At 35.4% G+C, this 288,358-nt stretch overlaps 2 protein-coding genes and 1 long non-coding RNA gene across 7 annotated transcripts; all 3 read right to left on the bottom strand.

Annotated features, from left to right (window-relative positions):
- Positions 1-2,007: 2,007 nt before the first annotated feature.
- On the bottom strand, positions 2,008-67,862 carry LOC149791884 (uncharacterized). The gene is made up of 17 exons (XM_089969491.1): positions 67,828-67,862; positions 59,947-60,013; positions 57,483-57,557; positions 55,168-55,275; positions 49,021-49,065; positions 48,154-48,241; positions 43,432-43,461; positions 34,776-34,921; positions 33,111-33,306; positions 30,192-30,320; positions 27,830-27,956; positions 25,516-25,748; positions 23,132-23,194; positions 18,364-19,662; positions 16,290-16,388; positions 8,999-9,117; positions 2,008-2,417 (listed from the first exon to the last, which is right to left on the bottom strand). The coding sequence occupies exons 2-17, from the start codon at positions 60,008-60,010 to the stop codon at positions 2,008-2,010; spliced, it is 3,231 nt and encodes a 1,076-aa protein (XP_089825617.1). The 5' UTR covers positions 60,011-60,013; positions 67,828-67,862.
- A 19,930-nt stretch (positions 67,863-87,792) lies between these two features.
- LOC149791882 (lymphocyte antigen 75-like) lies at positions 87,793-241,152 on the bottom strand. 4 transcript variants are annotated; one of them, XM_089970386.1, is made up of 57 exons: positions 241,048-241,152; positions 230,484-230,650; positions 229,289-229,431; positions 227,861-227,985; positions 224,606-224,702; positions 221,491-221,617; positions 220,225-220,310; positions 219,261-219,373; positions 218,470-218,599; positions 217,902-217,984; positions 215,687-215,812; positions 210,233-210,340; positions 209,506-209,664; positions 208,867-208,949; positions 208,299-208,467; positions 204,827-205,036; positions 199,068-199,212; positions 195,747-195,814; positions 194,759-194,812; positions 191,935-192,102; positions 190,443-190,556; positions 187,125-187,274; positions 183,657-183,827; positions 180,228-180,350; positions 176,716-176,826; positions 174,889-175,059; positions 170,781-170,900; positions 168,626-168,751; positions 163,232-163,354; positions 159,328-159,501; positions 156,691-156,807; positions 152,484-152,600; positions 144,228-144,272; positions 143,660-143,839; positions 142,669-142,776; positions 141,454-141,617; positions 138,808-138,924; positions 138,024-138,142; positions 137,143-137,288; positions 136,399-136,604; positions 135,800-135,921; positions 125,436-125,491; positions 123,466-123,633; positions 121,014-121,061; positions 120,696-120,865; positions 113,106-113,182; positions 112,506-112,606; positions 111,253-111,387; positions 110,602-110,721; positions 110,033-110,184; positions 108,699-108,786; positions 105,524-105,783; positions 103,882-104,047; positions 102,822-103,097; positions 102,084-102,254; positions 99,583-99,663; positions 87,793-89,817 (listed from the first exon to the last, which is right to left on the bottom strand). In XM_089970386.1, exons 1-57 carry the CDS (start codon positions 241,094-241,096, stop codon positions 89,588-89,590), a joined length of 7,533 nt encoding a protein of 2,510 aa, XP_089826512.1. In that variant the 5' UTR covers positions 241,097-241,152; the 3' UTR covers positions 87,793-89,587. The 4 variants fall into 4 exon arrangements, with proteins under 4 accessions (XP_089826512.1, XP_089826515.1, XP_089826514.1 ...); XM_089970389.1 differs by having other exon boundaries at positions 183,720-183,827; XM_089970388.1 differs by having other exon boundaries at positions 194,759-194,809.
- Positions 159,510-163,212, bottom strand: LOC149791883 (uncharacterized). 2 transcript variants are annotated; one of them, XR_016423431.1, is made up of 3 exons: positions 162,060-163,212; positions 161,591-161,790; positions 159,510-161,292 (listed from the first exon to the last, which is right to left on the bottom strand). It is a non-coding gene; the product is annotated as an uncharacterized LOC149791883 (long non-coding RNA). The 2 variants fall into 2 exon arrangements; XR_016423432.1 differs by having other exon boundaries at positions 161,591-161,784.
- Positions 241,153-288,358: the final 47,206 nt, after the last annotated feature.

Here is a 288,358-nt window from a genome sequence, read left to right as displayed (position 1 = left end):
GATTTTAACCCTAAAAAATACTTTATGAAGATCTGGAAAAGAAAAAATTTAGCATTTTATTCCCATTTTTTTAAAAAGAATTACTACCGTATTTGCCAGTCTATATTTCCATGCGGAGTTTAAGACAAATCAGCAAATCTGGCAAATTTTCTATCCTTCATCCTTATATAAGTCGATGCTGAGTATAAGACGAAGCCATATTGTTTTTCACTTCATTCCATACACCATCGCGAATTCTATCCTACCTGTAACTCTGTAACCTTTCCAGTCAAGATCATTAAATGTAACCAAAAGTATCTAATTTATTTCACAAAAAGTATTTTAAATGTATCGTGTACTTTTAGCTGCATATAACAACGCTGACCCAAAAATGTATTGAGTTACACATTAACTGTAAACTAAAAGTACTTAATTTATTTCACATGAAGTATTATTAATGTATTATGTACTTTTAGCAAAATATAATGATGCTGACCGAAAAATTTATTGATTTACATAAATGATAAAATTTGCAATGCTGTGTGGAATTAAATTATAATAACTTCCAGTTTCATAAATATTAAAAGTATCACTGTATGCTATTTCAGATTACCAGCAATAGAGAAATTGCATCATTATACTAAAATGCATTTTCCGAGGTTGGATGTTGGAAGAGAGATACAGAGAGAAAGATGCATATATATTCCATCGCATTTTTCTTTTTGCACCTCGTGATCAAACTTAAATATGGACCAATATATATGAGAAAGAGAGAGAGAGAGAGAGTTCAGCTCTTTGTGGATTTTTTGGTTCTTTTTTTTTAACTCTTTGCCCCTGTGTTGCTGAAGCTTTTGTCAAAGAGAGAAAACATTAATAAATGAAAGAGTAAACGTAACCATGAAAATACATACCATACTCCTTCAGGGTTTAGATATTCACAATAGTTATTTCTATATAGTCTCTATTAGGTTAAATCCCAAGAATGACCATTTTGCATGCTGTCAAATTTTATTTGCAAGTGTAACAACCTCTCCATTCCTAACAATTATGATTTTGTTTAAAGTGCATGTACTCTTTCCGTACTTAGGATGCAACTGTTTTTGATCTTTGCTCATGCTAGATGTACTTTAAATTGCTGTCTGTTCCATCAGCAAGTTCAAAATTCACTGGCTGAGAAATTTACAATAGCAACCACAGAGCATTTCCTTTAACTATATGGTATAGTATTCATAATACCCATGGGTAGCCTCATTTCCATATTAGTAGCCTCGCTAATTTGATTTGGTCTGCAGAATCTTGAGCTCAAACAGGTATTATCTTGGAATGACTGAATACAATCACAGCATATTTAATTAGCGTGTAAATACCACTATAAAGCCATGTGATTCTTGTAATAATGGAAGTGGAAACAAAAATTAGAAGGAATTGCTTAACTAGTGGCATTAATTGATAATGGAATATGGTACTGCACTTGTACACAAGTAAAATCAGTCATCAGGTATGTGAACAATACAGATTTACAATCATGAAGATATCTGCCTGTCTGTCTCTCAATGGGGCATACAAATCAATCATTAGGTGCAAGAAGAAAATTGTGATGGAATATTTCTTTGTCATGGTTATTGATCTTCTAACTTGAAATTCTAACGCACATATATGTAATTAAATTTAAACAGCATATATTACAAACAACGTATATTACTGGTGCATGATGCTTTAGCGCAATTACATCTGATATATGTTAACTTTCAATACTGATGATCATGTAATTGTTTAATATACTCAATATTTGTTCATACATGCTCTCTTCCCCAAAATGAAATATTTTTTGCACATTATTTTTGTACTCTTGGAGAATTATTTTCCATATGAAAAATATGATAAAGGGATTCAGACAACATAATCCATGTATAAGTCGATTCGGAGTATAAGACAAAGCTAAGATTTTCCGGTCAACAAGTATCGTCTTATAGGCCAGCAAATATGGTAATTAAAAATAGTTTTAACTGCTCACCTATAAGAAATAGTCTACTCAAGTAACAAGCTAGGCAGATAATATAGATCTATAAAGTGTTGTACAAAATGTATATATACCTCAATCTTTTTCCTCTCCCTTCTCTTCTCTTCCCCAGATGATGAATGTTTCTTAGACTTGGACCTTGATTTTGATCTTGACCGGTCTGAATTACTGCTAGAAACCGACTTTGCCTTAGACGATGATCTGCTAGACGAAGATGAGGATCTGTCTTTGCTTGAGGAGGAGCTAGACGAAGATGAAGACCTATCTTGGAGAGGCGACTTCAACCTTTTCTTGGGTTCTTCCTGATTGGGAATTACTGTCCTGGCCTTAAGAGTGGGGTCATCATCGAGGTGATACTGTATTTTTATTCCTTGTATTGATTCTGGTTTTCCTATATTTCCTTCATTTTCCTTTTCACCTGTTTTGTAAATTCAAGTAAACATTTTCAGGACCACATGACATAAAAAGAACACATTTCTTCCTAGATTCATTTTACAAAACTTTAAAACTTTGACAATATACTTGCAAGAATAATTTCTCAAAATCAAAAACATAGGCATACATAAAAATACACATGAAAACTTTTTTGTGCAACAAGTTCCCTTTGCCTTTCTAATTCTGGCTTGATCACTTAGAAACAACTGCATCTTTATTTAGATTTTTTAACATGAATACTTGAATCAAAAAGCAAACATTTATTGATCACTCACATTCACTTCTAAAACATCTTCCTGCAAAACTACCCATTTGAATTTTAAAGAGATTGTCTTTTCATCTTTTTGCTTAATATTTATTCTTCTTTGCAAACAAGAGTCCCTTATACTCTATCAATAAGAATTTCCTGGAATTCTGTAAAACCACATCAGATATTCTTGCGTGACAAGATTTTCAAATTAATAAATGGACAACAATACTGGATGTAAGTTGAGAACCATTATTTCAGACAAGCTATACGCCACAGGAAGACTTGTTGTGAAAACTGCATGCAAATATGACTATCCATTCAGGTGGAGTGGTAATATCGAGATTTTCAAGATGGCAGCCATGTTCTATAAAAGACTGGCATCGTTTATGTTTAGGAGAAGCTACATGTCTTTTGTGAACTATGTCGATATGACCAAACATTCTTCTGGTGAAAACATCATGCTGACAGGATTTTCCATTTTGGAGTGATAACAAGATTTTCAAAATACTGCCATGGTTGCCATATGATGTCAGATTTGCACAATTTTCATTTGGGACCAACAATGTAACAGAATTAATCTTCTGATGAAAACCCCATCTCAATCTGTCATGGAGCCATAATGCATGTCAGACTGGTACCATTTTCATTTAGAACATCATGAGAAGTCTCCTTGTGAAAATTAAAACTGATATGACTTTCCATCTCATTGTAGTATAATATCAAGATTTTTCCAGATGACCATATTGTCTATCAGATCGGCACAATTTTCATATAAGACCATCTACAAAACCATAAATGGTTTACTGGTGAAAGCCCCATGTTGATATAACTTTCCTTTCAGGAAGAGTAGTCATAACGATATTCATGATGGCTTCTGTGGTGGCCATTTTGGATGTCAGATTGGCATTTCATTTAGGACCAACTACCACCGTAACAGGGATAATATTTTACAAATTAAATGTACATAAACCATCATGATTTTATTGAATCCTGTATAACTGTTTTAGTGATCACTAAAGACTAAAACTCAGGATACAATAGATGAAGTAATCAGTAACCTACAAAAAAACAAGCAGCTGACTGGTTGCTTTTTAGCAATGGAGCATACAACATATAAATTTGTAAAGAAACAGGTCAGTTCTGCCATGCTTACTCACAGATAAGCTGGAACACACTGAAACATCATAGAAAATGAAGAAAACTGTATAGACAGTAAATGGTTCGAAACTTTATATAAAGTATTTATGTTCATGATTCTAAATAGAAGTCTGCATTATTTGAGAACAGAATTTCATATTTTATTATAATGGTGTAACCAGTAAGAGTCCCTATGCTTAAAAAGTATTTACATTATATTATTTTGAAGTTAATTGTAAACTAACATGTACAACACTACTTGCAATGCAATTCTGGAGTTAAGACACTGCAGTTTAATACAATATTTTATTGATCTGAAGTCCTGAATGAAGTAATTTTCTTATATGTATTCAAAATACAGGTTGACATAATAATACTAGGATAGCAAGAAAAGTATCTTGTTTGTCTCTTTGTTAAATTTGTCTATCTGTCGCACTATCTGTTCATTGCGTAGAATTTGCTCATGGTAATCACATTCTATGTTCATTTTTGTATATATTGTCACATATAGAAAACACCAAAAGACAAAGGAATATAGATGCTAGCAATAAAGAAATGCTGGTTCCATAAATAGGGTAATTATAATTTGCAATTACATCATGCTCAAGTAATGTCACATTGCTTGAAGAAAATGAATGGCCACAAGTTTAGTAGTTGAATATTATTTCTTAAAATCAGGAAATAATATATCTTTCCTATATACAGATATGTTCAATAATAAAGAATATTTGATTGTTTGTATTGGTAACTGCTTATAACGAAGTGCAGAGTGTAACAATATTTGTATTGGTACCTGCTTATAAGGAAGTGCAGAGTGTAACAATATTTGTATTGGTACCTGCTTATAAGGAAGTGCAGAGTGTAACAATATTTGTATTGGTACCTGCTTATAAGGAAGTGCAGAGTGTAACAATATTTGTATTGGTACCTGCTTATAAGGAAGTGCAGAAGTGTAACAATATTTGTATTGGTACCTGCTTATAAGGAAGTACAGAGTGTAACAATATTTGTTTTGGTACCTGCTTATAAGGAAGTGCAGAGTGTAACAATATTTGTATTGGTACCTGCTTATAAGGACATGCTGAGTGTAACAATATTTGTATTGGTACCTGCTTATAATGAAGTGCAGAAGTGTAACAATATTTCAATGCCATATTTATATTTTCTATATATAAACAGAATTTTATATCCATTGTAATTTAAATGCTTGTTAGCTGTCCGTATATTTTTCCTTTCTCATCTCTCTATCCTTGGCATGTTTTTTCTCCTTTCTAAATAAGAGAATATTTCATCCTTACAATGGAACATTTTGAGTTAGCTAGCTTTCAAACAAAGACGGTACTCAATATTATTCTATTCCATTACAGAGTTAATGTAAGTTAATGTTATTAACATACACTAATGTAATTTATGTCAATAAAGTCAAAGTGGTGAATCACTAAATATTTCCCTTGTATATGCATTATTACTGTCTGAGCTGAAGCATGTATGAAGTGAAAAAAATCACTCTGCTACAACATTAAAAGAACTTCTTTTAGTAAAAACCCCATGTGGATATGACCTTCCTTTCAAAGGAATAGCGATAACCTGATTACGGCTGCTGTGGTGGTGATATTTGACATCTATGCAGCACCATTTTAGGACCAACTGGACATCATAATAAGTCTTATGACTTTCCACTCACAAGTAGAGATGTCAAAATTTTGGAAAATTTCTACCAGGTACCAGTCAGTCCTAACAACTGGCTACCCGGGTACCTGAACAAAGGGAAACTGTACTAAATGTGAACCTGAACTGCTTTGCTGTAGGCTCACATGTGCCAAACCCCAAAGAGGTATAAGCATAATTATTACTAATATAAGTTACAAAAAAGTGCAATCCAAGCATACAAAAGTGATTTGTATATTACATGCCTAACTACAGAAAACTATGAAACAAGTACATTTAATTTTGCTAATTACATTTAAAGTTTTTGCCACAAATTGGCTACTTTCATGTGGATTAGTAGTTAATACAAGAGTATAGACACAAAAGAAATCGATAAATTATTTATGCATAATACTCACTTTAACGAGTCTACATGTCTATATTAATTTATGCGACTTGACTTGCCATGGTTCATTCCTTAATGACGATTCAGTGCAACAAGTTTATAGATTTAATAAAATCCCTCTCCTCTAATATTTTGCAGTAATATAACATCCATCAATCACATCAATACATCCTGGGGTTCTTTGAGGGGTTGGAGTTTTTTTAATGACATCTTGTAACATTTATTTTCAAATTTGGATGAGTCTGCTATGTAATTAATATAAAAATAGAATTAATCTTGGACAAATGGTTCTGGGATAAAAAAACAACACAAATGCTGAACATTATAGAAGAACCAGAATTTGCAAGACTTTCCAATTAGAACTAAGCAGGCAGACAATAAAAAAAGACAATTTTTGTCATCTAAATGTGTGCTCTCAATGTGCAAATATAAGAGAAAGTACTTCTTTCAATAGTGCTAATACAAAAGAGGTATTTTCAATACCGTTAATACAAGTACAAAAGATGTATTTTCTCTGTGATAACATTAACTGCATGTCAACTGATGTGATTTATTTGATAACCAGTTAAAAAGGGTAGCCTGCAATATGTTGGACAAACACTTCAACAAGTTTCTAAGAGAATGAATAATCATCGCTTTCATATAAAAAATTATAGAGATCCTCAGTTTTCCTCTAATATTTCAACACACTTTAACACCAATAATCACCCTCTACTCAATTTTTCTTTCATGCCAATAGATATTGTGCATGGTGACATGAACAGACTCATAAAAGAAACTTATTGGTTTCATAAGTTAGATACTTTGTATCCTAATGACCTTAATGCCAATGCTGCTTTATGCACTAAATAAAATTGTATATATTTTTTTTAAATTGATATATTGTTTATCCTTTATAACAATATAATTATATGTATGACTGTTTGTCTCTATTTTATTCTATTAATTTACTGGACAAGTTGTTTCACATTCAAGAAACTTGTCTGTTTTCTTGGAACTGTTTATGTAAAGGTCATGCAAAATTTACCACATTTACACACGAGGTAAATTTTTATTAGATTTGTTTTCAATGTTATTAAGTAACAAAGATGTTTCCCTTATATTTAAGTGAAAAATTTCATTTTGTATAGTTTTCCATTTTGTTCATTTTTTCCTAATATGGTATAAGAAGTGCATGTTACGGTAGCGAAGTGTTTGTGTTGCCTTTGCTGTGAAAAAAATGTGTCTTGGGTTTCCTGCCAATAAAAAAGGTCCTGTTAACAAACATGTGAACAGTGGCTCTGACTTGAACAGCTAACACTCGCTCCAGGGCCACAAACTTTAGGCAAAAATGCCATTAGTTAAACTGAACATTTTTATTGTGCTTTCTTTTATCTGAATTGTAGTACGTATTTAAATTGTATTTTGTCAAATATTTCTTAATCAGTGTCACTGTTGATGAAAGGTACTGACCCAGTTAATATCATCAGGATCTCAAAACAAGCGGGTTTAAGTCTTGAGAAAAATGGCACACAAACCATGGACAGGCACAAAATTAGGACAGTCGAGCTTGAAATATCAGTGCTGATTCTTAAATAGGTCATGCAAGAATGGATTTGTATTATTATATAGTATGACAATTAAATTCTAAGCATCCATACATGCCCATGTGATGATGAATAAATGTGCATACAACACGAGCCTCGAACTGTAATTATTATTCTGTGTCTCAATCTGAACTTGGAAAACTTTTTTTTTTAATGGGTACCTGGTTGTTTATTTTATTACCCAAGTTATTAACAACCGGCAGGTACCATTGGCATCTTTACTCAGGTTAGAGCAATAACAAGATTTTCAACACGGATGCTGTGGTGGCTATGTTGGATACCCATTAGTGCAATTTAATTTTAGACCAACTAGAAATCATGAGAAATCTTGCAGTGAAAACTTCACCATCCATTCAGAAGGATTAGTGATAACAAGGTTTTCAAGAGGATCACTCTGGAAGTCATGCAGGATGTCCAAACAGCACCATCTTCACTTGCTAGCAACTAGACCATGGAACAAATTCACAATGTTTCAAGGCAATCCTCCAAATAGTTTAAAAGTAGAGGTATCAAACAGATGGATGGACAATGGATAACAGATGACAGACAATGGACATCAATGTATTGGATAAATTCTTCTGGTTTATAACCAGTAGAGCTAATAATATTCAGATCTGACCCAGTCCTGCCAACCCTGACAAGTCCATCTCAGTAAGACAGTTGATTTTTTTCCATAAGCTTAACCAGTTTTCAGTAAGGTGTAAAAAAAAATATCATAAACTGCTAATGTAAAGCTGGAAAATGTAATTAAAAGTTCAGTATTCGAAACATGCAGCAAAAATAAACAATATGTTCAACTGAAAAGTTTGTAAAGTACGTGTAGACTTTATTTAAAACTAGTACAGTTGCACAAAATCTGGTTCCAAACCCTATGCAGCTCAATGGCTTGTTGCTATCTCTCAAGTTGACGTAATTCTTGGAAATTCTTTTTCCATTTCACATAACGACGGCACTCATATCTCCTACCATGAGTAATACTCAAATTGGCATGCGATGTCCAATAAACGTAATTGTGTCCCTTCCAGCTATTATTCACAAGAATTTGAATATTCCTTTTTATTCTCGTGTGCTGATTATTAACACTTTTCAAGAGGCTTATTTTCCCTTCCGTCTTAAACATGCATTGCTTGCTATATGCCATTTATTTATAAATTCTATAATCAAGTTTCATCATGCAGACACTTCGCATGAAGAAATATGTGTAGTTTAAAGCGTTTGAGGTGCTGCTCTAAAGATAGTTTGGTTCCCTGATTAATTTCACTAATTCCAATATGAAAACCAGATCCAAATCAAATAGGGATGAATTTTTTTTCCGGCAATGATCATTTTTCTGTAGTTTTTGCTTTTATGCCATAAGTCTGTATTTTAATTGTAATTTTCATAAAACTTATGGCAAAATCGTATAGGTTGGCAAGTCTGCTGACCCTTCAATACCACTGTTCTCTTAATGCCATTAAATATTTACCTCAGCAAGTAAAGGAGGTTAAAATCATCGAGTCAAACTGAAAGGAAAATACTTTTCCTTATCATTCTCTTACCTTTTAATCTCCCTCCTTGTCCCATATTATCTAAGCTGCTAGAATGGTTTGCATTTTTATTGCCAGATACAAAAATGGACTGATTATCGTTCTTGTTACTGTCAATACTGTCTTGAATTCTGGAAATACATGCAAAAGGGAAAGATTGGTAACCTCACAATGTGTAGGCAAGCATTCCATTGAAAGCAATGTCCAGCATGCACAATGCACAACAATGTACACGCCTAGTACATGACTTTTAACAAATAGTAATGTTAGTATTGAGAATACATTTGTATATCCCCAATAAGCAGTTTTTCATTGACTTTACAAGTTTTCAAGGACTTCTAAAAAATTTCAAGAAATATTTTTTTTTACCGACGGTGTACCTTTCCATAAAATATTTTATCACTTCAAAAACAGTTTAAAAAGTAGAAAAAATACACAAATAATTATTACACCTCTACAGGAAAGGGAAACAACTCTGTATGTGGGGTAACCATCCATTTTATTTACTTACGTTTTGGAAACATTTTTTTACTTAAAAATTACCTTACCTTTTCATGATTTGTAAACCTGAGTGGAAATAATCTAACTATGCCACAAAACAAAGAAGTTAAATACCACTGTGCTGAAAATCCATTAATTCATGAAATAATACTCACTTGCAACCATTTATGGGCAGCCAAATCCATCAATCCATTAAATATTAAAAGTAAGATGAAAATGAAATCTGCAAATTTTATACTGCAATATGTGTGGAAAATCAAATGTTTATCAAGGGCAATACTAAAATTAATATACCATCTGGACAGACTGTGTAACCAAACTGATAAACCAAGAAATACCATCTATCTCTCTAACATAGGATTTCCTTCTCTACAAATAGCATATTTCATAATGTACATAAATTACAAAACAAGACAGGACAGAAAAATATTTAAGTGCAGAGACAAATAATGACTGATGTATCAGATGACATCATTTTAAGTTTTTTTTATCAGCAAGGTGTATGGACAGATAACCACTGGAAAGCATTTTCTTGTCTTAACAGAAGATAACTGATTCAAAATACTCTTGCCCTTAAAAATGCGGTCTTCCCATATCCTTTTTATATCACTGATCTCAAACATTTTCTTCGTTACAGGAAAAACCTACCTTTTTAGCCTTCAAAATTATATTGTACAAAACTAATGTTCAAACATGTACAGTGTGAGTATACATACCCAAGTCTGTAGCTGAAAACTGAGGAATAAATGCCAAATAATCTTCATACATACAGTGCAACTTCTTACATAAAGGAAATTAGCATTTCACCTGGACATGTGCTTTAATGCATACATCCCTGTAATACAGTGCAACTTCTTACATAAAGGAACCTAGCATTTCACCTGGACATGTGCTTTAATCGTACATCCCTGTAATACAGTGCAACTTCTTACATAAAGGAACCTGGCATTTCACCTGGACATGTGCTTTAATGCGTACATCCCTGTAATACAGTGCAACTTCTTACATAAAGGAACCTAGCATTTCACCTGGACATGTGCTTTAATCGTACATCCCTGTAATACAGTGCAACTTCTTACATAAAGGAACCTAGCATTTCACCTGGACATGTGCTTTAATGCATACATCCCTGTAATACAGTGCAACTTCTTACATAAAGGAACCTAGCATTTCACCTGGACATGTGCTTTAATCGTACATCCCTGTAATACAGTGCAACTTCTTACATAAAGGAACCTGGCATTTCACCTGGACATGTGCTTTAATGCATACATCCCTGTAATACAGTGCAACTTCTTACATAAAGGAACCTAGCATTTCACCTCAACATGTGCTTTAATCGTACATCCCTGTAATACAGTGCAACTTCTTACATAAAGGAACCTAGCATTTCACCTCGACATGTGCTTTAATCGTACATCCCTGTAATACAGTGCAACTTCTTACATAAAGGAACCTAGCATTTCACCTCGACATGTGCTTTAATGCGTACATCCCTGTAATACAGTGCAACTTCTTACATAAAGGAACCTAGCATTTCACCTGGACATGTGCTTTAATGTGTACATCCCTGTAATACAGTGCAACTTCTTACATAAAGGAAATTAGCATTTCACCTGGACATGTGCTTTAATGTGTACATCCCTGTAATACAGTGCAACTTCTTACATAAAGGAACCTAGCATTTCACCTGGACATGTGCTTTATTGCATACAACCCTATACCTGATTTGCAAATCCCAGCATGGGTCTGTGTGTTTATGCACACACCTGCATACAAGTATATGCCAACCCCTAGGGTAGGCCATGCAAAATCTAAGTGGGAAAAAATGCATAATCTGAACAAGACCAGTGTCATAATTACAATTAACTGTTTGAAAAATGTACATTTATTAACTAAACTGGATCTGCAACCAATTCAAGTTTTTGCCACAAACAGGCAAAATCAAAGTGGATTAGTGCATTCGTTTCAAACACAAAACTGATTTAAAAATACACGACACATACTTTATCTAGTCTATATGTTTAACTTTCTACTGTGATCATAAAGTCAACTCCACAAATCCTGCAATAAGCATGATGTCTTGTATTACATCACTCATATATCCATCAGCTTGATTTCTCAAGCACTCTTGATTTATCCTTTTTTTAATCTGGCTTGTTTTAAAGTTCAACAACATTGTTATCCTCCAAAATTTTACCCTTTATTTCACATGCCTGAATCACATTAAAAAAACTTGCTGCATATTGTATCTTGCCCATTATACATGTTAGAGACTGGTTCTTCAACCAATACTCATTATTACTATAATGATACTGAGAAAACTAGATATCCAACTGAAGAAATCAGTTGGTTTTCCAGGAAATGTTTCATATACAACTGCTATAAGGAGAACACTAGGAAAGTACATGTATGATATGTGTACTCTTTCAAATATGCAGGTGATACATGAGAGCCTTCTTTGATAAAATTATCTCACAAATAATGTATCTGGATAATACAAGGATTTAGGAATATAAGGATTTAGAAAAGGATTTTATTTCTTATTTATTGCTTTATTTAAATTTTTATCAATCAACACACAGGTGAGCATAAGACATAATTAGGTGTAACACAATCATAATGATTATGCCAAAATCTTAATGGTTGTCACATATGCACATGAATCTGCTTCAATGCACACATTTTGGTCTGTGCATTAATATACCCCCACCTGCCATATCTGACTTGCAAAATTCTAGACCACTGTCCATGTGTTAATGCTAACACCTGGGTCTGAGTGTTAATGCATACACATGTCCATGTGTTAATGCTAACACATGGGTCTGAGTGTTAATGCATACACATGTCCATGTGTTAATGCTAACACCTGGGTCTGAGTGTTAATGCATACACATGTCCATGTGTTAATGCTAACACCTGGGTCTGAGTCTTAATGCATACACATGTCCATGTGTTAATGCTAACACATGGGTCTGAGTCTTAATGCATACACATGTCCATGTGTTAATGCTAACACATGGGTCTGAGTCTTAATGCATACACATGTCCATGTGTTAATGCTAACACATGGGTCTGAGTGTTAATGCATACACATGTCCATGTGTTAATGCTAACACCTGGGTCTGAGTGTTAATGCATACACATGTCCATGTGTTAATGCTAACACCTGGGTCTGAGTCTTAATGCATACACATGTCCATGTGTTAATGCTAACATCTGGGTCTGAGTGTTAATGCTAACACCTGGGTCTGAGTTTTAATGCACACACCAATGTATCTGACTTGTAAAAGCTTAAACTGTAACATTTCCCTATAACACTGTTTACAATGATGCCATCACTGTCAATGCAATTGTCTTTAGAAAAGCAACACCTCTACTTCACTATACTAATGAAGGTAAGACAATTACCAGGCTTATATTTTCAGACAAGTAACTTTCACCTTTAATGTATATTATGTTAGTACATATCAAAGGTAGAAAGTTTAACCTTGTCCACGATCTGTTCAGTGCCATATTCTATGAGAGAAATATAGTCAGTTGTTATGTGACATTTGGGCTGATGGTAGATCACCTCATTAATACACACATACATTGTAAAGATATGGGTGATTCAAGTGATTTTACCAAAACTGGATCGAAAATAGTCTTGGGGGGTGGTAACAAGCTCAACATATCAGATGCAATATCAACTCATTAATACTGATGTTTCTTAGTCATTATATCACTTTATTATGTGAGATCTAGATCATATATGCCTATATACCAAGTTTAATCAAAATCAGACTTATGTGAGATCTATATAATATATGCCTATATACCAAGTTTAATCAAAATCAGATCATATCAGAGTTATTTAAAGGAGCTGATGCCCAATTAGCTCCCAAAAAAGTCCAGGAGTTAAGGAAAAGACCATTTCTTCCTTATAACTGCTGAGTGTGGAAAACATATACAATATTCTTTGGTAACAGTGTTTCCCTTCAAACTCATTTGTGCTTCAGAGACCCCCAAATTTTTCATATGACCCCCAGTTTTGATACAAGATTTGTTTTTTACTCTGACTCCCAGTTCTGACATCAAGGGGATTTTTTACTCTCAGTCTTACAACCCTAGGGGATACACTGAGCAATAACTAGATATTTAAATTAGCTGCTGCAGTGGATATACAGGATGTCAGTTTGGCATCGTTTTCATTAAGGACCAACAAGACATCATAAAAGTTGACCTGACTTTCTGTTTTGTAGAAGTAATGATAGTAGAATTGGAACCATTTCCATTTAGGACCAATTAGATGTCATAATACATCTTCTGGTGAAAATGTGAGGTCAATATGACTGTGAGATGAAGGAGAAGCAATAATATGATTCCAACAAGACTGGTGTGGCAGCCATATCAGACATCAGATAGGCACCAATTTCAATTAACACCAATCAGCATAAGAAGCCTTTTCATGAAAACCCAATGTTGATATGACCATCCATTCAGGAGGAATGGCAAGAACATGATTTTCAAAATGAGTGCTGTGAAGGCCATACTGGATGCCCAGATATAGGCATTTTCATTTAGGACCAACTAGATCATGGGAAGAATGTGTATCTAAGTTCTATGGCAATCCTCCGAGTAGTTCAAGAGGAGTAGTGATAACACATTTGTGCTAACAGACTGACAGATGATAGACAACAGTAAGCTCTTCTGGTCTATGACAAGTATGCAACAACGTAACTATGCAACAAGTATGCAACAACCTAAATATGCAAGAAGTATGCACATAAATTTCAAGAGTTACTATTAATATGACATTTGCTCGAGATCCTTCACTATATGTTAAGACTGACAGCAGCAAAATGTGATAAAGTTAAAAAACTTTGACTATAAAAAAAATAATCATAATATATTGATCTTTGCATGATAGAAATATCTTCACACATGCAGCATATTAAAAAGAATTACTGTCATTAGATTTTAGTAATATTACCTCTATTTGGATCCTAGCACCTTCAAATTTAAAAGCAAACAAAGATAAAATTAGTGTAAACGTTTCTTCAGATATCTGAAATAATTCCATGGCAAAGATGTACAATGTATAAGGGAAAGTTTCAAACATTTACAATTCATAAGGAGGTAATACTAGGGTGACCAACTTTAAGTTCTTTGACTGCGAAAGCTAAGTCAGAAGTGTCACTACAATTTCAGAAAAAGTTGAGTGATTAGCCAAATGCAAAACCTGGCCTAATAACAATGTTGCATTAACCTGCAATCATCTAAGTAAAGCTTACCTTTATAAGTAAATCATCTATCACAGTGACATGTGCATAATGCATAAATATTGGAAAAGAAAAATACTCAATTTGTTATCATAAACCTGGCCTGAAAGACCTGCAGTCACTATTATAAACTATCATTAAAACCTGAAGTGAAAATACATATACAATAATGAAAAAGATGCAAATGAAATGTATGAACTAAATGAAGCATAGCATGGTCATTTTGAACACAGCACATTTATCATTAGTACAAAGTAAACTGGTATATACCATGAAACATACTATTCTATTAGGAATATAAACTATGCATATAATGAACTAATCTGGGGTCTCTCATGGGGTTTGTTATCACCATATTTTAATGTACTAATCGAGGCTAAAATGGTTAGTAAATTCCTTGATCATTTACCTATAAAACATTAACCAAACCAATACCAGTTAATCAGAGTTGGAAACAACCAATGTACCAAGAATTGATTTATTTTCAATGTATTTAAAGTATTTAATTATGAGAAATACACGGCAGACATTTTCATAACAACGGAAGTAATATTTGGTAGCCATGCTCCAAAACATACTTTCAAGTTCACTTAAACATGTTTGAAATTTGCATGTATTTCACATTCTTTCTTATGCAGTTTAAAATCAACCAGCTGACTGAAAGTTTGACCATTTTCTCCTGAAAATTTCTTGTCAGAATTACTTTTGACTGGATTTAACACAATCTGTCTCACTTGACAAGTCCTGGGTTGTTTCTATCACGGATCTATCTGCCACTTTAATTTCCATTAATTTTTCTAATCATTCTTGATACAGTACTAATCATATTCCATTTTTAGTTATCAAATTTTTCCTGAAGCATATCTATTTGCATTATCAATGGAATATTATTCCAAAATGTCAGTATAGATCTTATTCTAAGTCATTTTCCAAATAACTTTTGAATCGTGATCTAATGATCTACCAGCCAAGTTACCGTGGTTTCCTTCACAAGGTATACATGCCAAGTAACTTGCCATGAACAGTGGATACTTTTTAGAAACCTAATTGTTATGCAAGAAGTCTCATTTCTGGTGTGGATTTTTGTGTGAACTGTTATTGAAAATAACTCACTATTACTAAACATACAAGAATAATGATAAATAATGTTTTTGCTTTGTGCAAACATTTGCTGGACCATGATGATAAATAAATACTTAGAATGGGAAATACTTGTGACAGACTGAATTTTTGTGTGGGTAAAGAATATTCTCAGGATTAAGCCCAACTTGAAAATAGTATTGTTTGATTGGATGTTAAGGTAAACAGTGCAACCCCACAAAGTGTATCATGACAAAATCATCCTTTTTGGATATTTCGAATTTGTACAGTATACAAAAAAATAAAAACAAAGTTATCTTTTCAACTCACAAGACTACTATCTAGGAGATATGACTTTCAAACATTTTTAACACCACAAAGACAACTCTTGTTATTGGAAAAAATGTACCTTTGTCTCACTTGTGATAATGGTGGCAAGAAAATAAATATATCTGTACCTTTTAAGTTCATTTGGTGGGGCTTCCTTTGGCTTCCAAGGTTTCTGGCCAGGTTTCCAGTGGGTGGGTGGGGGGCTCTCAGATTTCTCTTTCATCAGCCTAAAACATGTTGAAATGAGAGATCAAATATTTAAAATTAACAGAAAATTTAAAAAGTCCATCCAGATACACATCTATTATTCTGCCTGCCCAGTATCTACAAAGATCTCCCTATCCTTCTTGAACTTGCTTACCCAGCCATCTATCTTCTTTAATACACCAACCTTCCTACCCACAATTTACCTTCCAACTTACCTATCAGTCTTCCTACCCACAATTTACCTTCCAACTTACCTATCACCCTTCCTACCTACAATTTACCTTTCAACATACCTATCTAACACCCTTCCTACCTTACCTACAATTTACCTTACAACATATGTACCTACCACCCTTCCTACCTAAAATTTACCTTCCAACATACATACCTACCACCCTTCCTATCTACAATTTACCTTCCAACACACCTACCTAACACCCTTCCTACCCACAATTTACCTTCCAACTTACCTATCAGCCTTCCTACCCACAATTTACCTTCCAACATACCTATCACCCTTCCTACCTACAATTTACCTTTCAACATACCTATCTAACACCCTTCCTACCTTACCTACATTTTACCTTACAACATATGTACCTACCACCCTTCCTACCTAAAATTTACCTTCCAACATACCTACCTACCACCCTTCCTATCTACAATTTACCTTCCAACACACCTAACACCCTTCCTACCTACAATTTACCTTCCATCATATGTACCTACCACCCTTCCTACCTACAATTTACCTTCCAACACACCAACCTAACACCCTTCCTACCTATAATTTACCTTCTAACACACCTACCTAACACCCTTCCTATCTACAATTTACCTTCCAACATACCTACCTACCACCCTTCCTACGTACAATTTACCTTCCAACATACCTAACACCCTTCCTACCTACAATTTACCTTCCAACATATGTACCTACCACCCTTCCTAACCTACAATTTACCTTCCAACATACCTACCTACCACCCTTCCTATCTACAATTTACCTTCCAACATACCTACCTACCACCCTTCCTACGTACAATTTACCTTCCAACATACCTAACACCCTTCCTACCTACAATTTACCTTCCAACATATGTACCTAACACCCTTCCTACCTACAATTTACCTTCCAACATACCTACCTACCACCCTTCCTACCTACAATTTACCTTCCAAAATATGTACCTACCACCCTTCCTACCTACAATTTACCTTCCAACATACATACCTACCACCCTTCCTATCTACAATTTACCTTCCAACATACCTACATACCACCCTTCCTACCTACAATTTACCTTCCAACACACCTACCTAACACCCTTCCTACCTACAATTTACCTTCCAACATATGTACCTACCACCCTTCCTAACCTACAATTTAACTTCCAACATACCTACCTACCACCCTTCCTATCTACAATTTACCTTCCAACACTTACTTAACTCACCTTCCTACCTACAATTTACCTTCCAACATATGTACCTAACACCCTTCCTACCTATAATTTACCTTCCAACATATGTACCTACCACCCTTCCTACCTACAATTTACCTTCCAACACACCTACCTACCACACTTCCTACCTACAATTTACCTTCCAACATATGTACCTACCACTCTTCCTACCTACAACTGACCTTCCAACACACCTACCTAACACCCTTCCTATCTACAATTTACCTTCCAACATACCTACCTACCACCCTTCCTACATACAATTTACCTTCCAACACAGTGTTCCTGCTACGTATTTACCATCCACTCTCAGATCATGCCCACATATAAATGCAAAAAGACATATAAATAGAAAAAGAAAGATAAATTAGATTAAAAAAGGACACAGACATCAGAAAGTATATAGTAGAAAGGAAGAAAGATGCAAGAGAGGGAACAAAATGAGTAAGAAAACGTATAAAGGGGAAGGAATGGTGCATATTTATGCATACACAGACAATGAAAACATAATTTCATAATCAAGACATACTTTGTTATTGCCTGTGCTTTTAACTCATCTCTACGATCCTGGACACTGCTCCATCTTCCTTGTTTGCTCTGTGAACTTTTCGACCTTTCACGTGATGACCTTGAGGAGTAAGAGCTATCTCTATCACTTCCCGATCTTGACCTTGACCCTGATCTTGAGTAAGACCTTGAGGATTGTCTTCTGCTTTGTGATCTTGACCTTGATCTTGAATATAAGCTAGATTTTGATCTGCTTGATGATCTTGATTTCCTAGATGCTGTTTTTCTGGATCTAGAATCCAACTTCTTTTCTGAGCTACTGGAGGTTGAATCTGACCCTGATTTTCTCCTACCTCTCTCAGATGATGACCTTGACCTCTCTCTCTTGGCAGACTTATCAAGTGAACTGAACCTTTCCCTACTATCTGACTTGGACCTATATGATCTGGATATCTTGTAGCCATCCCCTCTGTCTCTGTTGTCTTTAGTTAGTCCTTTCTTGTCCTTAGTTGTACTACCTAACTGACGTTCCATATGAATTTCTCTTCTTGCTCTATTTTCTCCTTCACTGTCAACCTCAAACTGTCTGCCTCCTCTTCTTCCAAGACGCGATGCATCTCTACCTTGTACATGATCCTGTTGCCTCAAACTCCTGTCATTTTCAGATTCAGACTCTGATTCTGATTCAATTTCCTGCCTGTATTTCCCTTTTGCCTCATATCCTTGCCCCTTCTGACTTCGATATAATTTCTCCAACCTCATTTCCTCTTCAAAATACACATCTCTGCCTTGTCTGTCTGATCTGAACTCTCCTTTTTCATCATCACTTGACTCAGATCTTCCCCTTTTTGCAGCAGAATCTCTCCTTTTAATAAGTCTGTTATAAATCTTTTCCCCGGAGACATATTCTTCACCTTCAACAGTTTTTCTGCCACGAGGTAGATTTCTCTTCCCTTCCTTGTCCTCAAAATTTTGCACTGACATCATCTCAATCTCTGACCTAGATCTTCTTCTATGCCTCTTTGAGACCTGTGCAATCTCTCTTTCCTCCTCAATTGATGAACTTCTTCTATCCTGATATGCTTTGTTTTCTGACCTACCATAATTCCGTCTATCAGTCTTCTCTTCATAACGACTGCCTTGTTTGTCATCATAATGATCGTAACCTAACCTGTTGTAGTCTCTATTTTCAGGGCTACTCTCGTCACTTTCTTCTTGTGGAGGAAGGGTGTACCTAATTCGATCAACACTCTCTTGATCCTCATCCCCAAAGATATCAGTCATCTTTTTCTTCCTTTTCTGTTTCTTCAACTTTTTGGCACTTCAGATATAGAAGATAAAACTATATTCATATAAAAGTACATGTTTTTGATGTTAATGTGCATATTCAAAAAAGGAAAGGAAAAAAACATTGCCTAAAAAAACATACCAAAAAGACTAAATGGGACTCACCTGAAACATTAATTCACCTTTTTGGGGACTGTGCAACTGTAAAGTAGTTTTGGAATGATTTAAGCCAGTGGGTTAGAAACAACACTAATCACTAATTTCCTGCATATCTTTTCACTTACAGAAATAACTGTTGGTATGTTAGAAGTAGACAATGTAATTAATTTCATATCGCTGATATCTAAAGATACATATATATAATGTGAAATGAAAAACAATTCCCATTCCTACCTTTGTTTAATTTTTATTTTTAAACGATACTACACTTGTGAATAGGAATTATGCCCAAAGAAATGATAAACTGGAATGTTTTGAAACTGAAAGGCACACATTTGATTAGTTGTACAGTAGTCATTTTTCTGTCCATTGTTTGAAATGTTTTAGATATATTTTTCAAAAATCAGTTCATACATAGACAATCTTGAATTAAATCTTGGTTATCTTTTCACAGAATCATCTGAAACTAGTTTTATAACATATGTGTATATATGTTTACAATACTCCTGTTTCTTATCCTTTTCTGCTCCATGATTCTTTCTCTTTTCTTTCTTACATCTTACAGTGTTTCCTTTCTTCAGGCTATCCTCTTTTCTTCTTATAACTACTCCCCTTTTTAATAGCTCAAAATCTAGCCGTTTGAATCCTTTATACAGAGGACAAGATATACAAAGAAAAATGGAATTGTAAGGTAGTCTGTAGGATGGCTCCCCAACCCACACCCATGAACAGAGAATATATATTAAAAAATGGGTTTTTTTCAATATAATTTTAACTACCAGTTTCTGCCTGAAATACCTATATTTCTTCTATCAGATGAAGGACTTTGGCATAAGTACTGCAAACAGCCAACAAACACTTCTTCCTGCATCAAGAGTTGTGGCTTGTATGTGCAAACTTCAAGTAATTTCTCCCCCACCAGTCAAAAATATGTCATTAACCACGAAATTTTACTCAAGTATTTCTTACCATCTATCAAATCTGTATCAAAAAGGGTTATGGTAACTGAATTCATTACTTCTGAATAAATAATTGAGATGTGTGGGACAAGTCTGGCTCTCTATGGTTCTACTTTATTTTTATGCCTGAGGCTGCACCAAGACATCTGTAATACTACCACTTAACTGAAATAATTGTATCCGACAGATGCATTGTATAATATTGTGACTACATGTCATTGGACCATCATGAAATGCCCTGTAGCTAATGCTTCATATATAATTTGTCAACTTTCTGTTTGTGAAATATGCAACGCTGGTGACAATCAAGCCTGCCCTTATGAATTATCTCCAGTACAATGGTTGGATCAACATACTTATTTTGCACTGATGACCATAACATATAAAGTTACAAAGCAATCCAGTAAAAATTGCAGAAGCTGTTGCATTCACAAAATTTTGTTACACTTCATCTGGTTCTAAGTCAAATGGGTATCAACTCCTACAAAGTCAACACAGCACTAAGATTTGTTATTTTTAGATAAAGTCCACAGTAAATACCATGCTTCACGGTGTTCACAAAAAAATGCAAAAAATTCTTATTCTGTACTTAGTTCCTGTACAAAATGGCAATTATTCTATCAAACACTGAAAGCTAAAATTAGTTCTATTTACACGATTCTGTCATACACTACATTTAGTTCAAAGTAAAAAAGACCACTAACTCCAACAAAACTAGCAGTAACCCTTCTTCTGATGGTTATAATATGCACAATGTTCTGCAATGATCAAAAAAAAAAAAACTGCATGTCTAGTTGCATTTACAAGATTCTGCCACACTCTGCTTTCAGCTGCAAGATTTCAAGAACTACAAAATGATTACAGTGAATGGTACATTATATTCCCTACGCCATGCTGAACAGTGCTCTATGTGATGTGAAGGGTACACTATATTCCCTACCCTGTGCTGAACAATCCTCTACATAATGTGAATGGTATATTATTTTTCCATATCCTGTGTTGAACAATCCTTAATGTAATGTGAATGGTACATTATATTCTCTACCCCAGGGTTGAACAGTCCTCAGTGTACTGTGAATGGTACATTATATTCCCTACCCTATGTTGAATAGTTCTCTATTTACTGTGAATGGTACATTATATTCCCTACCCTGTGCTGAATAGTCCTTTATGTAATGTCAATAGTACATTATATTCCCTACCCTGTGTTGAACATTCCTCTACATCAGGGGTCTCAAACATGAAGCCCACTAAGCAGTATTATGTGGCCTGATAAATGATTGGCATCACAAGGTGTCATGAGAGATAACAAAGGTGGTACGACCCTTGGGCCATTGAAAGTGCCCTCATGCAGCCCTCAGAGTGGTTTGAGTTTGAGACCACTGCTCTATTATATTCCCTACCCCATGCTGAACAGTCCTCTATGTACTGTCCATGGTACACTGTATTCCCTACCCTGTGTTGAATAGTCCTCTATGTACTATCAATGGTACATTGTATTCCCTACCATGTGATGAATGGTCCTCTATGTACTATCAATGGTACATTGTATTCCCTACCCTGTGTTGAATAGTCCTCTATGTACTATCAATGGTACATTGTATTCCCTACCCTGTGTTGAATAGTCCTCTATGTACTATCAATGGTACATTGTATTCCCTACCCTGTGTTGAATAGTCCTCTATGTACTATCTATGGTACACTGTATTCCCTACCATGTGTTGAATAGTCCTCTATGTACTATCTATGGTACACTGCATTCCCTACCCTATGTTGAATAGACCTCTATGTACTGTCTATGGTACACTGTATTCTCTACCCTGTGTAAAATAGTCCCTATGTACTGTTTATGGTACACTGTATTCCCTATCCTGTGTTGAATAGTCCTCTATGTACTGTCTATGGTACACTGTATTCCCTACCCTGTGGTGAACAGTCCTCTATGTACTGTCTATTTTACATTGTATTCCCTACCCTGTGTTGAATAGTCCTCTGTGTACTTTCAATGGTCCATTAAATTCCCTATCCTGTGTTGAACAATCATCTACGGTGAATCATACATTATATTCCCTACACTGTGCTGAACAGCGCTAATGTTCTGTGAATGGTACATTATATTCCCTGTCCTCTACATAAGCTTTAGTAGGGAATGGTTTTAGTGACCCAGCCCTTTTGTCTACAGACTTTAACAAAACTTACTATTCAGAAAACATTTGTTTCTTATTAGATATATTAAAATTGTGACCTTTAGCCTTAAGAGCCCAAAGAATATATTGCCTTCTTATGACCCTAAGTATAAGCCACTGTCAAAATTTGGTCAAAGAACTAACTCTATAACAAAAAGAGAAAATTTAAAAAGAATTTAAAGCTTCAAAACTCTCTTACCCTTTCTGCTTTTTGAGCTTTTTATGTTCCTTCTGGTATTTTGCATTCTCTTTGGACTCTTCTCTGCAACAAATACACAAATTTTCTGTTAAACTCAAATTAAGTATTCAGAACTCATTGAAATATAGACAAAGTTGTCACTAGCCCCAACTTAATTCTTCCATATGTCTTCACACTGAAAAGTCCAAACAAGAGGCTAAAGTGATCTGACATCACTCACCTAACAATTGTCCATTTCACTAAGAAGGTTTATGTAGTATTGTAACAATTCAAACTATCTTCTAAACTTTATATCCTGATGATTTTATCTATTTTTACCTTAAGTCTGAAGAAAATTCCATCTAAAGATTAATATGCAAAATTATTTGCTCACTAATGAAGTCACACAAGATCTTGATAATATAAACCTATCTGCCAATTTTGGTTCAAACTTTATGAGAAATAGTCCTTATATTCTGAGAGGGAGCAAATCCAACCATAAGATATTATATACTGGTCACACTTATTAAAGAAACAATCGAAGAAAATGACGGTACAAGTTTATTTAGCAAGTTGGAGCAAAATTTGATCTCCAAATTGGCAACATGCAAGATAACCTCACGCATAGATCATATCCATAATCAAACTCATCCATCATAATGATGTAAGACTTTGATCAAAATCTGAGCAAAACAGATATAGATGCAAGAATGCTGACAAATCAGCCAATCAGACACAGGATGATCTTAATACTAACAAACTCAAACTCACTGGAGATTTGTGATATATGCCTACTGACTAAGTTTGATCAAAATCCTATCAAAAATGCTCTCTCCAAAAACTTGTTAGTATGTGGTGATCTTGCACATAATTGTATTCATCTAAAATTTTGATGGTTTTAATCTATTTATCACAACTGAACTTTTGATCAGAAATGCTAATACTGCAGTATCACCTAAGTAATGAACCTTGCTCATTACTGAACACCTGCATCATCTTAATTATACATAGCTATATTGCAAGTCTGATCAAAACAGAATTAGAGAAAATGGATTCTTGAGTAGTAACAAGCTCAGCTAATCACATGCACAATCACCTCATTAATATGCACGAATCTCAATCATTATCAAATTCCTCTGAAAACTTGATTCAAGTCCATTCTTCAATTCAGATCAAAAATACAATTCTCAAGATTGGAAATATGCTCAGTCAAAGAGATGGGAAGAATCTTACCCCTAATCTAGTCTTATATTTTGAGTCTGATCTGAGTCAAATCAGAAATATGGCATTTAGAGTGGTAACATGAAAATGAAAACTATTGCTAGACACATGATAAATGACACATGATAGATGACACATGACAGACGTAAAACTACTGTACAAACTTATCTGGTCTTATGGCCAGGTGAGCTACAAAGGAGATAGCTTAAGCATTGCTTCCACAGTAAACAGATTTGTGTTGGTAAAACACATCTTTGCTGAATGCAGATACTACTGGTGAAAAAGCCAATGTCTAAAAATAAGTTTGAAACTAGAAAAATTTTAAAAATTTCTATAATGCCACAAAAACTAATCAGGTATTCTTTTTATGCAAACATGTATGCATAATAAATTTCAAATGACTTGTGCTAAATTATGTTAACAAAAAATTACTTTAAAAACGAAGTTAATAAATGTATACAAGAAAAAAAGAAGTTAAATTTACTGTAATGGTCTGAAAATTGAATCAGATTATCAACATATGAATACATATATCTCTACCAAATTTCATGTCTACCTCAAGTGGTCTCTGCTTAATTGTGCAAAGAAGGTTTAAGTCTCCCCAAAAATATATGTCCCAAAAAGATCAAAAATATATGTCCCAAAAAGATCAAAATGTTATCTACACATGATTACATATAAACAGTCAACCTGAACTGTTTTTTTTTGGTTTGTTTTACTGTACTAACAATATTTCTTTTTTGTCCTAAATGTCCTTATATAAAGTTAAAAAAATATGTAAAATTATTAAAAGTGTGCTGTTAACTGATGGAAATTTAAAAGGGCATTTACTCATGAAAATGGAAAAGTATGTAAACTTGCATGATGTTCTCTCACCTTTATCAGATTTTACCTAATATTTTCCACAATTCTAACAAAAAATTTCAGGGTGTTCTACTCAATCCCCCCCCCCCAGTAATGTCTGACCCATGACACAATGGATGAAATTTAAACCACTAACATAATCAACAAGACTCAATAATCTGATGATACGGCTATGTTGCAAAGATGCCATTTTTCTTTTACTTTAGTCTTAATCAAAAACTCTCCCAACTTTAATGTATGCAGCTAAAAATATTCCTTCTTTTTCTGTTTGAGACGGTTCAGATGTTAACTGTAAAACATATGCATTCCAGTGTATTTACTCTTCTTCATCACTAGGATATCTTCCAGTGCGTCTTCTTCCAGATGGGGAGACCTCATCTCTCCCAGATTCTCTACGTCCCTTCTTTTGGCCATTCAGTTTATCTCCTTTCACCCATCTTTCTTCACTATTTCCTAGCTCTGCCTGCTTCTGTTGCAGTTTAGCTCGGTTCTCCTCCTGCTTCCAGTGTGGTGGAGTTTCGCTTTTATCTCGGCTGATGCTTCGGTGATACCGCTGAAAAAAATAAGTTTATCACATTTTTGCAATATGGAACAGGAAAACCAAGTGGATGTAATAATATTCTACAGTATTATATTATTGCACTTGACGTTGTAATTTGGCATAACATTCCACTTTTGTAATCATGTGCCTTAAAATCTATGAAATTTACAATTTTACAACATTTGAGTAAATGCTCAATTTAACCAGTGTAATTAACAACTATATTTATCTAGTCTCCAGTAGCACTTGTAAATTCAGACAAAACTGATCTTGACCCTTTTTCCTTTTACTATTATCTTTACATCTGAACTTTAAATAAATTTAAAATTTAAATTTGAACTTTTTACTTTTCAATGTATGGTCAATATTGTGCAGACATACTACGAAACCATGAGGAAGTATTGCTCAAGAAGACGCATAAACAAGTTTTATGATTTTATATATGATAGCATGCACAAAGCATGCCAAGAATATACATGAACATCAGCCAAATGCAAAAACTTAACATAAGATAGTAAAATGTGAAATATGGGTCACAGTGGCCTTTTTTGGTATGGGTATGGTATTAACAAAGAAGTACAAAATAACTGTTTGAAGAATACAGCAATGACATTAAAAAATATCAAACTGAGCCAAGGTCAGTGAATGACTGATTGATTGATTGTTTGTATTTTAATGGCACACCAGCACTGTTAGGCTATTTAGCACCATACAAAAGGTTACAAAGTAAGTGAAATGTGAAATATGGATCTCACTAAACTGCATTAATCTTAGTATAACTGTATGTATACACAGTCCTAAAAAAAACTATTTAATTTTGAGTAAATGCCAAAAACTAAGCCTATACCATTTAAATGCATAATGTAGGTAACTGTGCCTTTCCAATGTGGACAAGGTGTGGTACTAATAAAGATTCATAAATCATCTAGTGTGATGATTCCAGGATAAACAAAGCCTGTAAAATAAACTTAAAACTAGTTTATGATCCTAGTTATAACAGTATTTTAAAAACTGAGCCAAACACATAAACGTAACCAGTACATGTTTGTACCAATTCAGCCCACTTATCCTTCTCCCCTAGGGGTAAGTGCTATGTTCAGATGTTAACATAACAAAAACTTGCCAAGGACTAAGAATGATATTCAATCATTCATTAAGGATGTACATATGTATATGGTTTTATCAGTGCTAATGCCGATGCCAAGGCAAGGGGTAGTACAAAACTTACCTAAACTGCACATTGATGTGCTAACAATAAAGACATTATTATGAGAATGTGCATAGTCAATAACTGTACAGTGTCTACTTTACTTGATATTTTTTCTCTGTTTTGCAACCTATTAAAAACTGGTCACATATTTACGAAGTTGAAGAACAGGACAAGTAAAACAATTTGTCTTAAAAGCTGCTTTAATTTGCAGTTACTTTTTCTAGACAAGTAGCTGTGAAAAATATGTTCAGCCCTGACATCAAACAATATTTAGGCCTGTATTTGGATCAAACTGTATGTGAACAAAAATCATCATCATCATCATGATCTAGAATGAATTTTTGTGTGTAATATCTGCTTATTTTAATGAGGCAACTTGGTGTCTAATTCACCAAGTTTGTTAAAACCCAAAGAAGCTGCATATATGAACAGATATTCCTCATGCTTTACTGCTGGTATGTTCAGTTACTGTGAATTTATTTATTTTTGTGGGGGTCATTTTTTTCAAGGTTATATTGATACTTAAATTAACTAATATGTCCAAAACAACAATTACATTTATGAGAAATATTATTCCATTAATATAATGGGTCTGATAGCGGCTCATCCTTATAAAGAGAGAATTTATATACAATAATACTATTAAATACTGCAGTGGGATCAATCACCATCACTACCTTATAAAAGGGACTGCCTTGGACTGGTGCATCTTCTAGTAAGGGAGTACTGTCCACTTTACAACAATTCACCAACTGAGGCAAGCCCATGAACTAAAGTTAATGCACATTCAATAGGTACTTCAACTCAATGTCTGAGGCAACCCCATCAATAGAAGTGAATGTATATCCCAAAACAGAATTAAAAGTAATCAATGCTAACTCACAACATTGCCCCTGCCTTTGATCTTGCGGCCTGAGGCTGAATAGGAGTACTTGGTGCCATAAGGAATACGATCCACTTGACGTCTCTGTCCATACCCAGGTGGTGAAACTTCCTTGGTCTTTGAATCCCTAAGTGATGAAAATATAGTTTGACATTCAGCACTACATACTATTATTTCAGTAAATTGTGTAGTTGTATTAAGTATAATAGTGACTTGTTGTAAAGAACTTGGATAAGACAAACAAAAGAAACACAAATCAAACAGAATACTTTCTTGTACATTCTTCCTATGGACATTTAATCAAGCACTTTTTAAGAAGCCTTCAAAGTCAAAATGTACTTTACAAACAGTACAATTAATTTTCAACATTTAGGAAGACTAGTATTAGACAAGAACTTTGTAGAACTAGTTTTGATGAAGACAATGTAGCTGTGGGACTTCAGATGTGTGGCACTGGGGTTGGGGTGTAATCATCTCATCTACATCATTTTGTTAGGTGTCTTGCCATGTCCCATAGCATGGGACTTTGCGCACCTTCACCCACTGATCCAACAAATTCAAGCACTTTTCAATGTAACCACCAAATTTTAAGCACTTTTCAGGATTGTGTGGATCCTGTTGCAATTTAACACCACAATACAACTAAATCCAAATGTATTTGTGATAGTGTAGAATCTTTGATATGTTATACATATACACAATGATAATGGGAGCAAAGAATGGCAATCTTCATCTATACTAAAAAGAATATTTATTAATTTAAATTCTTTCCTTCTGTCATGCTAAATTGATGAATGATGCAACTTGGTCCTATTTCATTACATAGGTTTTAAGAAGCTAGGTTTAGACTTGTGAGGTCTGATTGGATCATTTGAAATCAGGCTTAAATGTTTTGCAAATCAGATCACTGGTTTTTGATCAATGTTTAAGTTCAGAAACAATTCCTGGTGGTTAAATCTGGGAAAACACCTCCTGCTAGGAATTAGAAACTAGAAATGCATTCATGGAACACAGATGACCCATCACAGTGCCTGAAACTGACCAAAAAGCAAACTTTAATAGTAAGGTGATGAATGTATATACGAATGCACATTCTGATAAAGGCACTACATATACCTGCTGATAACTCAAATTAAAACTGTAAACTGTACAGACCCAGATATACCATCACATTATGCACTGGGAGATCTAAGTCTATGCAGTTCACTAGGTGTAATCAATAGAATAAACAAAAACAGATCCTGATATGCTGGAACATTATTTGACAGCAGATCCAAATCTATGTTGTTTACCATTGCATTTGACTTACAAGCAAGTATAGATGCTAACACTACGGTTGCACATGCCCCATAATAGTGGTGGGACACAAAATTAAAATAAGATGGTAGCCTATTCATAAATACTGTAATTTTCTTTTTGTTTCTTTCCTTATATTTGCTTTAAAGTTTAACTGCCCTCCACTGTAAATGCGTCCTTTTGTAGACTGAAATATTAACCCAAAGTAAATGTTAATGTCACCAACAGTTCAGGTTTTTAATAATTGTTTCAAAAACAAAAAAGCACCTATTTTTTTAAATTCATTGTTTGGTTACCGAAACATTTTTGTGGATTTTTTGACTGAGATAAAAGAAAAATTTAAAAGTCCGACAGATTTCTACCAAGATAATAATGGACTAGTTTTCTACCATGATAATAATGGACTAGTTTTCTACCATATTAATAATGGACTAGTTTTCTACCATATTAATAATGGACTAGTTTTCTACCATGATAATAATGGACTAGTTTTCTACCATATTAATAATGGACTAGTTTTCTACCATATTAATAATGGACTAGTTTTCTACCATATTAATAATGGACTAGTTTTCTGCCATATTAATAATGGACTACTTCCAAAATACATGTAATTAAGCATCATCGAAGCTGTAATTGTCGGGAAAATAACAAAAACTAAAACCCAAGAAAACAAGTGGACAGCATCCACTTGCACTGCAATAAAATTTCAGTTATGTTCTGCTACAAATGATTTTAATTATTAAAGTAGTTCCAATAAAAAAATTAACAAGTAGTTCCAATACAAAAGTTAACAAGTAGTTCCAATAAAAAAATTAACAACAGACGAACATAAATGCACCAATTACAGAAGCATTTACCAAGTCCAGCTACAAACAAAATAGACCTGACCTACTGTTGCATGATGTGCTGGCAGATCAGGGACATGTTGTTTGTTCTATTGAGTCCTAGAAACAAACTGTACAGACCAAGATCTGTCAACCCATTATGTGACAGCAGACGTGGGCTGTACAGTTTGCCTTTGGACTTCATTTATAAGTAAGAATTTGTGGTAAATTCAACTAACTGTTTATCACGTTCAATATTTCCTCTAAATAGGAATTTGTTGGGCGGAACTTCAGGTATTTCTTCTGGCCGTATTTTAGCAAACACCGTAGTCAAGTCAAAGCCATTTTCATCCTCTTCATTCTCAGAACTGTGAAAAGAAAAAGGCAAAAATAACAGTGTGGTGAGATGAATGAAAACAGTGCAAGAACATTTCTGCTCAACATATTAGCAAAGAAAACAATAAAATTAAATTAAATCAGCCTTAACTTAAAATGACAAGATTTATAATTTTATTGTAGTTGTTGTAGTGTTTAACACCATTTTTCAGCACAAGATAGGCCATACATGGCGGCCAGTATAACTGGTGGAGGAAGAACCCTGGAAAACCCCGGGAAGAATCACCGACCCACAAGAAGCTACTGGCAGGCTTTCTCACATACCCACGTTAGCCAATTTATAATTTTAACAGGACCTATCAAATAATTTCTCTCATAACCTTGTTAGATATTTTTTTTTAAACACGAGCACACCCCATGTTAAGTAAAAGCAATATACCAAGTGTCAACAGAAATACTAAGCTACATCATAGCAGTGTAAATCAGAGATGAATCGTTTTCAGCCATGGATGCGGTCACATATATACAATCACAGTTCTGAAGCTAATTTCTATCAAATAAAATTCCATAACCAACATGCCTTTAATTTTAAAAAAATTGCTAGAGAATGGACCAACTGAACCAATTAAGAAGACTGGCAGGATAATGCAGACCATTCTATGATTACACTCTTCAGAGTCACACAAATGCAAAAAAACAGTGCCGCTCATTAAACATTAGGCCAAAACTTAATGTCTAACCCAGCCAGTACAAAGGTGTTTTGGAATGAGGATAAAATGTGTATCTCTTCACTAAAACATTTACTCCTGGCCAATCATACCAAACTGTTTAGTGCTACCTTAATACATTTAAGTAATATATTTATCTCTCAAAATCTGTTCGGCATCTACTTTGAATAACAGCAAATCTCTCAAAGGTCCTGGAAGGTTAAGTAGTTAAGTCATACGCCCATCAAGTCATATCTAAAATTAAGCTTGAAGTACTTGCTTATCTTGGTTGGAACTTGAGTTCATTATAAACCTGTAGTGTTGGATCAGCATAAAGATGGAAGATCTAGTTTATTAATGATTACAAGGTTCGATAATTGTCAGGAGAACCCAACAGGTGTGAGTTGATGAACTTATGTTCTACTTGCCAAAACTTATTTACAGGAATCCATGACAAGGTCATTTCAGCTGTCTTTTCATTCTTTTCAACTATTAATTACTAAACTATCCATGACAGTCTTGGGAAACTCTAACACACCAAATTTGTTAAACAAATTTCTTCCAATATATCCAAGTTAGCATGTTCACATGATACACGTAAATGCTTAACACAATTCTTTGTCATTTGAACCCTGAATCTGCCCATCACCGAACATGTCTCAGACAATGTCAAGATAAACCCTCGTAATAAGTATTGTTACCATGCTTATTTGTTTTAACATGTTCAAAAACTAGGAAAGCTAAAACCCTGGAAACATGACCTTTGACCATAAAACCAACATCAAAAATTGCTGACTAAGTAATTCTTTATTAGAATCCAACTAATAAAAAGCCTGGTCAGAATTTATTTTTACATGTACCAATCAACATAAGCTCAACAAAGCAGAAAACTGCAAGCAATGACCTTTGACATGACCCCAAAATCAACTAGGTCTTGATTTAAAATTCACTGATAAGAACGTGGATATGCTGATGGCACCATTTTTGCTAATAGCTCAGTTGACTGAATGTCATACTTGTAATTAATGACTAACAGATTTTCAATACAGACTTTTCTTGGTATGTCTTTAGAAAAGGCAGTCTGCTCCCATTTCCTTGGAATGATGTAGCAAATAAAATATGAGCAGATCAAAAGATACACAATACAAGTGCTGTTAAATGGAAGCAAGCAACCAACAAAATTCAGAACCAATTATACATTGCAATAAGTGTTTTAATGAAAACCACACGTCAACACAATCATTCTTGCAAAAGGACTAGTGATCATATATGGCCACTCTGTAGGTAGGAAAATCACTTTTCATGCATAACAAGCTACAAATTGTTATACTGAAAATGCCACATCAAGAAAAATAGCAAAGCAGCAATAAAAAGATTTGCATGATGGCCACGATGGTGGCAATGTCTGAGATCTGATGACTACCATTTTCTTTAGGATCAGCCATACATCCAAACAACAACCCATTCAAGAGAAGAAGCAATCAGATTTTCAAGAAGCCACCAGCTTGGTCAAACTGGATGTCTCATTGACAACATTTTGATTCTGGACTAATTATACATTATAATGTCTTTTGGCCAAAACCCAGTGTTGATATGACAATCTGTTCTGGAGAATTAGCAAAAACAAGATTTTCAATGGACACAATTTTTATTTTAGGACCAACTAAACACTGGATGAATGTGGATGTAAAGTTTCATGGCAATCCTTCCAGTAGTATAGGAGGACTTCTGACAACAAAGTTGTGCTTCTGGATGGAATGACATAAAACAGGACATCAAGTAAATTCTTCTGGTCTCTGACCAGCAGAGATAAAAACCATTCTGGACATCAAAACCTTATATCCAACCACTTCAATGCTCATAAACTGAAATCCATCTGTACCGATAATCTAAATGACCAAATATCAAATACTCAGCAATCATGAAGGGCTCTCTGATAGCTGCCAGTTGGTAATACTAATTTATCATGTTTACATGTACTTAGTGTTACAACGTGTAAACATTCTGCATAAGTATGATGAATACATGTTATATTATTATAATACATCTTCAAAAGCCAGCCAAAGTTAAAACAACAGCTACCACTTCTATTACTGTAGCATCTAGAATACTGACCTTGAATATTTTCTTCTCTTTTGTTTCTTTTTCAGCTTTTGCTTCTTGGCTTTCTTCTTCTTTTCTTTCCTCTTACGCTTACGGGAAGTCGCCTCATCCTCTGACTCAGACTCTTCATCAGAGGATGTGCCGGACTCAGACTCTGAGTCAGAGCTCGAGTCAATGGATGACACAGACACAGGTTTCTTCTTCTTGGCTAAAATCAATAAATCAACAAAAATACTGAAATGGAAACTATCACAATAATACAGCTGTATTACCTATAAATGTGAACCCCATCTCAATGAGCCTGACACACATACACACACAGCCTCATCTCCATAAACCTCTTACACAAACACATAATCTCATCTCAATGTGCCTGACACACACCTTAATGAGTCTATCACACATCCATATAATCCCATCTCAATGCACCTCACACACAAACATATAACCCCATCTCAATGAGCCTCTCACACACACATATAACCCCATATCAATGAGCCTCTCATACAACCATATAACCCCATATTTGAATATATAAACTGCATTGATAGAAATATATCAGCCGTGTATTGTGTGATTTTCAAAATAAATGTCATTGGTCAGGTATCCCATTAACATGATTTTGGAAAAGATCAATTACAAAATAATGATATATATAACATAATAGTTATTAGGACAAGCCAACAGGTAATACAAATTAAGTATACATAACAGGACATGCATGAAGTACATAATTTATACGTGCAGTAAACAATTTATACTGGTATGTTAGGGTGATAACATTTTCAAACAACATACATTTGTATCAAAATACATGCTATCACGATGAAAAGAAAAACCAGTAATTTTTACTATCAATGAAAGTTACATCATAATGTAAACCTGGTGAATCATAAAAATCATTATATTTTCAGTAACTTGCTTGCTACCAGGCAAACATTAATTTCACATCTGAGATAAATCATACTGATTGTAGACAGTACATTTATTTCATGTAAATTTCAAAGCTCACAAGATATCTTTCGATTAAAGCATGATAGTATTGAGATATAAAAATGGTTCATATTTTTTTAATTTGTAGCTCTGTTTCTAAAGTAGGATCTTCTTCTTTTTGTGACCTACGATATTCAGCCATTTTGTAAGTCAGAATTCAAACTCAACATAGAGCGATTTACTTCAAGTGGTAGTCAATTAGTCAATATAAGGTACAGTACAAAAACTCAACAATATTACAAAAAATGTGCAAAACGTAAACATTTCTTTTCATGCTTTAATTGATTTGAACTAGCTACCAATGATTCTAACATAACGATTATCAATCAGTCATCATTATCACAAATTTGTTACCTGGAGTCTTTGTTAGGGCTATTTATTTACAGATTATGAATGACGTGTAATTTTATTGCTTTGCCTTGGTTATTTAAATGACCATCACTATAATTTAGTTGGCTTCAGCAAATCAGGTGATAAAAGAGCTAATTTGCTCAGGCAGACTAAATAAATCAAATGCTACAATTATTTAAATGTTGAAGCAAGTGAACATTATAAAAAATTTTAAGAAGGCACAGTAATTAGTAATTTGACCGCAGAAATTGATGTCAAATATAAACAGAGAAAATGCTGTATCCAAAAAATGTAATACACAACCATAACTGTATATATCCACAAATTATATACCTTTTGCCTTTCTTTGTAACACCAATTCACCACAATTAGCAATGGTGACATCTTTCAAAGGTCGACTTTTCTTGTCAGTCTCCTGGTTCTCAATAAGCCTAACTATGTCCTGCCCATGAATTACATGTCCAAAGACCACATGCTTCCTGCAGGTAAAAAAAAACAATCATTATCATCCCTCCACAGATTTCAGGGAAACTCAATATTCTGGGGGGCGATTTCTGATATTGTACATATTTTAGCATGAATAAATTTTCAAACATTTATTTATTCCAAAATATTCACTTCTGAATGAAAATTAAGAATAAGCCACTAAATGTATACTACATGGAATCAAGGTTTGTACAGTGTGTAATATTTTTATGAATTCAGTTTCATTACTTAATTTGAAGTAATTGTATGCTATAGTTGTTTCCTCTCCTCTATGGCTAACTCTTCTTTCCCCAGAAAACCAGTGTAATAATAGTGGTAGACCTATTTGTAATAGCAGCTAAAAGCGGACCTCATACTGACCACCTGCCTGATATCTGCATATCAGCAAAGTGCAATAGCATTTACCAAGAAATCTGGGTCACAAGGGTGCTTTCTGCTGAAATTTCTTCCAAAGGCATTGATTGCAATTGTTATGAAAAGAAATACTTCAATTATTTTCTGTAACCATATCTGATTACACATTTGTGCATACTGAAAGGCCTTTATACCATGTCTGTATACATCTGAAAGACCTTTCAAATCGATGATGTTGTAAAATCTAGTCAAATTATGTAAAGTGGTTTTTGTGAAGTTGTTCAAATGTTTTTTTATATTCTTAGTCATGGTAGAATATCAATATTATTTTGTACAAAAATTAAATTTACAGCAGAATGGTTTTTGTCATATTTAATAAAATTTTGTTAAGCATTTTTTTATAGAAGTCTTTAAAACATTTTTCTATTTATAGCAAATGGGGCATATTTGATGGTAGCCAATTCTGAGACAGTTGTTTAAAGTTGCTGTTTTTAGTAACAGTGACCATACCTGACGGCAGACTGGTATAATTTACACAAATGTGAAAGACTTTCATACCCGAAGGCCTTCTGTTGAATTTAGTTAAAGTATGTTGAGTGGTATTTGAGAAGAAGCCCTGCGATAAAGCCCTTCATGCCATGAACCCTCTATGGGCTTGCAACATGCAGCACACATGTGGGTCTGCTGCAACCACATAAACATTGCAAGAGGCGGCTAATGGTCAACACATTTCAGGCTTGGGGTTAGTGTCATTGCAATTAGTTTATGTAGATAATTAATTTGCATATTGTTACAACAAAACTAAAAATTAGTTCTGGATAAAGCTGTACCGATGTCACTTTTTGCCGATTATGCCGATACCGCATATAGCCATTATTAAAATTGCCGATACTAGATTATGAGACCAATTATTTCATTATTATTTGTTTTATAACAATGACGGGTTCAGAAACCTTATGTGTAATGCAAGCAGGTAAGCTTGAAAAACACTAACTGATAAAACTTATGGTTTGCCAATTCAAGATATAAATGAATGAAAATGTATTAAGCTAGTCTTTTAACCTGCATTCGTTGATGCTGGTCACCATTACTAGATTTCAATAAATGACTAAAAATGTTAATAACAATAGCCCAATAATAACTAAAATTAATAATACGCATGCTTTAAGACTAAAGTTAGACATCACTGTATGCTGGCTACAGCTAATACTGAAATCCTAGTTGAGGTAGGTTGTTTTAAGCAACATAACATTTCTCCCTTCTCGCCAAGTAATGACCCACGACGATCCAAAAAAAATCTGGCCTACGCCACTAAACAGCTGCTTGCTCGGAAAGCTTGAAGCAGGTGCAGACAAATAGCGTCTAGCTAATTTGGCCAAGATGGGGAACTGAAACCTGTGACTGTTCCACCAGCCGCATATGTCTTCTTCTCATGGCAACAGAGGGCTGGCTAGATACAATTCAAGTATCGCATCAACGGCGTCATCCATGTGGGTTGTTTAACTGATGGTACAGACAGGTTCGTCACACAACACAGAAAACAAATCCCTGAGACGCGACACTGATGATCCAGTAGCATTTTTTCCAGTTTCAATTTATGTTTTTTTGTTGGGGGTTCCTCCTGCTTGTCAGGTGATGCAACTATGATGCATTCTGCTCTAAGCCATTCTTCGGATCTGGACACAAGTAATTCTTCGCTGAATAGGCGATGTTTGAATCACTGATCCAAGATGGTGGCCAAGACAAGCTTCTTGCTGCTGGCAATGTCAGCAAAGTGTGTGTGTCGGGGGGGGCGCTCACCAATTAATATGTACTTTAGAGAAAGTGACGTATGTAAGGTGAAGTAGTTTGCATTTAAAACATGCACAATGGAGAGAATGTTGGCATACCTATATGCTACAGTAATGTAATGTGGATGATATTTCTTTGGATATTGTACTTTTGGAAATTTTACATGATTTAAGCATACTGCTAACTAAAATGACTGCTTCCTTGTGTTAAAAAATCAGCCTGAATTAGTCTAAAGTACACTATACACAGCAGCTATTAAAATAGGGAAAATGAATTTTGCCAGACTAGACAATACCAGCTTCTGAAAGTACAATGAATGAATTACCAAATATATAAAATGTAAAAAAAGTTATCGGCTCTTTTTTATACAATTTACCTCTGAAGTTCAGGAAGTGAAAATGACCAAGTGGAGCTAGCACTTTTTTGAAAGGTGCACATCTGGAGTAAGACCAAGCTGTATACTCTATAACCCATATTACACCCATCAATCATACACCAAAATGAAGGGAATTAAAGGTTCTTTGCATTATACCTAAGATATACAAGGTCTTTTTTAAATAGCCAGTATAACCAGTGAGGAAATCCAGGGAAATTCTTTTTCTTTAAAATCCTAACCCTATGCAAAATACGAAACTGTATAGCGCCACCTGTACACTGAAGTCAACATATCACAGTGCATTGTCTGAATACCTTGACTTGCTTCATGCTCTCGAGCCAGTAAATTCGGAGCATTTTCAGCATAGGAAGAATGACGGGTACTTATGTTTGGCTATCACTTACTTCATTGGTAATGTCCACGAATGGGCCTAACATGTCCACAATATTGTTAATCAAGACACACTGTTGGGCTGTTAGGCTAGGCAGGTCATAGAGAGTAGTGTAGGCCCCCAAGACTGGTTTTTGTTCAAATAACTAAATTAACATATTGTATGTAGAATTCCAGTGTGTCTGGACATCCTGGATAAGTTTCTTATGGGCAATGCCAAATTTTTCCTGCTGCTCTTTGAGCTGCTGTTGTGCCAGGATGGAGTGCCGGAACTTGCTGACTATGGATCACGAGATCGCCAAAACATCTTCGCCACCTCGTTGCTAAAGAATTACATCACTGACAATGAGCTGCAGTGTGTGCAAAACAGCTGATGAGGTCAATTTCAGCCAGATGCGTTGCTTTATCCATGTTTGCACCTCCATCAAGCAGAAGAACAAGAATATGAGTTTTGGGAATGTATTCCTCACATAATTTGTCCAGTTTGCTCACCGAATATTCTCCTGTGTGTGATTTATCAAGAGGCACTGCTGCTAAAATCACATGTTTCTGCTGAAAGTCTTCCATCAGCCAGTGTGCCGTAAGACTCAACAAGGTTACGCCGATGGACTGGTCTCACCACGCATCAGAGGTCAAACTAAGGTCAGATTGGGCAGAAACTAAATCACACACCTTGCCTTGTATCGCCTAATGCATGTCAGATATAAAATATGTGGAAAAGTACTTCTGACTTGGAATTTTATAGCGCAGTTCTGCCTTGGCCATCAAATGTCAAATCCAATGTCTTCAACAATGGAAAAGGGTTGCACATCTACTGCCATGAACTCTGCAATAGCTTTGTGCTAACTAATAGCTCTCGGGTCATCAAATGCAAATATGGCTGCTTCCGGTCCAGCATGATGTCAATAGTCAGAGTACGAGGAGTTGCTGCAGCTGCTGAAGATAACTGCGCAGCATCCTTTTCTTTTTATCGGCCAGAAACAGGCCAAGTTTGACAAAGTGCTTGCAGCGCAAGTGCTGGACAAGATTTGATGTCATATAGTTTTTAGAATCATTTCCACCTCTGGAAATGCATGCTTTGCAAAGTGTGCAATTTGCTTTGGACTTGTCAACTGCATTTACTTTTAAGTAATTCCACACTAAACTTGAGTGTTTCAAGTTAGAAGTTATGCATATGCTTGGTAGTATATTAAAAAGTGTACAATCGCTAGTCAATATATCAATAATCCAAACGATTCACGCTCTTGAAACAATGTTTTAAATCAAGTAAGTTGCAACTAAGTTGTCCATGTGGCTGGATGGATGCACGCACCACACTGCGAGTTGCACGCTGAATCAGCTCAGCAGCTGGGGTAATCAGGGCTAACATCACTGGCACTGGCATGCCAATATCAAGGCTGCATAATATTTGTATGTCAGCATTCAGCTGATTCAACGTGTAACCACTAATCGTCGATTAGCATCACTGCAGGACTGGCTAAAGAACAGATTAACTATAGTGATCATAGTTTTGTAGTAGTTGGAAATTTTGCTAGCTATCTAATCTGCCTAGCTATCTGCTAATGTGTATGCTGGAATTTCAACAGCCACACGAGGCCTCATTGGCTGGTTGGCTGCTGTGATTGGGATGAGTGCATAAATGGTATTGATAGTAGTTTACAGCAAGTGTGTTAAAATGTATTTACTTAGTTTAAAGAATATATTGTCTTTCAATTAACCCCCAAATCAAATGTTTATTCCTTAGTTTCCACTATTTAATTCTGATTTAAAATTCAAGCCAAGTCATAATATATGTTATGACTGAATTTATACGTTGGAAATTTGTTTACATTGGCACAGATTATTTCTGCCAATACAGATTATACCAATTTTTCTAATAATCAACCCAATTATGAGTATGGCCAATTAATCGGTACAGCCTTTGTTCTGGAACTCCGATATTGTGTTTTAAGGCTTATATTTAACAGAGTAAATATTCATTCCAGCAAATAATTCATTGTAAAGTGAATATTCTGTTTAAAAAAATGTCATAGTAATGTGAGTTGACATTACACAAATCCAATGCTGAATGAAAAAAAGAGAAAACCTATTTGGAAATAAAGCCATGAAAACTAACGATTTATTACTTTTGACAGCAATTTTCCACCAAGAGCTCAAACGTTAAAAGAAATGTCATAGTAATGTGAGTTGACATTACACAAATTCAATGCAGATTGAGAAAAAAAGAAGAGAAAACCTAATTACTTTTTACAGCAATTTTCCAGAGTTCAAACTATGTACATATTTTGGGATCAAGTTATCAAAAGGATGTGTAGTAGAAAGAATACAGTTGTCCCAGTAAGAGAAAGATGGACAGTAAGAACAGAGTCACCCCTTTCAAGAGAAAGGTGGACATTAAGAACAGAGTCATCCCTATCAAGAGAAATGTGGACAGTAAGAATAGTCATCACTATCAAGAGAAAGATGGACAGTAAGAACAGAGTCATCCCTATCAAGAGAAAGGTGGACAGTAAGAATAGTCATCCCTATCAAGAGAAAGATGGACAGTAAGAACAGAGTCATCCCTATCAAGAGAAAGGTGGACAGTAAGAACAGAGTCATCCCTATCAAGAGAAAGATGGACAATAAGAACAGTCATCCCTATCAAGAGAAAGGTGGACAGTAAGAACAGAGTCATCCCTATCAAGAGAAAGGTGGACAGTAAGAACAGAGTCATCCCTATCAAGAGAAAGGTGGACAGTAAGAACAGATTCATCCCTATCAAGAGAAAGGTGGACAGTTATAAAAGTTCTTTCAAGGAAGAGAAATGTGGACAGTTAGAACAGTTCTCCCAAGGAAGAGAAATGTGGACAGTTAGAAAAGTTCTCCCAAGGAAGAGAAAGGTGGAAATTCAGATTTTTTTCCTCTCCCTATGATTAGAAAGGTGGAAAGTTAAAACAGTTTTCCCTATGAAGAAAAATGTGTAAATGTAGAATACATTTGTATGCTCTGTAGTCAATTCTCGTGCTAATTTAATCATAAATGGCAGAAATAACATTACTATTTATTTAATTCTTATAAAAGTGAGACAAATTGATTTTTTGATGGTAATTCAATGCTTAGTGGATACACACAGGCATATTGTAATCATCTTATTCAATACTTCATCACATAAACATCTGAAAAGTGGACTTCTACTATTGAAACCATTGCCAATGTTTGACTGTAACCTACTTTTATGAATCTTTAATAGTATCTGCACTGAAAATATGCAAACTTAAGTTTGAGATGATATTTTATAACATTATACATTATACTGAACCATCTACACACACTGTTCTATATTTGTTTCTGCCACTTCTGGCCCATTCTCACATAAGTCATTTCACTGAAAGACTGTAGTCCAGAATTAGTGGTGACTGTATTAGTAAGAGAGTTCGATAGAGATACTGTAAATATACTCCATTTTTTGGCAGGTTACGAGTTTGCTTGGATTTCAGTGCTGTTACAAACCATGAATTTAACAACCCAATGAAATGTCCCCTGTGTAGAATCAGTAGGACTATTTCCCCAATCCAAAAATTTAGGAACTGACAAAAAATATAGTTGTTTGCGAAGCCACAAAAATTGAAACTCCCAAAAATAAAAGAATGCAGATTCTAACATTTGTCTCCCTTTTTCAGTGCACAAAGAAAAAGAGGATTCATCATGCATATTAGCTATATGATTTTTCATTCTGGCATGCATTTTCACCAGCTCAGGCCCCCCCCCCATTTTTTTGTGGGTATGTTTCATATTGCACTGGTTTAAAAATTAGAGTAGATAGTTATTTTTATACATGTATAAATATTTTTAAAACACACACACACACATACTTACAGATTAGTATCTATACTATACTCAATAATTCAAGCAATGTGCTAAACCAGCTCAATTAGATGCATAAATCAATTTTGGGAAATGTTTTTACTCTGGGGTGGGGGGTTGGGTGCTACGATCAGCAACGAAAAACAGAGACAGTTGGCCAACTGGAAACATTATTTTGGGCCTCAGCATGACGTAATGATGTTGTATCATCATAAAACATAGAGCCAATGGATGGCTGTGCTTGCATGCTGTATTACTAGTTCAAAAGAGTAGCAACAGTGTAATTATGTGGAATTTTATTTTTCATGTTTAAACTGAAATAAAAGTCTGTAAATATATCATTCACATTCTTGATAAATATGTGTTTTCAATGTTGCATTTTCACTGATGCACTGTGGGAATTTTCAAAACTGCAACAATGAAAACAGGTATTTATATCGTTATGTGTATCTATATTATGTGCATAACTTTTGTCCATCATTACAGACTGTACTTTAAGACAATGGTCATAGGTAAACAGGATGTTTACGTGTCTATCTTTTGTCCATGATTGCCAGGATGTTTACATGTCTATCTTTTGTCCATGATTGCCAGGATGTTTACACGTCTATCTTTTGTCCATGATTGCCAGGATGTTTACACGTCTATCTTTTGTCCATGATTGCCAGGATGTTTACACGCCTATATTTTGTCCATGATTGCCAGGATGTTTACCTGTCTATCTTCTGTCCATGATTGCCAGGATGTTTACACGTCTATATTTTGTCCATGATTGCCAGGATGTTTACATGTCTATCTTTTGTCCATGATTGCTAGTTGTAAATAACATGCTGACATAACCTTTTAGTTCAGAACATTCTAGAAACAGACTTGTTAATGCAACAAGAGTTCAAGGTCAGTCTTGTTTACAGTTAGACTAGGTTTTTTTATTGGGTATCATGCTATTACTGACCAATCAGAATAAGTTGTGTTTGCCGACTCAATGAATAATCTACAATCATACCAAAAAATATTTTAATATTTATATCATTGATAAATATTCAGTGAACTGTACAATTATACTTGTAAATATGTGGAAGTATTCATAAAGTGTGCAACCACCAACGTTATAGCATAAATTCGATAAGATAGTGTGATCACAAATATGATCCAGAGAAGAGACAAGAAATGCTGGGCAAATGAATATGAATGACTGAAGTATGAATCAAGAATGTTTTATGTTGTGCATTGTCTGCACTGAGTATCTAGAACAATTTGAAAGTTCAGGTGATACTTCATTTGTTGGTAAGCGTAAAAACTTTGATAAATTGTACCTAGAATCACCCAATGCAAACTGCCCAAAACAAAGAACTGGTTCCTCAAAAGCAAAGCATACTGTGGTGTCTTTGAACAAGATCATCTAGAAGCTTGAAACGAGTTTTTAACTATTTGTGAGTCTTGATGAAATACAGCTGTTATCATTTCAAGCTGACACTAATTAATGATAAAATGCTGAATTAGAAAGTGTCTTGGCTTTTGTTTGATTTTAGCAGGATTAGATAGATATGGCAGGATTGTTTAAAATTTATTATGGTGAAAAACATCTTAATTCAGAACCCTAATCCTCCCCATATATGACTTCATAATTTTAGCAAAGTAACTTCAAACCAAGTATATGCATCTTTATGCTGACGACATTAAGATGGCAGAAAAATCATACCTCAATCCCTGGAAATACAGAGGAAAGAAAAACGAATATCTACTAACCCATCAAGATGTGGTGCTGGCTTTGTTGTTCTGTTAGTTATTACATGAAAAGAAACAAAAAAATGTGAGAATTATTTGCAATTTCTAATTCCCAATGCATCATGTGCCATACCTTTGTGATTCATGGTTATAACAATAATCAAGATAAACCAAACAATCATATCACACAATAGAAAAATTATTGTAAAACCATTACAAGCATGAACTGACCGAATTCCTTTACAAGTTCCAATGTGCCCAACACTTTATAGATCAGCAAGCAAATTCATAACACCATGTGAATTTCTGCAGTAGAGATGACCTTTATGTCGATTTCTTTATCTGACTCGTTTAAGCGTATCTAGTAAAAACTTCCAAGCTAATATCATATTTATACTTTTATCAACTTTCTCAACACTGGGTGAATAAAACTGAATTTTAAGTGCTAAATACTTACAATGTATGCTTAAGAAAATACACTGATTGCTTACTGTTTAAACATTTCTTAAATCTGATGTATTGTTATGAAATTACTATCTAACTGAAGCATTTTCTCGGGGGAACTTAAAACAACTTTCTTAACGGAAACCAAATTCAATCAAATTCTGAACCATACATGTGATAAAAAAAGCAATGGAAGTTACATCTGTATTGTGTTGGTTAACAAATGTATAGCGTTGGGCACAAATGGAGCCGACACTTTCAACCATATATCATAATCTACCACTTGGACAGTACTTACGTATGTGTTCTGAAAATAAAGGTTTTGTTAACACACAGACTAGTAGTAAACGTTTATTGTAAAAAAAATTGGCAAAATCCTTGTCAAATTTTTAAAAAATATTAAAAATGTATTTAATCCATGTGAATGATAAACAACTGCGACGAGTCTAACATCCATTTGAGACCTATGTATGTGCTCCAAAATGCAATGACAAAATCATTACAATAACAATTACTGAAGACAATATAACGTATAAATCAGAGATATATAAATAAATTCAAGTTTGGTAATTTGCTAAATTTCTAATTTCAAAACAGAGATGATAAAATGTAAAGAATATTCTGCAAAAAATGTATACTTTGTTTTGAGTATATTTTACCTGTTTGGCTGTAGGACGCTGACATCTGTACATAAGTAAAATGTGATAAATGTATGAGACTATTTGAAAATATTTTGATGAAAATGATTCACTACTCTTATTCTAGTCAGCATTTCGTTGTGACCAAAATGTATTAAGAATTCAAAGTACAAAGCTCCCTACATTGGAAATAGAAATGTAATTAATTCTGACCCCAATATCTTTTTAACCATCATTATCATTCACTGATACTGACTTGGGCAAAGCTATCTTTTTATTATATACTTCATGATACAAAGAAAGCAGTTCTTACAAAATGAATTATGTACAATTAACAAATGTATGACATAGGCAACAATGGTATTACCCAAAGCTGAATTAATTTCAAATCAAGTTTATCACAGAATTCTATTCCTTTTCTATTCTTTCTAGCTACAAAACTAACAAGACTTGTCCCCTCTTATACTTTTTTTCTCGTTTTTGAAGACATTCCTCTTCTTGACTATGGTAAAGATTAACAGTAATTATTCTTTATCAAATATGAAATTTGAAGATTTCAGTAAAGTTAATATATTCTTAAAATGAATATTCTGAGATGTACATGCTTATTAACTCTAATGAACTTTAAAATATGTCAACAAATGAAACCCGTATCATTATGCGGCATAGAAAAGAGAGAATACACTTTAATACATACCCATCATGCTAATGAACCATTACTTATTACCAGGACTAGAATTTAATATAAATTTCATTTGTCTCAAGGACTAGTAGACTGTATATTTTACTACTACAGCTTTAACTCCTCTAGTATTCTCTACTAGCTTACTGGCGACAAATGAATCTTTATTAGCCATCAAACAACTGAAATTATGAAAATTACAAGTCTGATGGGAAACTGAATAGCTTTGGTCTGGCAGGCTACCATTAATTCTGAGCCCTGATTACCCTGTCATAATCAACAGCTATACCTTATGAACTGATCTGGAACTCAATATCAGGTGTATGGCATCAAGAATAAAACAATTCAGTGACAACAGAACCCTAGTGATCCCTTTCTTGTGCTGGGTATTTTAGATCCTCAGCTTTGTCAATTTTCTGAATGCTTGTTTGTGTGGAGGTTCACATCACAAGTGCTCTAATCTGATGTGAACTTTTGTATCACACCAAGTCAACAGTATCAGGATTAAAGCAAAACCAGATACACAGCAAAGTATGATCTTTATCTGGTCACTTGTAACGAATCTGGTATCACAAACCATGTCAAACTTTTATAATTGTAATGTGTGTGTGTGTGTGTGTGTGTATGTATGTATGTATGTATGTATAAAGAGACAGAGAGAGATAGAGTGCAACTTCATAGGCACATGGGAATCTACTCTTTGTAATGTGTTCAACCCTTCCTAAGATCTCACCTGGTGGTAGCAGCAAACCATAAGTTTAACCCTATGATCTGCTATGGATTTCCTCACAACAATTTGTTGGCATGTGCATATCTTGTTCTGTTTTCTCAACTATGTCAAAACCTATTTACTCAGTGTTTCTATAACCAATCATAATGTTGTCACATTTGCACTATGGTAAATCTACCTTTTAAGTGCATTAGTTTGGCAAAAGCATTCTCTTTGTTTTAGATGTCTCTTTTGAATTCGCTTCTGCTTCCTGACTGCCAGCATGGGATCGAGGCTTTTACACCAACAATGACCAGATAAATTTGTATGTCTGTCAGCTTTGTTTTGATAAAATTCTGGAGCAAAATATCCACTCTCATACTCCACACTTGACACTGACAGCAACTGTGAAATTTCCATCTAACAAATGTCATTCAGGTACTGTCTTTTCACTGAGACTAGTTTTGAAAGTACTTAGGTACTGTCCTTTCACTGAGACTAGCTTTGTCAGTACTTAGGTACTGTCCTTTCATTGAGACTAGTTTTGACTGTACTTTAGCTGCTGATGGTCCTCTATAATTTCTGCAAACAATGTAGCTGACAATCTCCCGCTTCTTCACTTCACTGACAGTGATGAATGTCTCACTGTTGTCTCTGGCTTGATCATAACGAGTGTCTATGTTATCATTACCAAAATTTAGTATGACACTTTAACATTTTCAGGAAAAATGTTGTGCTCAAGCATAGTAAATGCATTATAATGTATTATGTAGGTTATTCCCATTTAACAATCAAACTGTGAGCAATATGGACTTTATACAATGGCTTTGTCAGTGACACCTCTAATTGTCCGTCAATTATACAAGTGTAAACGGACTTAGTCACTTCTGAATATAAACAGCAGCACATTTATTGACTGTCGGACAAATGAACAATCTGTAAAAAAAACAGACATACTGACCTTTGAATTTACTTAAAGATGTTTATTTGACAGTAGATATGAGAGCAAAGATAAATTATTCTGATTTGGAATATCCTACGACCAAACATCCTGCTACTCAGAACATGTGCCGGTTATAACCTTAGAGCTATGTCCAGCAAACTACACAAATTTCAGTAATCCTGATTTTATGTATGTATCAAGCAGGCACATGCACAGGGTCCATTCTATGATTTGCCATTACAGCATGAATGCTAAATATTTTAAAACTGTGCCAAAAGATCAATTAAAGATGTGAAATTTGCACATTATATTTTCAAGCTATATCTTAATTTCTTCATGAAAATCCTCCAATATTCAGAAACTTTGCCGCATTTCTTTAAATGGATGGAGGTTTTTACCCCCTACATTCACATTTCTCAAATAAACCATGCATAAGGTTATAAATCTTCAGCAACACAATTCGCATTTTGAAGCTGGCAAGTGCAGACACAACAGAATGGAGAATCTTAGTGCCTTGAACATATCTGGCCTCAAGTGCTCACACTTAAGACAAGAATAAAGCCTCTATCATAAAGCAAAAGAAAGTGAAGCAAAGCAAACAACTGCAAGGACAGGAAACACATTTTATTTGTAATTTTATAAGTAAATGCTAAAGGTATTCTTACTGTAAGTAATTTATGAACTGTATATTTTTATTAAATAACAAAGCAGTATACATTATTAAATGAAATGCCATATCTTGCCTGTAAATGATACAATGTAATTCAGCTTACAAAACTGGGAAATTGTAGTTTATCCACATGCGAATTTGAGATGTAAAGTATAATTGTAGCAAAGTTACAGTTGAATACAGCACGTGCTGGAGAAGAACTGTTAAAAATGTTAACATGCCATTTAAACATTATCAGGATGCTGATGACGCCATTGTTGTTGATGCTGCTTAATGAAGTTATACTTATGAGAAACTCCAATTAAAAATGGAGAACTTACAGATAATGATAAATGATATAGTCCTTATAAATCATTTTCCTTCAACATTTTTTAAAAACAGTGGTCTTGGAAAGCAGGAGGAGGACAAAACACTTACACAGGATTTGCAATTACCATGACAAGCAAGCAAAAAGTAAAATAAGAAAATTCAGGATCTATTACACACTTTTACAGACATTTTGTTCAGTAAAAACAGTTAACTTTAAATGGCAAACAGAAGTGTCAGGAATGAAGCTTTTCTTGTGAATTATTACAACAATATAGACGATGCAGATAAAGTCAGAAAAATTATCAGTAAGCCAGAAACCAAACTTAAGACTGAATCTGTCATACTCACATGAAAAATTGGGATCCATTAGTGTCTTTGCCACGATTAGCCATGGAAAGAAGGAACTCCTTAGAATGTTTTATACTAAAATCCTCATCTGTAATAAAAAAGAAAATTACTGTCCTGCCCCAGAATTTCTTCATAGGGATGGAGGTACATGCTTACACTGTCCATAAAACATTTTCCTCTTTTACCATAAGCTTAATGAAGAAGTTGCTTCCCTAGTCACCTGGACCCACTCTGGCTTTCATTGTTATGCAATGGATAGCCAAACCTGGGCATGGGGACAAAATGAAGTGAAATGGAACACTTGGTGGCACTGCAAGTGATGACAAAGATAATAATTAAATAATGAAATCAAAGAATGCTAGTTCATATCATTAAGGAAGGGAAAGTAAAATATTTATCAGTAAGGAAAAATGTTATAAATGTAATTCAATTATATACAAGCCTACCATCTTTTAATATCAAAGTTTTCTCAATGCCAACACTCTATCAAGGAATCCAATCAAAATATATATCTCTCCACAAAATGATATCAGTCAATTCCATGGATGCTTTCAATGGGTGAGCACAGCAAGGAAAATTATACGATGAAATAAATATTTCCTGCAATATTTATCGGTTCACTTTTAAAACAAAATTAATGGCTCTACTTACAATAACCCAACTTCCTATACATCAGTTCAAAATATAAAGAAATATAATTTTAAAACAAGACATTGATCTGCGTGTCCAGCCCAAATAATTGAATCAAAGCCTAAACGAACATAACCATAAACACTGCTCCAACTGCTGCTTATAAATAATGTAGGTTATGTCTTGATCTTACACAGATGTAACCTTAACATTATTGTTTTGCACATCTCAAGTTACCTGAAAATGTCCCTCCGTATATTGATTCTCCCCCTGTTCCATCTCCTGGAAGAGAAAATATAATCTGTTTACAAATCTATTACTAGATAATGGTCAAATAGCAATTTTCAACATTGGTTCAGTTAAACAATTCACCCAATCTACCTACTCTCCCCATTTTATTGTACTTTTTGGCCCTGCTTATGTTCTATGTACATGGAGGTAACTTTGTGCCTTTGTAAAGAATCCTATAAAAATCAATTGATTTGCATATTCATGTCTTTTTATGCAGTCCTATAACAGTCCACTGATTTGTACATTCATGTCTCTGCAAGCAGTCCTTTAACAGTCCACTGATTTGTATATTCATGTCTCTGTAAGCAGTCCTGTAACAGTCCAATGATTGTACATTCATGTCTCTTTAAGCAGTCCTATAATAGTCCATTGATGAAAGTTTACTTTTATATCTGGAGTACCAATTTTCATGGATTAATTGCTCATTACAACCAAGAACTGAGGCATGAAAACTTGTATTTAACTACTTTGATAAACTGATATTTTAACATACTATTTATACTTGCATATAAACCCGCTCACGTATGAGCCAATCCCCCAAATTGAATAGGTATAAACACTAAAAAGTGCATGACCCACATAAAAGCTGACCCACAAGTCCAAGACGACATCACAAGATGCACAAGGTAAGTTCATTATTTATTTATTTAGGCAAACTGACAATAGCAAATATTAAACGTATATCTCTCTTGTGGTTGGCATGTATGATTGTTACATAGAAAAAGTATAAATTTGTTTGAAAAGTCAACACATTTGTTCAATTTTCTGTTTTCTAATTGCTTTACCAATTCAGATTTGTATTAACTTGATTGGATGACGACAAGAATTGAGCATTTGCATGTTGCTGTAACACAACTAACCCTATTGACTCAATTATTGTTTGTTTGTGTTGCTGCACTAGGCTTTTTATAACAGTGGACCAGTAATTATGTTTTTACAATGCCTTGAAATAGTAAATACCTAACTCATTAAAATATGACCCCAGTATGACAACAACTAGCAACAACAGAGTTTGATTCCACACTTGCAATAAAGCTACTGTGCATATTTCCATAATGACGCCACTGCATGTACACTGTAGGTTTGAACATGCACTAAATGAAGTACATTCCACTAATTGAAGTGCATCCCTTGGGTTTGAATCATAGGCATCAATGTACTAAACTAATGATATCTCCAAACACAATAAAGAAGTTTCAGAAATAATGCTTTGAAAATTTTGCCAATACTGTAAAGACTGATTTGTAGTTTACTTTGATGAAAGCGACCTTTCACCCTGTTTTACAAAACTACAGTAACCATGCTAATATAATGGAGTAAAAGGACATTACACATCAAAGTACTAGTATAGTTGACGCAACTAATTCTCACTTAGGGTCCAAACAATGCAAAATCAATTTAATAGTTACAGGTTGCTATGCATTTTCTTCTACTAACTGAAAACATATTTCCAAGCAACATCTGTTACATAAAAGAGTATCGGAAAAAATAATTGTTCATGTCACATATTTCAAAACAAGTATTTCAAAATTCATAAATTTACACTAATATAAGAATCAGATTCCTCTGAATCCAATGCACAAAGAAAGCTATATGTTGTGGAGTGAACTTTTCTCAGTACCAAAGATTGATTTTTGTTTCTGCAACAGAAAGCCAACATTGCTTATTTATGGCAGGTCATACAAGTGTCTCAAAGTCTCACATACTTTTCATTTATTTGATCACTTTCTTTCACAGGACAGGTATTTGATATCTAATCTCTTGCAGTTATAATAATATTGTCTGTAAAATAAATATATAACAATTTCAAGAATATTCTATTTTACCTCGCATTTTAACTTTTGTTGTGATATTATGCTGCCATATGCATTTTCAACAGGCAAGTTCACAACATTTTCAGATTATACTATCAGGTACAATATATAAATTCCAAGATTTCTAATATGTACAGACAAATATTTATAACATTTATTTACTTGACATTTTTAAAAAAGGATACTTTACTGCTGGCAAGCTGTACTTAATACAGGGAATATTTAATACGGGGAAAAGTTGATTTATACTGATGTTTGATTTATACTGATATTTGATTTATACTGATATAAGTGACACCACTATCTTGAAATACTACTGTTTATAGAATGAAAGAAAAAAAATGAATATCTATAGAATAAAATAATCACCCAATTATCTTATTATTTTTGAATGTTTTCTCCCTGCTCTGTAATGATAATCCATGCTTTCGTGGCCCTCTCTAACCATCAGTTGTTAAAATCTGGGCGACAGTTTGGCATAATTATACTGGACATGGACTTTTGTTGTAATGTACTACACAGAGCTTGGATTCATCTTGTTACATGAAACAATGTGTGTTGGCCATGGGATGGAAGGTAAAGTCAAGTTTCACTTTAACTGCAAACTTCTTTTTGCTTGTTCCTTTTGAATGGATGGCAGTAGGTAGGCTCCCTAGTCTTCCATAGTTGCAGAGGTACAGACTGTAATCTTTGGTGGTTGTACTTGAGGAGGTATACCTGCCGGGAGTCAAGTTAGATTGCCCCAATTCCACAGATGGTCCCTCAAATGTGTGCAGATAGTGAGAGATTGGTCCAGTGGGCAAACGTTTGACCTCCACTCGGGCAGAAGAAGAATTTTCAATGGACATATAGAAAAGGCAACCTTGGACATTGAGGTCTGCTGCCATGTTGAGCAAGCCTAGTAGGAGATGAAATTCCTGTGTGGACAGATTTTTCCTTCAGAGTAAAGTAGCCACCATGGTTCAGATTTTCAATGCCTGATCCAGAGAGAGACAAACTATTAGGTCAAATTTTCCATGCTGACGAGAAGCCCAGGTTGGCAAGAAAAGTACAAGGGTTGTCATGTGTTTAGATAAACTCAATGGATGTTTTTTGCAGGATGTCGTCCAGGTTACATGATGTTGCCACTGTAGAAATGGTCCAGACATGTACTATTACTCAATTCATCAGATGAGTGAAGAACCAGGGGATGATGTTGTGTCCCAAGGGAGTGCCCTCATTTGGTATATGACGTTGAAGGGGAACTGCAGAATATCCTGGAAGCCTTGTGAATAGGGACATGAAGGTACGTGTCTCTTGGCAAAGTCTCCATGTTGGACAGTATTTTTCTTTCTCTGAGGGGAGGAGGTGACGGGAGGAGAAATGCTGAATGAACAATAGGACCCTCCCAATTCTTTACCTGCTTTAGTTTGTGAAAACTATGGCTTTTGCTGGGTTCAGCTTCAATAGGACAGTGTTCAGTGGTTTGTGTCCTATGTGTGGCCCTTGGGTCCTTTGGTGGACTTCCCAGACTATCTATGTATTGATGCTGTGGTTGCGGGGAAGGGATATTGGACTCCTTATGGCCATTAAACAGAAGAGTAGAGGATAAAGGCTGGTGACATCTTCATCCTTAGCTGTGCATTTCTGGACTTCTTAGGGAAATTATTAAAGACATGCATGCAAATAAATGTTGTAGCCTGAACCAATCTTGTGAAGTGGCCTAGACTGCCTGTGTGAGTGACTAGAAGCTCTTTAACTATGAAAGAATGTTTATGCAGACAATCACCACCCAAGCATCATCTATAGGAACAAGATGCAACTGATTAAACTGTGTACAGAAAGCTTACCTGAACTTGTCTGACCAGAGTGGAAGGAATACAGAAGTGTCTTCTAACACATGAAAACCTTCACATGAAAGGGAACTGAGGCACCGTTATCAATACTTACAAAGTTAATGCAAAAATATCCATTATGAGGCAATTACTTTTAGGGAAAAAAGCCCACAGACTGATTGTACAAGTAAAAACATTGAAGTCTGGTACCCAGATGTGAAGAATGCCTTGTAATAAAAACTCCCAGACATGTACCTGTTTGTAATGGAATTACACATATATTAGGTGGGGATTTTTTTAAAGTGCTAGAGTTCTGCACATAGATAAAATAATTATAGCCTGAACTTAATGTGAAGTCACATAGGCTCTCCATGCAAGTACCTAAGATGTGTGACGATGACAAGGTTTTAGCAAACTGTACGGCATTCATTTTATTAACACAGTTAGAGAAAAAGTTTGAAATATAGATGGAGTATACTTCCTTTTCAGTGAAAAACTCTTCCAACTTGTAATGGTATATCTTCCACACTGATTTGGCTTTTCCTAGGTCTCCCATGATAACAGCATGCTTCTTGGCAATAGCAGAATTAGTAATTGACAGATTCATGGAGTTTTCCTACAATCTTTATACCTATGGGGAGATCACTCTGCCTGACTGCCACCTAGGTTAGCAGACAACTTTTAGGTCTATTTAGCTAAAGGTAGTATCTGGGAGGGCTGGATAGGTGGTAGTAGTACTTCTCCTATGATTGGGTAATGTATTTAAAAAAGAAACACATCATTTCTGACAACCCGTACCAGCCAATGGAGTTATCTGTAGACAATCTGGTATGGGAGCATGAATCCACATAATCTGCTTTGTAAACAAAACCATAACAAATTTGTATAATTATCCCCATCCCCCAAAATACACATATACTGTAAAACCTGGATAATGGGCAGGCATGCTTCTAAGAAACCTGTATATAAATGCCAGTTAAGAGACAAGTGAAAATTTTCCCTTGTAGACAGGTGACCTTTATATATTAGGATAACTGTGTTACAGCTCATGCACTCAAAAGTGTTGCATGAAACATGAAAAAGTAGTCTCTGGAGGATGGATAATAGGATCCCAATGAATTTTGTTTTGTACCAATGTCATCAGTTATCAATTTATCTTCTCAATGAAAGAAATCATTAAACAACGTACCTTGCTATATAAAGACATTTCTGGCAGGATTTTCAATGTGGTCTATTGTTTTATGTATATCTATATAGAAACATAACTTTGTCCATGACTTAAGATTGTAATTGTGAGTTGTAAACAACACTAACTTTCCCATGCTTGTTGATTGTATTTTAAGATAATGTAAACATGTCGATATGGTCTTTTGACCGTAGCAGGTTTTAGAAGGCATACATGCTTCTGTGTTTGTAAGCTTTAAATACATCAACTGATATTTGAGTTCAACATTTAGCCTTAGAATGTTCTATAAGTAGAAACAATAGAATAAATACTTTTTTGATAAATATGCTGCATTATTTTGTTCTATTTTATTGTCAGCTTGAAACCAAAGTCTCGTCTTTAGCAGAGGATAGTGTGATGTCAAGTATTGAAGTAATTCAACAAATTGAAAAGATACATTGTACTATTTATTTTATCATCATGCCATTATCTGTCAGACCCCATTAGTAAAGTAATATCCTTGTTGCCTTATTATGTTGTTGAGGATTGACTTCCTTCATGCACCTTTTCTATATTTAACCTAATCTTTTCTATATTTAACCTAACCTTACCCAAACAACAGAAACATGATCTGAAAATGGAAAAAATAATACACACAAAATGGTGACATTTCAATGTCAATGGAAAAATAATACACACAAGATGGTGACATTTCAATGTCAATTTTGTTTTGTACAAAAATGAGAAAAAGGAATTTTGTTGGATTCTGTGCTGGAATTTTGCTGCCCATATGGTGAGGGGCATAAGGGTGAGCAAATAACACGGATTTTCTAATTTCTTTTTCATTCAGAAATGAGATACCATTTGAAATTTGCATATGTGTTAGATTGTTATATATAAAGAAAGTGTTTTCTATCAAAAAATAAAACATACTCTCAATTGTGCTGGTAGTTTGTGAGGTCTTTCAAGCTGCAGAAAATATAACAAAATATGTGGTTTCTGATGAACAAAATTAAATGTTTATTTCATGGTTTCACTATACCATATAAATACCCTAAAGCAAACACAGGTCAACTTAATATATGTGTCCATGTAAAAGGCACTTAGATTACCCTTCCAATGCTTGAGTCAAACGGTTAAAAAGTGATGTCAAAACCAATTGCTCACAGAACCATCAGTTGCAAAAATAGTTTAACACAAGCTAATTGATGTCGAGTATGTACATGTATATATCTGTTATAAAGATTTTACATTATTTTTTAACAAAATGATGCACTGAGTGAAAAGAATTCACACTTACCTTTTGTAAAGTCTCCACCTTGAATCATAAAGTCCTTGACTATACGATGGAAGGGGGCATCTAGGTAGTGGAGGGGCTTGTCTGTTTTATCACTGACACCTTTCTCGCCTGAAAAAAATCAAAATTAAAGATTTGTAGATATAGCATTGCATGACCTAACAATTGCCATGATGGATTTACAGTCAAAAGGCCATGTGTTAGTGTTGATTAAATAAATTCTGCTATTCATTGAAGCAAACTGGGCAGGAAAATTCCTCAAATCTCAAATAGACCACCTGGCACAGAGACTTTCATGAAAGTGAACTGAAATCCTGAATTAACTTTCATATTTTAAGTAAATTTCTGTACATGTGACATCGAATTTCATTTGTCCAGCAAATCTTTTTAAAACTCATTATTCCCAATCTATCATGCTATTATGTAGCTTGTCATATTTTACCGACCTAGTCTCCTGTATTCTGCAATAAAGTGATAAAAATGTTTTGTGTGTAAAAACTGCAACACTTGTTGAAGCCCTGTCTTACCTACTGAAGATACCCAAGAGAACACAATTACAAACAGAACTATACAATTATACTTACAGCTACACAATTATACTTATAACCACACAATTATACTCAGTGCTATACAATTATGTGTAAGCCGCACACAATTAATTATATATTACACAATTATACTCAAATACTACACAATTATACTCATTACTATAATAATACTCAAGACCACACAATTATTTTTAAGCCCACACAATTAGCTAAATACTACACAATTATACTAAATACTACACAATTATACTGAAGACTACACAACTATACTCAATACATACAACACAATTAAACTGAAGACCAGACAATTATACTGAAGACCACACAATTAAACTGAAGACCACACAATTATACTTCGGTTGAGTGTTCTTTAACTGGTGCTCTATGGTACAGCAATGCAAGTAGGCTAATTTGTGCCAAGGCAATTGGATTAAACTGCCTTGCCTAAGGACATACCTAGTAGTTGACCCAGGCTGGTCTGATGGTAGGATTCAAACCAGCAACCTTTCAGATGAGTCTGGCATGCTAACCACTGAGCCACAGTGGCTCCCTAATTATACTTAAAACTGCACTTAACTTAAGACAATGAAATTATACTTAAGGCTACAAAATTGAAGTAAACACCATCAAATATACTTAATACTAAACACTTTTACTTAAGACTACAAAATTATACTCAAGACCACATAATTATCCTTAGGATCACAAAATTATACTTGATTCCAAACAATTATACTTAATACCTCAAAATTATATAAAAGAACTCTCAAGTGGTTTAGGGTCCCAAGTGCATGAATTTATGCAAATTTTGCATTAATTGCATATCTGCATGCCCTGGCACCATCTCTGAGGATGCTGTCATATTCTGTGTAATTGATTTTGTCAAGATTGTTTAAAGGTTTTTCTTTTTTTTAGTAATGGTGGTCACATTTCTTGTTTGGATCAGCATAAACTGGCCCCACCCTACAAAATTAAAAGCCTTCTATGCCAAGGTGTTTTACATTAAATCTGGTCAAAATGAGTTGAGCATTTGTTTTTAGAAAAAGCAGTTTAAATCTTTCTTCTTAACCATGGCCAGTGTTGATGGCTCAATGGCATCATTTGTATAAATTTTAAAATTTTCATGCAAAGGTGTTTTCTATCAAGTTGGATCCAATTCTATAGTCTGTAAAGATTCCGTATGAAGGTTTATCTATGTTTTGTAATGCTCACCATATCTAATAATTTAGGCCAGAAAGAAAATGTGTTCGAGTTAAATGACCTTTTCTGTTTCTCACTGCAGACAACAGCACTCCCCCACCCATCCCCCTCCAGTAAAAAGAAACAACCTGTCTACCTTAATTTTAAAACCGGTGCAATAGGAAACACACGTTTTTTTTAAATTTTAATGTGCAGATAGATGGACAGGCTATATCGTAACATGATCCACTATGACCTACCATTGATGTATAAAACATGGCAGGCCTATATGGAAAATTAAGAAACAAAATTTACAAATCATGAGACACAAACTAGATTATAGAGGTCCTGATTGTGGGAAGGCTACATAGTAAATTTTCTAGTGCCATGACCTACATATCTCTTTTGAAGGGAATTAATACAATAATGCAGAATTACAGTTAGTGGAAGTCCCTGCTTCCAAGATTTGTATTTAAGAAACAAACTCAAATCAGGTTTGTTTGTTTAATACAGAGGATCCCAACAAGAATGTCAATGTTATATATATGCCATATTTCAAACAGAGTCAAAGAAAAACCCTGCCATTCTTACCAGTACACAAGGCTCGGAAGTTTTCACATGTTTTAGGACTAATTTCCGAGAATAATTCAAAGATGATGCGTCCAACTGCAAGAAAGAAAGAAAATAATAGAAAAATTTAATTTATAATCCTTGATTTGAAGATTGTAAAAGTATCAACAAATGAATGTTTAATCAAAAAACACACACACACAATTATTACTGTACACATTCTGTGATTGCAACATACTTTCTAATAGGTCATTAATCAAAATCTGCAATATAATGATGACAACTTTCTATATCACTATCAAGACTGATGATAACATTACCCTTGTTAGGTTGTGTTGGCATCTTTCAGATAAGTAACATTTCAAAGGTTATATGGTACATAAGAAATTATAATGAAGTGCCAGGTAATTCAGTGGTGGAACCAATGAGCCACCACAATGCCTTCCCCGTCATATTCTGCCGGAGACAATTATTTTTAGCTATAGCTTTAGCTATTCAATATGGTGGAAAAGAAAAACCTCACATCATGTTTAGTACACCTACACCATGGAGGGAATTGAGATGTCAGTGATTAACAGTTTATCAGCCAATGCACGAAGATTACCCAAGAAGATATATACTAAGTGCCTGTATTATGTGCCAATCAAAGCATGTGACACAGAACAAAGACGATAGGATTAATTAACGGTGTTTCATACAGCTTTGTTTTATTATGTTAGACCAGATTCTCACTACAGACACACCCTTTGACTTTAATCCATGAGTCAATCAAATGAATGAATAGATTAAATGGCACTAATGATTCTTTCATTTTTACCTGATTGAACAGTGGATTAATTTTTATGTCCGATACTGCGTTGGAAGCAAAACAAATGACGAATTACTCTATGTAAGGAGCAGTCTCTGTTTAAACCTGAATATATAATCTTGGGTTTGGAATACAGAAATTCAAAGGCACCATGAAAGGAAGCCACAAACTTGGATATAAAATGCACTGGAATCTACTGTTACATAAACAAATCCTTTGTCCATATTGACAAACAATTTTAACTGTGCTTATTATTTTTGAAGCAAAATCCATTCTGTATAATAATAATAAGCAAATGTAAAACAAATTCGTTCCCAATCAATGTTCTACAATTGTTTGATGCTGATGCTGCAAATTACAAACAGGCATTTGTTTGAACCTCAAAAAATGTAAACAATTCTAGAAACACGTGCTACAGAGGGCAATGAATATTGGAGTGAATTGTTTAGTGATACATGTATGTTAACAATGGGATATAAATTAGACATGGACTACCATTTATTATATGTGTTATTTGTGTTTTCTAACAGGACATGACTGATACATGAATTTTCTAACATATCATCTAATGTTCACATTTATGGACATTTCTTATATATGTGCATTACTTAACACATTGTGAAATGTATTACAAAAACGTAAGTTGTCAATATAAAAGCATATTTCCATTTTTAAATCTTAGTCACTAACAATCGGTCACCTCTTAAAAATTTCACTTGCTTGCAAAATTTCATTCCCACCCACCCCTCAAAACTTGTCAAGACATCTGCTTATGTCAATAATATTACCATGGTCCCAACAATGTTGAGATAAATGGGTAGTAATGTATTATGAAAATGGTGACATTTTTAACAAATTGGTGACAAAATATTAAGGTTGATTTTTCTGAAGTCAACTTTTTTTAAAGCCAGTGCCAATCCTGATGTCCCATCAAGTCCTGTAAACTGATATAAATTTTTCCCTAAAAGCATTTCTATCTTAATGAACAAATTACTAATCCCAGCACCTATCATTTCATTTATTAACTTCAAGCTAAATATTCAAACAGACATAACAGCTGTAGCAGCAACATGTAGTTAAAATCATCACCATCAGTATTATAAGTGGGAAATTTTCAAAGGACGGGTGAAAATTCAACAGTAGAATATTCAAATGGTTTCAGGGGTGAATTTCAACAGAGAAATAAGGTCAGCTACTGAACCAAAAATCTAGGTGGATATTGCCCCTCAAGTGTAATGTTTTTTTTATATACATACTATTGCGTCTTCTACTACATGTATTCATATCTTAGAATAGACACTGAAGAAAATTTTTTGGGTGAGATAAAAGTTCTGTAAGAAACCTAGACATCTATGACAGAAAGAACTGGAAGATATCTACAAAAGACTGAATAATAACTCAGTACAGAAAGATACATTTTGTTGGGTTAAAACGGCACTTCTTACACACTGTTTGTATCATGTCAAGACACTGGATCAAAATGACTTTCCCGGAGGCATAGAGGCAGCTGACCCAGGCTGGCCTGGGCAAGTACAGATCATGTACCCTCTAGATTACAGGTATGATCCTCTACCATGGCTTCCAAGTAATGAAATAATTGCAATATGTAATCACATGGAAAGCAATATTCACACAGATTACTAGGAGTGAGAGAGAAAGATACTAAAGGCTACTTACCCCTCTGACCTCCAATGTCAATGTCAAAGAAGCATCGAGGCCTATATTTGGGAGTCTCGTCCATTTTCTGAAAAGATAAGAAAAACATATCATAAAATAAGATGAAAAGAACAGCATGCATTGTGTTATGTATATTTAATTTACATAGTTTGTTACGTTTCTTTTATAGTTTTTTTTCAATTTCATTACATGCTTCTGAAATTTAACACTGTATGTTGAACTTGGCCTCATCCAAAATTGAGTTCATTTCTGCTTGACCCAAATTGATTTTTTTTAAATTTTATTGTGTAAACAACTAAAACATATCTAAATTATTCCCTCTGTGTATGGGCTTAATGTCAGCATCATTATTAACAGAAGTAAATATGTTTATTTGGGTCTAGGTTTGAGAATTTCCTGATTGTAATCCAGGTTATGGTTTTTATTTTGTAAACATCAGGATCATTCAAGAAGGATCTTCTCCAATAAGTAGGTAATAGCTGTTTTTAGAAAATGCTGATTGTTACCCAAGGTCAAGTAGAGAATTTAACAATCTTGTAGCTGGGAGGATTATTTCATTCATGCTTTAAGTCTTAGCACAATCAAGTTGTATTATATGTTGTGAACAGTAATTTTGAGCTGAATTTTATTTCTTCAAATTAATGAATTCAAGTGATTATTTTTTCTGGAAATACAAAAAGCTCTAATAAAATTCTTGAATAGAGACATTCACTGGAATTTATAGTGAAATCAAACTGGTAATTATATTACTGTGATTCGACAAAAGACTGTTGACACATCAACACCTCATAAGTTAGCACCGACACATCATAGCCTTCAGTTTTTGGATTTTTTTTTTCTGGTCTTGTACTGAGATTTATTCAGGATTTTAAATTATTAGGACTTATGCCTGTAATTCTTCGATTATTTTGGGATTTAATTTGCAATACCTTAAGTTCTTTTTACTCATTTTCACTTTTTTTTCTAGGAAATAAATTATTTGTTAAATTTTACAAAGCTTGTTGTCTTGCAATAATTTCTGTTACTTATTTTAAGAGCACAGACTTGTAACAACTGGTTGTATTTTATTTTAAATGCACTGAAAGAGTTAAAATGTTTCAGAAACTAGCCTTCACTCATCATGTAATATTTTTGTGATTTTAACCTAGTTCAGTAATAACCCATTCATATACAATGTAACAGTCCTGGATGGCAGGATTATAAAGACTCATTGCCCATTCACATACGACGTAACATGGTCACTTGACTCTTCATCTGGATTCAGCCCTGGATGGCAGGATTATAAAGAATCATAGCCCATTCACATACAACGTAACATGGTCACTTGACTCGTCATCTGGATTCAATGCTGGACGGCAGGATTACAAAGACTCATAGCCCATTCACATACGATGTAACATGGTCACTTGACTCATCATTTGGATTCAACCCTGGATGGCAGGGTTACAAAGACTCATGGCCCATCCATATAAACATAACAGGGTCACTTGACTCGTTGTTTGGATTCAACCCAGGATGGCATGATTTCAAAGACTCATAGATGGTCACTTGACTCATCATTTGGATTCAACCCGGGATGGCATGATTTCAAAGACCCATAGATGGTCACTTGACTCATCGTTTGGATTCAACCCTGGATAGCAAGGTTACAAAGACTCATAGCCCATTCATATACAATGTAACATGGTCATTTGACTCACCGTTTGGATTCAACCCTAGATAGCAGGATTACAAACATTCATTGCTGATAATGATTAATACTGCTTAAATATATTTTAAAAAATCACTCATATTTTCAAATTCCATAATGATGTATGTAGTGCCACGCAGCATAAAACTGGCAAATATTGCCAATTAAACATCTCAGTGTAAATACAGAAATACTTCAGGAAATTAAACCTATCTTCATATTGGGACTTAGCAACAAAATAGGAGTCGCAAGCTGATTCGGTTGAATTTATATTGAAAAACATGATGATTGCAGTGTTAGCAACACTGATTTTTGCTGCTACATGATGATTGCAGTGTTAGCAACACTGATTTTTGCTGTTACATGATGATTGCAGTGTTAGCAACACTGAGTTTTGCTGCTACCTGATGATTGCAGTGTTAGCAACACTGACTTTTTGCTGCTATATGATGATTGCAGTGTTAGCAACACTGAGTTTTGCTGCTACGTGATGATTGCAGTGTTAGCAACACTGACTTTTGCTGCTACATGATGATTGCAGTGTTAGCAACACTGAGTTTTGCTGCTACATGATGATTGCAGTGTTAGCTACACTGACATTTGCTGCTACATGATGATTGCAGTGTTAGCAACACTGATTTTTGCTGCTACATGATGATTGCAGTGTTAGCAACACTGATTTTTGCTGCTACATGATGATTGCAGTGTTAGCAACACTGACTTTTGATGCTACATGATGATTGCAGTGTTAGCAACACTGACTTTTGCTGCTATATGATGATTGCAGTGTTAGCAACACTGATTTTTGCTGCTACATGATGATTGCAGTGTAAGCAACACTGATTTTTGCTGCTACATGATGATTGCAGTGTTAGCAACACTGATTTTTGCTGTCACATGATGATTGCAGTGTTAGCAACACTGACTTTTGCTGCTACATGATGATTGCAGTCTTAGCAACACTGAGTTTTGCTGCTACATGATGATTGCAGTGCTAGCAACACTGATTTTTGCTGCTACATAATAATTGCAGTGTTAGCAACACTGATGTTTGCTGCTACATGATGATTGCAGTGTTAGCTACACTGATTTTTGCTGCTACATGATGATTGCAGTGTTAGCAACAGATTTTTGCTGCTACATGATGATTGCAGTGTTAGCAACACTGATTTTTGCTGCTACATGATGATTGCAGTGTTAGCAACACTGATTTTTGCTGCTACATGACAACAACATATGTTAAAATGATGAATAAAATTTGCTTTCTGGTTGTCACAAGTTTGGTATTTGGGCCTAAAAGATTTGAGAATGGTATGGCAGTAAAAGTCAATTTCAGTCATTCAAGAAAGAGTGATGGTTCAATTGACTCTTTACCAAGGTTTCTGTACCCTATCAAAGTCACCTGATTGGGTATTTGATCTTATGATAAATGATATGTGAGCATTTGCAAACTTTTCTGAATTACTGAGCTTAAAATTCCTTACTGCTATTTCCAATCTGTTCTCATTCTGGTGCAGTGATTTTCATCAGTCTAAGACTCTAACGTTATTTTGGAATGACCGTGGACAAAATGCTTAGTTTCAATTCATGTCCAGTATTTTAGTGAAGGTCAATGAGGTAATGTAGGAATATTTACCCAATTAAATATTAACCGCCATTTTAAAATTTAATACTAATATAGTTTAACCAAAGTCTGTTCAATCCTGATTAGTGAATATACTGCACCTGAACTGACAAGATGAAACTTTCAGACGAAAATTATTCATTACTATGGACTTTTTACAAATGATCTAAAGTGGGTCAGGAAAAGAGCATGCCTAATCATGACAATATAGAGCAGTACGATTTTTTACATTCAAAATGAATAGCTTTCATTGTGACATCACAGTTTGCGACATTCAATCTCGTTTGTATTGGATCACACCTTCAGGTTGACTTTGTTAAAAAATGTCCATGTACTTTAGCATCGAGTTTTGCTACATACAGTTTTGAGGGCATATAACATAAGATTTATTTAACATCAGCATGTTACAAAAAGCAATTCCACATCAGCTCTAATGACCTTTTTACTAACATTACATAAAATCAGGCATGCATTATTTGCAAAACATAAAAACACAGCATAATGCATTGTTAGTCGGACAAAACAAACATATAATAACCTTCAAAAGGAAAAAAATGAAGATCCTAATAAAGTGAATAATCAACACTAAAAGGTATGTACAATCAACATCTAAAAATGACACCTGTTACTGATATAGGAACAAATGCATACCTGACCTTAGTATTTCCTCTGACCCTTTCCAGCCTATTTTTGATATTTGAACCTTTATGTTGGGGTGCAGCAGGGTCATGCTAGACTTGAATTTAGGGAGAAGTGACTTCTCCTTTTGAAATGAACAGGGAGAAGTGGAAGCAAAGCAAGATAACCATGTCTGTGCATGTGTGTGTGTGTGTCTGTGTGTTTGTTTACATTCTTTTTTTTTATTTATGCCCTCTATTCCCCAGTATGCATATTAGCATTTAACACTGGTTTAAAGCAATACTTTTTTTTCAAGTAGAAAATTTCCTGAGTTCTATCAATATTATAAAAAACATTCTAGTGCATGTTTAAAAACTATAATATTCATATGCAGTGTTATTTTTCCAATATGACTTAAAATAGAGAACAACAGAATCAATACAGTTTAATGAATTCTAACCAACTAGATTACAGTATTATAACTGCATGTTAATACAAATGCTAAATCAACTAACCTTAATCAAGAATTTTTCTGAAAGTTCACTGTAAAATAGCAGCTGAAAAGTTATGTAAACTTGTTTGAAACAAACCCTGTACCAAGTACATGAGAGCAAATGTACATGTCTTTCAGATCATAATGTTCTTCCTAACTTCTTTGCTGCTGATAAAACTGTATGCTAACTGTTCATAGACAACACATTGAAGAATTTAAGTCAGTATATGTATGAACTAAACCCCTTTTTTTTCAACCGAATCAACACAGCCAACATGTAAGTGCATCTATTTTTGGAATCAGGGGTGTAACATGTAAGTGCATCTATTTTGGGAATCAGGGGTGTTCTTAATATAACATCACTTTAAAGCTTTATTAAAACAATCCATAGATAGGATTGCAAATGTAAGGTTTTATTATTTGTCTATGTACCTACAGTAACATCAGGCATTGGTTAATAGTATTTGCTGTGCTGTTTGTGTTTTCTTCGTATTTTAACAAAAATAGTCAACTCAGATTACAAGCATGACCATACAGCTAGCGCTGTCAACGGGTACTCGGGTACCCGACTGTATTGAAAAACCCGGGTATTGAAACGTAAACGCGGGTACCCGTAAAAAAAAAAAATCGCCACACTCGCCAACCACTTCAAACAGGTGTGACAGCTATGGCTTTAATTAGAAACCAGATCCCCGCTTAATATAAATAAACAATACATCAGAGAGTCTGTTTGGATTAATAAAATTCATTGGCATTGTGCAACAGGACTAACTGTTATCCCCGAGGCATTATATACCAAGGTTAAAACATAGCATTGTTCTACAGGTAATAAACCTCTTTGTAGACGATAACTATTGATTGTGGGTGCTAAATGATCGGTACATTGCATGCTCTTTTAATGAAATCCAGATGGATACCTTTGATTTCCGAACACACATGTCGAAGAAATCCCACAATTTATATTATGAACAATTATCACCTAGACACCTTGAAATCTTCGTACACACACACACACACACACAAAGACGGTTTTAACGCATTACTCTTGACATGTGGTAAAGCTGCTTTACACGCATGCGTGGGTAATTCAAATCTGCGGTCAAAAGCCGATGAATAAACGTGGTCTGTTCTAACAAGGACTTATACTTAAAAAAAGGTGAGTGTTCTAAAGGATTTAACGCGGCTGATCACAGTGATCATTAAAAGTTGGATTATACCTACCATCTGTGTACAAAGGTCATTCTAAATAAATTTATTAATTAATAGCGTACGGTCAGATCATTCGCAGCTACATCGGTGCGGACGCATCAGACCGAGTAGTGCATTACACGGTTAGCCTCTATCGCCATATAAAATATTAAAGAAATGGGGATAACAATTAGTTGGTCTACGGTTGTTTTTTCGTGATTTTTGACAGCCCTACATACAGCATCTCTCAAATACCACAACACAGCATTATGTTTCTGAAATACATAATTACATTTTCAAGCTAAAGTAAATCTTTAATAATGTAATATTTGAACTCTGCTTTCTTTGAATTGTATATTTTCCTGAAAATGTTTGCCCGACGGTTTAAGAAAAGAGACAAGCTAATAAAGTGGTACTTCCCAGACAGCAATATCCACCATTACTTCCCCATGACAAGTTCACTTATGGTTCTAAACTGATTTTTATTAAGAATTTAATGCAGCAGATTAAATATTCATGTTACTGATTCTATTCATTTAAAACACAAATTGCAATTTACATAAGTTTAAGTTTCGAAACACAAGTTAGTATGTTTTTGCCATCAAAGGATAATTTGTGGAGATTGAGCAGTGATAGTTCCTGACTTAATCAGGAAAGGGTAAATGGTCAATCACCTATCAAAACACGTTTATGAATAAGCAAGAGTTTGTTTGTCAGTGCAATTGATATAAACACCAACTATTTGATGACCTGAAGCCTACATTTTGCCTCGAGTCTATATGCAACACAGGAAACAACCTGGCCAAGGCAAGAGTGATGTGATTTGGATTTTTAACGTAGCTTTAACAATTTTTCAGTCATATCGCTATGATGTCTGCAATGTGTTAGTTTATAGTGATGCCTAGCACTGGGGCATCATGCCACAAACATGTAGCATGATGTTCCACCCAGTCACATTATCCTGGCACCAGGCCAACCAGTTCTAACACTATGCTCTTAATGCTGAGTGCTAAGCGAGGCAGCTGTTAGTACCATTTTTGTTAGTACCGTCAAAATAACAGCCTTGTACAGGGTGTTCCGATATCACTGACATCAGAACAAGAAGTCAAAGTTTCAGGAATATCTCACACATTTGGCAGCATATACTAACACTCTTCCAATAATTTATGTGTAATTAATATACTAACTGCTGCCTTTATCCTGGTGGAATTAAAATATGACACTAGCAAACGGATGCATTTTCATGTTCCGTTGACATACATTTGAATCTGTTGCAATGCGATGGTAGTCGAGGTATGTCGCAGTATGTTTAAGCAGTATCATGTGGCAGATATGTTTCTTGAACTAAATGAAATGGTGCATTACAGTTCCAACAGGCATAATATATTTTTTTACTCGTTTCATTAAAGAATAATATTTCAACTTAACCCAATTTCGGCATTCCCGGCTTTCATCGCTTTCCAGTCAACTGAAATGTAGGCCAACGGAACTTGAAAACAGGTCCATTTCTTTTGTGAGAATTTGAATTTATTAGAGAAAAGACATCAGAGTAAGTAAAGTCTGACTAAAACATTATGACTTTACTTTGTAGAAAGTGCCATTATTTTAGTTGCCAGTTGTGTGAGATATTCCTTAAAATTTGACTTTCGTTACCATGTTAGTTGACATCAAAACACACTACACAGCGCTGTTAGTTAGGCAGTAATACCCTGACGCCCAAAACGTAAGTATCAGCGACAAGGTCTTATATGAAGGACTATATGAACTGCCGCAATTCAGTCATCGTACGGGTATGGCTAAAAAATGTAAAGCTACGTTTAAAAAAATCGAAATCTAAATGTCCAAATATCAATGGGATGAGAAGGGTCAGACGAAACTCGGACAAACATGGACCTTTCACTATAGATTATAATAGTATGGTAAAGCTGTCGTCATCCAAGTCAATCGGAAAAGCTCTATTCTAAACTCGGGTATTCGTCCAGTACCCTTGATCTATCTCTTCTGATTACAATATTTCATCATAACAGAGAATGCAAGAATTCTGAAGAAAATTTTCCGTTTTGCAAATATAAATTTCGAGCACGGAAAAATGGGGGGGGGGTGTCTTCGTGTTTCTTCGACATAATTATTTCAAAACAATGTAAAACTGGTGAAAATTATAACTCTAAAATGAAAAAAAAAAGTTTCGTTATAGGTAAATTTAACTTATGATAACAATATCATGACCCAAAACCGGCAGCAAAGAATTAAATTCAAATGCAAAGTTACTTCACACCAGCCACGGCTTGCAGGGGTGCGCTCGATTCACTTGACCCTTTCTAATTTTCGTTAGACGCGGAAATTACCGAATACTGCCAACAGGGCTGATAACACAGAAACAGATAACTTCTCAAATGAGGATGGTATTTGGGTCCATTTTTAAGCTTGAAAATACATCATATTTTAAATACATGATTGAGTCACTATAATGGATATGTTAAGTGCGTACGCAATGTCTTTCTCGTACGTTTGGTTTTAGCTTTAACCTCCACCCCCACGCCGACAAAAATGGCAGTGGCCTCCAGGGACTATGTTCGTACTACATGTATATCGCATTGTGTTTGTCACCTCTAATTTATGATCTAAACGCAGGAGCCAGACATCATCTGGCCGTAGAGCGCGATCACAGTCCCTGGGCTAAGGACCACTCGGGCCTCGCCTAGTTCTTGTTCAAACAAAAAATTTATTTTATAAAATTAAAAAGTGTTGTTCGGCCCGGCCCCCTTACTGCCCCCCACCCCCACTTGTCGACCCTGGACATAATATTGGATTTTCTTGCACGAGAATAAGGACTTTACACTCATAACGTGCTTTTTGAGTACTATTATATACGGATAATAAATAATTAGCAAACGAATAGATATAGGAGCTGAATATTACTGTATTACACGATTGATAATTCTATATACGAGTTACACTGTCCTGACGCCCAATTTCGTAAGGAAAACGTGTTTTACTCAAGTGTTATCCTTCATCTTGCCTTACAAGTGTCTAATTTTTTTATCACAGTGCTTCACAAAAATGAATCTCGGAAAATCGTGAGAATACATTACAACATGTTATTGGTTATAAATATTTAATTTTAGAACAAAAGATGGCAGGCTAAAAGGATTTTCTTCACTAGCAAAGACAAAAGGTCTTACAGGATAAAAACTGAGTCAATTTCCTCCTCGAATGAGTCGAGAGCGATGTTTCTTTGGTTTAATGCCAGTGATGTCAGTCAAAACTATTATGACTATTTTTAAAAACTATACAATTACTAACTTTAAAATTAGCGTATCATCAAAACGTAAAATTGGAAAGCTTTTAAGTTCATACGAATATTATAGTTCGATATCCTCAAATATGATAACCCATTCTCTTTATGCATGAGCAGTCCATGCTAATATAGCCTTTTCCTGTAAAAGGAACGAAAGAAAGAAAGCAAGAGAATACTCAATACGTTGTTTTGATTCTCAGGATAAATTTTGCTCCTTGGTAATATATATTCAATTCTGTCAAGGAACACGATTAAAGTGGCGTCATAAACTATGAATTCCAATTTTAAGCACGTGCATTGAACAATTTAAACACGTGTATTCACTCCCTGGAACTTTAAAAAAAATAATATGTGTATGTACTCTTCGTAATATGTGCCCTGTTTTAATGGAGCCTTCGGTAAAATTCAAAATGTGACACTTACTAAATAGTTTTTCTACCACACCACCACACCCTTGTTGACCTGCATAGAGTAGTCTCCTCTCCCCCCCCTCCCCCCCCCCCCCCCCCGCTCCCGTCCCGCCACCTCATAGCAGTCATTAAAACCCCCAAACATCACCTTCGGAAGAAAAGATAAAAAAATCAAGTACGCCAACAGGAAGAGTCTATTTTGCTTAATTAGTTTTATCTAAAAAAAAAATGACATGAAATAGATTTTAAAATTTTTAAAAATCAATCTACAAGTCTACTCCATGCCCTATAATAGTTGTATAAAGTAATGTACGATTTCTCGTGATGATTAAAAACACAAACCTTGTAAAATCTATGTGTGGCTTAGTACTTAATTCTTCTACCAGTACTAAATAGTGGACTCATCCGGCGGTGCCACAGTCTCTTTCCATTCAGAAATAGTCTTTACTTCATATTCTTCTGAAACATATTTACAATGACAACACAACATTAACAACAGCAGTTACTACAAGAAAAACACACACACCGCCACCAATAATAATAATAATAATAATAATAATGCATTGGCTTTTGTCTTTCAACCAATCTGAAATCACATTTACGTACTTGCAAGAACTTTGTGCATCCCTGATACAATGAACAAGGTTTTCGTGTATTTTCAAACAATACAATGCCACAAAGTAAAATTTGATTGAATTTGTTTGTGGTTTCGCCCATTCAAACACGTATTCAAAGTTACTTTTATCTGTCTGATGAGGTTGCACATATAATATCATACCATTGCAAGAGATAGATGGATGGATGGATGGATATAATACATACACACATATATATATATATATATATATATATATATATATATATATATATATATATATATAGATAGATAGATAGATAGATAGATAGATAGATAGATATTTTTCTATTATTGATTGAAAGAGTCATTTGATAATATATGAATAAAAAATGAAATAGCTAATTTTGTACATTTTGGGTTCTACTGTGACATAAAGTCATTTGAGCAAACATGTGGTGGAAGGTGTGGAAGAAATCTTTTTGACGAATTTTAGTTCAGGTCATAGGTTTCCATCTAGGAAAACCAGGTGACCTAATTTCTGATTGGCTAGCTGTTAAAGAACTTCTCTTTGTTGACAATTTTGAGTGATTTTGAAATCATTATTCGACCCTTGTTCTTGTTCTGAAATTGCGTCTTAGTTCTTTTATATATAAGGGACGTTGACCTGAGAATTTGTTATTCCCAGCTTAACATTTGAAGATGAATCAGTTATTTAAGTTGTGTTCAATTATTATTTGAGGGGTTTATTTATTTCATATATTCATCAGATTACAAGTGGTTCGTAAACTTCATGACTAAGTAAATATTTTGGTATTATTGTGAATTAATTTAAAGACATTTTAGACTATATCGTTGTGATGTCAAGACTGTCAGCACATCAAACTATTCCAGACTATTGGCACATCAACACGATAGACTGAAATTCATTTGAAACATCACTGGAATTCATTTGGAATACTCGATAATGGTTTACTTCGTTCACCATACTGTCAGTTATTTTTAATTTTTCACTTTTGTATCCTAGATAATTAAATTATTTGTTGAATTTTTACAAACGGATTGGTTTCCACTCTTTTCTGTTACCTAGTTTACGACCATTAAGTCGTAAAAATCCTAATTGTAGCAAGTCAGCGGAATCCCTGTGCAAACATATAACGATGATATTGCAACGTTGTTAACAGTCAGGTATAATACAGTATACTTCTATGAACATATACAAATATTAGTACTCTTGAAAATGCTTCACCACTTAGTTTGAAATAAGTACACACCCACGCACGCGCGCATATGCACCCAACGTACAGAGAGAAAAAATAATAAAGTTATGCAAAATATAGACATTTTAGAATTACAAAGAGGAAAATGTTCTTTGTAACTTTGCATTGTGTTCCCCTGCTGCGATAAACGCAAACGGATAATGGCGACAGCCAGTTGGGCTGTGGCTGTCCTGGGAGAAGTGGTAAAAATGGTGTGTGTTTGTTGTGAAAAACGTATCTGGTTGCTGCGTAGAAAACAAACATTCTTAGCTCGAAGTAATTAGTTCCCCTCCTATGTCGGTACATATTGGCACGTTTGATCACCATTGTAACGCTTGTGACAATACAACCGAACTTATGACTTATTCAACGTATCAAATAGAGAGTGGTAGACCCAAAACATGTTATATAATAGGTCTTAAGTCAAGAGAGATGCCGTTCCGTCTGTTAAGTCATTTGTACTTTTCCGACGAGCCAAAACATAGCTTATCACGGCATTCCAAAGCGAATTTTATTATTTATTCGCTTGCGTCGGGGTTTTCGCGGGATAGTAATTTTTTTTACCACTTCATTAATGACAGTTGAAATGAATTTCTTCTGAGTATTGGACTATATTGTGTATTTGCTGATTTGAACATGATATTCTTAAACTCTTCCTCGGAGTAGGCTTTTTATCGGAGCGCTTTGGTTATATAGTCCGAGATTGGGTTGAATTTGTTTGTCTTGGCAAGGTCGCGAATTTCTTCATGCTTTTTTGATTTTAGGGTGAGTTGATGGTTGAAAAAATTCTCAGCCACAAGAAACCAATCATGAAACTTAACGTTCAATATCAAGAACAACAGGGAGGCTGATTCGTTTTTGACAACACACCAGTATCTGCCCCACCACACCAGTCTTAGCTCCAAAGACACAGCCACCGAGCTAGTGCCATCGCCATCCACCGTGTATATGATACAAGTATAACTTCTGAAGAGGACGCGACGCTATTCAGCCTCAACCAGTAAGGAAGATTAAGTTTCGCAGATTTTAGACAAAAATCTTGTGGATCCTGGATCTTTGGATGCGATATTGTAACTCATCTTTGAGGTGATATAAAAGTTTAACTGACCCAGATAGGGTAAGGGGTTAGCTCATTTGCGGACATGCACAGCCAACTTGTCTAACCGAAAGAAAATGTCAGTTTCTAATAGCTTTAGCACACGGTCTTCAACTCGTCTGGCAACTCACTCGCCACGAGTTACAACCAGCGTGCTTTCTTTTCGCATGTTTAGTGATTGCGTTTTTATCTGACCTGTCACTGTAATGCGACAGAACATATCTTTTTTAACGATCAAACGGTATTTTAGTCTGACGAGATGAATGTTAGATGACAGTACATTCACCGAGGGAAAGTTATTATATAGGCCAGTGTTTCACAAACTTATAACATCGGAGTACCCCTTTTGGGACATCGGTCTTATCGGCGTACCCATTCTCACAGTACCTTTGTGTTTTCTTTGTACACATTTTATTTATTTATTTTCTGCCGCGTACCCGCTGAAACACGTTCGACTACCACAGGCGGTACGAGTTCCGCACTTTGGGAAACACTGGTCTAGGCCGTTTCGACAAATACCACGTCAACATTATAGCAATATTCGCGCCCGCAAGCCCCTGAGAACAATATTTTTGGTAGTAAAACCTCGATTACCTTTAGTTAACCTCTGGTTTTCTCAAGGTGCTTTGGCGACCACAGTGCTCGATGTCCATTTGCTTTTCGTCCTCATTCCCTCCCAAAGTTGAGCCAGTATGTGTAAATCCAAAGTTAGAGCCGATACTCTTCTACCAATGGTTTGTATTTGTTGTCGATGTCAACCTGTGTTTGCGAGCTGCGCCAATATTCAACTATTACCCGCCATCGCAGAGATGTTTAGGAGGCACCAATGATTCTGTTTCCTTGCTTTGTGAGTCCCAAATGGATACATTTGAGCATTTTGCCTTTAAGCAAGTTATATGAATTCTACACGTTACACCTATCAGGAACCAGTATTGGGTTTATTCGGGCTATCAAAACGGCTGCGTTACCTGAATCAGTTTGTATCACCTTTTCTAGAGCTGCGGAATCATTTCGAAGATTCGTCAGTACAGCATACAATGACATTGTCAGCACATGTGCAGACCGGTGATATTACCACAGTGCTTCACTTTTCGAGCGAGGCGAAATATATCGTCGATGAAGTCTTTAGCTATATAGACGAAAAATTTCTTTTCCTTCAGGAACAATACATTTTTCGATGTGTTCTCAAAGTTAGGGCTGCCCACGTTCTAGACCGAAGACGTTTATAATCATTCTATTTCATGAGAAGCAGACTATGAAATGAGGTAGTGGCAAAAGTAAAGTAAACTTTACCATTTGATGCGAAATCAGCAACTGTGGTATCGGCATGAGCAACCACTTATTGTCAGCCGTTTCGACTAGAACACAATGGTTACCAGCGTTGGCGCAAAGCTTCTATCTTTTCCATGATTACCACCTGGTGAGAAATAATTTAAATCAGAAAAGGTGCACCATTCCGGGTGAAACACGGTTGGACGCGTTCAACAACTGAATTAATATAAAAGAATACTAGATCATCTTTTATAAACTTCTGGCTCTGGTATCTGGAAAGGCCTCCCCGCCTACGGACCAGGCCCCGTATTTGAAATTGAACGTTGTACGTTGGTGAGTCTACAGTCGGAAAAACAGTATGCCAACTATTTCCTGCGTTCAGGCATCAAAAGAAGACGTGAGCAGCATCGCTGTCCATATATGTTTATATCAGAGATATAACAAGAGAATTTCTCAGAGCGTTAAGTTTTTATTTCCACTTAAAGAAATGTTGGGGGCAAATATATTTTGGAAGGAAAAGGAAAACAAAACTTCTTCCTTTGGTGAGACTGGTACATCAAGTATAACGAACTGAGCGTGGGTTGTGAATAACCAAGGTATAACTGAAGCGAGCCATGTCGTATAAATCTGACTGTTTTCTGGAAATGGCCGTAAATGTCGGCGTCCTCATGCGTATACCGCGGCTGGAAACATCGATAGAGTTAGTCACACGGGTTCAATGATCAGCCAGCGCATGTGTAAACACTTGAAAGATATACCGTGTCTGAGCAAGCGAAGACGCAAACACCAGACCCGACGATGCAGAACAAGAATCAGGTAGCACCCGCACAAGCACTATTTATAACAGCGGAATAGGCGGCAGCTCTTTTCAAAGCTAACAGGGCGTCAATCACTAACGCAGGGTAGATCATGCAAGGTGGAAATTGGCCAACGATTGGAGGCCACGAAGAGCCGCCGATATATATCGAAAGATGTGTCACGCCGTGCATGATATACAGCGTCCACAACGGGGCCCGCAAGCATTAGCTGCTGCGCCATTACTGTTTTGTTCTTATGTGAAAGCGAAAAGCGTCAGAGAATGTAAACGCTCTCTTGATGAAAGGCACCACAAAGTTTCTGGCTAGCAGGTCGATTACACTGATAGCGGTCAACAGTAAGAACCGAATTATTAACCTTGTTGTTGTTGTTGTGAGGTTTAACGCCATTTTGCAGCACACGATAGGCTATGCATGGTGGCCAGTATTAATTATTAACCTGATATTTCTGGCAGAGGTGGTGCGGATTTTTGTTAGTGTTCACAGCGTCCCCGGAAGCCATTCAAGCCGTTTTTAACTAATTCTTTAACACTGCATGAATCTAGCTCAGGCGTCGGGGGCTGTGCACACTTGTGCTGATGATCGAGGCTGTAGTGATGAGCTGTTCAAAATCAAATTTCTTTGTTGCAACTTCCTTGACACTTGTTTCCGTTGACCCAGGGTCGGAGAGTAACTCAATACTGGTCAGATCCCCGGTTTGGGCTGTAATCTTACCTCTTTTGCAGTTTTTGTTTTATCACGATACTGGTCACTGGTTGAGGTCATTATGTCACCATATATGTGGATCGGCAATGGGGGTTATTTAGCGAGGAAATGGAGTACAATACACATCATTTCGTATTCGGTTATATTCAAGCTATATGTTTTGCTGCCATGGCTTTGGTGTGGTCCCCATGGACAGGCTTCGTTTTTAGACCGTTTAGCGTACAGTAGAATCATCAACCCTTGCGTAGTGGATTTCATTTTCACAAGAGGATTACTCGTCTGCACTGATGGATTGTAGCTGGCTTTCCAGCTCTTGAGCTATTGTTCAGCACTGAAAGCGCCGGTAAACGAAGTATCTGCTATTTCATCGGGCGAATCAGGGTCACTCAACAGCATATAGTACCCCAACCTCGCTAGTAGTTTCAAGGTTATCAGCAACGATGTTATTTTAACCGGCACCTCTAGGCTTACATTCACAATTGCTCATCTCTGCTGCCGAGGATTGTGAAAACGCTGTCAACAGGACATCGGTTGACACCAACTACACAATCTTGAAAACTGTTGGCCACGACATTGTTAAAAATCAGTATCGCGCTGGAAGGAAAATAATTAGCCAGCATTTATGATGCCGATGTATCTGTCTGACTAAAAATGACGGGAATAACGCGGTCTATCAAGGCGATTGTAATGCAATTGACACCACCTCCCCAGTTGCAATTATATCTGCCTCGTTTGGGAGCAACTTCTATGTGACGCTCGCTGTCGAGGTGCTAAACGACAACATGACATATTCCAGTCTAGTCTTTCTGATCACGTCACGTTTGAGCTTTTTATCGATTACAACAGGATGATTCAGATCACTAACAAGGTGCGAGTGTTACGACTTTACGGTCATAAACTAAGTAATAGAAAAGAGCAAAAAACCAACAAGCTTTGAAAAATTCAATACATTTCCCTAGAATACAAATCGGAAACTTAAAAGAAACGTACATTATTGTGAATTCCATACAAATAAGTCCTAAAAGTTCAATGACAATCACAAACATATAGACTTTTGTAAATGAATTCCAGTAGTATTCTGATTAAACTGCAATCTTGAATATGATGAATTGTCGCGAATTTTGTAAATGTACCAACATTCTTGATGTACAGAATGATACAATCCAAAATGTCATTGAATGAATTCGCAATAATCCCAAAATAGTTATTTGGTTCTAAAATCAATGAGCACCTTGTAATTCCAATGAATACTTTAAATTAATAAACACGCTCAAATTATTATTGCACACAACATAAATTGATTCCACTAAGACTGATGTTTTTATATGGAACGAGTACTTCCGATATAAAGAACATTATATAATTCTACACCTGACCTATGTCGCAATAACCATTTTATGAAAATACTCTGTCATCCTAAAATAAGTTTCCATCAGATTCGTAAACAAGGTCAAGTCTGTTTCATTAAAATTTAGCAAGTTACATCTGAAAGGGCAGGTAGACCATTGTCCTGAAGTCTAACCCAAGTAAACATGTTTACTTTCAACTGATAAATATATTTAAATATAATGGACAATTATAGACAACAATCAGCTACGTAATATGTTGTTTACAAAAAAGGACATTAGTCAGGTAGATCCAAATGCTTAACCTCAATTATGGACAAAGTTCAATGACACAATACAAATTAAATATACATAATTCGAACTACACCCTTAGTGGTGTCTCTCTGGAGATAAGAGGAGATACGTCAGCATTTCTTAGGAAACGTGGTTATCTTACACATTAGAGTGATGTTTTCAAACAAGAGAGTCGATACGTGGAACATGAACTAAAACACAGCATCGAAAAGCATGAAGGCGATTGGCAGGCTCGTTAAGAAGGTGGCCCAAAGCGTTGATTTCTCGCTCGATACTATTTCCACAACCTACTTACCAACCAGATGTCTATGTCGATCAACCCAAACCAGATATATGCGAGAGACCAGCAGTGACGGATGTTCTTCTGGAAAAACAGGCCCACGTCCATGCTTGTAAAAAACTCGAGTGTACACTAGTATTCTTCAGGAGCTTACTCAGATCCAGTTGTGATTATCTCAACTGATTTTGAGATCAAAGCCGTAGTTTGTCCGTGAAGTGCCTTGAAACGCATCAAACAAATTAGCCAGCAGAAGCACATCAGAATTTAAGTAGAGATTTTGGCAGACTTGGAGCTATCACAATATGTCTTCCATCAGATAGATGCACAGATTGAGTCTGCATTTTCTATGGGATTTGCCATTAATATGGCAGCGGTCTTTCATCCGGTTTGTCCAGAGCTGGCCGCCACTTATTAAGTATTACAATGTAATGGAGGTGAAAACACGAGGCAAAAACATTGAGCAATATCAAAAGAAGACCATCAGTAAACAAATTCGACAGTTTGGTTCAATGAAAGCTCTAATAGACTGAACGATTAGACATATGAAGGAAGCCAATGCAGAAGGGGTAAACGTATCGAAAGTTTGTTGGACAGTTTACACCCCCCAGTGTGGGAGGTACATAAATGAATGTATAAAATATATGACAGGATATTATATTTAACAGTGGCCTTGGATAAGTATCAGCCGCTTAGCGGTAACATATACATCGATTAACAACAAATTAGCGTGTATTACTGAGAAATATAAAGCCCATATATATATACTAATTTGTTCTTATGGAATCCATGTCAGATATAACATATAGTAATGTACATAGACCATCAAAATACACTATAGAGAAATACGATCTTGGTTTGATAAATGGCTGACAAATTTGTGGAAATTTGAAAATTTATAACGGACTTGATATATCCAAGACTGTCTATGAAATATTTAAAGGGCATACATCAGAACAATGTGCATCGGAGGTACATCTGAAGGAAAATCGAATGTTAGAGGGACTGTAGTAGAATGAGAGGTAGATATGTTCACATGCTGATCAAAAGTTTTTGTAGTGATGCAAATGACTACAGATGTATCCATTATGTTGTAATTAAACTTTTACAAAGTTGCTGTTATCGCAAATCGCGATTATTATGGACAGAAAAATATCTGTAAAACATTTTTTGTTTCTATCCACATGAAAAATTATCATAACGCAGAAGGCTATGTTTAACGTAGGTAACTCGTATAATGCCATAAGAAGATTTATTTTTTAAAGGTTTTAAACTATCGATGGTAACTAAAAGTTCCTGATATAATTTATTGTGATGCTGAAAGCATCATTATGGCAGAGGAACAAACCTGTAGTCAGTGAAGTAATATTGTTTCGGAGGACGTCATATATACTGACGTAATATCCAGGAAAATAAAAATACCCCAGACCCATTTAGCATGATTCTGCTTATATATGATATAAATCCAAGACAGATAGAACCTAGTAGTTTAAAGAGTAACATAGTGTATTGAAGTATTATATTATGCATTGTACACCAATTGCAAAACAAGTGCTTGAATCCTTATGACCTCGAATACAACGCACAGTGTTCACAGTGGAAAATGCAAGATATTTTAACCAAAAATATATATGCTTAGTCTTAGATAAAAATATATTTTAAAGACAAATTTGAAAACGATGAACAGTATATACGTACAGCCCATATCCGATGCGGTTTAAATTACAAACATACAAAAATGCATACATTTTCATATTGACAACTTCTCCGGTTATAACATTCATCTGTTTAATCAAGCCTTTGATTACAAATGATTAAGATGAAGAGGTCAAGCTGAAAAAGAATAACGGTGAGGAAATACATATTTATAAGCAAAAAAAGGAAGAAATACATAACAGTGAAAATGATCATTAGGTTTGTAAATAGGTATATAATAAACGGGCAATCAATAGAGCATATAGCTGCATATATGAGGGATGAAAAGTGTAATGCAAATGAAACAGCTTCCAAATATGTCACATAAATATTTCGGGACCCTGAGTGGCCGAGTGGTCTAAAGCGCACTTTGTTACGGATCACTGCCATCTAACCTCTATCAGCGTGAGTTCGAGTCTCGGAATCGGCCAATGTGGGTATGTGAGAAAGCTTGCCAGTAGCTTCTCGAGGGTCGGTGGTTCTTTCCGGGGATTTCCCGGGTTCTTCCTCCACCATTAATACTGGCAGCCATGTATAGCCTATCGTGTGCTGAAAAATGGCGTTAAACACTACAACAACAACAACAACATAATTATTTCAGGAAAACTATTTACCTATATGAATATATGGAGAGCTTTAAAATATTAAGCGAAACATACAACCATCGAAATGTTCTGTTCAAGTCTAAATGAGTCGAATAAAATGATGAAGAATAATAGAATCAATGTTGGGTTTTTGACTGAGATAAGGAAATCCCAGTCAAGGGGTTATATTACGTCTCCGCAAGAGGCTATGTCGAGTGCAACGACAGTCCGCAACATGGAAATCTTCTTGTGAAATAGCATGTGGATTGATAAATGAACAACTCCTGTAAGTGCAGGAGATTTCATTTGCAACCGCATTAATATGCTTCATTCAACTGGGGCGGATTGTGTGTGGTTGATAAAGTTAGAAGAAACCACTTTGATATAACACATTTCTGCGTTTTACCGGCGTTGCAGTAGTTCTTGAGAGAGCTTTGATTTGTATAGTCAGTGATGTGTAATGCCTGTGTGTCTGGAGCTGTATCAAATAGCTCGACTTGTGAGACTGTGTCTCAAAATGTTTTGTATGGTGTGTTATACAAGGAGACACATTATATTGTTTCATGAGTGAATTTATTTTTGTGATATATATGTTGTTGTTGTTGTTGTTGGATTATATAAAACCTCCATCATGCACAACAGAAGACAAGAATGGTTCCCTCTTTTTAAAAGTAGTTCATAGCGTGTGGACACCATTGCCTGATATGACTGAAATGTGATAACTAGACTGAGACAAGAAAGTATAAGGGTAGCAAAACAGCTAGATTTCTCTATCGCATAGGTCATACTACTAGACATCTGCCAGAAGCAGTACATGTGCTATTTCAGAATTAGCTAAATCTTTATACAGATTTAACGTTTATTTTCCTATACAAAAGCTGCTGATGCAATATAAAATACTATTACCTAATGAATATGCATTCAAATACCATTACCTAATGACTATGCATTCAAATACCATTATCTAATGACTATGCATTCAAGTAGCATTACCTAATGACTATGCATTCAAATACCATTACATAATGACTATGCATTCAAATACCATTACCTAATGACTACGCATTCAAATATCATTACCTAATGACATAATTGAACTGAAACAATGTTTTGGACCTACAGCAATTTTATAATTCTACCACGACATGACTCGACTTGTCTCAATGGGAAGAAAACCCCAACTTTTTATTGATAAAGAAGAACTATGCGCCAGTGTGTTTTTGAAACATAATTATATTGTTGTGTTAGCTGCTTATCAAAGCAGGTATGAGCCAGGCATTGGTGAGTATTAGAGAACGTGACCAGCTGTTGAAATGAATTTTTTGGTAGACAAAGAGGAACCATTAGGATGGGTATTCATCTTTCTGTATGATTGAAATTACATTGTAGACGAAGACATACTATATTAAAAATTGAAAGATAACCTTACCAATAATGACGGCTGTGTTTTATTTGTTACCGGGCGACTATGTAGTGAATATGGGTAGTATCGTTGGATACAGTGATTTACTGAATTCCTTGGACTGGTTTAAACTGGGGTCAATCCCTACTATCCATACAAACAAACAAGGAGAGGTGTTCTAAGGGCTGATAAACATTCTGTGACAGTAACACATCAAAATGTAGCGGACAAAACGAAGACAGTGTGGGTAAAATTACGTAGAGAAGAAGGATAATGATCACGATAGGACAACTTGTAGGTCGTCTAATTCTGTCAGATTCCCAAACATTCAAATTACATAATCTACTCACGTTGGCTCTTAATTTCACGTTGGCTCTTAATTACCCGGTCGACCTTGGGGGACATCGCCGTTAGCGACGACGAACTCATTACTCTAGCAGATGCTAAGTTTAGAACTTTAACTAAAAATGTGGGTAACAATCCTGCTAATGCCAAGACAATTAAACACACAATGTCAACTGTTGTTCTGGCTAACAAAACAGTCGGATAAATTTTACAAACCTTTTTAATTACGTCAAAACCTTATTCACATGAAGTAGGCGGAGTGGGAGTAAAGGTAGGGCGGAGATATGTGAAGGAATTGAAGGAGAATAAATTGAAGAATAATGTGGAGTAGGAGGAGTTGGGGCACCAGGATGAGATAGGGAAATAGGTAAAACAGCACATCTTAAGTAAATTTGTTATCGACAAGGAAACTATTGATACAGTCATTGCATTAACTTCAATAATTGCGATTCTTTGAACAGTTCTTTCAGCCATTCTTCTAATTTTTTCCTCACTTTGAACTGATTCATCCAGTATATTTTTTCTAAAATTACTACTCAACTCTGTTCGATGTCCAAGCATCTGAGGTTTTACTAAAGCAACTCTTTCCAGCTGTTGCTGCAAAACGTCGTTTTCTGTTCTGTAATTTTTTGGCAAACATTCCATGTTGAATTCTCCAATACGTTTCACGCATTTTTAGCATCAATTTTCATGAACTATATTTTCGATTCGACAACTTCCATAATATTTACATAGTCCTTACGTATCGTTTCTCCAGAGTAGAAGGCAATCTTTTTACAGCGGTAAGACCTGTTTTCATCTTTTTTAATACCAATCAACAAATATGTTCTGATTTGGTACAGTTATGAAACATCTCATTTGTGTCTATCGTTGGAATCTCGTTATTCATTGAAACTAGTAATGGTTTTCTAATACTAAATGATGAATCAATATGATCTATTGTTTTAGTGACGATTATGGATTGATTTTATGCTATTTCTTATAATATGTAAACCATATCACATTCATATGCAATGTTAATGAATTTGGAATACATTATTGCTGCTATTTTGACTTTTTTCAGATCCTTTCCTTTTCATCTTTTAGATACAGATCATTCTTTAATAGTCTTTTTATTTGGAGGGGGAGAGTATGCGGGGAGGGCCAGTCAGGATGTCTTATTTAATGTTTGACTTTGATATTAGAACAGTGTTTCCATATGTATCGCATACTCTATTGTCTTATGTTATCAGGCAATTTACCATTGACTGTTATTGTTGTTCATCTACCTTTTAATCTCTGACTACGTCTCACTAGTAAGAAGTTCTACCGGAGGAGCTTTTGGTAGGAGTCACGAAACCTTCCATCGATAGGTTAAAATATATAGTTTTTGATAGCAGAAACAGAGCCATTTCTCGCTGATTCGACTAGCTGAAAACGATTTCGCACAACAATTGCAAACAGTACATGAAATATATCCGGTAAAACTTGACTGAAAATGAGTGTGAAAAATGGAAGGGAAACAAACCAAACATACTTGTTAAATGTTGGTAAGTGCCAGAGAAGCACGAATTTCCAAACCACTCTCACTTGTCGTGATTTACACGGTGGATGTCATTCATCGGCAAGTTCCTTGCTATTGACTTTTTAGTACTTAATGGTAACTACATGAGATCCAATGAAACTAAATACTTCATCGGATTTTTCTTATTTTGTAATTTGTACAATGTTTGCCCAGGTTGGGTGCTTGTTACTGGATCTAAGCACTCAAGCAGCAGTGATGTTGGAATTGGATCAAGTTCACTTGACTTTGGTGTACTCTTCATCAGGATTGTACGTACAAAATCCATAGAGAGAGGTTCAAATGCTGCTAATGGTTGCGGCTCAAATTCTGTATCCAAACTGTATGGTGACGACGAGTCAATTGAAATTGTGGTGTCAAGCTTATCTCTAATGGTTTGTACTTTGTCACGGAAGAAATTTGCAAACATGTCCGGAAGGTCGACTGGAGAGAAGGCAGTTGAAAGTGGTGTAGATTTGTTCCTTGACATTAACTTGTTATATCTCAAAGAGCTCTTTGCAGCTGGAACTTTCCATGATCTTAGTACATGTAGTATAGTGGGCTGATTTCGCTGCATGGACTATATTTGTGACATTCTTCTTAGTGGCTTCATAGATTTGCTTATGAATAGTGAGTCTGGTGGAAAGCCAAAGCCTCTCAGCTTTATGGTGGTCTCTTTTAGCAGTGCCAAGCTGGTCCCTAACACTGCTATTCCATGGAGAACACTTATGAATTGATACTCTGCACTTGGTAGCTGGGGCATGTTTGTCAAGCAATGAACGCAGGCAGTTATCAAGTTGTTCTGCTGTAGAAGGTAAGCAAGTTGTTAGGTTTGCTTGGATGTCGTGCATTATACAGAGATTTTTCTTAGTAGCCCATAAAGGTGGAGGGTTGGGGACTGATACATCAAGATGGCATATAATGCAGAGGTGATCTGATGCAAGGTCATGGGATACCAGGGAGGACTGTAGAATGTTATCATCAGGTCTATGAAGAATCCAGTCTAAAATGTGACCATGTCCATGGGTGGGTTGGTTAACTGATTGTTTGAGGCTGAAAACATTAATGGAATCTATGAACGCATATGAAGTGCTCTTCAATGAAACCATATGAAGTGCTCTTCAATGAACCCATATGAAGTGCTCTTTAATGAACTCATATGAAGTGCTCTTCAATGAACAAATATGAAGTGCTCTTCAATGAACCCATATGAAGTGCTCTTTAATGAACTCATATGAAGTGCTCTTCAATGAACAAATATGAAGTGCTCTTCAATGAACCCATATGAAGTGCTCTTCAATGAACACATACAAAGTGCTCTTTAATGAACCCATATGAAATGCTCTGTGCACCCACAAGACTGCTGAACTGTGCACACAATATCCAGAAATGCTTGTATTCCATGATATAGAAACCAGTGGATGAATGTGTTGTAAGATGGTCACATCTTCAATCAACCCATATGAAGTGCAGTGCTCTCCAAGCAACCCATATGAAGTGATGTGCCCATATGATCTGGACAGCTGTATCGATCTGTGCACCAATGAAACCTGAAAGCAGAAAAATTTGGAAAGCAGAACCAGGCAGTAGAAAGTGCTGTGGTAATGTGTAGAAATATCGAAGTCAGCTCTGAATTACAAACTAGACATTCTGTCGCTCAGGTGGATGTATTTCTTAAAGACATCTGACTGCCACCCACCTAAGACCCGAATAAGACTGTCTGTTAGACTCTGCTTAGCACCCTCTGTCACTGCCCCAATTCTAAAACTATGAGTCTTGAATAATTGAGGATTAAAACCACACAGCAAGAGCAATGTGGGCAAGGATTTTTGCACTCATGCTTAGTTGTGGCAACCCTTTCACAGGTAAGGAAGAGTGGGTCCAAATGACAACCCAGCAGTTGTAAATAGATATGATTTTAAACTTACACAGGTGTTCCAACATGCTTATTACTTCCCTGCTTACACTACTAATATTGTGATGATGAACCAAAGCCTAAACACTTGAAAAGGTAAGGATGTTTGAAAAGCCTGTTTCAATGCATGACACTAGAACTTAACATTACAACATCACATGAAAGCTAGTGGCACCATGATGATGCGACATGAAGAATGACTTGTGACATGAGAAAATATTATGTGACAATCTGCTATCCACAGAAAAACTATTCTAACAGGAAACGTGTAATACTAATTCATATTGCATAGATAATCATCATGGCCATAATGCAGTTGACGTGATGTCATAAAATAAAGTTATGTGTCATGCAGTTCAAATGGCATTTAAAGCAAATGAATAAGCTTTTCCTCATCTAAATCATGTAATAAAACAATTGTATACCTTTGTTGGTATGACTGAGAAGTCTATTAAACTGTTAAACCTATAAAATTGACCTCCACTAAGTGTCAGTCAAGATTAGATTAAATTGCTGGTTCATAAATACAGAATCCTAAATAGGTAACGCTTTGAAAATTATTAAATGAATTGAGTACTTTCCTTCATTTGCAGGCCTTGGTAAGCACAAATGAGAAAGTATTGAATGAGTTTAATAAATTCAACATTTGAGGTTCTGTATGTCACCAATTTTTTATGTTCAGAGGCATAAGTCTAGATAGATAAAAGAACAAAGATTTTCAGGATTTCATTTAATTCTAACTCAGATGCTGCCCCATCCAATTCTAGAGTGAGAAAAGTAGTCCTGATGCGAATTGAAGCAATAATATTAAACGATTCAAGAACCAATAACATTTTTTTAATTTTTTCTCTCCAAATTACCATTCAAAGGACAATTGTCATTCCATGTATTAGAATACTTGATGTAGACGTCATGTTTCAAAATTGGATCTCTGATATGATTCCTGTGTGATGTCACATAGCTCACTCTGTCAGAACAGCTGGACTAGTTGAGGTGGCACATACATGGATTTTGATGAGACTCCTTTTCTTGCCTGTAATGTCTGTCAAATCCACTATGGGCATTTGTTATAGGGTAAGTAATGGATATTGCACAATAAATCACATTCCAGATGCAGAATAATGTTTTAAAGAGATAATTACTGGAAAAGAAAATTGTACTGGAAGTTGTTTCTGAGAATGGAGGAGATATGCAGTATTCAGGTGCTATGCATTCATATGGTCCTTGATTAGGTTTTATTTTATATTTTTATTTGATGTGCATTATGTAATTTGGAAGATTGCTGTGGTTTATTTTATATTTTTATTTGATGTGCATTATGTGATTTGGAAGATTGCTGTGGTTTATTTTATATTTTTATTTGATGTGCATTATGTGATTTGGAAGATTGCTGTGGTTTATTGTATATTTTTATTTGATGTGCATTATGTGATTTGGAAGATTGCTGTGGTTTATTGTATATTTTCATTTGATGTGCATTATGTGATTTGGAAGATTGCTGTGGTTTATTGTATATTTTCATTTGATGTGCATTATGTGATTTGGAAGATTGCTGTGGTTTATTGTATATTTTTATTTGATGTGCATTATGTAATTTGGAAGATTGCTGTGGTTTATTGTATATTTTCATTTGATGTGCATTATGTGATTTGGAAGATTGCAGTGGTTTATTTTATATTTTTATTTGATGTGCATTATGTAATTTGGAAGATTGCTGTGGTTTATTGTATATTTTCATTTGATGTGCATTATGTGATTTGGAAGATTGCTGTGGTTTATTGTATATTTTTATTTGATGTGCATTATGTGATTTGGAAGATTGCTGTGGTTTATTGTATATTTTCATTTGATGTGCATTATGTGATTTGGAAGATTGCTGTGGTTTATTTTATATTTTTATTTGATGTGCATTATGTAATTTGGAAGATTGCTGTGGTTTAGTAACATTTTGTTAGCAGAGAGACAGCAGTTATCGACATTCTCTTCATAAGAGAGGTGAAATTATTTACTCCTACATGTTGACATAAACCAGGCCAAGTAATTATCCTAAGGGTCACCTGCAACAGCCATACCGCATATTAGCAGCAATGTAAAGGGTACAGTATGCATTACAACAGATAGTTTGATGACTCTCTACAGAGACTCCGTATGTTCATGTAGGACAGCATAATGAATTTCATTGGTTGTTGTTGTTGTTGTTGGGTTTAATGCCATTTTTCAGCACACGATAGGCTATACATGGCGGCCAGTACTAATGGTGGAGGAAGAACTGGGGGAAACCCCGGAAAGAACCACTGACCCACGAGAAGCTACTGGCAAGCTTTCTCACATACCAACATTGGCTGAATCCTAGACTTGAACCGCCGCAGACAGAAGTGAAATGGCAGTGATCCATAATGAAGAGCGCTTTAGATCACTCGGCCACTTGGGGCCCCAAATTTCGTTGGATGTTTTTAGTTTTTGGTATTTGGATAAGACTATATAGGATAAATTGGCAATATTACCATCTACATAACCATTTTTATGACAGTTGCCCATGTTTTTTCAATGCTCATTCTGCTACCAACTGGAAATATTGTAGCCATATTGTTGAGAGTAATAGTAAAATAAAGTGCTTCTTCCCATGATTTCAACTAATAAACAGTATACTGCATGAGAATTAGCTCATTGTGACCAATCGGAACATGATATGTTAACGTGTTGATATAATGAAACTCAGAATCTACAAACACTATATTGCAAAGTGTACAAACTATCAGGCAAGATTATATATTCACCTCAATTAACATTTAAAACTGTATAACATTAAATTAGTCCTTTGATTTCCAAGAAGACATCATATAAAAGAAAAGGACGTCCGATCGGGTTTCGATTCTGTTAATATTACTGTTTAAAGTTTCACTATTTTCTTGCATTTTGATGCTGAACCCTGTTTGTATCTACTTTGACAAGAAAATTCCAAACACTTATTTATGTAAATTATTAGTATCAATAAAGCCACTTATGATCTTATTTCCCAGTTTTAAAGTAAATTACACCCAAGAAAAGCTATTGTACTTTAAAAATTGCCAAGATGAAAACAACATATTAAAGCAGGAAACAATTCTGAAATAGTTGTCCGCAACTTGCAGATGTCTACTGATTTGTCAGCATTTTAGTATAAACTTGTCAAACTCTCTACAGGTTTTTGATGACACTGTCTGCTACTGGTCAGCGCATGTTAGCTGCAAGAAATATAATGGAAAAAGAAGAAAAGGTCCTCTTCATATTAGCAGCATACTGAAAGAACCCATCAAATGAAGTGAATAAAAGGACTTCATCTCCGATCTTCATATTGGTGACAGGGATCTTGGTATGAATTAAATAGGTGTTTATACTTCTAATTAAAAATAAAAAACACAATCAATCAGAAGACAAAATAGAAGTTTATTTCCAATAATAAACCCACAAGGGGCAAAGGTAACAACAATACAATGAATAGCAGAAGAACGCAAAAAATATACAAGATTTAATATGATACAACATGTGGTATGGGGAAGATGTACACACCCAAACCACACATACACATATTCACATACATCAAAGATAAGAAAAAGTTTATTACATAATATAGATTTAAGGTAAGTAAATACACAGTTATTCCACATATTGTTTCGATGAATCTTAAACTTCCCCAATGCAAACCCTATACATTTTTATATTCTATACGTCTCCTGCTTGAAGCAAATACAAAACAAAAACTGAAAGAATCTGGGCAATGTAAGGTAAAAAAGCAATGAATTTGTAAACATAGGTGAGAATGAATGACATGTTTAACTGATTTTGGGGTCCAGGGGGAAACAAGTGAACAAAAAATTGAATGCTCTTAATTGTGGAAATTCTGGATAGCAAAAAAAAAGATGTATGAAAGTAGTAACATTTTATATCACCGAAGTACAATAATGGATATATGGTACCAATTCAAAGTAGAGAAGGAATGATGATTCTGTAAATTTTCCTTGTATCTTCAGAGGCAAGGGATTAAGAAATTTGTTGTAAATATTAAAAAATGACTGAATCTCTAGAAGCTCTCAGTGCTTGATAGTATTAGTTACTCTATAAGGACATATACTGAGAGAAATTTACAAAAACCACCGTGAAAGTAAAATCAAAACGATACCAAAGAAAATTAAGGTAACAAAACATTTTTAATTCTTAAATCAGTTCTTGGAGTAAAATTAGTTATAAGCGCACTCCCAAATGCGATCAGCAATTCGTTCAATTAAGTGTACCTTAGTACCCAAATTAATGTTTTCTGTAGAAATTTGTTTTAACAGCGGAAGAAATGAAAATTTAAGTGCACGAAAATAGGACCGCAAGTATCTAAAAGAGGTGTACACTTGGGTGAGGTCAGATAAGCATTTTAAACTTGATGCCATCAACGAAATGTGTCATGGAGAACAGATTTTTTGTTAGATTTTGGAACGAACTGTTAACAGTGAAAGGTACATAGCAGGAGATGAAGTGCTCATTTTTTAACTCTAAGGATGCAATATATAGCTGTGTTTTGAACTTTTGTAAGTTTCTGTAGTAGATACTGAGACTAACTATCATAGACTAGTCTTTAACGTAATAAATGACAAACAAAAGTGTTTGAGTAGCATAAACTTAGAGAATATTACTATTTGAGCTGATGCCTGTCAGCTCCAACTATGGAATGAGAAAGACATTGTGTGATAATCTGACTTCAGTTTTATCATCATTCGTCTGCAGTTTGTTAAATTTCATCCATGAATTCACATTGGAAATGCACCTTTCTACACCTTGGATGGTAGCAACAACTTCAGTTTGGTGGATAAATTTAAATATTTGAGTGAGACAATTGATGACGATCTATGACACTTGAGAGCAGCTGAGTGTATAGAATGAAGAGAACAGCAACATGCAGAAAATAAAAACACAGATCATGTGTGGAGTCTTGTAGTGAGCATTTTGTTTCAAACAAACTATCTACAGGTACAATAAAATCAAACATCTGTATAAATGATAGGGCTAAATTCAGCACAAAAATAAAATATTTACATATTTATGATGCATACAAAGTTTTAGAAATCCCCAAAAATTTAAATTTGTAGTTGAATGCAAGAAAATAATGGTTGCTTGCAGCATTTAAGTATAGTGTTCTTTGTTCTAATTATTCTGTCTCCTTTAAGATACTTGTGTTACTGATCATATCCTACGTTGGTAGAATCCATTTCTACTGTCAGGGAATCATGGTCTGCATTGCCCAGAACAGGCGCTCGTGCATAACGTCCTTGGAGGAAGACAAGAAAGGCTCTATATTTGTCACGCTGGTAGACATATAAACACGCTCCTAGAATGAAAAGTGCCCCAAGAATTCCAACAATTATACCAACTATTTGTCCTGGTGCCAATGTCTTTCCTGCATTTTCTGAAATTATAATAAAAAGATTGTGACTTGGAAATGTGGCAATTTAAAATTCTGGTGTGTACATATTATTAAATTTATGATATATGTCCATGGTAAACAATATATTTTCCAAGATCAGAAAGTACAATTTTGTAACTTTCTGTAAAAAATAAATTATTTTCTAGTAAAATATATTTATTCAACATGACTTACCCGATCATAATATCTTAGGAGGACTACTATTACATCATAAACCCAAATTAACCTTTTAAGCAAAGAAAGATATAAGTTAACTGAAAACGTATGTGCTGGCAATTAAACAGACTGATCTTCTCTTGATACAAGATTGGTGCCAAATCCCAAAGAATACTTCAATTAGTACTGGAGTGGAATGTATGCACTATTGGAAGGATGTAACTGCATTGAGACAAGGAAGATCCATTCAGGCTATGACACAGGTAAGTATTATCGAAGAAACATTTCTTAACTAGAAAAAAACTTGATTTCTTCTTCAAATAACTTACTCGTATTTAATTCCTTAAGACAATAGGTAAGAGGTCATCATATTGTGTCCCCATATAGTTCCACTGATAAGTCATTCTTTCCCTATTGGAGAGCTAAGAATAGATCATGTGTGTGTGTGTGTGCGTGTGCGTGCATGCATGCATGTGTGTGTCTGTGGAGGGGGTAAGCGTATGCATCCAAACCATTCTAATTTATGGAAACTGTGTTGACTGCCAAGACCTGCAACTGGTGAGACCAAGGTTGGGTACTTTGCATTCCACCATGTCAGAAATAGATCTACCAGTTGATATCAGCAGTCATATATATCAGTGAATACTGATGGATGAAGTAACCATTCTATTTGTATTAGATGATTATTTTAGAACATAAATTCCATTATTACATATAGTCAGCCTGAAATATGTAGACTTGTACATGGATTTGTCATTTCAAACACCACTTTACAAAGTCCCAAACAACAAAGTAAAGGTCTGGTGATTTAATTACCCTTGCATTCTGAAACAATTTACCACAGTGGTTTTTGTGAAATGAATGAGAAAACCTTTCCCTCATAGATTATTTTACCTTTAGTGAAGTGTTTTAAATGTGGCTTTCATCTCAAGGAATTTGATAGCAAAAAATGAACCTGAATGGGCACACTCTTCTGGCCTACTGGAATGATAAAAGGGGATGTGCACTAAATTTCTGTGTTTGTATCCTTAAAGTGCAAGGGAACATGCGATATGTGCCATTTGAGGTACTCCCATATACATGTATTGAGATTGAGATGGAACCACATATACATAGAAATTAGTACCAGTTGGTCTGAGGGGCAAAATCTCAGCCTCTATTGTGTCAAGAGAGTAATTTGTTAGTCTCATAAAAAGGCAAAATGAAACAATGAGGTTCACTGTCACATTGAATAAACTCAGAAGGAGAACAAAAGGAATTATTGGGCTGAGAGGTTGTCCTGTATACATGTGTTTTAAATCCCTTACTCATTTGGATAAAATGCTGAGTTGATATGATATCTGAAGTTTTTGTTGCTGACAAGGAATCCATGGCTGAAAAGAGAGTAACAAGGGAGATGAGGTCTTGCAGCAAAATATAACTTATCCAGGCAGTTGAATGTCTCCGCTATGGAAATGATCCTGAAATGAGCCATTGCTCTGTCCAGTAGATGTATGAAGACCCAGGTATTTATGTCGAGTCTGAAAGAGAGTGCACTGAAAGCTTTGTAGAAATGCATCTTGCTGATCTATGCTGATAGGGAAGTTTGCCTTCTGAATGACATTTCAAACCAGGTTCCATTTTGAACTATGAGACATGATGAGATGACTGAAGATGTTTAGGTGAATGACTTGTCAAACAGTGACACTGGCGTTTGTGACTAGGAAGATGCTATAATAAAAACGGTGATTTCCTTTCCGCTCTTTTCTGGAGGAGGTTGTCAATTTCTCACTGCAGAATGTCTATCTTGGGCAGGTCTTTGTGGAAGACTGTAGCTGATTAGGGACCTGGACAATTGAACAGGTGCATTGTGTGTGTTTCAGAGGCACTCAGAATCCACTTGCTGGGTTCGTTGATTATTCTAGCAAATAATTTCCCATCCAACAGCAAAGAATAGGAGACTTCTGGTACATGGGAGGGACATTTTCTCTTTGTGCTTGTTTACACATTTCTCTGACCTGGCAACTCAAGAGGAGGTTGGAGGTGAATGGCTGCACTCTCAGCTTGTGGTGGTATTTCAAAAAGATGGAAGTGTTGAGTACTGTATCTGTTTTTGATAATAATAAGTTTTCCAATGCTGTTACCGATTTGGTCAGGATGTGCCAAGAAGCATTGTTTAGTATGTATGCCATCCAAGAAACAGACTTCCATGCATATCTTGTGGGATTCAAGGTGTGAGATGATAAAATGTTTTTTCCATGTTGAAATGTTGTGAAGTAGTCTGACATAGAACCCACTGTGATGACATACATCACAAAGTGTTGGGTATCATTAAACGACTTCCAGTTCAGGTAGAATGCTTAGGAATTTGACAGTCCCAAGGCTGCATGGTCTCTCTCTATTGCTGTGATGTCCATTAAAAAAACTGGAGTGTTAGTCTTATAACGCTTCGTACCAAAATTTGATGGAAGGTGTCACTGCGAAACATATAGCAGAGTTTTCTTTTGTCATAGTGAGAGAGATATATAGTGACGCCGATGGTGCTTGTGAGCATAGGTCGTCATCGCTAGGTGAATAAAGAATCATATACAATCTGAGTGGTAAATGGAGAACACTTACTAAATGCTTGCGGAACATACTAATCGGGATAGCTATGAAGTGGATGTGATGACTAAAAACTATGTATAGAAAACCCTCTGTGTATCTGACTGCAGCAGAACTTAAGCAGTAATTTACTTTTTAAGGATACAAGTCCACCAACTTAGCTTTAAGGAAGAGCAACTTCCTAAATTCTTGAAGATAATGAACAATAATCATAATGACCTTATTTAAAGAGGATAATACAATTAGCTAAGAACTAATCTTCCTTGAGGCCCTATACAAAGGAATTTATTTATTTTAGCTGCATCTCTGAAGCCACTGGATATATTGGGTTTGGAAGAAGGAAACAGAGTGGGCATTTCTAATGTCAACTGGAATACTATTTCAGAGCAAAGTTCCAGAGTATTGGAAACTTTTTAAAAATAATTCCGTTCTTGGTTTGGGAATTTTATACTGTTTGGTAGACATAATATCGCAGGTGGGGAGTATTGCCAGGTAGCCTATACTGGAATAGTGATTGTAAATATTCAGGAGCACTATTATTGGATAAGCTGTACATTAATTTGGCTATTGTCAAACAGATTCGGTCTTTAATAGGTAATATTTTCAACTTACCAGCTAAATTTTCCTTGCTTTCTTTCTGCATTGATATTAGCCCAAATGCTCTTTTTTGAAGATGTGCCAGCTTTGCTATGTTTTTATCATTTGAAATACACCACACTGTATTACAGTAGTCTAAATAGGGCTGTATGGAACTGTCATAGAATAGTTTTCTGTGCCTTTCATGGAGAAAATGTCTTATCCTACTGAGACAGACATAGTTCATCACTATCAAAATTTGTTCTTTTTTGCTGTGTTGAATTAAGTAATATTTTAGTTTTACAAGTATTTACCACCATGCCATTGCATGAGCACCAGTTTTCCAGTTTGTTTAGGGCATTCTGTAAAGAAAGTTTGAGTTCATGTTTTGTGTTTTGGATTTCTGCCAATGTTGTGTCATCTGCATAGAGATTTGTAGATGATATTGAGCCCTTTAAGTAAAAGTGGTAGGTCATTATTAAGTAAAATGAATAGTAATGGACCAAGAATTGAGCCTTATGGTACTCCATATCTAATTCCAGGTTCAGATAGAACATTATTTATATAAACATGTTGTGTACTCTCACTTAATTAAGAAGTAAACCATCTAATTGTGCTTTCATCACATTGGTAGATTTTCAGTTTCTTCAAAAGGATTTGATGATCCACCATGTCAAAATCTTTCCTGAAATCTACAAATACAGATCCTATTATTCTATCTTGGTCAAGTGCTTGAAGTTATTTATCAGTTAGGGAGATCAAGGCAGTCTCACAGGAATGTTTCTGTATAAAGCCTGACTGATTAGGGTGTAACAGCAAGTATTTGGTTAAATATGAAATGAATGAGTCTTTAAATCAATTTTGACAAGTTTGGTAGTATTGAGATTGGTAGGTATTAAGTTATTAGCATCATCCTTAGAACCAGATTTATAAATATGAGTTACTTTTGCATTTTTCCATATTTTGGGGACAGATGAGGATGTAATACTTAAACTGATTATGAATGTTATGCTATCTACAATAGCAAAGGCAGAAGATTTAATGATTTGTGGACCAGTTTAATCAAGTCCTGTAGCTTTCTTGGTATCACGTTCACTGAGACATTTTTTAACAAAGTTTTTTGATACAGGTGGGATAGAGAAACATACCACCTTAGAGAAGTTGCTGCTGCAGAACCTTTTCAGTTCATTAAAGTTGTTTTCTATCACTGGTTCTTTTAACTTTGTGGTCATGTTGGTTAAAAAATCATTGCAAACATTTGCAATGTCAGTTTCATCAGTGACTATGGTGTCATTTACCAGAAGTGAGTGAATTTTATTTGTCTATTTTTTGTGCGTTCCTCCAGTGAGTTCATTGAAGACTTTCCAAATGGAGTTTGTATTTGTCTTTTTGTTTTCAAGCAATGATTGATAATAAGTTTTTTTAGCTTTTTTAATCATGCTTGTTATTTTATTTCTCCATAATTTATATTGTGCATGGTTTCCCATAGCCTTGAATTGGTATCATGTTTTCATAGCATCTAGGATTTCAGTAGTAAGCCAATTAGGTTGGATTTCATTCTTTACTCGATGTACTTTGAGTGGTGAATGGTTAAAGACTACATCCATAAATAAGTCAGTCCACACTGTCAGAGCTTCATCTATGTCATCCAAATTACGGATCACATTCCATGGAACTTTATAAAGGTCATTGAGAAATTATTCTTCATTAACATTTTTGAATGATCTGTATTAGTGATTGTTTTGTGTGTATTTTTCTTATTTCTCTTGCATTTAACCTTCTTGTCAAAAATGTAGGATAGTGGTCACTTTAGCCCAACATTCAATACATTAACACAAGTCACATTGTCTGGTAGGTTGGTATAAATGTGATCAATAAGAGTGCTTCATTTTTCTGTTACCACTGTGAGCTCATTTACCAGCTGGACTAGGCCTAATGATTCAATAAATTCCATCCAGTTGTTCCTTATTTAAGTATTGGCAAGGTCCTTATTTAAATCGCCAAGTATATATGTTTCTTTCTCCTGTGCTATAGAACATTTTCCATTTGTTTCAAGAAGTTATCATTCCAAATTGCTTTGGAGGACGGTGGCCTATAAATGAAACCAACATGGAATGATTTTGCATTATTTTGAGAAATTTCCACCCAGATACTCTCAATTTCATATGACTCCAAGTCAAATCGCCTTTCTGCATTTACATCTTCCCTAATGTATACAACAAGACCTTCCCCCACTGTCTCTCTCTCTGTGCATAATGGTTTATTGTAGCCTTGACAGTAAAATAGATTGCATTGTGGTTGGCATTTAATTTGGTTTCAGTGAGTCCTAAAACATGTATATTATTTTCCTTGGAAGACAACAGTAACATGATCTGGTCTATTTTCCCCACTATACCATGTGCATTTAAGTGACCTATGTTGAAACCTTTTGTATTTATTTCCATATCAATTATATGTATGTCATCATGCAATTGGGTACTCTCTGAGATTGTCTCCATACTACTTTTATCATTCTGACATCCTATTTCTATGTTTAAATGTTTATATATATATATATATATATATATATATATATATATATATATATATATATATATATTAGCATCTTGCTAGTCACATATAGACCCTGAAAATCCATTAACTTTTGCATTTACACTGAATAGTTAGAAACAAGAGTCTCCCTGTGTACATTTAGATTTGTTGTAAATGAAGCATTGTCATTCTTGTCTTTGCCAGTTTCCTAGTATGTATAATACATTGATTGTCAGAATCTTTGTTTGTATCCAAATCTAAGACATCTGAAGCACTCAATCTGTTTGACATTATGGCATATATGTGTCATGTGCCCAGTACTCTTCGTTATAGTGCCTGAAAATGGGGGCATATGTGTTAATATTTCTCAGTCGATCAAAGGTTCCTTTACTGATTAAATGAATTTTGTCTCTCAAAAATCTGTTCTGATTTATTTAGTGACCTTCCCTCACTGGCATAATTTCCACCTACTAAAATAATAATTTGGTTGTATTTGGTTAGGTCAGTATTCATTATGTCGATTTTTGCACCTCTTAGAGTCTGTATATGTTTTAAAAAGTCTCCTTGGTATTATAATTTTCAATATTAAGGAGCCAATTATTAGAGTCCTATCTTTTCTGGCTTGTTATTTCATGTGTTGGACTGTATTTCAGACACATCTCTTGGAGGAAGGGGTGCTGAAATTGGTGCTTCAGTTGTGTGAACTAATTGACTGATGTTGACACATTTGTCTGAGCACTGGGAAATGCAGTTGTTGGTGCAGGCAACAGACTTGTCTGAGCTGAATGCCATGGGTGTACACTTATTGCTGTTGCAGGTGTGACACATGACTGAGAGGGGGGTACTGATATCTGCAACGCAGGATTACTTTGGGTATCAGTTTTTATTTGCATGGTCATTTTACATTTTCTCTTGGATGGTATTGGGATTGTCTGTGTCTGAGCATCTGACATTGTTGCTATTTGGGAGTCTGTCTGAATTGCTGTTTCAAACGAGGTTACTTGCTCATTAATTCTTCCTTGTGCTGACTTAACTGTAGTTTTAATTCCTTAATTTGGGCCTTCAAGTTCCTAATTGTTTTTTGACGTACACAAATGGATAAATCATTATACTTTAAGCCATCACTGCTGTGTTCATGATTTATGGAGTGTGTAATTGCCTGACACTCTGGAGTGGTGTTAATTTTTATTGCCTGAGTCATCTAGTCAAAGACTGTTTTGTTTCTTTTCTTTTTTTTTGACTTTTGGAGTTGTTCCATGTTTGGTAGTTACTGGTGTAGATGTCAGCATATAACTGCCTTTAGCATGGGTCTTCTCATCCTGTCTACATTTACAGATAATATGATCTAACCATGTGATACAGTTCAGCCGCAGTATGTGCATGACACATGTTGTTTTATACAATGTTGCTGTCATAGTGTTTTTCTCTTGTGTTCTGCAGATAGTACCATTTTGAACATTTGAACTGCATGAAGTCATGCAAGGTTCTGAATCCAATATCTGTTTTACAAACTCAAACTGGGGTCCCGAGTGGCCGAGTGGTCTAAAGCACTGTCCGTTAAGGATCACTGCCATCTCACCTCTGTCTGCATGGGTTTGAGTCTCAGATTTGGCCAATGTCGGTATGTGAGAAAGCTTGCCAGTAGCTTGTCGAGGGTTGGTGGTTCTTTCCAGGGTTTTCTCAGGTTCTTCCTCCACCATTAATACTGGCTGCCATGCATAGCCTATCGTGTGCTGAAAAATGGCGTTAAACCCTACAACAACAACAACAAGCTCAAACTTTTGTGTATCTCTTTGCACAGTGATACTGTATTTATTATGTTTGACCCTCAGGAATTCTGGATAAATGTCAGCTATATTGGACAACTCCAAATCGTCATCTGTACCATTGTTTTCATTTTCACTCCAAACATGACTTTCCTGCATGGGATTATCTGTGAGGCTCTGATCTTAGGTATATCAGACATACTAAAGCCAGAAAATGATGAGCTGGTTGTGTTGAGTAAGGAACCTACAAGACTGCTATTTAAATATGTTTCCATGCTTCGGATATTTTCAGCTTGTTCATAACAGTGATAGAAAGTATATGAAATCCTTATATATGGCTAGCACATATCCATAAACTTTGAAAGAAACTTGCATAATGTGTTTGAGTTGGTATCATCTGAAGTTCAGATATGGTAGATGTAGTTCAATTTCAAATTAATCCACTTCGGTAGTCATCTAGGATAACCTAAACTCCTTTGTTAAGAACAGGTTTCCAAATTCACTTGAATAAATGAAAATGTGTGCATTAAATTTCACTTACACTAACTTAATATTGTCATAAATCCACAGTATAAATTATGGCAATAGATATTAGCATATTTAACACCAGGTTTTACACCAAGTTCATTGAACTGAGTGGGGCTGTGTTAGAATCATCCATATATGGCAGCGATCTTTTGTAGTCAACCAGTAGAAGGTAGAGTTTGAAGATGGATTGCTAGGGCTCTTGTCAGGACAAAGTGTGCTACTCAGACTGAGCAGGATCCAGCAGCAACATAAATAAGCATGATTTAATGTCAGTCTGTGTACTAAAGGAGTAGCAACATAAATAGGCATGATTTGGTGTCAGTCTGTGTACTAAAGGAGTAGCAACATAAATAGGCATGATTTGGTGTCAGTCTCTGTACTACAGGAGTAGCAACATAAATAGGCATGATTTGCTGTCAGTCTCTGTACTAAAGGAGTAGCAACATATATAGGCATGATTTGGTGTCAGTCTCTGTACTAAAGGAGTAGTAACATATATTGGCATGATTTGGTGGTAATCTATGTACTAAAGGAGTAGCAACATATATAGGCATGATTTGGTGTCAGTCTCTGTACTAAAGGAGTAGCAACATAAATAGGCATGATTTGGTGTCAGTCTGTGCACTAAAGGAGTAGCAACATAAATAGGAATGATTTGGTGTCAGTCTCTGTACTAAACGAGTAGCAACATATATAGGCATGATTTGGTGTCAGTCTCCGTTCTAAAAGAGTAGCAACATAAATAGGCATGATTTGGTGTCAGTCTGTGTACTAAAGGAGTAGCAACATATATAGGCATGATTTGGTGTCAGTCTCTGTACTAAAGGAGTAGCAACATAAATAGGCATGATTTGGTGTCAGTCTATGTACTAAAGGAGTAGCAACATAAATAGGCATGATTTGCTGTCAGTCTCTGTACAAAAGGAGTAGCAACATATATAGGCATGATTTGGTGTCAGTTTCTGTACTAAAGGAGTAGCAACATATATTGGCATGATTTGGTGGCAATCTGTGTACTAAAGGAGTAGCAACATATATAGGCATGATTTGGTGTCAGTCTCTGTACTAAAGGAGTAGAAACATAAATAGGCATGATTTGGTGTCAGTCTCTGTACTAAAAGAGTAGCAACATAAATAGGCATGATTTGGTGTCAGTCTCTGTACTGAAGGAGTAGCAACATAAATAGGCATGATTTGGTGTCAGTCTGTGTACTAAAGGAGTAGCAATATAAATAGGCATGATTTGGTGTCAGTCTATTTACTAAAGGAGAGAACACTTTATTTAACTGCTACCAATGTGGCCAGGTAACTATTAGCTTTCTTATTTAAAATGTGCAGCATGGATATCAGCATTTGCAACATAATACAAAGATTTTATGAACCGGCCATGTATTTGAATAAGAAATATGCAAATGCAGAAAAACTGCAAGGTATAGAAAATGGCTTAGGCCGAATATTTTGAGTTCTTTTTATCTGTTGAATTCTTTTCTGCCACCTAAAAGCTGCTAAATTATAGGATAACCTGGTGCCTAATTCAGGTTGGCATTTAAATCATATAAAATGCTCTACAAAAGATCTTATGTACTTTGCTCATTAACATACTCACCCATATTCAATCCATTATACAACTGATTTGGTTCTATGACAGTAATCGTTGAAGAAGATTCATCCGTTCTGACCAAAAGAACTAAAATAAGAAGAACTATTGTTTAATTTATTATCTTAGGCATTTCGCTTTCTTATACAAAATGGAATTTGCATGAACTAGATCAGCTACTATTTAAGAAATTCATTCATTGTTACATTAATATACCTGAATTGATAAGAGTTTAATTGAATCTGTATGTACATGTTGACTTGAGCATTCTATATAAAATATATTAATCGTTTAATAATCAACGTTGATAATTCTGGCATGTGTTGGTTTGGCTAGCCAAGGTGATGAATTCTGCTTATGTACTTTCTTTTGGCTATGGACAGACTAGATTGCAAAGCCTTAATTACTATAAATGATCATATTATTTTATATAATATCAATTACCATTTATATATTTAGTAGCAAATTATACATTGTTTTGTGATTTAATAAAATATAGTTGTTACTAAATAGACAAAGATGGTATCATAACCAAAACAGAGTGGCTACGAAATAAGTTTATCTGACTTATCTTATCCATTATGTCATCAAAGCATCATCAAGGACGAATTTTGGTGTTTTCTAGAACAGTAACATGAATGGGTCATTTTCTGCCAAAACAACTAAAAAAATTTAACTTTCACAACAACATGCTATGGTAGTCAACATGAGCTGATTCACTGCAAGAACAAACTTAAAGACCTAATAATGTTTCCTACCTTAAATATTCTCAGCATGTTTTTTAATGTTTTCTAATTTCATGGTGTTTGTTTTTGTAATCATATCATTATGTTTTGTATCTTATAGGTGTTGTCTAATGTTGTAAAGTGCTTAGAGCTTCTAAAGATCAGGCACTATACAAAGTCCTCATTATCATTATTATTATTTAAATTCACACCAATCAAGCAAAATAGTGAAACAGGGAAAATTAGAATAATCTGATCAGTTTGTATCAGATTGAATTGCATTACCCAAAATTGCTCTATGAAGTATCACGAACTTGAAACAGTTAAATTTTAAATGTAAGCAAATGATGTTTATATCAGCCCTGGCTATTTGAGAGGCATTATAAGTATCTTTCTTTCAATTGTATAGGTTCTATATTGTCTTCTCTGGAAGACCTGAAAACACATATTTGTATTTTTGAAATACAATATCTCCAGTAAAATAAACAGAAATAAGAATTTAATAGTCCTAGATTTACGTTCACTGATCGGATATCTCAAACAAAATGTTTTATCAGATTAGTAGACTGAGTTCTCAAATTAGTAAATCAAATTAATAAAATATGGCATCTTGGATTAGTAAATCAAGTTCTTGAAATAAAAATGGATATGCAGAATGCCCCTTCAGGGCTACCAGAATAGCCATCTTGATCATTTACAAGCACTAATAAACTTCTACAACCACCTTCTATTGGGGATATTAAATGCTGAAATGGCTGTTTACAGTTTGTATTGGTTTTGCACGAGACAAGCTACATAAACACAAGTATATATCATAATATTTCCCCGACAATACTTTCATTGAGAGTAAACCATAAGCCAGAAGATATTACAAAACTTGATACAGTTTGCAGTTCTAATAAGGCATGCTGCCAACTGAAGTTGCTTAAAATATTCTAGTACAATGGTTTTTGTATATCATTATCAGCACAATCACAAGCTTTGCAACACAAATAATGGATCATAGTAATATACTGTCATACAGCAATGATGAAGCCAGCTGGTTCTATCAATCAGTTGAAAGTTATATCTTGCGTTAGTATGTAATTCATATTGTCTAGCATGCATAAGACAAACGACAATGTTTGCAGTGTGGTTGGAATGGGATGCAAGATTAAATTTTGGTATGAAGATAGGAGGCAAAATCTTGTTTTGCCCACATCGCTGAGATGTACTAATATACCAATTACAAAGCCAGATGGCCAATAAATCTGCCAAATCATCCTTCTGCATTTACAGGTTTTTCAAGCTTTTAGTATTGGCAGCCACACTGGATCATGTATCAGCATCATTTGTGAAAATTTAAAAGCCTTATGTCTGGTTGTTTTCTGTATTTCCATTCTTTGTAGTTGGATCAGCGTTGTGCAGTTAATTGAAAGATCATTGTGTGATGAATGCTTTATGAGAAATACTAAGAAGCATCCTAATATAAAAATCATAAAAATCAGTCAGATATGTAGACAGAGGTCATGTTGTTGGTGCTTTATTGAATAAGGGATGCATTTTTTTGTGACATTGAAAACAAACATGCACACAATATTAAACTAGTGCACCACAGCAACTGACAGAAATTCAAAGATTCAATCCTTTAGTTATTTGTGATGTCTAAGGCTGCATAAACATTATAATGCTGCATTCAGTCAGCTAGAATTCATAATAATTGTATAAAATGATTCCCACCAAGGTAAATCAGATCAGGCTGAATATTACAAGACCGAATTTTTATCTTGCAATATGCATGTTTACCTGGGTCACCTTTGCAGACAAATCCCTTCCTAGCAGAGCAATCATCATCATACCAGGAGCCAGTGAGGGCAGATAACTCTGCACATGCCAATGTATCATTGTTCATGTTCGGCTCTTTGTCATCCCAGTTTAAGAAGTTAACTGGTGTTTTATCTGTCCAGATTAACCACCCTGCAGAATAACGCAATGTTATCAAACATACAAACGATGTGAATTTCAAACAAACATTTTCATATAATATATCTTTTATTGAAAAAGAAATATTACAAATGCAATACACATCCATAAAAGAAAACTGTTTCTCTTAAATTATCAAAGTTAACGTAGCTTTTAGATTTCATGAATCGCAACTTATACAAAAATTCAACCCCAGAGTGATAGGCATCTGTTTCTTCATGACTTGATGGTAAATGAACACTCTTTAAGCATCAACAAACTAACACAAATGCTAATTACTTTCAAACGTTGATGTTGCATTAATGTAAACAGATAACTGCTGGTTCACTTATTTCCATAGTCCATGACTTTAAAAAAAGAATTTTTATTCAAGTCCTGGATTAACATATGTCAAAAAATTATGTTACAAGAAGCTTAGAATTGTATGTTATAAAGTTTGGACAATTAAGGCATCATATGCATTGCACTAAAATGACAGAAGTGAAGTTTAACCTAAAAATTCTGAAAGATGACAGAAGCGTGGTTTAAACTAATTCTTTATGCTGGCATTTTTATACATACCTTCTTTTCGATTCTCCATAAGTCCAATCCAAATGCTTTTAACAGGAGAATCACGATAGCGAGTGAGCATCAGGTTCTTGATAAACTCAGATTCCTGCAGACTGTGTATACTGGCTATTCTCATGCCACTGTCTCTGCACCAATCCCAGGCAGTAAACCAGTCCACTGGCATGTCTAGGACAACAAGGTAACACTTTGTGCCAAAAGCCACAGAAGAATTGCTACAGCGCACCTGCTGAGTGGACATAGTTGTCCTCCTTGAAAACTCTGTGCCTTCTAGAAGAACAAAAACAATCAAGAAATATCGGAATAGATCCAGGAGAACCTAGTAAACCTTTTGTCCTCCAATCAAATTGCCTAGAATGTTTTTAAATTAACTTTTAACTTAGAAGTATTGCAAGAGATATAAATCTATGAACGATTCTTGACTAATATATAGAGCAACGTCAGTGAGATATCTTAGATTTAAAGATCTAATGCTTTAGAATGGGTCAAAAACAGTTAGAGTGAGAATAAAATAAAAATGTAGATTCTAAATCGGTGATGTAATGCCTTTTCCATGGAGTCAGTAAGTTGGCAACATTTATATTATTTCAGTTTCCATTACAGTTTAGATTAAACTTGGATTTAGCTTTTACATTTACTGTGAGTACCTTACTGATTGTTTTAGTTGATTCAAAGACAAACAATGGTCCAACAGCATGGATTACAGAGAGTGAAATGTAGGAATAAACTCAGCTAATGATACTGAGAAGATGTTTATGGAAAAAAAGAGTTTTTTCCCTCAATATGTGCATTCAGTTGTATTATTACTTTGCATAAATTCAGAAAGTCCTGGTGCATCCTAGACTTTACATACATTAGAAATCACTCAATACACTACGGATTCTGAACCCTCAGGTACATGCTAGTGCTGGAGTGGAATGATCTTCAACATGTGCTTTCTAATGTAGTGGGAAATCAAGTTGCTTCAATGTGATGCTGGTATAAGATCACTCGAAAAAAAAGAATAATGATATAATGTATTATTTTTATAGAAGAACAGCAAGAAGGAGCATACCTCTAATGGTCTGGCATATGGCTGGCTGAGAAGTGTCACAGGAAACTTGTCTCCAGACACCCTTGTGAATGGCAACACACATGTTCTCCTGCAGGCTAGGTTCTCCATAATCCCATTTGGTATATGTCACAGTGGCACCACTGATCCACTGAAATACGCCTGTTCCCTGTATGGAAGATGAAAGACATGACCTCTGCAAAGCTATACATTAACAAGGCATAGTCATCATAATCACTATTGACAGAAACACTACATTTATTTTATTACAAAATCTCTGCATTATTAGGGCCATACTGGTTAAAACACCAAGCTAAAACATGTCAATACATTTCTTCCCTGATATTGGCTTAATTTGTCAGTAATCATAACGTCTGACAAAAACATCGTTTAGTTCAGGGACCAATCATTTCATACATATCTTAGTCTTTTCTGTTGCAGGATGATAAAATTGATATGAATAAATTGTCAGATAGTCAATTTCAAAATTGTCAGAAAACAAATTTCATATTATCAGATAGCAATTTATTATTTTGCTGTGTGGAAATTTTTCCACGATATTAAACTTACAAATAAATGTATCTGAAGTTAATTTTCTAATGTGATCTAATGTTTCCTAAATATGATGGAATGTATTATTGAAATAATTGTTTGGATTTGTTATATGCTTTTTATAAAATTTAATTTAGAGGTAGTTATATCATTCCTTTTCATCCATGTATAGCAAATGTCATCATGTAATTAGTTGCAAAATCTGCATACATCGTAAAATAGTTCAAATGGTTCATGTCTAGCAAATGCCATCATTTAATTAGTTGCAAAATCTGCATACATCGTAAAATAGTTCCAATGGTTCATGTCTAGCAAATGCCATCATTTAATTAGTTGCAAAATCTGCATACATTGTAAAATAGTTCCAATGGTTCTGAAGGTTTATGTTATTTTTCTAATGTTGATAACACAACCATATTTTGTTAGTGATTTGACGTTTAGCTATTACAAAGGATTTTACAGTTTTCATCATAAACACATTTCAACTAGCACTGAAAAGTAACAAATGCTGTACAGTACATGTAGGGGACACCTTAGCGAAGAGTATTCAAAACATCACTGTCATGTTATAAAGTGGTTTATTTAAAAGAAATATGGCCCAAATAGTTATATATATATATATATTTATATTGTAAATTGCAAGTTCAGAACTTGTTCACATAAGTAATACAGCTGAAGCAGGTTTTGAACCACCTACAAATAGGAATCTGTGCAGAATATACAACACAAAAGAGGACACTTTCTATGCAAAGTTTACCAGTCACTACTGATGAGACATTCAAATGATTTAAACATGATAAATGGTGTGAATAACGATTGAGCCTGATTAGGGATTTATACTTGATTAGGGATTTATATTAATACCTGATTAGGGATTTATACCTGATTAGGGATTTATATTAATACCTGATTAGGGATTTATATTATAATACCTGGTTAGGGATTTATATTAATACCTGATTAGGGATTTATATTAATACCTGATTAGGGATTTATACCTGATGAGTGATTTATATTAATATCCGATATGGGATTTAAACATCATAGTTAATAAACTGCAAAGATCAATGTAATATTGCTGAAATAATAATACCTTAAAATCAGTGAGACCAATCCAGAGTGAGGTTTCATTCGGAGCTTTGGTATTACTGAGTATCTCCAGGAAGTACATGTCATAGAGGTCTGCAATGGTGGCCAGGGTTGCCCCTTCTGCCTGACACAGAGTTAGAGATTCATTCCATGACTGTGCGGAATTCAAGATCCTATAGCACTGTTCTGTGGCAGAGTACACTGTATAACCCACTGGACAATGTGATGGTGGAATGGTAGGTGCAGGCTCAGGGAGATGTGAATCTATAATAATAATAATAATAATAGTAATAATAATAATAAATGGAATGCATCTCTGTATTCTCTTAAGTTACGAAAGCATACAATAACAGGATTAGTTTGTAATTCAACCAGGTATAACTGGTTGTTGTCAGTGAAGAACTTAGTAACGGTCAGCAGTTCAAAATCAAATATAGGCATTAAATGTGTTGTGGTGTCCCTTATAAATAAATGGATAATTTACAGTGGGGAGAGGGGCTGGGTTCATCTTTTGTTATTTTGTTTATATAAAGGACATAATAGGTTTATTTTCCATTTGCTCAGAACAAGAATATTATTTCCACCTGTTTGATGACCAGGAATTTAAAATAAAAGCAATTTTAACTACCCCCCCCCTTCCAAAATTGAAATGGTTGATATTTAATATAATAATGCAGTGGGGCAGCAAAGGAGAATACAGAAACTTAGAAATGCTGAAAATGATACAGATATCAGGAAAATAACAACATTCCTTAAGAAACAGTTACAGAAAATACGCGACCGGAAAACATGCACACCCTGTCCCAGATAAGGTCCGTGAATATCTGGCAAGAAATACTCAGGAGAATCTATGATTATCAGATGAACTGAAGAATTTAATTAATACAGATAGCGTTCCAAGATCAATGATGTAGAATTGCACTGTATTCCTGATGGAAAACAACATTTTCAATAGCAAGCTATAGGCATTGGATATGTCCAATGAAACCTTGAACACAGCAATGATTATGCCATTGATAATATATTGCTTAAAACATAAATTTCCCACAACTACTTAAACTTCCAATTATCATCTTCTATGAATCAAGCTTACTGACTGCCAAACATTGTTCTGCCCATCATTGCAATTTCAATGCAAGTGAAAGATACAATGTAAGTTCTTGGCAATCCCACACATTTCCCAGTTAATTTGTATCCATTGAATCAAGTGCTGGTGTTTTACCTTTTGGAGTTTTTTTTTGTTTGCTCTTTATTTTACCCACTTAAAAATATCTCAACATTTCATGTTCTTATTAATTAATTCATTATTGTATCACTGCATGTATAAGTACGGCATATTTCCAAAAATGATATTTAAAAAAAGAGCAGTTAGATAGGATTGTAATAATTGCATCAATGTCAAGCAGAGAGAGAGAGAGAAATGTCTACACTGTTAAGAAAAGGCTATATGTGTAACAAAACCACCTGTTTTTCAGCTTGTACTCAGCATCAATAATGTTGAATTCAAAATTGGAAATACAGTGCTGACAACTTTATTTTCAAGTTGAAAATTTCCAAAAAGGACACATATTACAGGCAACAGCATGCAGTGAGATATTTTTTTCTGTCAGTTAAGTGTTCTTACAGTTTCATTCTTGCCCAACAACATTTTTATCAAATGAGTCAAAGTACAAAATCAATTGACAGCCTTGCAAATGGTATGGAAATTAAGTTGCAAGCAATGTATCTATGACTTCATATATGAGGTACATGTAGCAATTGAAAGCAATAAAAATAACTGTATTAAGAATGAGATAAATGTGACATAATAATAATAATAATAATAATATTAATAATAATTATAATAATAATAATAATAATGTTAAAATTACAAGATTGTTGTAGTTTATTTAAAAGTTCTTTTATTTATGAATTGTGAATCAAATTTGGTTCAATATAGGTACCACGACTGATATTAGTGAAGTATCTTACATGACTAGTGTATACTTTTGAATCATTGAACTGCAGTTCTAATCACAATTTTACATTGATAAAATGTATTTGAAATTCAGTTACTAATAAGTGTGACATGTGAATGCTGGCTACAAGGTTCCATGAAGTTGTTATTCTCCCTTCCTATCTCTCATGCCACTAGATTAAAGTCAAACTGGTTTTGTTTGTTATGCTAGAAATATATTTGATTGTTAATGCCCCAATTAATTCAGGAAATATCAAGCACAATGCTAATCAGTAAGATTGTGTTCTGTGTAGCATACTTGCTTTGCATTAGGATTGAATAATCAGAAAAAGAAAGATAATGTCCATTCTTGATGTACTGCAATCAAGTACTAAAGTAAACAAGGAGTATATAGAAAGTCGGAAAGTCTGGGAAGAATCTTGACACGTCTGTACAGGAAGACTGCGAGAAGAATAGAAAAAAAAAGCATCATTTACTGGTCCTGAGTGCAAAGAACATTGGGCCCTAAAACCACAAAAGAATGAATACCAGCAAAGTAGGTGCCAAATCACCATTTAGCTGAACAATAAACCTGAATGGATAAAAATGGACTGTTTGCTAGGGAGACAGAAAGGAGAGACCAGATACCAGAGGTAGCTGATGATTACTTTTGCAAGGAGAACTACAACTGAAAAGAAATGGATGGATCTGTGCATGCAACAGATGACAAGGATACAAAGTAAAAACAGGTTAAAGAAAATAATAAAGGAAAGTGAGAACAGCAGGAGTATGGTAAGGGTAAGAGGTGGTGGGTGGAAAATTCACTGAAACTTCAAAATGTAGACCAAAAAAGATAAAAAGAATATTTTTTACTTACATGCATATACCAGGTCTGTTTAATGTTTTCAACCATTCTAGCGACAAAGATCCTCATAGTGATTGGTCATTTATATTGATGCAATAAGCAGATGAAGTCTCACAATAAATTTGTATTGAGAAGAGTAAGTGTTGTATAACTGTACATTAAATGAAATTTAGCTGCTTCAGGATGCAAAACCACAAAGGAATAGACTGTCAACTAGTATTTAATTACCTTTTGGTGGCAACATCAAATGTAATAACCTACGAAAACATAACTGACAAAGAAAATTCAACAACTTGTTTGTTTAGCTGAATCTTAGACTTAGTTTAATTCTTTGAAAATTCTGTTAGATATTGTATACCGTGTATGATGTATACATACCTCTAGGACCCTGACATATAACACCACGCAATGATGCACAATTTAGGTTGTTCCATGTTCCATCAGAAAACATTTCCACGCAATTTTCCTGAAATATCATGTTAAAGAACACTTGTGAGTTTAAGAGAAAGCTAAAAACATTGTATATAAGATTGAAACCTCACTAAAAGCAAACCTGATCCTCTCTAATTTGAAAATCATAACAATTCTCAGTTCAACAAATCAAAGAAAGTTTGATTCAGATTCTAGTCTGTTTGCAATTCTGAGAATTCTGTATATGATAAATGGGGCATAATTTGACATATATAACATCTACTGGACATATTGTAATTGTCGTCTTTCTTCCCAATTTTTGTGATTACTGATTGGAAAAGATAGCTACTATACTTTTAACAGTAATAATAAAATAAAGGTGTTCCAGAAAGTGTGTCAAGTGTTACGTGTTTAGGCTCTTACAAAATGTAACAAGAAAAAAGTGAAGACAACAAGCTTTGTAAAATTTAACAAATAATATATTTCCCTAGAAAAACAAGACAAAAATGAAAAAAAAAAAGAACTTACAGTTCTATGAATCAAATCCAAAAATAATCCAAGAATAATCCAAGAATTAAAAAAAGAAGTCCTATTATTTAAAAAAGTCCTAAATGAATTCGAGCTCGAGTCCCAACGAAATCCAAACTGGAAGGCGATGACGTAAACTGTGGTCAGCATTGTACTGATGTGTCAACAGTTTTTTGTTGAATCACCGAAAATAATATTCCAGTTTGAATTCTGTGTAAATTTTGATAACTGTCTTTGTCCAAGAGTTAATTTAGAGCACAAGTATTTCCAGGGAAAAATAATCTCTTGGAATCCAAATAATTTTAAGAAAAATAAAATAATTAACCCCAAAACTGGTCACAACATAAAACACTTTAACTTCTCAAGTGTTAAGGCAAGAAATGACTATTCTTTCTCAAAATATCAATAATAAATCTAGCTACAATGCAAAACAGATGCCTGGATGTGGGTCAATCCTCTGGAAAAACCAGAGTTTGAAACAGTTGCTACATGTTATTTGTCACGCACTCCAAGTATGGCCTCAATATCACTTTATGAATCTTACTCTGAGAAAGAAATAAAAACAATAAAAAAAGCTGTTTACTACAACTCTTGCTGATTTCTGAATCAAGGTCAGGAACTAGGTCAACATTAAATACAATGTTTCTATGAAGTTGTTTACGCCAAAAATTTAAACAAAAGTCAGGGAACTTGTGATCTTATTTTGACCAATCAGATTCACAGACTGTGAAATATTTTTGAAACATATAACATTTTATAAATGTACTGCTTACCCTGGCATGTAGAGAGGGTTGTCCAGTCCTGAAATTGATATAACTAACAGGGGAATTGTCCAACCAGTCAAATCGACCCTCCTCTTGCAGGTCATTCAGACCGATGAAAGCTGATGAACCGCCAGCCTCACGCATGTGTAGCACCAAAAACACTGAAAGAAATAATGACATTGAACATTTAAAAAAAGTAACAGTATTAGTGTTCATGGTAGTACCTAACAATTTAAAAAAAAATTGTAAGAATCCATTTTGCAAATAATATCTGCAATCCTATACATGTATTTCATTAAACATTTTGCCTGTTTGTTAATTCCTGCAAAAATGCCTGACAAACAATGTCTTTTCTTTTTCAGCATCACTTAACATTCAAGAAGTTGGGTTCCTGAATAAAAATTATGAATCCCTAATGGTTTGTCAGGCTGGTTCTTTAAAAAAATTAAATCATTTGGTAGACACTCTGTTGTCAACTCAGAGAAATGTTATGTAATATAATTTCAAGTGATGTAATAACACTATAAAAGTAAATTGTCAAAGCATAATTTATATTTGGTCTTGTCCTCATGTCTTACTTTGCTCAAGCTGAGAATTAATGCTGACAAGGTTGAAGCCTGTTCCGTACTGGATGCAGGTGTTCCGGGCTCTATCAAAATCATACGTGGCTGTTGATCTTATCAAAAAGCATTTGCTTCCTGCAAAAAATAACATCCATGACAATTGCAAAATCAGGTAGGTAGGAAGCTAATTGGAACCCATAAAGCCCCTTTTTCCCATTATCAGACTTTCAAATGGTTCATGCTACAGTAAACAACCATTTCTGAGATCGCAACCTTAGGGAAAACACCTCAGATCTATATAAGGAATGGACTTGATAAAAGTGATCAGAAATCAAATATTTTGAATTCAAAACAAATTGCCTTGAATGGTGAGAAGGCTTGAGATAGCTTTATAAAACATGAGGATTAACTTAATTTTGTTAAGTGCAACCAGCTTTTAACAATCTTGCTATGTGGTCATCCTTATGTGAAGAGAATCAAAATAATATGCTTTTGTTTGGCATGGGCTGGTGTTCTATCAAAAAGGTTAGTTACCTCAAATCTCCCACACAAAAATTACCATTGGCAAAGACTATTTTACTGTTCTATTCCAAAGAAAATCAAGTTATAAATGACGGCTATATTTAGTCTGTCACAATCTCTAAAATTGTTCTTCTGAGCACTTACCAAATATGAGGAAATCTGGTGGACACCCTCCTGCAGCCACTTGGGTCGGTGCTGTTGGCAGTGGTGTCACTTTACTGTGGCGTCTCTTGCACACAAATGGCAATTTTATGCCACAGTTTTCATCGAACCACAGACCTACAGTTAACATAAAGATCTGTGTTTGTATTTATTGTCAGATTATTCAAAAATACTTTTTGTGATTGCAATGTAGGAGGAATGTCACACAGATATGAAGCAAATGAAATGAGAATTTTTGTACATGGTAATGAGTTTTGTCACCAATGGCACATTATACATGCAGCTTTGGGTGAACCAAACTTACATTTTGAAATATGTGTGCGTGATTTCGATTTTTAACGTAGCTTTAACAATTTTTCAGTCATATAGCTACGATGTCTGCAGTGTGGCAGTTTAAAGTGATGTCTAGCACTGGGGCATCGTGCCGCAGACATGTTGCATGATGTCCCACCCAGTCACATTATCCTGACACCGGGCTGACCAGTCCTAACACTAACCTCTAAATGCTGAGCGCCAAGCGAGGTAGCTGTTAGTACCATTTCTGTAAGTTTTTGGTATGACTCAGCCAGAGATCGAACCCACAACCTCCAGCATCTGAGGCTGATGCTCTAACCACTTGGCCACCGGAGCGGTCGATTTTGAAATAGTTTATGCTGAAACTATACAGCCCCAGGTAATGCTGTACATGGCAATAAAACCCACATTTTTGTTCATATGTTATACAAGGGCATTTTGGTGCAGTTTTGTGGCAGTAATGTGCCTTGTAGATTTATAAATATTGATCAAGCATTCAGGTCATTAAGGTAGCACTATATAGTTTGGTATATTGCATAGCGTTAGAATTTTCAAGAAAAAGAATTTTCCAGGTTTCCCAGGTTTCCTCATTGGTTATACTGGCTGTTTAAAAATAAAACTTGTATATCATGAGTATTGTTCAAAGAACCATCAATTACCTTTATTTTGGTGTATGATTGATGGGTGTAATGTGGGTTTTAGAGTATGCAGCTTGGCCTCAAGAAAACAATCAGTCTAAAAATGTTAATGTACTTCAAAAATAAAACAAATATCAAAAATTATATTTTGCCCAAAAATGATGAATAATAAGCTAAAGATGTTTGAAAAATTACCTAATATAAAAGAATAATAAGAAACATTACAATGTCTAAATCTAATTTTCTTGGCCTCATTTGAAGACGCACAACGTTTTGTCAGCTGTTGATCAGACATTAACTCACCTCCACGAGAATCCATAGAAACACATGTTGCTCTGAAATTTGCATCATCCGGTTCATGTAAACCCCAATTGAAGAAATTTACTGTGGTTTTGTCAGACCACCTAGGAATAAAAATTTATATATATATATATATATATATATATATATATATATATATATATATATATATATATATATATATATATATATATATATATATATATATATATATATATATGCACATATACACAGATAGAGAGATGCTTTTTGCAAAGTTTGGAATAAATCTCAACTGTATTTTTTAGGTTTGATTCATTATGATAACTGAATATACATTAAAAAAATATTGATTATGCACAACACATACATTTTAATGTCCTACTTTTATTTCTGGAGGAAAATTACAAATTGTACTCACCTCACCACAGATTAATGAACAAAGTTGTTCAGAATTTGTCCAATAAATACAACATGGAGAAGTAAATTTACTCAGTAAGGAAAGAAGCATGCTGCATACTTGCATGTCCTGACCAATAATAAAAGAAAACAGATTGGTAATCAATATTTTTTTATAGTAACAAATAAATGCAATGCTGCTTTTGATGTATATATAGTACTCACACATAATTGGTGTATGATAATTCATTAAGTCCAAATTCATTGAGTCCAATCCAGGCTTTTGAATCAAGTCGACTAACCTGGGATAAAGAAATATATATGGCGTCATAGCATTTGACAATCTGTATGTCTGAAAAGTGTCTGGCATTCATCTGAAGCGGGCAGAGCCATTCAGTCATTGTGAAAGTTTATTTACAGGTTAGATTAAATTACATATATTTTTTAATAAGAAGTGGCCATATGCCATAATTGTTAAAGCAGATCTTGTAGTAAATTATGTTTCTCAAAGAAAACATTACCTGATCACACCAACAGTAGGACTACTCATTGCTGCCTCTAAATCCAGTCCTCCTTGAAAGACGAAAAAATATCTTTCTGTATATATGCCACATAGACAAAGCGAATCAACTCTTACATGTTACCTTCCCTTTCTACCTCCTAGGTATACCTAGGTCACATTGTGGAGAAGGGTGGGTGGGAGTTTAAGTAATATGTTCAGGTAAGTATTATCCGAGAATCATACTTTGCTTCTTCATCAGATACATACCTCACCATATTAAGATTAGGTAAGACCAGGACTGACTATCCTACTTATATATGTGTCGCCTAGCATGAGCATGATTGACATAGAAAGAAACAAAATGAAATTCTTTCTCCTAATTTTGCATTACAGTGGTAATTTCCAGTAATTTAGGAATCAATTTGATGTGGAGAAAGGATTCCTTTCAAGCAGCTATCAGACATCTTTATGAGTCAGAAGTTAGACACATTAAGAGATTACAGCAGATATTTGAGTCAGAAGTTAGATGCATTAAGAGATGACAGCAGATATTTGAGTCAGAAGTTAGACGCATTAAGAGATGACAGCAGATATTTGAGTCAGAAGTTAGACACATTAAGAGATGACAGCAGATATTTCTGTTGGAATGTAATTATTATTCAAATTACATTCGAAAACAAGTATTTTAAGAGTCTCAGCCGATTGCAACCAACTTTCACAAAATGCTTGATGTTATTCTCTATTTAGATAGAAGATAATATTGAGACAATGAATGACTGTTATGAATCTAGTTGGGGCAACGACCTAGAAATGTTTGTTTAAACTCTTTTAGCCAACCAGCCATCTTCCTTTTATGGCAACTGTGTGTGCTTTCTACCATGCAGGCTTGACCACAGTGAAAGTTGGTGAAAATTGAGACTATTGGAATTCTTCTTTCAAATGCAAGTTACTAATTCTAACACCTTTCTTGTGAAAATTATTTACATACAATAAATATCTACTGTTGTCTTTACTTCGGCATAATGATTTATTAGCAAAGCTGCACAGTCTTGAAAAACAAGATTAATAATAAAAATATTAATAATAATAATAATAATAATAATAATAGCGACTTAGTACAGTGCTTAGTATTTAAAATCTATATGTGATTTACAATATTTAGTAATATTTGAGGACATATCTAAGCATTCCTAGAAATGCAAAAAAGAGCATGGAACCCTGAATTTACAAAGCATGATGACAATAATTAAGGAAAAACCAATGTTAAGTCATGTTGCAAATATGAATGTTACAGGGCTGCCCCATAGACCACAAAACCAGTTGAATACTGAAGGTGGAGACACCCACCAATCACTTTCTGAAGCAGCTGAGTTTTCTTTTCATGCTGTGGTCAAACACTAAACACTGATTACAAAATGTTTTTGAAGTATGTCATCCTGGTGTGCCACCATCCCTGTGGAGGAGGTCATGCTGAACATGGATATTAGGCTGTTTACCATTTCTGTGGAGGAGTTTATGCTGAACATGGATATTAGGCTGTTTACCATTTCTGTGGAGGAGGTCATGTTGAACATGGATATTAGGCTGTTTACCATTTCTGTGGAGGAGGTCATGTTGAACATGGATATTAGACTGTTTACCATTTCTGTGGAGGAGTTTATGCTGAACATGGATATTAGGCTGTTTACCATTTCTGTGGAGGAGGTCATGTTGAACATGGATATTAGGCTGTTTACCATTTCTGTGGAGGAGTTTATGCTGAACATGGATATTAGGCTGTTTACCATTTCTGTGGAGGAGGTCATGTTGAACATGGATATTAGGCTGTTTACCATTTCTGTGGAGGAGTTTATGCTGAACATGGATATTAGGCTGTTTACCATTTCTGTGGAGGAGGTCATGTTGAACATGGATATTAGGCTGTTTACCATTTCTGTGGAGGAGGTCATGCTGAACATGGATATTAGGCTGTTTACCATTTCTGTGGAGGAGGTCATGGTGAACATGGATATTAGGCTGTTTACCATTTCTGTGGAAGAGTTCATGCTGAACATGGATATTAGGCTGTTTACCATTTCTGTGGAGGAGTTCATGCTGAACATGGATATTAGGCTGTTTACCATTTCTGTGGAGGAGTTCATGCTGAACATGGATATTAGGCTGTTTACCATTTCTGTGGAGGAGGTCATGCTGAACATGGATATTAGGCTGTTTACCATTTCTGTGGAGGAGGTCATGCTGAACATGGATATTAGGCTGTTTACCATTTCTGTGGAAGAGTTCATGCTGAACATGGATATTAGGCTGTTTACCATTTCTGTGGAAGAGTTCATGCTGAACATGGATATTAGGCTGTTTACCATTTCTGTGGAGGAGGTCATGCTGAACATGGATATTAGGCTGTTTACCATTTCTGTGAAGGACCAAGGAATTACATTGAGGCCAAAAGGAAGTGTTCAGTTGGTATACTGTTACCTGGTACACAACTCTTGGATACATTTGTGATGCTATATGAAATGGTATGTAGAAGGGTGCTGACAAATCAAAATTGATTTATGGGCTTTGCTGTCTCCATATTTAGTTTTGTGGCAGAAATAAACTGACTGAAACTACTTGGTTTACTACAGGTCTATATTTGCCATTGAATTTCATGATCAGACAGACTATCGAATAGAAGCCTTATAGCTTCTTATCACCTCCACTGCCCACCTCAGAAGTACAAGCCCTACCTCCTTCTTTAGTACATCTACCTTCATGTGATCTCTTGGGATTAGCAACATAAAGGGGATGATAAAAGTGGAGCAATCCAAATGAATAAGATCAGTACAAAATCTGACATCACTTAGATCACATACTTTTTTCTTGGGAATAGGCTGATCCATGCAAATCTGGCAAAAAATGAATCTGTCATCCACGGGTATGTCACCAGTAAGGATGGTAAGTCAATGAAGGTTGGCACGAAGCTTAGTAGATGAAATTTTGTTATCTTTCCCCCCATATGACTTTCTTTAGTTAGCTTGCCTATGGTTACTTTGTTGTCAAGGAGAATTGCCTGTGATATATTTTTGACGATGACTGTCTCTTTTCTGAATGTTCTCTGAAATGGTCATCCAAATATGGGACCTTCCATTGATAGCTGAAGAGGCAACTCTTTTGTGACCATGTTTCTTGCCTCAATTCAACATCAAAACAGAATGAGAGAAAAAATAGGAAGGGTATGTTAGGTTGCCTCATAATAAGGTTTTAATGAAGAATAGTGCATGAATGGAGATAAGGGTGTTAGCCATCGTGTGGTGAGCTAATAATTCATGATCTTGGCAATTTGGCTCATTTTATCCAAGGCATTATCATTTCCAGCTTCCTCAGCTAGGCAAGGTCTAACCAAAGACCAGTATGATCAGAAACTTGCTGGTAATTGACTCAACCAGAAGAAGCTTTTGTATTACTGGAGTCCCAAGGTTGATCTGTGAGACGTATGCTAATTTTTGGAATGTTTGACCAATGATGAGTTCTGAAGGAAAGATTACCATCATCGTCAGCTATATCTACAGAGGCTTTTACCTTGTAGGCAGGAATCATTGTAGGTGGAGAACGGCACTTAGAAAATGGCGAAATCCTACAGATTTGCTCTATCTCTTTACTTGTAGCTAAATTTGTCTTCTCATATCATCTAGATGATGAAGTAATTTCATCAGCATGCGTCATCATTTTGATTATTGGATATATTATCAATAGAGATGAGTTAACAGACTGCTGGTGTGGTGCATATGATTTACCTTGGTTGGTGGGCTCTATGGGTAAAGACATTTCACCATTAATTTTCATAGCAATGGTCTGTTCAATCAGTCAGATGGCTCAGATGGCTGCCTGGTAAGCTGTGTGCTCTGTACAGCATAATATACTGCTGCTGTCAGAAAATATCGAAAGCTGACCTGGCCAACTTGATAGTCAAAGATAACAGAACACCTGACTACTATAACTGTATATAATTCATTAATACAGCTGGACTTGGTGGTCAACAGTAGGAATGGAATATGAAAAATAATTTCTGTCTTTCAACATGCCATTCTGACTGTTAAATATAGTGTCAATATATGCATTGCTTTTCAGCATAAAGGTCAATTTGAAAATATTTTCATTCCCTAGTCTATATTGTTGTAAAGCAGCTGAATGGCCAACTGCAAATGAATCCAATGGCTATGAGGCCGTCTGTACAGTTTAAAATATAAACATTCATGTCCAATTTGAATATTTCCATGAATGGACGGGGTTCATTATGCTTGCAAAAATGCTAAAGCATCATGGGTTAGGGCAAGTTTAACTATAAAGACTCACACATGAGGGCAAAAGGAAATCTGACTGCAAAACCTTTAAGTCTCAAGGTCAGGTCCTAGGGTATTCTCAGTTGTATTCCATTACAAATCAGCATATTCACGTTTCAATAATCTTTAAGATAAAACCTTCATAATCAAGTAATTGTTGTTACATTTTTCAATTGTTTCTTCAAACACTTGGTACATCATCCAGGACTTAACCTCCTGCAATTCTTACACTTTGTACATACAACAAATATATATATATATAAACACATAAATGTAAACTTGCAATAACTAAACAACTTGGCAGTGTAAGTACTTGAAAGTACAGCAACAAAACATTTTCACAAGTTACAATTTTATTCTACTGAATGAAAAGACACTACAGATGCTAAATCTGAATAAATTCACAAAAATTTCGCAAAAGTGTTGTGTGAACCATATATAAATATTTTGATTTACTTTACAACTAAAAGAAAAAGGCCATGCTTGAATTCAAATATGTTTCATGGAGGTCAATTTGGCTAAAGTTTACAATTAGTTATAGACCGTATAACCAGCAGGTAGAAAGGGGAGGAACCATATATGAGTTGCTGCCATTTATCTGTATGATTTATTGACAGTAATATGTTTTTTTCGTCTTTCAGGGAATTTTGGATTCGGAATTAGCAATTAGTAATCCTAATGTGAAGATAAGGTGATCAGATAATATATTTGACAAAGAAATGCCATTTGGCATCTTGTGGTTTGTATAATAATAGTCTGAAAGGATTTACTGTATTTTATTCTAAGATCTGTTTCCGCAATGTATCTATATCTTCTTTTTAAAAGATCATAAATACTTTTAATATTTTTCAACGGCTTTCTCCACATCACCACAATAACTTAAGAGCTTAACAATCTGAATCAAATCAATAAAAACTTGTCATGAACTAGAAATTAAAGATAAAGTAATTTTGTACACCAATTTTTATCAAGAATGCCTTCATTGAGATTTGACTCTGCTGAAAACTAATGCTACAATATTTCTTTTAATGACATACTGAATTGTTTGTCTTGATTGCTGATGTCCTCATAATTCAAAAGTGTCTGAAAATAAGAGATTCTTCAGCCTTTACCACTCCAAATCCTACATCCATTTTCTAAAAAATCTATGAGATCTCCATGGTCATAAATCATGTACTGATTGTAAAAACAATTTATCCTCAGAATCAATTTTTTTCTCTTGGACAGTAAGAAACACTGTCATGTACTGCACTACAACAAATAGTTGGACATATGAAAGGAAAGAAACAATGCCTGCATTCAAAGTGACACTAAACCATATGAAACATGGGGTACTAATCTAGTTAATGATATACATGTATATATATAAATCTTGTGTCTAAACTGCATTAACATGCAATAGTATGACTTTTTGCTGTCATGGTTTCATTACATAGGTCAAACTTGTGACGTTAAATATTGACCTTTGATGCTACTTATTCTCGTAATTAGCACTTTACCATTAAGTAATTCTTGTATAACACACTTTACCATTAAGTAATTCTTGTATAACACACTTTACCATTAAGTAATTCTTGTATAACACACTTTACCATTAAGTAATTCTTGTATAACACACTTTTATCATTAAATGTAATTAATTTTGTTTAGTTTCAAAAAAGAATTCTGCACTTCTTATTAACTTAAACACTTTTCAATAAAGGTAAGAATTATATTATGGCATTTTTCCCTAAGGTACCTATAAACAGCTGACAATGGGAAATTTCTGAAGACTGGATTCCAGTGTGATACATGATAAAATAAAAACATTTCTAGAACGATTGTCTAGGCCACTAAACTATAATGATATATGCTTAATTCGTTGTTCACCAACTGACAGTATATTAAAAAGTTTCTTACTTTTCACCAAAGAGCCCATTTGGTATTTGTATGTGGTATTTACCGACCTGCTAACCCTGACGAGTCCGTCTCAGTAAGGCAGTTGATTTTTTTCCGTAAAATTGACCAATTTTCAGTAAGGTGTAACAAAATATCAATAACTGCTATTGTAAAGCTGGAAAACATAATTAAAAGTTTCATGCATCGACAATAAACATTATGTTCCACTGAAAAGTTTGTAAAGTACGCGTAGATTTTATTTACCACTAGTACAGCTGCACAAACTCTAGTTCCAAACCCTATGCAGCTCAGTGTTGCTATCTCTCAACTTGACATAGTTCTTTGAAATTCTTTTCCATTTCACATGACAACGGCAATCATAACTCCTGCCACAGGACATACACAAATTGGCATGTCCAATAAATGTAATCGTGTCCTTTCCAGCTTTTAGTCACAAAGAATCTGAATACTCCTTTTTATTCTTCTGTGTTGATTATTAACACTTTTCTTGAAGCTTATTTTCCCTTTTGTCTCAAACATGCATCTCTTTTTGGATGCCATTTAAAAAAAAATCTATAATCATCAGTTTGATCATGCAGACACTTTGCATGAACAAATAGGTGCAGTTTAAAGCATCTGGGGTGCTGCTGTAAAGTTAATCTGGTTCTCTGACTAATTTCACTAATTCTAAGATGAAACCCAGATCCAAATAAAATACAGATGAACCAATTATCCAGATTTTGCGGCAGCTATAATTTTTCCGTAGTTTTTGCTAGTATGCCATAACTCCATATTTAAAGGGTAATTTTTGTGGGTCTGTATTTAATGCTAAATACGGAAATTAAAAATTAAATTAAATTAAAAATTAGTTAATGTAATGCAGTGCAGCCATTTCTTGACAAATCAGTGCTATAACTATAAATAGAGAATATTGTTGTTGTTTTTAAATGATTCAAATCCACTGACAAATGCTTGAGTAATTGAAATTTATATGTAAAATTCTATCAAGACATCACAATGTTAAGTCCTCTACTAGTTTTATTTGGCCGGGTATTGATTTGTTTAGACTGCAATGATATAGTAAGCCCTAAATAATGATAAAAACATTCTTACTACTGAAAAAATTTGATTGTTTTCCATTTTGCTGTGAATGCTTGCCAAGTCTGCTCTTTTATCTATACAAAATGCTTGTGCAGAACGCCATGTCTTCCGGAATGAACTGGAACTGGTATAATAACAGTAGTCCTTGTAGTATTTCCAAGGTAAATCGGTTCCACAGGAAACTGATAGTTTGATTGCATGAAAATAGATCAAAAGAAATAGTCTGGCATAAGAAAGCAATACAATATTCATAGTATACGTGATAATTCATTAAAAATTACATTCTGTAATCAAGATATATCAAAATAAGATTTTTAATAAAATGTGTACCTGTTTCTGGTGTTGTTTCCATTACTTCAGTTGTCGGAGCATCCACTCCTAGCAAAAACAAAAATCAGAATCTGTCTTATATCAGTTTTAAACTGTATTATAAATAGCATTCTTCTCAGATTATGTCAACTGAAAGGAAGGTCTATTTTAGGAGATAACCTGACTCAGAACCAACTGATTAGAATAGCTCTTAGCTTCAAGATTTTCGATTGCTTACTCAGTTTGAATATCTGGGCACCTCGCATCTGGGGTCTCATGACAAAACTGAAAATAATCTGCCACCAAAATCTTAGAGATAATTGATCGTAGCCATACACCCATAAGCACATATATCCCTGCTTTGACTATGTCAACCGTTATTTTAAAATTGTGACAAATATTTCAACAATCTAGAAAAGTTTGCATTAATGTTGATGACTTTACTTATGAATAATTGTTAAAAAGGATAATTTAAAATATGGTAGTGCATAAACTATATGAAAATTTAAGATACAGAACCACAGATTCCTGTGCAAATAAAATGATAATAAAAGGGAAATAACTAACATCTATCAAGTGAGCTCGATGTATAGCATGGCTTAGGAATAGAGGCATCAGAATTGTAACCAGCTGAGGACATTTCAGAAAAAAAAGATAATAATTTACCCACTTTAGTGACAATATTTTTCTAAAGGTTTCACTTCTGGAATGCTTTTTTGTGTAAACATTTTATCATTAACTTCTCTCAGATGTTCAATCTCTTGAGTGCAATCACTTACCTACACATTACCAGATGTAAAATGTTGCTTACAATAGTTTTCATTTGATAACAATTTTACAAAGATGCTTACAAAAAATATCTAAATATGTTCAGATATTGCTGTCTTCCCAATAAGTCACTAGATTACTTCATTAATATATGTTGCAAATGTTGCATTTGCAAGAGCTAGCTTTCCAAATTTAGGCTGATATCAGAATTTAACTAAAATGTGATGAGATCTTCAACGTTTGAATGGTTGCAAGCTAGGTCAATAAAATAATGAACACATCATCAACATTCACATTTTTGGCTGTTAACTGAAAATATTAGATCCAGACATTTTAAGAGTAAGTATGAAGTTAAGTCACATCCTGATAAAATATTAACCATCTAGAATGATCAAATTGGTGCATTCATTTAGGCATCTTAAAACATCCTTAATGTGAGCTGATGTTGTACATACTGACTGGATGTTGTACAAACTGACTGGATGTTGTACATACTGAATGGATGTTGTACATACTGATTGGATGTTTTACATACTGACTGGATGTTGTACAAACTGACTGGATGTTGTACATACTGAATGGATGTTGTACATACTGAATGGATATTGTACATACTGATTGGAGGTTGTACATACTGATTGGATGGTGAACATACTGATTGGATGTTGTACATACTGATTGGATGTTGTACATACTGACTTAATGTTGTACATACTGATTGGAGGTTGTACATATTGACTGGATGTTATACATACTGATTGGAGGTTGTACATTCTGATTGGATGTTGTACATACTGATTGGATGTTGTACATACTGACTGGATATTGCACATACTGATTGGATGTTGTACATACTGATTGGATATTGTACATTAAAAAGATCCTGATGATATAAATTTGCATGCTAATGCTGATGAAAGTCTTGTCAGAAATACAGTAGTCAGTGGCAACTGGATGGCTCCTTCAAATGCTCTGACAAAGTTCACATTCAAATGCGGCCGAGAACTCAGCCTAACTTTCAATCTGAGATTGATTACAATATGAACAGAAATATGGCCTAAAGCTTTTTAATAAGATTGATTACAATATGAACAGAAATATGGCCTAAAGCATTTTAATGAGATCAGTCAATAACATGCTAGACTAATACTTACAAATGGCTCTCTTAATCAAACTCATCTGAATCCTTTATGATTTAAGCTTACTACTAAGTTTAATCAAATTCTGATTATGAACGAAGCCTGTAGAAGATACCATGCAATTGCTGGGAGTTGATGGATGGTATGTGACTCGTAACAGACGATGCATGATTCCAAGGGGATAATCTCAACAGTTTCATGAGATAAGAAAAAAGGCTAAAATTATGTTGGCACAGTCTTTTAGAGGAAGATAAATCATTTTTCAAAACAAAAACGTCTTCACCACAAAATAAAAAGCTATTTCTACAATTATAATGACCATAGGACCGACAGAGAAGATGCAAATGGAAAAAAATAGATGCATTCTCAACTTCTTGGTCAATCCTTGTTTTCTGAATAAGTGAGGTGGTCTAAAAATACAGCAATCATTAAACATTTTAGGTACGTTTCTCAAGACTGACTGCAAAGTTACACATGCACATGAGGCAATACGGATGCAGGTCAGGCCAAACATTTGATGGGCAGAGCAAGCCCCTGTTTGTGCTATTCTTGTAAAGGCAACATACCTCTAGCTTTCTTGCAGACGTAGCCAATGGACTTATAGCAGTTGTTGTCATTCCACAACATTTTCCGACTGACAAACTCCACACACTTTTCATTTCCGTTAACGTCATTAGGCTCATTTTCAGACCACTGTGTGTATGTTAATGCTGACCCATCAGACCACACGTAACCTGGATAGAAATTGAAATATAAATGAGTTTGCAATCTTTTTTCTAGCAAAACTTTTAAATTATTAATTTAGACTAATGAGGAAATCAATAGTTAATCTATTTAAGAACAATAATTATGAAGATAATAAAATATTTGTACATTTATATGAATAATGAAATAAACAGTCACAATTTTGCCAGAAATTAATGATAATCCTTTATGAACATTAATGCCAACTATTAAAACAGAAGAGTTGATTCCTGAGGAAATTAAATATTAATGTAAAAGGAGATAATTACTCTCATTACGTACATTTTTACTTCCATATGTGAAAAAGAAATATAATCCTCACCTCATATTGCCAGCCAAAACAAATTTGCCTTATCAGTATGCTTTCTTTGTGTTCACTGTGTTATATGTGTATATCACAGAGTAATAGCATATATGTGTGATTAGATTTTTACACAACCTAATGTCTAAGTTGCATATAATAGTTCTCATATTACTGACATGACTTACAGAACTAAAAAATGTTCATTTCAATAAGCATACCATATCGACTTTACTTATATTACTGTTGAATTTCCCTGTCCATCATATGCAAACACACCCTATTGGTAGGCAAATATATTACCACAAACCCTGTTTAAAACGACAAATATATTACCACAAACCCTGTTTAAAACGACAATGATATAAGCTTATTTACAAAGTCTGGACAAATTCTGATCAAAATTTTTGGTAAAATAAATCAGGCAATCAGAAAAAGTAGAAAGAATGGCTAATCAAAGCAAGAAGACTTCTCATATGTGCTGAGCTTGCTCATCAAAACATTTATCAGTTATGTTGTAGATATAACTATTAAATTCAGATCTAAAATACAACCCCTACAGTGGTAACAAGCTCAGCAAATGAAATGCATCATCACCTCATTAATATCCATAGATCTCACTCATTATCCAACTCATCTGAGACATGGATAATATAAGCCCATATGCAAAGATTGACAAAAACTGATGGACAAATGGCATCCAATGTAACTATAGCTCAGGCAAACAGGTTTGCAAGTCTCACTTCATTATGTAACTTGTCCGAGATCTCAATATTGTAAGTGCATATTCCAGGTTTTATAAAAATCGGATAATAAAGAATCTTCACTGTGGAATCAAGCTAAGCCAGTCAGATGTGAAATCAGTTCATTGAAATGCATGAAATTCGCTCATTAAGAAACCCATCGAAAAGCTTGATGACATGAGCCCATATCACAAGTTTGATCAATATCAAGCCTAAACTATGACCTTCATAATTCAACAAGATCAATCACATGCAAGATCACCTCAAGATCATGCAACTGTCTCCCTTATTATCAATCTCTCCAAAACATTTGACAGCATAAAACAATATTTCAAGTCTGTTCAGAAATATAGCCTCTAGAGTGGTAACATGAAATATGGATGCAAAGCCATACAATGCATAATATAGACTCACACGATGAGACCTTATGACCATCTGAGCTTACAATTAATTACCCCTTTCTTATGTTCTTGAGAGAATGAAGCTGTGCTATCATTTGCTACACAAGCCACCCCAAAATACTAAACATTTTGAGTAATACTTGTGGTTCAAGGCTTCGAAATGGTACCCAAAATTGACAAATGCAGCTTTATAATTAGTCGGAGCATGCCATGTCGACTTTACCTATATTACTGTTGAATTTCCCTGTCCATCATTATGCAAAATCATGTTTTGAGTAAAAGAAGAAAAGTATAATTAAAGATCTGAATTCAAGTATGGAATCATTCAGATTAATTTCAATTCTTACCCTTGTCTTCATCAAGGATATTTAGCCCCAACCACATTTCATCATGCATGGAATGACTGAAAAAACAAAAGCTAATTTAGCTTAAAATTGAGCAAAGACATGAATACCAGAGTTCCCTACTGTTATTTTCCATCAGGAGGTCTTGGACATCCTAACAAATGAAATCTTTACTGAGTCTTTACAGTAATATTGTTTCGGCTCAAAGCTCCAATTAAGGAGAATAAATGCTCAATAGTAAATTAGTGTTTTATTAAGCCTCTATTGTGGTCTCTTTAAATGTACATCATTTCCTATTTCATCTTATTGTAGTACTGTGATCTCATGTAGCAGTGTTATTATGCCATTTTTGTAATTTTATTTCCCTTTTGGGTCCTGGCTAGTCATCACAGTCTCTTCCCTCATGACATGGAAAGCAAGCCTTATACCATTTACAACCCATGGCATGAAAGTGACCAAGTTAACACATATTCTTGAGGCTGTACATGGTATAGCAAGTGCTGGATCGATCGATACTTCCAATCTGTACATATTAAGCTGAATAATATATGCGTAAATCATAACTCGATGCAGATATAATCAATATAGCTGATTTTACGTGCCAGAGAGAATAAGCTATTTTGATTTAATTTAGGAAAGTAATAATTTTGGCGTTCTTGCAGTTCAACCAAAATAAAAGCAAGCCTCAGTCTGTACTAGCTGAGCTATAACAAAATTTAATTTACTAATAGTGAAGAATACATAGAATCTTTCTAGTTATCATGCTGGCAAAAAATCTGGTTTACCTAAAATTACTATGTCATGACTACGTATGCTTGTGATTACACAGGACATGTACGGATATGCAGAATACTATTGTAAATTAGTAATTTAAAATGGCGTATTATTTAATTTCACTAACTCAGGAGTGGTTACTCGCGTGTCTTTAAAAATCGTTTCTTTACTTTAAATACAAGAGTGTTTATTTACTATCTGAATACAGATAGGGGTCATGCAAGCTAAAGTGTCGTGCTATCAAACCAAAACTTGCTGATTGGAGTCGAAGTTTGGGAGAAAAGGTTCTTTAATAAGTATAAGACTGTAACCAACTCTGAGCAGGTGGATGTCTAATATAATAGTCAACATCAGTAATGGCTATGTGGCACATATAATCTTTGAATTGTATCTGAAACTGACATGTACTGCATACATTAGTCTGACCGCAAAACCTGAAACTTTTTAAAGAACAAATTCAATAAGCACAGCTTGAACAGGGAAATCTCCATTTATATTAAAGAACTACTGTGGTATATAATTAAAGAACTACTGTGGTATATGATGACAAAAACTAGACTGATTCTCAAAATATTTTAAAATAGTTTATTGAGGTCTCTAGAAATGGCATGATCCAAACTTAATGACTGGGATTAAATGCATCAACTTTAATATCTGTATTGTTTGAATGCATAATACACATTTATAAATTTATTAATATGGGAGTAATTTAACTGTTTGTTTGTTAGTTTTAATTTTTTTATATTCCATTACATGCTATTGTAATGTAATTTTATTTACTGTATTTGATATTTTCCAGAAATTCAGTTCAGCTTTTCAAAAACCTATTAGAACTTTGTATCTAAAAGTTGACCTAGTTCCTAACCTTATTTCATGATTGGATGTAAACAAACTTTTTTTTACTTTGTTTATTCTTTCCTTGTGTGGGATTTACAGAGTGAAATCAAGGTTGTACTGGAAGTATGTGACTTTAGACATGTAATTAGCCTTTACATTGTCATTTCAAAATTCTGGCTTTACCAGAATTGTGCAGTAGCCAGATTTAATAGTGATGTTTTGGGAGATAGTTTCAATTGGGCTATAAACCATTAACACTTAAAGGTGATTTGTTGTGATCAGTTTGAGTCAAAATTCTATTCTTTTTCCTGGAAATTGTTAAGTGCACATACAGAATTCTTTGACAAAGACATTTATTGAAATTTTATTTGGAATTCAAAATAGGAATATTAATCTGTGGTTCAACAAAGAACTGTTGATACTTCAGTAATATGCTGACTACAGTATACATCATCGCTTCCATTTTGGATGTTCATTGAGACTTCAACTCAAATTCGTTAGAATATTTTATTACTAGGACTTCTAATTTTTATTTCTTGAATTGTTCTTCCATTATTTTTGGATGTGATTCTTAAAACCGTAAGTTCTCTTTCTCATTTTTACCTTGTTTTTCTGGGGAAGGGGAAATAAATTATTTGTTGAATTTCTTATTTCTTGTTACTGTTTATGAGAGCCTAAACAAGTAATACATAACAAGCTAGGCCAGGCTTATGAAAAGAAAAAAGAACAATGATTTATATAATTAATTAATTTTTCACTTCTCCCATAATCTGCTGGGGGGGGGCACTAATCAATTTGTGACAATCTCTCTCAATTTGACCCTGTTCTCCACTGCTCTTTGAGACTTTGCCTGTCAACCTCTTTGATGTTATCTATCTTTTCTTCTGTCTGTCTATCTGCCTTGTTTTCTGGTTCCTATCACTGTGCCCTTTAGGATTGTTTTTGATAGGATAGATGAGTGTGGGACATGACCATACCATTCTTGTTTGCATTTATTTATAGTGGTGAGCAGATCTTAATATGATCAACTAGCACATTGGATTCCAATGTGACCTCCTCATTATAAAAGTGGTCTAAGGATAAGATGTTCAGGATCCTTCCATAACATTTTATCTCTAAGGCATGGATTCTTCTCTGTAGTTCCTCTGTCAGGGTCCATGTCTAACTTGTATTCAAGAATACTGACATGAGGAGGCAGCGCAGAAGCTTAATCATGGACCCAAGTGTAATGTTGTTGTCCTTCCACATAGGCTTCAGCCTAGCACAGCTGTCCATTCACTACTATTTCCTTTTGGATGCCACTCAGGTTCTTTGTCATTAGTTTGGTCTTTTCAGCACTGATCTCTATACTGTACCTTAGTTATGCTTAGTTGAAAGGTTTCCAGTTCTTGTTCATCTCCTACTAAGCAATCGATTTCACCATCAAGGTGCAGGTTGGCAATTGTTCTGCCTCCAACACTGACACTGTCCTCATAGTCTTCCAAGGCATTGGACATGATCCTTTCCAGGTAGATGTTGAAGGGAGTGAGTGAAAGGAAGCACCCTGTAGGACTCCAAATGAGGTTATGAGCCAGCCATGAACTATGCTGGTTGCCTTGTCATAACGTTTTCTATGGTGCTGATCAATTTTGCATTTATGCATATCCACATGGTGGCCCACAAGGCCGCTTGCCATACCTTGTCAAGATCCTTCTTGAAGTCAATAAAGACATGATGGAGGTCCTGTTGATTCTTTAGATAAATTTGTACAGAGGATTCTAAGGTCAAAGATCTGATATACAGGGCTACATTCTGCTCTGAAACCAGCCTGTTCTTAGGTAATGATTTGATCTGCAATGGGTTTATAGTCTGCTGAGAATGATATTAAGCATACTTTTGCTTGGATGACTGACAAGGCTGTTTGTTCAGTAGTTCTGTTTCCCCTTTCTTATGGAGAGTGATGATCGGAGGTGGGGTAGGCCATTCTCCTGTTTGCAAGATTTTGTTGTAGGAACTGTTTTAAGGACTTCCATTAAGAAGGTTTCTCCCTGATGTATCTATTATCTACCACAGCTGACTTCTCTTTCTACAGTGTCGTTACTACAACCTCTACTTCTTCCCTGATGATCAGGTGTACAACCTCTGTTGTGTTCAGTCGGAAATTTAGTACAGCGTTGTCTCCAGAATTCTCCTGGTTGTTAAGCTCAGAACAGTATTCTGTCCATCGGTCAATAATCTCTTTGTGACTTGGTCTTCAGTGAGACTTGCCAGCCCTGTCCTGGATAATAGTAGATCATGCCTGTTTATTCGTTGTCTGTGGCTAATTGGTATGCTTTAACTGTTATTCTGGTTCAGGCTTTTCTCAATTTGATCCTGTAACTGACTTCCTTCTCTTTCTTTAAGCCCTTATTAATCCTGTTGTTAATCTCCCTGTATTTTTCTGCTCCTTCTCCCTCTTAAGTTTTCTTCTCACATCACAGAGATACAAGTTGATAAACAAGTCCCATGCAAGTTTTGTTAAGCAACAGTTAGGTGTGACAGGCAAAATGAACCACCATTGTTATATCGTGGCAATGATTCAGTTGAGATGGATCTTAAATTGATTGAAATTAGAGTGAAAGGGATTCCACAACAACTCTATTCACCAACAGACATTATTTACGACCTCTGATAATATTCTTAATTTTTCCTCAGACACTTGTTGCTAGATCTATGAGGGAACTTTTACTTCCACCAGTAGAGCTGAAAGCTCTAAAGCCATCAATCAATGTCACATCACATGTGTGTACACAAGAGTTGCACACAATGCATGTAAGTTACAGTTGAGATTTTACCCTAACAGAACAAAACTCCCCAACCAAACAAAAATCCCTGTAGTGTTTCATAGTGAGTATGATGGCCATTTAATAATACATGTAGTAGCCATGCTGGGCCAAATGCAGTAAATTGATTCGTTACAGTTTCTGAATTTGTCCTTGGACAATTTAGTGAGTAAATCTAATGGCAGAGAACTTTGCAATCACTCATTGATACTGTCCAACCAATACAGATCTAGTGATGAAATTACATGTGTATCCATATGAGTACATGAAGGATTAGGATGAATTTGCCAAGGCTCATTTGCCACAGACCGAAAGGTTTATAAATTGTTGTGATATGAAAGTATTTAAGAAAAAGATTACAAGGTTTGGTCTGCCTTTGGTTTAAAATGTGGGTGACTATTGCGATCTGCGCACTAACGTTTTGTTGCTTGCTGATGTGTTTGAGAATTTTCATGATACTGTCACTGCCATGCATGTGTTGGATCCCCCACATTACTTCTCATCAATAGAAATGGATTAGGATGCGTTGTTGTCCAAAGCCAAAATCCTTTTGGGATTGCTTATTGAGCGCTCTCTTCATGGCAGTATTTCTATGGCCAGTCACATATATGAGTGTGCCAACAACCCAAATGTAGACTAGAAGGATTGTCCTGCCACCAACAGTTACATTGCATATCTATATTCCAATTACCTCTATGAGTGGGCACTGATGCAACCATTGCTGGATGGTGGGTGATGCCACACATATTGATGTTCAAAACCACATACAAGATTGCAACAACAGTGACCATGCATACTTATTTGAAGTTAATCTTGAATACCCTGAACATTTACATGATGTACACAATGATTAACCATCAGCGCCAGTAGCCTTGTCGGTGGCTGGTACATGGTTGTCCCCGTATTAGAGCGTGTTCATTGATGGATCCAGACATAAATTCACTGAATGCACCAAATTAATATTAGGTCTTAGGACAAAACACAATAATGTACTGCATGTATGAAACTTTAAGCTGTTTTTGCAAGTGGGTATGCATGTAACCAAAATTCATCGAGAGCATGAATTTCACCAGCACTTGTATATCCAGATGAATGCAGATATGAAAACTAAGGCCACAAATTGGTTTGAGGAAGACTTCAAATTCATGAACAATGCTGTGTTCAGAAAACCACAGAGAACCTGAACAAACAAATTTGAGTCGATATTGGCTGTAACAGTGAACAAGACAAACTTCAAAGGCTCAACACCGACCTGGCTTTTGAATATCAGAAGATATTTGATGGAGGACCCATAGCTGTTCTCAGTAAAAAATTGAAACTAAAGCTGACAAAACCAATATGTGTTCAAAGAGTTTACTGGAAACAAACAATGCACCAGTGATCAATGGAAGCATTTTGTACAATGCTTAATGCACTTAGGAGTGGAGACAATAAAAAAAGGTGAAACTTTATGGGTAGAATATATATGATGGTAAAAAGCACCTAAACCAGCAATGCAATTTAAAGAATAACAGCTTCCAAGAAACCCAGACCATGATCTTGAATATATAACAGTAACATGAACAACGTATATAAGAACAAGAATGTACATATCAGGAACAACAGAATGTGGTTGCAACAACAACAGCACCACAGAGCATGTGGACCCAAACAAAATACCTGCACAAACAAAACATGTATCACCACCTACAGAAACACAAGATAAACGTGAAACAGAAAAGTGTCTGTGTGACTTTTTCTGCACGTGTTACCATTGGTGAGTCACACACACTTGGAACTGCACCATCATCGCTGTGAGTTTATTACAGCTGAACAAATATTAAATCACATCTGTATGGTGGTCTGCATGCAAAAATCTCATTTATGTTTTCATCAGGCACTGGTGTCACCTGGAATAATATTGAACTTCCTCCAGCACATATGATGGTGCATATTACATAGAATCAATCAATGAAGAAATTCAATGAAGAATCTCAAAGGTCACCAGCAATGATTTCTATACATGCCAATCATTCCACACTTGGTTTTCACATCGTAATATAATCTCAAAAGTATGTGGTTAATATTGCATGGTCATCATTAAGATGAGTTTAGGTAGACCTGACAATATTTCAGATGATAAACGAATCTTACATATGAGTTATCATATCGCACCTGATATTGTAAAATTATCTCAACAAGGTAGGTCAATTTAACTTGTGATTCTGTCATTGGTAGTTAAAAAAGAAGGTCTGAAAAGACAGGTGTAGCAGTTCATCGTTATATACTGTTTGAGTTTTCACCAACCATGGAACTAGGCTAGTTGATATCATTTACACTCGCAGCACCAGTGCATCTTCTGTGCTATAATAATCCATTGAGACAGGTTGTTTTTACCCTTATGGATCAAGACAGACATATTGTTGATCTATGCGATGAAACATTGGCAATATGACATGTATATTAGAGACTGACCTGACGTTTAAATATGATAATGAAAGCCATGCATGAATGTTTACAACCTGTATGTGTTGTAAACATGAAAAATACCCACTGACATTGTTCATAGATTGTTCACAGGTGCAACAAAAGTGCATGAGTTCTAACTTAGAGAACTGCACCAATCGCTAAATGAGTTGCAATGCAAGTCATTGACAGAATCAAATGTGATGCTGTGAATTGGATGAACAACTAGGATGCAGGCAGCTCAAGCACTTCAAGATCAACTTGTATGACTCGTGCACCACAAAATCTGGTTACACTACCATTGACAGAAACAGAGCCAGCTGGTAATAAGGAACCTTTTGAAGAAATTCGGCTTGGGTATGCAGAATCTACTCCTCATTTTGCATATCACAATCTGTGGTCGTACATGGACTGACATTAAAACATTGATAGTGGCTTACAGATTTCCCAACAAGACTTTCGTATGAGATACCAAATTTATTACTTTTCAATACAATTACAGATGTTACGCTGTAATACAGTAAGACAAGATTTTGTTGGTGGAGGCTGCCGGTGGCCAAATGATGATTCTCGATGCACCTATTAAGAATTTATAACTGACCCCATTACATATTTAAATATGGTCCTACAACTGAATGAAGGTCAAACATCAGTTGGGAAAATAAAAAGCGCAAATGAAAATGATTTTTTAGATCACATTAAAACTTTCTGCAATAAAATTGACAAAATTGTCACGTGTTGTTGACCTAGAAACAACTTGCCCATCCTCGTGTGGCCAAACACATTTACACATCGGTGACATTACATTCCTCCAAATTAGAGGTGACACAAATTCAAAAGATTGGTGGAATATTTCGAGACCTTGCAGCAATTCCAGCATTGTTGACAGCAGCAGTTCCAACAGTTGCAAAAGAAAAGGCATTAAGGGCTATTAAAACTGTCCAAGATTACCCTGTAAAAAGTGGTGGGTGGCGGTATACAAAATGGAATAGGCCTTCAGTTACCAGGAACAAGTTGTCGAATACTATCAAGCATATGCCTTCGATTAATGGGGAACAAAAACACAGAACATCAAGCTCTTGACAAGTTTGATTTACTTGCAATGGCTAAATCATTCAAGCATTTACATGGTATCTATATGAACTTACATCATCAGTGCCACACATATATGAAACTGGTATTGTCAACCTGGATTTGACATCTTTCTTGCTTTTGTTTAAGATTACATTTTATCATTGTATATATGTGATGAAATCTGACTGCGATGATGTGTTTGCTGATCTTCTGATGGGCTGTTGGATCAGCTGGCAGGAGATGCTAATACTGAGAACAATATTGCTCCACTTCTCAATAAATATCTGCATCAAAGTGGTATTACCATTTCATCATATGAACTTATATATAATTTCATTAAGGGCCAAGAATAAATTAGTTATTGGAACAACTTTGATGTACCAATGCTAACTCGAGATAGCTTGGAATCATCGCATGTGCACATGAAAACACCAAAGTACTGTGTACACCACCAGGTGCAAAAACACTACAGGATTGCTTCTACAATGGTGAAACTGAATTCACTGATGTATCCAAACCATCTATGCTCATCATTGAATATTTTCCACCAATATTGACCCAGTTGAAATAAACAATCCTGACTTTTATTAAACAAAGATGCAATTGTCCGGCTAGCAATTATTGGACAAAAATGATCATCAGATGTAGAAGGTATAGTCATAATCGGTGTGTTTTCAAACGCATGGGGTGCTAAACCCCCAGAACACACAATCAACAGAAATATAAATATTCCTCAAAAAGAGGTTTTCTAAAATTGAAAGACAGTTGTGCCAGTAAAAATGAATAATTAACTAGCAGTGCATGTGCATATTTCACATGGACATGATGAGTCCAGTCAGGGTCTGCCAGTCGTGCAATTATGCTAAGCGATTGTATTATTAATAGAATTTGGTTGTAGCTGCTATTTGTGGGCTTGCTGCAGCAACAACTGTTGGTCTTATCTGTGACTGGAATTGCAACCACAATAACCATCACAGGTAAAACAATCAGATTTATTATCAGGTCTATATCGATAATAACTAGTGTCTCTGATGGTGGTATCAAATTAATTTTTATACGATTGCATTCATAAGTATGTATCTATTTAGAGATGCTTGCAGCGGTACAAAGCAACCTCAAGAGGATTAGTAAACTGTATTGGCGGAAATTGAAATTTTTTATTTGCAGATGATAAAAGTTGAGTAAAACAATTATCACGTTCATTGATTAATAATACACATGCTGCACAAAGTATTTAGCTTGCTTGCCAAGTCATGGGGGATAGAGGCTGTGGAGAGTAGTCTGTATTTAGCTTGCTTGCCAAGTCATGGGGAATAGAGGCTGTGTTGAGTAGTCTGTATTTAGCTTGCTTGCCAAGTCATGGGGGATAGAGTCTGTGGTGAGTAGTCTGTATTTAGCTTGCTTGCCAAGTCATGGGGGATAAAGGCTGTGGCGAGTAGTCTGTATTTAGCTTGCTTGCCAAGTCATGGGGGATAAAGGCTGTGGCAAGTAGTCTGTATTTAGCTTGCTTTCCAAGTCATAGGGGATAGAGGCTGTGGTGAGTAGTCTGTATTTAGCTTGCTTACCAAGTCATGGGGGATAGAGGCTGTGGTGAGTAGCTGTATTTAGCTTGCTTGCCAAGTCATGGGGGATAGAGACTGTGGCAAGTAGTCTGTATTTAGCTTGCTTTTCAAGTCATAGGGGAATAGAGGCTGTGGTGAGTAGTCTGCATTTAGCTTGCTTGGCAAGTCATGGGGGATAGAGGCTGTGGTGAGTAATCTGTATTTAGCTTGCCGATGATTGGAATATTTTCTTTGCATGCCAATTTTAGATTTAGTAACAAAAATGTTATACAAAGATCAAAGTATGTGACCAACACTATGAGCATGTATTTATAGTCAATTAAATGAGATGCAAAATATGTTTACATTAATTGTTCATCATCTTCATATGTTGAAGATACATATACAATATTTGTTGTTATGCTTCTGGCCTAGTAAACATTTCTCTTTCTTTTCCTCCTTCACTTCCTTCCACTACTACTCTACTACTACTACTACTAATATTGCTGTCATCAAGTGCTAAGACCACTCCTTAACTGCTGCTGCTAACCAATATAATGCTGCTGCTACTACTACCACTACAACTTTCAGACCAACTGCTGCTAATCTGACTTCTTTGGTGAGCCGCAGAAGCACCATTGGCAGAGGATAAGACTTACAGGTTTCATGCCCACCTGGGTCACCTGCCTTGGTTCGTCCTTGGCAAAAAACATCTCTGATTTTATCAACATGGTATAGATAATAATGTGTTCAATGTGTTCTTCATAACAAATTGAACCAACATATTTTAATAATGCTATTAACACCAATCCTGCTTGCAATACATTACCACTCTTGCTGCTTCCATCATTGCTTTTAGTACGAACATTCCTAATAGAAAAATGAAGAAACGTACCTGACAATGCGAAGGTTTTTTATGAACTTGCTTTCTGCATCATTTGTGATACTGATTAGGTCTGCCCCTTGTCTAAGACAACTGGTTCTGGCTTCAAACCATGTCTCCTCATTATCAGATATCTAGAAATGAAATAAATTACTTTCAGTATCTATTGCATGTATTTGTAAAAGAAATTTGATACCAAGTTTTCTGATCTCTGTAGATTAAATAGTTATATAGAGAAAGTCACAACTTTATACACTCTAGAAACTTTATTTTTTTCAAACGAGGAAAATTAATTTAAAATGAAAATAAAAATGGCTGAAATATTTCACTATGCAGGATGCTATTTTCCTTTATACCGTAAAAGTTCACATTATAAAAAAATTCAACAGCTATGCTTGAGTTGAATTAATATATTCTAACATTAATATATTTATTCGACATGCCAAAATGCAATTATTTCACCTAAAATGCCTAATACAGCTCTACAAACTTTGAAAAGTAATACAATGTACAAATTCTACTGCAATCATTAACATATATGATTAATTTTACTACATCCATATGTTAATGAGTGACAAAGCTTGTCATGCTTCCATGCACATGAATTGTACCTTGTAACAAAATCTGTCATGTGGTGACCAACCAGAAGAGCAAGGGGCCTCTGTTGTTGACACTGATGTTGTCAATCGCGAGGACAGTGTAGATCCAAACCATGGCATCTGACAGATATATGGCAGGCTTTTTGTACAGTTTTCTGTTTCCCACAAACCATATGGCTTATAGGCCCTTATTGATACACAGTAAGTGTCTTCATTTCCTACAATCACATATTTAGATTGTGATGGAGTTATTGGTATCCAAGTTACAAGCAATACTAATATGTAAAACTTTATATACTTATAAATTTACCAACTTTTAATTCATAACACAGTAACCATTTGACCTATTTCAAAAACATTTGAACTTTCTTGTGAATAAAATCATGGTGTAAGAATGTTAAAAAATCTTCAAATTTGGAGCTGTTGTTTTTGCTGTTGTGGGCTTAATCCCAATTATCAACACATGTTAGGCTATACATGGCATCAAATATAACTGGTAGAGGAAGAACCCTGGAAACCCCTGGAAGGACCACTGACATGTGGGAAGCCACTGGCACATTTTCTCACATACCCACATAGGCTGTGCCAAGACTCGAACCACGAGGACAGAGGTGAGATGGCAATGATGGGTAAAGTCGAGTGCTTTCAAACATTTGGGCACCTGGTGCTACTACAATTTTGAGCTATGTAGACTAGAAGGGATTCAAACATGTGAGAGTTATTTGGAATGACTCACTGATGTAAAAAATGTCCCACCTGTGAAGTTCTTATACCACGATGTGTAAGTGACTGCATCTCCATTTATCCACTGGTACATTCTAGTGTCATTCATTTTTCTTAAACCGATCCAATAATTAGGGTATCTGGTCACCATTTCACTTGACAAAAATGCTTGCATGTGGCTGAAAATGTGTTAAAGTTTTCTTAGAATCAACTCATGTACCAATTTTAAAATTGTTTTTAATTTAACATTCCTTAATTTTCCTGAAACATTATCTGCTGAAAGAATTGACACTTCTACACTGCTCCGGTGGCATAGTGGTCCACCTCATATGCGGGAGGTCGTGGGTTCGATCCCCAGCCGAGTCATACCAAAGACTTACTACAATGGTACTAACAGCTGCCTCGCTTGGCATTCAGCATTAAGAGGTTAGTGTTAGGACTGGTTGGCCTGGTGTCAGGATATTGTGACTGGGTGGGACATCATGCTACATGTCTGTGGCATGATGCCCCATTGCTAGACATCACTATAAACTGCCACACTGCATACATCGTAGTGTTTTGACTGATAAATTGTTAAAGCTACATTAAAAATCAAAATCACAATACATCACATGATGCTTCTACTGTCTCTGATGTTCTATGAAAATTAATTTAACTGAATAAAAGTAAAAAATTATAAATCTTCAAAGATAAATATCAGCTTTTTGTTCTTGCAACAATTTGGAAGGCATAAGGGGCTGGCAAAGGTATTAAGGTAATGTCATTAGAAATCTCTATTTTGATATATATATAAAAAAACACATAACAATAGGCTAATAAAGACACTCATAGGAAAGACATATGCTGTCAATTGTTTTTTAGTGCCCTTAATTTGATGTGAGTCTCTTAACAACTAAAATATGATCAATACTTACCTATCCATTATGACAGCTAGGTTTCCACCTTTCTTTACACAATAATCCTGAGCATTTTTCCAGGATTTCGGATTATTCACAAACTTATAACAGCTCGAGGCATATTCTATACTATCATCCTGTTTGTACAAAATATAAATTATTTCCAACAATAAAACTTTGAGTAAAGAAGAAATATTTTTAAAACCAGATAAGAAAACAAACAGAAAACGGCCTTTGCATTCCATATAACCCAGGAACATAAAGTTATAAAGTTACATTTTATGTTCTCCTCAAAGAAGGAAGTTCTCGTAAAAATATTTTAATGAAGAAAAATATATCTGTTATTTATTCATTTCTATTTATGGATGTAGCCCTTTCCATTTGTGAACATTTCTGTCGTAATATGTTTTATCCTGATGAGGAATGTTTAAGGAAAGAGGAAAACTATTTTATTTTCCTTAGATGCTTTTAAAGTTATGTTAACACGAACATCTTGCGAAAAATTGTATCATTTGCATTTAGTCCTTTTCGGCCCTCCTGTTTCTCTATCAATTCCTGGTTACGCTGTTTACTTTAAAGAGAAGGAAATAGAAGATTAATATAATATTAGGAAAAGCAATATATTTCCATTTCTTTCAAGGCACTGGAATAACTTGTGTTTCTTTCAATGCCTTTTACTATTCTCATAAGGAAAGTAAATGTATGCCAAATCACTGCAAGGTATGATAAGTTAATTTTGTGAAGAAGCATATCATGCAACATTTGTTGCCTTCACACAACAAATAATATATTAATGACTCACATAAGGACATCCCCTTACAACTGGTGACAGACTGGTGGAGTTCCGGGAAATTCTTTCCGTCTTGCATATGTAGCCGGACATATCATTACTACAGTCTTGGTCAGCCCACAGGCCTGTCTGGAAAGCGATGTTAAGTATAAATGTTTAGCCATGCTAAAAATAAAGATGCTTTAGAAATTTGCAGAAAACAGTAAAGTAAGTGAGACATTCGATACAAAATTGTAGTTACATAGTTGCACTGTCTTGTAGATAATGCTGTTTTTCATCTTACAAACACTATTTAATAATAATAATAATAATAATAATAATAATAATAATATTAATGACTTTAATTTCAGGGAGTTGACCAATAGATTGCAAATGAATTAATATTCTATGATGTTCTCAACCGGATTAAATATCATCAAAATAAAATCATAAATATCATAGACAGAACTATGCATACACAAAATAAACACTATGTACCCAGTATATACACACATAAGCGCCTGTATAATGTTTGTAGCAGATAAGGAAGTGACAAAGAAAATGTACATAAATGCTTTTTTTCTGCAAATGTGCATTTATTATATATATATATATATATATATATATATATATATATATATATATATATATATATATATATATATATATTGCAAGACACATGCATGTCTATTGTTTCAAACACAAGTACATTCACTTAAATGTTGTCCTAGCGAGCAATAGTGGAAGAAAACCAATATACCAGTAAATATATATATATAGTGTGACCCCGCTATTCCATGCTCCGTTATAACACAAATTCGTATATAACATGGTCGTGGTGTGGCTCCTGACATTTCTATATACATGTATTTGTCTTGCAAACAAAAAGAATATTTCTTTCTTAAAAATACCAAAAAACGTAAAAAGTTTATTATCATTTTTGGGAAGAGATCATGTATGAATTATACAAGGTGATCATGATGTGGCTCCTGAAATTCTAAATGTAATTTTCTCATGCATGAAAAGGCATTTTCTTCTTCTTAAAAGTACAAAAAATAACATGTAAAAAGTTTATTCTAGGATCTTATAGGGCTTCAGAGAATGTAGCTACTATATATCTGTTCTCATTGGAAAATCATTTCATCCTATTCAGTTTTGTTCTTCAGGAATCTATTTTCAGTGCTATATTTTACCTTCAAGGTAAAACCAATTAGTGAAGTCGACACGGTCGCTCTCCAACTTTAGGTGGATGGCCCAGTCTTCACTGATTCAGTTGCCGCTGAACTGACTCACTTATATAATTAACCAAGTAGCAGCATACTTACCCAGATCTGGTATTTCATGTTTATAAATTAGATGTTTAAATTCTTCTATATCTGATTTTAATTGATAAATTTTTTCTAATTCTGTTAGCAATCATTCATCTCTTATAAAAATAGAATTTAAAGAAAGTTTGTCAGATTCTATATATTTGAATGTTTGTGTGAGTTACCATGCATAAATAGAAGAATTAATTCATTGTTTGTATCCAGTGTTTTCTCAGCCAATGGCAATGGAAAAATGATATAAAATATTTAACGTAGATAAGATACATTAAGTATTTAAAAGTCTAAATATAAAAAGTGGGTTTTTATTTTCTATATACTTATTCTCTGGCTATGAACTGGTTGACTGAGTTGGAATGGTGAGTCAGATTATTTGCCCTAAAACTAAAAATGACAGTGTGACAGGTGAACTAGCTTTTTCCAAAAAGGTGATATAGGAAGTGGGCCAGGTTTTCAAAACACATAAATACTGTTGAGCCAGGTGAAAAAGCATTTAAGAAAAAATATAAAAGTCAGTTTTTTGTTGAAATGTATTCCAATAATGTAGGTTAGCTGGATTTTTAAAAAATGTAAAAAGTAACATTTATACCCCTAGAGGACTGTTTTGGAAACAATATAAGTGGGCAATTTTACTCATTTCAAAACTGGTTTAAGTGATTGTCTGAGTCAGGTTCAATTTAGTGTGTTTTTTAGATATATTTTAGCTATTCACCTTAATTAGAAGTACAGCAGATATCAAAAGACACCTATTCTCTTCACTGAATTTGTGTCCTCCATCAGGCACAATCTAAAGGCTGCATCTTAACTTGTGTTTTTAAAAAAATATCTTCCTTGAGCAAAATGATGACTGATCAGTAACAATGAATACAATAATCTGAGCACAATGAATTTAAATTTGCTCAAATCATAGCAAGGCCTTGGTTAGCTTTCAGTCATACTCCTCTCAAGAAATTATAATATATTTTGCTTATCTTTAATTAGCATATTTCATAAAACAAATTTGTTTAATTTGCAAACAAAGGTATATTCTTCAACTGTGTCCAATTTTCCAGTGCAGTATCGCTACAAGATTTCAATGCCCTCTCTCTTGTAACATGTTCAACAAACAAAAAACATCATTATTACATGAAATAATTAAGCATAATGTTTCCTTAATGAAATGCATATAGTTAAGTATAAAACTATGAACAACAGAAAAAAAATCAATGTATATTCAAACTCATATCAGATTACAGAAAGCAAGTCAGTCTGTCCACAACAGAGTATGCTGTGCAGTTCATTTACTGATAATACTTGCTTTAGTAAACATCAACATAACAAAAAATGCTGTTCAGATCAATATAAATTAATGTACCTGTTGACCAATCGTTACACAGACTCTCTCTTTACCATTGTAATTATCTGGCTCATTTTCAGACCAGGTAGTAAAGGAGACTTTGGAATTATCTGACCACTGGAAGAGTTTAGCAGTCTGTCCATCCCTCATACTCATTCCAATCCAAAATCCATCAACATTTGCTGTATGAAGATAGATTTAATGATTCTGTTTTAAACAAATATATACATGTACATCTGAGTTAATGTTGAAATTACAATACAAGCACAATTAATTTAAAATTCAAACATTTTCCAAATGAAAAGATTAACGAATCCTGAACTCACTTAGTGGTACAGTCTATGGAAAATTCCATTCCACATTAATGTAGTTAAATTCTTCTTGATTTGGAGACTAAATATCATAATTGTGTCTATTTTAGTAACACTGGTCAAAAGTATCAAGCTAAATCGCAGAATAATAAGTGGTAAAATTGTCATCTGTTGCCAACATTGGTGTGTCTCTGTAATTAAGTCAACTGAATATATTTGTCTGGTGCTGCATCTGCAACTGCCGAACATTCACGCAATATTATTTCACCTATCGAGCAGTATTGAATTTATTGCCAGGTAATGAGAAACAAAAAGATATAACAAATTATCCAGAACTTTTCAAATCTTCTTCTTAAAGACACGTAGGGCACTTGACAATTTAACAAGTGCCAGCTCTCAGCACAGAGGGCAGTTCACTTTTTCTAATGACATTCTGTCCTTCTCTAGTTATCTAGCTTAATCTATTTCTTGAAGTCTGAAAAATCCTGCACAGAAACCATTCCAGACTGACCCCATATTAAAGCTATGTAAGACTGTCTTTATCAATTAGTCTGCTTTCCATTGGCCTATTACCATCCTGGAGGAATTGGTATGGAAAGTTGAATTGAAGCTAGATTCTAGGTAATAATAGTTCTTCAACTCTTGTCCACTGTAATGACTCCTTGATATAATTATGCATTGTTCTATAACATCACATGTTGACTTTCTCATACCAATGCTTCAGGGCAAAAAATATCTAGCTACCAACAAATTTCCTAAGTGCTAGATGGTATCTATGCAACTAAAATATGATGAAAATAACTCAGTAATGATAATTCTTTAACTGGAAGTATTCCAACTGCCTGATAAATGTTTTGTTCATACCGTAGGCATTGCTTAAGTCGGAAGCATTCCAAGTGCCTGATAAATGTTTTGTTCATACCGTAGAAATTGTGTAAGTTGGAAGACCAGTCCCATCTGTAGTGCATCAGAAAAGGATGAACATCTCTGTTTCGGAAAAGGTTTTGATATAACCTCCTGGGCGTGTAATCTACAATCAAGACAAAGATTCTCTTTCTAGAAGCGTAGTTAATAACTTATGCCTGAATTGCATCTAATTGCAACTTAACATCATCTGGTCACTGCATAAAGTTATAAATATTTTCATCCCGCAAGGGATCTGGATAATAGATCATTCTTATTCTTTGCAAGAAGGCTCTGAATGTAATGCCTATTCATAAAGTATTCATCGGTAGCTTCTGCAGACAATGAGAACAGTTGACTTGAAATTTCCCAGACAGTGATGTTAGTTTGCTTGAAACTTCCCAGACAGTGGTGTTCACTATTTGACTCTAATAATTATTTTCAATAGAAATATTACTTTTGGATTTGATTTCAGGCTCTCTCTAAATGATTCATTCTTACCTTGACCAGTCTATAACCTCACCTTTTGAGCAATGTGCATAGTGACTACATAAATAGTCACAAATGTATAAAATGTTTAGCACATCAGCCATGTAAAGTACAACTCATGGCTTGCCACTTTTTTAAATCTGGCCACTTAGAATGCACCATCTTTTCATTATTTCAAGTGAACATAATGTGTCATGTCTCTTTTGCAAAACATTTATATTTAAAACAATGGGTTATGATTCTTATTTCAGATTGTTTAGTTGTCAAATTCTGGCAGAGAACAATTGCATGAATATTTTTTAACTATGGAAAAAAATATTCTGAGAGTAAACTTTATACTGAAATAAAAAGTAGGATGAGTATTTTGATCATGTGTAAGTAAATCATACAGCTCTGATTTCTTCTTAAAGAATCAAGGAATCGTGAAAGTATGATGATATAATTATCCATGCAGAACTGTCCTGAACTGTTACCAAAGCTACCTTAATGCATAAAAAATGCCACAATCTGTATTTTTGTACCTATTGGCATTTGGCTAAAAATAAAATTTTGTTGCTCCTGATTTGCGACACTGACGAGATCACCTCCCTTCTGTCGACACGACTGTAAAGCTGTGTCCCAGTCAGTTCTCTCCTGAACAAACAAGTAGCAGCTGCTACCATATTCAAGCCAGTTCTGGAAGCAGCCGAGCGAGCCAGTTTCTACAATATCAGCATGTACAATATTAATACAAGATGATATAGGTGTTATGTTTTTATTCTAATGTATTACAACAGCTTTTATTCCTAAATAAATATCAATTAGCATTATTGTAACCTCTGAGCAGTAAATCCTGGACAATAAGGCAACATTTGATAGAAGAATACTCCAGTTTTGAATAGCCTACTCTCTAATACAAACATAAAATATTTTTCCAACATGTTACCTTCGATAAACAAGACTGTTTAAAAATGCTACTTCTGGATTCTCTGTATACAATGTATACAATGCACAATCATACACGCATTTTTGATACACATTTAATTAATATTACTTGCATTGTTCAGCACTGATGTGCAGAATGTTTTAATTGATTTAAATGTTACTTACCTGAATTATTTGTCGGTGGCATAGGTACTGACGTTGTTTGGAAGGCTGAAATAATTCACATGAAATGTAGTTAAATTTTGCATTCAGTAATCATCTAAAATAGTAAGAATTTCCCTGCCTCATTTACTTTTAATAAGATTATTCATATGTGATTAACAACAGAATTGTCAGTTAATGCAATGAGTTGATGGTTTTAAGCTTCAAAGAGAAAATATAAGCATGTTGAATGGTCCACTTCCAGCACTGATGCATCTCATTAAAGATGATTCCACTGGAAGAGCATCATTTGAAATATTTTGATCCTCACGGTTCAAAGGTCAGTGTGCTTCCTCAATGGTATTTTCTTCATTAGTCATATGCACCCATGCCAATGATATATTTTCACCTTTTGTATCTCTCATATCTACAAATTACAATGTCATTTTTAATATCACCTGTCATAAATGAATTTTCAGAGTAAATATATTTCTTTGTTAATGTTTACCAGATCATACCTCCTTATGAGTATTACCACTACTTCAGAAATCCAGCCTTCCCATGTTACCGTTTAGCTTAAAAGCTAAAGGTTTTCTGCCTTACACAGGTGACAGTCAGGCAGAGTGATCTCCCATTGATATACAGATTGGCGCCAAATCATAAATGATTAATTTAGTACTGGATGAGAATTTATGATCTCTTAGAAGAATGCAATTATAAGGAGGCTCTGATGGTGTATTATGATCAGGTAAGTATCATTAAATACACATATATTACTTCAAAACTTGGTTTCTTCAAATATGTTAACCAAGCAGAATATCATAGAAAGAAGGAGAATAGGAAGAGGTTGTATCATCTTACCCGGAGAGGCCAAAACGTTATGTGAGGGAGGTGCTAGAGTGAGAACCTGGCTGGAGCATTGCCTCTGTATGCTGTGACATGGTTTAGGAAAATGGAAATTTGTCCTCTCTAAAATCCAGCTGAAATCGTCAGGCTAAATCATTATGAAGCGGCCAAATGGCCTCTTGGAACAAACAATGACAGTCTTGATGTATATAAAGTCCAATCACAGAAAATGTGTGAATCTCACTTGTCATACGATGGGTATACCCCTGCAGGTACAACCACCGAAGTTGACGGTTTGTAGGCATGCGTTCACAGTGGCTGGGGTGCTCATCTACATTTATCATGGCATGATGGCCAGACTAAATGTCTTAATAATGGACTCATTGTCCTAAAAGAACCCAATAATACAAAAAAACAGATGGTGGCTTCATCCCTTGGTTTTCAGTCACACATGAACTCACTGGGATGGAACACAGGTGCGACATGGTGAAATGCAAACTCCCAACCTTTTTCTTGTTAGTTTGAAGGCCTGGGTAGTCGCTGCTCTATTCACAGACTAGATAGGCATAGGTGCATACACTTAACATCCAACATGTCTGATTCCAAAGATGCCACAAAAAGCAAGAAAATCGGAGTTTCTCCTGATACCGCCCCTCAAGAGGAAAAATCATTGATAAATCTGGCAGCAGAAATCCCAGGTTAATAGATATCACTGCTAAACTGACCGTAATGGCAGGCATTTCATTGGAATACAGAGCTGTTGAACATATATGTTTGGATCATGTTTAACGATCCCTCAAGAAAAAACAGAACAGGTCTGTTGCTGCAAAGAATCACTCAAGTAAGAAAGCCAATTAGTTTAATAGTGTATGAAGGTAAGTGTCAAAATGGTATGAGCTCGAACACATTTCTTAGCTCAATTCCGAAAATAGCTTACTTCCTACATTGGCTCTGTGAACACACACAACTGCAAACACAATAAAGGACATAGTTACACAATCTCTAGCATGTTGCATCATCATGGAAGGAGAGGATATAAGACAAAATGAAAACTTCTATCATATGTTGAACTTCGAAACTGAGTCAGTCTGAAAATGAAGATCCCATCTATTCTTACCACTGAAAGTAGGAATGGAAGATCAGGCTATATTGTACTGAATAAGATGGGTTTTACAAACTGCATATTAGAATGAACCCAATAACAAACGATGCTGCTACACATTTCAATCATGATGTTAGTGCAATCGCAGTATGTGTGTGATAAGGATTTTTAACGTAGCTTTTAACAATTTTTCAGTCATATCGCTACAATGTCTGCAGTGTGACAGTTTATAGTGATATCTAGCACTGGGGCATCATGCTGCAGACACTTAGCATGTTGTCACACCTACTCAGATTATCCTGACCCGAGGCCGACCAGTCTTAACACTAAACTCTTAATGCTGATCACCAAGCGAGGCAGCTGTTAGTACCATTTTTGAAAGTCTTTGGTATGACTCAGCCTTGGTTCGAACACATGACCTCCCACATCCGAGGCAGACGCTGTAACCACTAGGCCACCGAAGTGGTAGAAGTCGCAGTAATTATTGCATTCAAGGCAAACTGTTCTCTAGCTGACATTATACAAGTCATGTTATGGAGGCCAATGTCATTTTTCTTTATTTTCTGCCTTAGAAATGTTATCTCAGAAGGTTCAGTTAGAGCTGGTGGGCCCTGTCACCTTCTTCAAAGGGATATTCTGCATTGCTTCTTGGCTGGTGAGCCATCTGGGATATGATACCTTTTCAATTGGAAATCAGTAACCGAAGTGACATCAGCATGAATATGAATTTCGTGCCTGTCTGCTTTCATAGCTAATACTTATAGCCTGAGAGGGATGGATTTTTAAGGTATCTGTATTTCCAAGTATTGTGTTTGAATGAAGAAAATTGGACAACAGAGAGTGAAATAATGCAGCAGACATTTTGCTATCAAATCAAAACAGAAGGACTGTGACAGAAGGTTTTCAAACTTGTTCCCTTTTTATGATTGTTATAAAGATATATTGTTTTTGCAGGCATTGATTAACTTTATCATGTCTAGGTGCTTGTGTCAAGCAACATCATCAGGTTTAAACCACCAATGATATGTTTTTGGAGACCTTTATTCAGTGGATTGTATACATGAATCAATTTCTTTAATCGTAACCAAGGTCAGCAACTCACATGCGAAAACAATTAAAACTGAAAATATCACATGATCAAACTTCTGTATGCAGCAAAGGGAGTATTCAAATATCCCTGAAATGATTAAAAGAGGCTTGAAACTTGAACCCATCACCTATTAATATAATTAAAACATATTTCAAGTTTTTCATGAACTCGTATTATCATACATTCCAGGTTTTTCATGAACTCATATTATCATATATGCAACTCATGTCTGATTGTTTATCACAAGGTTACATGATTAGTGGGATTTTTCTTGGCGTCAAACACAAACATCAAGCAACAAAAGCACAAGAGTAAAACCTGTTATGAGTGGCCTCTACTATGAGTGACCACCTGTCATTTGATGAAACTTTTGTATGCAGCAAAGGGTGTATATTCAAATATCCCTGAAATGATCAAAAGAGGCTTGAAACTTGAACCCATCACCTATTAAACTAAAACATATTCCAGGTTTTTCATGAACCTGTATTATCATACATGCAACTCATGTCTGGTTGTTTATCATTAGGTTACATGATTTGTGGGATTTGTCTTGGCATCACAAACATCAAGCAACAACAGCACTACAGTAAAAGTGAGTGGCAGCAACCGTGATGTCTTGGCAAAATATCCATATGAATGATTGCATCACTAAAATAGGGACACAGTCCAACGACCTTTATTTAGTCCCTGTAACAATGACCACTTATACCATTCTAAAACAAAAAAAGCTGGCTACCGATATATGAAATGTTTTATGTATGCTTTTAGTATTTTATAGTTTCTATTGTAAACCAGACTGAAGTAAATGTAGATTATTTCACCACTTAGCCTGGTACCCTGTCATATCATAGCTAGCACCTATATGTACAAGCAGGACCCATCATCCAATATCACGAAATGGACACCACTGACCTATGTGTAATCATTTGTAACAATGTCTGCTTGATTAATAAAGATTGTTAAGATTAAAAAACAAGCATTAAAAGAACAACAATTGTTTTTAAAAAAATAGAATTCTGGCTACAGGTGATAGATATTAGTCTGTATACCAGCTAACATACGTTTCGTGAATTGCCATCGTAGTGCCAAAAGTAACGTAGTGGTAGTGCATATTGTTTGTCTTTAGTGTTAATCCATATTGCCTGGGAGTGAATAAGGTCTTTATCAATTAAACCAGAAAGAGAGAATCATCTGTGAGAATCAATTGATAGTGTTAAAGGCATGTGATGTTTGATGTCCCCCCCCCCGATGTTACAATGATTACATTCCACTTACCAAGCTGTTGTCTATTCAAGTCTGTGTGACTGGGTTGCACACTTTGTTTATAGAGTTAATCAGAGTATGTCTTCTTTGAATTAAGCCATTAACTATTGTCTCTAAGCACATATTTCTGTTTCTGGATGTCAGAGATAACTGTTTCTTTTTATTTCATTAATTTTTAGATACGCAATGCAAATGTATAGATATTTCATATTTTCCCAAAGCCCATTCAAAACCATCTTTACAGCTGATATTACAACTGAGCACTAATAATGTGAACACCTAGTACCTTAATAACAATGGGAAAACATCCAACCAAAACGAGACAAATTTTAACACTGTAGAAAATGATTTTTGTAATTAACAGAAGTGAAAATGAATGGACCACTTGCAAACTAGCGGTTTAAACATCAGTAAAACAAATTTAGGTTGTTATAAAGGAAATGGAGTAAATCAGATAAGATTTTGTATACTAATACATATATGTGATCTTCAAATGTAAATGTGATTTCATGATAGAAGCATATATTTATTGAGCTATATAGTTTTGTTTTTAGATGAATGCATACAATATTTTAGCAAGAACTATCCATAAAGGATAGAATATGTACAATGATTGTGGTTACTTTTCTTCACATTGTTCTGAGACTGGACTTGGAAACTGGTCTTTTTGTGCAAACGTGTTATGACAGACAATGTCTTGAGACACTGATTTTTGTTCACAGAAGGGGCCACCTCTCATAACAGGTTTTACTGTACCTGCAATGATGTCATTGATAACTATGCAAATCTTTCCTTTTAAAAAAAATATTTAAATTTTTTGGACATAAACATAAATCCAAAATCAATCCTCCTCACATCCACTGAATCATATATCAATGCTCATAATTCATGACAAATAATATACCTTTTTTATTGAATTAAATATAACACGGGACAAAGAAAAAAAAGAAGATATAATCATATAATCATCTGATTTAGAGACAACAGTGTCTACAGCATCTTTTAATTGCTGAAATATTTTGTATATCGCATAACACATATAATTATATAATCTATGTTGGGGTTTGGACTGAGACAAGGAAATCTCAGTCACAGGGTTACATTATTTGCCTCCACACAAGGCTTGTCGAATGGGGAGATATATACTGTAACCTTGCAACTGGGATTTCCTTGTCTTGGTCTAAACCCCAACATATATTATTTTTCTCACCCAATATTTTGCTTTAAAGTAAAATGAACTCTTCACTACTGTAATACAGTTCATGTCCAAAGGTTTACACGTGTCTCATTAATACAAATATGTTAATGAGGGCTGTGGTGTCACCATGCATCCGAAGTACACAGTTTATATGCGTGAGCAAAGAAACACAACAACATAAAATGTTGCATAGTAATAAGGTATTATCACATTTAATATATGAATGCTATATGAAAATAGCAATAAATAATTCATATTTATTAATGAAAATGTTTCGTTTTCATCAGTTCCAATTTTGAAAAGCTATATTGTAAATAATGAGACAATACTGGGTACTCAGCTCTACTGTAGTTATACTTAGTACAAGCTGTAACGAAGAGTAACGTGTTGTATTAGATTATTCATGGGTAATTAGTGATCTGTGTCACTATTGTATATAACTCGCCTTTTCTTTGGAGGAGGTGAAACTGTTTTGTGACATACTTGTGTTGTAATTAATATTGACTGCAAAATTACCCCTGTGTATGAAAGACCCTCCAAATATGGACCCTAGCGGATAACAATGTGCTGAACTGTCAAGTTCATGGTTTCTATGAAAATTACTTTTTCTGTCTTGGAAATATGGCAAGTGCTACTGTGAAATTTGCCTATGGATTAATGTGTGATAAGATAAATGATTCCTTCTGGCTGGTAAGTGCATTATTTGTCATTAAAGATTGTAGGTATATGTTTGATTTAACTGGGGCATAATTTCAGATGATTAACAAAATTTGATGAAAGCTTGTTTGACATAACACATTTCTGGCTGTTACTAAGCTTTATGTAGTTGTGAGAGCATTGGGATTTTTGTGGCCGGTAATGTATATAGCCTGAGTGTTCCTTGAATAATAGAATCTATGTTTGGGTTTTGGACCAAGAAAAGGAAGTTTCTGTCAAGGGGTTATATTATTTGTCTTTCCACGAGTCTATGAAGTGTATAGGCCTAGTCTATGTGTATGGATCAGTGTTTTCTATCACATTTCAGTACACACAGCATTGAGAATTTTATCTTCTCTGTAGCACAATCAATTTTCAGGTCAGCATCATTAAATGTAGCTAACAGTATATAATTTGTTTCACACGAAGTATTTAAAACTAGTTAGGTAGCTTTAGCTATATAAATGACGCTGACATAAACATGTACTGAGTTAGACCTGCATATAAGATAAATTTTACTATGCTGTGTGAAACAAACTAGCAAAATATCAAATAGCTCGACATCATGTGTGTGTGTGTGTGTCTGTCTTGAAATTTTTTGTACGGTATATTCTCAAAGATGGAGCAACATTAATTTACTGTTTTTTGTTATATATTTGTTGTTGGTTTTGGGGTTGTTGTTTTTTTTGTTAGACCAACTATGTCAGGCACAGCAGAAGACAACAAGGGTTTCTTTTTTTTAAAGTAGTTCTGAGCACGTGGACACCTTGACTGAGACGACTGGTCTGAGATGACTAGACTGAGATAAGAAAAGTAAGGTTAGTAAAACAGCTAGATTTCTCTGTCACATGGGTGAGAAATATATATAACTATTTTCTTCTTGTGTGCTTAAAATTTTACTGTAAAATAATGCTACTCACAATTAATTGCCAGTAATTAAATGAGATTTTGTGCTTTTCTGGTATTTGTCTTCAGTGGTGTCACTCAGGTTGGTGTCACCCAGTGCGGTAGCTCATGGTGTCACCTCCATGGTCCTCCTTCCGTAACAGACCATACAGAATCCTTAGTAATGTCATTTTGGTGTCACACCATCTGATGGTGTCACCCAGTGCAGTCCGCACCCCCCGCATCCCCCTAGCGATGCCACTGCTGTGCCTGCTAGTCATGTATTTAACTATGATCGGTTATCCACTTATGAAATCCGACTAGACCGAGCAGTGTGTGCTCTGTAAAATTTGCAATTTTTCATTTTGGTGTCAACCCTCTGAAATGATGTCATCCGGTGTGGTCCGCAACCCCCTAGCAACACCACTGTTTGTCTTCTAACCTGATTGTTGCTAAATGGAGAAATTTATTCTATGAACCTAATAAAGGAAATGTACAGGGCACTATCATTTAATTTAAATTTTCTTTTGATTATTGGGGGCCACTCTAACTGGCTCATGATAGAAAGAGTGTGGGTTATATTTCCTACCATAAGACCAGCATGGGTCAGCTATCTTAATGTGTCATTGAGCATGGCACTTTATTCCCACTGCTGTGGACATAAATATTCAACTTGTGTTGATGTGCCTTAATCCAATTCTTGTCATTTATGTTTCTATGTAACTTACATCAACTCTCTTTCTTCACAGATAATTATTTGCAAAACTATGCCGTTTTGAAATGTATGAACAGGATTAATGTTAACAGGTTTCTTTAAACAATGTGTCTTCTTTAAATGAATTTTCTTAGCAGGCATGTTTTCATTGCTGATGATGTACAGATATTTTCTATCTGATCTCTTTTGTGAGGATTTTGATTTTTGTATTGTACATTAATTATAATACAATATCTTATAGTTTACACATCTATCGCCGCAAGTGACTACACATCTTTTTATGATATAGGTTATGCTTATTATAATTGCCACCTAGCAATATTGTTACTGCTTGAATTCACACTGAAATCATTCTTGTAGTGAGAGATATACTAGGAAGTTGTAAAGGGCAATTTGAAATGTAAATCCCTGTTTTTTAAATAGTGCCAAAAATAAAATTGGAGAAAAAATAAGTCTGATTATTTGTGTAGAGAATTACTACTTACCTTTCTTCTTGCAGATGTATCCAAAGCTGTGACTGCATGGCATATCATTCCACTTGTATGACATAGTAGACATTATTGCACCACAGTCTTCTCCACTTGCAGCATTGTTAGGCTCTCCTGAAAAACAAAGCAACAGTGACACTGACTGTTTACATTGTGAAACTATTTTAGCACTGAATGTACCTATTTAAACAAGCTGAAACATAGAGCAACTTCAATGGCAAATCCCATCACTTTTAACTTCATATTCCAAACCCTGACATTCCCCAGCACATCATCGTGCAAAATTACCCATATATATGATGCTTCCTCTGATTATGACAGGCATTGTGACGTTTGTTGAAAACATATTCGAAAATTTCCTAATCATATAAATTTTTCCCACATATGACCTTTGACTGTATCTTGAGTCCTCTGGGGTTTCTCTGTAATTATTCGTTTCTGATAATAAACAACGCACACTTTAATCAGAAATGAATGAACGTTTATAAACATATAATAATTTGTGATGGTTATCTATAATCTTGAGATTTTGATAATGCAAATTAAATAAATAAACTTTGATTAAAACATTCTGCACTGAAGATAATCTGATGAATGACAGTCTAATGAATGATGTACAATTGTACAAGCATTTCAACTTACATGTTTAGGATCTCAAAGATAAGAGGAACCAAACATGATTTTTTGTTATTATGACAAGGCATAAAACTGTACCTTCAGATTAACTAGTGTCTATATAATGAGATTTCTTGTGTAAAGAAATGCAATTCCATCCAAACTCTTAATACCAAAAGAAATGGCAATTGTGCAAGATTATTCTAAAAGTGAAGCGAACATTTCTCTCAATTTGTTCAGAATCTTTTTGTATATTCATCAATTATATGTAATGGTAGTTATAACAAATTTCACCTGAGTTTTACAGAGTTATATAATTTACCTGGATTATTATTTGTCGATGGATCTCAATAGATATCTTACAATTGCATTGAGATGTTGTCACCTCATTATGACTTCCACAGATCAACAAAGACACTTTGAAACACTCTTTATAAAAGTATCCAAGAAAACTGAAGTTGCAAAAAATGGATAGCGGTTTTATATATTAAAAGTGTTAAATATAACGGTTTTCAAAATGTTAACTACTGTCATACTATGTGGAAACACCTTGAACTTATTCTTACATAAAGAGATGATACAGTTTATAGAAAAGGGCAGCCATTTGATTATATATTGCAATGGTAGTTTAATATTTACTTCATATCTTTTTAATACTGATAGACTGATGCCAATTAAGGCTTACTTTAGTTTTATGATAGCTGTTCCTATTATCAAGAGATTGATGCCAAGTAAGGTTTACATTAGTTTTATGAAAGCTGCAGAGTTCCTATTTTCAAGAGACTGATGCCAATCAAGGTTTATATTAGTTTTTTTTTAAAGCTGTAGAGTTCCTATTTTCAAGAGACTGATGCCAATCAAGGTTTACATTAGCTTTTTTTTAAAGCTGTAGAGTTCCTATTTTCAAGAGACTGATGCCAATTAAGGTTTACATTAGCTTTTTTTTAAAGCTGTAGAGTTCCTATTTTCAAGAGACTGATGCCAATTAAGGTTTACATTAGTTTTTTTAAGCTGTAGAGTTCCTATTTTCAAGAGACTGATGCCAATGAAGGTTTACATTAGGTTTTTTTTAAAGCTGTAGAGTTCCTATTTTCAAGAGACTGATGCCAATTAAGGTTTACATTAGTTATTTTAAGCTGTAGAGTTCCTATTTTCAAGAGACTGATGCCAATCAAGGTTTACATTAGTTTTTTTAAGCTGTAGAGTTCCTATTTTCAAGAGACTGATGCCAATTAAGGTTTACATTAGTTTTTTTTTTAAAGCTGTAGAGTTGCTATTTTCAAGAGACTGATGCCAATTAAGGTTTATATTAGTTTTTTAAGCTGTAGAGTTCATATTTTCAAGAGACTGATGCCAATTAAGGTTTACATTAGGTTTTTTTTAAAGCTGTAGAGTTCCTATTTTCAAGAGACTGATGCCAATCAAGGTTTACATTAGTTTTTTTAAGCTGTAGAGTTCCTATTTTCAAGAGACTGATGCCAATGAAGGTTTACATTAGTTTTTTTAAAGCTGTAGAGTTCCTATTTTCAAGAGACTGATGCCAATTAAGGTTTACATTAGTTTTTTTAAGCTGTAGAGTTCCTATTTTCAAGAGACTGATGTCAATCAAGGTTTACATTAGGTTTTTTTAAAGCTGTAGAGTTCCTATTTTCAAGAAACTGATGCCAAGTAAGGTTTACATTAGTTTTTTTTAACCTGTAGAGTTCCTATTTTCAAGAGACTGATGCCAATTAAGGTTTACATTAGCTTTTTTAAGCTGTAGAGTTCCTATTTTCAAGAGACTGATGCCAATCAAGGTTTACATTAGTTTTTTTTAAGCTGTAGAGTTCCTATTTTCAAGAGACTGATGCCAATTAAGGTTTACATTAGGTTTTGTTAAGCTGTAGAGTTCCTATTTTCAAGAGACTGATGCCAATTAAGGTTTACATTTGTTTTTTTAAGCTGTAGAGTTCCTATTTTCAAGAGACTGATGCCAATTAAGGTTTACATTAGGTTTTTTTAAGCTGTAGAGTTCCTATTTTCAAGAGACTGATGCCAATTAAGGTTTACATTAGGTTTTTTTTAAGCTGTAGAGTTCCTATTTTCAAGAGACTGATGCCAATTAAGGTTTACATTAGGAATTTTAAAGCTGTAGAGTTCCTATTTTCAAGAGACTGATGCCAAGTAAGGTTTACATTAGTTTTTTTTAAAGCTGTAGATTTACTATTTTCAAAAGACTGATGCCAATTAAGGTTTACATTAGTTTTTTTAAGCTGTAGAGTTCCTGTTTTCAAGAGACTGATGCCAATCAAGGTTTACTTTAGTTTTTTTAAGCTGTAGAGTTCCTATTTTCAAGAGACTGATGCTAATGAAGGTTTACATTAGTTTTTTTAAGCTGTAGAGTTCCTATTTTCAAGAGACTGATGCCAATTAAGGTTTACATTAGGTTTTTTTAAGCTGTAGAGTTCCTATTTTCAAGAGACTGATGCCAATTAAGGTTTACATTAGGTTTTTTTTAAGCTGTAGAGTTCCTATTTTCAAGAGACTGATGCCAATTAGGTTTACATTAGGAATTTTAAAGCTGTAGAGTTCCTATTTTCAAGAGACTGATGCCAAGTAAGGTTTACATTAGTTTTTTTTAAAGCTGTAGATTTACTATTTTCAAAAGACTGATGCCAATTAAGGTTTACATTAGTTTTTTTAAGCTGTAGAGTTCCTGTTTTCAAGAGACTGATGCCAATCAAGGTTTACTTTAGTTTTATGAAAGCTGTTCCTTTTTTCAAGATCTTAAATAATTCAGCATCAGAATATTTTAATGCTTTATGTTTGTAAGAAACATTAGCATCGAGATATCATGGTCAAGTTTGAGTGAGAACAATGCATTACATACACCTAAAGTCCAAAAAGAGTTCCGAATATTTTAAAAACTATGTGACTTGAGACCATATGGTTTCACAAAATAGTTTGTACCATTATATTAAACAAACATCCAATGATTCAGGTTCTATGAACCTTTGCAAGTAGTTTAAAGGGGGTAATCCTGGTATTTTAATGTCATAGTATTTGTACATGGCAGTTGGGATATATCAGTGATAACAGTGTAATAACCTTTCCTAATTTATATAAATTTATGTTATATTTGTATTCTTTTATGCAAAAGATGTTAACCCTGTAAATTCTTTACTAAAACATATATGTTTCAATATAGTTGACATTCAAATAAACTACCTTTTTGATAATCATCCTATCCTGAATAAATGTAGGATAGTCTTATTATTATTATTATTAGTACTATTATTCTGACAGCAGTGAATCTGAATTCCTAGCTCTCACGTTTAAATAAGTCGCATATGACATCTTAAAAACATCATCTACGGGACAAACAGGTCAATAAATAGGACTATTATGTACAGGTACAAAGCATTTTGAAAATAAGAAAAGTCTGTCAGATCCATTTATGTTTGAGTGTACATTTGCACACTTGCCCACAATCTTCATGAATGAGAGCCAGGTTGTATTTATGCAATCAAAATATGGTTAAAAAAATAGCCACTAATAATAATTTCTCAACCTATGTTCTTCCAAAGACTGATGCATGTGTCATTTCTACCTGATTTCCAGTTGAAGTAGAAATATGGGTCACCATTCGACCATCTCCAGATTCCCTCAGTTCCATGATCATTGGCTCCTATCCAGAAGTCTCGTAATGTCCTGGATCTCACGCGTCCTAAAAATAATGTACATATTTTCTGCAAGTGTGGTTATAGGCAAATAAATGACGTGAACCTAAGTATTTATTTTCAAATCACAATGTGCATTTCCCAGGATAATGCGCATAATAGTTTCTGAGCTTCTATTGGTTTCAATGACGCAACATCACGCTACCTTACACATTTTCTATCATCATACATTATTTTGTTAATAACCAATATGATTGAATATTGTTCATCTTCATTGATGTGCAATCTATTTGCTTAAGAAATGAAGCAAAAACCGCCTACTGTTGCACCCAACTTTTGTGACGGAGATCCATGTACTTTGAAGTGTGTGTACTAAGACACTTGGATATAAATTGCAAAAAACATAGTTATATGCAAAGTAGTCATTCCTAACTAAAATGATGATATAATAGAATACTGTATTGCTAGCATATAAGCCGAATAATTTAGGAAAAAATAAAGGCGTGGAAAAAGGGGGGTGGCTTCTCCATGGGATAAGGTCTAACTTGAAAGTTTTTAAATTTGTTTTGTTGACTAATGTAATGGCTGTAAATCTTGGGACATGTAAGAATAATATTTTTCCATTTCCTAAGATGTATATGCATGTAACAAACATACATATTTGGTGTCCCAACAATTACAAAATTGTTATGAACTACTATGATTACTCTTGTTATTATTTTGTATGAGTGTATTTTCTTATTTCTCCAACATGAATTAAATAAACATAAATAAAGGCTTCATAAGTCATGGGAAGGTTCGAGTTTACCCAGGAGACCAGGATGTACTATAATGTACAGTACTTACACAGTGTAGGTCATGCTTAGCATCACTTAAATCCTTGTTTATTCACGAACGTAAGAGAAGCCAAATTTGTTTTATTCCTTGTTTTGACTAAATTGCATCCTTCCAGATAACATTTCAGCTAGTCGTTGATAGCTGTTTCATTTACATTGATCCATATGCTCATATGTTATTCTTTTCAATGATATCAGTGATCCTATATATTAAGGTAATCTTTATGAAAAGGTTTAATTGTGCAAGTTATATAACCAGCATAACTATTACATGTCCATGAAAGCATGGTAATAATAAAGACTAACATTCTGAATATATATAGACTAAGATCATTATCAATCTGTTTTAGTTTTGTCTTTTGGCTTAACAAAATCATAAATTTCTACACAATGGAAAACTGGATTTTTCTGTGTCTCCTTTGTTTATATTTGGCGGATGTGTCTTTTCTTTTCTGACAACAATACAGGCTGGTTAATCAATAAAACCGTGAAACTGGCTTGGGTTAAGAGGGAATTTGGACTGGTGGTTATACCAGTACTTTGATCTGTAACTGTCTTTTACTCCAAAATATAAGCATGATTATTATATTTTTTGTAAAAGGGTGTGTAAAGTCGCTTGCATGCAAATTACAACTCAATTTGTATGGTATTAGCATACTTTACTAAGCATTATTTCTGAAACTTCATTATTGCATTTTGGAGATATCATTAAAATTTAGTGCGGAGGTGCCCAAGATTTGAGTCCAAGTGATGTAATTCATAAAGCGGAATGTACTTCATTCATAGTTTACTGAAACCTACAGCATACATGTGGGGGCACCATTATGTAAATAATACATTCACTAGCCTAAATGTAAGCATTGAACCAAACCCCACTGTTGTTTGTTGTTGTCATAATGGGATCAAATTTTAAAGAGTATGGTAATTACAATTTCAAGACAAAATAAAAACGTAATTACTAGTGCAATGATATAAAAAGTCTAATGCAATAATGCATAAATGAACAATAATTAACTTGAGTCCAAAGAGAAAGGTAGTGTTACAGCAACCTGTGAATACAAAATTCTAGCTACCGTCCAAACAAGTTATATACATTTCTATGTAATAATCATACATGCCATCCCCGAGAAAGGTATATGCATAATTCTTGCTAATATAAGTTTGCCAAATAATGCATTTCTTGGGCTTGCAAATCGGCTTATACATAGGTCATGCACTTTTTAGTTTATACCTTTTAAGTTTGTGAGAGGGTCAGCTTATACCTGAATGAGCTTATATGCATGTATATACAAGATTATTTTGTCAAATGTTACAATCAAAGTGACCTGTGTTTAGAATTGTAGGTTGTGAATTGTTGCGAGCTATGACTAAAGATTTCAGGATGATTAATTAATACAGCAATCCATTTCCAAAGAAAAGGTGAGATATCAAGAGAAAGTGTGAAATGCAAGAAAATATACACATGGAATACTTGTTCCTTGGCTGGAAAATGCTGTAATGCAATTATTACAAAGCAACCATCAATCTCAAGGTACATAAAGTCAAAGATTTAAATATAGCCCTGATATATGTCTCTAAAATTAAGCTAAATATCAACTTACGTAAACTTTAATTTTCAAAATTAGATGTCTAGTGGATGAAACACAGGCTGAGAAAAGGCTATAAGAGACAGCAATTCAGATCAAAGGACACTGAATTTTATTTAGTCTGAAGACACACAATGGCACTTACCATCTATATATAAGTCTTCAATCTTTGAAGTAATACTAAGCAGATCTCCCCCATCCTCCTGGCATTTAGTGCGAGCATCTTGCCAAGTGGCTCGGATATCATTGATCTGGTAGCAGTATTCTTCAAAATAGTGGGCTTCAAACATGTCGCCACAATGCGAATCCCAGGCCATTGCTAAAAAGAACATCATTAATTCAACCCAACGGATATGTGTAACAAGTGGAAGGGAGAGTTTGAGTCAAAGTTTTCATTTCCATATTGACTTAATGGAAGCAACAAAATGCATTAGAAACAACAACTTACAATAATATTCAGTTTTGTCTACCCGATTTAATCAGGTCTTACTTTTTTGAGTTACCATGTATGTGACAGGAATAACAAATCCTTTTCATCATAACTCAATTTAACCAGCCTCTTCAGTCCTTTATATTTGCGACTGTGTTGCAAACCTATCACTCTGAAAAGCTTTTATTTGTGACAACATACAGTTTTACTTGTAAATTCAATACTAGACTACACAGCTAGTACTGTGTTATATTGAATGCCACATTTTTTGCATTTTATAAAATAAATAACATTTGATGTTGCACAATTAGTACCACAATGCATATAAAAAGTTTCTTTCATATTATTACTATTGAAAGAAGTATTTTCATTAATAAATGAACAGTGTGAACATCTAGGTCTATTACATTTAGTTGATGATCCTATTTTATATGATATTTTTTTTCTAATTTGGAATTAGTTAGGAAATCTTTAAGATTTTTTAGCCCTTTTATAAGCAAGTGTGGGTTTGCTTTCATGTAGCGATTTAGCACTTGCTTTACATGGTAAGTTTAATAAATCCCATTATTTATTGATAATCTTTAATACCTATATTAGGCAAACTTGGATTATATTCAATAACAAAAGGAATGATATCTTCATTTCTACTTTTGATTTTACATTGTAAAGATTCAAATTGTGTAAGGGAAGATAATTTTTGGAAAGCAGTATTAATGATGTCAATAGGGTAATTTCTATTTTAAAAATGCTGACCTAGTTCTCTCAAAGTTGATTTAAAAACAGCATCATCCAAAATAATTCTTCTATATCTTTTTGCTTGACTATATGGTATGTCATTTTTACATGATTTAGGATGACATGAAGAATATTCAACATAGTGATGAATATTTGTGTTGTTAACATAAACCATGGTAGTAATGTCGTTATTTTCATTTTTCATGACATCTATGTCCAAAAATGATACTTTAGTTTTAGAGACATTGAATGTAAATTTTATTGTTGGATGTAATTTGTTTAAACTGTCTATAAAATAACATACACACATACATGCATACATACACACATACAAAGTCAAGTATTATAGGTTACTGCATTTGTATGGGAAAATATAAACGAGTTTTGGCAAGGAATACTGCACGAACATGTGAGTGCAGTATATCCTAATGACAAAACGAGTTCATATTTTCCCATACAAAAGCAGTAACTTTTTTATTATATTCTCATTTTTATTATATGCTCATTTTTTATAACTACCTAAGGCTTAATAATAAAATACATTACAAGAAACAATCTATTTGATTTATTCTCTATTACAAAATAAATTCATAAACCGTAGATTGTTCAATACACAATAACAGTATTCATGTGCACATAGCTCCGCCCACTGACCTTTTAGTTTCATATTGTACCTGTACACTCAGTCACTCATTTGAAAAATAAATCCCATTTTTCTCTATCTGAAATTAAAATTTAAAATCATATTATGAATGACTGCGCCATTGAACAAAGTTCCCAGCTGGTCAGGAATGGAGGAATTGAGTTGTTCTGTCAATCCAGCTAAATTCTGATTATCTCCTTTTGTGTGTTTTCTGCACGATGTACATGTGACTTGAAGGACAGGCATTGACAACAAGCTGCACAACTGTTTCTGTTCTGCCATGGATAACTTTGAATCGTAAGCTGGAAAAATATGAAAGTTTTTAAATCTAAATTCTCAATAAGATGCTGGATTCAACATTCTATTTTTAGAGAACAACAAATTCTTTTCATTTTGGAGTGCAGTACAGCGGACTTTGTAATGTGATTTCGATTTAAAAAATTGTCTGGATTATAGGCCTACAGATTACAGTACATTTCCGTGACTTGGATTAGTATTTGGAAACCACGTAATTCTTATTACCAGAAAGAGACTACAAAATACATTTTGAGGAGATTAAAGATGCAAAAAGGCAAGTAGATTTACTCTCATTATTATTACCAGTTATAGATGACATATTTTTATGACAAGTCACTTGCATGATCTTTGTTGGAGGGATGCCAGCTTTCGACAGGTTTGTTACAGTAGTCTTCCTTACTGAATGGTTGGTAATTATCCCCTGGATTTCTGTCCTTTCTGCGGCTCATTTCATCAAACTCCCCAGTTGATTAACCCCCATTGGTCTCAGATAATACCTGCAACTTGTAATATTTTGTCCAGTAAAATATATTTGTTATATTGTTTAAATTTACACGCTCATAAAAATCTGTTTTCTTATATTTTGCAATGTTTAGCATTCGCAGAGTACAAAATTTATTCCATATTTTTCCGATATTTTTTGTTTACTTTCATATAATTTTATTTTCATTTATTCATTATTTGTTATAAATGTTTTTACAAATATTATTTTCTGTATTTATATTTTTATTTTAAATAAGGGCACTAACTGAATCTTTAGAAATATAATTACCATATCTGGGAAGTTTCTGTCAGTTACTGAATTGGAATTGGTGTCAAATAAAAGGGTCTGTCGGCATCCATCATTTCCAAGGGCCTTTGTTTCAAATACTGCATGTAAAGATGAACTGGGTCTCGCTCCAGTGTTGTTCCAGTAGAAAAAATGCGAGGTATTGTTGATCTGTAGTCATCCTTCCCAGTACCGTCAAAGGTTTTTGCTATCCCTCTCAGCATATTGAAGATATTTTGTACCAGTTGAATCGGTGAAAACTGATACATCTCCAAACTTTAATTTTCTGTGCTCGTCTCGGCCTTTAAATCCAAACATTTTTCCAAAAATGTAGAATAGTGAAAATTGCAATGCAGCTGGCGTGAGAGAGCCCATTTCACCAGCTGAAAATAAAGCTGCTTTGTCATTTTGGCTTATTGGTTCTGATGCTCTTGCTTTTCTTCCAAAACCAGCTTTTTTCAGTTGCATTTTTTTAGAATTTAGTGCTTCGGTTGATTTCTGGAATTGACGGTCTCTAAGAGAGACTTGATACCCTTGAGCCTTATGATGTCATTCAGTGCTGTTTCTTATGGAATCTAAAGAGCATGGCTCATACTCAGAACCATTGACTTTGCAAATCGTTATAAACATTTTTGTTTAAATGATCCAGAATGATATTTTCAATGCAACATGTCTCACGTTTGTTATCATACAGCCATCGCTGCACATTTCTGATATCACGCTCAGTTGCCTGCTTTGTTGAAAGTTTCTTTTGTGATTCTATGAATTCATCAACCATTTCAATTTTGACATCTCTACTCTCAAATGGCTCAAACAACTGGTTTACTTCATCTGCAGACAAATTAAATAAATCAAAAGTGTTGGCATCTGCATCCATTGTTTGTTTACAGTAGAAAGTAGTTCCTTTATTCATGTGAATGTTATATGTGTATTGTCGCGTGCATTCAGTATCGGGGAATATTGAACGGGGGAAAAAAATGAGCATATAATAAACATATATGTGTAAGTGTATAATATGCATGCATGAATATTATTTGAATGTTTGAGTGTATATGCAAGTTTACAACTTATATATTGATTAAACATTTGTACATGCGGTAGATTTGATTTTATGTGTACATATCAAACATGACACCATATATTTCTGTGACGGACTTAAACATATATGCATGTACTTGTTGATAGGAGATCATAATAATCCTGATAATCATCTTCTGGCATTTCCTCTTCTGTTGTTGGTGTGGTGGTCATTGAAGTAGTTTTTGTATTTGTTCTTGACGAAGTTGTGAGATCAAACACTGAAAATAAAGTAATGTGTGAAAAAGGTCACTTGAATTTGATTTTGTAAAAAACCAGATCAAGTCTCCATACCACTTCTTTAAGGAAAATGAATAAAAATACATCGATAGAGTTTAAGCTATATGTATTGAACAAGTTAATTTGCCTGAAAATTAATTGCAACTTTAGGTAATACAATTTCATCCCCACACTTCTTAAATAAAATGTTTTGAGGATATTATCAAACTGACCATCTGTATGACCACATGTCTGTACCTCTTTTTCTTCCTAAATGGGTGAAAAATCACTTAAATTAATAATTTATATTTAAAATATAGTACCTTTATGGAAGAGAGGTATTTTGTAGCTTCACCCCAAATTAACCTATACTACATTCTGAATCCCTAAGACTACAATGTTTTAATATTTAGGTTACATAAATACAACAATATTAACATAATTACATACTGTTTTAGTTTTTGAAAACTTTTCATATGCACTAATTAATATAGGGTTGTGCTATTCCATAGAAATTTACAAGTTGTCACACAAGATTTGATCAGGAAATACTATTGACAAAGAATAACCACAGGAAATATCAGTAAGCATATAACATGTGCACTGATATGCACAGATGAAACTAAACTATCTGCAAATCTCTGCAACTTTCAATTAATAGGTGATATTAGCCCAATAACCTTCAGTTAGTATCATTACAGGCATGGGGCTGAATCATTCAGCCAATTTGTCATGTGGCTCACATCTGATATATGTAATCAATGAAGAGAATATACATGGCAGAAAGTGATGATTATGTTGCCAAAAGATATTCCAGTCATCTTCAGAAGTTAATATAGAAATGAAGAGATTGTGCCAAATTGTGTAGATATTCAAATGGAATTGGAGTCATTGTGCTCTAACAGTATGTTGCAAGTTGCCATATACTGACTACATGATTTACTGTATTAAATTGTAGCTGACACATGAATGTTCTTGTGTGTTTCTCCATAATCATGGCTAACAACTGAATGTGCTTCTGTGTTTTTACCATGTTCATAGCTGACTCTCAAATATACTTGTCCTGGAGGACATATGCAACTTTAAGAAGATACACGAACATCCTTGAAGACAGATATGACAATGAAGATACACAAACATCCTTTAAGACAGATATGACAATGAAGATACACAAACATCCTTTAAGACAGATAAGACAATGAAGATACATGAACATCCTTTAAGATAGATAAGACAATGAAGATACATGAACATCCTTTAAGACAGATATGACAATGAAGATACATCCTTTAAAACAGATATGACAATGAAGATACATGAACATCCTTAAAGACAGATATGACAATGAAGATACACGAACATCTTTTAAGACAGATATGACAATGAAGATACATGAACATCCTTTAAGACAGATATGACAATGAAGATATACAAACATCCTTTAAGACAGATATGACAATGAAGATACATGAATATCCTTTAAGACAGATAAGACAATGAAGATATATGAACATCTTTTAAGACAGATATGACAATGAAGATACATGAACATCCTTTAAGACAGATATGGCAATGAAGATACATCCTTTAAGACAGATATGACAATGAAGATATATGAACATCCTTTAAGACAGATATGACAATGAAGATACATGAACATTCTTTAAGACAGATAAGACAATGAAGATACATGAACATCCTTTAAGACAGATATGACAATGAAGATACACAAACATCCTTTAAGACAGATATGACAATGAAGATACATGAACATCCTTTAAGACAGATATGACAATGAAGATACATGAACATTCTTTAAGACAGATAAGACAATGAAGATACATGAACATCCTTTAAGACAGATATGACAATGAAGATACACAAACATCCTTTAAGACAGATATGACAATGAAGATACACAAACATCCTTTAAGACAGATATGACAATGAAGATACATGAACATCCTTTAACACAAATATGACAATGAAGATACATGAACATTCTTTAAGACAGATAAGACAATGAAGATACATGAACATCCTTTAAGACAGATATGACAATGAAGATACACAAACATCCTTTAAGACAGATATGACAATGAAGATATATGAACATCCTTTAAGACAGATATGACAATGAAGATACACAAACATCCTTTAAGACAGATATGACAATGAAGATACATGAACATCCTTTAACACAAATATGACAATGAAGATACATGAACATTCTTTAAGACAGATAAGACAATGAAGATACATGAACATCCTTTAAGACAGATATGACAATGAAGATACATGAACATCCTTTAAGACAGATATGACAATGAAGATACATGAACATCCTTTAAGACAGATATGACAATGAAGATACACGAACATCTTTTAAGATAGATATGACAATGAAGATACATGAACATCCTTTAAGACAGATATGACAATGAAGATACATGAACATCCTTTAAGACAGATATGACAATGAAGATACACAAACATCCTTTAAGACAGATATGACAATGAAGATATGTGAACATCCTTTAAGACAAATATGACAAAGAAGATACATGAACATCCTTTAAGACAGATAAGACAATGAAGATACATGAACATCCTTTAAGACAGATATGACAATGAAGATACACGAACATCTTTTAAGATAGATATGACAATGAAGATACATGAACATCCTTTAAGACAGATATGACAATGAAGATACATGAACATCCTTTAAGACAGATATGACAATGAAGATACATCCTTTAAGACAGATATGACAATGAAGATACATGAACATCCTTTAAGACAAATATGACAATCAAGATACATGAACATCCATTAAGACAGATATGACAATGAAGATACATGAACATCCTTTAAGACAGATATGACAATGAAGATACATGAACATCCTTTAAGACAGATATAACAATGAAGATATATGAACATCCTTTAAGACAGATATGACAATGAAGATGATATACGAACATCCTTTAAGACAGATATGACAATGAAGATACACAAACATCCTTTAAGACAGATATGACAATGAAGATACACAAACATCCTTTAAGACAGATATGACAATGAAGATACATGAACATCCTTTAACACAAATATGACAATGAAGATACATGAACATCCTTTAAGACAGATATGACAATGAAGATACATGAACATCCTTTAAGACAGATATGACAATGAAGACACACGAACATCTTTTAAGATAGATATGACAATGAAGATACATGAACATCCTTTAAGACAGATATGACAATGAAGATACATGAACATCCTTTAAGACAGATATGACAATGAAGATACATGAACATCCTTTAAGACAGATATAACAATGAAGATATATGAACATCCTTTAAGACAGATATGACAATGAAGATGATATACGAACATCCTTTAAGACAGATATGACAATGAAGATACACAAACATCCTTTAAGACAGATATGACAATGAAGATACACAAACATCCTTTAAGACAGATATGACAATGAAGATACATGAACATCCTTTAACACAAATATGACAATGAAGATACATGAACATCCTTTAAGACAGATATGACAATGAAGATACATGAACATCCTTTAAGACAGATATGACAATGAAGACACACGAACATCTTTTAAGATAGATATGACAATGAAGATACATGAACATCCTTTAAGACAGATATGACAATGAAGATACATGAACATCCTTTAAGACAGATATGACAATGAAGATATATGAACATCCTTTAACACAGATATGACAATGAAGATATATGAACATCCTTTAAGACAAATATGACAAAGAAGATACATGAACATCCTTTAAGACAGATAAGACAATGAAGATACATGAACATCCTTTAAGACAGATATGACAATGAAGATACATGAACATCCTTTAAGACAGATATGACAATGAAGATACATCCTTTAAGACAGATATGACAATGAAGATACATGAACATCCTTTAAGACAAATATGACAATGAAGATACATGAACATCCATTAAGACAGATATGACAATGAAGATACATGAACATCCTTTAAGACAGATATAACAATGAAGATATATGAACATCCTTTAAGACAGATATGACAATGAAGATGATATACGAACATCCTTTAAGACAGATATGACAATGAAGATACATGAACATCCTTTAAGACAGATATGACAATGAAGATACATGAACATCCTTTAAGACAGATATAACAATGAAGATATATGAACATCCTTTAAGACAGATATGACAATGAAGATGATATACGAACATCCTTTAAGACAGATATGACAATGAAGATACACAAACATCCTTTAAGACAGATATGACAATGAAGATACACAAACATCCTTTAAGACAGATATGACAATGAAGATACATGAACATCCTTTAACACAAATATGACAATGAAGATACATGAACATCCTTTAAGACAGATATGACAATGAAGATACATGAACATCCTTTAAGACAGATATGACAATGAAGACACACGAACATCTTTTAAGATAGATATGACAATGAAGATACATGAACATCCTTTAAGACAGATATGACAATGAAGATACATGAACATCCTTTAAGACAGATATGACAATGAAGATATATGAACATCCTTTAACACAGATATGACAATGAAGATATATGAACATCCTTTAAGACAAATATGACAAAGAAGATACATGAACATCCTTTAAGACAGATAAGACAATGAAGATACATGAACATCCTTTAAGACAGATATGACAATGAAGATACATGAACATCCTTTAAGACAGATATGACAATGAAGATACATCCTTTAAGACAGATATGACAATGAAGATACATGAACATCCTTTAAGACAAATATGACAATGAAGATACATGAACATCCATTAAGACAGATATGACAATGAAGATACATGAACATCCTTTAAGACAGATATAACAATGAAGATATATGAACATCCTTTAAGACAGATATGACAATGAAGATGATATACGAACATCCTTTAAGACAGATATGACAATGAAGATACATGAACATCTTTTAAGACAGATAAGACAATGAAGATACATGAACATCCTTTTTACCAACTAACGATAATGTATTGATACCTGGTGAAACTTTGTTTCATAAAAGAGCTAATAAAAGGTTTTTAATCAGCAAAGATTCCTCACTTAACAAACCTACTTGTAATCTCTCAGAATATATCTTGAATATATACTATGAATTAAATTCAACATGAAATATAATCAGAAGCATAATGTAGACACCTACCCGACTTCTCACAAACATATGATAGCATCAGGGCACAACTTTGATCAGTCCATCTTCCATGGTTCGGACTCAAGCCCAAATGTATGGAGGCACAATTTTCTGCTTTATACAAGTTGTTAGGTTCATCTGAGGAAAAAGTGTGACATGTTCAGAAAAGCAAAAGTGACAAACACTTTGCTTATTAAACTGACAGAAGAAACCTATCTCCCATACCAATCAAAATGGATTGGATATCAAGGGAAAATTATTGGTAGAGAGTTTATTCCATGACAAAGTCTATTATATTCATTGTTCCATGACAAAGTCTATTATATTCATTGTTCCATGACAAAGTCTATTATATTCATTGTTCCATGACAAAGTCTATTATATTCATTGTTCTAATCATAAATACCAATAAGGGTAAATGATATGGCCATAACTTCAGTTCTGAAATTTGAATGGACATTTATGTGTTATGTTTGTGAAATAATAATAATAATAATAATAATAATAATGCTTTATTTATAGAGGGTGACTCATTAGTCAAGGACTATTCTCCTTTGAGGTCCTCTTAAGAAGAGTATAACAATGCACATTATATGAAGATAGCAATAATTACTGTTTATTTTAACATGTTTAGTATTAAAATACTAAATTCCATTATCTATTAGAAACACATACATGCTCATGATATCTTTTCTTAAATACTCTAATATTTTCAGCAGATTTTACATGTAGTGGAATCTTATTCGACAGAACTGTACCAGAGTATTGAAAACTCTTTTCAAATTGCTCAGTTCTTGGTTTTGGTACTGGAAGGTTTCCATGTGATATTGATCTCAACTGGTATTGTGTTGAAAAAGGCCTGAATAAGTCCTGAAAATACTCTGGTGCAGTTCCATGTAGACATTTAATATATAAAAGAACTGCCTTGTGAAAATCTATCCTGTCATATACTGTGAACCGTTTGAGTTATGTAAATAATGCTTTTGAGGGATGATCAACAGATGCATCTAAAATTATACGTGCTGCTCATTTCTGAAGTTTATAAATCATGTCAAGCTCAGATTCAGCACAGTTTCCCCATACATTGAACAATAATCCATTGTTGGAAGAATATATGACTTTTCATATAGATTGCGAGTTTCCATACGTAAATATTTCTTGATTCTTCTGAGAAGGGCAATTTTGGATGACAGTGTTTTACAAAGCTTATCAGTATGGTCATTCCATAATAAATTATTATCTACAGACATACCTACAAGCCTTTCATGTTTGACATTTTCTAATGGATGATTATTTATTGCAAGAGATAGTTTTGGGTTCCCTGACTTGTGTAGCTTTTGTGACATCCCCAAAATCATACATTTTGTTTTGCCTTTATTAATTACCATCCTATTTTGTTGTGCCCAGTTTTGGACTCTAATAAGGTCTGAGTTTAATCTCATCTGGATAACTTCAGTATCAGAACTAGATGTATACAAGGTTGCATTATTTGCAAACAAATCTGTATTTGTGGATTCATTATTTAATGGTAGATCATTGATATAGATAAGGAAGAGGAGAGGGCCCAAAACTGAGCCTTGAGGGACCCCTGAATGAATGGTGCGAGTTTGAGAGCTAATATTGCCAATGCTTACTTGTTGAGACCTTTGGTTTAGGTATGATCTAAACCAGTTTAAAGGAGGATTGTCAAACCTGTAACAGCTCAACTTTTGCAGCAGAATTTCATAATCAACAAGATCAAAGGTTTTCTTGAAGCCAGGGAAAACAATCCCAGTCATATGTCCATTATCCATTTCCTTCAGCCAAAGATCAGTACACTAAGGAAACACCACTGATGAAAAGTGGGCAAATAAAATTTCACCAGTTACAAAATAAATGTATGCAATTTCAAAAGGGATTTGAATATGCATGCATTTGAGACTGTGTTTATACAAAAAATGTTTAATAAATAATAACCACTATCATATAAATAACATATATAAAAAACGAATACACATCTAGGTGAAGACTTCAATTAACCCGAATCTGGTTACAGTCAACCAGTGAATCAAATCACTAACTGTATTGTTAATTGAATAAAATTCCATTAATGGAAAAGAAATGCAAATTAATGAGCAATTGTATACAGAGTATTAAAAAAGCTACATGTACACAGGTTTTCGCTAACCTTGTCCCCAGTCTGTATATGTAAGATGTGAACCATCAACTCCTTTCCATATATTCTCTATAGTAGTGTCCGACGCCCCAATCCAACACCCTTGGGAATTAGTTATTCCATGGACTCTATCTGCAAAAATATACAGTGGCATCACACTTGTCAAAATACTATTCACAGAATAGATCACAGCCGATTTTGATATGACAAGTGTAGTGCTCATTTCATTACGTTCCCATCCAATGATTTCTTACTGTGTTGTAAAGCAAATACCTGTAAATAAAAGCACGACATGATGTTGAAGGGAAAACTTTTGTTCTGACCTATCAAATGCACAGGTATAAATAACGTGCAGATCATAAAAGGAATTTGCTTGTTGGTAATAATTATGTAGTAAAATCATGTTAATTATAATAAATAGTGTTTTTCCCTGTAATTAAAGACAGTTCATTTGATGAATGATATATTTATAATATAGTTAATAATTATTTTTATAACATATTTACATTAAATAGCATAACTTATATTATCTATAAATATAACGCCAATGAATCTCAGTTATTAAAACATATCAAACTCTAATTTACAGTTAATAATTTTGATTTTCTTTATATTTTGAGCCATTAAGTAAAGTAATATACACTAGTATCTTGAGTACAAAAAGAGTAATACCATTCTTGTGAAGACAGTTCTGAACACGAATAGTTCAAGTGAGCAAGACCTTATTTTATTGTGGTAATTTTTCCTTTGTGAAAACCATGCATGTATTGATACAGCTAATAAAAATAAAAAAATCTGACATTTCTAGTGAGGAGTATTCTTTTAGACAAGCCCACTCATACATGAAAAACACTAAAATACTAATTAAATACTAAATAAAAAACACTAAAATACAGATCTTTATCTTGCATGAAAATTAGTAATTGAACTTTTACAAAACATATTAGTACATTAGCTATTTTGGTTTGATTAAAACTAGTTATTACAGAGGTGATACAAATACTGCACAAGATTAACATGACAGCAATAATGTCAGAATCAAAGTCATTGTCTACTTGTTAATAAATTAGACAGGAGAAGTGTGCCCAAAATAAATTGTGTAGAGAATAAAATGTTAATTTTGGTGATTTCAAGGCATCAATAAAAATATAATGCTATATCTTAGAAAAGATGCAGATCTAAATATTTAATGAAGATTACATGCAAATTAGCTGTATCACCCCTGATAGAAAAGTGACTGAAATGTGCAGTATGAAGAAAAAATTAATTACCTATTTAATGTGGGCAAATACATAATTTGTACTCAGCTAAATTTTAAATAAAACTTGAAGATCTTGTTAAGTACATGGTCTGTGGAGAACAAAGTTAAGATTTAAAACAAATGCTAACAATTTAATATGCTAAGGTTATGTTTTACAATCAATCATAATGCTGTCAAAATGTAAAATAAATTTGAGATCCATCAAGCATTAAGCAGCACTGCAAATTACTGAAAAACAAAGAATGGCAAATTATAAAAATGATGTCTTATCTAGATGCTTTTAGGCTACTAAAATAAATGGGGCAAAACAAATTAAATATGAAAAATAGGAAGAAAGGTTCACTGAACAGTCTGCATAAACATTACTGTCATGTTGCCTGCCCACGTTTACGTAAGTCAAGAACAAAGGAATTGGTTAGAAGCCATGTATATATGTTAGACCCTGCGGCTATAGTGGTCCTGTTCATAATTGTTATGAGAGCCAGCTTTGTTGGGTGTCAAAAATCACATGTGGAAGTTGAAAGCTTTGTTCATGAACAAAGGATCCTTACTGACATTGTAAATCTCACCAGGTTAACAGATGGCCAGAGCACTGTCTACTAAGTTGAATAGAACAGGGTAAAGTCAATAACCAATCAGAATTGACAGAGGGTGTGGTCACCATTTCTATTCGAATTTAACTGAGTAATTTAAACTAGAAACTTTCAGTAATGGTGAAAAATCATGCTGGAAAGTTAAAGCAATAACTACGGGAAAGCCACTCATACATTGGCAGGAAAACTTAGGAAATTCTAAGAAAAGACAAAGCTTTGTAAAGGTCAGTGAGTTATTTACTTGATTGTTGCAGAATATTAAGGCATTGTAATTGTAATTATGTGCAGTATGTATACTTCATTACTAGAATCGTAAGTACATAGAATTACCTTTGTAGTGTTTAATGTACATGCGTATTTGAGAAATGAGCTAAGCTAATGTACAGAATTATGTAGATTGCTAGCTCATGGTTAGAATTAATATTGTAATTTGCTATTTGGTTACTTTGTAGTAAACTAGTGCATTTATTCATGTGATATTCTAGATTTTGCAATTGTTGAATTGAATTGGAATTTTGGAAAATGGTTGCAGTGTGTAAAATTAGTTAATATGGATATTTGAATATTTGTGTACACTTGTGGGAGTGTAATGTACAGAAACGCATTCAGTATAATGAGATTAAGAATATATACACAGATGTGACACAATTTATTGATGTCTGTATGATAAGTGGTTGATACCATGCTTTTATTACGATGTTGTTTACCATACAAGAGCATATTGGTATTTCAATGTGCACGACTGCATGACTAAAAAATGTAAAAACCTTTATCTGAGGATTGATTGTTGGTTTAGTGTGAGACGAGATGGCTAGCTTTTAGGGGACAGACTTTTGGTGTGGTTTAGTCCCGAGTCTCTAGGAGAGAGATGGAATAGAGACTTGTGGAGAAGTTGATTGTGAATCGAAGGCTAGTCAGAGAGCAGAGTCAATGAGGAGGAGGAAAGGAGTTGAGGAGGAGGAATTGGAGAAGGAGCCATCTAGGAGGAGTTAAGAGGGATGTTGGGAGGAGAGAAGAAATTGGTGGGATAGGAGAGATACAGACGAGTATGAAATAAGGACAAGTGGAAAAGTAATCTCATACCATAAATCAAAAGATGCGAATAGGCTATCACTTGGTCGAGAGGAAGAAGAGTGATTGGGAAATTATTATCATTTGAATAATGAATTGTATTAAATTGTTATTCTTTTGAATTTCACCTTTTGTGTTCTCAATAATTTAACTGTTGGCACTCCTTACTGGGGAATTGGAGCCTTACCACTCTCTATCACTAATTTTGCTCCTTACAAAATCATGCCCGGGGTGGGACTTCTATGGTAATTTAAATAATATATTGGGAGCAACCCTCCCCAACCCTACCAAACACCATGATTACACAGTCAGGCAGATTGGGAAAAGATTTTCCACCAGTACAGTTTAAGTCAGTCACATGGCTGACCACCAGCTGGCATAGTTGACATCCTAGTTGACATCCAACAATATTAAAAATACAGCAATTGAAGTAAATACATTTTGACTGTGATAGAACATTTTTCATAACACCATTGCACAGATCAAAATCAAAGAAGATGACATAGGTGATGCTTTTGAAGAAATCTTCAAAAAGTGAAAGCTTCAAATGATACAGTTACACATGTGAAAGTGTTTTACAACAGTGTATGTAAGAATATACTGGAAAAGGTAAACACGAAAACTTGTGGTGAGACAAACAAGCATATGTAGTCAAAACATGGAGTAGACCCATAAAGAATATCATCTGGAGGTATTTTACTCAAAATTTTATTTAAAATCATGGTAGTAATATAAAATGATCTAAATCCTTTATACAAGTTAACAAAAGAAATGTGTTTAGCAAGAAAAATATTGTATACAAAAAATCTTTTAGCCATTTTTAACAACTATTGATGTCAACTTGACAGTAACAACACAATGAACTGATGTAGAGCACAGCGGGAGCCAAGAATTTAATAAACTGGGTAGTGTGGATAGCAACAACTGTTTGCAAAAAATAGCCAACAGATATAAAACAATAATAGATATTCCTTGGATTCAGTTGTGAGGTACCATAAGTATCTCTTGAATTTTCAAGACAATAAATTCTCTGTTTTAACATCAGAAAGAAATAAAATAAATGCAATCGAATGATAATTGTCTTGTACTCAAGTATAATTTCAGAACTTGAATCATTCTTAGATGATCTCTTTCATTGATGTTATCATCAAATTGTTATATAAAAGATATAAGAAGATTAGAAAAGGGCTCTTACTGTATATATACAGCTGTTGATCAGGTGATTTTACATTAGCCAGATCTCCTCCAAATTTCTGACAAGCTGCTCTTGCCTCATTCCAAGTTTTCTTCTCGTACCCAAATTTGAAACATATTTCAGTGTTGTGGTCCAGCTCCCATCCATCATCACAAGCTGCACTCAGAAATACTACAATATCGGGATCATACACATTTTTTTGCTATCAAAGAAGGTTTCGACAATTTCGGCATATGTTGATATCAGAAAAATGAAAGAAAATAAAAAATATGGGAAACCTAATATTTCATACCTGCCCCTACCCACATGTCCATTGCAATATAAAGTTTCTCTTGTGAAGGGACACATTGTCTACCTTGACTTTTATGTAATTCTGTTCCAGTGTGAAGCACTGTTCCCATCAGCTTATGAAAAATGGAAGAGTGTCTGGTAAGATAGCCAACTTCTAAAAATATAGATAGGAAAAACAACTAAACGAAAATGTTCTGTAGGTCTTTCGTAACAAAGAAAGCAACTACCAGATGTTTAGCATATTATGAATTGTTTTTTTCATACACCAGTGAGAATAATTGCCAGTTACTTTGGAGCAGAAGAGTTCAAAAATCCTATTTGCATGTATTGTTATTTCGGTTGCTCTGTAGTATTAAGATGTATTAGAGCATGAGGCACATTTTATTTCTCCACTCTGAAAATTCTCTAATCTTTGTGTCTGGGGAACCTACGTAGATTTCACTTCTTCATTCAATATGCACAATACAGAATGCATAGTCATTTCATCTGGGGAAGCAGAACAATACACAAAAGCATCAATGCTGTGTAAAAACTAATAGTCACATATGGGTACAGTCACAAGGATACGCTGTTTTCAACAATGTCATGCATGCATCTTTATGTAAGAATATAATATACTAACAAATCAGAGGTTAATCTTGTGAGGATTCTTATAAAAGGTACAAATCAATTATATATCCTACGGAACAAGCCAAAGTTAATGATGCATACAAGATGCAAACTTTAGATCATTTGTTTTGATCTTTTGCTTTCATAAAATTGTTTGCAATCAGTTGAAAATGCACCACCAGTAACACAAAGTGTCTCTTGAAAACCTTGGGACATTTTAAATTAATGAAAACTTGAGTCTTGATGCACCACCACAGCATGCTTAGGATTACGTGCATTTTCCTGATCATCCAGTCAGAAATTCTTTTTGCTTTCAGTGCTTTTATCCAATAGTGAGAGAATTGAGAAATGTGACCAGTGAAGTAACTAACAATTTAGTCAATTACTCCAAAGGTTCACACAGTGGACATTGCTTATATTTGGCAAGGCATTTTGCCTAAATATCAGTTTTCATTGTCATTAATATGATTCACAAACATGGTCCATGCATAGAATGATAACGTTTTTCATGATGTTCTTGTACATGTTTGACATTTATTTTTTATTTCTGGATTTATTTTCGTATTCATTTATTTATTCTTTGCATATTTGTATTTCTGTTTGCTTTTGTTCATACTTACTAAAGTATGAATGCCAGTATTACATATAGAATTTTATTTAATTCTGGAGATTGCCTAGGATCATAAAACAGTCTGAGAACTCATGGCAGTATACATATAACATCTGTGATGGAAGAATCATTAACACTTTCCAATGCTACTTATATTATACAGTAGAAATCCTGGTACTGAATGAGATCTACTTCATCCAATTAACAACATTTTTCCATATATAAAATAATTTAATATATTGATTGTATTCTTTAAGGTGCCTGAAAATTGCACAGTCTAGAGGAACATGCTGTGATACAAAGGCAAGTTTACTTACCTGGTCTTTCACATATAGATGTCAAATTTTCAGTGCAGAAATAGTCATTAACATACTTCTCAGAATTAATACTGCCACAGTCTTCATTTCCTTTCCAATCATCAGGCTGATCTGAAAAATGTTCCACTGATTGAACTAGTGACTGATTGACTGACAGATTCATGGCTAGCAATATCATAAAACTGTTAATTACCTTATAGTATTTCTGTATATTTACAAACTTGCATTAATTAAGCAGCTATCTTGGTTAGATTGCTAAATAATTTAATCCTATTTCCATTTATATAGTTTGGAGAAACAAAAATGGATTTAAGACTTCCATTAATGCAGGAACAAAAATGTTACATTAAAGTGTGTTGCTAGAGTGTGACAATAAGAACTAGAACTTCTTCTGTACTTATTTTTTTTTCTTTTCTGATTCATGTTCCTGTTCCTTTTTTACATTTTCTTCTTGTTATTATTAATTGTTGTTGTTGTTCTAGGGTTTAAAGCCATTTTTCAGATAGGCTATACATGGTGGCCAGTATAACTGGTGGAGGAAGAACCCTGAAAACCCCAGGGAAGACCCAGCAACCCATGAGAAGCTACTGACAGACTTTCCCACATGCCCACGCTAGCCAAGCTATGGACTCAAACCCACGCAGACAGAGGTGAGATGGTAGTGATCCAGAACGGTGAGCGCTTTAGACCACTCAGCCTCACTGGACCTCGTTATTATTAATAGGAAAACGTTTAACTGTTTGGCACAAAATGTAGCAGAGCTCTTTGAATAGTGCTGACTGGAATGTCAGGGTTGAATAATCCAGTTCCATCATTTTACCATACATTATACTCATAGAATGTATGAAAATGAAAATAGAAAAGAATCAGAAAGTTTAAAATGGGCAGTATAGGATAATTTAATACTTATTCAATATTAACATCTTTTTATTTGATCTTTTTGTGCACGGTAAATAAATAAACACAGTAATAAAGTATATAATTCCAGTGCTGAGCTTTCCTGAACTGCTCTAAAATTTATTCTGTCAAATCGACTTTAGCATCTTACAAATTTAAAAGAAAAGCTAAATGAGTGTGTGTGTGATTTGGATTTTTATCGTAGCATTAACATTTTTCAGTCATATAACTATGATGTCTGCAGTGTGGAAGTATATAGTGATGTCTAGCACTGGGTCATCATGCTGCAGACATGTTGCTTGATGTCCAACCCAGTCACCCTATCCTGATGTGTTAACTAACACTGTAAAACACTCAGAGCTTCTAAAAATTAGGCACTCCTCCACCTCATTAATATTATTATTATTACTATTATTATTATTATTATCATCATCATTATCATCATTATTATTGTCAGTATAATGGATTTAATAGCAGTAACTTCCATTCTACTATCAAAATGAAAATAATGAAATTAATTCAGCATTGTCAATTGTCTTATTAACTTACAAGTTCCATATAATTAGCAGTCTGTGCTTTTTAACCTGACAAATAAGTACATGTAATTTCTGGGAAATCATTTATTTGATTGACTTTGCATCAGAAGGATGGACATGAATGTTAACCATAAGTGAACTGCATTGAGAACATGTAGCAATATTCATGTGATAGCAAATGGTTGATTATTATACCCATCGTGTGACATTAACACTTTTATAAAGTCATTTCCTTTAGAATCTAAACAATTACTACACTCACAATAGCTGTTGAACCTACTATGCAGAATTAGTAACACAAGAAAAAAAAAAATGTCCATGAAAATTCATACTTCATTCCTGAATTGGCTTCAATAGTTTCAATTTGATTTATGTAATAGCAAGTTTTATTTGCTTTTGTCTCTGATTTTTATACTTCCTTTATGGGTGTATTGAGATGCAATGACAATTATGACCTGAGTGCTTGATTGTTGCTGAGGAAAGAATAAATCTGAAGATCATCTATAGCTCTTGATGTGTACAGTGGTTCCCCTCATGAACGGCACCCCTGACCAGCAGCATCCCACTTATTATGGCCTGAATCCCATGGCACAGTCGAGTTTGTGATCCAACATAAAATTTAGACAAGGCCACCCATTTAACATGACCTGCAGTCAACATATTAGTAGAAAATGCAAAATTTACCTCTCACAAGCAGCCACAATATATTATTAGTATTTGCATACAACCAATATATAATTCATATAGGAAGGTAAGTAATCCAATTATTTTTCCTGATGTCTGTTTCCCTATGTCCAGTTTTCATTACAAAAAGAAGTGTTGGCTATGATACATGTAGCACTAAGCCTGTATTATATCTTTAATGCCAGTGTTTACAGGAAATGAAGCTGGCAATGTTTTGATAGAGTTTGAGGTTTACAAAACCTATGAGTCGTTTTCTTTGATGATTATAATAATAATAATAATAATAATGAGGACTTTGTATAGCACCTAATCTTTAGAAGCTCTAAACGTTTTATAACATTAGACAACACCTATAAGATAAAAAACATATTATGATATGATTACAAAAGCAAACACCATGAAATTAGAAAATAATTTTAAAAAAAACATGCTGAGAATATTTAAGGTAGGAAACATTATTAGGCCTTTAAGTTTGTTCTTGCAGTCGAAATAAGTGAGTTTTGAGAGCCCTCTTGAATGTGATCACTGTGTCTTTGTGTCTAAGTTTAGTGGGCAATTCATTCCACATTGTTAGGCCCTGGTATGCAAAAGAATGCTGTCCATATGACTTGTACTGGACATAATTATCAAAATCATAACATGGTGAGAATAGGCTAAAATAGATTATGTGGATTAACATACACAGAGAAATTAACTTTGAACAAAACATGCAACTAGACAAAACTGAAAAATCAAGTGACAGTACTTGTATCACTTCCTTTATAAGCAAGGCATTTTCTCTAAACAAACATTTTGAATGCATAATTAAATTGCAGTAATGTACAATTAGCAAAATAGTAATATAGTAATTGCAAAGCTTTAACATACCATCATGTAATCAGAGAATTAATACTTTGGAGTACAAGTTATTTGACCTGAAGACAACGGGGAGAGTTCAAGAGCTCTTGCCAAAAAATGTTATGTTGGGAAGACTCAAATAAACAACACTGTCACAGATAAGGAATGTATTCTGCAGCAGTGGGATTATGGAGGAAATGGAAAGAGAATTATTTTAAATGTGAAGCAATGTATCTACCAAGATTTAAATAACTATTTTTTTTATGGTTTTGCAATGCGTATGCCAGCAATATCCCACTCACATTTCACGACTAAAAGAATAAGAACTATTAATTAATGTTACCTTGCAACCTTTTAATACTTAATGCTGCTTTTAAATGAAGATATTAAAAGGAATATATTATATGCAGCTTTATTACACACACATATACATGCACATACTTCTCTGGAAAGGCCACCCGTCTTATACAGCCACTTTTCTGGTGCAAAGGGGTGGCCGTATTAGATGGAGACCACTAAACTGAATTGTAGACAATGCTGTTAAAAGAAAATACTCACTCGGAGCCCACTTCTTCAATAAGAAAGGGGTTCCATCTAACCATGTCCAGTTGCCCTCCACTTGTGAGTCATGAAGACCTATCCAGATGTCATCAGACATGTCCTGCAGTTTTTTGACAGTATCTGAAAACATTTGTTCAGATTTCAGTAACAGAGAAAATAGGTGCAATTTTTACTAATACTATTGCATATCTTTGATATATTTCTGAGAACCTTTAGTACGAATGCTTGTCTGTTATATGCAGAAGTTATAACATTTAAGATGTTTAAGCTTTATAAATGATAACAATAAAGAGACTTGTTCACTGGAAGGATAACACTCTTCTTCAAATGCATAGGTAATTATGGTTTTGTGGGTTTAATGCCACTTTTCAGCAAAGTAACGAATTTTTGCAAGTAAAATATTTCTTCAAGAATGCGTACCCAGGCCTAAGAAGAACTACTACTAACTCACAAATCCAGCCCTCCCTGATGCAACTTTTATCTAAATGGAGCTAAAAGCTCTCTGGTGACTTATGCGGTGGTCGGACAGAGTGATCTCCCCTTTGGTATGAGACTGTGTAGCAAAGTCTAAGAAGATGTAAGTTACTAGTGGAGCATAAGGCATGCTCTCTATGGATGTAACAGCAGGGAGACTTGGAGGGTATATGTGTATTATGATTGGGTAAGTATTCTTAAATAAACATATTTTACTAGGAAAAATTGGTTTCTTATTTAACTACATTACTGAATATTAATACCTTACAAGAATAGGTAAAAGGTGGAGGGAGGTACATCCCCCTCCCTGCAGATCATACCATCTCCGCTCCCCTAAGGTATGTGAGACAGCTTATAGGTAACCCAATTGGAGGGGCTCTGTTTGTCGGGGCATTGCTTCAAATAGGGAGAAAAAAATTCCCCAGCATATTCAGCAGAAGTCATGAAGCCATGTCATAAGAAGCTGTCAATTGACCTAGAAGGATGACTGGCTGAGTAGTGGATATAGGTCCTACCAGGTTAGGTAAATTGTGAACCAACATCAGTTGAAGCATGAGGAACTATTTGTTTCTTTGTGCCAAATGAGTGTCTCAAGGTGGCATGAGGTATACACTGATTCCTGTACATAACTGCAAATGTTAGGTTCAACGTACAGTAAACCAGGCTGTGAGTGACTGACCAGGAAATCTGTACGTCTGCTGAGTGATAGGGAACATGGCTGTTTGTTAGCTCTGTCCCTCGCTGTTCCGCAAGTCAAACACTGTTGAGGCAAGGTTGAGGGAGTTGCCAAAAATGCTGAGTCCTGTGGCAGTGACTTGGGTGCTGCAGCTGTTTCAGCTGTTTCAGAGCATGCCAATGTTTTGTGCTTTGTGGCTGGAGGGTAAAATGAATTATCTCCCTTGTCTGCCTGAAATTTTCAAACAAGAAAGGTCAGGATGCAGATTGGTGAGATCTTTGTCTTGAGATGTTTTTGTGCTTTGCCCATAGTTCAAATTTGTAAGACAAATAGAGCGAAATGGATGAAACTGTAGCCCTGCACCTGTCGTTTAGAACATAATCACAGTGCAGAACTAAATCTTAAAAAGTTGACTCAGAATTTGATTACAGAAGTCAAATAAAACAATGATTCATACAGGTAAAATATAAAGACAATGCCACCTGTACAGAGGAGAGGTATAAACCTGTGGGCCAGCACATGTGATGTTATATAAATATTGTAGTCTGAACCTATCTTGTAAAGTTGCATAGGCTACCAGAACAAGTGACTAAATGCACTTTAAATATAATGGAATGCTTATGCAGATAAGCATGACTCAAGTGTTGCCTGTAGAAACATGCATGAGCAGGAAGTGACTGAGTAAACCACATATAGAAAGCTACTCATCCGACCAGAGCAGAAGCAATACAGAAATATACATGGTCTACATTACACACAAAAACCATCACATAAAAGGGAACAGAGACAGCATTATAAATATGTACAAAGTAGGTGCTAAAATATCCTTAAGAGACAATTACCTTTGGGTAAAAAGGCTCACTGAATGCCTGTACAAGCAAATCACACCTAAGTTTGCACTTGGACGCTACAAATGCCTTCTAATAGAAACTCACTGATATGTACCCATCTGTAATGGGTTTACACATATAGTAGAGGCTTGCAGTAAAAAAATGATTATAACTGAACTGAATGAGAAGTCACATAGGCTTCTCATGCAAGTAACTAAATGTGTGATGATCACAATGTGTTAGCAAACTATAAAGGAAGAAATTTGTTGGGATTGGAAGAGAAAAATTTGGAAATATACATGAAGCATATTTATTTTCCTTTGAATTGAAACACTTCTCGAACTTGTAATGGTATATCTTCCACGTAGATTCTGGCTTTTGAAATTGCTCTTGTGAGGAAAGCGTGCTTCTTGGCACGAGTGAAAGTAGTGACTGACACATTCTAAGACTTTGTCTCAAAGTCTTATACAGAAGGGGAGATCACTCTGCCCAACCACTCCGTTTAGCTATAGTAGTGTTTGGGAGGACTGGATTTGCAAGGTAGTAGTAGGTATTATGATTGGGTAACGTATTTAAAGAAGAGAAGACTATACATGATGGCCAATATATTTGTTTGCAGTAGAAGCCATTTTCACCCTGGGAAGAATCATCGACCTACGTGAAGCTACTGGCAATATTTCTCAAATACCCATGTTGGCTGAGGTAAGACCTGAGCCAACACAGACAGAGCTGAGAGGTGATCACCTGCGACTATTAGGCCACACATGGTCCCCAAATTCTTGGATAATCTCATGAAATGCATGTCAGTGCCTTAATCGCGTGATGAGTATACTCCAAAATATACACTGTAATAATCAAGATTTTGTGTAGCTGATCTTGATATTATTTAAACAAGATCTTATCCTGAATTGCAGATTAGAAATGAAAGTTTTCAGAAAGGAACTAAACTAATTTGAAAACTTTGTTTTCTACTGTAATATATTAAATATCTTCCATGACTAATAATAGTTACAGGGATGAACACTTCACATGCATGGAGAAAGACAAAGGTAATGTTTTCTTTGGAATAATCAAAAATAAAATGGAAAATATTAAAGCATTGGTGGTTTGATTAAATTCTTAACTTTTGCAGAAAAGAACATATATCCAATGTTTTGCTGTAAGATAGAAACATGAATGCAATGTAAAAAAAAAATGTTATAAAATGTTTATCTTATTATAACTTGCTTTTCTGTATAAGTTACATGAATCAATCAACACTGAATTAAATTATAATTTTTACTGCATAATGTTTTTGGATACTTACCTATCATAAAGTTATAACTAATACTTACCTATCATAAAGTTATAGCTAATACTTACCTATCATAAAGTTATAACTAATACTTACCTATCATAAAGTTATAGCTAATACTTACCTATCATAAAGTTATAACTAATACTTGCCTATCACAAGGTTATATTTTGTCTCAGATTTTAAATATACAAGATGACTGTTCCATGTCTCACAGGCAGATTTGGCCCCATGCCAGTTTCTTAAAGTCTTCTCAAACTTGTAACAAGTCTTTATGGAAAGATCTGCTGTCCACCCATCAGAACAAGCTGGCACTGATTCATCTATCAAAGAATATATTTTCATTTATTTCTGCATAGTATATATATCTAAATGATGTCCCATATAATTTGCAACTCTATAAGCCTGCTGAGATTCATGGACTTTAAAAATTGTAAATACATGCCAAATGATCAATTTTTTTAAAACAAAATGAACACTAATGTTATTTGCTATTTTTCAAACATGTGCAAATGACCATCTTACGGAGATGCTCCCAGGATTTCATCATAAGGGATGATTTACCCATTTTCCCCATTGTCTCCAAAACAAGAAAGAGCTGAAACAAATTGTGGGGAGGAGGAAACGGACATAGTTCAATATTTACCTAACACTTAAATATTCACCTTTGCTTCTTCTTTCTCCACTTTGTTAGGGCACTATCAAAATCAAAATCTTCAAACGATTTCCACTTAGCTGAATAAGTATTGGTGTGTTCATTGTTTCTAAGATCAGTCTGTGTGTGAATGTTGTTTTGTGCTGAAAACCCTCTTTCACAGTCTGTTGTCTGAAGGGGCACATGCATAGCTAACTTAGCCAGTTTCAACAAGCTGAGAAATTGTTCTTTGTGGTTGTTATTTACTATTTTCCACAGCTCAAAGATATTGTCTCTTGGATATATCTGCACCAAATTAAGATTTTTCACCAACAAGAACTCTCCCAAAGTCTCACTTTCTTTAATCAGTGCTTTCCTGACTACTGCTCCAGCTTTCTTATCCACTCCATAATGCTTTATTAGGGTCTTAAAAGATTCAATGCCATGGTCCACCAGTTCATCTTTGCTCAGAAATGATAGTCCTCTAATGCCAAGTACGTGGAAACTTGTAGCAACAGATGTATTTTCTGGAGGAAATCTCTGCTTAATTTCATGTTTAATCCTTCAATGAAATCTTTTTTAATTGCTTCAAATTCCGATTTCACGGAACTAGCATCCTTTTCAGCTGTACCTAATTTTATACCTTGCAAGGTGATGATCACATTTCCAATCTTGTCCTTCTCAGACTTTAGTTTGTTCTACAATTCTTGCCAATATAGCCCTGTCAGCAGCTGCAACGAACAGCTTGAATGTCATGTTGCATCTTCTGAAAAACCATATTTAAGGCAGCAAGTCATGAAATCAAACTCATGAGAAGGTACAGTACCATAACAAACTAGTAGCTGGTGAGTTGTAGAAATAATTTCTTACATTTCTTTCTATCATTTTTGTGTTTTTCAAAGTAAGTGTCTAGTGGTTTCCAAGACTGGAAAACAGCTTCTAAAGCACTGTAAAAAGCCATCCACCTATTTCATAAACTTCTTTCATTAAATACTACAGAGAACTGAGAACATCTTGAATTTTCTTCAATTCCAGAGTTCTTGAAAAAGTCTTATTGAAATAGTGAAACAAGTATCTGACTACATCTTGAAATACTGTCTTCAAGTAAGTTATTTTTTCTGCAGCTTTGGATGAACATAAATTAAATCTGTGTCATGCAATAAGCAGCAATAATGTGAGGGTTCATCTGTTTAAATTTTGTTGCTACACCCTCTTTTGACCCTGTCATGACTGATGCTTGATCACTCCCAAAAACAATTACCTTCTCCACAGAAATGCCCTGTCTTTAATAAATGTGGATAACAAACCAATCAAGATCTCTGCTGTTGCACTAACTTCCTTCACTTCAAGATTACCAAGAATCAATGCACTGACAACTTTGCCTGCCATAGATAACAAGTTTTTTTTTTCTCAGAGATTATGTCCGTAATTTCATCAAAAATTATTGTCAAAAATTAACTTTCTTGAAATTTTTTGTTTATGTCAGCCTGTAAAATCTCAGTGCACACTTGTACAAATTCTTCTCCAGACCTTTGTGACTTGTAGGTGGCATTGTTACCAACTTTGAGAGATGAAAGTGCATCACACCCATTTGCTCGATGCAATTTCAATAGAGAAGGGTACTTTGAAATAGGAATATTCTCAAAGGCAGTAAACTAAGCCGTCCTCATCGTACACTCTTTTTTTAAAACACTGGAGACAGCAGCTTCGAAGAAAGACTTGAGTACATTAGCCTTTAATGCTTGCACATGGTCATGTGACTCTGCATGTCGTGTAAGAGTTAATGTCCTAACATTCAAACAGCCAATTTCTGATGTTAAAGGGTTACTTTTCCTACAACATTTGCAAACATCACAAAACATAGCTCCTGTCTTCGAGTTGTGTTATAACCATCTGTACAATGACAACCTAGAATGCTGAAACTTTGCTGTACATTTTGTTTTCTTTTGTGGCGGTACATCTAACTCAGCATGATCTGACGTTGAAATATTGTACTCCATTTCATGAGAAACTCATGAAACTACTTTCTTTGTTCTCCCACTCACTTTCCACATAACAACCAACACTGGCTTGACATCCACTTTCCACATTCCTGACACCACTAACCTGACATTGAAAATAGTCAGTGATTTTATGTCCCACCATGGCTGATATTACTTTCCCTAATGGACTAAAGTTCATGCGTGCGCATATGGAAGAAAAGAAAATCACTTGCAGAATCCCTCTTGGACACGTGTTCCAGATATAAATAATTAGCAGAAATGCCAATTATCCTTTCATATTGAAGTAAATCCGAAAACATTTTAATGGAAGAGGTACGGAGATAAACAAATATCCTTACGTTTGAATTTAATTTTAGATTTATAGTTTGTAAATTATAAAAAAGGAAATAACAGTTGGTATATTCCACACAGAGTAATTTTTATATGCACAACTTTCAACTAATTTGTGGGAGTTCTCGCACATCACTGGTTTGAATGCGCAAATTTGTACAAATGTTGCATAAATCATGCCATCCCCCACCCTGGGAGCATCTTTGCATCTTATTGGTACACATTTATTGCATGTCTGTAAAACATAAATGATACTTTATGAATTCAAAGCCAATGTATCGCAGATGTAGAATAACACCATTTCCCTGAAATTGATCTGGGTAAAACTTGCAAAATTACTCCTCCATGAGCAGATAATGTTTCTATGAGTACATACAAAAACAATACAAATATAGATAAATTGATGAACACTGAACATGTGTTCTTTTTCTTCAACTTTTGATTACTATTAACAAGTTCATGAAAGTTATTAAAATAAAACAAAGTCAAGCTATCATACCACCATCTATCAAAAGCAATTTGAAATGAGACAATTATTGCAGAAATTACCTACAATTTTGCTTCAGTTGAAAAACTTCTTTCTAGAACACTACAAATTATATATTTCTGTGTATGAAACATTATTACATAAGTTTTTAGAATTTGTGAAATACCTCTTTTTAAGCAGATGTAAGATTCTCTTCTTTGACAATTCACAGCTTGCCAGGTTTGTCTATGTACACTTTTCAGTGCACAATATGCTTTTTTTTGATAGCGCTCACGATGTCTGTTAGAGTCAGGGTCAATATTGTTGACAGGTTCCCCTAAGGACATGCAAAAATTAAAATATAGTCAAGAAGACATGTGTGTGTATGTGTGTGTGTGTGTGGTAAAACATTTTGCAAACTATGAAATAGTACAGACTGAACATTTCACACTAAATCCATAGTAATATAATAGTAGTAGTAATATATTAGTAGTGAACAACTAAGTTAGGTCTTTGTTCGAGTGTAAAAACAAACATTTAGAATGGATGGTTACTTATGAATTTTTGCAATTAATCTATAACCAGAATACTTCAGATTGTATTTTGAACTAACCAAGGAAAACAAAACTGATTCGGAAGAAGGTTAGTAACTAGGGCACTGCAAAGTAAGCACTCCTTCCAGATCCAGAAAATTTAAATGAAGACAACTGTTGATGAAAAACAATCTGATAATCATTATTCAAGTAAACTTTAAATTTAGGTTACAGCCAAATATTTATGGAATTAGCAACAAAACAAAATTACCAGAAAAAATTCAAACACTTTCTCAGAAGTCAATGCATGTGTGGATAAATTGTGGGAATAGTAGACTTCATTCTTAAAACATTACAATTTTATCACTGAACATGCACTACTGGATGTAAACAAAGGGATCTCACTTGAACATATTTTGAAATGGACACCTACAATGCTAATTTTCTCAACAATGAGACAATAATTTATTTCTATTTATCAGTTTACAAAAGTCTGCTCCAACAGAGATGGAAACATGATTTCTCGGTCTTATTACAAAATTATATCCATTAGGTTAAACATTAAGTTTATGGGAACTGAACAAGTTGTCTGTTGTTTTTATTTTCTATGTACATTTCAAATCATGCATCTCTTCTCCACTCTTTTATATATTTCACTGCATGTATAAAATCGTCAATGATGCTTAAACCACCATCTTTATATTCTTTTAAATTAGTAGATAATTTCTTTCAATTTTATGAATATAACCAACAATACATACATAAATCAAAGTATTGAGATTATTAATGAATTGACTGTGTGTGTTATTTGGATTTTTAGGTACTGTTAACAATTTTCCAGTCATATCACTATGATGTCTGCAGTGTGGCAGTTTATAGTCATGTTCAGCACTAGGGCATCATGCCGCAGACATGTAGCATGATGTCCCACAGAGCAATATTATCCTGATACCAGTCCTAACACTAACCGCTTAATGCTGAGTGCCAAGTGAGGCAGCTGCTAATACCAGTTTTATGAGTCTTTGGCATGACTCAGAGTTTTGAACCTGCAACCTCACGCGTCAGAGGCAGTCACCATAACCACTTAGGTCTTTAATTGTTTTGAAGGGTGGGAGTGATCCTAATTTACATAAGATTGACTGGAAGAACATAACTCCAGTGATATTGTTATTCCTGATGGTTATTTAGTACTATCATTCATACACTGCTCTAGACAATCTTCACTGTAATAATTGTAATAGACATATATATATATATATATATATATATATATATATATATATATATATATATATATATATATATATCAGGGCTTTCTTCTATCAGCCCGGAGCCAGGTGATTTACCTGGCTACTTTCACTTTACACCCAGCTAACTGAAAAAGAAAAACACTATATCCCATCACACCCTGGCCTACTTTGGCAACTCACCCTCCAACTTTATATCTAGAGGAAGATTGTGTCTGTGCATGTATGTATGTGTGTCACAAGATAATTTTTTATTAACATTTCAAAAATTCTTGGAGGAATTGATGTTTTGTTTCTTTTTTGTTGTTCTTATCTTATTATATATAAAGAAAACTTGGAGAAACTCTTATGAAGGATTCCACACACACTTGATGGCCACTCTTATGAAGGATTCTACACACATTTGATGGCCACTCTTATGAAGGATTCTACACACACCTGATGGTCACTCTTATGAAGGATTCTACACACTTGATGGCCACTCTTATGAAAGATTCTACACACAAATGATGGCCACTCTTATGAAGGATTCCACACACACTTGATGGTCACTCTTATGAAGGATTCTACACACTTGATGGCCACTCTTATGAAGGATTCTACACACAAATGATGGCCACTCTTATGAAGGATTCCACACACACTTGATGGTCACTCTTATGAAGGATTCTACACACTTGATGGCCACCCTTATGAAGGATTCTACACACAAATGATGGCCACTCTTATGAAGGATTCCACACACACTTGATGGTCACTCTTATGAAGGATTCTACACACTTGATGGCCACTCTTATGAAAGATTCTACACACAAATGATGGCCACTCTTATGAAGGATTCTACACACAAATGATGGCCACTCTTATGAAGGATTCTACACACAAATGATGGCCACTCTTATGAAGGATTCTACACACACTTGATGGCCACTCTTATGAAGGATTCTACACACACTTGATGGTCACTCTTATGAAGGATTCTACACACTTGATGGCCACTCCTATGAAAGATTCTACACACAAATGATGGCCACTCTTATGAAGGATTCTACACACAAATGATGGCCACTCTTATGAAGGATTCTACACACACCTGATGGCCACTCTTATGAAGGATTCTACACACACTTGATGGACAAACTGGGAAATATCAATACCTAGCTTCTTAAGGATTGAGAATGAGTTACAAATTTTTTGATTTTTGTTCTTGTTGGTCTTAATGGCATTTTCAACTCATTATTTGCTGTATAATGCCAAAGAAATGACAGCAAAGTGCTTTTCCAAGGACAACTCAAAGCAATCGACTGGGGCTGGCACTGTCAGGAATTGAACTGTCATCCCTTGCACTGTTAGTCTGATGCTCTACTACCTAAACTGTTGGGGTTCCAGTGATACATTTCTATGACATGTTTGTTTGAATTTTGGAGAAAAAGAATGTTTGTTTCATTCCAAATAGATTGCAAAATCAAGGCAATATAATATAATAATGCTGTTAAAGTTATCTGCTGTACTTGCTTGCATGAATATAAGAAAATAAAAAAAATTTAATAAAATATGAAACCCACTATTTCAATTTGCAGCAGTTTTACTTTTTGTAGACAATTTCTGTACACACTTTATATTTTGTACCATACATCTTGCAATTACAATTCTACCAAATTCAAAACATTCCTGAAAGCTGAAGAACTGCACACAAAGATAAATTAACTTAAAGCATACTAATACCTGTTTCCCAATCAGAGAAAGATACAGTCTCCCTGTCTACTGTAAACCATACAGGGTGATCAGCAGGTATAGCAGATGTGCCAATCCAAAGGTTTTCCTCAGTTTGTGCAATCCCTGCAAGTTGAAGAAATCATGCTGAAAAAATCATAAGATAATCTTCTTTGTTTCATTATTAATAAAAACTTACTTCGATTAGTAGCACCATGTATTAACTGGAATAACCGCAAGCAATATTGGTTACTGCTGTCCAACTTACCTTCTAGCAGTCTCTACACACAAGTATTTATGGATCCCTGCAAGACATAATCAGTATTGAAGGATTTGTATCATTCCTACCCATAAATGAGCAATCCAGTGTCATTAAGTACTGTTTAGTTGGCCTCCTGTGCATTGAGAGATAACAGAACAGTCCATATGACCCATCCTTCGTATCGTAACAATGACTGATGTAAATATGTAATGGTAAAAAGGCATCCAGTGATGTAGGAACTGAAAAGGTTTCAAATACTTTAAAAGAGAGCAGTTAAAACTGAACAGTTTTACATTGTATTGTATGAAATTGTATCATTCAACTTTATTTTAAATGTCATTTGGGGAGGTTTTACTGTATCTTTGATATATTGTCTCATTCCAGAAGTTTACTTTTGAATGGAGGGGTGTGTGTTCTTTTGGATCTTGTCAAGGTTTGATGCTGCAATTATTGCTACTAACAACAACTTCACTCAGCACCATGAAGGCATTGTTGTGTTGATGTACTGTAATTATTTGTACAAATTAAGTGCAAAATGAAACTAAAGTAAAGTTTTATGTGTTATTAATATAGGTATTGTTGTCATATATTTCCTGCAATAATAAATATCTATATGACACAAGGAGCACCTGTATACATTCCAGCAAAAGTTTTGATCTTCATGAAATTTTAATGACATACACCATTATTACATTCTTTATCATCTATGGAACTTTACCAAGCATTAACTAGTCCATTCACACCCTAAAATTACAGTGAGGTGTGCTCCAAAATCAAAGGTACTAAAACACATCTGAAAAGATAAAATTATAATCTTCCTGATATCTTATGCTTGGTGTGTGATATTGTTACACTTCCAATATGGCAATAGTGAATCGTCTGACCAATATATTGGCAATGTACAGGATGATATATAGTGAGGTAAAAACTATATCCATCATGGCTACTTTCATACACCAGACTATCAATGCTATGCTTAAAGTTAATCAGCTGTATCTATGAAAAATGTCGTGGAATTGAATATAAATTTGGTGTATATTTCCATTCAATCTGTTTATTTGTTCAGGGTAGATATGAAAACGAGTTTTATCTCTTTAATTACTTCAAGTCTTTCATTTTCAATTTCATTTACATTGGGTCTAACTGACAAATAATGAGTATCCAAAAATGTATTGATATGAAAAATAGAAATGAATAAAATTACTCATGGATAACTTGCATTAAGTCAAGGAAGACAATCACCTGCAAGAAATAGTCCCTCCTGCAGTGATCGGATGGGAACAAGAGTAGCTTTCCATGAGCGGCAGGCCTCTCTGGCATCTGTCCAAGTTAGTTTGTTATTCCCCTTCCAATAACAATGACCTGTCTCCAGTGACTGTGTCCAACTACCACCACAGTCCATTGAGTTTGCTGGAAAATGTTCAAGTCAAATTAGTCATTAGGACAACAGTTGAATCATTTTTTCGCTTACGTATTCTATCCTAGAAATTGGAGTGCATAATGTTAGCCAAACGTAGGACAATGGGACTCATTTCTTCATATATAATGTAAGTACCATATATCACAACAAATATTCTTTTGAAACTCTTTAAACCCCATCTTCAAATCGCCTGCACATTTTGAAAGACTTCTGACAACAGTGAGCTTCTATTCACATTACATCCACATAAAAACGTGTAATTACTTCTGAACTATCTATCTTTAATTGGTAAGCACAGTGCATTTAAGAACAATATAGTGTTCATATGGAGGAATGGTAATAAACTCTTAACAAGTATTGCAAAAATGGCTTACAAAATAATGTCTGGCTAGGCATACAGCAACTAATATATATATATATATATATATATATATATATATATATATATATATATATATATATATACATACAGTGTGTCCCCGCTATAACACGGTAGTTGGGAGCAATAGACCCTGACTGCGTTTTAGACCAAACCATGTTATAAGCAACCAGGTCAGTTAGCTGAAGAAAATGTACCCAAATTTTTTTTGGGGGGTGTAGGTAATAAATGCAGGCAGTAAAATACATGCTTTATTGGCACAGTTACCATCTTAAATTGATGCATATTAAATACACCTGTTGTGAAAACAGAGAAGACGTATATAATAGTTTACTTTATTTAGAGAACCATGAATTGGAATATATATGTGAATCTTATTTATATATAAATGCCTAAAGTATAGCATGAATAGAATATCAACACCGTGTACTCACCTGCGAACCTCATCATTATACATTGAATCCACAATAAAAGTGATTCCACTGAAATATGTACACACACAGCTTTAAAATATTCAATAATTTTGTAACAGGTCATATTGGTCTTAATTCAGTGGAAAAACATAGCACAATCACGTAAAGAATGACAAAGCACATTTACTTTTCAGTACGTTCCAAGTCTGTAAAAGTTTACGTTTTAAGCCACCATTGGTAGCATTCGTAAGCATAAACTTTTTCCCTACAAAAAGGAAACTTTCACAGCACAGTTAACGTGTTCCAGTCACATTGGAAAATGCAAAAATCCATCAGATTCCATCACTTTTATTTAAGTTTGGTACTGACTTCCTTTGAGGGAAAGTTCTTTACTGTTATTGAAAGACTGTAGTCAGCTTTCTTTGATGAAGGGTGCAGGTGCTATTGAAGTCATCGCTATAGGACAGCTTTGGAGAACCAAACAAATGCCCATTTCTTATTGTGGTGGCAGCATCAAATAAAGGTATTGCATGATTGAGACTGGTATTTTTCCCATTTGCTGAGTATGTTTTCATAACAGCCGGTGCTTCAAAGGTAATCTGTTTCCTTTGAAATGTCAGCAAACTATTTTATCTGGGTACATTTTTAAAAAGGAATTGGCCATTGTTTGGACTATTCTAGTTACTGTCCCTCCATGCCTATTGAATAAACCAATAAGTAAGATGTATTTTTTTTTTACATTTGTGGTTAGCAGCATGATGCTGCCTTCCACACATGCATCTGAAAATTCACAAAGGGTCAATGGATGATAGAGATGCAGGTGTTCTGATGACAGGGATTATTACAGAAAATGTGAGTGTTCTGAAGGATTTAATTCTGAGTGAAAAGAAGAGGAATTTTACTTACCATCCACATACATATGTCAGTCTATGTAAATATATTAATTACTAGCAATCAGACAAAAAAATTGATGAAAGATAGATTATGAGACAATGTCTCGTCTGGTTGATCTCCATTACCAGAAATGTCAACAACAAAAAAGCGGATATTTCACAACATAAAGAACTCATACAAGATGTCAAGATAAGCAGATTATGATATAACAATGCACTGTTTAGATGGTTTGTCAGTATGGACAAATAAATGTTTATGTAACAATACATAAATTTCAGTGCCCTTTACATCCAGTTTGTGGCTTCCTTTCATTGGGCCTTTGAATTTCTGCAGTCCAAACTAATAGTTGTATATAAAAGTTTAAACAGCCAACAATGTTGCCAAGAAAAAAACGTCACAGTTGGTATATTTTGCAGCCAATAAGGAAAAACAATCCAAGTATGTGACACTGGTGAAGACCTACGTAATTGCAGAATAAACTTTTTATGTGTTTTCTTCTCTCATACTTTTAAGAAGAAAAAAATACTTTTTCGTGTACGAGAAAAATACATAGAAAATTTCAGGAGCCAAGCCATGATTGTCTTGTATTATTCATACGCGATCTCTTCCCCAAAATGATAACAACACTTTTTACTTTTTTTATGTACTTTAAGAAAGATATTTTTGGGGAACAAGAAAAACACATGTATATGAAATTTCGGGAGCCACACTACAACCATGTTATATCCAAAATCGTGTTATAACGGAACATGCTATAGCAGAGTCACACTGTATACAACCTATGTACACACTGAAATAGACAGGCCAGCAGGAAATTATGTAAACTATTGTTTTATATATATATATATATATATATATATAACCAATTTTTCCTACTGACCCAAATTATCTGTACAGAAAGTATAACTTCCTGCTTTTACCCAATGAAGGAATAACTAAGTATCTTGGAAACTAACTTACATTGTGTCATTTCTGTTGCAGATTTTGTGCTTTGTGACTGTAGTCCTGGTACTGCTAAAAGTTAAATAAGTTCAAAAGTAATAACAACAGAGAAAAATACTCCCAGTTCAAGACCTGAATATACAAAAACCCACTAATTTTACAAAATGTTTTCTCATGTATGTCATCAAAAATTACTGATGAAGCTCAGAAAGATAAACAGCAATTGTAATGAATAAATTTTCATGATTATTAGCATAAAGATAAGGAACACAAGTTACTGCCTGCATGAAGATGTCTGTCCTCCAGTTATTGGACATGGACCAAATTAGCTTCATAAGCTCCATACTCCAATGCTTAGATTTTACATGCTATCTGTATTTCACATGCTTGTAAAATGGTATTTCTAAAACTGTCCTTCTTTGCTATATTGTAATGATCATTATTGATACATTGTAGTATTGTATGAGATTTAAATTTAAAGACCATTTCTTTCATATCATTTTCTTTTATATGTAAAGCAACTCTATATTTGAATTCCACATCATTTGCATCCTTTCAATAAAGTGCTGAAAATGGTGTGTACTGTAAAATTATTTTTCTGTCATTTCTTTTGACCGTCGTCTTTCATTTTAAATATATTATATATAAACAAGGGAAGAGACATTTTTGTGTTTACATAAAGAAATAAGTAAAAAGTTTCATTGGAATATAGCATTTCTAATTTGAGATTTAGGTAAACTCTGAAGATAAAGTTAAGACATCTGTGTTCATATCTTTTTTTACTAAGACTAACAACTGAAAATCTATACAGCTATTTCACAACAAAGCTCGCATGAACATTATATTTATCACAAGAAATATCCTTCAAGTACCATTGCATTGTTTTGTTACTAAAATGATTGTCGTAAACAAGTTTTTATTTTTATTTGTTCCATCGCAACACGAGTTAAGATAATAATATCCTGATAGAGCAAAATATAATATGACGGTGAAGAGGTTAATGTACCTTCAAGAACTTCAACTTCACAAAGCGCCAAATACCCCATCCTATCTGGCACATCTATTCGGACATACCTGTCAAATAAAATAAGTGCATCCATCACTCAGGTCTTAATGCATTTGTTTTGGAACAACAAAATAAAAAACCTTTTTCAATGCAGGCAACAAATGTAATTAGGTCACCAAACTCACTTTAAAATGAAAACCAAAGAGTCTTGTTGAAGTAAGGGCAGAAAAAATAATACACCTCTCCCTCAATAACTGGCGCACATTGGGGTCCACAAACATAGACCACATTATAAGTGAGGGTGTTAGTTACAGACTGACCTCCGAAAATTGAAAAAATCTGCTTAGGATATAATTCGAGAAAACTGTGGGGGAGGGTAGGAAATTTGACTGTTTAATGACCAAATCCTCGTTTACAATCACTTCGATAATAATTGTTAATAAAGCACTTTTTCTAATGAAGTTGTTTGTTATTCTGAATAAATAACATTCATTTTCAAAATGTCCAACATGTGCATGATCATTCCAACTGGTTTCAACAATCATCTCAAAAACATATTTGTATTATGTCACTGCTTTTTTAATAGTACATATACTGCCAGATTAGCATGTACCTAGACTAACTGCTGATACACCACAAAACAATATTCTTTTAAAAAAATACTAACGACTTTTATTTTGCTAGACAGTTGTCTATGTCGAAACTCAAATTTTTTATATCGTTCAGTTAGTACTATATTGATGTCATGATTTCACTGGATAGTGAAACTTCTTATCATCCTTGATGATATCTCTAAGTGCCAGATCAGGAATTCTCTGAAACTCATTTGCCTACAATGGTCAGTATCTGTGAAACCAAGCTCTCCATTTTGCAAAGTATTCATTTCGTTTGGTTGCCTTGCTATATTTGATCACAATTATGAATGAGTCAGTTAAATTAAGTTATATTCATAATAACATTTATTACAATATTCAATTGATCAAATGAAGTGAGTTCACCCAACATTCGACCATGGCTGCTAGATTTGAAGTAGCTTGGATTTGCATGCTTTTTAACTTTTATTTAATTCAACCTACTTTATTTAATTCAAAGGACTTAACTCATGTAACAATACAAAGGAGGCCAGCTTTTAATTCAGTGCAACAATACAAACAATACTTCCACAAGTCAGTTATCAAAACACAGTTGGGATTTAATTGGGCTCACAGAGAAACACCTGCGAACATCGCTGACACATTTTATGTTTAATTACACATTGCATTCATGAGGAACTAAAGGATAAAATTTGAACATATTTTCATTTAATACAATTTTTCATTTAATATTTAATTATTTATGTGCAAACTACTCCAGGCATAACTGACAGTTTAAGTGATCAAAATTTCCTTGAATATCTTTAATTATGATGTACTAAGAATGTCGTTTGGAAAGAAAATGTAACTGATTATATGACTTCTTATGAAAAGATGATGATTTCAAAATGTTGATTAAAACATTTCACTTAGCAATTTCAATAGCGATTTTCTTCAAGTTCAATAAATTGGGATCAATTTTTTGGGGGGTATTTTCTGGTAAATAAAATGGGATCCATGCCTGGCCCTGCATTATAGGCGGGTTTGCGAGTTATAAGGGCACGATTTATTGAGGGAGTGGTACGTGTAATAATAATAATAACAATAATAATAATAATCTCATTTGGTGTAGCTACATCAAGATACTAGTATTGTTCATTATATACATACATACATACATACACATAAACACACATTCATAATTTTCAGACATATATTAGAAGTTTCCAGGAAATTACAGATTAAGTACAACTTTCAATCAAATTTGATTTACCTCACCTGGCCTGCTGAAAGACTGAACTAAATTAATCTTTTGTCATAAATTTAGTATCAGCTCTCACCTTATGCAGACGAAATCCCAGAACAGGTAATGGAAAAAACAACATTAAGGGATTGCACCCAGGAAGAAACAAAATTGTCCATTTCATTAAAAAGTGCTCTTCTCCATGTTCGATGGAAGCCTACATGCGAAGCTGGATACACTACATAGAATTTTCAACCACTTTGAAACTCCACAATACTATACCTGTTTTTCAAGTACTATTTGGCACTTTTCATTTAATATCTTTTTGAAAAACACTATGCGCTATCTACCATATCTAAGTCTCAGAAAAAGGCTATGTACATAAGCTGATAAATATCCCTGACCCAACAAATTCCTTTCTTATTCAAAAACTTTTGCAAACGTTTCATAAACATTTACCACAGACTACCGGTGATAAATTTAAAAACCTCATTCTAGTCCTGGCTAGATTCACTCACAATGCCTTCTGTGTGGCTCTGGTTAAGTCCATGTTTCTCCTTGCACTTCATGCATTCCTGCGGGTAGGGGAAATGACACACAACGTGGTTGCAGAAACCCAAACCAGTGCCCTGCCTATATGCTGTGTCAATATTTACAACTGCTGGTTTGTCATTTGGGACCACCCTTCCTTCCTTCACGGGTGAGTGGGTGGGTGTGGGGTTGCCTATAACTAGGCAGAAGTTCAACCAAGCCTTGCGCACATGACTTGTGCTATGCAGTTTTAATCCTCAATTATCCGAAACTCACACTTTTAGGATTGGGGCTGCAATAGGGTGCTAAGCATCAACTATCAGACTGTATAAATATCACAATGAAGTAAAATCTGTACATCCTAATGAAGAGAGACGGCGGAGAGAGATGGATTGAATTAGCGGAAGAAGCAATATGAAATAGGCCTAAACATGGAAATAGGCCTAAACATGGAAATAGGCCTAAACATGGAAATAGGCCTAAACATGGAAATGAAGATCTGAACAACATACATATATATCTCACAAATGGGAAAAGAAATTAGTTCCCCAATAGTGAAATCATTTTCTCCACCCAATATATTTCAGTATCTTATATATATATATATATATATATATATATATATATATATATATATATATATATATATATATTCATTTTCAAAATAGTTATGTAGGAGATTAGTACAGATTATCCACAGCATACATAGCATAAATAGAAAGTAATTCTCACACTGCAAGCCTTAACTGTTATCAAAATATCTTATACAAATATCCTTCAAAAGGAATGCACACTTGAAGATCAATAATTCTTATAACTGAGCAAAAGTTTAATAATTGCACTCACATGATTTCATTGCTAAATATCCTATAGTGTTGATTTTTTCTTCTGTTACACACACATGCATACAAACATTTGAGTAAATAACAGATAAGAAATTATATTAGTGAGTACAGAATGGAGTTGGTTAGGTACCTGGCAGAAATGGATGGGGACAGTTCAGCAGTAATGACAGCATGACGCAAACAAGGTTGGTCTTGAACAACCATGATGCCAGTCTCTGAAGTATCATTCTTCAACAGGATCCTTAGGTCTTGTTTGCTGTGCAGGCATATCTCATCTATATAGACAAAAAAAACATAGCAAACTAAGCTGTTTCATGGCATTATAGCTTTTGTATGTTTCTCAAAGGTTTAGTGTTTTAGCTAATATTATATTCTCCTTCCCCCTCCCTCCAAAAACTTTCACTTCATGATTACTGATGCATCTTACAAAACTCTTCAGTTAAGAACCATGAGCAGAGCTTGAACAGGGTGACTGTGAGGTGTGAATATAAAAGACTAGTAAATAACCTCCTCCACTGTAATAAAGACATACCTCAAATGCTTAAATAGTGTTGTTATCTAATAAAAGCTCAAACAAAACGTACATGTTAACAACAGGAATGCCCTAGAACCCGTAATTATTCACTAGAGTGTGTTTATGTGTATATCAAAACTTATTGTATGAGTTCATGGTGTTTTTGTCTGGTTTTTCTTGTAGGTTCTCTCCCAACAAACAATGGCAACTGCTGGTTTCACCTTTCACTATTTTCCACCTTTCACCCAACAGAAAGCATCAGGCAAATGTTCACATGTGTCAACTCTGTAAAATGAACCTTACTATATCAAAATAAAGACTATCTTCGCCATGCAGAATGAATGACTGTTTGACTAAAATACCCTTTATTACTGGGCACATAGTTTGTATGTGATAAAAATCATTGCAATTAAAGCCCATTGGTGATTTAATTAATACTGGTTTTAGATAATCTACTTTATGAATTCATTTAGTTTCCACCTATAAAATGGAATAGCTAAATGTATGCCAAGACTACAATCTAAAAGGTATCCAACAAATGATACAGAGAAAATGGAATAATGTACATGTAATTTCTGCCAGTCAGACTGGTTCACAACAAATGCATAGAGAGCATGTTTACTTAAGTCTGAAATTAAAGTAAACAACAGGAATATATATGTGGAAATAACCAATTTAAAGAAAATATTGCTTTTAGCTTCTTGAACATTCAATGGAAATCAATTTATACTGTTGTTCTTACTTCATTGGTATTTGGCTTACACGGAGAAGCCAATATCTTAGGTAAAGAAAGGTAAAAGCTTTGTTTCATGATTGGTATTCAATAATACTTTTACATCAGTCACATGATTTCCGTAATGGCTTGTGTGGGCCTGTCCAACTAAACTGCAGTGTTTGGATGGTAGCTGCACTTCATGGGAAAAAAGTAAGAACATTACATACATTCATTATGCTTTGGGATGATTGTTACCTGCAATTACACTGCACCAGATGTGTGATGCAGTTTTCAGTGAAATTGCTTATAGGAAAGATTTAATGTGAGAGTGGCATAAAATCCAATTTTGTGCTTGATTCTTTAAGTGAAATCTGAAATGCAGCTGGGGATGAAATATTGTCGCTAAAGTAATAAGAACAATTATTATTATGTTAGCTGCCAAATAAGGTGCAAGGTGCGAATATTACCCAAGAAGCTGCACCACGCCAAGAAGAAGGGTCACCCACGTATCAACACCTACTGTGCAAGCAACCCAGAGAAAACACAGCAGTTCATCAGCAAACTGAAGGAAGCCCTCACCAAAGTGACACCTGATGACACCATTGATTCCAAGTGGTCCCATATCCGTGACTCTGTGTACAAATCAGCCATCACAGCTTACGGGAAGAGGGAGCGAAAGAATGTCGACTGGTATGAGGCAAACTGGGAGGAGATGGAGCCCGTGACTGAGGCAAAGAGGAAAGCCCTTCTGGCATACAAGGCTGCACCTAGCCCCAGAACACTACAAGCCCTCAGGATTGCAAGGAATAACGCCCAGAAGACCGCCCGCCGCTGTGCCAACACCTACTGGCTGAACCTTTGCAACAGTATACAGACAGCTGCTGACACCGGGGATACAAGAGGAATGTATGAGGGTATCAAAAAAGCGACAGGCCCCCCCAGCTACAAGACCGCCCCCCTCAAGTCCAAGACGGGCGAAGTCATCACAGACCAGGGGAAACAACTGCAGCGATGGGTTGAGCACTATCTTGAGCTATATGCAACCCAAAACAATGTCACTGGAACTGCCCTGGACGCCATTCCAGACCTGCCTGTCATGGAGGAGCTAGACACACAGCCCACCCTGGAAGAGCTCGGAAAAGCCATCGATTGCCTTGCCTGTGGGAAGGCTCCTGGAAGCGACAGCATTCCGCCTGAAGTCCTCAAGAGCGGAAAACCAGCACTGCTCCAGTCCCTACACACACTCCTCTGCCTTTGCTGGGAACAGGGATACATCCCACAGGACATGCGTGATGCCAACATCGTCACTTTGTACAAAAACAAAGGAGACCGTAGCGACTGCAACAACTATCGGGGCATCTCCCTCCTCAGCATCGTCGGAAAGGCCTTCGCCCGTGTTGCCTTGGCACGCTTGCAGATCCTAGCCTCCTGCGTCTACCCAGAATCCCAGTGTGGATTTCGAGCCAGCAGGTCAACTGTAGACATGATCTTCTCACTACGTCAGCTGCAGGAGAAGTGTCGCGAGCAGCGGATGCCCCTCTACATTGCCTTCATAGACCTGACGAAGGCGTTTGACATGGTTAGTCGGAGTGGACTCTTCAGACTCCTGCAGAAGATCGGCTGCCCCCCACGTCTGCTTGCTGTCATTATGTCGTTCCACGAGAACATGCACAGCACAGTGTGCTTCAATGGCGCAACATCTGAAGCATTCCCAGTCGTTAGCGGAGTCAAACAAGGCTGTGTCCTTGCACCGACGCTCTTTGCCATCTTCTTTTCCATGCTTTTCCAGTACGCATTCAAGGACTGCAGCGAGGGAGTGTACATCCATACCAGGGCTGACGGCAAGCTGTTCAACATCGCCCGTCTCCATGCTAAGACTAAAGTCACAGAGGTACTCATCCGTGAATTGCTCTTTGCCGACGATGCAGCCTTGACATCACACACGGAAGATGGACTCCAGCAGCTGGTATGCTGCCTCTCCCATGCATGTAAGGAATTTGGACTGACCATCAGTTTGAAGAAAACAAATGTCATGGCACAGGACACAGACTCCCCTCCCTCTGTCTCCATCGATGGGTACAATTTGGAAGTTGTCGAGAACTTCACATACCTCGGGTCTAACATCTCCAGCTCACTCTCCATTGATTCTGAGGTGGGCGGCAGGATTGCCAAGGCAGCAGCAGTGATGGCCAGACTTAACCAGAGGGTCTGGAACAACCCCAACCTCACAGAGAAGACCAAACTGCGTGTCTACCAAGCGTGCGTGCTCAGCTCACTTCTCTACAGCAGCGAAACATGGACCACCTATGCAAGACACGAGAGGAAACTCAACAGCTTCCACCTGAGATGTCTGCGGCGCATTCTGCACATCCAGTGGCAGGACAAAGTACCCAACACAGAGGTTCTAGAACGCGCCAACATGAACAGCATGTTCTCCATACTCAGCGAGAGGCGCCTTCGCTGGCTCGGCCATGTCAAGAGAATGGACCCAGGTCGCATTCCCAAGGACCTGTTATATGGGGAGTTAGCAGAAGGTGCACGACCAACTGGACGACCACATCTGCGCTACAAAGATGTTTGCAAGAAGGATATGAAGACAGCAAACATCAATGTCAACGACTGGGAGAGCTGTGCAAACAACCGTTCCAGCTGGCGTCTAGCTGTCAGGCAGGGAGTTCAAAACGCAGAGGAAAAGAGAAGAATAAAGCAAGCTGAAAAGAGAGCTAAAAAGAAGGATAAGCAAAAGCGTACTTTGGAGCTATGCCATCGTCTCTCGTAGACGGACGGATGCCAAGAGACAAGAGAAGTTTTATAGTATTAAAATTGTTTGTGTAGTGATTTGACTCTCATCACAATCATGTTTTAAAATGATGGAGCAATCCGGAGTTGATAAGTTTTGATTGCAAACCAAAATTAAATAGTAATCAAAATTTGCATGCAGCATTTGTTCTTGAAATAGACTGCAAGCGTGCCAAGAGTACACAAAATGTACATTTAAATCCAAAAATTAAAACAGTAGAGAACAAAAAATCATTACACATAAATTCTCAAGCAATAAAATCTTTTGTTTACAGATGTTACACTGTGAAGTGAGCCAGATATGACTATTACCGGTATGTCATGTTTCTACAGTAGAACACCACAACTGTACAGTGCTCACCATATCAATCCATTTAAGAACTTTGCTATCATAAAAACCCATCACTTCTTTTTTCTATGAAGAGGTCATTAGTTTAACAAAATGCAAATTTTGAATTTTTATATGTTGAGGCTAAATTTGTAATAAGTCACTGTCCTAAAGTTATTGTAAAATTTCTTAACTGTTTATCAATGTAGTATTGCAGCTGTTAATCGCATTTCCACAGACCAAAGAAAAGAACCCATATAAATCAAAGGGTTTTGCCATAAAATTGTATAATTAAAACCATTTATGGCTTGTTTTAGTAGATAAAAGGAATATTTCAATCGTAAGATGTAAACATTTTGTAATGTCATGAGTGGAATATTTGCTTATATCTGCTTTAAAATAAACGGATATCCACTATTTACAGTGCAACATAAAAAAGGGGTAGGATGTATGAAATATGGCGTAAAGCAGGTTTTCACATTCCAGAAAATGTGCAGTGAATTGCACAATGCCATTCTGAGATTGCTGGAACACTGCCTATATTTGAACTTTCAGAAAATTCATCAGATCTTTCATCAGGTCACTAAAGCTTGTTCAGCTGTTCCATTGTTAGTGTGAATATGTATTACTGGATACAAAAACAATTTCTCGGTAACTGACAATATGATGTAAATGATGAACTCAACCCTTCTTATACCAATGGCTGGAAACCTCTTGACAACACGAATGGTCAAATATGTGCTTGCCAGGTACGATATGCATGCACTCGAACGTCTGTGTGTGTGAGATGTGTTCATTAAAGAGCGCAGTGATATGGATAATTTTAAAGATTAGTGCAGATATATTGTTTACGCTTACGTATACACTTATAAACTCTCAAAAGCACATTTGAGACTATGAAATATGACTGAAATTGATACAGTCATATCATTTTGTTCACATCAAATTATTACACTTGTTTGATGGACAGAGATTCAAATATAAATTTTGGCGTGTAATGTCATCATTCCAAATCAATCCTTTGTTCAGATTAGATCCAGTTATTTTTAGATTCTACTGAAAAAATCTGCAAGATCATAACTCGAAATAATTTCACACTCATTATCCTGGTCTCTCTCTTTCTCTCTCTCTCTCTCAATATACATATATATGGTGAATAACAGTCCTTTCAAGTGCACTGGATCCAGCAAGGGATCACATTTGTCAGGGATTTATTAAATGTAATAAACTGACTACGAACAGTGCAAAACTAGTACCTAGCTAGATCTTAAGGAGTCCTTTTCAAAACATAGAAAATACGGTTTTATTGTGTGCATAGAAATTGTAATTGCATCAGGCATTGTTTGTTCATAGTATGATTGTACTTTGCGCTTCATTATATGTTTCTAACATTTAAATTTTGAATAACATCTCAGATGGACTCTAAATATGACAGGTTACCTGAGGTATTGGGTCCATACAAATTAGATTCTCTAAAAATACTCATGCTTGAAATGGCAATTATAAAAGTAAAATCATTTCGGCAAAACTTACTATGCATCCTATGGTGAATGATGACACTACCAATGTTGTACTGGGTACCAAGGTCCACCTCCCACCATGGGTTGAATTCTCTGCTGGTGTGAGAACACATGTTGCCAGCTGTCAAACTGTAACCAATATTGCTGTCAACAGCAAAACTGGCCACGTGCATCAAATGAATACTTGATTGTTTGGCAGTTTTTCCAACCGCTATATTCCTCACTAGCAAAATTAAAATAATGAAGTTCTTAGTAACATTTGAAAGCCACTGATTCCACAAACTGATTAATTACTATTGTATGCTGCAAATTATCAGTAGTGATACTAAGAGAATATATGCTGTGGTTTGCACCGAGACAAGGAAATTCCAGTCAAGGGGTTACATAAGTTTTCTTGCCATAAGGCTCTGCATGTATAGGATTTAATGTTTAACATTGCAAATAGATATCGACCACTCAAGTGAAACTCATACATAGATTAGCTTAACTAGATTAATAACAACTTCTATTAATGTGCAAAAGAAAAAAACAGTAAATGGGAATTTGTGCACTATGATTATGTAGACAGTCCATCAAAATACAACTCAGACTGGTACTTTCATCATTTTAAAAGTTATCCACTAAAAGCTGAGGATAATAAAAAATACTGACAATGAATTTGATATATCCATAAAATGCTAAGAAATATTGGAAGAGGAAACAGTAGTATGGAAATAAACTGTGTTAATTTTGTAGGAATAACATGGAGAGAAAAGTACATTCTGAAATATTGATTATATTTCAAAAAGAAGGATGCAATGATATCAAAATTGTTTATTTTTGCTCATTCAAAACTTGCTCAACAAGACAGTGATTAACAATAAGATCCCTCTGAGGGGTTTCCTACTTTATATTTTCATGAAATAAGAAGAAATAACAGATCAAAGGATAAATAGCTTTAGGTTTGTGGGAAAGTCGATTGAAGAGCATTTAAAATATTTAAATGATGAATGGGTCAAATAAACACTGCAACATTTTACAATAGGCAGCCAAAATATTTGATGAACGACATTTATCCATACAAATGCAAGGATATCATGAAAAGTCTAACAAAATAGTTATACCACCAGTAATTAAAATTGTTATGCCTTGTCTGCATTTTCTGTCTAGTGACAGGCTGTAAATGTTATCTAATACTGCTTTGGAGCAATTTACACATTGGTCAATTCTGGGGACTACTTTTGGGTCTACCTGACCTCCACTGTCAAGCTTTTTTATCTATTCTGTAATAATGTCTAAAGGGTCTGAGGTTTTTCCAACAATAACATACATATATCAGACAATCAGTGTTTCCTTTAAGAAACCTGTACTTAGGCTTCACAAATATTTTAATTAAACTTCATACAGCAGGCGAAAGGTAAGGACCAAAATATGTAGTCTAGATTAACACATGAGCAATTTCATATAATTACCTGGACTAAATAAGGGAGTCAACTGTTAAAATTAGTGTATAAGGAGAGGGTTCTCCCTAAAAAACAAGTTCAGCCAGTATTATAAAGAGAGAAACAAATATATAAAATAAACACAATATTAGCTACATTTGTATTTATCACTATAAATATGCATTACAGGAGAGGAAAAACATGGATTTTTATGTTTCATCATGATACAAAATCCCACCTCCCTTTCAGCATAATTGATTGTGTTTCAGTCAGTGGTCCACAGAGGTATAAGATATATGCAAGTAACTTTACCATTGCAGTGGTTTGTGTATGTGAGTTATTTGGGACTGATGTCTCCATTATTGACTGTAAAATAAACAAGATTAAGATACTGTGGTGGTATGTGGGAATGAGTATAACTGCTCCCTACAATTCAAATGATAACGTGTTTCACCTTGTGTGTATCATGCTTAATTAAGCAGGCATCAGTGGTCTATTAATTCACTCAAACAAGTGGATAAATTAGTTGACATATAACTTCGGGCGAGAAACTTATAAGACCTCGATTATGTCTGTTGCTTGGTTGAGTATGCCAGATAACTGAGTAAAGGCTGTTTAACCTGGATTGAGAAACTGTTACAATTGTTCACAGAAGGTACTGAAAAAAACATGCAATAATTCATTACTGTCTATTCCCGTGTAAACTATTAGTCATACTATACATGTAACCATTGTAGTCATTGGTTGTTGATGTTGCTGGTGTAGCTCCTGTTTTGAATATGGATATTAATTTTCCTAAAGTTAGAATAGTGGCTGATTATAGTAATTGTAAGCACATATGTTCATGTTCAAAATTCTGTTGCTTTTAAGAGATAGACATAAAATAGTAAGGATTATAATGCTAGTTTTTGATCACTGACCAGTCGCATGTATTGTTTTTTCATGTGGCTTAGATCTGAACTTAGAAGTAATTAAAATTTAGTGTCTTATACGTTTGAGAAACTAATTACCATTCATCAACCTAAATATCTTTACCATAAAAATAACATATTTTAGAAACAGAAAAACTATGTTGTTCATTAAACCTCATGTATAGGTCTCTTCTAACTTTAAGTGCATAGACTGTATATGGTTTTAAGTGACTGATGCAGCATTGTTGAAATAAAGCTTTACACTTCTTGATATTAAAATCCTTTCTTTTGCAATACACCTACTGAATTATGACTTATTGAATATACAATTTTATAACATTTCTGAAAAAATAGACTTACATGCTTATCTCATGAAAAAAGAAATTTATTAGCCCTAAATGACAAAATGTCAGAATCATTCAATCAACCACTCTTCTTACTTCAAAAACATATCACATAACATTATGGACTCTATGCATTCAAAACAAGGTGTACACCCTTAAAAATACCACCATAACAACATTTATTTCCAAAAATGTGCCCCTCTCCCACCTTTCTTGTTTACTATTCTTTTAATTAACCGTGTGTATTGTTATGAATAATATAATATTTGAAATATATGCCACCTAAATTTTCACCAGAAGTACTGCAAATAATTTAATGGGTTCTTTATTGCAGAATGTCTGCTTATAATTTTTCATATTAATATCAATTTAGAGTATGGTGGATGCTGCAAGATATCATATATATATTAAATTTTATACAGACACAGACATAATTATAGGTTGGAAATGTTGCTGTATTCATGCCTGGAGACCCTGTGTTGGTATCTTGTACAATTTGCTAATGTTAAATAACAGATGACATGTGATTGGGTATAAAACTTAACTGTGACGTTGGCATTTTGGACATCAGAAATGAAAATTTAATTGATCTCTCAGAAGAACTGTCCTCTTTAGCCATACATGTGTGGACTCTTTGAAAGGTTGCATCAATAGACCTGGAAGTCATATTAGAATCTGAAACAATGTTTGCCTTTGCAGGACACAAACACTGTCCTTTTGATCGCACATTCTGAGTCCATTTTCTGTAAACAAAATCAGTGAATTGGTGGTTGAAAGATCTGAATGCAAGGAAAACTGATTAATCTTACCTGCCGTTCTCTGACAAACAAATCCCAATTTGAATGCACATGGATAGTCTATCCATTTGCCGTGGTCTTTAGTTCCAATGCTGGAGCCCATTGCAACGCAGTTCTCACTGTACATGTTGCCAATAATCTTGTTATCAGGTTCAAGACGTCTCCAGTAGGTTAGAGAGACCTGAGAAGGGCAATATTACCATTTGTTTAAAGAAAATCATTTGAGGCTTCAGACTAACTGTGTGTAAGATTCAAATTGCTTGAGGACAGATTTCAATTTACAGTATAACTTCACCGCTTTAGAAACATGGCTGCAAAATAAGATAAGCCCCTTCAAACCATGACTGCGTTAAAAATATTATCATGAAGCACTATCATGGAATCAGACCACATGCCTGTTTTCTTGAGTTTGTTGAACTCTACTACAGATCAAAGCCAAAAGGTAACAAAACATTTTATAATCAATTTAAATTCGCACTATTGGGATTAATATAAACATTTCAAACGTTAAAATTCTCCCTTCTTATTAGCAATTCATTAGAAGTAATATACTATAAAGTTGAAGCAATAATAAATATACCTGGTCATTTTGGTCCAGCCACACAAACTTGTTTTCCTGCTCTCTGTCATTTAACCCAATCCATACTTCCTGCTGGATGTCTCCTAGCAAAAATAATATTGTTAAACCAGACCTCTCACATGGCTTCATCACATCTAAGCCACAAGAGTAGTCAGATAAAGGTCTATGCAAACTTCTGCATTGGTTACAACATTGTTTACAACAAATTGGGTAAAGATAATGATTGTTGAAATTTTGGACAGCATTCTTAGTTAAACTTTAATTACAAAATGCACTAACCACTAGGCCACCGGAGCGGTCAGAATATCCTGATCTATTAAACCCATAAATGTAATAAAGTTTAGTAAATGTAATAACCATAATAATAAATTTGTTTTACCACATTTATGGCTGACTTTGTGACATTCATTATAGTTTATAACATTTTATCTGGAACAATTGCAAAAATAACCAAGGTTTATGACATTTATCGGTTTAGCAAAGATACACAGGAATAATTTAGTGTAAAATGACTGTGACTGGTGCATCATAGCAACAGTCCAAGCTGCATTTCCTTGAGAACCCCTTGACAAAAGAATGTGTATACTTTTTGAATATCTTAAAAAGACATAGTCTATTTGAGTAAATGTGTTGTATTACTTGACAAGAGCTTCTGATGTTGTTCATTGGCTATGACTGCCAGGTCACCACCATCCTGTTGGCACTTCGACCGGGCTTCAAACCATGTGACCGGCTCAGTGTTGACCTTGAAGCAATCTGGTATACTGGCAAGCCAGTTGTTCTGACATTTAGTTTCAGCTGGAGACAGAAAATGTGAAAAACATTAATATAGGACCGTAAAGGATGAGTTTAATATAAACAAGATTTCTATATTATTCATGGCGACATTCACAGTGAGCATCTTTCACAAATATTGTCTTTAACTATTATGTAGAATTTATTACAGACATTCAGATATTCAATTTTAATATACACATTTACAATGCTTTCTACGACAAAGCCAGTAAAATTTGTACTTTAACAAAAACTGTCCTTTCTCAACCTAGACGAAAAATCTAAGCAAACAATCTCACGTTTGGTAAATGCTAAAAATAATTTAACTTTAATACATTTAAAAACTGAATTTAAAATATACTTTTCCTTTATGCCCATTGTCTATAGCTATACTTGACAAATGTTATTTATTCCTAGTCGCAACAGAAGGTGTAATATAGATCTGATAATTATATACAACTTTAATTTATGCTATTACAGTACTTTCTGTCACAAAAGCAGTACAATCTGGCCCTTTACATAAGATGGTCTTTCTCAAACTAGATGAAAAATCTATACAAGCAGCATAAACAGTTTGGTAAATGCTGCTTACGGAAGACAGTAGGAGGTGGTTGGACTGGAACTTTAGTCGGAGCTGTGCATATAACTCCTCTCTCTGTCAAACAATCTGCACTTATCTGCCATTTTAAGTCTCTGTCATCTGCAATTGTAATGTTGATGATAAAAGAGAGGAATAAGGGGGAACGCTTGCTGTCATCAAATACTCGGTAACTGAAATTAACACAGAAAGCACTTTTCATGAAATTTACTTACTGAGCAGCCCAGATATTATATAATGGATAGCATCCTTACCTCATTTCATTTCAGAGCAATTTCTGTTTCAACTACAATCATCAATAATTTACCCATTTCTACTCCTTTGGCTTCAGAAAACAGTCTATCATTTTATACTACATTTAAGATGCATATGTAGAAATAGACAGAATGGCTGAGTGATTTTCTAATGGCAAACTTGATAATATAATAATACTTCTCACATCCTGGCAACAATGTCCTACATTATTCAGAACAGTTTACATTCAGTTTAGAGAAATACTGTATCGATACTAACTCAAAACAATGCAAATTTTATGTAATGGATCATATAATTTTCTTTCGTTTTTCACGAATACAACAGTTTACACTAAATATTGGATCAGGATGCACATATAATGGTTGCTATATCTTAGGTACATAACGCATGACACTGACTTTCACCTTTCGTACTCACCATCAACTTTTATCTGACCATCTTTGCCCATGTAGCATTGGTGATTTTCATTGGCAGATATACTTAGTATCATATTAATTCACTTACCTCTTATAATTATACACCTGAAAAGTTTAATTAATGGAACATTCCAATAGAGATAATGCAGAATCAATGTTATACTTTATACACAGGCACCCAAGAACGTCTCAAAACTATCAAACAAAAACCTTTTGTCTTTCTCTATATACCACACATATGCATCTGCATGTGTGTTAAGACTGGAATGTTCTATGACACCTTTAACGTATAGTTAATTGTTGTTTGATGTTTGAAAGTGTTACGTAGTGAAGAAATCTTTTTTGTAGGTAACTTACCTGTTATGTTACACTTTCAAAGCTATCAGTGCATTCATGTGAGTAAATGTCCTATCCTTTAAATTTAAGTGTTGTTGTTTTTGTTGTTGTTGGGTTTAATGCCATTTTTCAGCACAGGATAGGCTATGCATGGCAGCCAGTATTAATGGTGGAGGAAGAACCCAGGAAAACCCCGGACCCACGAGAAGCTACTGGTATTAGCTTTCTCACATACCGACATTGGCTGAATCCTAGATTTGAACCCATGCAAACAGAGGTGAGATGGCAGTGATTCGTAATGGAGAGCGCTTAAGACCACTCGGGCACTCGGGGGACCCAATTTAAGTGTCGTTTCTATAAAATGTTCCCGTGTCTCTAATGTTTTCTTCAATTAAATTTTAGGCAGCTGTTAAACAGATTGCCCCAAAAATTTAAAGGTATTATACAAAAACCTAACTTTCCTTTCATTTCCATATTTTGTCATTGCTTCATCAGTCAATCAATTAACAAATCAAAGATGAAAAAAAAATATTACTGATAAGTGTTAGCTATTATTTTACCTCTTCATAAGGACAAACAGGTAAATGCCATAACCAGTCTTGTTGCAAATGATATATGGTATGCTGCCATGCACTCTTTGTACATGCTCTACACCATGTCTGAACTCGTTTTTTATATCATTTTCCACAAATTTGTCATGTATTTAATTGTTTGTTTTTCATCTTACCATAGGTTTTCTTTTTCAGTCTTAATTATACAACATTTTTACAGCACTATCACATGCATATAAAATACAACATTTTTTTTCTCAGCTATTGGCCAATGTATTATGCATTAGTTAAGCAGATACAAATGACACCTGGTAAAATGTATTTATTGTCCAGTGTTGTGCCTTCAAGAAATGTGCACACATTTGGCATGATAATATATCAGTGACTGCATTGCTTTTGGCTTCATATGCCCCTGACATTGCAAAAGAAGCATGTAATGCCATGTCTGCCTGACACTCCATGCCTGTATGCCAATAGCAAACCTACTGCACAGCTATTTTCATTGCATGCTTCGCTTTTACATGCTGACTCAAAATCACAATAAATAATACACACAGATTGTAATTATTATTCATAGCTCATGATGTTTTACAAAATAACCTTCTTCAGACATTATGACCCCCCAGTTATATTTGTCTTAACAGTCTCTTGTATTCAACAGTTTTGGTGTGTACTGAAATAATTAAAACATGTTTTGCAGATATACTTCTGTCCAATAGATCTATATATTTGTAATGAAATTGATGCTAACAAATATTTTATTTGAATATAATACAAGGTATCTTCCATCTCTGTGGTTATCATTTCCACCATGTTACGGTATAATTAACATAACAACTTGTATATCTCCCTCTATTTTGAGGTTTCTAAACTTGACAAAGTTACTCTCCATATCACTGTCTCACTTCCAATATTCCATACACATTTATACAATTCATTTTCATGTTTTTTTTAAAAAGATCCTAATGTTTTACTTGAAGGTACTTCTACTAATGACTGTATCGATCTAAAGTGTATTTTCATCGTCTATTTTCATCATCATTTGTTGTATTTAACACAGATTCTTTGAGCATAATTGCTTTTGTGTTCTTATCATCAACAGATACCTATCTATGAGCCATGCTAAATATGTAATCCTGTCAAATGTCGAATGTATACTTTCATTATATTTCATCTGGTATGTACACTGTAAGAAAAAGCAATCACTGACAATTCAAATTTCATATGTATTGCAATATATTTTGAAACGTTTTTCTATAGCAAACATTTATAAACTATATTGAATCTCTCTATGGCATTAGCCATGTTATAGGTTTGGACACCTTGCGTAACAACTGTTCCAGAGCTAAAACACTGTTTTTTTTTCATTCTAAGTGTGGTCTTTTTTAAATGGGATTCAATGTGATTGTAAAATGCATAGAAAATCTTGATTTTTAATGATATTAGATCTAAACTCCTTTACATTTCTCATCCATTATTATATTAGTCTTTCCATGACAATGCTGGTTATATTTGCTTATTCAAACATGTCATTTCCATTATAAAATTAAATTACGCTGATATGGTTTATATTTATAGTTTGCATTATACATTTTTTATACATAGCAATTGTTAATATTAAAGATGGTTTTATTTTTCTTAATTGTTTTCTTGTCGGTTCATCGATTCTGAAAGACATGTATATATATATATATATATATATATATATATATATATATATATATATACGTATCTATCTATCTATCTATCTATCTATCACAAGGTTGAACATGGTTAACTATTTTAGGTGCTTAAATATCACATTTCAATGTATGTTTCGCTACTTGGCATATGTATTTGACTATATAGCCTTTAACCCTCATAATAAATTGTAGCAAAATCAGATCTAATCCCTCTAGTGAGTCTATAAATGAAGGCAGAAATTTCTGGTGTTTTGGGTGCTCCTGAACATCCAAATGGACAGGTTCATTGCACATTCTTGCCGTGAATTTGGTGGGATGTCACCTTGTTGTTTTGCTTTTTTTAAAAATCACAAGGCATGTCATTGAAGTACTTCAGTTTCATTGGCAATTTAACCACCAATCAAGCTGCAAACTTAAAACAAAAAAGTATTAGTTTCTGAAGTACTTCAACATGGATGCATTGTGATACCATTCTCTGAAAATTTCAGGTGCACCATAGTTTACAAGCCTGTACTCTGAATTAATGTTAGCTCATACCCTCGACACCAATTTGATGTTATGCTAGCTTGACTCGGAAAAAGCAAGCCAATATTTCTCAGATTTAAATTAATGAATCGATCTCAGAAAGAAGTTGTGTTCAGTGTATAATGTTCTTGTTTTTATCAACATTTCCTCATTCTGTTTGTAATACTTTTTTAAAATATTAAAATGTATACGGTTGTCTGTGCTGCTACTCAGATATACATTATATACACATTCTTTTCAATTAAGACAAAATTTGAAGCATTTATTGTATCGAGGATTTCAAACCATTTCTTGAAATCTCATCTTCTATTTTGTGTAGTATGTTCAAGAAAACAACAGAAAGTACTGCACAATATATTTTTAACTGCATCATTTTTAGAATATACAATAACTTTGTAGTCTTGCGAATGGTTTAGACATCCGTCGATAGAGAAGACATTTTCTTTAGATGAATGAATAATAAATTTATTTCATCGAGAGGGTGAAAATAGCAGTATTTTCATGAGTGGCAAAGCCACAAATAAAAATACATAAGTTTTTCACCCATGAGATGAAACATATTCGTTATTCTCTCATAGCAAGCAAATATACTATTTATTTCATGCTCAAACATATTGGCAGGCATAATGTATAACATAATGTAGTAGATTTCTTACTCAAACATATTGGCAGGCATAATGTATAACATAATGTAGTAGATTTCTTACTCAAACATATTGGCAGGCATAATGTATAACATAATGTAGTAGATTTCTTACTGGATCCTGCCGATGACAGTGGTTTACCGTTTATGCGATGCTGTTTTTATCATTTTCTCACAGAAAATATAAATAGTAACGAAGGTTACACAAAGAGTATTAAGAAAAAATAATTTGCTCCTTTTTTGGTTTTCAACTCAGCATTAGAGGTAGGCGTCCATATATACCACTCGACTATGTTAGTGTCTAAGGAAAAAATCAGATTTCTTGGTTATATTAAATGTGTCTATTTACAAGCAGTGATAAATATGATATTTGTTCAATCAAGCAAACTATCAGGATCATTTCTCAAAGAAAATTATCTAATCATTGGCTAGCATTAAATAAAGTGAAGAATTAATTTCAGAGGAAAGGCACACTTTATATCTGTAACTACTATATTAAAATCTATAATAGTTTGAAAGAATTATTAATAGTACTAATAGTACAGATCTGAGACTATAATAAAATATTTAATTACTGAAATGATTCAGTGCTGCAGCTCAAAGTCATTTATCTTGTATTTAATAATGGCATTAATGTAATATCACAATCTAGTCTGTGAAGACAATATCAAACACGTAAAAAATCAGAAAAGACGACAGAGGAAAGGGTAATACCTGTAATCTGGTACTTGTAATGATTTTCAAAAGACCCCTAATTAGTACTGGTACTTGTAATGATTTTCAAAAGACCCCTAATTAGTACTGGTACTTGTAATGATTTTCAAAAGACCCCTAATTAGTACTGGTACTTGTAATGATTTTCAAAAGACCCCTAATTAGTACTGGTCAATTGATGTTCAATTGTAATTCTAATGTTCTTTTTTCCCTGTATGCAAAATAAATAAAATGATTGATCTGGCTATCTCAAATCCAAAGTCAATAGCTGTAGCCTAAAATATTGATAGAGACGATCGTTTCATTGTTTGACTGCCTATGTTTACCTCTCAAGATATAAGCACATATAGTCGAAGCATTAGCATCAGTCTTCATTGCATTTTCAGCCCACATAGAACTTGTTATGTTGGCAGCATCTCCAGACAGCCATGACCAGGAACCATCTTTTCCTACTCCAATAAAAAGACATATATAAGACATCAGATCCATCAGAGCAAAGAGGTTACTATATCTATTATATCTATATAATACCCTTGTTAATGTAACTAATGGCGCAGACATTAGAACTAAATTATGGTATCATAGACCTTTGGTGAATTGGAGACAGTTTTGCCATATCTGTTCATCACTATTCTCTATTAACAAAGACATTATGTAGCATTTGTTTTGCACACCCATACAAAAATATGAAAACCTTTAAGACTGTTAAGTTGTGTTAATTCCTGAACTCTTGATTTTGGTATGTGAGATTTGGTTTATTAACGTAGCTTTAAACAATTTTCAGTCATATCGCTATGATGTCTGCAGTGTGACGGTTTATAGTGATGTTCAGCAAATGGGCATCATGCTGCTGACATGTAGCATAATGTCTCACCCAGTCATATTATCCTGACACCAGACTGACCAGTCCTAACATTAACCTCTTAATGCTGAGTGCCAAGCAAGGCAGCTGCTAGTACCAATCTATAAGTCTTTGGTATGACTCAGCTGGGGGGTTTGAACCTGCAACTTCCCACATCCGAGGTGGTCATTATAACCACCTATGTGATCAGAGTGGTCTCTGCTGATACGATGGGACATAAAAAAAATCAATGCATTGAAAATTCATATCAGTCCGTTTATGTTAAATACTGCAACAGTTTCCTGATAATATTTATGACGCTGTAAATGTTTGAGTTGCTAAATACTATTCAGACAGTTAGGTTTATGTCTGCTTCTAACATACAATTCATTCTCGGTTGGCAAAAACATATTGATGAATATCAATATCGCCACTAGGGCTGTCAACGGGTACTTGGGTACCCGACCGTATTGAAAAACCCGGGTATTGAAACGTAAACGCGCGTACCCGTAAAAAAAAAATCGCCACACTCGCCAACCACTTCAAACAGGTGTGACAGCTAAGGCTTTAATTAGAAACCAGATCCCTGCTTAATATAAATAAACAATACATCAGAGAGTCTGTTTGGATTAATAAAATTCATTGGCATTGTGCAACAGGACAAACTGTTATCCCCGAGGCATTATATACCAAGGTTAAAACATAGCATTGTTCTACAGGTAATAAACCTCTTTGTAGACGATAACTATTGATTGTGGGTGCTAAATGATCGGTACATTGCGTGCTCTTTTAATGAAATCCAGATGGATACCTTTGATTTCCGAACACACATGTCGAAGAAATCCCACAATTTATATTATGAACAATTATCACCTAGACACCTTGAAATCTTCGTACACACACACACACACACAAACAAAGACCGTTTTAACGCATTACTCTTGACATGTGGTAAAGCTGCTTTACACGCATGCATGGGTAATTCAAATCTGCGGTCAAAAGCCGATGAATAAACGTGGTCTGTTCTAACAAGGACTTATACTTAAAAAAAAGGTGAGTGTTCTAAAGGATTTAACGCGGCTGATCACAGTGATCATTAAAAGTTGGATTATACCTACCATCTGTGTACAAAGGTCATTCTAAATAAATTTATTAATTAATAGCATGCGGTCAGATAACAATTAGTTGGTCTATGGTTGTACATGTCATTCATGTGCTAACGGGTACCCGGGTTGGTTTTTCATGATTTTTGACAGCCCTAATCGCCACATAAAGCAACAAGATTTTTAATCAACTTTATATGCAAAGTAATTAGCTTCAAAAGACTTACCGCTGATCATTTCTTATTTTGTTTTGTAGCGAGGTAACAAATTTATTACATAATTACTTAATGTTACATGGCTGATTAAGATGTTCAAAATAGATGTTCAGTTCATAATTCCATATCATACACCTAGACTAGAATGCATTAATACTTTCACATACTGCATATCAAAATTCTATGTTTCTCATTCATTATAAATTTCAGTGACATTGTAAACCTAAAATTATTTAAAAAGTGTAAAAGAGGAGGCAAGACTGCATTTGTGTGTTGAATGAATGGAAATAAATAATGAAACCCAGATAAAAGACCAGTATCTTGGCTGCAATAATTTCTAATGCAGTAATATTCAAATTCAAAATAAACATATCATTCATACCTGAAATTCCAAGCCACATGCTGTCAACATCCTGACCAAAGTTTTCTTGTAATTCGTTGAACAAAAACTGTATTTCATCACCGCTGAAAGAAATATCCATATACATTATCAACAGCATTGTGTCCGATGGGCACCATATGTACTCGTGTATAAGTCAAATCCAACAGCAAACCATATACCTTGATCTGATCCTGCATAATGCACTGGCATATATGGTTCTATACTGTTTGTTCTACTCATTACTAGCACATAAAATGCATGGAACCTGTTCTGCCAGTACAGTACGAGATGGCAGATCTGGCTCTGGTGAGTTTGCACTTGGATTTGACTTATAAGAAATATATATTGTATAGCTCTTAGCCTAAATATCTGTTTAATCAAAAGCCCATCTGCATGAACAAGCTTGGTCTTCTAGTTCAAGTATAATGCACTAAATTAACATCATCAATGAATTTAGACACCAAACTTTTATTGTGAAAAATGTAAAAGATAATGATTAAATAGAGTTTTACTAGTTCCTGCATACATATGTTAGTGGTCCATGTCAAATTAACTCAAATGGCCTTACCTGTTCATTTGAATAAGCGTAGCCCCTCGCAAGTTGCAGAATGCAACAGAGTCCTTCCATGACATTGTTTTCTGACTGAAGAAGAAATAGCAGCGTCCTTCTCTCTGCACCCAACCATCAGAACACAGGCCTTAAAACAAAAAACAGAAATGTCATTCTAAGTATCATCCTGGCAACCGCTGTGTAATCGTACTGCTCACTCATGATTAATCATGTTCATGAGGGAATGTCAAGAACTTGTCATCTATGCTATTTGCCTGACTCAAAGTTTTGAACATCATGTGACTACATCCAGTTTAAAATGTCTGGCTTACAGAAAGCAAGCATTATTACATCATGTCTAAAGAGTATACTAATTGATCCACTGTATAATTGTAACAAGACAGCAATTAGAACCTGCATTTAGTATCCATATTTAATGAAATGAAAAATTGGAAAAATTATGCTGGGCTAAAGATCAACTCTGTTCATATAGGAGCAAATGTATTCTTGATATGTCATAGTGATGTTTCACGGGGGAGGGTGCTTAGCCTTGTGCTGAATTAAAAAAATATGTTGATTAAAACTTGAATTTACATGGAGGATTGTTAACTTGAAAGTGACATTACAATGTGATATATATTATTAATTTTAAAAATTATATATATATTTTCACACATTTTCTTCCTGTCATGTATTACTTCTATTCATTTTTAAAAATATAAGCTTCGATTAAAGAATTCACATGGCATTACCTTACAAGCAAATGACAGAAAAGATAATTCTTTGTACTAGCAACAAAGGAATACTACCAGATTGTTTAGTGCAGATAAAACTTGATCCTTCCATACATTCAGCATACTCCCAGTTCTGTAAACCATTCTTTGTCGCATTTAATATAACACATGAACTTGTATTGGATAATCTGCAATTAAAAGATTTAACAGGAAACTTAAGTAAGTGAGCCTGTTAAAATGATATGGATTTATCACATATATGCAGCCTGCCTGTGAATGTAAAGTGACTGATTATCACGGAAAATGGGTGAGATAATTCTGCAATTATGGGTCAAAATTTACTGCACATGTATGTGAGACTTTACCAACCAAGTCGTTGAAGTATGACCCTATTCACGCTAGTTGATACATTTTACCTTTCTGAAGCTTTGCTTTTGGGGCTTAAAATTATTATATATGAGTTACATGGATACATACTTTTAACTACATTAAAGGAGCTGAAATATAGGTAACAATAATAAAACAACTGATGTGATATGCCACCTCTGAAGATGTACATATGATGACTATTGACACTTCTCGGTGCCTTGGCACTGACAGCACAGTTTGATTCACAATAGACATTTTAAAAGTTTTAAAACTATTGTTTTCTTCCGTAATCGCTTACATTTTGCATTGGTAAACATAATGAAAATGGAACCAAACACGTTTGGCTAAAATTTTAACTGTAGAACTAAAGCTCATGCGAAACTTATAACATCAACTGCAAAAAGCAGAATATTTTGAGATGGAATACATTTTCATTAGACATGACATTTATGAACCTGTGATTGTAAACAGTAAGTGTCATATATGTAGGATCAATGCAAAATCTAATTCTACTCAAAATATAGTACCTAACTGAATTTTTCACCAACCATATGCATCACCAAATGAATACCCCACTCCTCCACAATGTGAGCTTTTTTCATTAAGTTATGTAACGTTAGTTTAATATTACACAAACATTGTAAAACTTTTTGATCAGCAGCTAACATACGTGTGATTAGAGTTTTCGCTATCAGACCACCAGGTTTTCACAGGTGAACTTCCATTTGTCCACTCTAGCGCCATGTTTCCATTCAACTGAAATGAATAAGAAAGGTAAACGACTCATACTGACTTTAACAAAGCCATGATATGTATATAACGTTGCTGAAGAAGTGATTGAAACTGTGTGTCAAATTATTGGATAAAACCTGCTGTCCTGAGTTTTAAATATAAACGAAACCAAGCTCCAAAATGGAAAATCATTATCAATAATATCTTTCTCTAACACATCTAGGACACAACCCACAACCAAAATCTAACAACTAGTAAAACAAAACCAGTCAATTTAGTTGATAAGAGACCTATTTTTAATACTCATCCTCTATTGCAGGTGGCATAATATAGAAACCTATAAAATAAATTAGAGACCAATTAACAATATGATATAAATATGCCCAACTTAAAAGATAAAAGTTACACTACTTATGCCACTGAGAAATGAGAACTGGATCACCATTGGTTAAGTCACTGAGAAATGAGAACTGGATCACCATTGGTTAAGTCACTGAGAAATGAGAACTGGATCACCATTGGTTAAGTCACTGAGAAATGAGAACTGGATCACCATTGGTTAAGTCACTGAGAAATGAGAACTGGATCACCATTGGTTAAGTCACTGAGAAATGATAACTGGATCACCAAGCCAGTGGCTGTTTGCACATGCATGGCAAACCAAGAGAAATGAAAACATTCTCATCAGAACTACCTTTAGAACAGATCAGAAATAAGAGTAGATTGAAATTTTAAAAAATAATCAGTAGCATGGAGCTCTCTTGACTACTTTGTCAAATAAATGTTGTGTAATTTTCAGCCAGACATGGAATTTTGTTATGTTTGTAGTATTCATTCTAGGCAAAATACCAATTCAGCTGGTACACCCAAAAAATTCTATCAAGTAAGAACGTAGAACAAAATACAGTCAGTGCAGAGTCTCAGTCAATAAAATTATCTGGAACATAAATCAATAAATTTCATGTACAAAAGTAGAGTTGATCATAGTGGATTTTCATTTGATTTTGGCCATATGGTCAATAGTTTTACAAGTTGTATGTTGGTATTAAGATTATGACTTCACACATCATCTTCATTTTATATTTTGCACAGATAACACTTACCTGTTCTTACTTCAAACTTTATACCAGCTATAAATGTCTACAAGTATTGCTACAGAGATAGCAAGGTGAATGAACTGATGTGTGTTTTAGAAATAGCTTACATCATGTACAACATGTAGACCCAGCCATGAATTTCTCTCATAGTCTTTAGCCATGTCTGTAACCTGTTGCTGCACCTCTTCATTAAATATGTCCACAAGACTGGCATCATACTGCGTACAAATTTGTCTGTAATGATTATAACACTTAAGTCTATTTCATGGACTTTTTTCGACCCTTGAGTGGATATACCAGTGCTAGCAATCTCCCTAAACCCTTTTCCTCTACATTAATCAATGCCTTGAATACTTGTGCACGGGAAAGAGTATCGATTATTCAACATTAACGTGAATATTAATTTTGTTTTTAAATCTAAAAATTATCAAGGGTGTTATTAAGTAGAAGTAAAAGTAAATAGATGCAACATCTGTGTTATGTCTCTTTTAAACCATAACATAGAAATAAACAATAGGTCTCAAGAAAGTTATCAATTTCATTGAAATCCAATTGTAAATATAGGCGTTGCTGTGTGTAAATGACAGTAGGGAAGTCATATAATCAAACTCTATGACTCCTCTAAAACAATGGCAAGAAAACTCAGTCAAGGCTTCATCATTATCACACTGCAAATTTTGTTGAAATATAGTTATTGCACCGCAATTAAAAGTGATGCAAAAAGACTGACAGAAGGATGGAAGGAGAGATCGATTGTTGGACAGACAGATAGAAATGCCCAATATAACAAAACCCATCTCTACATAAAGTAAGGAGAACACAATAGAGTGCTCAATCATTTGAAGAACCGGTCAATGGCAGTCGTGGGTGTTGTTGTTGGCATCATATCATATGAGATTTTAGATCTCAGGTACATACTGTCATGTATTTTATCACTGACGGACCACTTTACAAATAAAGTAACTTATACTTTCTGGTAGCACAAGCAATAGTTCACTTATGTGCATGTTGCATCCCTTTTAAGGTAGTAAATATTGCAACTGCTTTTCATGTACAGTTTTGTGATCATCAGCAAAAGATCCTTTTCTGACTTACAGCAGTATATGTGCTGTTCTGTTTACCCTGTTACTTCTTAAGTACTTCATCTGTTGATATACCGGGCCAATGTCACCATGGACAGATGCACACTGGGTATATACCAACCCAAATTAGCAACACAGCTAAAGCAATACTGACACATTTATTGTGATATTGTTAAATACCTTCGCATCCTCTATTTTTGTAATATGGCATCTATTGTAAGTAAAGGATAATGACTTTGTTTTTCGAGCTTCGTCTGAATTCTTTGGCCAATGCAAATCAGCAATTTGGTTGTCTTTGCAAAGAAATACTGATTGTGTTGGAAAAAACATATTCTGTTTCTCAAGCCAGTGAAGCTCAATTTATAGTCCTTTTTGTTTTACTGTCACTCGTACTTTTCCTGATAGACAGACTTTGTGATTGACACTGATATATCTCAAGGTGATGTTTCCCTTAATGTACCAGTGCCTTCAAACAAGTCTGAAGTTTCTTCTAAAATTGAATCATGAGTCAGTTCATTTTCTCTATGAGTCATCCTAGGTTCTTTGGTTGTTTTATTTCCAATTAACGGTATTGCAACTTCTCTGTCTAGGACAAGAATGCTTGCTTAATATTTTCTTCTACTCTTTGAGTTTGCCATCTTCTGCATTTTCTACTGAAGTGACTGTTATCCATTTGCACCTGGTAGAAACAGGTTTTGTTTACTCCATCTGGTGTTGTAAACAATCTCCCTAGTGTGCTGTCACTTTAATGATTTAGTAGTGCCACCACAGCAAATCTGGAAATTTACTGCTCATTTTCCTTTTCCACATCGTATGTGCACAGTTGCCTATCTCTAATACTATCAGCAAGTTTAACGGACATGTTTTCAATGTATTCTTTATGTTCTCCTGCATCACTTTAATCATGCTCCACTAGATTAATCAGCTTTCTTGCTTCCTTTCACTCAGCTTGTATGCAACATTCTCTCTCTTAGAAACATTGAGGGTTGATGTTTGAATTCTATGTTCAATCAAATTTATCTATGGATTCACCCAGTCTTTGATTTCGAAATAAAACTATATTGTTTTACTGTTTAATTTTTTTCTAATTATGGTGTTTATTGGGAAAGTCTTCTATATAAGAAAAAAAACTATTCTTTCCATTTCCTCCATGGCTGCTAAATTCTTGGAATCAAAATCTCTTGCATCTGGTGATGTGATGTCTACAAGGATGCCATCATAATGACCTTCTGCTGGTTCTTTGTGGCGTGATGAGTTTGAAATGTTTTAGGTTTCATGAATTCTGGTCATAGAGTCATTCTTTTTCACACAAAAGATCAACATGTGCTCATTCAGTATCTATCCAAAATTCATAGTATGCATTACATCTGACACCATATTTATCAAAGTATATGCTAAATTCACACATGACAGTCCTCACATTGCCGACAAGATGAAGAGAGACAGGATATAGATGTGTATGCACTGCTTATTTGCATAATTGTTCTGGAACACTTAGATCAATTTGATTATTCGTATGTTAAAAAACAGATGTTAAAAAACAGATTATAATGAATTAAATGAACTGTCAATTCATTTATTGTTATATTCTTAAATTAGAGAAACCAAGTCACTGATAATTTAATTCATAATTTTCAAAACACAATAAATGTACATTTGTTTTAGAAAGAGTACCGGTAGACCATCTAACTGTCATTGAGAGACGAAATATGTTTAGTCATCATTGAGACATCTAGCCTTATTTACATGCTTATGTGTTTTTTTTTAAAAACAAGATTTCTCGACAATAAATACTGAAATGATATCCAACACGCGGATATATAAATGTAATATATGTTGTGTGCATGAACTAATATTATGAAATAGCAATTGAAACATATTAAATATGTTTTAAACATTAAACCCATGTCAAATATTTGAATAGAAACCAATTGGTTCATGGATCAGATACAATAACAAAATTGGTCCGCAAGATCCATATGACCCAACAAATAATGAGGATACAGCAATTAATCAAACGAGCTTACATTTTAGTTAATGATTCAATACAATTAGTTTCATTCCGTTCAAGGACATATATGAGAGCTATCCTTGCAGTAAATTATCTTCAAATGAATATTTTTAGAAGTCAAAGCCTCACGTGGCATCCTCGTAATTCCTATTGATGGGCATGATCTTGTAACAGTTTCCACCCATATGTTCCCAGCCATTGTCCACATCACATAATAGAGGGGCACCTGCGATGAATGACACAATGTTTATGTTTCTCTGGCAAGTATGAAAATACAAGCAAAATGAATACACTAAAAAATATCATCTGTTGACAGGGGATAAAACTGGCATTGAATTGATATAATAATAATTTGTATTCATAGCCTCCACCCTGCATTAGTATAATTATGGTTAGGATGATTACAATATCTTTAAAATCATTAAACAATGGCTCTGCACCATAGCCAATTCTTGGATGCCTGGAAACTTACAACCATTGTTGACCAGAGGTGTTTGGTAAATGGTGGCTGTCAAGTTTAATCAAATATATTATGTTCGCTTTCAATAGTTTAGTGTAAGATTATTTTATTTGCAGTTCACAAGGAAAATGGGTTGGACTATAAGTTTTTCATATTAGTAATACCCTTTCCTAACAAAAGTTTAAACAGAGATACGCAAGACAGATAAAAAGTACTGAGGAAAATATGTAATACACACAACGCAAATGTAAATATAATATAGTACAATATGTTTATACATTTTTTCAGTTTCTTCGATAAACCCTTGTAATAATTTTAATATTACAATTTATTTTATTGAAAAAACTCTGAATCCATAAAAATGCAGATCCTGCAGTAAATTTGGCAGATGTTTAGAGTTTGTATTATGTGTCTAAAGAAGGTCTCATAAAATGTACATTCTACTGAAAGAAATTAGATGACTGTTTCAATTGCTTTACATGAAATCACCAAGGTGACTGAATTGAGTGATTTCTAAACAAATGATTATTTTAATGTGCTATTTTTGCTTTTTGGTACATGAGGAAAATAAAAATTCCATCACCATTTTTGTGGCAGATTTAGGGAAGTCTGCTATTATTTGACATGATACATTTGAATTCCGGTTTAGTTCTAGCCTATACTTTCAGGCAAGTTGTTACATAGTAATATGCTGATGTTAATAAAAGATTGCTTTACTGATCCGAGTATAACTTTGGAAATTCAAGTTGTATTCATTTTTGTAGATCATGGTCTGCATGAATAACGGTAATGGTAGCAGTAGATAGTTTTAAGTATACGGGGCATGGATATTAACTATAGTCTAAAAGGGAAATAAGAGTTTACTTCTTTCACCTAATTTTAGCCAGAGTCTTTTTATTTTCTGGTGTATCTAGTAAGTCATGGGGATATTTTCTCTAAACTATCTAGTTCCTCACTTGAACTGCTGTCCCAGACAACATCAGGTCCAACGATTTCATATGTAATATGAATTGTACTGCCATGAACATTTTATAAACAGAATTACATAAATTGTGTAGGTGTATGGACAATTTCCCTGTCTACTAAACATTAGTGTTGTTAATATCCCACTGTCAAAGTTTAGCGTAGGATAGTTATCAAGCTGGTAAGTGGGTAGAAATAGTATAATGTCAGTTTACTAAGTGTGGCCATGTCTAGCCATTGGTTGCTGACCATGTCTTACGCATTCCTAGATTGGAATTTATATCGGAGTAAATTCCATCAGGATTTTTGGACAAGATTTTATCAACAAATTTTCTTGTGACACAACGTACTTTATCATTAATATCGTTTATATTAAGATGGAATATAAGCAGAATAGTGATCCCTGCAGAACCACAGCTCAAACAAGTTTGAATTCTAATAGGTTGGACTTGAATAGAATGTACTGGTTTTAGTAAGCTTTATAACTTTGAAGTCATTCTAAAGTAGATGACCTATTCCACACGTTCCACTTTTAAATAAGAAACCATCATCTCATACCCTACCGAATGCCATGGGTATATCATAACAAAACAATACATATTAATTCAACCAAGTCATAGCTATACCAATTTGATGATAAGTATCAATCAGTTACACAGCTGATTAACACAGAAGCAGTCCAGACCAACACTTATAAAAAAGATGATTATATGGTGAAATCTATGTATGTCTTTAAACGTAACTTTTCTGTCTCTCCTATAAAATCAAAAGTGGAAAATATCAGTAATCTGTGGAATCACGTGTGTCATCCACTTTTACAAAAACATTTCTGCTGTAGATTTCCAAGATATTGATTTGTCAAAAGGGATTCACAAGGGTTTGATACGTACAACATTTGTTCTATATAGTATTTGATGACTAATTTTATCAAGACCACTAAGAAGGAATATTGTTTATCCCATCATGGAGATTTTGTAACAAAACATTTGAGGTGAATCTTCTGATTAGAGTGGCTTCTAAAGACAGCCAACTGTCCTGGAATCATTAACAGATATACTGAAATAAAGTATTAATTTATCTTCTGGGCACTGGAAACATACAAACTTTCGTTTCATGTTTAAATATTGAAGGCATAAATATAAGGAAGGGGGAATTTTATCTAACTAAGTGTCATACATGATTTCATTAATAACTTTAGTTAAAAGCACGATCATTAATAGTTTCTTACTTTGTTCGAACTGTTTTCCTTCAGGTATTTTTTTAGATCGATTCCTATCTTATTCACACTTTGCACATTGACATACACAGGACATCTTAATACAATGACGACTGAACCGATATTACATATGCTTGTTAGGTTAGGATATGATAACAAGATAATACAACAGAAACAAATATCAACATTTTTTTACTACCATCAAATTTAAATAAATCAGTGCCATGGTTTATTGTCATACAGGGTCTGATATTATCAAAATCATTTTGAAATGATGTTGTAATAGTGGACAAAACTTTGAAATCAGAAAAGGTTAGTTAATGTAAATTATGTATGAAGGGTTTCAAACATATATGTTAGTAAATGTTTTTGGGAGAATGCAATGCACAGTTTTGTGATACGTATAAAAAGACTCATATATTCAGTTAGACAAGAAGGTGAAGTGAAAACTCTTCATATGTGCCTTAAACTAATGCACTAAGTTAACAGAAATATGTACATAAATTCAATTAAAATCCATTAAACCAATATTAAGATATGACCGATATAGGGAGACCTGTCTGATAAACAGATTCACAATAAATGGGTTGTGTGTATGAATCCTGACAAAACAGTTTAGGTTAGTTCCCAAGGTCAGTGGTAGAAAATTGTCTTTATTTTTGTTGATACAACATTCAACACCAATCAATCAATCAATCGATTGATCAATTTTAATAAACAGGCTCGTGATTGCTAATGTTCTTACTCTTTGGTCTTTGACAAATATAGTGGAGCTGGTGATCGCAGTTTGTATCTTTAAGCATGCCTTGCCATATTTCTGCACAGTGTTCCTGCCCCATGTAATTGTTTGGCTCTCCCTGAGCCCATTGTCTGAAACAAAAATACACTGCCTTGGTTACAGTTACAGGGCTCTGAAAATTAAAACAGCAAACAGTAATTTCAAAATAGGCATCTGAGCAATGGGATCACTCGATCATCTCTCACAAATGTGGATCAAGGTAGTGGCCATTGTCTACACCGTTGTAAAATAATACATGAGTTGCCATCAAAATGGCATGTCGATTTCACCAAGGGAAAGGCATCTTTGTATTACATAAACTCATTGGATCTGGCACATTATCGGGACAGATCCAATTATGGTTCTGCTATTGATAACTGAAGTTTGATGATTAACTATAATTAATCTAAATTAAACCTATTTCTTATATGTATTTTTAATTTGTATTGTGTGATTGACATTTATCCTTACTTTAGGGTAGAAGTTTGAGCTTTCCTATTGTTTGTAGACAACATATTACATTAATTATGACTGTAGAATAGATTACAGTAATTTTCTTGAATAAACCTTTTTGCTCTATTTCTGAAAATTTTAAAAAGCAAAATATTAAAAGAATTCTTTTAATGTATTTTTGCATGGCTCAGGGAAAAGATTTTAAATATATATCCATTTCCACCTATAAAGGTGTATGGTTTAATTTGAACAGTATTTATATCAATCATAATCACAGAAAGTAGATAACATATAGCATCAATAGAGACAGCGGATTGGGTAAATATATTAAACTTGATCTTTTATAACTACATTTATTCAAGAAAATATTTCGCATATAATTCGTAACAATTCAATATTACTTGATTCAGTAGAAAGCTGCAACCTTACTGAAAACTATCAAAATGGCATTCTTTCAATCAAGATTAATTGTCTACCAATACCATAGCGATTAATAAATAAATATATAAACTATTAATTTTAGTTTAAGCAATTATTGCAGAGATAATAGAGAAAATATTGAATAGACAGATGATAATTGGATCTGTGCATTAATCTAAAAAATGTTTTCATAATTTTACGAAGATTTGCACCCCATAAATATATTTGTATTAATTTAATCAGAATAAAATTATGAAATTGCCCAAAAAATATGTCATAATTGTCAGTGAAAAAAGTAAAGGGAATGATGCATTATCTGTTCATTGTTGAGATTCAAATGGCAACTGTTCAATCATTTCAAATTTATGCAATATTGCTATCAGTCTTCTCGTGATGGGTATATTCAAGAGCAGATTGGCATACGCAAGTCAACGTGTCCCCCCTGTTCAAGATGCAGGGACATCAAAACATGGTTACACTTGCTGCTGCTGCTAATGCAGACTAGAATTATATTTTACTCACAGTAGACTGGGTTCAAGGGCCACTCCATCTGCCCAGAACCACTTAGTGATGTCTCCTTGTTCACGATTGTTCAGACCAGTCCACCATTCATCATTCTCATGGGTAATGTTCTCTATATGATGCAATTGGGACAGCACCCACACCTGATATATAAAGAAGAATCATCCTGTCAACACATTTGGAAATCAGATAAATCATGCCCTATGCTGATTCAACAAGATTTTAGAATAATCAGACCACATATTTTTTATAAGAGGTGTAATAACAAGCTGTAAGTCAAGGATTTATTTCAAGATAAATAAAAAACAATTTCTTTCAGTTTATTACTCATTGCTACTGTGTCAAGCAAGGGAGTTTATAAAGTAATGGATTATATACACATTAATTGCGTACCAATGAACGGTTAATCAAAACAAAAATGTGTTGTCCCGGAAGATGCATAATGAACAAGAAAATTTGGTTTATATCTGTCGATAATAGGTACATGTACGAATGTCTGTACATTTGTTGTAACAAAGGAAAAAACTGATTTGATAAAGCACTCTGGAAACTTTTGGGTGCATAGATACAAAGGACTGAGTATCGCAGATGCCAAATTCCATGTTACTGCTGATAAATCCTATTGAGTTACGGTGATACTTTCCTTCGAGAGTACTACTTTCTGCACATACACTTTGGTAGATACTGACATTCACTTTCATGGGATTGTTCGCAATTGGAATCAACTCAACGTTAATGTAGATAAAAAGAATGTAATTGTCATGCTACAATGACCACCCATACTCCTTGCGTTTTGATAGACATATGATCATAAAATATGATAACATGTATTCACCTGCTGTAACCCGTAAACAACATTCACCTTTATCACACGTTATAATCCATACATTGTAAGTTGTGTGATTGTAATGACCAACGTTACTCAATAAACTGGCCATGCTACTTTATTTGATTATGTACTGGAGAAGCAAACTAGACATATCATGCACAAGATTTCCTGCTGGTTCATTTAAAGCAGAACACTTCTTATTTGTATCAGTTATAAGCATGACCTAGGAGAAAAAGCTTTAACTTGGATTTATTTCATGAATTGGAAATTTATCAAACAACTTGGTTTTATGCAGTATTTCACTAGTGTTCTCTTTTGGTACTAAGTACTAGTGTTATTCATGATGATTGATTTAGTTTATGTTACCTTCTCTTTATCTGTCTCTATCTTCAGAAGCTCACCATCATATTGCTGACACTCCAACCGTGCATCTGACCAAGACTTTTTCTGTTTGAACCGGAAGCTGTAACACGTAGTACTTCCTGATTGATCCAACCAGCCATGGGGACAGTACTGAGCTTCCACCAGGAGACCTGCAAAAAACATTTCTCTGGTGATTATTTCAGTTATTAAGAATGGTAAACTCATGTATGATTACAGATATCTTAAAATAAGGCAACTCAAATGCTGTCTTTCCTATCAGTTTGAATACCAAGTGCAACTGCTTCCATCTGCAAATATCCAGCAATGCGAAGGGTCTATATTCCTGAAATACCACTTCAGAGCTCGCAGTCTGAATCATGCCGATGATCTTGAAAATGAAGTATCCAGAATAGACGGAACCTATTACCAATATTTAATTCCTCTTGAACGGAAGCCTGTTCTTTGTAATGAAAGAAGGGGGCTCCATCAGTGATATTGATCTACTGAGATGGAACTGAAAGTAGTGAGGAAGCAGGACTTATAAGATAGGTGAACTAAGTAAGCTCTTGAGAGTATATCGAATGGTGTGTTGTTCAGGAGGGTAATACCCATCATAACTTCCACTGGGACCAATGTCATTGGCAAGGTGGAATCCAAATGAAAAGAAGATCTGAGTTAAGTCTTTGGTTTGACTGATATTCCATGACAAATTAGTATGCTAATGATCATGGAATGGTATGTTTAAAGATAACTGATGCTGTTTCTCATCGAATAATCATTTGTGCTTTGTGCGTTCACCTGAGACTATATTTGATTGCCTTGGTACGCCTCTAAGGTGGAAAAGCTATTTCAAACTCGACCACTTTTTTGAAAACATTTATTCATAAAGGTGTATCTCATAAGATCCCAATATGCAGGTCCAGTAACTCTTGGTTGGGGTAAAACCCCATCTATCTTGGTTTCTTGATTCAGGTCCATTAACTCTTGGTTGGGTGAAACCCCATCTATCTTGGTTTCTTGATTCAGGTCCAGTAACTCTTGGTTGGGGTGAAACCCCATCTATCTTGGTTTCTTGATTCAGGTCCAGTAACTCTTGGTTGGGGTGAAACCCCATCTATCTTGGTTTCTTGATTCAGGTCCAGTAAATCTTGGTTGGGGGTGAAACCCCATCTATCTTGGTTTCTTGATTCAACTGAGGGAATAGCTGAATTATGTTGCATTTGATGAAGTTTCTCCAATATTTTCCACTGAGTGTAGTAATCTGGATTAGGAGACAGATTTACTGATTCCTGTATCCCCTTCAAATCAGAGGTCTTAAAGAAGTGTATACTTTTGATCATTTCAATCTATAGAAAGAGCAAGGATCATTCAGGCTTTGTATCCAAGACTGGGGAGACAAGGTTGATGTCACCAATAGGTATCATCAGAGGTCTCTCCCATCAAGAGCCAATTGAGTGAATACTGAGGGATGAAGAGACCTTTTCATTTTAATTATTTCCTTTTTGCAGAAGTACGAGTCTTCCCATACATTAGCCAGCTTAGTAAATGTATACTTAAAGGTCACCGGCCACCCATATTGTACAAACGTGTGATATAGTTATAAACAAAACGCATTGGTTATGTATGCACACCATAAAAATGTTTAATTAGACTTAAAACTCAGCTTTATAAAATGAAAAATGTATTCAGCAATCTCCGTAAACAATCGGTTTGTCAATGAGGACTCAACTTTAGAAAATCCTAAACAAGAATAATGTGGTCTGAGTATTTGTTCCACTTTATTGTTTGAAATGAGTCATAAAGGTGAAGTTATTGGACAGAAAAAGAACTCCATTCCTGTGTGGGTTATCTAGCCGCCAATGAGAAACATTCATAACAGTTTCCATCTCGATGATGTTGATATGTAACTAATGATCTTTCAGAGGGCAATGCTCCTATGGCAGTCCGAAATGTTACAGGACATGCTCTCCCAGCCCTGTGTTTGCACTAGTGCTAATATTAGTACCCGTACTCGTACCTCGTGGACAGGGTACTAACATGAACATATACGTGTTAATGGAGCAAGCCGGGTGCGATTCACACCCGGCGGTCTTTTAGCCTAATAATAATACTTTAAACACATTCCTTGCATATAATCCAATAAATTGAGTAGTCCTCTTATTTCATACCGGAAGTATCGAAAATCATTGTAGAAATAGTTGTAAAATCTCGTTTACCTTTTTCAGCCGATATTTTCGTTTAGATCGTCCGCCATATTATTTCAAATCATGATTACTTCCGTTCTCAGCCTCGTTTGTTTGTGTGCCATATAAGGACATTGACGCCTTATTTGGAAATGCAAACAAATCGTAGTAAAAATTTGGCGCCGTTTGGGTCAGAAATTCTGCGCATTAAAAGTAAATACGGTTTATCGGCAACTTTGAAATTCCACCAAGAAGCGATTATTCGCCACTTGATTGATAATAATATAGCGTAGAATATCCAAAATATGGTCTGGCAAGCCTTTCGTAGAAAAGGGGTCACGGCGAGAGTGTCGCGTTATCTGTCATGGCGGACAGGATGAGGTTAGAGTAACCATGCCAATTTATTTTATCGTGTAAGGGCTTAATAAATTCAAAATAAGCCAAACTTCTTTCACAACATGATTATGCTTATGTAGTTGATTTCTACACTGTTTGTTTTTCTGACTATAGTGATGATTTTTTTGCTCCATTACATGATATGGGATCAGTTCGTAGCCTCAACCACAACAAATCAAGTTGAGGCTACGACATCGTAGCTATGTTTGCACCTGTAGCCATTGTGATTGCCTTACGTTATCCCCGACTCGAATCCAAACTGGTTCCCCCACCATTGGAAACTAATATTGTTATAAATTCTGAGAGCTGGCCCCCAAGATAGGTCTCCACTTGGACCACGTAATCATTGTTTTGGGAGCCCAATAAAACGGCCAAAGAATAAATCGTCCCTTAACACACTGGGCAAATTTGAGCCAGCGAAGGACTTCTCTAACAGGCTGATTGTTAGCAATATGCATGGAACCTACCACTGCCCAAATTAATTTCTCGTTCCTGGGAACACGTTCTTTTCACTTGAACATTTATTATTGACCTAATCGACCAAATCTTGAAATTGCACGAGTTTCAAGTCCACACTGATTGTATAGTCTCCACAATGGATGGCATTAGGATCCAATGTTTCATTCAATCGCGTAACAGAGTGGATTGTACATGATTAGGTTGAATACCAACTGATATGTGCTGCGTTACAACAGAAGAACTCTGGCCCAAGGCTTAGTACCGGCACTAAACGTGATACCGAATCCCCATGACGCCATGATAAATCTTGCTCATTCATCTATGAACGATTGAAGTCTTCTCCCTACTGGGCTCTGTCATATGGTTAGGTGGGAGTCTGTATGCATGTTTTTGAGATAGGGATGGTCAAGTTTAAAGTTGGCAAAAACGATTGGCATTCCCTGACTCTTACCCTTAGTTATAGGGTGTTTCCCATTGGCATGCGCTCTAGGGATATCCCCAGGACTTTTTGTTTGCTGCTTTGCTAATCCCTCCCCTGAAGGAGAGACTGTGAATGATGGTGGCATGTTGCGAATTCCGTCAACCTAATCATTAAAGAGAAGAACAGAGAATGAAGGTTGCAAGCTTATCTTTAGCCATGAATGGTCGGTAATGTGAAAGTAGAAAGCATTTGCCCACCTTTTTAAGTTCATAGCTGCCATTGTGGCGGTAGTGTTATACTGTGTATATTGTGTCCCTGTTATGAAGTGGACCATCCGATGAAAATGCTCTTGTTTATTCCCCAAACAAATCTCTTGGAGTACCCTGAATTAATAATGTGACTTCCAAGCAGTCGCTAATTAAAGGGTCCCTTCCAGTGGCAAAGGGTTCAGAAATTTTGAAGCGACATCTGTTGGAATTTGAGGTACTAAGCTAGACATCATAAATAAAAAGTATCTTGAAGCAGTGGGTACAACTGGTATCCATAATTGCCTGTTCGACTCACTGGACGACAGATTGTCTCCTGGTGACTTCACCTGTCTATTGCTGTTGTCGTGGCAACGATCCATTGTATATGGCTTAGTCCAGTCGAAGTGGAAGTAGCTCTTCTGTGTGGGAAGAACGTCGTCCAGATGGGTATGTTTTTGAGCCCATAACCGGTCCATATATCTTATTTGAGAGAGAATAAGTTTGACTATGCGCTTTGCTCTTTCCATCGCTGTTCAGCAATAGAAATAGAATCAAACCCAGAGGTGTCCAATGGTGTTGACACGTGGTTTGGAATTAATTGAAAGTAGATAGGATTGGGCGGGAAACATCAGTTCAAGCCTGCATTACAAGGTTTCACTCATCCAAGTAGGATCTCATAACTATGATGGAACATGAATACCAGTAGCGTTGTTTCTATATTAATGTAGTGATGTCGAAGCCTCTTGCGCTACCTGCGAAGAATTAGGAGAAGAATGTCGATGATCAAAATACACTACACCTGCTACACGGATGAGTCAGATCCAGTTACTTCATACGTGTTGCTAAGTTGAGTTTCTTGGGTGACTGAGGTTTGAGGGCCAGTGAAGAGACACCTCTTGAAAACTGAAGTCCCAAAATGTATAGAGACTGTCTGAAACAAAACTACGTTGCCAAAAAATATAAAACTAGCGGTTGTATCTGCTGATGTGGATGCGTGGCTGCAAGTCCACGGGAGGAGTCCCATGCGTGATTGTGCAAAGGGATCTACATGAGCAATGCTAATGTATGCAAGTGTCAAAAATCATTACTTTGCTGAAACATCTCATAGGTGTGTATCGCTGCGCCGACGTATGGTTGTCCTCTATGCTTGAAAAACAAGACAACCCTGCAAAAGTGTGTCTGAGTGGTTGCTACAAAAACGCAAAAGTGATCCATAACACAATGATACACATATATGCCAAAAGTGATCTGGGACATCTAAATCATCTTGATGAGATTTGCTGGGTTTGACTCGCACATCCATGCAGAAATGTATTAAAACAGGTCCTTACGCTGACGTTTTGTGTGATGAATTTAAAAAAAAAAATGTTTTCGCAGGGAACCCATGGACCGTATAATTTCCTCACAAATGACTTGAGCAGCTCTACCGGGAAAAGTATCGAGCACGTTTTGACGTGAACGTGTGTTGTCAAACAATCGAACAACCGTATGATGTATATAATGTCAAAACCGTAAAGCAAGGTTATATCAGAAGGTGGTAACTGAAGATCAACTGGAGCACATATGTTTCTGTCATAACAAACACTACGGGAATATCTCACAGCGGTCTTCGATAACACATTTGCACCGCTGATCAAACCCACGCATGAAGTCTTAGAGGATGTGAATTAAGTCATTAAAACTACCAACGCGTTGATGGTAACAGATTGGACAGAGCAAATCAATGAATGCTTCCTAAAGCAGATTGTTGTAGCTAAGCAAGACCTAGAAGTTATCAAAGGCGATAGCGGGCAAACACACAAAGGCGTTGAAGAGGAAAATCCCCCACAACCGACATGCACAAGTCAAAGAAACCACGGTCATAAATTATTAATGAGCTTGGCCTAGAAAAAATACAGGAGTTGGAGACATCGTAGAATTTGCCCATTAGAAAAAAATATCTAATGGAACCATACACCTAACGTTCAGGAAAAAAACATAAATAAAAGGTGAGTCTGTTTTTCATTTATTGAAATGTTTTAAAAATATGGAGCATTGCATGCATATTGTGTTGAATACTGTAACGAACTCACAAAAGATGATGGTGAAGGTGTGTAACGTTTGCATCAACAAAGGTCAATTGTTGATTGCCTGACTGCGAGTCAGTAACAAGTCCACAAAACTGTGGATCGGTTGGAAACACTCATGGGTCGGTTCATGCCGGCAACAATGCGCCAGATGTCATCAGTGAGGTTGCATTCCTTTGCGAGCACTTGCTCACCAACTAAATCACGAATGAGGCAACGAAAACATCAACAACACCAATGATGAGTTCTGAGGAAACATACAAAGCCACAATGCAGCATGTTCTTGTATATGCAGCCCCGAGCGTCCCCTCAATTAGCACGAGCTCATCAAGGAAACCAGAATTCTATTTGGTTTTTAGACACTACCATCGTTGCATTTATTGCAGTTGGATTAATTTCCTATCGCGGCTGCTCGAAGGGCTTGACGCAGATTGCTCGTTCGGATGACCTGAAATATTATTATCTCTCCACTGGGTAGTATGACACTGAACTGATCAATGATGAGATCTGACAAAAGATCATATCAGTAACTGGAAAAGAACCTAGAGATAATAAAGACTCTAACATTTTTTTTCTACTTTAACACGAACCTACACATCTCGACTGAACAAGGTTGGTCATAAGATGTTTGCATGCAGGACCCAAATGATAAGGATCTATTTTGCACCAGACATTGCCAGGATCACCTCAACGTCAGAATTACTTAAAATGTGATTTTTTCAGTGAAGTAACAGAATGGCTCACAATTTTTTTTTATTGATCACGATTTTACCCAATGCGCACTGGGTTATCTGCTGTCTGTTACTCTGACAGTGCCCGTTTATCTTCCATGAAATAATACCCGATTGGTGCACCTTCGTCTTTTTCCGTCATGGGGCACGACAGGTACATGTTATACCTCCGTGGAGAGATCCTGGTGATACAATTGTACATTTAAGATCGACTTAATATTTAATAAATGATAATCGTGCGTAGAAATGTGAGAACCGTGCGTCTCATCAACGGAAGAAAACCAATATGCGTGACATACTAGGGAATAATCTCGGTGGTGTTGTCCAGTGATTCTTCAAAGGTGTTCCAAAGGTTCTCACCGGCCTGGCCTCACACACTGCACCAATCGCTAAACAAGTTGCTATGCTAGTCGTTGACAGCATCAAGAGCTCTGCACTGCACAGGTAAAAAAAACCAAAAAACTATTCGAAATCGACAGTTACCATTAGTAACTTAGCAATCAAAGATTCCAGTTGCACTACTATGCCAACGCCGATCGGTAATATATCAACAAAGCTGCGCTATGACTTCCAGCTGACATGGCGCAAGACAGCACCGTTTCAATGACTGCAAATGTGACTGGTTGTAGATAGATCGCAAAGGGTATTAGACGAAACCGATAGTCAGTAAAGTTCCACCATCGCAAAATTCAAGCAAGTTGGACTTGGTCGTGCATGTGCTGATAGAACGAAGCGTCCGAGATTTTCAGCATTAATCGTACCAATCTAAGGACGCTGATCTATTCACGATTATAATTACAAATACACAGCACATCCTATAAGTTTATAACGTATGATACTTCTTAGCTCTTAATGAAAAAGTTATACAAGACGAGAATAACCCTTACACCCCCAGTAGGAAGGTTAGATTTGTCAAAAACGTCATCATGACGTTATTCAGCAACATACGATATCTCACTGACGGAAATTACGTGCTTGCAAAACATATTCTTAGAAACAGTGACGTTGCTATGATAATATTAGGACTGGTCCATTACAGCGATGATTGCTAGAGATCAGCTGGCCAGTCTATGATGTTTCACTTTCATGGACTCACACCCTTCTTGTACGTCATTCAGACCTGGTATTGATGATTGATGATGCCATTATATCAATGTCTGAACCTAAATTTCAACCTTGGATTTGGACAATGTCATGAACGCCTTTTTGTCGTTTCCTTGTGTGATTCATCTCTGTCATACTCGGGAATTGCGAAGATGTTGCAAGGTTGTTTTGTTTTTTTGTTGAGCCAAAAACAGTTTAACTTACAGGACAACCACGACGATGATGAAATTTCGATTAAGAAAGAGCTGACAATGAGCTGGCAAAACTGTTGTATCGAAATTAATATTGTCGATGCCTTTGATAACCCCTTTACTAGTACATAATCGCGATCATGGCAAATAACTACCCAAAGAGATATCAGCGCACCTAAACTTATGTTCGTGACGTTTAAAATTAAGGATCAGGTCAATGGCGAAAAACCAAGTAATGTGGTAATATTTGACGGGTTAGGTGTGTCTGAAATTCTCCTTGGTTATTAGCATACCCTTGCATACGCTAAGATATATAATGCACCAATACCCACTCGATGCCAACATGAAGTAATCGCATGAGCACTCGATAAAGCTTGATCTCTGGATACGGCATCGGTCTTGGAAACATCCAGGGATTGCTTCAACGACGGTCAAGTGGAATTCACCGACAGAACCACTGCGATAAAATTCCTTCAAAGTTATATCGAAATAACAACACTAGCTCGACCAGCCAAAGAAAAAACCTGACTGATATTCACCAAAGAAGTACTTGTCCGTGTAACAGTTCTTGGACAAAAAGAAAATCGTCGTCGACACTAAGGAGGGGTGGGTGGTAATCACTGTAGTTCTATACAAACCTTCTATGCAAACCTAAAAGCGTGCAAATAATCTCCTGTGATAAAAATATTCCCCGGGAAAAAAATTATATAATTGTGAGTGGTTGTATAGGAAAATAAACTACTTGGTTGGAAGTGCGCTTATTTATTCCACCCAGCAGCCATGAACTATGTCTACCTGTCGAGCAATTGTACTGCGTAGGGACATTATTTATAGACCCTTGATCGACTCTCAAAACTAACCAAAGCGGAGAAAAAGACGCGAGGTAAAATCATCACAACGTTTACCTTTCACAATTATATATTTCAGTTACTTTTAGAGAAAAAAAATTCATCGTCAGCAGATGAAGTTTTAAATGCTGGGTAACTTTCAAACGTATTGCACGGTAAATAGCAGTGGCGTCGCTAGGGGGGTGCGGGTGGTGCGGACCGCACCGGGTGACACCATCTCAGAGAGGTGACACGAAAATGAAAAACTGCAAATTTTACAGAGCACACACTGCTCGGTCTAGTCGGATTTCATGAGCGGATAACCGATCATAGTTAAATGCATGACTAGCAAGCACGGCAGTGGCGTCGCTAGGGGGATGCGGTGGGTGCGGACTGCACCGGGTGACACCATGAGAGGGGGTGACACCAAAATGACATTACTAAGGATTCTGTATGGTCTGTTACGGAAGGAGGACCATGGGGGTGACACCATGAGTTACCGCACTGGCTGACACCAACCCGAGTGACGCCACTGGTAAATAGTTATATTATGGTTACAGTTATTTTCTGAAAATTGTACTATATTTTGAATAAATAAGATAAGTATTAATCATAAAGAATTTACCAAACTAAGTCTAACACGCCACATTTATGACATTCTGCTGTCTTTATCATATGTATAACAGTAAAACATTAAACATACCAAGTAATTTTAAAATTATCCGGGTTGCCTATATCTTTCAGCAGTTTTGCTTCAATACATTATTAAATTAATTCCAAGTTTAATTTATCAAACACGAATTGCAATTATTCACACAAACGGAAAGGAACTCATGAGGAGAATTATCAAAATGCTATTCATTTGAAATAAAATTTAATATATTATTTTAATAAAGCTTACCTTTATGATAAAGTTTTCAAATATAAATCAGATCACACTTAGGTATTTATTAATATGTTTAATAAATGTAAAATAAATAGTATTTATCAAACATTTGTGCCAAACGTGAATACACAATACAGATCTATCTCTACGTTTTTAAATAATTATAATGAGTTTAAACATTCCAAACGCCTTTTTCAAAATTATCTTGGGTATGTTCGGCATGAATACATTTTAAACATGTCTGTTTTTCTCTTTTCAATTCAATTAGCAACAAGGAAAAGATTAAACGTGGGGAAACATCAGTTATTGTAACGTATCACTTATGTCAATCAATACCAAACAAGTTTGAAATTTAGGGGTGTCTATCCACATAGTATGAAAATTGCAACAGATGCCATGTTGAAAACTTAAATAAATTTAAAAAATGAATTAAATAAAAAGTATTTAACAAAGAGCCATATGTTTTCTATATAGTTAAATACAAATAACAACATACATGCCAAATCGCTTTTCGAAATTCTTTTCATGTTCTATAATTGTTTGCGATTTGGGTTTCCGAAACAATTAGATCATGACAGCACTATCCAATTAATAAAAATAAATGAATTCATAGGAAAAATTTCTGGTGTTGTCAGTTAATTTTCTGTCACAAAAATGTTATTACTAAAGTAAAATGTAAGAGTAACTTTCTTTAATTAAAACAATCACTTTATTAATTATTTTTGTCAAATATTTTTATACTGTTATTATTTGTCAATATAATTGCCAAACAAGGTGGCAAAAACCTTATAGCAACGTATTTCATTTGAATACCAAGATTAGAAAAGTGACTTTTGCTGTATGAGTCCTTGCAAAATATTTACAATCTCAGATATTTTATGGCTATTAATTATGATATGCCCGTCCCAGTTCGCCAGATTATCTGAGCTGACCAAGTGTATGATATAATCGTTTTGTTGCAGTTCCCTATTTACTGTTTTAAAAAAAGTCCGAGAACTCAGTGTTGTATATTAGAATAACGAATAAAATATAAATATCATTGCGGATAAACTCACCATACGTGACAACAACGAGAAGAAACAAAACACTAGCCCCATTCATCATGTCCCTGCAGTCACAGCACTTCACGTCTGACCAGCAACAAATTACATAATGTTCCTTCCCGCCAAGTCTGGTTATTTATATACGTGTGTTCGTTGCATGATAAGGTAAATTTGACGAAGACTTTCATTTGTCGGAACGCGACCATGTGATCAGGTTGATTTGCATTTATTTCAGTATAACCTATGCGGAGAATAACTTTTAACAACTGCTATTGATTCATGTGCAAAGTAACAAACATTATCCCTAAAGAAGATCGAAAACACTATATGCTATAAAAACAAAATAAAATGTAATGATTTTGTACTGACTATTGAAGAAAAAAAATTGATTTAGACTGAATAAAACAACTTATCTTCGTATATTTGTCTGATCAAACATTACTAATTCTTTGAATGTATGTTACATAACCCTGGATAATTAAAAGTCCCATGTAAGTAAGGTGAAGGTCTGTTGTCGCCGAAATTCTGCCTGTAATGGGGGGGGGGGGGGGTTGAAGGTGTGGAGGGGGGATGAAATTTGCCATATAAAATAAAGGTCATTCATCAGACATTGTAAACATTGATCCATTAACAATATCAGCTGCATTAGTGGGTAAATATACTGCAAATTTCCATGAGTCAGAAGGGTTTACCAGAAACCAAAAACAATAGGCAAGAGTCTCCGACACATTCATGTTCGTTCGTTGAAATTAAATCAGAATTATCGGTAAATAGGAAAAAAGAGAGAGGAGAGTTCAAAGACAAACATTAACACTAGGAATCCTTGTCCTAAATGCAAGACGCCGACATCGATAGCTACGATGATGGAGAGGGGCATGGGTCGATCCTTCGGGCGTAATTTGATGTGTGATTCAACATCTTACAGTTTTTCAAGGTAAACGCAGAAAAAACAACGTTACACTCTTAACTGTTTGCTGTTACCCTTACTGGGAAAATCGCATTGAGATATTTGATACAGGAAATAACCCTGTCTTCAACAATATGTACAATGCTGTTTTAATCGAAGTCACATCATCCAACATAGGTTATATATTATAATAAACACCACGCGACCATCCCTGGAAATCGTACTGCAAATATATATATATATATATATATATATATATATATATATATATATATATATATATATATATATATATATATATTCAGACAAGTTTAATCCTTATCGGAATCACTTTTAGTTGTGTTCAGTAATTAATTAAGAGGATTTATTAGATTAAATACTTCATTGTTATTACCTCGCATTCATTGATTAAGACTGTTAGATTATCAACACTATATGTACATCAGCACTTTGTGATTCATTCGGAACACTACTTGAATTCATTTGGAATGCTCTATAATTTTGGACTTGTGATAGAACTTTTAAGACTCATTGGGATTGAATTCACTATACTGTAAGAACCTTTTATCTTTTCACTTTGTATTCTTGGGAAATAAATTATTTGTTGACTTTTACACATCTTGATGGTTTTATTTCTTTAGTCTAACTCTGTTTTAAGACCATAGAGTCTTAACACTATACAAAAATGCCACTGATAGGTTGATATGCCTATAAAAAAAAACTTAGTATAAGTGATAACCATAGCAATTAAAGCGAGATGGAGATGTCTCGCTGATAACGGTCAAATGAATCAAGCAACACATAGAAATAAAAAAGCAGAATGTAGCTGATCATCACAGAAAAACAAAACCAAAGGAGCATTAAATAGGGTCTTAAAGAAGACGCTGACGGCTCGAGGCAAGGGCGGCTAGGTGGGGTACAAGAAGACTGAATGGCGGAATGGGCAATTAACACAAGGCATGAAATGTGACGTGATGTGATTTTGATTTTTAACGTAGCTTTAACAATTTTTCAGTCATATCGCTACGATGTCTGCAATGTGCCAGTTTATAGTGATGTCTAGCACTGGAGCATCATGCCGCAGACATGTGGCATGATGTCCGACCCAGTCACATTATCCTGACACCAGGCCGACCAGTCCTAACACTAACCTCTTAATGCTGAACGCCAAGCGAGGCAGCTGTTAGTACCATTTTTGTAAGTCTTTGGTATGAATTGGTTGGGGATCGAACCTACGACCTGCCGCATCCGAGGCGGATGCTCTAACTACTAGGCCACCGGAGCGGTTAAGGCATGAAATAACAGAATCGGAGATATAATGCAATCAAGCAACAAGAGGACAAGTCCCTTACAGGACAAAGACAGAAAAGAAAAGAAATCATTTTCACCACAATCCGAGATTCTCAAGCACACAGTAAGTATTGGTACAAAATATTCAAAACTAAACATAACATTCTATAGCATACATACATATCACGCGGGGATATAGCACATGCACTTGTACAGAACAAAAATACAGCAAGAACATGCACGTATTTCAAGCAGGGGATGAAGGAGAATTAAAGAAGAGATCAACCATCAACCAGAAGAAACTGGGGAGCTACAAGGGAAGGTTCGGAATACTAAAAGTCCTTAGTAGGTATAAAATTAAGAAAATTAAGCCCCAAAAGAAAACAGCACACGAATAATACACATACCAAACAGAGAGATGTATAGTACAAACTCTAACAAATAGCATACATACACTATAGCACCTGCACAACAGACAGACCGTAACAAATATGCAACATATAGCAGACATAACCATGAATACAGTGCTTAATATATATAGGGCTTTCGTTCTGATCCGCGAAATCTTCCTTAGGAGGAACTGCGTGGCCATGTCAAGAAACCCGATTGGCATGCTGCTGAAATGACGCAGAGAAACACTAATTAAGATCACACAGATATATTTCGGCTGCTTTAAGCCACCGCTTAGATACTCTTTTCGGTTATACATAATACTCAAACAAAAAAAAAAATAATACAAAATTGGAAATTTCACAATTCTGGATCATTCAACTCGGATATGTGATTGGAGTGAGGATAAAGACAACCGCACAGTCATGAGCAGCTGGGTACATATTTAACAAAGAACGTACTTGGATGACACAGTGGGCAAGAGCAGTCGAACCGAGGTCTGGAAGGAAGCAATCGGGTTGCCCTTATTCCTGCTGCTTGCTTGGGCAGTACTAGAAGAGGTTATTCGCCAGAATAAACCAGTACCCACTCGCATACAACTTAACATAGTCATACATCTGTTCTCTCACGGTAATCTAATGTGATATCCTTTTTAATTTAAATAGAATATCATTTTCTTATGATAAAAATAACTCAGTTAACATCACATACATACATGCATACATACATACATACATACATACATACACATGCATGCATGTATGCATACATACATACATACATACATACATACATACATACATACATACATGTGGGTTCGAGTCTCGGATTCAGCCAATGTGGGTATGTGAGAAAGCTTGCCAGTTGCTTCTCGTGGGTCGGTGGTTCTTTCCGGGGTTTTCCCGGGTTCTTCCTCCACCATTAATACTGGCCGCCATGTATAGCCTATCGTGTGCTGAAAAATGGCGTTAAACCCTACAACAACAACAACATTCATACATACATACATACAGAAAGACAGACATACATACATACATACATACACACACACACAGACAGACAGACAGACAGACACACACTCTGTTGGATGTTCCTCCAGTTGTAGCTATACAATTTCTATATGGAAACATGATAAACAAACATATTGACCTATTTACATCACATGAAACTTCAAAAGTTAAGAGTACACACGCCGCAAGGGGAAGCATGTTAAAGTTTTAAGATGATCTTTCCGTCAAATGGAATAAAGGCGATAGAACAGAGCCATAAAGTGCGTTATATGGCGTGTACTTAGAGCTCAGAAGTCCCACCTTACACTTTTAGCTTAAGAGAATTGAAATGCCTCTTATACAAAAATTCCACAGTAATCAAGGTCACATAGCACAACCAGATCAAAATGATACGGTGCATGTCCACTTATAATACATGGTGACAACACAACTGACTTATAAACATTACAAATTTATACTTTCGCAAATATTTTTCTTTTCATCTTTATATTTCATGTATGTATCAACATTTTTGTTTAAAGACGTATTTATTCATAATATATCAAGAAATTTTTGTTGAATATTGACAACATGTATGTGTATTACTTTATATAATTATATATTATGGGAAGGAATTTGTCACTTTGAGAAAAGTATTTTAACGAATCTCATGAATGAACCTTGATAAACCTTTTACATTGTCCTGTATGTTATTAAATGGTGCACCGATGACTCGACTTAAATTATCAGTGCCGCCATGTTTGAAAAGTTGGTGATTAAGCATGATCTCTGATGAGAGTCCCTGGATATCCTGGTCTAACATGGCCCTTTGGTCAATATTCAACGCCTCCCTCAATGACCGGTGGTATGATTGTTCCATACAAAATAGAAAAAAGCCCGGGCTGGATCAGAATTTCTCCCGACAAAGGCCTTAATTTGTGTAGCCTATGGAGCAAGAATTCCTTCATATAATCATCGCCCTTTTAATACATACATACATACATACATACATGCTCAACTTCTCATGATTGTGCAATAATCGAAATGTTTCAGAACGAGAAATAATTTGAACAGGATTCGATTTCAAGACATACGTTAGACTGCTTATTCACTCCAACAATTAAGCTGATAATATCTAAAATTAAGTCTTATACATTTGGAAGATGATTATTAAATCATCGTAAAATTTGCAACACGATAAATGGTGGAAACTTTGGAGTGAAAGTACCATTGTGATCGGCCTTGTTCCTTGGAGTACAAATCGTTAAAGAGGGAGAAGTAGCTTTAAGTAGCAACGTAAAACAAAATTCCTGAAACGTTAAACGTTGTTACGATTAATATATATGAACTCTCCGTGCACCCCGCACAAAAACGGCATTGAATGAGTTATTCGTTTTAGATCAGAATAAGAATTCTACTTTATATTGGGCGGACAGGGCAAGAGAGAGCGAATACTTGACAGAGTGAAGATACAGTTCATTTCAGAGCCGTAATTTATTTTCCTTTTCGTATAGTCATTCACAATGATTTTTAATACTAAACACTTTGTTCATATAATGCAAAGAAACTGCATGCCTAAACGGCACAGATAAAACGCATCAAAAGAGAAATGCATGCATGAAACCAGCTAAACTGTGGAATAAGGATGGTTTGGTCAGTGTGACAAACTGCTGCAAACGATGCTAATGTCTTGATTATTTCGGCAATGGACAGAGTCGGACAGCGCGTTGGGACCTATGGATTCGAACAAACACATACTACTTCTCCGGCTTTAGAACCTATTGGCTGTAACGGAGCAGCCTTCCGTGGGCTTTGTATTTGAAAATAACAGTTCAACAACGTATTGCAACAATTGCACACATGTTATTATCTATACATTTTTAGAACAGTGATGCTTGAAACAACAATAACTTTATCTTTATATTTAAAATTGTATGTCCAATTTGATTTTAGTAGCCTCTCAAGACATTTTTTTAGTAAATTCGATTTTGTTCCACTTTGAAAAAATAGTAAGCATCAATCGATGTGTGTGTGTGTGTCTCTCTCTCTCTCTCGGTCTCTGTCTCTGTCTGTCTGTCCCTCTCTTTCTCTGTCTCTCTCTCTGTCGTTGTCTGCCTGTCTGTATGTCTGTCTCTGTGTGTGTGTGTGTGTGTTACTAACATAATAACATATAATTTAATCTCCATTTCTAAACCACTTTTAAAAACACATCTGGACCACTCATTTAAATACTGTAGCGTACAGTTCCCTTAACCCTTCCCGTAGCCTATTGGTTAGAGCGTCCGTCTCGAATGCGGGAGGTCGCGGGTTTGGACCCCGACCGATTCATACCGAAGACTTTTAAAAAAAACTGGTGTTAGCTGCTGCCTCGCTTGGCGTCCAGTATTAGGAGCTTTGTGTTAGGACTGGTCTGTATGGTGTCTTGCTACATGTCTGCGGCATGATGCCCTAGTGCTCGACATAATTATAAACTGCCACACTGCAGACATAGTAGCGATATGACTGAATGTTTTTAAAGCTACGTTAAACGTCCAATAGCACACACACACACACGCGCACACGCACACGCACACGCAAACAGCTCCGATCCGTTCTGAAATCGCCAACAGAACTCATAGGTCTATAGCACTGGTTCCCAAATGTTGCCGGGCCACTTACCTTTTCGTTTATCCTCAACGCCTCCTACTTTTCCCCCTTAAAAAGCATTATTCAGCATTAGTAATCGCACTGCCCCCCCCCCCCCCCCCCCCCGGGAAGGTTTCGCCCACTTCGGGAACCACTGGTCCAAAGGGTCGTTGAGAGGATATCACATATCTCTCCTCAAATTGCATATTGCAATTGTTTTCTTCACATTGCACGGAACGCGCAGAATATGTGCAATTGAGAAAGGAAGTGGAACCCAAGTCAAAAGTACAATCAAGACCGACACACAAACAAGTTAGAGATTACTTCAGATCCTTACCATTCATTCACACATCAGAAAATAATTATTTCAAATAAATAAAGAAACAAGAAAAGTACACAGATCTCTCTACTCAAAATTTTCTTAAGGTGCCATCTGGAGTTTATTTCCAACGATTTTCAGAAACATTACAGAGCTGGAAAAAGCGCATTATAAAATGAAACAGTTAAACCATACACAATGGTTAATCCACTTGTAACCCACAATCCTTCTAGGGATCGAAGAGTTGATCCTATTGAAGTAGAAATCCCTGGTTTATATCCAGCTTGTGTAGATCCTAGTGCCATGGCAATGCACGCTCTTGGAAATAATGTTGTTGAACAGGATAATATTCCTCTAGCAGACATATCTTTTAGGCAGGGTTTTAATGAGGTCACGTTTGCTCCTAATTTGGATCGATCAGGAAGTAATCATGATAGTGATACTCTCTTGGCTATACATGCTCTTAAATCTAGTGAGGGTGATAAAATTAAATCACTGGTTATCTTACTGGAAGAAGATCCAGAGATCTCCTGTTTGCTTCAGAGGGCTGTTAGTGTAACTGATGCCACACAAGAATGAACTTTTACTTCCCGAACAATGTGGTCCTTATGAGGAAACGTAAGTCACATGTAGCTCCCTCTGGTAATGAGTGGTCAGTAAACTCTCAAATTGTCGTCCTTTGATCGTATCGCCAGGAAAGGTTTAGTTTAGCTAATGAAACGCAGTTGTCTGGTCATTTGTCTGGTCACTTGTCTGGTCATTTTGGAGTAAAATAGACTCATCACAAGATCTTAAATAACTTTTATTGGCCGAAAATTAAAAATTAAGTTTTCAAATTTTGTAGATCTTGTCCTACTTTTCAATTAATAGAAAAACCCAATTAGAATATACCCAAAGCTCATCTGTCACCTATTCCTGTATTTGATCAAACATTTTGAAGAATAATGGTAGATTCTGTCGGGTCTTTAACTTAGACCAAGTTAAGCAACTAATACTTTAGTAGTGTAGTAGGACAATATAGCGTCAATGGGAAAATGCATTACAGACCCCCCTGGGACGATATAGCGTCACGATTTCTAGCGTCAATGGGAATTATCATTACAGACACCCCCACCCCCCACCACCCCTTGGGACGATATAGCGTCACAAATGTATAGCGACAATGGGGAAATACATTACAGGTAAGTTGACGTCACATGACTGAACATTGGTAACAATGTAGCAAGGGGCTGACCTCAATCGGGACCAAAGAATGGGAAAACACCCTAGAACATTTTGGCTGGACAGAGACATAGATAACACATACAACAGAGAGCATGCAAATACAAAATAATAAACAACCACCTAAAATAATTTTTAGGCAAAAAAGCAAATCTTTTCGAGGCGTATGAGTGGCCGTTTGGGTTTATTTTAACATCATTCCGTTAACACAGAGAGCATCGCATAGCTCTTCTTCTCTTCCTCAAACGTCTTCTGACTTCTGGTCCGTTAATGAGAACTCTCTTCAAACAGCATTGTCTCTCCACATAAATTCTTCTTTTCCAAAAGCTCGTATAGGTAATTTGGATAATTGTCCATGATGATCTGACATACACGGGTAAATCCGTACGGAAAAGCATTGACGATACGGGAGTAGATGATTCTACGTTTGTTCACATCTTGTGACGAGAACAGGTGAAGGGAATGAACTGAACAGGGCTATTTATAGTGGAAGAGCGGATCGAAACGGAGTTTATTCACCAATCCTAACACGTATTACAAAATTCAGTCACAGTGTGGAGTCTGTCTTCCAATCCGAAGAGAGCTGACTGTGACGCTACATTCCCTATATAGGTGCGATAGCGTCAATCCATGCGACAGAGTTTTCAAACATGGCGGAAACTAAGAAGACGATGAATTGGGGTGCACCAGCCGTAGAGACGAGAATCAATGGCATACCAGCGGCTACCAAAATCAATACAGGCTTTCAACTGCCAAAATCAATTAAAACTCAAAATCCATTTTTACCCATGGTGTACGTTTGTCTGTGAGTGCTTGAGTGTAGGTTCTTTTTCTAAAAAAGTCAAAACAAAGAGACTCTTACCTTTTCTGCCTGGTCTATTCTGGTATTAATTATAGAATTCAATATCACAACACAACACTTTAAAAAGTTCATAGACTTCTTCTGTGTCTTTTGTTCACTGTCCCTGTTTTTTGTTTTAATTCTTCACTTTCACAAGGTTCTCCTCTTCTTCTTCATCACATTCTCCTCTAGCTTTTTCTCTTTTTCTCTCTCTGTACGTGTCTGGGTTCTTCCTTTGGGGAGGGTACCTCTTCTTCTGCCTTTTGTTTCGTCGAGCATTCTGAAGACCAATGTCCATTCTCTTAACAATGATAACAGGTATCTTGACTTTTGTCTCTTCTGACACCTGTTTTGCTTTTTTGACGGTATGGACACTCTGAAGACCAGTGTCCTTTATTTTTACAGATATAGCACTTATCTTCACTTTTATCTCGAAAGATGGGGGAGTAGATCGTCGGCTTGTCTGAAGAAAACGTTCTGATGACACCTCAGTAAGCTCTGATCAGAAGTTCGATCTGTATGGGCTCTTCCATCGTTCTGGTCAGTTTGAGAGTGAAATGAATACTGGAAGGCAAGACACTTACCCTTTATATATACAATGGTCTGACATGATATAAAGGGGTCCGTAGCGTTTAAAATTTAGTCATTTGACTTTTTCAGTCAAAATGAAACGATCGCATCATGCGTGGAGAAAGGAGAAGAAAGTTAGAGGCAAAAACGTGATTTTCAGTGGTTTAGAAATTGACATGAGTGAGCCAGAATCTAGACTCAAAGATTATACACCCAACCAAAGTTCACCACCATTAGTAAACCCTGAAAAGTACTACCACACTCGAGAGATGGAGCAGCGCTCCTCTAGAAAACTTAGACCACGGCTTACAAATACACAGTGAAGTTTAAAGATTTTAAGTCCCACATACCACTGGAGAAAACATAATGGTTGATCACCGAGGTGTGGGATTCTTTGTTAAGCACACTGAAACGACAATGTCAAGCAAAGAAGACGATCGCTTGAGACTTTCCATTCATCTCGACAGTTTGAAGTCCCCGTTTGGATCGAGTTTAGCAGTCCGTCAGAACTGTCACCTTCCAAAGTCATCGACAAGATTCAACACGTGCAACAATCCAATGATCACCGATAGAAGAGCCACATTATTCATGACGCACGTTTCTCTTCCCCAAGGGACCGGACAACGCACAAAGCTGCTACTGGTCGACAACTTTCGTAGCATCAAGCGTAGCCTTGTTCAAATCAACAATCCTCAAGACCAGATGTTTTAGCCCGTGCCATCGTGGTGGGACGATTGTATGCCGACAAGAACGACACGCTAGAATGGAAAACAGCCTGGAAAACAATTCAACAATCGGACGGAGTCAAACAACGAACAGAAACAGAACTCCTGTTACAACAAGGTGGCCTGCCCAAAGATGCATCCTGTGGCATTCCTGACATGCAAAAATTGCAAGATGTCCTGGCTCCACACTATACCTTAAAAGTGCACCCTCAAGAAGTGCGCGGACCTCTTTTGTTTCGAGGCAAAGATTTCAAAGACGGAAAATCATTCAGGTCTATCATCACGATGAACATTTCGATGCCATCACCAGTATCACTGCATTCCCGTGATACGGTTATAACTGTGAGAAATGTGACCATGGCTATAACAATCGAGAGCAACACAAGAATTGTGGATCGAAATGCTCAGGATGTTTGGCCTCTCAATCCTGTCTGGACCAAGGACAAGAACGAGTGCATTGCCCTGCTTGTCAGCGCACTTTTATTAGCCCTGCCTGTTACCAACAACATTTGAAGACGCAAGGTTCACAGCAGAAATGTGCTTGTCAACTCCTGAGATTGTGCCCTACTTGTGGACAAGGCATGCATAAAAATAATGCCAAGGCACACGTATGTTCAGGGATGAAACTTGGAACACGAATGATACATTCAAAAATATCATTCCAAACAAGAGGAAGAATATGGCCAGAAGACAAGCAATTTTATCTTTTTCGATTTCGAATGCATGCAAGTGACCGGCATTCATATTTCTAATTTCTGCGTGGCTCACCTAGCGTGCGAGAAGTGCATCCAAGAGCATATCTTTAGTCATTGCCCTCACTGCATCAAGATTCCTGGAGGACGTGAAAAAATCTTTCAGGGACCAAAAACGTTAGCTGGTTTCTCCCAATGGATCTTCTAGACCCAATCGACCATACGCGGAGTCAAGTGGGCATCGAAGGTACGGAGATTGTCATCGCTATGCCACGGTGATGGCTCACAGTTTCTCGGGATACGATGGGCAGTTTCTTTTGAGAGACTATACGGAACAAAGTACCGAACGTCTTAAAGTGACTTTGAACGGAGCCAAAATCATTTCCATGCAAGCGGGACAAGTGCAGTTTAAAGATTTGATGAGATACTTGGCCATGCCTTTGAGTCGATAACGTTTGGAATGACAGAAATGGCCAAAGGTTATTTCCGCACCTTTTTAATACCGAAGCCAATCAACAAGCCGTTCTACCCCATTTGTCCAAGGCTCCTATTACGACCCCGACAACATGCGTACCGAACAATGAGAAGCTTTCTACGCTTGGTGCCAGGCTCACGTCTCGGACCCTTTCGACTTTCAGGAAGAAATACAAAAGTATTGTCGTTCCGACGTGGACATTTTACGGCGTCGCTGTATACAATTTCGAGAATTATTCCTTGAACACGGAGGGATCGTTCCTTGGAAAGAAGCCTGCACCATCGACAAAGAGTGTTCCTTAGTATACCGCCACGATTCATGCCCGAAAACACCACGGCTGTCATCAGCCCTCAAACGACCAACTTTGTCAAACGTCAGTACTCAGTCAAAGCCATACGCTGGCTACATTACTCGTGCGACAAGGAAGACAAATGGATCCAACATGCTCGCAACGGAGGAGGCGAAAAGAACATCGGAAGGTATTCGGTGGATGGTTGGGTCTTAGAAAACCGCAAGATCGTGTACTAGTTTAACTCCTCAACGTGACATTGAAATCAGTTTTTACAACGGCCCATGGAAGACCACTTGTCAGCGACGTTTGAAGTTAGAACAGCAAGGATACGAAGTGGTGAAAATGTGGGAACACGAGTACGTTCGCCGATTTAAAACTGATCCCGAGTTAAAACGCATCATGGAAAGTTACAAGTTTGTCTACCCACTGAACCCCCGGAACAGTTTGTACAGAGGACGGATGAATGTCACCTGTTTGCTGTACCACGATGACGAAGAGAAAAGAGAATAAATCAGATTCTTATTCGCTGTATCCATTTCCGCAGGGCACCCGCTATTGCTGACGACAAACATCAACCTGGACAACATTCGACAATACGAAGGGTTGATCAAATGCAAAGTTTTGCCTCCCACGGACTTGTACCATCCGTTTTACCTCACCATTGCCAAGTAAAACTGATGTTTCCCTTGTGCCGTACTTGTGCCGGAACGTGGAACCAAGACCAACCTTGGCAGCACATTCAGGAAGAACGCGCATTGACGGGAACGTGGGTCAGCGTGGAATTGTTTAAAGCTCCGGACCTGGAATGCCAACTGTTAGAATTGTACGAAATTTATCACTTTCCCGAGTCATCACAATACCACAAGAGTGACAAGACTACCGCAGATATTTTCGCAGACTACGTCGATGCTTTTTTGAAAGTGAAACAAGAAGCGAGCGGGTTTACTTCCTGGTGCCACATTTCTGAAGACCAAATGAAATTCAATGAAAAATACTGGGAGCAGGAAGGCATCACTTTACAACACGTGGAGAAAAACGAAGGAATGCAATTGATTGCCAAAGTGATGTTAAATTGCTTGTGGGGTAAAATAGCACAACGACCGTGTTTACCCAAGACAGAGTATTTGACAGAACCTTCTGCTACTTTCAGATGATTCACGACAAAACCAAATACATGAAACACGTGGACGACCTTCGTGTGGATTAGATCTTAGTCAATTACGAAGAAGAACTCGACTTTGTACAAGCCGACGAATTTGGAAATGTCATCATTGCGGCCTACGTGACAGATCATGCTCGCTTAAAATTGCATGAAGCTTTAGAACTGTTAGGCGATCGCGTCCTGTACCTTGACACGGACAGTTGCATCTACATCGATCGCCTGGGTCAACGTGACCCTAACATCGAGGGAGACAGTTTAGGAACCTGGACAGATTAACACCCCGACGACAAGATTTTAAGTTTTGCTAGTGACGGCTCTAAACATTACGGCTACGAATACCGGGACAAACAAGGACAAGTGCAATTCTAGCAACAGTTGATTAGTGAACTTTGGCGTAATGAAAAAAGCCTTGCAGTCTGGGCAGGATGGAAACTTTAAAGTGACCACCTACGAACCGCACAAATTTGTACGTTTACCCACTCACCAAATAGGCAGTCGACCCTTGGAAAAACTGTATCAAATCGTGTACCAGAAGCTAGTAGGGCTTCCCAACCACTTCACTTTACCGTATTGGTCAGCATATAAAAAGGGACAACGTCCAAGACCGATAGTTCATTGTCACTACCAAGACCAAGCGAAATAGATGAATCCTTTTAAACAGACATCATTGAAGTTTGGGAATTATCAAGTCAAGTACGATTGTGTGCCTTGCAATGAGAGCGATACTGTACGTTGTGACCTCAGCAATGCAGTACCACATCATGGGAACTTTGATATGACTACTACTACTACAACTACTATCGTACCTACTATGGAAAGTGATGTGTGTCAAACCTGACTGATGCGAAAGCGATGCCTCTCGTTATCGTGGACTCTTTACTGGTTTTTATGGTCGATGTCATTCTCCACGTGACACCACTCAGCTACCACCCTACGGATGTCATCCAAAACTGAGCAAACACCTGTGGATTTCACCGTACTCTCATTGAAATGAACATATGAGAGACGAGTATTCGTTCCCTGTGCGTTTGCTTGAATACTGCAACTTTGAAAATCGATTCCAAAATTTCCAAGCAATATGGCCTGAATATCTGGGAGGTCCTACCCCCGATGAATTAGCCAGAGCCGGATTTTTCTACTTGGGCGAAGGGGATAAAGTCAGGTGCTTCAGTTGCGGTGTGTCACTTCACAAGTGGGAGCAGAAAGATCCGGCTTACCTGGAACATGATCGATGGTCTCCGGATTGTCACTACCTACCTTTAGTGGGACATAGTCATTGAAGTGGCATACCATGTCGTTTAAGAAAGCAGACTGGCTAAGATCAAACGATAGACAACACCGAGACAAATATTTCAACCCTATTTAAAAAATAATATTCAATGATTACCAAACGAACTGCAATAGAAGATCTACAAGGAAGTTTGGCAGGACTTGCCAGAGCAAAATCTTAATTGGTGACTGTAGAACTTTGTGTCGAGAAATTCACAAGAGGAATGTGAAAAAGTCAACAAACGCATCAGATTTCTCGCGATCAAGTATGAGTTCAAACGATTATTCCGCTTTAGACCGTTTACACCAGAAGATTTTATTGATGTTCTTGACCGTTACCCTGAATGGCTGTGGTTAGAAATTATTTACTATGTCCAGTACTTTCGCTCTAGGAGAAGAATTTAAATTAAAAAAACTGACTGACATGATCATGGATACTTTGAACATTCGTGGTTTGCATGTGGAGTTGAGAGAACGCATTTACCAAGAGCTGATCAAAACACAAGTGAAACGCAAAGAACAATTGCATATGTTACGTCACCGATGTTTAAACCACTGGTACCTGAATGTTATAAGATGACTGATTCAGATAAAAGTATTCCAGTCGTTAGACATTGTTTAACTGGACGTGGGCGAGAAGGATTGGTCAGTTGTGGCTCATTCTTTTTAGTAAAAGATAGACATACTGCAACGAATTCCAGAAAAAGAGTTTGAGGATTACCAAGATCATGTACAAAACGTAAACTTAGTTCAAGAGGAAACTTCTGACCGGAGTGTGATGTGCAAGTCTGTGATTAAATCATTTAGATTCGCCACTAGAGTAAAATTATCTTTGTTGTGCAGAAAGTACACTTATTGCCTCTGACAAAAAGAGATATAAAACAGGCTACCATGCCGTTATCAAAAGTGATACAACATAATCCGTGGAAGAAAATCAATGAGAGTATTAAAACAGTGGAAGATTACCAAAACGTATTACGAGCACTGTGTCCATTGAATTGGGGTCGACGTATGGTGTGTGTCTTAGTGATTTGCTTTCTGAGATTTCGTTTACCAGGCGATTCCTTGTAGACTCTTTACGAACAGTACTTGCCACCAAATAAAACATGAAAGTGGTCCCTTTAAATGTCCACGAGGTACTCAGTATGTTAAAAGCCTTGCGTTTTCATCTGGATACTTCTCGACCTCTACGGGAAAAAAAATCGTCAACTTTTAGGTACTGAAGATGTGTACGACGATGTGTGTGTAGATTGTGACTTACACTCTCATTGGACAAATGTACGTGACTGAAAAAGTTGTGGTTATAATTCTTGGACCAAAGAAGTGGACAATTATGCCCAAGAGTTGTGATCCTCAATTCAAATGTCCAGTGACAAAAGTAACTTTTAAACCTGTGTTAGTGACAGTGCTAGAAGAACGAGTCACAGAGAACAACTACTCCCTTCAGGACATAACTGTCATAGACATTCCCGAAAGACCATTCCGGGAGGACACCCATGTGACAGTACCCAATGTAGAGACTGTAAGAACCTTGCACATTGTCCCTAGGACACCTTGGTTACCAAAATCATGTTGTACAGTGACTTGTTTATATTCCACTTTGATCGTTTTCATGTGTTTGTTATCACTGTACTTAACCATTTGGCTTTTGTATATTTTTGTCTTTCGTGTTGTTCCATTTCAACTTGCAATAAACGTACCCTTAAAAAAGGATAAAGAAATCTTGTCTTGTTTGTCTTCGTGCCAAAAGTGACATTCCCTGCGCTATGGCCAATTCTACCATCACTGCTTCCTCTTTCTCCACTTTCACTTTCATCGACTTAGATCGTGCCAGTTAGAATCGTGTGATGTTACAAAGAGTGGCACTCGGCGTACAGTCGTTTGCGAGAACGTCAATGCGATTCCATCGTGTTTGTGGAAGGCATACCTAGCGAAGACGAAGGGATCGTGTCTGATCAGAGTCAAACCCATTCTCGAGGACATGTTACAAGACAACGAAGAAGAAATTAAAATGTGATTTAAGCGCAAAAGGTATCATCATAATGCCAGTGTCATTTAGATTACCCACAATTTGTTTCAACAAAGTAAAGCCCATCGCACCTTTAGTCTCAATGCTCATTACGTGGTCTTGTTTAAAAGCCCTAGAGATAAATAGCAAGTGCAAGTCTTAGTCGAACAGTTAGAAATGCCTTGGCTGACTCAAGCGTACGACGATGCCACTCAAACTCCACACGCCTATTTACTAGTAGATTTAAAACCAATCACCCTCGATTATGTGTAATTTCGTACCCATCTGTTTCACCACTGGTGCCAAGACAGAGGGCCTGTCCTGTACACGTCCTCTTCGTCAACTTAACAAACAAATATCTACAAAAACCTCGGACACATTGGATCTGTCGCACACATCGTCAGCATGTCGTCCTTTCAGTCTCATCTTCCCGTCAAATTGATTCGTGCTTTGTACGGCATCAGTCGCGAACAAAGTCCACAAGTACGTGCTCATGTCTTAGAAGCCAGTCTCAAAGAACTCTTACAATGGTTTACGGTGATAGCACGTTCATTACTGCAAGGCATCATTCACATTCCTCATGACACCCGTTCTTCCTCAGTTGATGAAGCAATGGAAATCCGCGTCTCCGAGAACTCCGAGAACTTCTCCAGCGGTGACACCCTCCTCCTCTTTAGCTGCAGTGACAGTTGCTGACAAACTACCTGTTCCCAAAATCAAAGTCCAAGAGAGATCGGGAACATTACATGCCTGTCATCAAGTTCATACAACGTAAAGACAATCAGTGGCGACGCATTCCAGTATACAAAAGACCTGAGGCAAAGAATGTCAATCAGTGTTTTTGTGCTCCTGGACACCCAAACATATCACCCACCAGAAGTCATCTCTCTTCTAACCCCAAGAAGAAGAACAAGCCACGTACACTTCACACAAGCCCGTTCGACGAAAATTTTCCACAAGTTGAACCCGAGTGGAGGGCATCGATCATCAATGACAGGCCGATTTAGCCGATGTCTCTCAATTGGCTATTTACAATCGTGGCTACAAATATTTGTTTTGTGTTATCGACGTCTTTTCTAAATTTGCCTGGGTTGTGCCATTGACTTCCAAATCGAGCACTGAATTAGTGCGAGCCCTCCAAAGATAAAATTGATCTAGGCCGTAGTGTAGAAAATAAAGTGGCCTGCACCCTCTTCGATGGCAAAACAACAATGGCACCGAATGTCTGAACCAAGCTTTCCAAAAAGAATTAAAATCCTACATCGAATTCAGCTCGACATGATGAGCTAGAGCCGCCACAACCTTCGACAAAGACTTATTCAAACTCATGAACAATAGCGTCTTCGAAAAAACCATGGAAAACATTCGACATCGCAAGAAAATCAAAATCGTCAATGACGTTCGGTGACGTTCGATAACGAGATAAATTCGTGGCCAACGATGCCTTTCTCCACATGAAAATCTTCGACGAAGAACACGTCGCCATCAAGTCTAGAAAAACTAGTCTCAAGCTAAACAAACTCATCTGCGTCGGAACAGCTCTTCTCGAGCTCTCCGAATTGATTGTGCTCGAGTTTCATTACGACTTCACCAAACATACCTACGGAGACAAAGTCAACCTACTCATAACCGATACAGACTCACTAGTCTATGAAATTAACACAAACGACGTCTACGAGGATCTGTATCAACAAAGACATATAATATCTTAGCGATTATCCTAAACAAAGTCACTTCCAGTGAGACGACAATAAAAAGTACTCGGAAAATTCAAAGAGAAACTCAGGGCATACCCATCAAGGAATTCATTGGATTTCGAGCTAAAATGTACTGCATCACTCTTGACGATAGCCTGTCACGACAAAAGCCAATAGAGTAAAAAGAACAGTCCCAGCTAAAAATAGCCACACACCAAAATTACACAGAAGCACGACACGGACATCTCCAATACCACGCATGAGAACTTTCCGATCACAAAAGCACAAATTATATATCGTACTCATTCACACAAAAATTACTATACCCCTTTGATGATAAACTTTACTCCACTAGATGGCATTCACACACTCGCTCATGGACACAGAGAAACACGAGACTAAAAAAAGCCAGGAAATAAAGATAGTGACAAAACAGAAAGAGCCAGTTGTTCAGAACCCCCATCACTCAGTAGCATAGATCCATGGGGGACTATTCTGGGCACTTTATTATCACGGTTAATAAAGGTAGCTCAGAACCTCCATTTCAATACTACTTCTATTTTCCCATTTGGTAGTCGATGTTTCCTCTCTTTCGGATATAGAGAGGATCGCCCCTCCCTCCATTTCAAAGTGTATGTATTCCTTTTATTGTATGTCATTTGCTTCTAATGTTGTGAGGATATCAGCTTGCCTGGGGCAATTGGGAGTGTATCCGAAGTGTATCAACTGGTGTCCAAGGGCATATTGTGGCACTGATCTTTGTTCCCCCTCTCCCACCACCTTCTAATATTATCTCAAAATATGTTCTGAGTTGGTGCATATGTTGTAAACTATCAAAACTGAAATTTAAGGTTACTTGAGTATTACTCACTAATTGAATTACAAAATGTTGAAGATGTTGCTTTTGATTTGAAAATTTCTTAGAGCACATTTTTCATGAGTGAATTCACACAGGCTTTACCGTAAATAAAACGTAGGTGATTCATGCATGAAAAGAAATATTCAGAATAGATTATACAAGTTGAAGGCACAAGTAATTTATGGAAAATCCGAAATTCTTCCTGAGCCAAAAGCGGAAGGAGATGCTTGATTCCAAATTGCTTCAACGGGGAAAGGAAGCATAAATTGCAGTACTAATGCAATAAACAAAAATGCAAACTATGCAAAATGCAATGTTGCTAATAAGAGTAAGAAAATAGAAAGAAACAAATGTTCGCAAGGGCTGAGATGTGTGAGAAAATGTTTAATCACCAAAGTTTGGTAACCATATGCTTTCTGGAAGCCTTGCTGAGACTTTGCTTAGCACGAGCCTTAGCTGATAAATAATGCGAGACTTTCTTTCTCAAGAATGAGTATCCATTGTTCTACGCGAGTCTCTCTTTGTCTTTGTGTGCGTTACGTTTGATAACTCATGCTGTGTGTCATTATGTAATATATAGCTTATATTTTACAGATAAAATTATAAAGAAAACGTGGTATGGAAGAGCATTAATTAACTCACTAGTGCAATTCTAATGAGGTCAAGATTATTCTTGATGCACCATATTATTTAAGATATCGGGTTAACAAGTTACACACTCAGAATCCTAAATAGACAATTCAATAGAAAAGAAATTAAAGAAAGTATGTCATTTTTGCTCAAATTGGTCAATCAGAGACAAAATTCATTACATCTAAGTATGTCGGAAGTTAAAGGCATTATCGATTGAAACAGAAGGAAGGGAGGAAGAGGAAATTAAAGAAAGAGGATGAATTTATCGGAGATGAATATTTTGATATCTTAGTATGAGAGGACTTTCTATCTAACTGAAAGTTCCAACAGTTCCTTTGGAACAAGACGGACACACTCTTTCTTAAATTTAATTTCCCTCTTCCCTTCCTGTTTTAATTGGCAATTTATAAATTCATGTATGCAGTTTGATAACTTTATATCGTAAACTAAATATCATATTTAGCAGATACTGTTTAAATCCAATTTCTTTAAATATATCGTAAATCAAACCATTAGATGAATTTTTTAAAATTACCCCAGATACCTCACAATCGAAGGATTGTGGGCCTTGGACTCACCGTTAACAATTTAACTGTTCATAATAGTGCATCCAAAATACCAATTAAACTATAGCTAGTATAGCTGTGTCAGAGGTTTTAGGAGGAGCGTGGGTGTGTGTGTGTGTGTGTGGGGGGGGGGGGTTATTGGGTTTTTAACGTAGCTTTAACAATGTTTCAGTCATATCGCTACGATGTCTAACAGGATCATTTTCATAATGTAAAAATGCCGGTTCTAGCCCAGCACATGATAACAGATTCATTTTGATAAGGATCACCCTTGTGCTAGAACGCGCATTTCTCTTTTTGGACTACCGCTGCCGTCCCCGTTGACGTCCATGTGGTGGCCTGTATAGACCAACAAACGATCGACGCAGATTTCATAATTTCCACTGCCCAGTTTCAACATGTACATGCTACCGGCACCGTCGCCGCACTCAAATAAAATGATACAGATGTTATTTTGCTTTCCAAATTTGGGAATGTTGCCGATCTGCACCTGGAATTATATTTCGGTGTAATTGCGCGTGTTTTCGTAGGGTTTGTAATGATTTATCCGGTCAGGATTTCTTTCCGCGGAATAAGGTGCGGATAATACCGCCCACATGAAACATTTGTTCTCATTGTTTTTAAATTTACACAGCATTTTGTGTTTTGCACGTAATTTGGTAGCGGTAAACGCGAGCTTGCCCTGATCGGATTGTATTTAGCCGTGTTGACGATGAGCTCCGTTATTCCGACCATGACCCACTCGAAAACGAGCTGTTAGAACTTTTCTATGTTCTCCGCTACTTTGTCGTAAATCGATTTCACATCGACATCTACCGCAGTAAAATTAAAAAGAGCTCGTTGCCGCGTGATACATTTGGATTCGATCTCGTGCTCGTGCTAAGTTCCGAGCATCAATCTGAAGAAAAAAACACTTGCACGATGACGTTAAATTTAATGCTGCGATGTTCTGAGAAGCTAAAAACCCTGCGAATTCCCACCTCTGACATAGCCGTCATGCTATCAAGTGGTACAGGGTCTTCAAAAAACAACGTTAAAGCTCTTATCGAAGCCTGCAAAAGCCTGGAAGCGTTACCGAAAGTGCACTGTACTTTCCAACTCCATTGCTTATTCTAGTACTTGCTTTCTTTAATTGTTTGTTAACTTAAACAACTTCTGTAATGATATAATGGACGCATCAAAGTTTGATCCTCGCAATCTTTCAGATGTGGAAATGGTGGCTTAGCTCCTCGTTGAGCATCTGCTGCATACATGGACGAAATAATAGCGTTGAGGAATAACGATTTAAATTACATGCCCGAGCTGATTTTTTTCCGATGAGCCCGATCCCGAAACGGAATGTCCTGTTTATTCTGAGTACAGCGGCCGGTGCAAAGATATAAGCAGCAATACAAAATCCAAAATAAATTCAAAGAGTTTAATCTGACCTCACCACAACGAGAGTAATTTTACGTGTTGCTCAACTGCATCACACGCACTCCACTCTCCGAACCAATGAAATTTATAAAATTTGTTTACGTTTTTAAACGTATTTTTTACGTGATGCGATTATCCGAGTGCACTGAGAAATGCTGGGCAGTATCAGGCAAATACTTTTCAGGGGCTTACAATAAAATAATTTCTGCTGCTCTTGCGTCTCTGATGTGTTCACACACCGACATTACGTCAGCGTTCAAGACGAGTAAATCTTTACAGATTTATAAAGACCAGATTACTTAGCCTGAAGAGGATTTAAAATAATGTCAAGGGAGCCATAACTACATCACCTGGCTGAAAACTCCTTTCCTTTCTTTCTTTGTCATATCTTAATATCGCTGATTTCACTAATTTTGACTGAGTAGAATGAAGATTAGTTCTTCTCATTTCATCAGCCTTTGACAACTTACTTACATTTGAAACAAGAAATATAGTCCAGAAAATTCATTTCTGAATCTTTGGTTAAAAGAAGTTTCGCTTAATAACTTAAATTGTCCACATACAGTATGTCAAAAATTAGTTCAAACAGAGTAAAACGCAATGATTCTTGAACTGATTCCCTAACAGCAAACAACACTAGATGAACACCTTCGTGCCAGTTTTTTTTCCTGTATTAAAGCAATTTGACCGAATCATATTCTTCAAAGTTTGATGAAATCTTTCTAAAGCAACTTGACTTCCAGGGTGATAGGCAGAATACTTAAGCTATTCGATGTCTAATTCAGGGATGGCTTGTTGGAAAATTCTAGACATAAATTTGAATCTTCATCAAATTGAACATATTTGGGAAGGCCTAAAACTGTTTTAAAACAATTATCAAAGTTTTTACTACGGTTTTAGCTTTAATATTACTCAAATGAGTTGCCTCTTTAAATCTTGTGAACGCACGCTTTATGGTCAACAAGTATTGGCTGCCTGACTTGGTCATAGGCAGGGGACCAACACAGTCTACCTTTATTCTGCAGGAATAGGTTGCAGATGAGCCTTGCGTTTCTTCCGATTGCATTTTCCCACCATTTGACAACTCCATTAGGGGTTCCAAAACCAAATCAAATTACCTTTTTGCAGCCGGCATGTTCTCATTTCAATGATTCTCTAAATTTGCTTATTAGTCACCCAATAACATACAATTACAACTATAACAATGAAATATCCGGGTTAACATTTTCGCGTACATAAATTTACATAAAATAACAGATGACGTTATGGCTCATCGATTTCTAGGTCAATATAAAATATCTTTCACCATCCGCAACAAGTCATAGTCATGTAAAGTTTTACAAAGACAACGGTTTGCCTGTTTTAATTGTTTGTCTTGTCTGTGTTTTGTATTTGCCTTTGAAAAAGACTGACTAACAGTCGAAAGCTCTTATGCTAGCTAGATACTAGTTTTGCACTGTTCGTAGTCAGTTTATTCCACACACACACACACACACACACACACACACACAAACACACACACACACACACACACACACACACACACACACACATATATATATATATATATATATATATATATATATATATATATATATATATATATATATATATATATATATATATATATATATATATATATATATAAGGATGTATTCTCTCATTCTCTCGCCGATCCTCTTCTCACTGGCCATTGACTGGATCATGCGCCCCACCACAGAGGGCAGGAGGCAAGGAATACAGTGGACGCTGACCTCAATGCTGGATGACCTGGATTATGCCGACGACATCGGGTTGCTGGCAAGCAGACACCAGGATATCCAACAGAAGACACAACAGTTGGTACAGACAGCAAGCACTATAGGTCTTCGAGTAAACATAGGGAAGACACAAGTCTTGAGGAAGAACACTAGAGTGGGCGACCCTATAACCATGAACGACCAGCCTCTGCAAGAAGTAGACGAATTCACATACCTGGGCAGCAAGGTCGCCACGGATGGAGATTGCACAAGGGAAGTCACCACAAGAATCAGTGAGGCCAACCAGGCCTTTCCAATGCTGAAGCCCATCTGGAGGACAACAAACCTCAACTCCCACACGAAGATTCGTATCTTCAAGAGCAACGTGCTGAGCGTCCTTTTGTACGGGTCAGAGTGTTGGGAGACCACTGCTAACATAAAAAGCTAGCTGGAAGTCTTCCAGACCAAGTGCCTGCGACGGATCATGATAATCTTCTGGCCAAACATGATCTCGAACGAGGAACTCCGGCACAGAGCGGGCGCAAGCACCGTCGCTGAGACCATTGCAACTCGTCGATAGAGATGGCTCGGCCACGTCTGCAGAATGACCCCTGACTCACTACCAAGAGTGGCACTGAGATGGACTCCACAGGGGAAAAGCAACCGTGGCAGACCCAAAGAAACCTGGCGCCGAACCGTGAAGCGAGAACTCAAGACCAGAGGCCTCACCCTGCAGACCGCCCCCATAACAGCAGCCGACAGACCAAAATGGTGCTCCCTTGCTGTCGCCTCAAGCACCAGACGGCGAGGATTGTCTTATATATGTGTGTGTGTGTGTGTGTGTGTGTGTGTGTGTGTGTTATAAAGGTGTGTGTGTGTGTGTGTGTGTGTGTTATAAAGGTGTGTTTGTGTGTGTACTATAAAGGTTTATTCTGAAACTAAATGTTCTTTTTTATTATTATTATTATTAGTAAAATTCATTAAAGAGAAAAATATTTTCAACTCAGGACTCTCTTGTCAGGCAAGAAATGGAGCTGAAACTGGGTTAACGGGCATCCGTTTGAACACTAACACCAATAGCTGCAGGTGGTCACTTGAGTCGCGGATCCAGAACAACCTTTGCAGATGGGCTTAAGATTTTAAATAAAATGTTCACAGCAAGACTTCAAATTAATACAACAATGAAAGAAGTGTCATAACAAAACTCACGTCGTGGATCCGTGGACGTACACTTCTAAGTTCCTAGTGTCCTTTTGCCAGAGTAACATCACACAAAACGTTGTTAGTTTTATTTTCCCAGCTCTAATAGATTAAGTCAAATATTGAAGTTATTTCAGCAACGTATAACGGAATCATGTGGCATGGATCTATTTTTAGTTTTAACGCTAAACTGCAGGCAACCAAACTGCATTAGTTCCAGCATTCCAATCTGTTTTTTAGTAATTGTCACGGAATTGTATAAATCTATCGTTTTCTTTATATTAAATACATGTACTCGGGTTTTATTTTTTTGTACAGCGTTACCCGAGAGTGTTTTATTTATAACGCATATTATTTCGAAACAGTGAGTTCGATTCATCCTGTGCTGCACGAACGAAGTGCTTACAAGGGGAAAACCGATATTCCTCAAGCGCACAGACGATGTAGGGCTACATAGTCGGTGTATAAATTACCTCACCGTAGAGCAAATTGATACAAAACGAGAAGTCTTGTCAGTGAGCAGTCTACTTTAACGACTCGCGATCTTCATTTGTTGAGGTATGTGAATTGTATATTAGTTTCCTATTGTATGTTACGTGTTTGGGCTCTAATAAACAGTAACTAAGAAAGAGGGAAAACAACAAGCTTTGAAAAATCTAACAGATAATTTATTTCCCTGGAAGAACAATGTAAAAATGAACAAATAAGAACTTACGGTTTTAAGAAAACAAATCCAGAAATAATCCAAGAATAATCAATGAATTAAAATTTAGAAGTCCTAGCAATGACATGTTATAATGACTTCAAGTTCGAATCCTGACAAAAATTCCAAAATGGAAGGCGATGACGTATATTGTACCTAGTATTGTTCTGTTGTATCTACAGTTATATGTTGATTCACAAACACTATTCCGGCGATTGAATTTCCGAACAAAATTTCAATAAATGTCTTTGTCCAAGAATTCTGTATAAGCACTCAAATATTTCCAGGAAAAAATAAAATCTTTTAGAATCCAAATAATTTGAATAAAAATTAAAAATGTAACTCCAAACTGGTCACAAACGAACACTTTCCAGTGTAAAGGCCCAACTAACTTTTTTTCTATAAACAAAGGTTATACAGTCAAATAATGGGCAAAACAGATACCCTTATGAGAGTCACGTGATCACATCCAAAACAGTTTAGAATCTATTTACATGTCTAAGGTCACGTATTCCAGTACAGACTCGATCTAACTCTATGCATTACACAATAAAAATAAATTAAAATGAAGTTGTTTACTTGACTCTCATTCAAGGACAGAAACTAGGTCAGCATAAAGATACAGAGTTCTATTTTTTTAGTTGTCTTCGACTAAGCAGTCAGGTCAAACTAATTTCTGGAAAATATCAAAATTCCTAGCAATCAAAATTGCATTACTTTCACATGTAATGAAATTAAAAATAAAAAGATTTTAAAACTTACAAACAATTACATCAAATCAAATATACGTAACACCTATTTGTATTATAGGATATAATTATTGTACTACCACGTTTATTTTGTGTTTTTGGTAAATCCGACTTGTTTTTGTATACTTCAGTGTTATAGTCTATTTCCTAATTTACCTGTATGTGCTATAAGAGAACGATTTATATTTGCAATAACGCTGCATTTATTAACGGACGTTAAGTACTGTAAGATTCTTATTGGACACAGGTTCACTTCTGACCTGTTTATCACTTTGTATAGTTGTCCCGATAATATGAGTATAAAAGAATTAACTTAATTAAGTTTACATTTCATAATGACATTACGTGTTATTATACATGCTGTTGTAATTTTTAGTACACGGATTTTGATATATTTTCAGCTGACTGACTGGTTGATTGACTGGTGGAATGTTTGACCACTGTTTGACTGGCGGGTTGACTGACCAGTGACTGACTGTTGTTTGATTGGCTGGAAACCAAGTGTTTTGCTGGGAGAGTTGTTGTTGTTGTCATAGGGTTTAACGCCATTTTTCAGCACAAGATAGGCTATATATGGCGGCCAGGATAAATGGTGGAAGAAGAACTCGGGAAAATCCCGGAAAGAACCACCGACCCACAAGAAGCTACTGGCAAGCTTTCTCACGTACCCACATTGAGAGTGACGGAGTGATATGTTGCATTTCCATATATGCACCGCATTGTAGGTGTCGTTTAGCCGTTGGCTAATTTGGGTTATGTTATACCCAGTGTGCTGTTGTCGGAGAGGACGTTGGCCGGAAGAAGATTGAGGTTGTTTATTGGCGAAGAACCAGGGTTTCTAGACCAACGGGTTTGCAGAGAACACGATTGTACGGATCTTTAGGCAGACCAGGAGGGGCGGACAATTGACGGTGGCTCCTCAACCTCCCGTCATAACGTTAGGGCTAATTTCGCATTTCATTAGTTGAAAAAAAACTCATTAATTTCACTGAGTGAAACGTAACAATTTACTATTTGAGTAAAGCATATCATATTTCATTGAACCATGTCATTTATTATTATTTGTGTAAAAATTGTCGACGTCTACGTGAATCGTTTGATTTCATCGTGTGAAATCATTTTGAATCGTAAATCTCTGTACTATTTAAATTTCTTTTCTTACGTATCAATTCAAATTTCATTTACATTGCATTAAATTATCAGGTTCGTGCATATTATGTTAATTTTCCAATATTTGGATCTTGTATGCGCACGAATTGAAGTCAATTTTTCTACTGAATCATTCATAAATAAACATTGTAATTTCGTTACCATCGTTATAATCCGACCCCAACCCAGTTATCTTGTTACAGTAGTAAATACCACCATGTCGAGTAAATCTGTGCGTCGGGTAATTCTGCTCAACGATACGTCATTTATGGAAACATTGGATCATGTGTTGTTTTTGGTCGAAAAACCGATTTGTATCAAGAACGATCGTCCTTATATAAATTAAATTGATTTTCATAGTGTACCAAAATGCCCCACAGTTTTACTCTAAATGAGTGTGAAAATGTGATCTCCAAATGTCAGCATGAAGACCCACTCCATGACACTTTTTCCCCTTATAAACGGGACGTTGAAAACACAATACATCTTATTCATTGTTGTTTATTTCACATAATAACTTAAGGTCGGCTTAGTTTGCTTAATATTTCTCTGACTTAACAAAAAAAATATCTACAAAAACCTCGGACACTTTGGATCTATCTCACACATCGACAACATGACGTCCCTTCAGTCTCATCTTCCCGTCAAATTCATTCATGCTTTGTACGGCATCAGTCGCGAAAATAATCCACAAGTACGTGATCGTGTCTTAGAAGCCAGTCTCAAGAAGTCTTACAATAGTTTACGGTGACACCACGTAAATTACTGCAAGGCATCATTCACATTCCTCGGTTGATGAAACAATGGAAATCCGCGTCTCCGAGAACTTCTCCAGCGGTGACACCATCCTCCTCTTTAGCTGCAGTGACAGTTGCTGACAAAGTACCTGTTCCCAAAATCAAAGTCCAAGAGAGATCGGAAATGTTACAGCGTTTACTGGATTTTTCCAAGCAAGAACTGTCCCGATGTAGTCCGTTGCAAACCAATCCACGACGCGTGATGCCTGTCATCAAGTTCATACAACGTAAAGACAATCAGTGGCGACGCGTTGTAGTATAAAAAAGACCTGAGGCATGGAATGAGAATCAGTGTTTTTGTGCTCCTGAACACCCAAATATATTACCCACCAGTAGTCATCTCTCTTCTAACCCAAAGGGAAAGAAAAGGAAAGATCTACCTCCTCGTTTAGTCAAATATGGGGACATGTTGTCCGTCCTGTCCAAAGCTTCTCCGCCCATGCAAAAAAACAAAAACAAATTCATTCAAACCGCCTCCAAAGGTGTCATCGATACCGTGTGCGAATGTTGTTTGAACGTCTTGAAAGGCACGATACCTTTGTCTAAACACCAAAAAAAAAATGCTTACACAAACATCGTCACGTTCTTCGCCAATTGGTTCAAAAGAAACTACCCATTCGTCAAAATTAGAATATGTTGGTACTACGTGGAGGAATTTTGCCCCTGTTGTTAGGACCCTTGCTGAAAGGAGTATTAGTAACAATGCTGGGAGAACTCATGGGAGCAAGATAAAAAAGGACCAAGAAGACAAAAAGGACCTCTGGAGTCCAAAGATCTCAGACGTGACTCTTGAAATCGAATGGAAGGACGAGAAGAAGACAGACGCAGCCCCAAGAATGCCTGAGTAAGAATAGGTACGAGACGTTTTTCACAGTCAGCAGCTCCCGTTCCTAGTAAGATTGTAGCGTTTTTGTTGACCCCTTCCCACACCCCAACGATAAGAACTGAAAGCTTGGGTTAAAAAGATGATGTAGACTCCTCCTTCGACAGAAGTGAAAAAGAAAGAAGGAAAGCCAGAAATGAAACCAGAAGTGAAAAAAGAAAAGAAGACCAAAGCCATTACCACCACCACCACCAACACTATCTTTGACTTCTACTCCCGTGGCACATCGGACACGTAAAGCCTATCCAAACCACCATTTCGCCCCATCCAAAGTAGCATCAACGAAATGTGGGTGACTTCTTAAAAATGAAGAAGGTTTTAGGCGGCAGTTACTACGATCTATCCCATTCTGCAAGTTACGGAGGATTTCAGAAATTGTATTGCGCTGTCAAGACTCGTCTGAAAAGTCTCCGTTTACCTCAAATGCAAGATGGTTACAGGAACAAGCCACGTACACTTCACACAAGCTCGTTCGACGAAAATTTTCCAGAAGTCGAACCCGAGTGGAGTGCATCGATCATCAATGACAAGCCGATTTAGCCGATATCTCTATATTGGCTACCTACAATCGTGACTACAAATATTTGTTTTGTGTTATCGACGTCTTTTCTAAATTTGCCTGGGTTGTGCCATTGACTTCCAAATCGAGCACTGAATTAGTGCGAGCCCTCCAACAGGTGTTGAAACAAAGTGGTCTGCACCCTCTTCGATGGCAAACTGACAATGGCACATAATTTCTGAACCAAGCTTTCCAAAAAGAATTAAAGAAATGTGACATTCATTTCTTCACCAGTGAGAATCCTGAAACCAAAGCCAGCATCGTGGAACGTTTTCAACGTACCTTGAAATAATGCATGTGGAAATAAATTATCACCACACTCATAAGTACATCGACGTCTTACCGCACTTGGTCCAAGCGTACAACCAATCTTACCATCTTAGCATCGGACATGCTCCCGAAGAAGTGACTCCGGACAACAAAGTGACCGTTTTCGTGTTCCTGTTTGGTATGTCCCCGACGGTGACTGTCCCCAAGAAATGTGGAGTGTTGGCAGTAGGAGATTGGGTGCACATTGGCAAAACAAAACGTACTTTCGACAAAGGGTACTTACCCAACTGGACCACCGAATTGTTTTGTGTTACTTGACGAGTGCTAGACCGTCATCCTACCGTCAATAAATTGGAAGACATGAACGCGGAAGTGTTGAAAGGAACGTTTTACTTGCGCGAGTTACAACGCGTAACCAAATACTGAGACGAAGTGTACGACATCGAAAGCATTCTCGAACGAAGAACCCATAAAGTGAGAAAACGCCGTGTCAAAGAAGTCAAAGTGCGGTGGAAAGGATATCCTCCCAGTTTTGATTCTTGGATCGCCCCTTCGCAAGTCACTGACTCTAAAAAGAAGTGATCATCATGCCCTTTCACACAACCTCAGCAACCGCTACCACCGCAGTGACCACTCCTTCACCGAGTTCTTCTCTGCAAGATCTACAAAAGCAACCCTTCTGGGTATTGTGTCATCGGTGCAGCCATTGCCAATTTGAGTCTGCAACAAGGTGGCAAAAAATTGTGGACCATTTTACTGAGCAATAGAATCGATTAACTTCTTACCAATCCTTCCCTGAAATACTCCTCGAACGGGTACAACGGGAGTCTTGTGCCCAACGCCAGTCACCATTCCAACAACAACATTATTTTGGGCGGAGACACTCCTCTCACTTCAAGTAACCCCTCGGACAACAGCAGAACCCTGGAATTATGAACAACAACAACCAATTGTACTTAAAGTTATCCAGTGACAGTTCCATGGAGGTGTTTGCCAACAATAATGTGTGTTGTTATACGGCCACATTACCTCAGGCCATCCAATTAGATCATAAAGTCCATTGGAAATTGGCTTTGGTGGAAATCATTTACCATGGAAAAGTCCTAAATGTCCTTCTAAATCAAAACACTTTTCAGGTCGAAGTTCATGACGAGCAAGTGCCAAAGTACTTGGATACCCATGTAAAATATGAGAATAAAACATAAACTCAGAAACTCAAAAGTATACATATAACTTGATAATTCCCCCAGGCTATTATTTTGCTACCAAATTCAATGCCCTTTTCTGCAAAGCCTTGGACAATACAAAATGTCACCATCGAGTACCATACTAAAATTTCCGGAGGGTAAAGTGTTGTCCATTTTATTTTCTCCTGATTTGTTTGACATTTTGAGTGGGGACATGGAGATGAGGATGGTAATGATCCACAAAAAGGAATTACAAGTCATTTCTGACAATGATTATTTTTCCAAGTTATTTCGTTCCCCAGTAGAACTGAACCAAGGATTCAATTTGATGTTTGTGTACTCCTATGTGGTAGAGTACAACGTGATGGGGCACACATCCGTACCCTTATATCGTGTCATTACTTTCAAAGTGGATTCTGCCAAGAACGCTTACGAGGGAGGTGGAAACACCTATCACGTTCACCGCGAATTTGTACATCCTCACTATTTGCCCGTCGGCAAGTTGTATTTTGACACTGTCAACGTTGTTATAAAAGGAGATCTGGGACAAAATATTCCATTCACCAAAGGGAAAATCACGGTGAAACTCCATTTTAGAAAACGATTCTCTAACGAGTTGTAAGTAATGTATTCAGTATACCGAGGCGTCGCTCGACTGCGGTCGAGGAGCTATTTGAAATCGGCCTTTTGTTCGGTGGCCGCAGTGTTGAAATCGATGATGACACGTGGATTGCACGCTTTGAAAGATGCTGCATCGAATTTCTAAAAGATGCCATTATCGACAAGCAAAACCCTAAAGAAACTTTCTTGAGAGCAGGCAAATATGTATTGCTGCAAACAGGCAAAGACATTTTGTGCCGATGAGAAACGCCTATGAATACCCTGGTCGCTGCCGAGTTAGGCATTCCTGCTTTCCTAGTGTCACGTTAAGGACAAGGCAGAAAGAGACGACGAGGAAAACACCCCTTTAAGAAGACTTCACATTCATAAAGCTAGAAAAACTAAGAAAAGAAGAACCGTCCGAGACTTAGACTTTTTTCATTATTAAATCATAGAAGAACAAAAATGATGCAGCGAGAGTCTTGCGCCTGTTTAAGTCGGAACTGCATCTGTTTGCCATGCCACCCACTATGATCAAGAATCCTAATGGGTCGAATTTCATCCCGTCTCCTCTTTGACGGATTCAGCTCCCATCGAGTTCGAAATCAAAGGACAACCCGAAGATTACATCGATCTGAATATCAGTTACTTGTACTTGAAGGTGAAAGTGATCGACACATTGGATGACGGTCCCAATCTAAACGATGACGATAAAGTAGCTCTCATCAACGATTTCATGCATTCGTTGTTCAGTGGAGTGCATTTGTACTTGAATAAAAAAACTAGTCAGCATTGATACCTATGCTTACCGAGCATACTTGGACAATTCCTTGAAGTATGGAAAAGAGGCTAGGAACACTCATCTGCATGCGTGCGTATTATGGAAACCTGACACACCAGGCAAGTTCAGTCTCCTAGAAATTATCAATACGGGGTTTATAGCTCGTAAAGATAAAATTGCTCTAGGCCGTAGTGTAGAACTGATGGATCGTTTGCATTTGGATATGTGGTTGCAAGAAAAGTATTTGCTGTCGTTTGTTTTCCATTTTTATCATGATATATGCTCTTTGACTCTCTCTACTCCTCACCCTCAAGTGAAATTATCCTAGCGCTCCCGCTCTAAACAGTGTAGGGATATTTTCTATCGCGTCCGCGCTTGAAAAATATCAAGCGAGTCAGTCTCCAGTCTGACCATCCATTCTTGACTCATCCTCCTAGGAAGATGTGCTCAAGATTAGCCAAGCTGAACGAAGCTTACGTGAATTTACATCGTGTCAGGAAAAGTCTGATACTGAAGCCTGAAGAGATAGAGAATGTCAGAATGTTGAAAGTAACTGAAGACCTGAAAGAAGAGCTCTTCTGAGAGGAAGTCACGAAAGAAAAGGAAGAATGGGCGGAGAAGTACAGACATCAGAAGCAGAGAGAACACAGAGAACACCAGCAACAGCAGCAGGAATCAGATAGAGGTTTTGTCGACTGTCGTTTAGACCCGAAAGAGTTATCCCTCTCTTTCCGAAGAAGCAAGTCCTATACTGTGGTAAAGCCTGTCAGCAGACGGGTACGCAGTCTTAGACAATAAAAGATTGCCATAACTCCCCGTCCAAAAATAACCATCTTTTTTCAGGGCTTCCCCAATATTTTAGAAAAGAGATACTATTTCAATTGCCAATGATATGTTAGTAAGTTAAAAATTAGAAGTGTGTCTATAAGTACTTCGTTTCTTTACCTTTGTTAGAAGTGTGTTTAAAAGCACTTCGCTTCGGTAGCTTGTCAAATAGTCAGTGAGTTTTTGTTAGTAGTTAGTGTTTGATAGTACAAAATGTGAGTGAGTGTTTCTTTTAAGTCCGCGCATTCCATGTTTCTTTGGGTAATGATATGGGCGATGAAAGTGTTGGTGACAGGGATGATTCCTTCACGTCCTTGCTTGAAAAATGCAGCGGGAAATGCTCGTCAGTCCGGCTACCCATCGTTGACTCATTAACTAAAGAAGATGAGGAACATAATTGCTAAATTTCTTGAACTCCAAATGCACCTGGAGTATGCCAGGCGCATCCTGGATGAACTGTCTATGGATGCCGTAGCCGAAGAGGCCAGGATAGAGAAGGAGGAGAAGAGAAAAAAGAAAGAATATAAGGAAAAGAAAAAACCTATCCTACCTCACGTAAGGCTGCGACCACTGTGTGAGGTGAAGCCTGAGCACCGCAGCCTCTAACCAGCACCATATCCAGTACCAGTACAGGTGCGTGCGCTGGATATAAGGAGACCACAACATCCAAGAGTGTGAAATAGGAGAAGACACATGGAAGTCTTCACTATCCCTGAAAGTGAAGACGGAGAATGAACCCCCCTCCGCGCTCCCAACCACAACGATGAATGTGATACCGATTGGAGTCGTCGTTGTATTTGAGGTGCCAGACCTGGAAGATGTCACCATTAGCAAAGTGCATCTGGAGTTAAACGGAACAGCCCTTCTCAGGGCTATCCAAATCTCTAGAAAAGAGACTATTCAAGTTACCAATTTGAGTTAGTGTGGAGTAGTGTGATTGTAAATACTGACTCCTTTCCTGATGTGATTGTGTGTGTGTGTGTGTGTGTGTGTGTGTGTGTGTGTGTGTGTGTGTGTGTGTGTGTGTGTAAGTTCGCGTACGTTTGTGTGGATAGTAGAGTGTTTGCATAAGTGCGCATACGCTTGTGTGGATAGTAGAGTGTGTGATCGCATAAGTACGCATACAATTGTGTGAATAGTAAATTTTAGGGGTTTGTAAGTGTTCGCCTACGTTTGTGTGGATAGCAGAAATTGTGGTTTTTGATAGTATAATTTGGGTTTTGCTTTTTCTCATTCTCTTGTGTGGATATTTTATTTCGGTTCTTTCTTCTTCTTACCCTGTGTGGATACTATATATTGTGATTATTGATATTATATTTTGGGCTTTTTATCCTTCCCGTGTGGATAGTATATTTATTTTTTAATTTGCTCCTCACCTTTGTGTGGATAGTATATTTGTGGTTTGTGGATAGTGTAGTAAGGAGTTGTTGTTTTTTCCTTCTCGTGTGGATAGCAGATGTTGTGGTTATTGATATTATATTTTGGGTTTGTTTTTTATCTTTCCCGTGCGTATAGTAAATAATATATGAAGTGAGTGTAAGGGATGTTTTCATTCACGCCCGTGCTTGAAAAAGTCAAGGGTTTTGTCGTTCGCGGCATTCAGCATTGAATAAGCGAAGATGATGATATATGTATTAAACAAATTGAAGGACTGTTGGTACTGGACCATGGATGCAGCCTATGTTGTGGAAAGGCTTGAGAATTAATGGAAGTATCTAGGCAGCCCAGACTCTGTGACTAACCTAAATGAAGCCAGGGATCTTTACAAGGTATGATAGAAGAGGCAGTAGAAAAGTTACGATGTATCATTCAACCTTTATATGTCAGAGCGGGCACCTTGAAGGAGGCACTTGATGGTGTCATAACATAAGAGTCATATGCTTTCTAGAAGACACATTGCATTGGACAGAGTGTTAATTTGTGAAGTGAGGTCTGGACCAACTAAAGAAAGGAAAAGAAATAAGGAGAAAAGTGATAGAAGAAGAGGCAAAGAAGATAAAATATAGCTGGGCTATAGAAAGAAAGGACAAAGAAAACAGAAGGAAAGAAGAGAAGCTTAAAATGCTGAATGATATTTGGATGAAGATACAGGAAAGATTTAGATTGATGGGACATCCTGACTGGATTTCAGAGACGAAAAAGGAAGAAGAAGAAAGGAATCATTAAGAAAGTGAAGAGATGGTGGAAGGACTGGAGAAAATAGAAGAAGAACCCAAAGGCCCTTTTCAGGGCCACTCATATGCCTCGAAACGATTTGCTCTTTTGCCTAATTTTTTTTAGTCGGTTGTATAGTTGTTTGTGTTTGTATGTTGTCTGTTGTAAGTGTTGTCTCTGTCCCGGCAAAACGTTCTATGGCTTTTTCGCGCTCATTGGTCCCGATGGAGGTCTCTTCAGTCCTGTGACGTCAACTTACCCGTAATGTAGTTTTCCATTGTCGCTATACATTTTGAAGCTATACAGTCCCAGGGGGGTCTATAATGATAATTCCCATTGACGCTATACATCTTGACGCTACATCGTCTCACGGGTGCCTGTAATGTATTTGCCCATTGCCGCTATATCGTCCCACTATTCTACTTACGTTTAGACAATTATGTGTGCGTCTACAAGATTACTAGAGCTGTTCTTTTACGGAATATGAAAACTAAGATCATAGTGAAGCTTTGGTAAAAGTTTATTTGGAGGAGGTTGCTTTTATTGGGGGTTTTGGGGAGTTGTCGTGGGTTTTTAACACCATTTGGCCTCCCCAAGGCTGTTCAATATGATCAAGTATCTATTTTGTGTCTTGTATTTTCCAGCAGGTCTTGCTTTTGAACTTGTTTTTGGACATACTGAAAGTATTGCAAAAAGCGACATTTTGGACTGAATTGTCTGACATAAATACAGATTGTCAGAGACCTGCTATGTGGCAAAAAACGAATCTTTAGTCTGTCCAGTTAAGAATGAAATTGAATAATGACAAACATACAAAAGATAATAGCTTCCAGCTAGGTGATAGAGTTTCAGCTCTGTTACCCATGCACCCAAATGCTATTGAGGCTAAGAACTTTGGGCCTCATACCATTGAAAAGAAACTGAGTGACTTGAATTACATTATAAATGCTTCTGGGAGGAGAACGCATTAACAACTTTACCATATAAATTATCTAATTAATTTAGTAGTACCTGTACCCTCCACACACACACACACACGACATTCGAACGAAGATGAGAAATTGGATAGTGGTGACTTTGAGGAAATTCTATTCCCAGTTCTGAAGTTTTGGACAATCTCGACCAGAAACTTTCGCAACTGCTGCCACATGAGATGAACGAACTGAAACAGCTACTAAAAGAATATGGACACTCATTTCAAGATATTCCAACTCGAACAAATAAGATCTTCCACGACGTCGAAGTAGTGAATTCAACGCCTGTAAAGTAAACTCCTTATATGATTAATCCTCTCAAACTAGACTATCTGAACAAAATAAGTTCAGCACATGCTGGAGAATGACTTCATGAAACCAAGTAAAAATGATTGGAACTCACCTTGTATTCTAGTGCCGAACGCAAATGAGACTTTTCGTACGTGTATTGGTTACAGAAAAGTAAGACGTATCGATAAGATATTCGTTTCCAGTTCCTAGAGTCGATATTTGCATTGACAGGATTGAAATGCCAAATGCTTCACTACGTTTAACATCTGGAAGGAATTCTGGTAAATTCTACTTACTTAGAGAGCAAAGGAAATTTCATCATTGGTGACTCCAGATGAAATTTACCAATACAAAGTTATGTCATTAGGGAGGAAGGGTTCCCCAAGTTATTTCCAACGTTTGAAGAATATGATAACATTCAGTATAGGAAATTGTGACGCTTTCATCGACGATGTAGCCATCTACAACAACACCTGATCGGACACACATGAAAACCATCCGGATTTTTTTCGAAAGGCTAATGGAAACAAATCTGACAATCAGTCTGAGTGAAAGTGACTTCTACCGTGCTTCTTTTACTTTTTTATGACATGTTGTTGGACATGGTCAAATAAAACCTATAGAAATTAAGGTTATTGCTATTTGTGAGTTCACTGTGCCTATCAGTAAGATTTTATTTTTTTAGGTAAATAACGTGATATTTTAGAATATTGGCTGCATGTTGGTTTATCATATCTTGTTACTTAGATTACGCTCCTAGACTTAACAATATACATTCGAACTCCTTGCATATATATGTATGTGTGCTATTGAGCGAGTGGTGAATCTTTACATTCCCGAAACATTTTCTAAATAGGTTTATTTTCCTCGCTGTAACACCCGTATCCCATGTCGTATCACAGGGGCCCGTCTTGAAAGGATTAAAATGTGCTTGTGCATTTTATATAAATAAATTATTGCTTTATCTTTCATTTTTATTTTTTTTCGTTCTGGATAAATGTCTATAGAGGTGTAGGGATAGAAACTTCAACATTTGATCCTGCGGAAACCTCTCCACACAAATTGGTTGAAGGAGATCACCCTACATGTTCATCCTTAATTAAGTGATTAAAACGGAAACATTATTAACCCCGTCTCAAAGTACAACACATTTTACACTATTCTATATATCTCCATATTTAGGCAAACGTGTCGAGACCTAATGCAACACACCCACCTACCCATCCTGGCACCATCACCGCCGCTACCATCACCCAGGAATGAGGGTACACTTGTAAATTTATTTTGAATATCTCGCGACGATACCTATTGTATTTTTTAAGACCAATGTTACTATCAAGAATGAAAGTGTCCACATGCATTCAAGACGTTACAACATACCATATACAGTTATGAAAAAAGTGTTCCCAACTATAATCTCCCTCTTCCCACTTCTTCCCACTCCAGACTAAAGATCAGCATCCTAAAAATGTTATTGACATCCAGAGGCCATCCAAAATCTTATCCCGAAATTTTAAATCTGTATCGTGAACAGAATATAATCATCATGCACAACATTAAACACACGTACTTGGATGGAGATCATCGAATTTTCATTCCTTGTGATGCTAAATCGCACTAGAAAACAAAGCACTATTTTTCTGCATATTCTTCGAGTTTGGATTCATGATGTAGATATGAAAAGCTGAACAACAAAAACCTTGACCTATTTAAGACACATACTACTTAAAAACGGAAGTGTATACACGCAGCCAGGCATGCAAAGTAAAGTTTGGAGATTTTGTTTTCCCTCGACGAAATGTGATAACACAAAGCCTAAAATAAATAAGTATCGAACAAAAATATAGATAAAAAATGAAATAAAAAGAAGAAAATATATACATTTGTAAAGGTTAATAATTAAATGTGGTGTCACTTATATATTTATTGCTATCTACAATAGGAACGCAAAAGTCGTTTGGTTTGCTTGGGCTAAATCCACGGTAGTACTTTGTTTGTCGAAGAGGCATACAATTATCAGAAGACACATAATTTCTCCGACGATATATTTTCAGAAGGCACTTCTGAGTTCCAAAGTCAGCATCCTAAAATGCACTTTTAGGCCTTGTGTTATCGCCTTTCGTGCATTCAACGGAAAGAACATCTCAGCACTTTACCTTGCAGCCCCCACATACACTTCAGTTGTGAAGTATTGTGTGACCTAAACAGGTCAAAGTGTTTGTCAATCATGTTTCTCTATCTATAACTTGAAGACCATGCAAAAAGATAGTGCTAAGATTTTATAGTCTGATTTAGGATAGCAAGGCCTGAATACACGCTGCTGTCCATGTCTTTGTAATGATATTATGCAGAACCTGATATATCGTTCACGATACAAATTTGAAATTTCGGAATACTATTTTGGATGGTCTGTGGATGACAAAATTGTTTTAGTATGTTGATCTTTCGTCTGAGGTGGAAAGGGGGAGCTTATGGTTGGGAATACTTTTTACATAACTGCATATGGTTTGTTGTAACATCTTAAATGCATGTGAACACTTTCGTTTCATATAGTAACTTTGGAACTATAAATATAGTATGTATCGTTCAGAGGTATGCACAATGAGTATTGTACCTCCATTCCCGGGTGATAGTTGATGGGTGCGTCGGTGTCGGGCATTAGTTGGTGACACCTTTGCGTCAAGAGATAAAGAATTGTGTAAAAGTTGTAGTAAATGTGTAATCTATTGGGACGGGGTACTTAAAGTGCTCGTGTTTAGTTGATTATTATAGTTGTAAACATGTGGGATAACTTCCTCCAAGCAAGATGTGTGGAGAGGTTTCCCCAGGATAAAAGTTTCAGGTGTCAATTCTCTATACTTCTATCAACATTTCCTCAGCCTAATAAAGATGAAAAAATAAAACAATAAAAATATATATATAAAACGCACAGGCACATTTACTTCGTTTGAAGACGGGGCTCTGTAATAAGACTTGGGATACGGGTGATCCTCGAAGAAACTAAATTTATTGAGAAAATTACTCAAGTATGAAAAGATTCACCGCTCGTTCTATGGCACACACATATGCTTACACACGCACCAAGTTCGAAATGGAATGTAGGTCGATGCACTAGAATGTGCCTCATATGTCACGTACACTTTGTACTTGTAATAAAATATGTAAATTTTGGAATGAAACAAACGGAAAAAATGAAAGGTTGAATGAAAGCCTTTTCTGTGATTAAATTAAGAGTAGATAACTAAAACATAAATTATTTTTGCCATACAATTCTAAGCCTGTATCCGATAGTGAACTATCACCATACAGACTTAATTCTGCTTTCATTTATTTTTACCTCCTACACTATTGAACATAATATGTATGTATGTATGTATGTATGTATGTATGTGTGTGTGTGTGTGTGTGTGTGTGTGTGTGTGTGTGTGTTATGTATTTATGTATCATTGCACGATATTGGTCTATTATTTACCTCTATGATGCAGCATACGTTTAAATAAAGCTGGTTAGACTTTATGCCAGTGGATAAAGCTGAAACAGCAATATTGAAAATAAAGTTGAAGAATTCCTCAGCAGGGAGGTGTCAGAAGTGTGACAGTTATGTCAGTGAATAGTTACGGTTTTCTCGGAAATCATTCTACATATTGTGCATTAAAATATAATTTTAGTGTTGCACAAAGGATCCGAAGCGCAATGGACACTGTTCCACCAAATATAAGGGACACTGATCATTTTAGAGGGAAAACAAAAATATATCTAAATTATGTACTCTACTGTCATATTTTCCTTGAACGCTTGCATCATTCAAATATTGATTTCCTTATGTGTTCAAGTAACTCATGAAAACCAATATCTTGTTAAAATGAAACGAGGTGCACCATGACATTTTCCATTCCGGATCTTGCTCTCTCATATAGCATTATTGTAAACTCCTCATCTAACAACGCATTGTCCTAAATACCCATGGCTTTTGAATTGTTTCTCATTCTAAAGTAATAAATCCTTAATTTTCTTTGACATAATAGGAAGGGTCAACAACTTGCCAAAATTTGGTCATCTGCTTGTGACTCACCGGCCTTCTTCTTCCAGTTTCAGTTCTATATAATATCATTGGAATAAAGCCTATGAGATGTTTGTGGATGATTAATCTTATCACAAGAAAATCAAAAAGGTGGGTACAAAATGTGGGCAAAAAGAAAGAAAATTATCAACGTCTTTTGTTACCTTTGGTACATATCATGACTTTTTATTTATGCCTCATCCACCTATTCATTACAGATATTTCGAAATTAAATATTCGATAATTCGATTTTAAAAAATCGTTTTGCCTGCTTTAATATCTTTTCTGACCTCAACATTTCTTCATTATTTCAGCACTGCTTCATTTTCCTAAGTTAAATGGAATACAATAAATATTCATGTTTTGTACATGTGAAAAGCTCAAACAGAGAATTTAAACAAAACTACAATAAACTGTAACCTTTAAATGCTGAAGCACAAATCGAAGAAAGTCTCAGATATATTAAGAATATTTTAGACAAAAGTCAAGTAATCGATACTAAAATATTTCAGAATATACTGATAGTGTATCAAAGGCCAAGAGAAATATGCTCCAATCAACTCTCTCCAAGGCATATAAGAGTTACGTCCCTTGGAAGTCATTTGCTGGGGAAAAAGTATGCATTGCACACAATTCAGATTCGCCAAGAAATATAAAAATTATGAATGAAGTAATTTTGGTTCATTTTCCAGATGCTTATAAAGTGTGGTTTAATAATAAAGATTTTTCAATTGAAGTAACAATGTGATTTGTTATTTTTCATGTTTTATTTGTTAGGCTATAATTCTCGCCAAATAGAAGATTTTAGCCAGATAGGAGGAGAATCTGTGCCTTCAACAGAGATGAAAAGTGTGTCGTGTTATTCAGTTTGTCTGATATTCCATAATGTCTTTCCGAATCGTGGAATTCTGAAAGAAATTTACTTGGACATAAGCTTTAAACTGAGTTGCAATCAACGTATCTACAGAATGTGACATAGCTTATAAGTGTTTGAGTCATATAGCAGTACAGGTGTTTTTATAATGATATGTCTCTTTTGGAATTGTTGTTCAAGTTAATTTCATGATATACATGTTTCTGTAAGAAACTTGGATCTTAAGTTATCATCCATGAACTCGTACCCTGCAAGGTATGTTTGAAAATGCTAATTTGCAGAACGTTAGGCATGTGCTTGTGCACAAAATTATTGAGTTCCTGCGTTACTTTAGATTCATGTTTTAATATAGATTTTGTGCCATCAGAATTACGTTATAACGTATATGTTAAAATGAAGGATTCATTTTGGAAGTGCTCGATGTGAACTAAATCATGGTTGAAGGAAGTATCTCATTTCTGTAACTAAAATATCGCCATTATATATTATCATTGTAAGAATTCTTATCCCCATCGCATTTTTACTTTTAACTCTATTTCTGCCTTGGAAAATGAAGAAATTGTAAAGAACGTTTTGAAGGAGGCATAGGCAGAAACATACACCTTTTGCGACAGACAGAAATCATTGTGGGTGTGATGTCTTTACGTCCACTTGTACAAAAAGGAAACTGTTTTTGTTTTTATATGCAAGTGACATGTTTGTTAAAATAAAATAAAAATGGTGTGATACGTTTTGTCTCACATTTGTTTTACCTTAAGCCACTGAGTGTAAAGAGGCCAAATTTGCCGTCTTATTTGACCATTCCATATCTTGACCATGTGCAAAGATAGCGTCATATTTTGCATCCTCTCTTGTGTTTTGAAGGTTGATAGTGGTTGCTATATGTATTACATGGACATTTTCACAAACTGTTTACCAGCAGAACTTACAGTCACAAAAATGGCACATTATGGTTGGGAGAGGGCTTTAAATTGGCTTTCTGTAATCTGTCTAGTCATTTTTAAAATCCAAATATATTACACTAAGGACGGGATATGGCCAGACGTTTATAATGCTTGTTCATGCTGTTCTCATGTGTCTAGAATATCACATGAATGAATACACTAGTTTACTACGAAGTAACCAAACAGCGAATTACAATATTAATTCTGACTACGAGCGAGCAATCTACATAATCATAGCTCATTTCTCAAGTACTCATGTAAATCAAACAATGCAAAGGTAATTCTATGTACTAACGATTCTAGAAAGTAAATATACTGCACAAAACTACAATTACAATGCCGTAACATTCTGCAACAATCGAGCAAATAACTCACTGACCTTTCCGAAGCTTTCTATCCGTAGAATGTACTAAGGGTTTTCCCGCCAGTTCATGAGTGGCTTCCTCGGAGTCTGTTGCTCTTGACCAGTACTTTTTTTTTGGGGGGGGGGGGGCATCTCCAAGAAAAAAGTTTGTTATGTGTTCCTGTCTCCCCCGAAGGTGTGTATGTTTGTATTATTTATAGTATACTTTTGATCAAAAATGTTATTGAATTTTTGATGGGTATTTAATCCTTAGTGTTATCTAAAGGGTTGTTCATCCGACACTGGGTTGTATCCCCGATGTCGAAATTCCTTCCCTTATGTGTTTGGTGATCTTTGCCAGAGATCATTAAGTCTCGTGTATGCTATATGTATATGATACGTGTATGTGTGCTATATGTTTATATGTTGGGACGACCTTTATTGTCGAATTTCCCCAGATGTCCTCTCTTGCATTAATAGGATATTTATTTCATTAAATATTTAGACTGAGTTTTCGAAATTTGGTAGAGAAAACGGTGTGATATTTGTTTTTATAAAAGAAACTTATTGTTTTGAGTGAGTGGTCTTATGTGTCGTTTTCTCTCTACTTTTATCGAATGAGAGGCTTGTCCGATAAAGGTTCCGCATTTTCCTTTATTTTCTGAATGTGTCGCCTTTAGAGGAGTGTAGCTCTCTTCTTTACTGAATGTGTAATTGAAAGTTCCAAAAGTTATAACTTGTATTTATGTTAGTTAAGTTAGTATTGTTAGACTTGTTCTTCTTTAAATGTTACTATTTCACCATGTTTCTGTTATGTTTGTCCATATCCTCTGAATGGGCTTTTCTGTCACTACTTCGCAGGCCTGTTCACTTCGAGTAGCGCCTTGTGAATTAGCCCTGCGACGTCTATGCAACATACTTCTCCCACGTAGAGGTTCCCTCATTCAACACTTCACCTAGCTTCTCTTGTGGCACGAAGACTTGCTTGAAGTGTTCGTTGCCTTTCCTGGCGTGGCGATACAAGAACCCCTTCTTGTATGCGAACTTCACCGCGCCATTCGGAGTTTCTTTCTACGTTCATTCTGCAGCGTATTTGTGCAACTGCGCCAGAGTTGCGTCTTCCTGCTGCAGCTTCCTCAATACTGACCGGTGTTGACGTAACTTCTATCGGCATCACTTTCGTCTGCGAACTCTTGGACCTGGTTTCCACAGCACTCACCGGCATCGTAGTGCAGGTTTCGGGGTTCGGATGTGGCAACACATAACGACATCCCAGTATGACGTAATGTGATAATCCAGTCAAGCACGCAGCTTCAATTTTCCCCTTCAAGGACGGTGAATCGAGGTCAATGACAGCCACTGGCAATGAGTCACGCACGCTGTTCGCGTACTGTATGTACTTCAATTACCTTCCCTGTGTAATCCTCAGGCTTCACGTATATTTTGTCGACAAGGGCTGGAACACTACGCCCAGTGTCATACAAGATGGTGGCACCTTCTCCGTTGACAGTAGCAGACGCAAGGTTTGCTGGTTTACAGCTTGCCTCCGGCTCGCACTCCTTCCTAGCGACGGCATTCACCTAAGTCTGCCTGCCCTTGTGACAGTCCCTGGCAAAATGCCCCGGGCACTTGCAGTTGTAACACGTCGGCGGCCCTCGCCGACCTGCAAGGCCCGTTCTCGTGGGTGAGGCCTGCAAACGTGACAGAGGCCTTACCTTATTTATAAACTTAGAATGATTTGAAAGAGAACTTGTTTAAAATTTGATGGAATTTCAATTGAAATGACCCACATCCTGGGCATTTCATTGTCTATAGTCAAGTGAATTAGTCTTCATATGATGAGGGAAACAATTATTCATTCCTATTTTAAGTTTTGTCTCTGAAATATTATACTCTTTTGGCCAGATACAATTTGAGAGGACTCGTTTATTATAATTATTCATTGTAACTACAAAGTGCTCACTGACATTTTGGACTAAAATACTACTTTGGGATTACCTTGTATTCATTCCAAGACATTCATGATTATTTAGTTGATTATGTCAAGACTATTTATTTATTAGCACAGTCAAGACTATTGGTACATCAGCACATTCAATATTTGAATTTTTCGGAAGATTCTAAACGTTTGGTCTTGTAATAGAACATTTAGGCACTCGGCTTTGTATGCCTATCCAAAATTTGGCATGCTATCATATTTTTAAGGAATGCCAGACCATTTTCCCACGTTACTGCTCGATATGGCTATGATAGTGCCCGCTTAATATGCAAGTGTGTGGGGGGTTGGGGTGGGGGGTGCGTGTGTGATTTGGATTTTTAAAGTAGCTTTAACAATTTTTCAGTCATATCGCTACGATGTCTGCAGTGAGGCAGTTTATAGTGATGTCTAGCACTGGGGCATCATGCCGCAGACATGTAGCATCATGTCCGATTCTGTCACATTATCTTGATACTAGGCTGGCCAGTGCTAACACTAACTCTTAATGCTTATTGCCATACGAGGCAGTTGTTAGTATCATTTTTGTAAGTCTTAAGTTTGACTCGAGCGGGGTTCAAACCCGCGACCTCCCGAATCCAAGGCGAACGCTCCAACCACTGGGTTTCAAAGTGATTGAAAAATGTACACAAATCTTAGCTGTTTATGCTACAAAATCTCTACTTATCTATGTGATTTAAATTAATCTTCAACCCCTTTCGTTATGATCCTGCTCGATTGTTCCTTATATATCACCAACGGAGACTGACAGACCAGACACAAAATCAAACAGTATTTCACTCAGTTATTTACTTTTTCAAGCAGTATCAACTCATATCCTTGGCACACATTTGATGTCAATAACCACAGCTCACAACCAACAAGTCTAAAACAGTGCCTTACATGGACAATATATCAGACGTTCATAGGGATGGGTTTTGCCTTGGTTTTCTTGCATCAAGACATCCAGAATATCCCTGAATCACATTGTAATCTAAAGTATTGTCAGCTCCGACCCACATTGATTTATTGGTATGCAACTTTGCAGACACACATTCAATAACTGTTTTTTATGGGAAACATATGATTAACGTTCTGAGTAATATTATCAAAATTCCTGATACACTAGTCCGGTTTACTTACTGAGTTGGTGGTGTCAGATCCTAAGAATTTTAGATTTGAAAACAACAAGAGTGAAGGTGAACGTAAATATTATTGCTAATTTCCATGCATGATCTTATTATCTATATCAATTCCAAAATTATAGTTCTTTTTCATATTTTTTTGCTAGTGAGAGGCAATGAAATACCGCAATTTAACGTGTGATGTCCCTAATTTTCTTATATTTCTAGAAACCTTTGTACAACTCAAAACGTATGTCTGTTGCCTAGAATGTCATATATACATACTGCTGAAGAAAGGGAAGTAACTCTCACAAGCATAAAAACACAACAATTTATTTTTCTTGGCCATAGTTTTATATTGTAATTTATTCACTCTGCAAAAGAATTTCAAATTGACTCAGTGACATAATTTTGCTGTACCATAAAATTATTGCATTTCTGTCTCAATAGTAAGGGCTCAATAGTGCTGTATTTTGAGGAGGCAAACATATTTTTTTAATAGAATGAGTGTTTTCAGGAGCTGATGGCCATAATATTGCTTCTTTTAGAAATGAATGCTTTTCCAAGTTACAGATAGTTACACTTTTTAAAAGTGTTTTCATGAGTCGCTCGTCCTTTTTATTAAAAATAGTCTTATAGGGATATCCTAAAATCATTTATAAACACTAATTATTATAGTAATAATGTTTCAATAGCATGATAGTCTGGAGGTATACTGAGTAAATAGGCAACATGGGAGCTTGATAATTTGAATTAATCAGTGCATCATTTTTATTGCATCTGTTGTGTTTCCGTGACAGCAGCTCACACCAAAATATTAACACACGTGTTCCTCGGCTCTTATTATGTCCCTGCTTATAGCATTATCATCACTAAGATGAACCAAAGTCTTAAAAGTTTAGAAGGTATTGCCCATTTCAATGCATATACTAATAAATTATACTGCAAAGATATTCATCATGTCATATGCAACTGACCCTTACGTCATGTAAAAAAGTAAATTCATTGTGGCATGCATTTCAAGTGGTGTTCAAAGCAAATTAAATGTTTTTTCCTCTAAATCATATAATAAAACAATTATATACCTTTTCTTTCCACGAATATGTAGTCTTTTTAACCATTAAACCTCACTTGGTCTGATTAGCTGTAGTCGAGGTGCCATTTAACTGGACTTTTATGAGACTATTTACTGTGTCTCTACAGCAGTGTCTGTTAATTCCACCATCGGCATTCATTATAAAGGCAGTATTGTATATGGCAGAAACAATAGCATTCCAGTTGCTGATTATTTTTTAGGAGAATGTTGCAACCTTTTAGTTGACAGACCAACATTTGTGTTCATTCACCTATATGTTATCAAAAACCAGGCTTCTGCTGGGAGTAGATGCAAGATCCATACTGCATATTTACAGCAATGTACAGGAGACTACGTGGCAATAAATAGCTGGATGATGTCTCTTTGCAGCAAAGACTCGGTATGTTCATGTAGGACATCATGATGAATTGTACGGTATTCTACATTTTTAATTTAATTAGGTGAATGTCAAGTGAATTGCTATTAGTTTGGCATTTGTTGAATTTCTATGCAGGGTATCTTGGCAATACTACTAGATACATAACTTGTACTGTACATTTTAGTGATAGCTGCCAACGTTTTTCCAATGCTCGGTCGGCTAACAACTGGAAATATGGTGGCAATATTGTTGATAGTAATATTAAAATACAGAGCTTCTTCCCACCGTTCAAATAATTATCAATCAGTAAACTTCACGAGAATTTCATCAGCTCATTGAGACCAATCAGATTTACAGAAAGCACCATGTTGACGTGTTGATATAACGTCTTATGAACTATAAACATTGTATCACAAAGTGCATAAAATATGTGGTACGATGTCATATTAACCTCAATATACTTTATTAACTGTATAATATTAAAATAGTCATGTGATTTGCAAGAAGACAGTATATAAAAGAAAAGGATGTCCGATCGGGTTTTGATTCTACTAATATTGTTGTCTGAAGTGTCACTCTTTCCTTGCATTCAGTAGTGAATCCAGTTTTTCCTTTTCTGAATTGAACCTTAAAATCCTATAATTGTATCATTTAAATTTAGAATTTCGTTTCATCTTGCGTTGCGATATTAAACCCTGTTTATACCTACTATGACAAGAAAATTCCAAACACGTATTTATAT

This window comes from Sinohyriopsis cumingii, chromosome 9 (genome assembly GCF_028554795.1).
Source record: "Sinohyriopsis cumingii isolate HCF-2022 chromosome 9, ASM2855479v2, whole genome shotgun sequence".
Taxonomy (NCBI): Eukaryota; Metazoa; Mollusca; class Bivalvia; order Unionida; family Unionidae; genus Sinohyriopsis; species Sinohyriopsis cumingii.
The sequence above is the reverse complement of the archived record's forward strand: the minus strand, read 5'-3'. Positions and strand labels throughout refer to the sequence as shown.

Excerpts from the sequence above, each read along its gene's own strand:
- LOC149791884 (XM_089969491.1), bottom strand. The coding sequence starts at position 60,010 with ATGGACGAGACTCCCAAATATAGGCCTCGATGCTTCTTTGACATTGAC. Across the intron at positions 55,276-57,482 it reads CTTCCGAGCCTTGTGTACTG|GCGAGAAAGGTGTCAGTGAT; the intron begins GTAAGAATGGCA and ends GATTTTTTTCAG. Across the intron at positions 34,922-43,431 it reads CCAGCACCACATCTTGATGG|GAAGCATGTGGTCTTTGGAC; the intron begins GTTAGTAGATAT and ends TTTTACCTGCAG.
- LOC149791882 (XM_089970386.1), bottom strand. The coding sequence starts at position 241,096 with ATGATGAATGGGGCTAGTGTTTTGTTTCTTCTCGTTGTTGTCACGTAT. Across the intron at positions 123,634-125,435 it reads TATCCTTGATGAAGACAAGG|GTTACGTGTGGTCTGATGGG; the intron begins GTAAGAATTGAA and ends ATTTCTATCCAG. Across the intron at positions 113,183-120,695 it reads ACAATCAAATTTTTTCAGTA|GTTAGTCGACTTGATTCAAA; the intron begins GTAAGAATGTTT and ends TCTTTATCCCAG.